Source organism: Mytilus californianus, unplaced genomic scaffold, assembly GCF_021869535.1.
Source record: "Mytilus californianus isolate M0D057914Y unplaced genomic scaffold, xbMytCali1.0.p SCAF_16, whole genome shotgun sequence".
Taxonomy (NCBI): Eukaryota; Metazoa; Mollusca; class Bivalvia; order Mytilida; family Mytilidae; genus Mytilus; species Mytilus californianus.
In genome coordinates, this window is record NW_026262648.1 from 1,896,289 (window position 1) to 2,184,646 (window position 288,358).

Below are 288,358 nucleotides of genomic sequence, written 5' to 3' on the forward strand. Positions count from 1 at the left end.
ACATATGTGACTGACTCAAACTATTTTATTTAGATTTAAACCCCCTTTTTAGTATGTATATTGTACACATCTTGCACTGAAAACGCTAGTCAGGCCATTAGATAAAACTCACTATACCATAGTGAACAAAAGTGAAAATCTCCTTATTAGGTTTTTATAGAAATTATTTCTCTGTTTAGATTCAAACATAGTTTTTATCTTCATAAATACAGCTTGATTTTTATTGCTCATTGCATTTCTTCTTTATTCATCAGGTTAAATCTCATCTGTTACATTACTACAAGAAATTGATGTATATATAATACTAGTCTTTGTTTTCTCCTTTCCTTAATTGTTCGTTCAAATGAAGAATCAAATAGGAATGGTTTATTATTGGTTTGTCTATTTTACAAGAAGATTCGTTTAGAAAGACTTTGCATCCTTATCAAAGTGTTGAGGGCAACAGTTCCATAGATTGATTTTTCGATACTGACGGCATCATGTTCAATTTTGTTTTGTTAATGATTTAAATTACAAATTATTATATATGGCTAAACACAGCAAAACCTATTTTTTTTAATTTACCTAAGAATAAAAAGAAGGTATATATAACTGATCTTTTGATTGTGGCTAAACGGTTATACCGCAAGGAGAACCTTACAAATATTCACAAAACAAACAAATAAGTCACGATGGACATATCATTCCAAATTCACAATTCAAATACGTTTTGTATTCAAAATTCTAATTCATTCCAAAGGATTTCAGTCGTCGTAAATAAGAGAATATCAAAATTAGAACATTTAAGATTTGCAATCAACATTTAGAAACTCTGCAATTCTTGCGTAAATATATATTAATAGAAGTTAAAATCAAAATTGAATAAATTATTTTTTCCTCAAAATATACAACGCCTTTCAAACTTTCAAAATATGAAACATTCATATACATGTGAGAAGTTCTCATATTACAAACACCTGATCTTAATGATTAAAACATACTTTGCGATAGTTTAAATATTAATAGGTGTTACGGTCTATTTTTACGCAATAATGTTATCGTTATCTAATACATCATTGTTCGACGAAATTTGATATAAAATATGAATAAATTATTTCATTTTATTATTCTCTTTATTCATTTAAACTTTGTCTACAACTTCATACTGTACATAACAGTCACAACTTTGTTTAGTTTTCAAAGATAATCTGGACATAGATAAATTGAAGATTTCTTTATGTAATTAAATTGGAGACTATAAATTGTACGGTGCAATCAAAATGTCTCTTAGTATATTATATTCTCAATTGTAAAAACGCATGGCATATATCTAAATAAGAGATGTTAGGTTTACCTCATTTGTCAAAAATCAAACAATCAAAAAACACACGAAAAGACATCTAGGGGACAATATTTGGTATTAGACAATAGACAGGAGCTGTCAATACAATATATCAGCATGTCAAATGTCCTGAGTCTAAAAATAATTAAAAAATGATTCAACCACAAAATATCAACGGTAGGACAAAACATTTCACAAGAATGGTCGTTTTAAAAATCCCTGCATCTTTGATAACATTCTCGGGTAACAGCTTTATTTGTTTATTTTTTTTGAGAACTAGACAGTATTGTATCCAATTATTAAGCATGAAATTAAAATAAAAATTTTATATGTTCTCCAAAACAAGTGTGAACGCTTGAATAATTTACTGGTTATAACTAAACGATGTCGCAAGAAACCTATTTTGATATTAAGCTAAAGAGTTAATCAAAATTCGACCAATCAATGAAAATAATACACTGTAACATGTGTAAAAATAGTCCGTTTTGGCAAATTGTGGAAAATTACCAAACACAAATAAGAATATTAAAGTTTTTATGACTGATTGGTTGATGATTTCTTTACGGTTATAGCGTGATGATATTCCTTCATTACTATTTGGGCAATATGCAAGATAATTAATCATGAAGAATATTCAGAGTTAATCATGAAGTAAATTCAATTAAAAACTCTGAATTCTGTTAAATTTTTTAATTTTATTTGATCAATGATTCAAATAGTATCAGACACAAGTTTTACCAACTTATTAAGTCATTTTCAATATACATTATGATAACAATATAACATTAAATTCAGCATGCATTTACCAAACTTCTAAATTCTAACATGAGTATAAGTAAACTATTGATTGATTAGTTACAGTTACTGGTTTTGGAAGATAAATTTAAAAGAGGTAAATTATTTAAGACATGAAAAGTGAAACTTGAATGGGTCTACACATTCTAAATCAACCTTTGGAGACCCAAATGTTGCAAAACACATATCCTACCTCCATGACAAATATATTGTTGTCCCCGCAGATAAAACCCCAAACAACATTGTTTTTGTTTTTAAATCACATTACATATACATTTTGATAAATGAATTAGATGTTGACAATTCACTTTGAAACTCAACATATACCCCCAAGGACACTTACCAAGGAGATAATCATGGATAATAATAGATCTGTTCTATGTTCCTTTAGAATTGCAATCAAAAGTGAAGAACTGGATCTTCCGTCACTGTAATGGATACCTAAATTACATAAGTGTTCTTACAAACAACGTTATATTGCTGGGTCTTCCAAGTTCTCCACGAAACCTCTTTCTAAATTATTAGAATCAATTTTTTAAAGCAATCAAAACCGGGATTCAAAGGTATTGTAAAACTACCTATTCTAGAGTTGGCGTGAAATAGATGTGGATACCAACAAATTCCAACGATCTTTTAGAGTACATACAACATAAGACTCTTTCATCTTGCAATAATATTCACACGTTTGTCTTTTCAACACTTTACACAAGTATTCCCCATTTCTAACTAAAATTCTAATTGAAAGAGTTGGTCCTGCTTTGTTTCATAAAAAAGAATGGCCAACGTAGATACAAGTATCTTGTCTTAGGGAGGGATAAATTGTAATATGTGAAAAATCACTCTGATTCAAACAAAAAATCTCTGAAACTGACACTATCAGGAAGCTTGACTTCTTGATTGACAACATATTTGTTACGTTTGGAGGACGTGGTTTTCAAAAAACAACGGCATTCCCATTGGAACCAACTGTGCTTCTCTTCTTGCCGACTTGTTACTTTATTCATATTTGGATGACTTTATACAGGAGCTTCTTAGGTAGAAAGAAAAGAAGTTAGCATTATTCTTTAACTTTATTTTCCGTAGATGATGTCTCTTGCTAAATAATTCAAAGTTTGATGACATTGTTGAACGCATCTATTCTATCAAACTTGCGATAAAAGATACAGTTAAGTCTGCCTCATATCTTGACTTTGGCAATTGACAATGAGGGTCAGTTGAAAACAAAACGTTACGATAGAAGAGAAGATTTCAGCTTCCCCATTGTGAACTTTCTATTTGTATGTACCAACATGCCAGCAGAGCCTGCATATGTAGTATATATCTCCCAGTTGATACGATATTCCAGTGCTTGCATTTCCTACCATGGTTTCCTTGATATCGGGTTGCTGCTAACAAGGAAGCTATTAAACCAATACCCCGTTCACACTATGCCTTTTTAATCCAGGTTCGACCCGAATTAGTTAAACCGGGTTAGATTTAGGTAGTGTGAACGCCTTAACCGCGGAGAACCCGGATTAAAATTACCCCTCATTTTCGGTGGAGTTAATGTGGGGCTAACCCGGATTAATTACCTCGCCTTCTATATGTAAACATTCAGTTAATGTGATGTTTTTGATATGTTGACAAATGACGTTTGCTAACGTCATTTAAAATTCCAGCAGTCAGATCATGGGAGAGACACGAGAATGAGTTTTTAGCAACAAAAAATGTGGTCTAACGTACAACAAAGAGAAGAAAATAATTGAGCTATCTATATTGGGTGGTTTTTTTTTTTCTCTCTTCTAATAAGCATGATATTTAAATAAATTCAACTAACGTGAGGGTACCCAAATTCCACCTAATTTGAGAGTTTTTTCACCTTCGTTTATTTAGGAACAGATACAAGTGTCCTTCCTTTGTTTATTTTGTAGATTTATTCCGTGCTTATTTACTATAAAGTTTCACAAATTTAATTTTGAATTCAAACTGAATCATTAAAAATGGGGTTGAACCGATCTTCCAAAAAAAAAAAAAAAGAATTGCACACATGCTTAAAGTTAACACATTCGAAATTTATCGATTTTTTTTGCGGCACACTGGGTGCAATTTCGGTACTCGGTGCAAACTTGGTTATTGTGACGTTATTCGCAAACACGAAAAAGAATCGAAGGTGGTTAATACGGATTTTTCAGAAACAGCCAGGAGTGCAGAAAAAACATTTCAAACAACTACAGTGGACTGATGCGGGTTAACATTTTGGCGCATGCATGTCTTTTTTTGTAGGGAGGGAAAATCCCTAAGTGGGTTAATTTTTATTAGATGTGAACTGGGGTAATTAATTTGGGTTAACTATCCCGGGTTCGACCCTGAGCAGATCTCATGGTGTGAACACGATACACGAGTTTTAAGTGGTGAAGTTAAAATCATCCCTTCGTGAATTTTACGGACACCATCACGAGTTGGTTTCCCGTTATGGAATATCTGTTTCACAGATGACGGATATGTTGCAACTGTCGTAACTACAATCCCGTCCTTTTTTCCCCGAATGTGACCTACCGAAGTAGACTTGTATTTGTACTTTTATGAGCAACACGACGGATGCCACATGTGGAGCAGGATCTGCTTACCCTTCCGGAGCACCTAAGAAAACCCCGGTTTATGGTGGGGTTCGTGTTGCTCAGTCTTTAGTTTTCTATGTAGTGTTTTGTGTACAGTTGTGTGTTTTTTGTCTTTTCTTTATTTGCAATGGCGTTGTCAGTATCTTTTCGACTTATGAGTTTGAATGTCCCTTTGGTATCTTTCGCCTCTCTTTAAGAAGGTTGGATGCATGAAATGTTTTCACTGATGATATTCAAAAGAAAAAAATAGCTTAGACTTTTTCATATGTTTAAAAATAGCATAAAAAATTAGACAATTTTCTAATTTGATCACATTCTGAGGTGATGAGTGAAATATTTATATCATGTGACCATTTGTCGAAACTGACTGTCAAATCTGTTCTGATGTCGTTGTATCTTGAACAATCAGAAAAGACATTGTTAGCATCTCATTGCGGATCTCCAACTATAAAACAAGCTGAAATTTCTATGATTAAATTTTAAACAAGTAGTAATTAAGAAATGAAGCACCACATCCTTATTGCGTCAAAGTAATATTTCAGGTCTAGGGTCATAAGAAAATGTTTCGGCACTAATTTCTTTTATCACAATGACATTTTGCAGTAGATAATTCATACATTTAGATAGTGACTGTACAAAACTAATTGAATGATCCAATTTATTTCATACAAAGCTCTGACTGTAGAAGGAAAATATGATGAATTAGTTAGTGAAAATCTACATCCCCATTTCGTAAGTGATAAATTGACGAGCTTTGTATATGTTACAGTACAAATTGGAATCCAGACACCTCCTAGTACATATAAGAATTCCTACATCTACTAGAAGAAATTGAAATTCTGTATTATACTAATTAAAATCAAGTACAAATCCGAATTACAATATCAAGTTGTAGAAATTGGGATATCCAGATTTGTACTAGGAGGATTTTAGATTGTACTAAATTTCTAGTAGGATCCAGGATATCACTAAACAATTGTTAGAATGATCCTCGATCTGATTACTGTTGACTAAGGGAAATAATTTAAATATTACCTTTAACTTTTGTTTGGCTTCACTGGTTTTCAAACCCCGATTTCAATTTTAAATATTATTTCATGATTTAAATCCACTACCTGAATACTTCAAATTATTGGTTGTTTCTTGAAAGTCATTCAAGATAATTAGTTGGTTATTTAAATATATTGAAAGTACCATGTTTTGCCTTTTCAAACTTGTTCTGTTTTTTTTTTTAATTCATTCTTGAAGCATCCAAAGTATACTTCTGAAAAAATTTAATGCTTCATCAGAAATTTTGAAGGGGTCTTTCAAACATCAAATAATAAGTAAAAGACATCTCTCAAAGCTGTGAAAGTTACACGATTCTAAAATATTAAGGTAAATTAATTTACTTTTCAGTCAACCCAAAATATATTACATTTATTCTCTTTTAAATGTAAGCTTACATCTTATGATATTATTATTGTATTCATTGTATATCTTTACATTCAATCATTTCTGTATTTCTAAATGCCTAATTATTTCTTCTGTCTTATTTTACAAAATTATTCTTCACTTTCGGAACGGACCTTGGGCAATTTTGAGTTTCACACAATATCCTGAGGTCGTCTCGGCCGTCTCCCCTTATCAACTGATGTACAAGACATCGATCCGAGGTCACTACCTATATCTTTGACAATTATAATAAATTGACCGCGAGTCTTCTTAATTCATTTACGATAAGTGCATGTAGAAACCCCCTTTGTATATCTATGAACAACAAAGTACTTCAAAGTTATCCTTTTTTGTCTTATTTCTTATAATTATTCTTTATCAGAGGTCAAACCCTTCGTTTAAAATGTACAGGACGAATTTTACAGAAAAAATTTAGCCCATATCTCCATTTCGTACAGGATGTGTAATAAAAAAGACCTGATGACGTCTCTGTCGCACTTCTCCCTGTCTACTATTGTAAAAGACAATATTCCGAGGTCATTCTCCTTTGTTTATGATGATTAAATCCCAAATGACGATATGACATGCTTCACTGTCTATGATATAAGTATATGTATAAACCGGCATATGAAGCCATCTTGTATATTTTTGTCAATAATAAAATGGCTCAAGGTTATTCTCCTTTGTCATATTTTCATAATTATTCTTTAATAGCGGTTATGACCTCAGAAATTTGGTTGTACAAAAAATTATCCGAGGCAAGTGAATTAAGTCAAGCTGTTATGTTTTACATTGAGATACGTGTACCAAGAAGTTGATAAGGACTACTTTGTTCAGCTAAATTATACAAAGGGGACTTGGTTTTTGTGTATATCATTTTTCGGATTTTTTCAAATTAATCATTTATAACTCTCCTCCCACTTTCCCCAATTCAAATGGTATTGCCATGAAATGTTTATATTCATGATGATTCGAAGGTATCTTCATCCTCTTTGTTATAAACAGATCATTCAATTGTATGGCTGACGATCCCTTGAATTTTGGTTTTCATAAAACAAAAGTATTGTCATTCGCATTTTGTCTTAAGAACATACATCTATGACGAAGACTTTCCGTTGAAAATGGCTTAGGATCATGGTTGGCATGAGGACAAATCTTATGTGACGTTTTGGGATCGTTAACAGCTACAACATGACTAAAAAGACCACGAAAAGACAACCAACAGTCCACAAAACAGCCTGTAACCAGAATTTAGATTGATCTGCCAAAAAGGTATTATTAACCCTATTCAGAAAAGATTACTGAATATTTAAATAAAACCGTTTTTCAATTTATTTTAATCCATTTCAAATCATTTTAATACCAGTGAAATAGATTCCCTTGCGGTCATTTAAGATATTTTAAGATATGGTTAAATGGTTAAGCTACGTCAAACTAATTATCTACGCCCCCGTTAAACGATATCAAATTGGTATAGTGTGTAATAACATTTTGTGAGGGAATTCGATGTTTGCTATACCACGGTTCATTTCAACGCACTTTATGACTATAAAACTAAACCAATCAGAATGATTTTTTTGCAGTGTTTTGAGAAATGATTTTACGGCATGTTTTTTTTTTAAATTATAGCAAAACTTTTGGTTGATAAATTTTCATTCGTTATTTCAAAAAATGAACTTAAAATTTCTGTCATTTTCTCCCTACCCATTTTACCCCTATTACTTTTTATGAAGTGGACCGGTCATTGTTATGGAATCTTGAGTAATTTGATTGGATTAAGTTATGATTATTTTACATTTAAACTGTTTATATGTATATTGATTAAATTAAAACGTGCATAAATGTATCAATATATTATTTATTTATATAAGCAAGGATAGTACCTCTGCAGTAAAGAACATGTTTGAAAAAAATAAAATTACAAAATTAAACTTGATTAAAAGTCGTATTTTTGTTGGGGGAAGGGAGGCTTACGTTTACACCACATGACAAAAAGCAACGACAATAAAACATGATATTAATAGTTTAAATGATGTTATTATTATTAATAAATAAACAAATGTACAGAACCAGTATAAAACTGCGACGGCATCTATTAGAAATGTACACCAGGTCGAAGTAATTTTCTTTCTTTGTTTGTATTTGAAGTGTTCCGTTTGTGGAGCTACTGGCCACAATTCCAGACACCACCATGGACACTGCAGTATATTTGGGGGAAAAGGTCACAACAGAAAGAAATGTAGAAAACGTCCATCAGAAGACACTCAAGGTCAGACTTCTAATTCTAAACATTGTAAAATATTCAATCAGCATATCGGCAATGAAGGAAAAGAATTATCACAATCTAACATAGATTTAATTTGCAATGTTGCTGTCAGACTATTTGACAAAAATTTAACTGTAACCAAAAATACTGTAACTGAAAGAGTAGCCTTTTTAACTGGTTGAAGCTATGGGTGTGTGGGGTCTCTTGTTGACCAGCTTAAGGATGGTGCATAGCCTGTTGAGATTAAAGTTATTGAAACGTACAAAACAAACTATTTACGACAGGGAAATACTATCTGCAATCCATTAATCCATTGAACATTTGGCTAAAAAGGGGATTTTTCCAACCGCTAAATAAAATTCTTCGAAACATTTTATAAGCTTGTGATATTCAGTAGGTCGAAGCTCAGAAGAATAATGAAAGCAATTGGGTTTGAACTTAGAAAATCGAAATCAGGATATTTTTTGTGGAACAAACCAAAGAAGTTATAGATTGGCGCCTAAAATATTGCCAGAAATTGAAAACCTTGAGGGATGATGATGGGTTTTATCCGGTGTATATGGGTCAATATCCTAATGGACCTTGAGATGAGGAACTCGGATTACGTAATTAAAAAAAAAATCAGTCCGTCATACAATTGTGGATGCTGTGATTTTATAAATGGACATAATTGAACTATAAGAACTGTTTTATAGAGCTGATGTGATGAGAAAACAAATATGAAGATTTGACTTTAAATAAATGATTAGAAAGGGCAAATGTTTTATTGAATTTTATGATCAGATTTTGGGATTATTTCATGAGGAAAATGACATTTTTCACCATCTTTCGGGGTTCGAAAACTAATCACACTTGCTACCCCGAAAATTTAACCAGACATGTATAAATATCTCAGCTTCGATATGAGCCATCATACATATTCAATTTAACGATATGGACGGAGCAACAGAGGAAAATGTTACCATTACCCCCTATGGGAAATGAATTACGCATCTTGACCAAAATTGTAAAGTCAAATTTCAAAGGTGATGGAGTATTTCATGGTTCAATGACCACAATTTAGGTTGATAGCTGCTGAAATCAGTTCTGTTACACTCTTTTAGTGCTATTTTATTAAAAACAATACACAATGGCCAATACATTTGATGTTTATCAAAAATATACAAATTTTGTGCTTTTAAACAGTGAAGAGACAGAAAATGGGGCATGCAACATTTTGACAGGGGCCACTCAGAGGAGAAACAATTATATTTTAAGGATGATAAATGTTACTTACCAAAATGGCAAAAGAACAAAAATGAATGTAGCAAGTTTAGCAACCATTTGGCAGTTGAAATCACTCTATTTAGACAAAAATTTAGATGCCTTACACCTTTGTCACAATGCATTGTGTGAATGAATGCAGACCATATTGTTTTAGAAACTCGGGAAATTAACTACCAGCAAAAAATATATGCACCACACATATTGTGCATGGCTCACCCTATACTAACTGCATGCTAAATCTAAAATTGTGGTTTGTCATGATTTTAATTTAAGAAATTTAAGTGAAGGTGCAAGTAGGCCTTGCACTTTTTACCTCCACATCAATCATTTGAGTTTTTAACAAAGTAAAAAATGAAAATGGGAGAAAAGTCCACCCTTACACCCCCAAGATACTAAAACAAACATGGAACATGTTAATACAAGTTTATAAGCTCAAGGACAAACCTTTATGTGTTGTTTTACCAGTGTTTACCATTATTTACAGTGCAAGGGGAGTAACCCTTGATGGTTTCATTTCAGTGTGTCAGAAAATTGGTACATTCAATCAGATGAAGTTAACATGCTTAAAGAACTAAATGAAAGTGAAACATAGAGACAAACAAATAAACAAAATACAATAACTATCAAAATAAGACAACAAAAACAAAATAAAGAATATTAGAATGAAAATAATTGCAAATATGACATTAATTTACAAAGTTTAACTGTAAATGTTGTAATATTCATTTTACATGGCTTTATTTTATTTTAAATTTTACTCTATTTCATTGTTTGTCTTTTCGAATGAATGCATGTATTGTGGATGAATGCACGCATGCATTGGGACATACGAAATAATGTTTGTGTCTGATACAAGGTTTATTTCAGTGTCTGGTACCATTTTCCTATTTTCATAATTGTTTATTAAAATGAAACAAACTTTTAAATATAAAAAATACAACTAACTCAAAACATGCACATGCATTCCTGAAAATATTTTTTTTTATGAGAAGATATATTAATCACTCTAAACAAATAATTAAATTAATGCAGCAGCTTCCTGAAAGGCTGAAAAAAAAAACAATTGAGTAACCTTTTAATACAAATGTTAACATGGCCAAAAACTACAACCTGACTGTGGAACGAATTCTTTGGGACTTGCATTCTGACATAGCTTAGGTTCTAACTGATGTTTTTTATATCCGCTTTTTCGCACTTTCTTGTTTAAGAAGAAATTGATAGCCTGCTTTTTGCGAGCCTGTAACCTGTTAAATTTGACTCGTAAACTTTTTTTTTCCATATATTTCATGTTTTCGTATTTTTTCAGAGCCACTACAGCACGAGACTTTTTACCTAGAGCACAGACTACAGCTTTCATAGTCTTAGCCAATGCAACATCTCTTTTATTATTGACTCTCAAGACTGCTGCAGATACACGGCCTATGACATTGCGTGAAAAAAATCTTATTTTTAGGTAGGTATGTAGAATTTTTCTATTGACGGACTCACACTTGTTTGTATTGCTGAAAAATTGCATCTGATTTAAAGCGGTCTGAGAAAGTTTCAATTCTAACAATGATTCTATTATATTTTGTCTGTCTTGGTTGGTTTCAAAGACCCATTTTGTAATAGATTTGTACCACCAGCTAGTTTTTTTTAACCACCATTACATAGTGATATGCTCCATCTACATGTATCACTGCAATTACCGCTAAAACAATTTACCACAGACTTAACAATACGAGGCAAACATTTGGAAATTTTTTTTCAGTCCCCATTATATTTTGCAAATAATGATTTCATCATACCGTGTTACCGTAATTTAAAATCATTGGAAAAAGCTACTTTAATATCATTTTTTGGTCCTTTGTAGCTCCAAGGAACATACTGACACTAAATTTCGCTCTTTGTACTTCACGGAACTGACTTTGACTCCTGTGTAAAGTATATGCAAGTCTATTTACTGACCATAAAGGGTCAAATATTTCTTGCATTGCTTCTTGTAAACCTTGTACACTTTTTGCATCCCCATCAGTAGTACAATAATCCTCAGTAAATCAAGTTTGGCCATTTTTTTACCCTATTCCATACCCAAGATCCAAGATCCTTCTCACTCAAGGGATCATACCTATTAGTGTTTGCTGTGCATTACTCAAGATTAGGACATTCAACAGCATACCCTTTACCGCGTAACCATGCACCAACCCAGAATAGTTTGTTTATTAAGTGAAAACCTATGATATCATGATTGTCTGTTTCATTTTCACAGGCAATACCAATTGCTTGTGATTTATTTTGTAGCATTTCATGTCTACTTTCGATATGAACACTCTGATAGATACCATCCATTTGTAATTTTACAGGACTATTTTTATTTAAACCTAAGCTTTGATTTCTCCTTCTGAAATTCTCAACCACTTGTTCCGTTTCATTCTCAGCAAGTTTTACAACCTTGTCACAAACATTATTTGATATTCTCTGCATTGTTGTTTTTGCCATAGGAGGAATACATGAACTAGTCAAAAGTACTCGCGCGGTATCATTACCAATATTAGAGTAAATCACGCCAGTCTGAAACCCGTAGTTAATTGTAGCACTCTTGCAGCCAGGACGTCCGGTGTTAATTTCTCTAAACCGTTTATATTTTTCTCAAATAAATTTACACTTGGTACATTTCATTTTCCAAATCCAACCGAGACCCCAGTGACTCTCTTGTACCAGTTCAAAATGTGGAACATCACAATTTGGACTTTTATTTATATTACAAATTATAAGATTATTAATCATTAAAGTGTTAAGATCTCTATCTACTATTCTGTTTTCAGTACTTTTCTCCTCTAAATATCCATCTAGATAATAATCAGACAATTTATGGGGTCTTAGTAGTTTGACCATAGTAGCGCAATTTTCAGTTTGTTGGGCTACATATTATTTCTAAACGTAACTCTCTTTTGAGTACAACTTGAACTCCTTTTCAGTAAGTCGGGGTAACCAGACAGAATCTGTGGTGGTTTAAGGTGTCAAATTTGTAGTGGAATAAGAAAATTCAAGTTTAGGTGATGCAGGTGAAACTTGCACAGATGAATTTTTTAAAACCTGTGTAGATGGAGCTGTGGATGTAGTAACACTATTACTGACACCACAATCTTGATTTGTTGCTAAGAATTCATTTCACAATAGATGTGCTTGGTAACCAACCTTAAATTGGTTTCTTTTCCTTTTCCCTTTCATTTTTCAAAAAATATACACTCTGTTATGGTTGTACAATGCTAAATTATGACATCATAAGGTCATGATGTCACAAAAGCAATGACGTCACAATGTACACTTCACCAAAAAAAAAGCTCCGTTTTTCCTATTTGAACACACACAAACACAAAAAGAACTCTAAATTGTTATTACTTGATGGATTTTAAAACTAAAACCAGTTTTAGAAAGGTCTGTGAATGATCTTAACAGTTATACAAAAATAAAAATGTTTTTTTCTTTCAACAAAAGAAACAAATAACAAACACATTATTTTCTGAGTGAGAAAAATCCTTAAATCAGGTAGATTTTATGTAAAAGATTTTCATGATTTATCACCTAACATGATAATTTTTATAAAGTCAGTAAGGTCATAGAGATATATGAAAGGCACTGTTAGCTATGAAAGGTATAATCAATGTTTTAAATGTGAATTGATAACATATGATTTTTGTGCTTTTTTTTTCCATAAAAAGAGATAAGAAGCAGTATATAAGTAATAAGCATGCTTACTTTAATATATTAAAAATGAGCTTATTTTATTTCAGATTCTTTACTTCCTCCCCGACCGGGGCTGGAATCCTGTACTTTTCACTTCAATATATATATATATATATATATATATATATATATATAATAAGTCTAAATTGAAAACAACGTTCAAACCTATGATTTCGTTGGATAAAACCGCAATTTTTATACGTGTGCATGCAAAACAAATTTCTTGTTAGAGGGGTCTAAATACAGCACAAACAACATTTTCCAAAAGACCAAAAGAGTGAAAAAGTATATTTTAACAAAACGCATTTGACTAACAGGTCGAACAACAAATGTTCTTAAACCCTGCTGACGGTCATTGGCGATTGCCAAATAAACGGATCACCGATGTAATAAATGGATCTATAAAACTATTGTCGTAGAGGAATCAGAAGTCTTTGCGTAACTTTGAGCATGACAAGACATATTTTTAGTGCAGGCTTGATAGTGAAACAAATATTCTCAAAGAAAGTCAACGGACCTTATTGTTTTTTGAATTGTGACACTGACACATTTTGAATTACTTTAATTATTATTGTTTTTGTTACGACGTTCTAATAAATATTTCCCTTTTAAGAAATATATGTTTTGAAAAATGCGTTTTTTGTTGCCTATATGGTAGAGGATTGGTTTTTCTATTTTTTCTTTGTATATTATTCTGGGTCCTGTAGTATGTTGGTTTTTTTTTATACCTTCTTTAGATACCGGTGATGTTGAAATCGTCGTTTAATACACCTGGGTTTTTGTCGGATTAAAAAAGACCAAGATCTTCGCCTTAAAAGAACCACAATTTCGGTCTGATGATATGGTTTCGATTAACCAATATTTCACTGTACATTGATATTCCAATGAAGCTATAAAATGTAGGTGTATAATTTTACAGTACATTGTAACAAAATACCGTCGTTAAATATTTGCAATAAAGAGCTTTTACTTGTCATTTAATGTCCATTAATGGATAAAATATAGGATGAAACAGTATTTATTTTTAGGCGGAGGGTTATTGGTGTGTAAACTGGGCCGATTAACTCTAATTTACAAACTGTTTGTGAGTCAGTTGCCCAGTTTAAACATTGAGTGTCGTCAACCCAAAATGAAGGACGAACACTAATTGCCAAAATTATAAACAACTTACATCATTAAAACGTTGAAAGCTGTTATATGATCTTCAACAAGTGAACAGGTACCGGTAATAATATCACACCTATCCACCTGGGGGTACACATGAATCATCATTTAACATTACTCGTAACAGAAAAAAATTACATACACATAAGTAGCATTATAATTAAAGGTTTTGGAGTAATATTGATTTACTTCATGTTAATTTTAGTCACGGTTTAACAAGTTCCTTTTTTTTTTGGATTTATCAGCCCTTCTGCGTTTGTATTAGGATTTGGATTTACCAATAGTTTAGCCTCGAGCACCACTGAAGAGAAACTGATTGTCAAAAGCATATCTAGTGTAGTATAAGTGGTACCGTAAATGTTATTACCATTAATTTCATGTAGAATAATAGGATATAAAAACACGTTTTCTTTTATAAGTGAAGACTGTGTCCATGCTAGTTGTATAAAGTACTATGAAAGACAACATTTGTCTTTTATATATTTATTTCGTTTAATGTTATTTACTTAAAAAGCAAATGGTTGTTTGACAGTTCGTTTAACGCTGAACATTCGATATGGTCATTATGTATTGTTAAATGCAAAACGGTGACCTCTATATGTGCAGATTTATTTTTTCGATCTGTTTGCATATTTGTCTTATTGGATTTATTTACCGCCTCCTACTTATACAGTGTGTTAAATAAGTGATATACAAATCGGGAAAAAGGTGTACCAAAAAGAATAACAAAAGCACTTAAGAAAAAATTAACATAAAAATAATTTATTTTCTATCTAAATTAGCTTCATTTCTGAAAATACATGTCTCTATATGTTTTATTGGTAACCATTACAGATTCTCCCTTATGTAACTGATATCTGTTTTGATCTATACACTTTGCAAATTCACCAGAAACCTGTAATAGATAAAAGGATATTTCTAAACATATGTATCCAAGTTGAAAAGTACAAAGTCAGTACATATACCAGCAAACATATATTCGATAAAATTTTTTTACCCCCATAAACTATGTAAATAAAATGAATAGTTGGTAGTGGTGCCCTTCTGTTTTAATTTGGATTTGTTGTAGGCGGTTATCTTTGAAGTGTTTCTTGAGCGTCTACACAATATCATTTTTATTGTGTGGGTCAAATCTATAATTTTATAAAGATGTTTATTTTAAGGGCCGTAACATTTCATATTAGTTGACAAACATTTCGATCTTTATTCTTATATGGTTTTTCAACAGACTCCGGACTGTATCTTTCGTGGTAAAGTTCTGATTTCAATTCATACAAAAAGTAACTTTGGTTTATCGTTTCTGTAATACCATAAGATACAAAGACCTATAATGTCATTTTATATCTAATGTTTTACCTTAATATGCACATTCTGCTTTGAACACGAAATTGCTTTACATATATCAACAGAAGCTCCCCAAATACCAACAAAATCGCTGCATATACCAACCATGACTGGACCAATGTGCAAACCTGTATGCAGTTAAAGATTAAATAAGAATAATACATGCCTGTGAAGATCCCGAATAACATATAATGTATATGTCTTGTCGGTCAACGAATTATTTAAGTCAATTAGTATGTTAACATGCAGTTTGTTGATTGCTCCCGTATTTGTTCTTCTAAAGACATGTGCAGTGGGTTTGGACGAATACCAAATACTGCAACTGAAATCGGATCTGAATTCGACCGCACTTGTTTTCTACACTGTTTTGAAAGAATTTTATCTGTGTAAAGTAGTATTTTGCAACTTCAGACTTTATTTATCGATAAAATATTAGAATGGTCGTTGCCTTGATTTTAAGTTTACATGAAATATATTCATTTAATCAAAGATAAAAAAAAAAAAAAAGACTAAATAATATATATATATACAAAAGGTAGTTTGCAACTTCCTCATGTAAGTTTTAAACTGGAGATTTTGGATAAAATTGAGAATGGAAATGGGGAATATGTCAAAGAGACAACAACCCGACCAAAGAGCAGAAAACAGTTGAAGGCCACCAATGGGTCTTCAACACAGCGAAAAAATCAGACAGTGATTCGGTATTGGCATTATTAAAATGATACATTTGTTGTTATATTTTCCGTTCATCATATTATGAAAGTGTGGCGCAGCTAAGGTTGCGCCGCTATCAGTGAAAGTTGACTTTGGACGGTTATTTTTTTGTTCTGTTTATGCTCTTTTTTCTGGTTTTTCATGTCCGATGAAGGTTATTCAACAAACACGAAATCTTACATTAACAATACATTACTAAGTACAATGTATGTGAGATTAAATAAATAATTGTTTTCGTTGTTACTTTTTTTTTATCATTTTTAAAATTAAAGACGCGGACAGTTGTTTTTCTGTTATCGAAAAATTATCTTGTCGTTGCGGTTCATTGCAAGTGTCATTTGACCTTTTGTATTGATAAAATTACCTATTCTAAATGCCGGATTGTCAGTACAATCTGTTTGACATTTTCTTATTTCTTCCTGCATTGACATGGCAAATAAAATTAATGATTCATGTCTGGTTACCATCTGCAAGATTCAAAGTAAAGATTCTTTAGCATAAGAAGTGATAATATGATATGTTAATTTACATTTATATTTTTAAAAGATATCTCTTTTTATTCATTAAATAGTTGTCTTTAAGATGCACATTTAAAGTACAGTCGTTCCAAAGTGTCACAAATTTTGATCAATTTGAACTGATGAAAGTATTCATATACTTTTAAGTTTCCAAACGCGAGTACGAAATTTCTTGATGACGATTACTTCTCGAAGTGAATTCTAATGCTTTAAGTTGCTAATACGTTCCCCTGAAGTGACTGAGAAAACAAAACTGTTATCGGAATGACAATATTCATACTGATTAATATTTTAATTTTAGTTGAAGGAATAAATTACGAACTAGAAATTAGGTTTTTTTTTCCATTAAAATGTTTTTGGGGTGTGTTTACTTACCCAGTCCATTTTGTTCCAGTTAAAATTTATCATTTGTAGGCAGCGGCAGAAACTTTGAAAATTGCAAGGGTAGATGAAATCGTGTTTATCACACAGGTACCAAAAGTGGAAAAGGAGCAGAGTGACGATGGTCAATTAAGACTTAAGAACAACAAGAACTCAGCTGAAAAGATGGGTGATTCAATTGTGCGACTCGTGTACGTAGCTAGTTGATGAATTAAATCAATCAGACGAAAGTCTATTTATATATTTTTATTTCCTAATGTATAGGATATTTCTTGAACAGGTTTTTAGTACCTGCATTTCTGAAGGCATGCCACATACAACAATGTAAGCTGACGAACTCCCATTTATCTTTGTTAAACCTTCAAACTTTTTCTTTTGTAACAACTGCAATAATAAACATTGTATATACATTACATTTAACTGCATTGGAAAAATTAATCTTTATTTCCTTGATGTTTTTACCGTATAAGTACGTATAATATTAAAACGATCTGTAAAATGCAGTTTTTTCAAGACTCAAAAGTTTATTATCTTGTTATCAATTGTACAGTAATTTATTATTTATTGTACCTTTTATTTCTAGTAGCATGGAACAGAAGCGCATTTTAAAAAAAAAAGTTTTATTGCGTTCCTATCTTATATGATGATTTTTGGTTTATACAAATAAAGTTGTTTCCGTAGCAGTGGATTAAAATTTAAATAAGTATATATATAAACAATAAATGAATTTAGGTTTTCTGTAATCAAATACTTACAGAATCGAAAGATCTTAACATGGTATCTAGTGAGCGAATATTGTTCATACTGCAGTCAGAATTCTGTAATGTATAGCTGACTATCAGAATTCCAATGTTAGCATATTTCTCATAAGATGAAACCTGCAATGACGTGTGTTGATGGACATTTATTTTTTGTGTGCCTTTTTTCAATAGTTTATCTTCATCGAACAGAGAATTTTCAATGCCATTTAGTTTCTTTAACAATTATGTATATTCTAAAGGTGTTCAGACTTCCATGTCTGTGTCAGGTGACCAAAACTTTCAAGTCAAACGGATGAAAACAAACACATCTAGGAACATCGTAGCATGAACCAAAAAGGACTTTGTTAGATGCCTATATACGCCCTTTTGTCATGATAACCTGCGAGGGATAAATCTATGCTTTATTTTCAAATACCGCATCTGATTTTATATTTTGAGCCGATATAAATCATGGTTGATGAATGATGAACATCAATTTTAAACAGCGAAATAAAATATTCTATGTTTATATTCCTCGTGTTGAGAGAATGAAAAGGTCACTGCTGTTGAGAAATTGCAAAGCTCACTGAAGTTGCTGAGAGAATGCAAAGCTCTGTGCTGTTAAGAGGTTTCAAAGCTAACTGCACATAACAGAATCTTTCAATAAGATTTTGAAGGGGCCATATGTGATACTGTAAAAATAATGTTTAAGTCTTCCTATCTGCCTTTCCCTATCGACTCAATTTACATCAACCTACTTAAATTGTTTAGTTTGTTCTTTTCCTGAATATGCATTATGTATTTGTCTCTTTATATCAACGTATTATTAATATTCACTTTATTAGGAATTATAATCAAAGAAGAAACTTAGTTTGCTTCATACCAAGTGTCTGCGGATGATGACTGGTGGCTCAATTTTTCTTACTACAGACTTCATTTTGCTTTCAATATGAACGACCTTTCTGTTTTGTGTCTGTATAAGTGAAGTATCAGTTTTAATCTGCTGTAGTATAATATCAAGCTGAAAAATTAGTCAACTCTTGAAGTTACAATACTCAGAATTGTTTTTACTCAAATGCAATTCACAAACATTTGTTTTTAAAGCAATCCATAAAAAAGTTCAATGTGTAATCGGTAATAGTCAAACAGGACTAGCCTGATGCTTTAACTTGTATTATAAGAATCAAATCAATTTGTCTGTAAAAAAATTCAGAGAGAAAGGGATATAAATAAATTCAAAAGATGAGTGGTTTAATAATTCGTTTGACATCAGTTATTGACATGAGAGGTATATGAGTGTAGATTTACTCACCATCTTTTGAAAATAAATCAAACATGCTGCTATTCCTGTGATGTTGATTAGTGATTTAATCTCAGCGTGTTGTCTAAAATGTAAATGTTGTAACATTGGAAATACTTTTGAAAACAAATCAAATAAATGTCAGCGAAATAAGATCGATACTTTGAATAATCATAACTCAAACTGCAGGCATTCAAAATGAAAATTGTATCCAAAGTTTTACAAATGAACGTTTGTTTGTTACTTTTTTTTAAGTTTTCTTGTGTTATTCGCAAAAACGTAGAACATTTCATGTTAAATGGTGTATCATGTTCAAACCGTGCTTTCGGTTTTGTTCTCTTATGGTTGTGGCCTGCTGTCTATTTATCGCATGAAAAAATATTCATCGTATCACACTGCACAGATTAAAGATCAACCATAAATCTGTTTAATGAATTACGTCTTTGACAATTCAAAATTTTACTCTAACAATCATTCTAAGTCTTATTAAAAGAAGCGTGTTCTATTGTCTAAATGCTTTTAGATGAAATTTGTTTTGATGAATTTTGTGCGTACGAAGCGCTTTTCAGGATGTAACTTAATCAGGAACGCTCAAATATAACATTTGAAAGACAGGGATGTCTAAATATGTAGAAACGTTATTAGCTGAAAAAAAGAAAAAAAATGGTCGAGAAGAACTCGTTTTCAAAATAACTGCAAAATTAATTGGATAGTCTTGCATTTGTTGTTATGCCATACTTTTGGTAATTTCTGCAGAAATAAATCACAACCTGCCTAGACTGACAGATAGACATTTGATAATGAATATAACATTTCAATTTTAAATGGGATTTTAGTAGAAACATAAACGTTACCAATAGTACTGCACCAGATGTGCATTTCGACAATTAATGTCTCTTCAGTGATGTTTAAGACCAAGATATTCGAAAATCCAGAATCTAATACAAACGTTGAGTAGACTAGTTTTGTTGTTTAAAATATGAATGACGTTTATCAAACATCAACATTCATTCATAATTGTTGCATACCCATTTTCATATCCATGGTAATTATATGAGGTCATTGTAATGAGCCAGATAATTATTACATATCCTATTATACATAAATAATTGACGACGTAGTTGAACATCATGTGAGAAATGATTAACAGTGTTAAAACCATATTGTTTGACTGTAAATGCATCAGGTACTCTTCAGCATTGTTTGTGTTTGACATATTTTTATCTAAGTTCACGTTAAGGTTATCCACCTGAAATGATAAACATTACAAATTATGGGGCAAACAAAATTCTCGGGGTATAATAGATGTTATGACTATATCAATTGTATATATGTTTTTGTAAATAAAGTAAATAACATTTATCATACCTCTCTCTCTCTTTGTGGGCGCTGTGTGTGAAATATAGAATCTTGAATTCAAAGTAAACAATTTTATATATTTTGCCATTTAGTGTAGTCCCAGTTTATGCAGTGTTTAAAACGCTTTGTTGACCATAAGTGTACAAGTGAATATGATCGAGCTGTAGATGTAATTGATAATAAGATATCCACTTGCTATTTCTTTCAGTCTGTGATGTTTAGTTGTTAAATTGACATTGACATAGCAACCCTTCTGGGCGTTTATATTTGACTGCCGCTCCTTATGCTTCAAGTATTCGTGATGAATGTAACTGAGTAACTTAGCACTGGAAGCTATAAAAACAGTACGCTTTATTTGTTATACGAGAAGGGTTCTAGGAGTGTACTTTGGAAACAGTAAAGAACTGGTCTATGATTTAAATTGAACTTGCTATTTGGAAATTTACCCGGCATTACAACGATTGGCAGAGCTGCATTTTTTTCTTTTTATTCCTCTTTTTATTGTTCTACCTTGCTTGATAACACACTTACTCATAAATCGATCTTTAGTCATATGTAATATTTCCAAGCATATTAAAAAAATGAAAACAACACGTCATTAATATCATGCGTCCGAAGCGCTGTTCTGGATTTACCTTCATCATAACGTTCACAGTCGAATATCTGAAAGCCAAAGATGTATAAGAACCGAAACAGTTAAAGAGCTATATATCCAAAAAAGGACATAAACAAATAGCCAAATCCATCTAAGGTCAACTTTGTCGGAGGGAGTTAAGAATGTTTTTTTAATGATCGCAGTTTGCTGAGTGTAAGATTTTTTCCAATTCAAATGAATGCATGTTTAGAACTATGACAACAAAACAGAAATATTCAATTTTAAAATTTTACTATAGAATTCAGCATTTATCGTTTTGTTACAAAAATCAATTTTGGCATTATATGATGAAAGTATGTACATTTTACACATAATCAGCTAGATTTCCTATGAGCTAAAAAGTCCAAATAAAATGATCAAAATTCCTTTAGCGCTCTTTCTTATACTATTTATGGTTGTTTTATGAAAATTGCGTTTAACCCTTTGACCGCGACGTTTTTAGAATGAACGTCGTGTCCTACGCATTCTTAATATATGACGATGTTTCAGATAACCTCTTCAAACTGCATTTTCTGACGTCATATCTGTCATTATGACGTTATAATCGTTATTTGTTTGAATTTCATAAATCTTAAAACATATGTTGTAATTAGTTTTCAAGGAGTAAAAGTTTGTTATTAATTTTAATTTTTGGCCGTTTTCTAATAAGGGACATATATGTCCCTAGTGCGGTAAACGGGTTTATGTAGTGATCTGAGCACTTTGTATTCTCTAGAAAGATAAATTTCCTGGTAAGCTTGAGTTGTACTTATGTTATGCATGAAACGCATGCATACCGAACAAATTTAGTCGATAATATTGATTTTGTTCCTTTTTTTATCTAACTTACCGTATATACTACATTACATAGCAAAAGTAAACCAGCTGATAAAACAGAATAAAACAGACAAAATATTCTGTTTGATACTGACATTGTCATCACTTTAAACATTTGGAACGCTGTCTGAAATTTCAAAGAAAACCCTTTATTGTATTTATAGAAATGTGAAGTTGTTTTTAGGGACAAATACAACACAATGAAATCGTTTGGCAATCAAGTATTTTTTGTATATCTAGATATTTCAAAGAAAGAATGAAAGTGTATATCTATTTTGAAATCAGAGTGGTAATTATGTCATCAAGGAAAATATATCTTGTGTGATTCTTATCTTGAACGGCAATTATGTCATCAAAAACATATCACTTTGTGATTTACGATCCAGATATTAATACAAATAAGATCCAGTCATATATTATAGTATTTAAGACATTTTCATACATAAGAAATTATCTTTCGTCTATATTTAGTACATCTCGTTACATAATTTTCTTTTGTAACATTTGTAGAGAATATGCTTGCAATATTACTTTACCTGCCGTTTTGCCTTCCAAATAACGCAGATTGGAATAAGTAGTAGGATTGTTATTGTTATTGAAAATACAATAGCTTCAGATAATAATCTGTAAAAATATAACAAAATAAATATCACAGCAAGTCTGGAAATTAATAAATTATCGAAAGTTTTTCTAACGAAAGGATGTTTATCTATTTTTCTTGACAACGCCAATGACGTGGGCTAATGATGTCATTATGTTCTCACACTTCTCGACTGACAAAAACCATTTTCATTCGAGTAGCATGGTATGAAAAACAAGCATTCTGAGAGTATTGCATGGCAATACATAGTCCCCTACCGGTTAAGAATTCATTGTACATGAACAAAATGCTAGCTTGATATATAACTTGTCATGGTGTAAACTATATAGCAAATATCAAGTCAATATCTTCAAGCATGACGAAAAAAAGTGTGGAAAACTGATTATTTGAGTGAACTTTTTAAGTCCAGGGACAATAACTCTGCACAAAATCACCAGACCGGAACATAATTCGAACTTGATCTGTAACTTGTAATGATAAAACTATATACCAAAATTTCAAATCAATATCTTTAAGCACATAGAAAAAAAGTGTGGAAAACTGATTTGCATGACTGACGTATGGACAGACAGACAAACAGACAGACAGACAGACGGACGGACGGAGTGCAAACCTAAAGTCTCCTTCGACTTCGTCGATAGGGGACTAATTATCACAAAGCTGTTTCTCACCCTGATGAAAGTACATGTATTCCTTATTTTGTTACTATTTTCAATTAGTTATTTATTGATGTTCTGTTTGTTTTCCTGTGTTGTATTACTATATAAAGCAGAAACTTAGGACAAATGGACAAACACTATCAAACTTGCATCCAGCTTTTGGTTTATATTGTCAACTTACAATTGTCGTGAAGCAATGACCAAACATAACTGAAAAAATAAAACGATTGGTACAGCCGACAATGTACCAATATTGATGTCTCCCCATCTTCGTTGTCTTTCTCCATAGTGTGCCTTATTTCTCGGAGGAATCATTCTGCTAAGAAACAATGTTAGATAAAATAATTTAAGTACAGTACAACTTTAGCAAAGAGCCCATCATTAAAATCAAATGTTGCATTGAAATGTTTTGTTTGTGCATAACCTTTATTAATTGTAACAACTCTATATACTTTTCTCGATGGGATAGTCCTGGATCAAACTCTACAGGACTTTCGCTTACGTTTATTTTTCACGTCTTAAATCCGCCGATTCATCATTAAAGTCGTTTTTGCATTTGCAAATTAAAATCGTCACCTCAGCGGAATTCGAATACACGCTGTTATGAAATCAATGGCCGTACCTCCTTTACTGTGTCCAACGACCCAGACCACTCATCCATATAGGCTATATAAAAATATAATTGTCAAGGTCGGTAGATCCCTTATCTAGTCGGCTGCATCAAGGATTGTAACGCAGTACATGATGTATGGTAGCTTAAACAGATAAATCTATACAATCAGATTTACAACATATCGTAAACAATGAAAACCTTTCTTGTCTAGACAATTGTTTTCATTTCTTATACATGTCTCTTAACTTGTGACAACTCTTCGATATTTTGACCATTGTAATTAAGTAATTAGATAATAACGGTTTTGTCGTTGATATTGCTATAGCATGCGTTCAAAACTCCATGAAGGATTGATATCAAATGCAGTTGTAAAATTCTCTATTTGTACGTCTTAATTCAAACGCGAGAAGGAAGACGTATATACTCTTTCCGAATGGATTAAGGCTGTGAGGTCGTTAATACAAATCAGAGTTTAAAAAAACTGTATGGGTCTATAAATAAACATGCTACATCAATCTTTAAAGACCCAAACGTAACAAAGCAAAGCACCTGTCCTACCTCAAAGACAAAAATGTTGTTGTACCTGCAGATGAAGCCCGTACCATTCTTTTATGTTTGTATATCACATTAAATAAACTGCTTGGAATGAATTAGGGATGGACAATTCACATGGAAACTCAACATATACCCCAACGACACTTACCAAGGAGGAAATTCTAGATTAGCATAGGTCAGTTATATGTCCCTTTGGAATTTCAACCAAAGATGAAAACTGGATCTTCTTTCACTCTATTGGATACCTAAATTACATAAGTGTCCTTACAAACAAACTAATATTGCTGGGTCTTCCAAGTGTTCCACGAAACCTCTTTCTAAATTATCAACATCAATTTAATCAGCAATCAAAGACGGGCTTCAAAGTTATTGTGAAACTACCTACTCTAGGGGCGGCGTAAATCAGATGTGGATACTGAAAAAATCGAAAGATGTATTAGGGTAAATACAATCTAAGTCTCTTTTATCTTGCAAAAGTATTGAAATATTTGACTTTTCTACCCTTCCCTTTACACAAGTAATTCCCATTATAAACTAAATGACACATTGAATGAATTACTCCTGCTTTGTTTCATGAAAAAGTAATGGGCTCGTAAATACTAGTATCTTGTCTTAGGGAGGGATAACTCCTACTTTGTAAAACAATCACTCTGATTCAAACAAAACATTTATCTGAAACTGACATTATTAAGATGCTTGATTTCTTGATTGGCATATTTGTTACGCTTGGAGGACGTGTTTTTCAAAAAGCAATCGGCATTCCCATGGGAACCAACTGTGGTCCTGTTCTTGTCGACTTGTTCCTTTATTGATATGAGGACGATTTCATACAGGAGAATGAAAAGAAGATAGCACTATCCTTTAACTTCACGTTCCGCTATATAGATCATGTCCTCTCACTAAATAATTCAAAGTCAGGTGACCATGTTGAACGCATCTATCCCATCGAAATTGAAATAAAAGATGCATTAGATACATTAGATACAGTTATATCTGCCTCATATCTCGAAAATGACAAGGAGGGTTGGTTGCGAAAAAAGCTTTACGACAAAAGAGATAATTTCAGCTTCCCAATTGTGATCTTTTCATTTCTATGTAGCTAAATTCCAGCAGCACCTGCATATGAGGTATATATCTCCATGTTGATACGATATTCCAGAGCTTGCATTTCCTATCATGATTTCCTTGATAGAGAGTTGAGGTTTACAAGGAAGCTATTGAACCAAGAGTTCTAAGTGAGGAAGTCGAAATCATCCCTTCGAAAATTTAACGGACGCCATCATGTGTTGGTTGACCGTTATGGAATATCTGTTTCACATATGACGACTGATATGTTAAACTGTTGTAACCACAATCCCTTCGTCTTTTCCTTGAATGTGACCTACCGAATTAGATTTATCAACGAATTTGTAATAACATGAGTAACTTGACGGGTGCCACATGTTGTGTAAGATCTGCTTAGCATTCCAGAGCACCAAAAATCACCCCTGGTTTTTGGTGGGGTTCGTATTGTTCATTCTTTAGTTTTCTGTGTTGTGTTTTGTGAACTATTGCTTGTAATCTATAGCTTTACTTGGAATTATGTATTTATGGCAATTTAATGTTAATTGGAAAACACATGTCTTAAGCACCAAACATGGATGTATTTTATATCATTCAATATACAAATCTAAGGCTGATTGATTGATTTTCAAACATTTCTTTACTAACATTACGTCAAACTTAATCGCATGTGGATGTATTTTTAACAAGCAATTCCCTTAAAATCTGCGCAGTTTTTTTTTATATAAAAGTATATTGAAAGATCAATAAACAATGAAAAATGAAACAATGGCGGTAAATATTATCTTCTCCTTATTAATCTTTTACTTTAAATATGACTAGAAACAAGTGCTAAGACAAAAAGATGTCGATTTCATAAGTAATTGGAGATAGACCATCATACGAAACTGGAATCTAGGAAAACTAACATTTCCATATTCGCTGATACACAATCGTGTACGTCATAAATGTTAATTATTATTGTAAATAATACTAATGAAAACATATGTAAATCATTTCAATTACTGAAAAAATTCATCCACTTACCAAAATAGTGTAGAATAAATATCAGATTGCCGAATTTCATTTTTGTCAAGCTTATTTATCTGAAAAATAAAGTGAAGGCTATTTACGTTTTTTCACAAATGAAAAAAAAATTATTCTTATATGACAATGTAGAATGAATCGAGACATACATAATTGATAATCAAGTGGGTGATGTGTTACAAGTGCTAATGTTATACCAGTACGAAGGCCATCATTGGCTCATCATTCCAAAATTACATTTACAGCAAACATTCATGAACATGTGTGGTTATGCTCTTTGAATACTTAAGAGTTAGATTCAATGTTTTTTTCTGTATTTCTGTAACAGATCTTTAATTAATATGTCGAAATTGACTTGTTTTCCATTTTCTTTTCTAATTTTTAAAATTTATTATTTCAATGCTTCTTTTAAACACATATTCCTACCCGGTGTGTCCAACATGACTCCAGTGTGAATATTTTAGTTATGAAATGTACCTTAACATAATACCCTTTCTCTATTTTGTTCCTATAAAACGAGTTAGTGTTATGACAGAAACATTAAAACACAAATAAAATAAGAACCGAAAGATTTTAAAACAAATACAATTTGCGCAGTTGATTCAATCTATGAAACTTTGATTCTCTCGTCAAAAATATCAATATAAATGCACAATTAAGAACGTTTTCATCGGATGTGAGTTTACACTTTTAGAACATTGGAATGAAATTATGTTTGTAAATGGTGCATTATTTCCAAATGAACTTCGTTACTCTGTGCACTTATAGAGCATAAACATCTTTTGTGGAAGAATAAATCTAGACAAATTCTTAACATCGTAGAAAATATTCTTTAGCATGTCAATGAAATTTAATATCCATACAAGAAACATCACTATATTTAAAACTGTACATATGGATCACAATATGATACCTTAAATGCATAGATACGCAAAACACATAAAATATAAACCCTACAGGTGCTTTCGATTAGTTTCAATGGTACCTCAAAACTGGTAATATTCAAGGAAAAAAGAAAATAAAACTTTATAAATGTCGAGCTATTCCCGATTGTGACATTTTTACGGAGTGTGAATTCGCATGACTGGTGATGCATGCATAGCAGGTGACGCTTACCATGTTAACGCACCGCTTACCATGTTAACGCACCATTCTCGCTCATTTTTGAGTTCATGCAATTCCCTCTGTTTCTGTGTGTAACCTCGATTTGTCTATTCCTAACCGATTTACGTGATTTGAACATCGGTGAACTATTGTTGATTTAATTTACTTGCTTACGTCATTTAAAGTTCCAGTAACTTCAAAGCATTTAATACATCGGCTATAAAGGAATTCATCCACACCATCATGTTGTTTTTCCTCTAGTTGAAAATGATATCCAATACAGTTCTTGATGTGCTGGGAACACTGGACTGTACTAAAATTATTGAAAAAAAATTATTTGGGGTATTAATGAAATAAGAAATTATGACTACATATGACGCTGTCGTAAAAACAATATTTCATATAAGAATAAACAAGCATCCACACATTCAATAATATTAGAATCTCCCTAGCAAAATGTGTCGACAGTTTTGTTTAATTCAAAAGACTCAAATAAAATCTTACTCGTTATTATCTGATTTTACTATTTGATTTGAAAATATTAAACCTTTTTCAATAAACATGTTTGTGAATATGAAAGCCGCAGATTGTATCTCACCCATAATCCCCGGTTTCCAGTATCTGTTTTGCAATATTCAAATCTTCTCCAAAAGCATCAGCCGAAGCATGGATCTGTCCTAAAAGTGCAATCCGTATGTCTCCTATGTGTATGCAAGCTCTAGCGTTTATATCCACTCCTTGTTTCATAGAAAATTGCCTATTTGACAAAATTGAATCATAATGATTTTAGTGATGACAATTGATATCAATTTCGAGGTAAGTTGATAAGCTTTGCTTCTGTCACCAAATTTTACTTTATAACCGCCTCGATGGTCTCGTGGTAGCGAGCTGGATTCGGGGATGGGAGGTCGTGGGTTCAATCTCGGGTCGGGTCAAACAAAAGACTTGAAAATTGGTATTTACTATTTCTCCACTAAGCAGGCAGAATGTAGGAGTAAAGTAACGATTGGTCCACTCGGAGTCGGAATAATTTGTCCGGCTAGGAAGACATGTCTTCCTGCAGACTGATTAAACACGTTAAACAACTAATAAATAGGTTTAACAACTCGTGAGAATTGGATATCGCTTGATATCAACTCTCGTTACTTAATTTAAATAGTAATAATAAACTCGCCGAAGGTTTTATAGACAATAATGAAAGCAATAAAATTGAGAATGGAAAGGGGGAATGCATCAAAGAGACAACAATCCGACCAAAGAGCAGAAAACAGCTCAACACATGCTCAAGGCCCTGAATGAGTCTTCATCACAGCGAGAAAATCACGCACCCGGAGGCAACCTTCAGCTAGCCCCTAAACAATTATGTATACTAACTCAGCGAAAATGGACATCACACTAATCTCCGAAACATAAATGAACCAAAATTAAAAAAACATACAAGACTAACAAAGGCCAGAGGTTCCTGACTTGGGACAGGCGCAAAAGTGCGGCGGGGTTAAACATGTTTTGTGAGATCTCAACCCTCCACCTATACCTCTAGCCAATGTTGAATAAACAAACACACAGCAATACGCACAGTAAAATTCAGTTCCAAAGAAGTCTGAGTCCGATGTTAGAATAGATAACAGAAGAAACTAAGCAAAATGACAATAATTAACATAAATTTACAAAGGACTACTAGCAGTTACTGACATGCCAGATCCAGACTTCAATTAAACTGATTTAAAGATTATGTCTTCATCATATGCAAATCAAGCACAATCCCTCCCGTTAGGGGTTTAGTATCATACCATCATAAAATATACGAGAAGAACATAACCCGTATCACGCCAACAACTGGTTTTAGAATAAATGTGTATATTTCCGATGCAAAGACCCTATGAGGTATAAAACCACTAATTCATAGCCCCATTGCTTTCTATGTTAAATTCTGCAATTTCAAGCATAAATGGCTACTTTGTCTTACGTTCAAATTAAGTGGCAGTTATTTCATGTCAAAACTGTACCTTATGCTGACTTGTGCTGAAAAAATCAACATACCTTTAATTGCATATTAGAGCGTACTGGTTCCCGGAAGTTTGATAGTACAGAAACAGGAACTTCTGATCTGAACAACAGGCCAAATGAGCCCTCCTATCAAAATTTCATATACTTCTTTATTATTCAAATAAAACTTTCAACTAGGGTTCTACAGTGATTCCAAGTCCCAAAGCTTTCATTTGATACTAAAACTACCCAAATATTCCCACTATTGACAAAGATACAGCTATGAGTAGGAACTATTTTGTTTAAAATATGTACTACTTTCTTGTATGTTCTTTCCGACCGGGCCTGAATTAGTGGTTCTATACCTATAACAGCACCAAACTTGTTATATTGACTTCTGCTTGACTTAATTTCCTTCTATGATCTATTTCTAGCATAGAAAAACACATAAAGCTTTTGTCAAAACAATATATCACTGAATTCAAGCTCAAATTGGACTGGTAGTAACATATGCGTTAAACAAAGAAAACTACATATGGATACTAATAGTGACAGATATGACACTTTTTCAATTTTTACCAGTTCTGATTTGTTAATATCTACTCAAATAACAGTGTTCTTACCTATATGTCTTATTTTTATCAGGGATTCTTCCTTGAATATAAATACAGTGGTCCAAACATAAAATATAATTGATAATTTTATCCCCCCTTTTTTCTACATGTTGGAAAAGGATAGTGATTTGGTAAAAAAAACATACTTTTATGTATAAACATGGATCAACAAGAGCAATTCATGTATCTCCAAGATAGACAACTTGCTAAAATGGTTATAAAATGCATTTCAAGTGAGATTTTGGAATTCCTATATAAGTATACACCAATTTTCCTTGAAATAAATAACTCACCAAGAAACACAATAAAACATGAACACTCACTAGATAATTTGACCAAAAACAATATTTATACTATAAACTAGTCATAATATACAAGTTTCATTGGTTTCAGTGTTAGATAATCCAAAAATTTAAATTTCAGGTAAAATCTTAACTGTGTGCATGCTAAATGACCAAAAAAGGCTAAAATACCTTATTGTAGCAATTTGAGGGCTGTAATTTGACACTAACATAATTGTTACATAAAAAAAATAATGTAACATGATTTCTGACAACAAATGTGACCAATTTTCACTGTAAAGGGTATGATTTCTAAAAATAGAATTTAACATGCCTGTCAGTAATAGGTATAAAACCACTAATTCATAGCCCCATTGCTTTCTATGTTAAATTCTGCAATTTCAAGCATAAATGGCTACTTTGTCTTACGTTCAAATTAAGTGGCAGTTATTTCATGTCAAAACTGTACCTTATGCTGACTTGTGCTGAAAAAATCAACATACCTTTAATTGCATATTAGAGCGTACTGGTTCCCGGAAGTTTGATAGTACAGAAACAGGAACTTCTGATCTGAACAACAGGCCAAATGAGCCCTCCTATCAAAATTTCATATACTTCTTTATTATTCAAATAAAACTTTCAACTAGGGTTCTACAGTGATTCCAAGTCCCAAAGCTTTCATTTGATACTAAAACTACCCAAATATTCCCACTATTGACAAAGATACAGCTATGAGTAGGAACTATTTTGTTTAAAATATGTACTACTTTCTTGTATGTTCTTTCCGACCGGGCCTGAATTAGTGGTTCTATACCATGAGCGAATCAATTTTAATTCCAAAAAATACCATCTTTAATGACCTGACAACATTATCGTAACTATATCTCTTCTGGATAAGTCTGCAGGTTTATATACTAATAGAAAAATCTACTTCGCATAATACTTGCACATCTGTAGATTTTAAACTATTCTCCCGCACATCATATAGACCATCGCACATAAGAAAAAGGACCATCGCACTTCAGCGTGAGTATCACACTTCAGAGTTCCCATCTAACCTCCGAGTCCTACATATTTATTTGCTAGAAGCTTGCAAATGATTTCGTGATTTTATCAAAATTAATTTCAAGCAATAATTTCGTTTTTGATAGACAAGCAATTTTCTGCAGCGGAACACTCGTGATACCAGTCCCTTATGCCTACAACCTTTTGAAGAGAAAAGCAACTTGCATATCCGAGAACTGCTTGCTGTACCTAGACGGTTAAGAAAAATGTCATGATGTTATCTTTGAAAATAAAAATCAGATTTCATAGGATTTCATATTATTATTAGGAATGTTTTAATGTGTGTAATTCAGAAACATTTATTTTGTGTCGCTTGAAATGAACTATTCACAACAAAATATTGTAACGATAAGAAATAACCAGATTTATTCTATACTTACCGTACTTTATTGAGTATAGATAAACTCATATTGACAGACATTTCTGCTGGTCTGTACCCGGAGTCCAACACGTCACTTATGAACACAAATTTATTCAAATGTGATCCTACCATTCTTTGTTTACAACTCTGCAACAAAATATATACTGACATCTATGGTTATCAAATATCAGTATATTTCGTATGATTTCATTATATTTCCCTAATACATTTGATTATTTAGCAGCGATCAACCTTTTAGTTTTAAGGCACCTATTGTACATCATTTAAATATAAGAAATACAAAAACATATCGTATCGTCGGTCGTAAATTGTACCTGCAGAATGTTTTCCAGACTCTCACTAGTATGGTGCTCCTTTAAAATTGATATAGATAAAATCAGGCGGTAGTAGTTTACCGATGTTCAAATCTCGTCAATTGATTAGGAAGAGATAAATCAACGTAAACAACATAATCTAAGCGAATCGCATGAAAACCAAAAGGAGCGAAACTGGGTGCGTCAAAAGGGCAATCGTCTCCTGATATGCATGCATCACCCGCCATGATACCATCATTAATTCTAACATTGTATAATTATACGGAGATGTTGCAAAACTCCTATCCACATAAAAACGGACAGGAGTGTATTTTATATGTCTGATATTTTAGAAATTTGCAACACCTATTTTCGTGATCTTGTTTCTCTTGATCTTAATGGAGGTGGGTTTTTTTCAAAATGCCATTGTGAATCTCCTAAGTTATCTTGGTCATAAATGGATCATGAATGTATATTTTGATATGCAAAAACCTATCATAGACCTGTAATTGCAACATGAGCAATAAGTATTTTCACATCTTACATAACGTTAGACAGATATCAACAGATGCAGAAAAATAACCATTAATCGATTTGGACCATTAACTTCTTTGAAAGCACACGATAGACTATAGTTGGAGCCAGAATATTTTCATGATATATTGAATTCCTTGCCATACGTGTTATGATAATGATAAATATATAGGTTGTATAATTTCTGTCTATGCACACCTTTGACAAAACTTCTAAACAATCTAATATCTCTTTTAAGGCCGTGAATGTTGACATTTCTTTAGTTGGAAATAAGTCATCCAACATCACCAGCTGAATCACTGAAATACTAAATAAAACATTAATTAAATAAAATCCAACTTAACATTGGAATTAACTGTATAAAAATCTCAACAATAAACCGCACTGCACGTTGTAGTAATGTTCCCTATTTAGCTGAATTAACTTTTACGAAGTTAAATATTTACTATATAAAGTATCTACCCATTTAAGAAAAACAGAAAAGTCACTGCAATTTACTATACTTAAATTTGCTCTCACTGTGTCATATTAGTACTATGCATATTTCAATGTTGTACATCGGAAGACTCAACGCATTAACGAATAATATATTTAGTATAATTCAAACATTGGCTTGATGAGCTGCATTCTTAACTTTATTCTTAATCTTGATTCACATCTGTTTATATATAATTTTATATAATATATATATTTTATTAAATGATTATCTTCTGCTCTAATCGAATTGAAATAGAAAAAATATCTGATTAAATGTGAAAAGTCTTGTAGCATGACAAAATTGTACTAAATCAAAGTAAATGTTACGTTGATCAAACTTATGGTGGATACCACCATCTTTTTATTCTTTTAACGGTTACCTAACATTTTTGTAGCAACATGTGTACATATTCTTTTCGATTTCGTCCTGGGTGCCTTCTGATTTAATGTCCTGGAGCATTATTGAAGCTAATGTGAGTGGCATTCTGGTAAGAAGAGTCTTTTCCTGCAAATTATATATATATGACATTATTTACTATAAACAAATAACACGTGCAGAGAGTTTTCTTCTGTTATATCCAATGATTCATTACTCTAATGTAGAAACTCTGATCGTCGTTCTGTTTTGAAGTAACATATCCCGCCAGGTTAAAAAGCAAACTATGAAGAAGAAAAAGAAGAAAATTATAATTGATTTGTAACAGAAAGTTGGAATGCTCATTTTGCGCTCAAACTTTTGAAAAACTCATAGCATTGTAACCAAGAATTTGCACGTTTGTGCTGCTAAGCATACCCCTACTCGTAATTCAAAGTTTCGGAAAAAAGAAAGTAGATGTCTGATAGATCCAAAAGTGCTTAACATTACAATGCATTATTTTCAAGCTACTGACAAAGTATGAGGCCATTCTGTTGAATGTTAGTGTGACTGGGTGATACCTCATAAACCTCTTTGAATATTAGGAACATTTCTATTTAGACCAAGACAGAGATCACATACTCAAATTATGCAACTGATATAACAAGCCATTCTTGTTAATGATGTTTACCTGCTCTATTAAAATGTTTACTGTGATTTCCTGTTCTTTCTTTGCCACGATTTGAGCTGAAAACGACTTCCTCATGTCCGTATCTAAGTATAAGTTCATGGAAAATCCTAACAGAAATATTGGTATCATGAGTAGAAAAAATAGGATGATCTGGAAATAAATTAAAGAAATAAACTGTTTATTGTTATGAAGTATTTAATGAATATGAATAAAATGATAATTAGAATATACGCCAATTTAACAGAACCCTATTGCCATAAATCAATTAAAAGATATCACGAGGGAAATAAATATAAAAATTAAAATATATGATATGATTGACAATGAGACAAATTTCCACCGAAGACCAAACGACGTAGATGTAAGCATTTACATGTCATCGTAACGATGAGAAAATTCAATACCGTATAGAAAGTTATAAAATGTCCTGACACGATAAAATGTAAAACATTTCAAACAAGAAAAAACCAACTGTCTGACACTTACGGTCCTACATCCTATCGATACTTAAATTATATTTCGGTATTCCACAAAGTCATGTTTTATCTCAGACTTTTATGGCGTCTTATGCTTAGTCAATTGGATGTGTACAGATTGATTTTTTAAATCTGGGAAATATGATTTATTTATAAGTTATAATTCGCTTTGAACAGGATTTCGCTAACTGCGAGTACTCTTATATCAGTATTTCAAGTATTTAGGTTTTTCTTTGGTTGTGTTTGTGCTTTGTGTCGATCTGATGAGTCTGATTGGTCTTATATTGTGCTGTTCCAGGTAAGGGGAGTGTTTAACGCCCAAACATTCTTTAACCCCGCCACATGCTGTATGTGTCTATACTTAGTCAGATGCCTTCTATAAATCAGTGGGGTTGTTATTTGTTGTTGTCTACCTAACTAATTTCGTTTAATGTTTTAGCATAAATCAGCCGTCAGTTTTCTCTTTTGAAGTGTTTTACATTTTGTCTTGCCAGAGCCTTTTATAGTTTACTACATTGGATGTGATTTGCTCTTTGTTGGAGGCCGTACTATGCCTAATAGTTTTTCTCATCCTTTGATATTTGGTGGATAGTTGTCTTATTGGCAATCATACCAGATCTCCTGATTTTTATGACATAAGGTACATAATAAATCTGAAAATATTTCGTCAAAGCGTTCTCATGTTAATGAACGGACACTGTTTGGCACTGTTCGAAAATCCGGTTATAAATACACACAATACAAATCATTTGAGGGACAGTATTGAGATCTTCAGTCACAGTATAATATATAACTAACACAGAGTTACAAAAAAAGAATAAACAGTAATATACCGAATCAAAGAATGAAAACAAGCTCAACGTATGCTGAACCCACTGATATCAAATCATGTCGTCCGATACTCTAATATTGGTTGCTGTACTAAATAAGGATATATAACACCATTTGTTTGAAACAACAGAGAAAGAAACCCACTTCTGAATTAGTATAGTCATATTCATGGTTAGGAAACTAGACAAACTAGTAATTCCTTTAAATTCAATAGAATTATGGATTAAAATCTGACAATTAAAAAGAAGAAGATAAAAAGTTTACTTTGATCTAGAAGAAAATCAAAGTAAAACGAACAGTTTCTGTTAGGTCCGATGCATATTTTTTGTAAATTTTTACCAGGAAGCTTCGTAATCAAAAGTTTCGAAGAATAAAGAGAGCGTAAAAAGCATTGCAAAAAAAAATAAACACGAAATTTGTCTAGGCTTTAACACAGATTATATTATTATCAATGTATGAAACAACTTTGCAGGTGAACAGTCAACTGAGAAAAACGTTGAAAGCAGTCAGAATACTGTATCTAAACTATCTTGGCAAATAATGTTTGGACTCAATAGTATCTAATATCCAGTACGGTTACGGACCCTTTACAGACATGGAAAAGGTAGGATTTCTTTTTATTTATTTGTTAATTGTATGATATCATACAGTTTGAATACACATATTACTATTTTCAGTTTTGAGATTTTATATTTTCTACAATCGTACAGTAATAGAGAAGCTAGTATAAATGCACGGCAAAATTATGAATACAGTGACCCTTGCCTCGAATTTAATTAATTTCTCATTCAATTGCGCACATTGAACGGAAAGAAACGTGCGGAAAGAAAGATATATATGTGTATATATATATATAATTCGTCTAAACAACAGCCCAACAATGTTAGATCTGTAAATTTGCGGAAGCAATTTGTTTGTTCTTCCCTGGCCGGGATTCGAACTCATGCTACTGAGCTATCGTGGCATATATATATTTATATATAGATTATCCACTTTTTGCACTTCAATATTTGTATTTCTATGCATGGAACGAAAGAAATAACACGTGTCAAAAGGAAGTACCCGGTTTCGAAAAATGTGTAGGACACGATTTCGTTTTAAAATTATACAAAGCAGGACCCGTTGTCGTCATAAAGATTAGTGCATACTGTTACTATGTTAATGTAAACCTGACATTCAACAGGGGTTAAATTGCTCGTTGCACAACAATTTCTGGAAGGGGAAACTAATTATCTATTTGAATTCGTAAACACTTGAATTCCTGTTTTATTGGAACAAAAATAGTTTTAGTTTTGCATTGTATGAAAATGAATATTTAAACGGCGAAATACAGATAGTAAATATTGTAACTCAATTTGCTTTTCGGTATGAATTATATGATTAGATTTAACTTCAACTTCGTACTTTATTTGTCTTTTTTCAACTTTTATTCGAACGTCACCGATGAATCCTATGTAGACGAAACGCTCGTCTGACGTACAAAATTGTACGCCTGGTATCTATGATGAGTATTAGTGTCCAAACTTGGATAGCATACAGCCTAGAAAATTGAAGGACGCCTATCTAATATTTGATTTTCTTATTGGACCACGGGGTGGTTATGTAAGAAACTATGATATTCCACTCTACCTTGTGGGGATGGGGAAGGGGAAGGGGAAGAGACAATTCTGTTAATATGATCGTTTGAAAATAAATATCCTGATCACAAGAGGTTGAACATAATTAAGCAAGAAAATAAGATAAATATATATCATTAAGAATTGCCTTCGAAAATGAGTGTACGTTAGGCGCAAAAGATGACAATAATCATGCGTTGATAAATCCTCTTGAGGAGAGACAAATTAACTCTAGGGGTATGGTCTTCTTTCCAACTTTTAAGAAAAAAATAGTTTTAGTAGGGAGAAGGCAATAAATTACTGTTTGAGAATTTTTTCCATTAAATTTAACGTCAATTTCTTTAAAAACATCTTAGAAAATAAATAATTTGCTGAATGGTACGAACCAAGCTTTAGTTCGTAGATGAGTGCAATACAGTATTTTAGGGGCATTTTGATCAGACAAAACGTATTTTACTTCCTTTTTCGGCGGAATATGTTCCGATCTGTGTTGCTTTTCATAAATTTTTGGTTTTAAACGAAACAATACTGGTTCCGATGTTGTAAACAACATTTACAAAACCTGTCCTTCCATTTTGTCATGACCAATTTCTTTCGTTCCATGCATAAAATTCGAGTATAGTGCGTAAAGTTACTTGTCTTGCAATATCCATGTATATATCTTTTTTTCTTTACAATGTGCACAATTTAATGAAAATTAAACAAATTCCAGGTAAAGTTCACTCTATTCATCATTTTGCAGTGCATGTTTACTAATTTCTCACTTAATCTAGAACGGTTGTAGAAAATATAACATCTCACAATTGAAACTAGTGATATGTGTATTTATATTCTACAATTTCATACACATAACAAATAAATAATCAGAAATACTACCTGTATCATTTACAAAACCATTCAGGATATAAATGCGAAATTGTCTGGAATGTTTTCTTTAAAGAAACGTGATGCATTCGTCTTATATCTAGTTTCTATATTAAACAACTGAAACCTTACATAAAACACATCTTGATAATTTCCTTCATGTCTCTGTTGCCAGGAAATGAGGGGAACAAAATGTCTTCGGTCCGTGTCTGATAGGTAAAATCAATGAAACAATTCAAATGTTTTTACTTTGTTTTTCCTTGGGTATCTCGATCTTTTCTATCTTTTTTTAGTTGCTTTCCTTCAGCGTAATTTTATTGAAATGCCCAATTAATTTATAATTCATTAACTGTTTTAACAGAGCTATGCCTCGCCTATGTGACTTAATTACAAACCTTAAAAATTATTGAGCCTCCGACGCCGGAAACACTACGCATAAATTTCGCTTCCTCGACTTTCCTTGCAGGCGAGACAAACACGAAAATTGTTATAAGTATTGTTTTCTAGCTATATGATGAAAAAGAATAGTTTGTATGTGAATTGTAAAATATAAACAACCTTATACCATCTTCAAAGCTTCTTGGGATAATAGCATTTACATTATTGATCTGATTTAGTCAAACAATAAATATATGATTGAATCAGTTGGACAATCATACCACAACTCCTTTTATTAACTATCAATTTACTTTTGAAATATAAAAATGATAACAAATAAATGAATACACATTATTTACCTTCTGTAGTACTGTTCCATCTAGTTCCTCGTATTGTGAAGTATCCTTAGTAAAAACTATATTTGGCAAAATCATCGTGAATGCTAAGATGAACCGATACCTCAAACGATGAGGAAGGCAACCAAATATGAGAAATACTAAAGTTGTTGGCCAATAATAGTTGCACTCGTAGTACTTGTTGTCAAAGATGTAGAATTCAGTGGTCTCTAGTATTATAACTCCAATCACTATATATTTACTATAACTATTTTGAATTTGTCTTATCATTGATGTTAAATAAAATGCTACTAAAACTAATAAACATATACATAGCACCGTTATAGCTTTTATTGATGACGAGTCCCAGATGATTAATGTTAAAATCTGTACGATGTTAAATACAATTCCGACGAAAATGAGGCATTTAGATAATCTTCTGTATACGATCCATTTGAAGACATGATACTGAATTTCCGTTTGATGATCTCTAAACCCATTCCATGACATAGGTTCAAATTGCATCCTGGAAGAAATTGGTTCTACTGAATTATGTGTCATCGTTTTTTAATTGTTACTATTATATTACAGAAATGCAATATTGTGTGGTCTTACACATATCCATGTATACATAAATATAGATTATGCTTAAGGAAAAAATACCCGGTATGTGTTTCCTGGTATAATCCATTCGGTGAATTGTGTCATATTCGTTTCCACTGTTTATTGTTATTCGAAATAGCAAAGTATCCTTCTATAACAAATTTGATACATCTATCTTTTTTTCTCTTCGAATATGGTCCGGTAACATACCACTTAAATCACTACTGTTGATGCTTAACACAAAGACTATCTAACAATAAATGTCTTTAATGTATTTATTCCGACAAATCAGCATTGTGACGTACGTTTTAATCTCGGATCAATACTAATTACAACAGATTCATATGTTCTATTGTCATGTTATCTTTCTATAAATTCTTATTCTTAACTTTAATTTGTTTCTATTACAAAAGAAAACAAATCAAAGTCTGTGCATGAAACCATTAGCCATCTTTCAGTGTTGACAACCAGACAACGTAATGAAATTTAATACAAAGGTTTCTAATTCTGATAACAATTCAATAATGCACATATCAAAGATTCAAGTAACAACTATACTCACGATAGTAACAATTATAAAAAAAAATGGTTCGTCGTTCATTTTTCGAAACAGGAAAATTATCAGCTAGCGTCTGATTTTAATAGCATTCAATATGTACTTTTATTAGCACATTAATTTCCTATTAGCGCATCCATATCAAAATTGGTCTGAATATTTCAGTTTTACTGGAAGGTATGTCTCCTTAATGAAGTTTCCTCTTTGCGTTGTTATATTTTACTTTAATCTAGAACTCGTCCTCATCAACTTCCATTGCTTTTATTACCTTAAATTAAATTCTGGCAGATATTAATAGTTAATTAAAACATAATCGATAGTTATTTATTTCAAATGTTTAGAGTTACTACAGCAAGTTTATTTTGGATAACGACATTATACAGGGTGTTTCCAGGCAGAAAATAATTGCTTGCAGAGCCATTTACCGTATTTGCATTTGATTTCTATCTCTTTCTACTTTGGCAGTATTGAAAAAAATCCAATAACAACAAATTCTGCTATAAAAAAATGAGTTATTGGTCTATTGGGCCAGGTGTATTTTTGTCGGATTATATTTCGTATATACAAATATATATTTATGTTTATTACACATGTCACTATTTATTATTCTACCCTTAGTTTATTTATTTTGTATTTACATTGTGTAATAGGTCAAATTTATTTGTTCAGTGTATGTTCAATGGTGTTAATATGTCCTTTGATTGAGTTCAGCTATTTCAGTTGATATTTTATAGTGTGTCTTTCTATGTTGTGATGTTACACTATTGTTTCAGAAAAAGGGTGAAGGTTTGGTACCATTAAAACGAATAAACCCGCTGCATTTGTTTGCACCTGTCTTAAGTCATGAATCTGATGTTCAGTAGTTGTCGTTTGTTGATGTGGTTCATAAGTGTTTCTCGTTTCTCGTTTTTTATATAGATTAGACCGTTGGTTTTCCCGTTTGAATGGTTTTACACTAGTAATTTTTTGGGGCCCTTTATAGCTTACTGTTCGGTGTGAGCCAAGGCTCCGTGTTGAAGACCGTACTGTGACCTATAATGGTTTACTTTTATAAATTTTGACTAGGATGGAGAGTTGTCTCATTGGCACTCATATCACATCTTCTTATATCTATATAGTAAACAGTTTACTTACTTATAATATTTTCGTTTATTATACTTGACGTTGAAATGCCAGATTTTGATTGGTTCATAAGAGGGAGACATTTTGCTCTATCCAATGCCTCAGCGGTAGACTTTTTTTTTAATGTCACCCTCTCGTGCAAACCAATCAAAAATCGATAATTTAAAAGACTGAATTGAAATTACATCAATGAGTTTAAAGACAATGCTCATACATATTTCTTCATTTTTGTTACATTTCAAATGACTGTAACGTTGTTATGTACACGCAGTCATAGTTTATTACTTTCAATTTAAAATTCAAAAGACAATACTGACAGAATATTCAGTAAAATAAATTGAATAATACATGGCTGAGAGAGTGACAGAGCAGAGGGTTACCTCTCAAAAAAAACATGGTCAACCTTGGCTTCGCCTTGGTTGAAAATGTTTTCTCGGGTTAACATTCTGCTCTATCACCCTTTCAGCAATGTGTTATTTATATAATATAACGTTAATAGTACTCGATTGTTGTCGACCTATAACGACAAATAAATATACAAAAATTAATATATTCCGACTCATTTATTTTTGTGTCTGCATTAATATTAATTGAGGACAGGAGATTGTGGGTCCGACCCCTTGATCAAACTTAAGAAATTAAAATTGGCATTTGTTGTTTCTCAGCCAAACAAGTTGCATTTATGAGTAAGTACAGAGACCGGTTGGCTTGGAGTTAGATTGAATCGTTTGCGTAGGGTGCTATGTCTTTCTGTGGCCTATTACCGTATGAGCTAGCCTATTAAGAACCAAATCAATGTGTAGGTTTAGTATAAAGCAGGCTAAGTTAATGTCTCATTACTAGGTTATTGTCCTAAATAAGCTGGTAATAGTTGCCACTTGACATCAATGATTTAATCAATCTACAAATATAATGAAAGGAATTTTTACAAAAAATCTGTGTATCACTGTATATTCACCTTATCAAAGGTATTTATATATAACTATATTATTCTATAAATCAAATAAATCAAATGAATGATATGTTTTGAAAGAGACAATATCAAAATTGGATTACTTGAAATCTAAACCGTCTAAAATAATATTAAAAGTAATGTGTCAAAGTCAAGCTAATTTTTCAAGCCTCAAAATAAAATTGGATAACAAATAAACTATTGTTAAGCAAGGACTAATAGACGATTGATGACAAACAAAGAAAAAAGGGGGATCATGCTTTAATGTGTATGATTAAATTTTTCAGGTAAGCATCAATTACCTTTACTAAGAACATTTTCTAATCGATCGATGAAATCTAAGTTTGCTTCTGGTTTGTTGGAGTTTTAACTAAACCAAATTTAAGATTTCTTGATTAACTAAGAATATGTTAATCATTAGAATATATTCTTTATTTCATCTTATTTCATACATTTTCCTGCATAAAAAGATTGATATTTGAAAAGCATAGCTGTATTGTTGTCATAAGATCAAAGAATATCTTTGTTTTGCTTAAATAAAAGATAATTAAACTTTGTTATAAAACACTAATTAGTTTGTTTAACAATCAATATTTTCACCATTTAGACAATTGTTCATTAATTAAGGTCTATGTTTATTTTATAATTAGGGAAGTAATTCACAGTAATTAAATATTTCGTTTAAAATTAAAAAAAAAAAAACAACAAAAAATATATTTATAAAAGTAAAGTCAACATTAAGTTAAAATAATTAAAAATTGTAAAAGTCAAATTAAATAGACTTTTTACATGTATACTTATATTCAATTCATGGAACAGTTACTGTATATGCTAGAATCTTTTGTGACTTCTAGTTGTTTTTCAAAATGTTTCATTTTTCTATTCACTAATAAAATTTTCAAATGTAATGTGTAATTCAAGGCATTACTTTGCAAAAGTAATTGTAATATAATGCATTACTTTGATAAATGCATGTAATTGTAATTGTAATATAATGCATGGTTTGGTCAAAGTAATTGTAATATAATGCATTACATTGCAATGTAATTCGCCCCATGCCTGGTAGTGATGTCATAGATTTTAACGAACGTAATCAATGAATCACTGGTAAATTGTTAAATCAAGGATTTCGTTACCATAAATTACGTAAAACTTTTGCTAAGTTCTTTCATAGATACAAAGATTTAATTAGTAAATTTGGCTGTACTTGTAGAAAACTGATTAAAAACGGTATTTCACATCCTAAATTTCACGGTAATATTGTACTTAAAGCGCGGAAATCACTATGTGATCCGTGTAAACTCATCGAACCTTTAAACAAACTTATTAGTAAAGGTTATCTAACCAATGTTGTAATTAGATCTTTGAATATAGTTTACATTGGCACTAATATCGAGTTTGTCATCAGCAAATTAAAACATAACTAAATATGTATTTTTTTCAAGCGAGATGTATAAAGACACACCCACGTTTGTTTAGATCTATAAAGAGGTTAAACTCCTAACTATCCTACTGTCTGTCGATACATTTATTTTTGGCATTGCACTAGTCATGTCTTCTTTGACTGTCCATGACGTTAAAATACTAAATCCCTGGGATGTGTTTTAGTTAATTTTAGTCTCTGATGCATGATTTTTCATTATTAATTGTTTTGGCTTTTAACTAGCTGTCAGTAACTGCGAGTACTCTCAAATCGTACTTTCTTGTTTATTTGACCTGTTGATACTAATTGTATTGCTTTTTTGTTATTTAATGTTATTCAGGGTTATATCTGGTCTATATATCACCTTTGATAAGTGTTTGGTATAACTATAAATTTTCACTTCGTACTATTAACATCAAAATTATTTATTTTGTAAAAATATTTCCTTTCTCTATTGGTACTATACACGTATACCTAACAACAAAATTATTTTCATTTACCTGTGTTTAAAGTTATTGCAAATGGCTGATAGTTTTGTTCGATCATATTGTTTTTCTTTAATTGTTTAACATTTCTTACCGATATAACATGTTAGTTTTATTATTCTTCCCTTAGTTTATTTATTTTGTATTTACATTGTTTCATAGGTCTAATTTATTTGTTCAGTGTATGTTCAATGGTGTTAATATGTCCTTTGATTGAGTTAAGCTATTTCAGTTGATATTTTATTGTGTGTCTTTCTATGTTGTGATGTTACACTATTGTTTCAGAAAAAGGGTGAAGGTTTGGTACCATTAAAACGTTTAAACCCGTTGCATTTGTTTGCACCTGTCCTAAGTCAGGAATCTGATGTTCAGTAGTTGTCGTTTGTTGATGTGGTTCATAAGTGTTTCTCGTTTCTCGTTTTTTATATATATTATACCGTTGGTTTTCCCGTTTGAATGGTTTTACACTAGTAATTTTTTGGGGCCCTTTATAGCTTACTGTTCGGTGTGAGCCAATGCTCCGTATTGAAGACCGTACTGTGACCTATAATGGTTTACTTTATAAATTTTGACTTGGATGGAGAGTTGTCTCATTGGCACTCATACCACATCTTCTTATATCTAATTATTGTTTTAGCTTATAACATAAGATAAACTATGGGGTTATCATTTGATTATTAGGGAGGGGTGCGAACAAAAAATTCCTTTTCACCTATTCGCGAGGCAAAGCTGAACAAACATTTATTTTTGGTTTCATACTCAATTGTATACGTGGAACAATATTCATCTTCATCCTGTCTTGGACAAGATTATTTATTTTCAGTTCTTACCAAGTAGGCATATTCATTTCCAAAATCCTCCTGCTACCCTACCCCGAGAAAAATCAAAATCTTTAAGTCGTCCCATAAAGGTATAATACTAGTCAGAGTTCATTTGGATGCGTTAAAATTTTCTATCAAAATTACTTTAAAGACGTACAAAGAATTTGGTGTTACTTTTTTCTTTCTAATATTGGTTATCATTATATAAATAACATAAAGCTGAAAGGGTGATAGAGCAGATTGTTACCCCGAGAAAACATTGTCAACTGAGGCGAAGCCAAGGTTGACAATGTCTTTTCGAGGGGTAACAATCTGCTCTATCACCCTCTCAGATATGTGTTATTTAATTTGTTATACTGAATGTTCTGTTATTACTGTCGATTAAGTTTTAAATTCAAAGTAATAAATTATAACGTCTTGTACATAACAACCATCCGTATTTAATAAAGCGCACACTTGATCAAGCGTCTCCGTGAAGGGTAATAGAGTATTTGCCATAGGATAGAGTCGTATTTAATAAAGCGCACACTTAATCAAGCGTCTCCGTGAAGGGTAATAGAGTATTTACCATAAAATAGAGTAAATTAACACCCTCGTATAAGCCAATCAAAATATTGCATTTTTACGTGAAGTATAATAAAATTGTTTAAGATTTCTTCGGAAAGCTTTAACAAAGCCTTATTTGATCAATCGAAACAAACTGAATATGTTTTATGTATATAATCAAACCATTAACTGATAAAGCCGTGGTCAACATTCCCGATTAAAATTTGTCAAAAGTCTGATTAAGATTCTATGAATCGTGGCTGGAAATTCAAACGTTAATTTAAATTTGTAAAATCAATAATTTAATCACGACAACAATCATATATTGTTTAGGGAGCGTCCTAGTTCAGCCGTTTCCAGCCAAATTTGTCCCGATTATCCCCTTTCTCATTCCGATTCTAATCCGATTTGTATCTTTCGCATGGTTAAAAACGACCGAATCTGTCCCGACAGCGTCCCGATTCAACCGAATGTGATCCGACAGATATTAGACAGTGACCAGACAGTGAACCGACGCTGACATTTCTCCAGATCATGCCCGTTCTACAGGACACCGTCCAGAAATCACAGAACATTGTTACGATTTTGATCCGATACAGACGAATCTGTCACGACATAGTCACGATTATAATTCGACTTGACAAAATCGGCTGAGTTTCCCCTAATGTTACGGGACGCACCTAACTCTCGGGGTGCTTGGCCGACCTCTCCGGACCATTCCCGATCCGTAGGAATCTGTTACGATCGTATTCGTCTGCGTTCAGACAATGATAGGACATTCCAGATCATTCAGGATAGTAATCCGATTTTTTTCACTTTTCGTGTCTTAGCGCTGTCTGATCTCAAACGGGAGCCATAATCGGCACTTTGTGAACGCCGCATTAGATATGACCACGTTAGTTTTACCCTGGACATTTGACGCCTAATACAAATAATTTGAAAAATACTACAGGATAAAATTGAGAATGGAAATGGGGAATGTGTCATGGAGACAACAACCCGACCATAGAGCAGACAACAGCCGAAGGCCACCAATGGGTCTTCAATGCAGCGAGAAACTCCCGCACCCGAAGGCGTCCTTTAGCTGGCCCCTAAACAAATATGTATACTAGTTCAGTGATAATGGACGTCATACTAAACTCCAAATTATACACAGGAAACTAAAATTAAAAATGATACAAGACTAACAAAGGCCAGAGGCTCCTGACTTGGGACAGGCGCAAAAATGCGGCGGGGTTAAACATGTTTATGATATCTCAACCCTCCCCCTATACCTCTAGCCAATGTAGAAAAAACAAACGCACAACAGTACGTACAGTAAAACTCAGTATAAGAGAAGTCCGAGTCCGATGTCAGAATAGGAAACAAAAGAAAATAAACAAAATGACAATAATACATATATAACAACAGACTACTAGCAGTTACTGACATACCAGCTCCAGACCTCAATTAAACTGATTAAAAGATTATGTCTTCATCATATGAATATCAGGCACAATCCCTCCTGTTAGGGGTTTAGTATTATACCGTCATAAAATATATGAGAAGAACATAACCCGTGTCATGCCAACAACTGGTTTTAGAATAAATGTGTTTAATTCCGATGCAAAGACCCTATAAGTGAATCAATATTAAAGCCAAACTATGCAATCTTTAATGACCTGACAACAGTATCGTAACTATATCCCTTCTTAATAAGTCTGTTTAAAGGTTTTGTTAGCTTTTGAGGTGAATACTGACATTTTTGTGCTTTGTAAAGAATATTACCATAAAAGATTGGATGTGAAATACCCGAACGTATAAGATATCTGCATGTTGAGTTATATTTACGAATGATGTACTTATACCGATGATAAAATTTAGTAAAATTTTTGACTAGTTTATGATATCGAAAACCCTGGTGTAATAATTTTTTAGTAATTATACATAAATTTCTCTCGCTAAAATCTATTACGTTGTTACATACACGAGCGAATCGTACAAGTTGAGATATATAAACACCATAAGATGGTGACAAGGGAACGTCACCATCTAAAAGTGGATAATTAACGATAGAAAATGAAAAATCATCTCTTTTATCATAAATTTTTGTATTAAGCTTCCCGTTAATGATATAGATATCAAGATCGAGGAAAGGACAGTGGTCATTGTTAGTATTTAATTAGCTTTATTTAAAGTAAGTTCAACAGGATAAATTTCTTTAGTATACATACTGAAGTCGTCATTATTGAGAGCCAATATATCATCCAAATATCTAAAAGTATTGTTAAATTTTTGTATCAGATGTTGTTTCGATGGGTCTTTGCTGATTTTAGTCATAAATTGTAACTCATAACAATACAAAAACAGGTCCGCAATAAGTGGTGCACAGTTAGTCCCCATTGGGAATCCAAAGGAGTAAACATGTGTTTTTATTAATATTGAATACTTGAACATTCTTTAATGGCGTATCAGTTAAGTTTTGATATACAAATATATATGTTTTTGCGTAAAAACATTGTTATCGATAGCCAAAGACAAACAAATTGTTCGGTGTTATTATCAAAATACGGGTTACGTTTTCGGAGCTGCTACGATATTCCTTTTTTTCTTTTTTTTTTTTTTTTTAAAGTGTGACTACACAAGTTTTTTGAAAATGTTATTTTTTTAATACAATGTATATAGCCAGACTTGAAGTATTATAATGCAGTTAGACTTATTTACACTTAGAATATATTTGAAAGTTCTAACTAGGTTTAAGGAAGTTACGAGCGACCTGATGAGACAAACCCTTTCAACTGGTTTTGCAGTTTGTTCTTTTGTTGTGCTATGACAACATTGTACCAGATTAGAAGAGAAGATGGCCCACAATAAGCATTTTTAAACCGAGTCTTCTTGTTTGGGGGCAGCCCCTTTATTCCATATTCTAACACCTAATTAGTATCAAACCCGATTGGTCCGACGTCCAAATAATCCGACACCCCAGTAGTCTGACTACCAATATTTAGAAAAAAGTTAATATCTTTGTATACTAGAAAGCCTGATGACGTGTTCATTTTGTATTATCAAAAACTGTGTTGGAACAGAAAGCCCTGTTCATCGGCTAATCAAGAACAAATTATATTTCAGTCTAGTCGTATTCAGTTAGGACTAGACATAATTTATTTAGACTAGTCTCAATTAACTAAGGCTAGACATAAATAGATTTTAGACTAGACATTATTCTAATTTTGACAAGACATGATTCTGGTTAAGGCTAGTCATAATTAATTAACTAAACATTTATAACTATTTATGACACGCATACCGCGCCATACTCTTCTGTCTAGACCTTTTGCCAGATGAGCTTAACTGTAACAATGATGCAATTTTTAAAAGGAGCGTCAGTTTACTTTGCCTGTATTATGTGCACCGATTTTTGATAAAGAGTGAAGTTTATTCCTTGAACACTTGAGACAGTGGGAAATTGGTGTATCTTACTTCCAAATAGAACTCTATTAAGTTTGACCGTTCTTCATTTGTACTATTAATCTTTTATGAGCATATGAGTTCACAAAAAAAAAAACGTTAGATGGTAAATTGTATAGAAACCATTGTCATTGAAAACTATGTATTTCAATCAATAATGTTATCATTTTCTCGACATCTATTAAACAAACGGAGAGATCAGAGGTAACAGAATTTTGTATGAAATCGGTTATTTGCTATGCAATGAACAACTTCAGAACCTTGCGGAACAGGAACAGTATCTTCCTATTTCTCTAATAGGTGTGTACGAATGTATATCATAGGAACATTTCAGTATGACATTTCTCTGTTGATAGAGAAGGCGTTTAAGAGAAAGACTATTAGGAAAATCTAACAATATGATGCAAAGGTTAACTCTTTAGGAATTATGTCACTAAGGCAAATTTGTTTTTGTTATGTTTTATGCTTTGTATCGATCTCATGAGTTAAGCTCTTTTCAACTGATTTTTATAAGTCTGTGTCAAAATTTTTTTTAAAAATCTGCCACAAAGATAACTGCTTAAGAAGAAGAATATCAACTCGAAAAAGAACAACACAATGCTTTAAATTCGGTATTTGTTGCTCTACCAGATCACGTGACAATAAAGACTGGTCGACACGTAGTCGAACAAACCATGCCTGTTTAATTCCGATCGGTGTATTGTCGGTCTATTTAAAGCAGCTGCAGGGTATCTTCATTTCGGAATTTAATTTTGGGTCCTCAGTGCCTTTCAAATTATTACTTGATTTGGCCTTTTAACTTTTTTGATTCGAGTGTCACTGATGAGTCTTTTATAAACGAAACGCGAGTCTGGTGTACAAAATTATAAGCCTGGTACCTCTGATGTTTTGTTTTTCATATCATATTAATATGAGGGTATGGATGGGGGTCCTTCATTTCTGTATTCTTTAATTTTTTCGCTCATTATTTTTTTATCTTTAAAAATAATGGCTATTCTGTAATTACTTGATAACTGTATTCTGGACATTGTTTTTTTCTGTAATCAGTATAGTTTTACCCAATTCTTTAATTTTTGCAGTTATTCTTTATATTTTAGCACCCCATCATTCTCTTTTCTTTATTTTTTTTTTTTTTTTTTGCCCATTTTCTCGATTCTTTTTCTTTTTGGCCCATTATTCTTTATTCTGTTAATCCCATCCACATCCTCTTACATGATTTTGTCCTGAATATAAGTGTAATGTTTGCCGCTGGATGTTTGGCCGCCATTAAACTATCTCATATTTTACTTTATACTAGTAGTATGCATATAACGCTTTCGATAAAAACATATTATTTTATCAAACTAAATATATATCATAACAAAGACCGGGGTTTTGTTTGAAATTATAAATAAAATGACAATAATAAAATTAATAATGACTGTGCTAAACTTCAAGGTTAATTTCTGAATTTTGGAATACAAAGTTTTTTCAAAAACAGGAAAACACTTATTATATCATCTAAACGATAATGTCAGTCAATAGACATTTTTGAAAACAGAAAAATGAAAAATAAATCAAAATAAACAATAATGCAGGATATATTGAAGTATTTCCTCATTTTTCTACAGAAATTGTACTGGAAAGAACCTAAATAACTAATACTCAGAAAACCTTTGGTTAAGAATAGATAGAAAATTTCCGTTTACGTAGGTCGGCGTGTGTTTGGCTTTACATTGTGGTATAGTATAGAATAAGAGACATGGTAATATGGCCGTATAGGTAGGCAAGTGTTCATGTTTCCCAAATCTTACGAACGTATTTTTTTTTATAAATATGATAATAAATTAGTACTGTAGAATTTGTACCCCTGAAGCAACCCTAAGTCTAACTTTTCATTTTATTCCTGTGTCGATGTAAGAGAAGTGGTGTGAGTTGCAAGAGTTATTTTATTTCAAAGTTTTTTTGTCTGTGTGCTGTTCAATCGAACAGGAATGACATTCACTATGTACAGAAAAAGAGCTAATTGTTTTCTGACTATGCAAGAACGAATCTTACCGCTTATGTTAAGTGTGAATTCAAATGGCCATAAGTTCATTCTGACCAAAAATGTCCGTTATCCGTTTTATCAGAGTTCCAACGTTAAAGTCATATGTTACTTCAAAGTTGACAAAAAAAAATAATATATATCTTATATAACTAAATGACCAATTTGTATTATCATACACATGTACATAGACTTTTTTAAAAAGATTTTTTGTTTATGTTATCCAAATCCACAGACAATATAGATCTACTACTATCAAATTATTGTCAATAGTTGTAAAAGTGGCGTTAAACTCCAACAATCAATCAGTCAATGTATTGTATTATATTGCATTGTATTGTATTTTTTTGTATTGCTATGAGTTACAATTTATGACAAAAATCAGCAAAGACCCATCGAAACAACATCTGATACACAAATTTAATAATACTTTTAGATATTTGGATGATATTTTGGCTCTCAATAATGACGACTTCAGTGTGTATACTAAAGAAATTTATACTGTTGAACTTACTTTAAATAAAGCTAATACTAACAATGACCACTGCCCTTTCCTCGATCTTGATATCTATATCATTAACGGAAAGCTTAATACTAAAATATATGATAAAAGAGATGATTTTTCATTTCCTATCGTTAATTATCCATTTTTAGATGGTGACGTTCCCTTGTCACCATCTTACGGTGTTTATATATCTCAACTTGTACGATTCGCTCGTGTATGTAACAATGTTTTAGATTTTAACGAGAGAAATTTATGTATTACTGAAAAATTATTACACCAGGGTTTTCGATATCACAAACTAGTCAAAACATTTACTAAATTTTATCATCGGTATAAGGACATCATTCGTAAATATAGCTCAACATGCAGACTTCTTATACGTTCAGGTATTTCACATCCAATTTTTTATGGAAATATTCTTTATAAAGCACAAAAATGTCAGTATTCACCTCTGAAGCTGACAAAACCTTTAAATAGACTTATTAAGAAGGGATATAGTTACGATACTGTTGTCAGGTCATTAAAGATTGCATATTTTGGCGTTAATATTGATTCACTTATAGGGTCTTTGCATCGGCACTAAACACATTTGTTTAAAAACCAGTTGTTGGCATGACACGGGTTATGTTCTTCTCATATATGTTATGATGGTATGATACTAAACCCCTAACGGGAAGGATTGTGCCTGATATTCATATGATGAAGACATAATCTTTCAATCAGTTTAATTGAAGTCTGGAGCTGGCATGTCAGTTAACTGCTAGTAGTCTGTTGTTATTTATGTATTATTGTCATTTTGTTTATTTTCTTTGGTTACATCTTCTGACATCAGACTCGGAATTCTCTTGAACTGAATTTTAATGTGCGTATTGTTATGCGTTTACTTTTCTACATTGGCTAGAGGTATAGGGGGAGGGTTGAGATCTCATAAACATGTTTAACCCCGCCGCATTTTTGCGCCTGTCCCAAGTCAGGAGCCTCTAGCCTTTGTCAGTCTTGTTTTATTTTTAATTTTAGTTTCTTGTGTACAATTTGGAGTTTAGTATGGCGTTCATTATCACTGAACTAGTATATATATTTGTTTAGGGGCCAGCTGAAGTACGCCTCCGGGTGCGGGAATTTCTCGCTGCATTGAAGACCTGTTGGTAACCTATTGCTGTTGTCTGTTCTATGGTCGGGTTGTTGTCTCTTTGACACATTCCCCATTCCCATTCTCAATTTTATTGAATTGTATTGTATTGTATTGTATTGTATTGTATTGTATTGTATTTCATTGTATTGTATTGTATTGTATTTATTGTATTGTATTGTATTGTATTGTATTGTGTTGTATTGTATTGTATTGTATTGTATTGTATTGTATTGTATTGTATTGTATTGTATTGTATTGTATTGTATTGTATTGTATTGTATTGTATTGTATTGTATTGTATTGTATTGTATTGTATTGTACCGTACCGTATCGTATGTTATGTGCAGTATGGGATGGCATGTTATAGCATACTTATGTATTGTAGTACGTTGTATTGTATTGTATTGTATTGTATTGTTTTGTATTGTATTGTATTGTATTGTATTGTAATTTGCAATTCATTACAATATAAAGCAATACAATGCAAAACAATACACTAGAGGGACAATATATACTACCAGAAGAGGGACCTTGTGTATTTCTAAATATATGGGTAAGATTTTGATGTCTTGACTTTGTCACGTCACTAGAGTAGGCAAAGACAATAAAAAAACATCCATTGTAACCAAATCAAAGAATACGTCACCACAATAATGCTTGGTAAAGTTCTTTCGTGTCCATTACCACAGTTCTTTGCAACGCTAAATCTTGCTTGGTTTGGCGAAAAGATGTGTTTATTCAAACAAAAATGTCTTTTCCGTTATTTAGGAATTTAAGAAATTTTTAAAAGTGTAGATTTTCATGTCGGGGGATCCATGCATGGCACGAGACGCTTATCCTATTGACGTATCGGGTCTCGTTCATTTTGGAGTTCATGCGATTTCTCCAGATTTTGTTTGTTACCTTAAATTGTCTTCTTAATCAATTCATTAGACTTGTACATTGGAAACCTAATGTTGCCTTTATTTACACCCACCTCAATACACAAAATATTGACACATCAAATATCGTACGCTCGAAAATTCGAAAAACGAGCATATGTTCAAGAATCATGCAAAAATTGATTGATTGATTGATTGTTGATGTTTAATGTTACTTTCAGCACTATTGGCTTCTTTTGGAGGTCAGTTTTTATTGGTGGAGGAAGCCAGAGTGCCCGGAGAAAACAATCCTAGTCAATTAAGTTTGGAATCGAACGCACGTTGAACTACATAGACCACTCGGCCACCGAGGCCTCTCGTGCCGAGTTGATCGTCAAAAGGATTATTTTAACAAGATTTTGTCACATTAAAATTTTAAGTTTGTAAGTTTAATGTAACTTTTTAGAAGGCACACATTTTCTTTTTTCCACTAGTATGTATCTGCTAAACATTACGTGATTAAAACGGTATAACTGAGTGGAGAATATCACATAAATCCACATGTTTGTTAATTTTTTATGAACAAATTGAAACTTGAATTCCAAGGTAGTATTTAATTTTCTGAAATGCAATATACATTTAACTTTTATATGTGGATTTTCAGTAATATTGTATACTTGTTTTGTACTTGTCACAAACATACTATTTAAAGTTTAATATGGCAATAAACATTGAAATTAATTGAATTGGTGTATTCTCTTGTTCCTGTTAAATCTTTAAAAAAATCATTTCCACATTTTTTTTTTCTTCTGTATACTGAATGAATATCGTGGCTAAACAAAGCTACGTTTACCAAAAGTTTATGGTGAAGTTTAACTCAGTCATGACCGAACCAAATCATAACAAAAACAATGCAACACTTGAAGTGACGCTCCATCACGTGATAGCCATAGATAGTAAAACATCTATTTAAATTCATTCATCATACATCTATTAAAGGTAACAATAATTTACCTACCAAAAACTTCCTCCTTTCGATTACTTTTTCTTCCTGTTTTTAAAAATATATGTTCAATAATTGAAAGGAATGTAAAATGGCAACATCGAAGCCTACGTCTACGAGAGATTACATTTGTAAGATTAATGATGCAGTACAGCATATGAATAATCTTCTTGGACATGGTATAGTTGATCTTAATGATCTTTTAAAGAAGAAAAATTCTACAGATGAAATCCAGGCAATTTTGAACATAGACGACATAGGATTTCGCGGTGAAAAAAACAAACTTAAAAATCAGCTGGATGAATTTGCTAATATATATGAACAATTAAGATCAACCATAATCAGGAATAAGAAAGGGCGTAAGTGTTTAAAAATTATCAGTAATTCAAACTTGATTAATAAATATTCGTTTACTTTTTTTAAAAATCAATCAGGAAGTTAACTTTCAATACTTAATGATATGTCATCTTTGACTAAATTTAAATCGGCCATTACATTCAGAGTAAGTTAGAATGTACACTTACACTACAGAAGTTCCGTATGAACCTGTATCTCGGTATGCCGATTTGTCACTGTTGCTGTATTCTCCCAATGTCATCTCAGTTAAGGAATCCAAAGAAATCACCAAAAAAACATTTTTTAATATAATGTTTAAAACAGGAAGAAAACAGGGAAGTCTGTTAACAGATAAAAAGATCAAAACATTTTCTGAATGAATTATTTATCATAAAGGAAAGTTATATTAATATAGTGGAAATTGTTCAAACATATCCATCATCAACATTTCCCGTACCAATTGCTTTAACAGCCGAAACAGGCAATTCGTTTCATTTAATATTAAAACAAATAAGGAGATGTGGTATAGTTTCCAATTATACAACTATCGTAAACGACTAACAAGGATGTGACCCATTACAGGTCACCCTACGTCCTTCAAAAATAGTTTGCCTTGAACCAAAACCTAATACACACGTGGATGTTTCACTTTCTCATGCTAATGTACATACAAACATTTATGACTTACGGGACAACTTTTCCTCATAATTCAGTTTTTTTTATGTGCATAACTTTGCAATGAAGTCTCGGATTTCAATAAACGTAGAATGTTCACTGCAAGAATTTAATAAAATGTGGCAGTTTGCATCAACATTTCTACGGGTCATTTTTTATAAAGTAACAATTAAGTGTTTATGAATTTTACTTCAAATCTTTCTCTTTAGCTTCATATGATTACTGTGAAAGTTTGATATTGAACTATTGTCTGTTGCTGTTTAATCACTGTGCCTTTTTCTAAACCTCAAATCGCTTATTTGTAGTTTGAAAGATTCGTATGGGTTTCTTCTGTTTCTTTTGTGTTGTTTTGTTTTCCCTAATTTCTTGTCTACATTGATCTTTTTGATAGTGTTGTCAAACCTATTCTGTTATCTATTATATGGTTCGAAATTATGGAAAAGGTGCATCTAACATGTTGTAAGTTGCTCATTAATCTGACACCTCCCACTCCAAACTATATCATATATGGTGAGCCCGGACATATATCCACTTTATATTGATGCAAAACTTAGGATGATGGTCTCAATTAATTATGGGAAATCAGTCAAAATATTCCTCTATCATATATAGATTATTGTAGCACTTGTATCGTACTAAAAAATCTATTCCAAATGGTTAAGATTTATCAAACAGATTTTTATGAGGGCGGATTTTCTTGTTTTTCAAACACACAGTACGCAGATCTTCAATAATTTCTGCTTAATTTATTCCTTAATTATAGACTCGGGACGATTTAGAGCTTGAACTATCGTATAGACATTTGTCTAGTGTTGAAAATTGTATCTTTCCCTCTATATCTCGTTTGTTTTTTTTTGTTTTTTTTTTTGGTTTGCTTTCTCATTGAATTTTACCCCACACCTCCTTTTATTCATGTACAAGTACAAAATCAGAACACTTTTGTTTTATTAATAAATCCTCGTCGCATGGCTGTATACTGAGACTACTATAACACATGTGTTATAGTAGTCTCAGCTGTATACAAGATCAAACTTGCCCCCAAAATGCCTCATGTGAAATGTGTACAACTAGTCAAATAAAGATATCAAAATAATATTTTTTATCTTAAAGTTGTATATGTAACCATTTAATTCATTAAGTCATAAGTTTGATCGCCTCCTAACAATTTAAATAATTTGATATAGACGTTGGCATCAAATTATAACCAATTCCGGATTTGTATGACATGTCCCTTCCGACTTTGGACCAGTTTCTTAGATAGGTCGGAAACACAAGACGCTATTTTTTGTCAACAACGTGCCATCGATCTAATGAACTCAAATAAAAAAAAATATTTAAAATCGAAATATATTTTAGATACAATTATTTTATGCACAAGTATACTAGTGACTCTCAAAATATTAGGCATGTCTTTGTTCAAACATATAAAAGGGAAATTCGGAGAAATATGTTAGTAGGTCGAAAATACAATACACGATCGCGAGGATATGAAAAAGGAAATGAAGGTCAGTCAATTTTATACTTAAAAGTTAAAAACCTTGCTTATTTGATTATCTCTGACTTTATTAAATAAGCTACCGTAACAGTAATAAGTGCAAAAACTAGCATATCAGTTCAAACCAGAAATCAAGTTAATTCATTGAGATGTTTTCTTATAAAATTGAATTTATTCAAATGGCAAATTCTTATCTTTCACAACCATTAAGTAAAAGGCACAAGATTTGTTTTACCAACTAGATCCATCATTTGTGATATAAATTTCCAATTATCAATTAGATAAAAAATATCCAATACTTTGTTTTAAAATATGTATACCACTGGTCCAGCTGATACAGCATCTTGAAGAGTAGAAGCCCCATTTTTTCCCCAAAAAGTTTACTTTCTTAATCTATAAAATACCCTCAGAAATTTGGCAAGGGCTACTAGCTGTGCTTGCTAACCTAATAATTGAATTTTACAATAATAATGATTTTAAAATTCAAAATTATGTCACTTACAATTTTAAGTATTATTTTTTACAGACTTTCTTTCAAAATTTTTGTTAAACAGATCCCTTTTCTGTAGGATATTTTCTAGGCAGTACTGAACTGTTCAACTAAGAAACATAGGATTGACCTAAAAGGTTTTTTTTATAGAAGAAACTATTGTGACTCATGGTCCCACTTTTTAGAATATAACATTTTTAAAAATGATCAGTATTATTTATTATTCAAGTTTATTTCAGAAAGATTATTTAAATTATATAAAGTATGTTTTATTGCATTAAACATTGTTAGAAGTATTTACAAAAATTTCTACTAGAAGTGATCCCATATCCCATTACAAAAATTACATAGTAAATTTCATCAGCGAGAGCTACTTTATATCAATTCAGCTAGGTTTCTGGGTGACATTTCTAAATTTTTACCAATTTTTTGTCTTCTAATTTTTACCACTAATCCTTCTCTGAAAAGTAGGGAAGTATCTCTTCTTAATATTATAATAACATACTCGTAAATCAAATTTCATTAATTTTCATCTTGATTTTTGTAAAGTAAACTCCTTTTTATGTTTTTTGCTGGGTTTTTATTTTCGACTGGTGATGTCAAGGGGAGATAACCACTTGCACAAATCGTAAAAAAAACCACCGCTTCGTGTTGAAAATAACTTGACGTTTGCGTATCCAAAACTCTATTGCCTAGATATATCTAGTGTTTGTCTTAATGAGATGCTTTATCAAATTTAAATTCAGCCCATCATTTTTAGTTTCCTCGAAAATATTTAGATTTTTCGATCAAGAGACTTGACAATTTTCACGCAAACTTTAAGTTTGAAGGTAAAATTAAGAAAGAAGGACTTTTAGTTGACATGTAAGTTTTGACGAGTGAAAACTATGTATATTCAAGATTATTTAGATCAATAAGTTTTTATCATGACAGTGGCATTTTATTGAGTAAAAGTGAGGTTTGTCTCCGTCGTTGTTTTACAGAATTTTCACGGTCACGTGACTCTATTGTTGCTGATAGACTTGGGGTCAAACCGTGACCTGCTTTCCAACTGATGACGTCCGAAAAAATATGATCTGGCCATACATATATTAAACGGAGTGATGGCAACCAATTCAAAGTGAAAAACCAACTTTACAATTTTAGAAAATATAGAAAAAAGATAATTCTAAAAACACTCAGGATATCTAAACAATCAAAATTATCATAAAAAAAATTATTAAGTACAGACGGAACGGATATGATCTCTTCAGCGGAGATTGATAAGGAATATTTTCAAAAACATTGACGGAAATGAGCACGAGGAAATATAGATGGGAAGACACAGCACAATGATGAGAAAAATAATTGACGATCGCCAAGAAAACATAATTCACCAAATACAAAAAAACACATGGGCGTTAGGAGCTAAAATATGTGAAATTTTCAAATCAAAACATTTGTTGAGTCTTTGATTTTTTCTTGAAATTAGAAATACATATTAATATTCCGAGTAAAAACAATGATATGAATTCCATTTTACAACCCAAGAAATTTACAAAAAGAAGCATTCAATTCTTAAATGAGAGGCCAAAATCTGTTTAAATCTCACTGATTCTCAAAGAAACAGTTGTATTTATAGAACGACCGACGTTTATTTGGTATATATTCAGATGTATTCCCTTTTTCACTTTTATGTTGTTTTTTTTTCTTCTTTTTTTATTAAATAGTAAAATCTGGAAAGGCAAGCTCATATTGTTTACTACATATTGTAAGATAATCTCTGACAAGCAGTAAATATGCATACCTTTCTTTTATTTCAGTTTGCATGTACTGCATGATTAAGTCATATTATATATATTACATTGTTCAACTTCCTTGATTCTGTTACAGGAACAAACACATATCATTGGTCAAAAAATGTAGCAAAACTTGTAGCAAATCGGGAATTCTATTTTTTTTAAATACATCTCCGCGATCTCGAAATTTTCTTTTTCATCTATTGTTATCAGTTTACATAATTGTTAGAGTGTTATTTTATCGTCCACTGTAATTAATTTTGTCATATTAAAGTTTTGGTTATCGTCTGTTAAAGTCATTAAGTCAAATGGCTATCCTGCTATTATAGATTAACATAGCATGTTCTCTATGTCACGTAGTAAATACTTTTATTTTGTTTTTGTAAACAAAGAGTTGGGGAATATTTGGAGAATATTTAGGTCAGTTGGAGAATATTTGGAGATTATTTAGGTCAGTTGGAGAATATTTAGAGATGATGGGTATATAACGGTCCCCTGTTTTAGTGTTGAGAAGATTGAAGGCGAGGAAAGAACTATACAATATGAAACGTTCAAAAGGATTCTGTTATCTTGGCAGATTCTGGGCAGATTTTAGCAGATCTTGGGAGGACTTACATAGATTCATAGAAAGTTGTGTTACATTACTATTCAACTGTATTTAGTTTTGATATTTTGTCCGCACAGTATTGGACACTGTTGCGTGGTTTTTGTCCGCTCAGTATTGGACACTGTTGCGTGGTTTTGTCCGCATAGTATTGGACACTATGCGTGGTTTTTTGTGTGTGCACAGTATTGGACACTGTTGCTTATTTTGATGCGGAATGTAATGAAATCCGTTTGTGATGTGTGAAAGTGATGTACAAATGAATCTTTGAATCATACATTGTGTGAACTGTGTATAATGTGAATATTAGCCTGGAATATAATTTTAATAAATCGTAGATTAGTCAATTTATTTGTATATTTTCTTTAACAACAAGACTACACATCATTGGATTATTTGTCGTTAATTGATTGTTCTTTCAATGTATCCGGACTGACCTGAAAGTTTTACTATACTCGACCGCAATGGCATAATGAAAAGAAATATTTACCATAGTTTCCAGTACTTATAGTTATTAGTTTTTAAATAGAATAATATAAAGATCATTATATATGAAATCTGCTTAAGTTTATAGTGCAAAAAATGTACTTTTCAGGCAACGGGGAAGAACAAGAAGACAGTGGATACATCAGTAAAGATTCAAATCTTCTTGAAAGCGGTAAGAAAACATTCGTCACGATTATTTGCATGCTCTGTATTAATCACAAATGTCCACTTAATAATTGGTATTCCTCATAGATATAGACAGCGTCGATTATGGTTTAATCAAATTGTTTAATTTCTGAATTAGTTCGAAAGTCCTTTATTGAATTAAACCATGAAATTGTTTGGAATGACAACAAAGGCAGAACTTTGACCTGTCATAAAAATACGCAATTGGGAGCTAATGGAGACAGACAGATTTATGATTATAACCGCGAGATTTTCTTATGATTCGTCTATTTAGAAAGTTTAAGTTCTCATGATGACACTCATCTTACAATCTTTATTTAAGATGACATACTTTGTTCTTTTTTTTAGATGACATACCTTCTTCTTTGTTTTAGATGACATACATTGTTCTTTATTTTAGATGACATACCTTGTTCTTTAAGTTAGATGACATACCTTGTTCTTTAATTTAGATGACATACCTTGTTCTTCATTTTAGATGACATACCTTGCTCTTTATCTTAGATGACATACCTTGTTCTTTAAGTTAGATGACATACCTTGTTCTTTAATTTAGATGACATACCTTGTTCTTTATTTTAGATGACATACATTGTTCTTTAAGTTAGATGACATACCTTGTTCTTTAATTTAGATGACATACCTTGTTCTTCATTTTAGATGACATACATTGTTCTTTATTTTAGATGACATAACTTGTTCTTTATTTTAGATGACATACATTGTTCTTTATTTTAGATGGCATACCTTGTTCAAACGGCGGAATACAGGACGCTACACCACATGATACTTCACAGGTAATTGAAAGTCTTATGGAATGCATAGGAAATCTATTATTTAGTTTGGCATATTATGGGTTTTTTTTCGGAAAATCTGTCCGCTCTATTGGCGTAAAGCATAAGTACAACGTGAGGGTACCCAAATTGCACCTATTTTGACAGTTTTTTCACCTACGTTTATTTATGATCCAGACACAAGTTTCCATTCTGTGTTTATTTTGTAGATGTATATTTATTTACTATATTGTTACACCAATTTAATTTTGAATCCATCTTGAATCATAGAAAAATGGGTTTGAACCAACCCCCAAACGATCCATGATTCTGTAATGAGGAGTACCCAAATTGCATCCATACTTAAATTCGCATCCTTAAAAATCGTATAACAGATGTTTTGTTTTATTTATTCAAATATTTAGAACAATTTGACATTAGTCCATGTTTACTATTCATTTTTTAAGAAGTGGATGCTTGTAACATATTTAATTTGATCATTTTTAAAAGATGACTTTTTGTGGACGTTGTATGGTGACGTTCCGAAGATTTTGCTTTTTCTAGTGAATACATCATCTGTTGATATATACTGTGAACGTTTTGTGTATATTCAAATATAGCCTACCTATGTTGAAAGACATGTATAATGTCAAATCATGAAAATACAAATTGTTTAGTCTCAAAGAATACTTGTAAGAATCCCGCTGCTATTTTTGCTGAAAATGTGCAATTTGGGTACTCTGACGTTATATTGTAACAAAATACAAATTACATGAATATAAATAAGAAGATGTGGTATGAGTGCCAATGAGACAACTATCCATCCATGAAGCATATACATAACAAATTTTACAACAATCAGATAATCAAGAGTACCTTTTCATCAGTTCCATCGACCGTTTTAAAAAGTAACCTTGTACTTTGTACTGTTGGAAAAGTGTTGGATTGAGTATATGTTGTAGCTTTATTTTTGTAAGTGAACCTCATTTAGTCAATATTTTGAGAGACCAGTACACAGCAGAAATTGTTTTCAATGGAAAAAGAAATGAAATTCATTATCGTTAACGTTACTCGAGAAAAAAATGCAGTCATCTAAGATTACGAAGTACTTTTTTATATCTACCCATTGTCGAGATTATGATCACTTAATTATTTTAAATTTCGTATGATGAGGAACACTTATTCCTTCATTGCCAAATTAACAGTAATGTAAGGCATTCCCTTATAAATGCAATTAAAACCCATTATCCTAATTTTAACCAGCTTGACTCAAACTCTAAACTTAAAACTATTCTAGATCCCAATAAAGATATTTTGTCTAGTATTGTAGACTATATAAAGCAATCTATGGAATTGCGAAAATAAGGTCCACATTGGTCAATTATATATATATATATATATATATATATATTATTAATATCGACTTGACTTGTTTAAAACATTTATCATGTATTATGTTTCTTGTCACTTGTGTATACAATGTACTATGTTTGCATTTTAACCCGCCAGGGTTTCATGTTTTGCAATAAAGTTAAAGTTATAATTTTACAAATTCAGTTAGAAAGTGATAAGTAAAATTCTCTCTCTGTAGCCATTTTGTTTAAATAATGATGTTTTGTGGTGAACTAATGTTTGTCATTCGACTCCTTTTCCTTTTTTTGGTTACCTAACCCAAAGCGTCAAGAGAGCTATATTCATCACTTGCCGTCCGTCGTCCGTCGTTGTCGTCCGTTTACTTTTGCAGATATCTTCTCCTCCGAAACTACTGGGCCACAACATAGGCACTTGTCTCAGATTTTTTTTTTAGATATATAGGACTTTTTTTTCTGAGACAAGTGCCTGTGGGGCGAGTGTGGGCCACAATCATCATTTGTGAAATTTATCCAAAAATGACTGACATGGCTAAAAAAAAGAACATAGGGGTAAAATGAAAGTGTTGTCTATTATCTGGATATCCCTATAGAAAGAGAAAATATAACAATACAGAAAGAAAGAGAGAAACTTTAAATAGCATACATGATATAAAAAGCAAGACAAAATCTACAAATTAATTAACATGTCCGAAATTGTAGGTTGGCTCCTGATAGAAGTTATTCCTCTTAAATGACGAGTTTTGCCAATGTTTTGCGTTTTTGTTTATTGTCTTGAAAACAGAAACTTTAAATAGCAATCATTATAAGCAAGATAAGATCTACAAAACAGTCAGCATGTCAGAAATCGCACGTTGGTTACTTATAGAAGTTATTTACCATTTTTTGCTTCTTTGCCTTTAATCTTGAAAACATTAATAGATAGACAGAAACTTTAAATATAAAAAAAGGATAAGCAAGACATTCAAACCAGACTAAAAGTCCGAAATCGCCAGTAAAATCCTTATATTATGAGTTATTGCCTTTAGATGACAATGTGTATCAATGTTTGCGTTTATGCATATTATTTTGAAATTTATAACAGATAAATAGAAAGTTTAAACTGCAAAAATGATCAGTAAGAAAGCTCTTCAAATAAGCTGGAATGGCTGAAAACATTGGTCGACTTCCTATATGAGTAATTGCTCCTAAATGACGATTGTAACTATTTTTTGCGTTTTTATTTTTGTTTTTTTTTTTTTATTTTGAAAACCAAAATAAATTAAGAGAAATTTAAAAAAAAAAATTATAACAAGGACAACCCGCAAAATTTGTCAGAATGTCTGAAATGTCGGTCGACTCTCTATAGGGGTCATTGCCTCAAAATGACAGTTTTTAACTGGGTTTGCGAAGGTTTACCAAATTGGTAAGTATGGCGGGCGGGCGACGGGCAGTGGGCTGGCTGGCGGCTGTCAACAGTTTCCGTCCATTAACTTATAAACCATTCAACCAATGCTTTTCAAATTTTAATATGTTGATATTATAATTACAAAATGGAGGTCACTTTGAATATTGACGATTTTCACTTTAACCGTTCACGAGTTATGGCATTGATAGATTTGAAAATAGACTTAGAACGTGGCAGGTCAAAAAGCCTGAAAGCGCCTTTCAACATACAGAAAATCCAGTTTGCTGTCATTTTGACAGCTCATTCCTTGTGGACCATTTGTTTGCATTATTTTTCTAAAAAAAACCTTATTAGATAAAGAAATCCTGTGTATACCAAAAATGATAAGAAAAAAAAGATCTGCAAATATAGTAACATGTCTGAAATTGTCAGTCGATACTTATAGGAGTGTTTGCCCAATAATTATGATAAGTTACCCATTGTTTTATATGTTATGCAAAACCTGTAATAGATAAAGAAAAATGTAAACAGGAAAAATTATCAGTTAAACATGATCAACAAATATTAGATCCAAGCCATCTTCAAGGTTGAAAATGCACATAGATTTAAGTGAGCGTCTGTAGTATAACAATTCTTATTTGCTACCCCCTTTTTCCTCTGCACGTGTATCTTTTCGCTCTTTTACAGAAAATAAAACAATTTTCTTTTTTCTTATTTTTAAGGTAAGAAGAGCAAGAATTCTGACCAGATCCGACTTTGAACATATAGATATAGCATTCAACAAAGATTCCTGATTGTGCAGCAACATTTTTCGAACATTTATTAAACTGACAAAGAAACACTTTTTACCAACGTCCAATACAGTTTAATTTTTCTAAGCTTTGTATTTTACGATTGGCCACGATAATATCGTTTAAATATTGTAAGATTGGATTTGTCGGAACCCAATTAATGCATTTATTCATGGTTATAAGGTGGACAGCTAATTTGGCTCCTCAAAACTTTTAGGATCAGAAAGACGAGCTGGTATTTAAAAGACTCGTGTTTCACCGTCCGGTAAATACAAATGTGCCTGTTTTGCCATTTCTGTGAGAATAATTTATCTATTTTGGTTGTTGGAGTTATAGTTATAATCAATCCACAATTAGTCAAAATCTTATAAAGAGTTTGCATTTCTATATTTCCATATGGTGCCAGTTATACATTTTTGTGATAGATTATTTTTTTTGTGATGTATATTATCGTTATACATGTAAATAATTTTGTTCCTGTTATGAATCATTTTTATTGATTTAAATACCTCATTTTTGTATATTTTTTTCTATTGTAACTGTTGTATTTTAGGGTGAGTCATCTGCTCTACTTACATATTTTTGAATACTTTGGCATAATCCTAATTGCAAAAACTATAGGCATAATATATATATATATTGATAGTTCTTTTTTTTAGGCAGTTAAGGTTATAATATGCTAATAAATCGGTGTCACTTAAACACTTACTATAAAGATTCTCAGATGGGAAATCAGATATCTCATCAATATTGACAAAAATACATCGTGACTAGGAAAAATTCATTCAAAATAGGATTTCCTGTATTTGTTTCAAGTTTAATAGAAGAATAAAATTCAACTGATAAAAGTGTTATGAACTAGCTGTTTATGATTTGGCCTTGGTATAGATTCTCATTCAGCTGTATTGACCGTCGACTTTTTGAGTTTCGGGGTCAATACAGATAAACGAGAAGGTATACAATGTTGAAAAACAGCAACCCTAAAATAAGACCTAAATGGACACACACAAAACAAGCTAAGGAAAATCTATTTATCGGGAGGATAACCTGAGGTGATAACACATTGTTGTCGTTATTCAAGCGGATAAATTCTAAACTATCAAAATAATGCATGTATAACCTAGTACAAAAGTACTGATTAATCGATCTTGTGAGGCAGCAGTTCTTTTGTGCCAATAGTTGTTTTTAAGCTGTTTCATTTGCGCTATACTATATTTTTCAAACCCAGAATACAGAATTCATTTGTGTAAAATAGCTTATAGTATGATATTTATTAGAGTACGTTTGGGTACCGTCATGGAATGTAATCCACCAGCAGTGGCATCAACCCAGTAGTGATCTTGCAAAATTACAAAATACCAAATTTGATAGACACATTTCGAAAATTGTGTGTATTTGTTTCACTCATAGGATAAAATTCTGAAGGTTATTAAAACCTACTGGAATTTTAATATTGAAGAGACTTTTTTAAAATAGATGCAAAAGTTTTATATATTTCCATGAAAGCAAAATATATATGAGGTGAAGAAGAAGAGTTATTTTGGTGTAGATATTATGTAAATGTACTTTGTTGTAAATATTACAGTATTACATGTACTTTTTATTTTTATAAAAAATGAAAATATATGTTTTAGTATTATTGGTTAAAGCTCATCACGAACAAAGTTGCCCTGTTTGGTACGTGCATCATTAAATATTCTAGAAAGATGTACAAGTTTGTTTGGCTTGATATTTTCCAACTGGTCTCTGGTCAGCTTTGTCTGTCCAGGTTTATCTGTTAAAACATCGAATGCTTCTCTGGCTGAGGTATGGTCAGGATACTATAAATAGAAAAAAGAAATGTTTTAAGTAAATTAACATCAGATCTTGAAAAAGAAATCTGCCACTAATCATATAAAAAGGACAAACGTTTATATGTTGCTTCAAATGCATCAAAATACTTGTGTATAGTTAAAAATCTCCTTGTCTCTGGTTTATATAATTTTTTTCTTTTATTTTTTTATTAGTATGAACACACTTCGTTTACAGTCGCATGTTTTATGAGTAGCAACATTTGATATAATGCAGACACAATAGTTATATAAGTAATGTGTAAAATTCAGTGAGATAGCAATTCAACGACATATGATTATACAAAACAGACATCTCGGCTATATAATGCCTATTGTATACTCTTCATTGTAAAGTCTACAAAAGCTGTGTAAAAAAGCATTGCAGATCTACATCTGTATGTAAACATTTACCTGTTCCAAAGCATCTTCAAAAAAATGTTCAAATTTTTCATAGTGAATTTCATCATCAGCCCTCAATAATAGATCAAGGTATTTCTTCAAAATAGATGGTTCCATGTTCATTGCAGATATTTGCTGAAATATACGAATTATTGGGTGAAGTATGGAAATGTACAAATTGTCCTCAGTAAGTTAGACATATAATCCTACACATAGACATCAAAGTTGATATCTTATTAATAGTTGTTTAGTAAACCTTTTCTCAGAGATTTTTTATTTTATTACAATGAGAAAAAACTAAAGAGCTGTGCATTATTTTTGTGACATGTCTTATTGATTTTTAAAGTAGACTGACAATTAAATTACCATTTCTATTCTCAAAGCTAGTGTACCTTAATGGCAAATATGAGAAGAAATATTGCATTTCAAATTCTTCAAAGATATATCGGGAAAACATTTTACAAGAGTTATATTATCGATTAACTTACCCTTTCAGAATCTCGAACAACCCAAACATATGCTGCATCAGACAATTTTTCTTCTTTCTTCTGTCCATTTACTTCAGTGGTTAGCTTACAGTCTGATGAATCAAAAACTCTAGATGGAGCAAATAATATACTAAAGGAAATACCACGACCATATGACCTGACCTGATGTAAATAACCTAGAAAATATTTATGTTTCACTATATTTTAGTAGTAACTTCTGCAATTATGGGTAGTCAGTTGTGTGCTACTCTGTTCTATTTCATAGATGTTAGTACATGATTTGTGTGAGCACTTACACCAAATCTCTTTTTTTTATCACTTGTGATTTTTTATTAAAGAAATGCACATGTATACCCCGAGAGGATGAAGGCATATGAACAATACAAATATATGCACAAGGCAAACATTCATGATAAAATATTAAAACATCATATACCGGTAGTAAAAATGTTTGAATATGTGTAACATTGATTTCTTACCATCTTATCCTTAAGTTTGTGTTTATTGTATTGATTTTTCTTTAGAAAATATTTTTGCCTTTATTTACCAAAACTAAGAGTTTCGATTGACCTATTTGAGTAAGAGTTATTTCCCTTCGCCACCATTTTGGATGTCAACGTGCACAAATTCCTTCATAAAACAAACAAATTAAACTTCTATACTAATTGGTAAACCTTAAAAAAGGTTGCTTAAGCTTTGGTATATCCAAAAATTCTACCTGATAAAGATCTTTTTATCAGATATGCTTGTATCCACTCTTTTAGTTTGGTTACAAAAATAGGAGAATCAACCAGACTGCCTTCCAATATGGCGGCCAGGGGAAATGACTTCAACTACTTCTATACTAATTGTTAAACCTTAAAAAAGGTTGCTTAAGCCTTGGTATATTCAAAAATTCTACTTGATAAAGATCTTTTATCAGATATGCTTGTATCCACTCATTTAGTTTGGTTACACAAATAGGAGAATCAACCAAACTGCCTTCCAATATGGCAATATGGCGGCCAGGGGAAATGACTTCAACTCAATTAGATGCCTTTACTCTGAGCTTTCATTGCTGTTATCATGCTTGCATGTCTTTGTGAACAATTATTGACATTTTTTAATTGTATCCGTCTTGCCTTCGCATTGATTGTAATTTCTCTGTTTTATGCAAATATCCGATTGCATTAAAGTTTACTGAACTGTTCTTCTCTTCTTTCCTTTATATGTCTATTTATGATAATACATAATACGTAATAACATACCAGCTGGGATGAGTATACAGTCTCCTTGATTTATTGTTGCATACGACCATGGTATATTAGCAATGTCTTTATTTTTGAACATGTTTATCATATCCATGTCTAACTTTGAGAATCCAGACCCGGCATTGTGGTACTGACAATGATAAAAATCAATAAGTTAAGGTTCATTCTAAATAAATTGAATAATTTCATGAATTTGTCTTAATAATAAAAAATAACACGACCAACGGGTGCAACTAATTGACAATGATCCGCTTTACCCTTTTCGAAGCACCTATGGTCACGCCTACTTCTTTGTTGGGTTCGTTTTGATCAGTCTTTAGTTTTCTATTTGTGTTTTGTGAACTTGTTTGTCTTTTGTCATCTTCCGTTTTCTTGATATTATGGCGTTGTCGGTTTCTCTCGACTTATCAGTTTTGAACGTTCCCTTGGTACCTTCCGCTCTTTTTTCTCTAATAAACATGTTTTAAACTAAAAATATCTATTACCTCTATAAAGGTGAACATTTATCCTGATGTTCATAGTGTATGTACTTAGAAATGTTAACAAAACCATAAAGTTGTAAAGCGGCCATGCAAAGTTACGAAATCAAAGTCGTTAATATAAGGAGGGAAAAAAACAAGGTACTTAGTCTTTGAGACATAAAAGACCGCAGTATTATTTTACCTTCTCGGTATAATCAAAAGACGATTTGTATTGTCCATCTATCACAATAAAATCTTTCCTTCCAAATAAAACACAATGGATGTTATGGTCGTCATGGCTATGGAGTAATGAAGCTGTTCCGCCACTGCTCATCCACAGTTCTGCTTCCTGTAATCTTTGTCTGTATGAGCCACATCGTAAACAATCGGGAAGCTAAGGAAAATAAGTTTCAAAACTAAACAGAAACGTTTACATCAAAAGTAGCTACAAAAACAAGGAAAAACTATTTACACAAAAAAATCAATGAAAAACTATTTAAATAAAAAAATCGATGAAAAACTATTTACATCAATATTAACTACAAAAACAAAGGAAAAAACTATTTACACCAATATTAACTAAAAAAAACAACGGAAAAACTATTTACATCAATATTAACTACCAAAAAAAAAAAACTATCTAAAATACATTAAGGTAACACAAAAATGTTTTTCTCATGGAACAAAACCAGCAGAAATTATATATATTGCAATTATTGTATAATTTATATCATCTGTTCAGTTTTTCCATCTTTGTGCGATGATATTCAACACTTTTAGTGTTTTGTTTTCCATCTATTTATCGGTATTGTTACACAATCTTTTAGACTCATATAATTTTCCCTGTTTGTGTAGTATTGTCTATTTTGATGATCCAATACCTATTAAGTTTACTGGTTGGTAGATTCTTATAGACTCTCTCTCTCTCTCTCTCTCTCTCTCTCTCTCTCTCTCTCTCTATATATATATATATATAAAATAATTCATTTTATTGATAACTTAGTAAACTTAAAAAAGTGCAAATTGCAGTACTCACGATATAAATGTTTTAAAATAATTCTTTACGTTTAGCACAACAGAATATAAATGCGGTTTTATTTTTATTATTAAGTCCCATAAAATAAGTATTACAAGCAATGTTTCCTTTTGTACACTGGTACTTTCTTAAAAATGAAAAGTTATAATTCAAAGATTAAGTACAAGAAACTATTAGAACGAACAAGGTTACTTACAGGAAGTTCATCTGCCATTTCTTTGGGCATTGTGGTCGCAAGCCACCAATCATCGTACATATAGTCTAGAAGAAATTTTTTGAACTGCATAAGGCTCTGAACTCGTCTCTGTAACTGTTTCTTTATTGTTGTTGTTATACTCAGATTACCAAATCTACAACCAGTAGAATTTACTATGAATAAAAGTAATGACGAACTGTTTAAATAGTTTTACTCGGATGATCATGCAGAAAAGTTGATGGATGACGAATGAAGGATGCATTATTGTTTAATTGTTATTTGATCCACGTTCAGTGGCAAATATACCATGCTTATTTAGGTCATAACAATTAATAGGTAGGTTCTGCTAGCGGAAAGAGCAATTTTATATGTGTGTAATGTAATGTGTGTTATCTTTAGTTTTTCAACTGTTTTATTAACATTTTATGTTAAGTTAAAAACCTTTGATATCAATAGTTATGTTTCGTTCAAAATTGGTTAATACGCATATAGTGAACACATTAAGGCTTGATTATTTACAATGCTACAGGATTAATAGTTATTGTCACTCGAAGGTGTGAATATGATCTTAAATGGTCTGACAATGCTATGTTTAATTTTATAAACATTTAAAACCCTCGCCTTCGTCTCGGTCTTAAAATATGAATCAAATATGTCCATGTATTGTCTAACCTATAATTGAAAAGGGAGAGAGTGTTAAATTTGGTAAAAGGGAAAACGTTTAGCTTTTTTTTTTTGGCTTAGTTTTATGCGATTTTTAATCTATTTGAAAATGTGGAATTTCAAACCCTGTACATTTTTATAAGTTTACTTATGCATTTTCCTAATCAAAGAAAAACACATGTGCTAATATTGCTTTAATTTCCGTTGATTGGGAAGTATAAATGGATATTGATTTTTTTATATATACCTTGTAGTCTTTTACACTTTGTATTCTCTATTCTTAATGGCTAGTGAGTAATTGAACACAATTTGAAAGACATTAATAAGAAATTGTATGTTAGGTAAAACTCTTCTCAGTTCACCCTCTGGGATGGCACGTATAATCTACACACAATGTAATTCTGTGTTGGTAAAATCATAAACACATTTTAAAACATAAGGAAAATAATCTGAGATATGAGAAAATATTTTTACAAAATATCTGTAACAGAGAAAATGGGGTCATTTCCCTAAATGCATTTGGGTAAAAGGGGGCTTGTTTAGCCACATACCTCCAATTATAAGAGTCTTGATTGGGGCCCTTCATTTCTGTATTCTTTAATTTTTTAGGCCATTTTTCTCTATTCTTTATGCTTTTTGCCCATTATTCTCTATTCTTTATATTTTAGAACCAAATTATTCTCTTTTCTTGATTTGTTTGGTCCATTTTTCTCTATTTTTTATATTTGTTGCCCATTATTCTTTATTTTGTAAACCCCCATCCACACCCTCATGTATACCTGAACCTGTCTTTATTATTACTGTAAAACACATTTTGAAACAATAATTCGCTTTTTGTTAAAGAATTGCTTGATCTTGTAACTGTTCATATCATTAACCTTAGCTTTACAGATGTGTGTTGCATGGAAACAGACAATACAATTAATATAAATCAGACCGAAATACAATTATTATTTTTCTTAATAGTTAAAAATGCACATCTACAGATAGTTTAATGCACATCTACAGATAGTTAAATGCACATCTACTGGTAGTTAAATGCACATCTACATGTAGTTAAATGCACATCTACAGATAGTTAAATGCACATCTACAGAGGACGAGAAAGGACTTAAAACAATTATCAGTTTGTTAATTCTAGATATCGTAGATATATATTTTAACTAGATTATCATTATTATTACCAAAGGTATCAAGTTGGGATATACTTAATTCCCATGGAAAAGTAACTTTTCCATATAAAACAGTCAGAGTTCAATCGGACACCGTATTTAAACTTGACTTACTTGTCCTTTAAATATTTATCTTCATTCCAAGTAGTAAATACCGGTAGATCTTTTAGTGCTTCTCGTATTACAACAGGTCGATTTTGTTTGATATATTTCATCTCAAATGAATGTGCATCAGGCATGTCTAAGATTTCTTTCACTTTACCAGAAGGTTTCCGTTGATATCCTATAGTAGAAAACAAACAAAATTGAAAATATAGAATGTTTTTAACTTGTACCTATTAATCAAGAACGCTGGGAATCAATTGAATATGCAACAAAAAGAAGTATTCATATCGATAGCAGAAGTGTTTCCCAAAATACCCTAACATGCACGAATATTCATTTCCTTGTTATCCCAGGTAAGGGGAGGACTAAGCACTCAAAAACATGTTTTATTTCGTTACCACAAATTACTTAAAACCTTTACTAAATTCTTCCATAGATATATAGATTTGGGTTTTGAAGTTTGGTTGTACCTGTAGAAATCTTATTTCAAATGGCTTGGCACATCCTAATTTTTACGGAGATGTTGTTTACCGAGCCCGGAAATTTAGATACAATTAGAGTATACTTATCAATCCTTTAAATAAACTTTTTTCTAAAATGTTACCAATTCAACACTGTAATTAGATCTTTGAATATTGTTTTTTATTGGTATTAATATTGATTTTGTTATCAATAAATCAAAATCAAACTAAATATTATTTTTATATACATATGCACATTCATGGCTCTTCAATCTGTCGATACCTGTATCTTGGCATTACACACGGTCATGTTTTCTCTGATAGTTAATGACGCCTTTACACTAAATACATTGGATTTTGGATGTGTACTGATTGATATTTTAGTCTTAGATACATGATCTTTTTTTTATTAGTTGTTATTGGCTTTAAACTAGCTGTCAGTAACTGCGAGTACTCTCAGATCTGTACTTAGTGTCTTTTTGTTATGGGAATGTTAAAGTACCCTGCCACGTCCACTTTGTGTTTTTTGTTAGATGTATTTCTACTTGTATCCATCTGATGAGTTAAGCCTTTTTCAACTGATGTTTATAGTATGTTCTTATGTTGTACTGTTACACCACTGTCCCAGGTTAGGGGAGGGTTGGCGCCTTCAAACTAGTTTAACCCCGCTACATTCTGTATGTGCCTGTCCCAAGTCAGGAGCCTGTAATTCCGTAGTTATCGTTTGCTGCTGTGTATCATATTTGTTTTTCGTTCATTATTTTGTACATGAATTAGGCCGTTAGTTTTCTCGTTTGAATTGTTTTACATTTGTCATTTCGGGGCCTTTTATAGTTGACTATGCGGTATGGGTTTTGCTCATTGTTGAAGGACGTACGGTGACCTATAGTTGTTAATGTCTGTGTCATTTGGTCTCTTGCGGAGAGTTGTATCATTGGCAATCATACCACATCTTCTTATTTTTATATTAACTCCGCTGTAATTCAGGGGTTATTGTCTGTTGTATCCTTTTTTCTTTTATTGTTTTGTGAAAAATCAGGTCGTATGGTTTTCATTTTGAATTGTTCCACATTTTTTAATCTCGTGGCCTTTTATAGCTGACTATACGGCATGGGTTTTGCTAATTGTTGAAGGCCCTACGGTGACCTATAGTTACTTAAATCGTCGTCATTTGGACTCCTTATTTTATATAAGATCTCTTTACAAGATCGAAACCACGATTTCTCGCACTGAAGACGCGCGAGCTACCAAGAGACCACCGTGGCGGTTCGAGTAGCAATTGGCCTTTTCGGTGCCATAGAATAACATTGACTAGAATTTACTTAGTGGTGCAATAGAATAACATTGACTAGAATTTACCTAATGGTGACATAGAAAAACATGGACTAAAAATTATCAAATGATGCCATAGCTTAACATTGACTAGAATTTACCTAAATGTTGCCATATCAGAACATTGACTAGGACTTACCTAATGTTGCCATAGCGGATCATTGACTAGAACTTACCTAATGGTCTCAGATGGCCGAGAGGGATGGCAGATGATGTTGTATGCTTGATAACCGGTGGGAATACAATATCCATAGACATGTCTTTATGAAATCCTACTTTGCATTCAAAAATGTTCAAAATATCACTAATGATAAAGAAGTAAGTACAAATGGCCGCGAACGAATTCATTATAACTGTTAAATTTTAACAAAACTGATAGTTGTCTGTAAAAATGTCTACTGAATCGTCAGTTCCGGTCTTACGTTGATATTTTTGTATATTTTCGCCACGTCGATCTATTATATCCAGTTGATTTTATTGAATTTGAGATAAAAAGACAAATTGTTATATTATTGACTCGAGTGATAGATTTCGTAGCAACAGCTTGTGTGTAAAAGGTTTGAAAGAGACTTAATTTTATCAGTCAATGTGTGTCGCTCAGGTTGTAACCAGTATACATTTAAATCAATTAATTGTGATTGTCTAAAAATATTTCTATTTTGTAAGTGAGAATTAAAAACATATCGTAAAACTATCGAATTCTCACATGTACGGATTGAAAAGAGGAATTTTTTTTTATCTATAATATATCAGTAATACTTTTAATAAAATTTCGGACTTTTTTCATATAAGAGGCATCATGTATCGTATTGGAACTTAATAAAACTTTCGAAATATTTTATGTTTTTGTATTTTACAATGACAATGTCGGGCAAATTATGACAATATTTAACAAAAGTCTCAGTTGGCTGTTATAATCTGTTATTTGTTGCACACCATTTATACAATTCTTCAATGCACATGTGTCGCACTAACACGATCTAACAAATACTTCAGCTAAAACTGGTGTTAGGGGCCATCTCAAACTTGTAGTCGGGATTGAGCTTTTGCTCTGTGTAGAAGACATCATAGTAACGTTGAGATGTAGAAAAGCCATAAAAAGTGTTGCTTGTTTGCTTTGTTGGTTTTTAAAAATTATTCACCAAATCCTGTGTTTTCCTTTTATTGATGCAGAGATGGAGGCCTACCAGAGATATAAATCAAGCAATTTATCTTTTAAATTGGAATCGTTTTTCCTCAGAAAGCCATGCATGTTTGGAACGGTCGGGTGTTCGTTACTTTAATTATTACTTTTAAACAATATCTAACATCAGTTTGAATAATGAGTTTCTAAAGTCAACATCAATTTACAGCAACATCTGGTTCTTTTTAAAGTTTGATAAACACAATTTCATGAATTCATAAGCATTTTGAATTTGTTATTTGATAAGCATTATCTACACGGTCAACTTATACTTCTGCTGAAATAGATTAAACCGATCGAGTTATCTCTCATTGAACATGAAACTTGAGGACAATCCGGCCTAATATTCAGGCTTCACAATTTTGTCAGACCCCATCATAATGTTCTGCAAATTGTATTTTAGTGAATTAAAAAAAGAATGAAATAATGAAAAAAAAATCCAATTATGATCCCCAATAATCTGTTTTGATTACTCCCATATTTATCTAATCCTGATTTCTATACAAGATACAAGATACAAGATATTTTATTAACCTATCATGGTGCCCAAAATTTTAGCTATACAATCAAATAAATTACAAAATAAAGCACAAGACAGACAAGACAAGACAAGACAATACTTTATTAAAGTCTCACCACTTGTTACATATGAAATATACAGCATATTAAAACACAAGTAAACAGCAAGGGCCCTTCTATAAAGAGTTATGAGAGACTATAAAACTATTTTTCTTAAATTATAATACAAATACAAGTCAACTATCATGAGTATAAAATACATTTTCGCTTTATCAAAATTCCATTGCAGATTTTGGCAGCATAAAATACCATATTTTCATTTATAAAATGAAATATCAATTTTTCATTATCAGACATATGCAAAAAATTCTCATCAACAATTATAATACTAGCATGATTAAAAATAGCATTACGAAATATGAATAGACAGGACAGTTTAACAAAACATGTTTTCATCTTCAACGTCACCAGTACAGTTAAAACATACTCTATTTTCAATATCAATATTTTCTAAACGACCAGTTTCAATTCTGATGGGTGCTACACCACATCTAAATTTGGCTATTTAAACTGTATATTGAAAATCAAATAATTTTCTACACCATATACATTTTTGAACATTCTATATGTTCGTAATTTATTTTTATCATTTGACATAATTTTGTCATACCATTCTTCCTTAAATTTTTCAAAAGATACATTTTCGATATTCTTAATTAAATCCTTGTTCAAAATAGCACCATTGCTCAAATATTCCATATCAAGTTCTTTAAACTTATTTTTTACTCTAAAATGCCAATTTGTTACTCTTTTACATGTGTAAACCCCATATATACATCTTGTCCAATTTCTAAAAACACTAGTTCACTGTTTGATTTTGCATGGCATCCAGTCCATGTCACCATACAAAGACACATTAGGTGTGTATTTTCCTACACCTATGAAAAAACTCATGGCTCTATTTTTTATTCTATTTATACATTAAAAATCACGTGTTCCCCATATAGAGGCACCATAATCTATTACAGACTATACAAGCGTATCAAACAATTTTGTAAATATACAATACTGAAAACCACCGTTAGCTTTACATTTAGATATCAACAAACCCAACGATCTACTAGCGGCTTTAGCAACTGCTTTTGCCATATTATCATAGCTTAAATGCCCAGTAAACAATAAACCTAAATATGTGTATAGGGAAACAATATCAATATTGTTACCATTAAACAAAAATGGAAAATTTGATCTAGATACAGACTGTGTTCTAAAATGTTCTATTTTAGATTTATCTAAATTAACAGTAAGGTCATTAGTACAACACCACACATTAAAAACATCTAATATTTTTATAAATCACTCTCATTCTCAGTAATAAATACAAGATCATCTGCACATAACAACATGCTAACTTTATGATTTTCAATGTCTATACCTATGTTTAATGTCTTAACCTCATCAACAAGATTGTGTATATAGATATATAATAATAGAGACGAAAGGATACACCCTTGTTTTAGACCACAATTTACATCAAACCAATCCGTTAAGTTACCATTTACTTTAACATTAGAGTGTACATTATTATAAAGAGAATAAAGTGACTGCAAAATTTTTGAGCTAATACCAATTGATTTTAATTTACAAAATAATAAATTTTTATTTATCCAATAGTAAGCTTTTTTGAAGTCAATGAATGCCACATATGTTGATTGTTTACGAAGTTTTCTAGTTTCTATAATAGTAGACAGTGTACTTAGATGGTCGACAGTACTACGACCTTTTCTAAAACTGTTTTGTTCGTCACATAGGAAGTCAATATCATCAAGCTTATACGTTAGTCGTACTCCACGGTACAGTTTGTAGGAAACTGGGGCTAAAGTAATACCACGGTACGACAAAGGATCCATCGGATCTGATGTTGAGCTTTTCGGAATAGGCGTTATAATCCCTTTTGACCACATTAATGAAACTTTACCAGAGTCAAAACAAATATTGAATACTAGTATACTACAGTTAGTGCATTTAACATAGTTTGGTTCTTATAAATTCAACTGGTATTTCGCCATATCCAGGTGATTTACCGTTTTTGAACATTTTAAACCATTAAATACCGGTACTTCTTCAACAGATATTTCATATCTAACATATCATCATATAAAACATCTACATCATTTTCACAGATATTTACATCACTATCATTATTTTTATCAAACATATCATAATATTCCATTTATTTAAAAGACTTCATCTTTATCACTAGAAATTAGACCATTATCTAACTTTACTTCCATGGGAATATAATTTTGGCGCTCACTACCTACACCAATTTTTCTAATTTTTCGCCAAAACTCTTTTGGATTTCCACACAGCATTTAAAATGATTAGAATGATTAGAGTGATTAAAGTACATTTAGACAAAAACATGTATACACATTTAAACAGAGTAACATAATTATAAACAATGTCATTGACAAAACATGAAGTCATTTTGGAATCCACTGTGACCTGGAGAAATCAATTAATCAATTTATAGACATAGGCCTATGGGAGACAAACTCCTGGTCGACTTTTTATTTTTCTATCTTCAAACTACATTGATATGTAGGACTCTAAAGTGCGATGGTACTCTAAAGTGCGATGGTCACGCTAAAGTGCGATGGTCTACGCAAAAGTGCGATGGTTTCAGACGCTAAAGTGCGATGGTTGTTTGTTTTTTTAAGTGCGATCAGATGACACGCTAAAATGCGATGGTATACATGACACGCTAAAGAGCGTTGGTTTAACACGCTTTTAAAAGTGCGATGGTGTAACGAGAATGGGGTTCAGGCAATGGTTTATGTTTTTTGCTGTGTTCATATTAGTTTTTCGTCTATTGTATTGTTTATAAATCATGCTGTTGTCTTTCTCTTTTGAATTGTTTTACATTAGTCGTTTCGTGGTCCTATATAGCTTCCATGCGACGTAAGCCAAGCCTCCACGTTGAAGTTCATAATCTTGCTAAGTGCATATGGTCTTTGGTGGATAGTTGTTTGTTGACAATTACACCACAACTTCTTATTTGTTTTTTGTTTATTGTTTTCTATCTCTTTCACAGACATGACGAACCATATTGTAAAAAATTGTTTTATAAAATATTTCAATTAGAAAATTAAAAAGTAGCTTTTATTTCACGCAAGTAAATAACATGGGATTAAAAACATAGAAGGAGTTTCTAAATCAAATTTGGACGAATTAAATACTTTGACACTTGGTGTATTTTGCCGTTTTCGCTCTCTTTTACGGTATACACCTTCCAATTACTATCGTCAGTTTCTAAGTTTATGAGAAGTATTCTTTTCCAGTATCCTGTCAAAAACCCGTGTGTCCCCGCCGACACAACGGGATCAAAGGTTTGCATTTCTGTTACTGTCGATGATTTTTTGGGAAATAACTCCTCCGCATACAAACTTTTCTAGCACCAACCAAAATTGGAATCATTTGTTTTCGTGTCTAGTAAAAAAAACTTCATCTGCACAAACATTCTCGTTTACCCATGTCCATTTTTGTTTGTACAAACGGCGTGTAGAGTCATAATGCTATTTGTGGTTGCAAACGTCCATACTTTCAATAACAAACGCATTTTCGCGGAAAAACGCACTTTAGCGTATCGCAGCATCGGACTTTAGCGTGTTCCGTCGCACTTTAGCGTGACCATCGCGTTTTAGCGTCCCCATCGCACTTTAGAGTCCTACAAAAAGGGAGTGCAATAATTTAGATAAACTTGAAGTAACAAACAAATCTTCAGATGAAAGAATCCAAACAAATTTCATTTCATCAGATAACTTTGAATTTTTTTTTTAATTTAGAATTTAAATTAGACAGATGTTGAGGTCTTGTATCTTTTAGAACAGGACATTTTAAATGAAAATGTAGTTCATCTTCAACTGCGTTCTTACATAGCTTACACTTTCTGTCTTCAGCTTTTATACCAATATACCTCCCTCTTTCAATTTCAAGGTCATAACAGCTAGTTCTAAATCTTGTAATTATTTTGCCTGTCTTTTTTTTTAAGCTCACATGGCCCAAAGGGCCAAGTGAGCTGTTCTCATCACTTGGCGTCCGTCGTCGTCCACCGTCGTCTGTTAACTTTTACAAAAATCTTCTCCTTTGAAACTACTGGGCCAAATTTAACCAAACTTGGCCACAATCATCATTGGAGTATCGTGTTTAAAAAAATGTGTCCGATGACCCCGCCTGCCAACCAAGATGGTCGACATGGCTAAAAATAGAACATATGGGTAATACGCAAGTTGTGTCTATTATTTTGAAAACAGTTACAAATAGAGAAAATCTGACAGTTGCAAAAATGTTCAGAATGTTGAGCTCTACCAATTGTCTATATACGTCAAAACTGTCAGACGACTTCTTGCAGTATTTATTGCCCTTTAATGACAAATATTACCATTTTTTTTAAATTTTTGCCTACTATCTTGAAAATTATAATAGATAAAGAGAAACTTTAAATTGCAAAAATGATCATCAAGACAAGTTCTACAAACAAGTCAACATGGTCGAAATCGTCGACTCTTTTTTAGGGTTATTGCCCTTTGATAACAATTCTTACCATTTTTTTTGCGTTTTTTGCCTAATAACTTAAAAATTACAATAGATAGAGAGAAACTTAAATAAGCAAAAATGATCAGCAGGACAAGATTTACAATTAAATTAAATGGAGGAAATCGTCCAACAACTCCTTATTGGAGTTATTGCCCTTTAATGACGATTTTCCTCTTTTTTTTTTGGGCGTTTTGCCTTATATGATAATAATTATAATAGATAAATAGACACTTTAAATCACAAAAATGATCAGCAAGTCAAGATCTACTATCAAGTCAATATTTGCTAATATAGTTAGTAAACTGTCACTCTTTATATGAGTGATTACCCTTAAATGAGGATTTGTTTACCCTCTTTTGTGTTTTGAACAAAAACTAAAGAAGATAGATAAAAACTAAACAGAATAAATGATCAGCAAAACGAGATCAACAAAGCAGAGATTTTGTCATGAATTCTATTCTCGTCTACAATGTTGGAGAGTGTCCTTTGTTGGATGTGCACATAGACCAATGTGAGCGACACATGCCTTTTAGAGCCTCTAGTTGAATTTATTGTTAAATAATTTCAAACATAAAAATATTTTGAAGTTTTCTGTAAATTCTTGATTTTTTGTCCAACTGTATATTGGTACTCTTCCCAGAATTGCTTTCTGAACTAGCTATCCAAATTTCTTTAAAGTTTATAGTTAGAGAATTTTTTTATATATGGTTTTGTTTAACGTTTGATTGGTTTACAAATAGATAGTCTAAATCAAGGAATTTAAATATATTTTGAATGTTTCCTATCCAAGATTCCTGGTTAGATTTGTTCATAGAATGGATAGATTTGTGGCCTCCCATAGGATAATATTTGAAGGTTCAATTTCTTTCATAAGATGAATCCAATATTTTATCATATTCATAATTACATAAAAAATAGTGTAGGGAGTGAACCTAGTTCCCCTCTATATGCCATATTTGATGTTTTTATGTTAACTCCAAGTGAAAATTTACAAAGCTTAGTATGGATTTTCTCTAATACAAGATAATCAGTTTCTTTTGATATAAAGTTATCCATATGTTTTTGTTTCTTATGTGGTATATAACACCAAATTTCAGATCCATACAACAAGATGGGTCGGATTATATGGTTATAAATATGTAATAAAGTACTAGGTTTTGGGCTTTCAACTGAAAAGGTCTTCCTTATTTTGATATAAGCTTTTATTCCTTTATTATAAATTTTAAGTTCTTTCTTTGCCATTTGGCAGCTCCCAGATGCTGAAAAATTTAGTCCTAAGTATGTGTAGTTCTGTACACATTCTAAAATCTGGTTTCCAAGGATATTTTAGTATTTTTATGTCGTCCTGATTTGTTAAATACAAGAACCCTGGTCTTTATGGTGTTAACTGTCATTTTACAATCTACTGTAAATTCAAATGATTTATTAACACAATTTAGAAGTCCTTGCTCAGATGATGATAAAAGAACTACATCATCAAAATATTTAAGGGGTGTGTGTTCAATAGGATTGGGTCTCATGTTTGATCAAAATAGGTTGGCACATCATTTAAATATATTTTAAAGAGGCAGGGACTAAGATTATCTCCTTGTCTTACTCCTATATTTGATTAAAATAGGTTTGTCCTGTGTTGGTCTATTTTTACACAGGTTTCTGTGTTTCCAATTACATACATTTAATAAGGTCATAAATCTTTGTTCCAACACCTATACATTTAAGTATATAAAAAAGGTGGTGATGTGGAACAGAATCAAATGCACGCTTAAAATCTACAAAGCATGCATATAGAGGCTTCAAATTATTTTTCACAAATATTTGAATGATGGTATCACGCGAATGTCTGATGCTGGCATGAAGATGCAAATGTCTGATTCTGGCATGAAGATGCGAACGTCTGATGCTGGCATGAAGATGCGAATGTCTGATGCTGGCATGAAGATGCGAATGTCTGATGCTGGCATGAAGATGCAAATGCTGGTAGCTTTGTTTAATTGACTTGTAAGAATGCCCGCGATTTTTTGTATTTCCTACTCTTTTTTTTCAAATGACAGCCACGAATAGCAATACTTAGCTAGTACTGATATATTAGATCTACAAGAAACAAGCGTCATTGTTGTATGTTTTTTTTAACAAACATGAAACTAGATATTTCCTATATTGATTTGCAAAGCTGAAGGTCTTACATTGTAAGTATACATGTATTTGTATTATATATTTTTCTTTTGGCTTTCTGCTTCCATTTATATTTTGCCGCTTACTATATTATATATGTTATTGATGCTATAGCATTTTCTTATATGCTGATCATAAAATAAACTTATTACAAGCCTTTGTTTTCATCTGACTCGAATCGATTTCCCCTAACCAGAAGGCGGTAACTTTGATTTCATTTTCTTAAATTGCAGTATTAAAAAATCACGAGATTATAGTCCAGACGTTGAACATATCTTTATTTCAAAAAGCTAACCGATAGCAACCAGAGATAGTACTTGATTTTTACGAATCGGTCTTTTCTAAAACTATACTCATTCTTAAATTGAAGTTGTAAAAACAGACAACTTACTCAATGATTTGACAACGAGCAAAAAGGCTTCACATTGTGTCAGGCGTCTGATATTTTACGATATTTATACGCAGAAAACACGATAATTATGTATTGTACTGAAAATATATATATAAGTACGTCTGAACCAGTGACGACTCTACAACAGATTTTATCCATCGGATCACCAGTGATGGTGATACAAGGTTGAAATAAAATTGAGAATGGAAATGGGGAATATGTCAAAGAGACAACAACCCGACCAAAGAGCAGATAACACCCGAAGGCCATCAATGGGTCTTCAACGCAGCGAGAACATCCCGCACCCGGAGGTGGTCCTCAGCTGGCCCCTAAATAAAATTGTGTACTGGTTCAGTGAAAATGGACGTCACACTAAACTCCAAAACATATAGATGAACTAAAATTAAAAAACATACAAGACTAACAAAGGCCAGAGGCTCCTGACTTAGGACAGGCACAAAAATGCGGCGGGGTTAAACATGTTTTGTGAGATCTCAACCCTCCCCCTAAACCTCTAGCCAATGAAGAATAAAGAAACACATAGCAATACCCACAGTAAAACTCAGTTTAAAAGAAGTCCGAGTCCCATGTCAGAATAGGTAACAAAAGAAACTAAGCAAAATGACAATGATACATAAATTAACAAAGGACTATACTAGCAGTTACTGACATGCCAGCTCCAGACCTCAATTAAACTGATTGAAAGATTATGTCTCCATCATATGAAAATCAGGTACAATCCCTCCCGTTAGGGGTTTAGTATTATACCATCATAAAATATATGAGAAGAATATAACCCGTATCATGCCAACAACTGGTTTTAGAATAAATGTGTTTATTTCCGATGCAAAGACCCTATGAGTGAATCAATATTAATACTAAAATATACAATCCTTAATGATCTGACAACAGTATCGTAACTATATCCCTTCCGAATAAGTCTGTTTAAAGGTTTGGAAACACATTCTGTATATATAATTCGTCTAAATAACAGCCCAACAATGTTAGATCTGTAAATTTGTGTTAGCAAATTTTTTGTTCTTCCCTGGCCGGGATTCGAACTCACGTTTATGAGATATCGTGGCACCAAATCGCCTTGCACTGTGCCCGACGCGCTAGACCACACGACCACCTAGGCTCTATTCTAGAGTATAATTACTCTAAATATCAGCACAACAATGTTAAATCTGCAAATTTGCGGAAGCATATTTTTATTCTTCCCTCGCCGGGATTCGAACTCATGCTATTGGTATATCGTGACAACACCGCCTGCACTGTGTCCAGCGCTCTAGACCACGTAGATATTATACTATTCGTTGCCTAGATCTGTGTATGTTTAATCGTATAAAACAAAAGATGACAAAGTTAAAAAACAAAATTTCAATTTTTCAATTTCAATTTTCAAATTCTTTATTTAACCTCAGACACATTAAGTGTACAAGAGGAAATATAAACTAACATTGTATACATAAATGATGGCAGGCGAGACTGACAAAATACAGAGAAAATACAGTAAAATAGAACATATGATATCATGCTTCAACACACTATTGAAATTCATTCTGATACATGGTTTTTCTAAAAATACTTCGAGATTTTTTTTTCAGGAACAATGACAGGTTTTTGTGTAGTCGAACATGACATAAAGATAACATATTTTTTTTATTTTTATCTCACTTGGATTTGTACTATAGTAACTAGGTACATATGTTTTTCTAAGTTTTACAAATGGTGGAAATACACATTGGAATAAATAATGAAATTCATTCCCGATTCCGTTTTTGCAAAGGTTACAAATTCTATTCTCTTTAGGTATCCCGGCCCATCTTCCAGTTTCTATAGAAAATCTAATATTTGCACATCTCAATTTAGTAATGAATACCCTTTCATATTATTTCTAATATTTTTCCAATTCAAACTTGTTTTTGAATAGAGAATAGAATTCTCCATTTGAAGAATTCTGAATCTGCGATACCCAATGCTGAATGAATTGATCGGTTAGTCTTTGTCTTAATATATTTAATTTAAGCTGGTTTTTATCCATATGTACTTGGTTACTCCAAACAAAACTCAATCCACATTCGTCCAAAGTAGATTTTATGTACGAAATCCATTTGAACTTTTTAGGACTAGTTTTATGTAATCCAAACATTAATTTATACACAATTGTTGATAATTTATGATCATTTATCAATAAATTATTCCAAAAAGACAACATTTTTTGTTTTATTACATTTTCTAAAGGATATCTCCCAGTTTCACCATAAACAATGTAGTTAGGTGTGGTGTTTCTAAGTTTCAGATATTTTTTGAAAAATTGAAGATGCATTTTTCTATACAACTTTTATTTTCCAAACCCCATACTTTAGCTAAATATAACAAAACTGGAACAACAAGACAATCAAAAAGTTTAAATTTTAAATCAATAGGTATACTGATATTTTGTATTTTATAGAATAAGGCATAAAGTGCCTTCTGAGCTTGATCCTTGTTATTTCTTTCTAGCAGTTGGAAAAGTTCCATTGTAATTAAACATGACCCCTAAGTATGAATATGAATCCACTGTTTCTATAATTTGATCATTAATCTTAAATGCATTACAATTCTTTCTTTTACTAAAAACCACTACCTTTGTTTTACCAATGTTAACATTTAGTTTCCATATATTACAATATTTCTCAAATGATTCCAAAGCTTTTTGTAAACCTTCAGGCGTTTCAGACATGATGACAGTGTTGTCAGCATACAATATCAAGAACAGTTTCATATAAAGCAATAATTTTTCTAAGCATAAATCTGAGATATTTTCTAGACAGTCTACATTATTATCCACATAAAAGTCTTCTAGGTCGTTCAGATAAATTGAAAACAAAAATGGTGACAAGTTTTCTCCTTGTATCACACCAATCTCACAGTTGAATATGTCCGAGTACTCTTTACCAAGTTTGACTCGTGTCTTTACATTTTGGTACATATTATGAATAACAGTTAAAATTTTACCCCTGATACCAGATTTTTGCAATTTATTCCACAGCCCAGTCTCCAAATGGTGTCAAAAGCAGACTTAAAATCAACAAATGTACAATAAAGTTTCCCGCCTAATGAAAAGTAAATAATGACTAGGGCGTACAAGACAAATATGTTATCAATAGTTGAGTGTCCTTTACGAAAACCAGCCTGTGAACTTGGAATAAGGGAGATACAATCTGATAGTTTACCAAGTTTATATTTAGGATAGACGAAAATAATTTGCTGAAACAAGAATTTAAGGTAATACCCTTGTACAATTTGGGTCCGACCTTGTACCCTTGTTTTTGAATATTGGCACTAATATTCCAGCATCCCATTTTTCTGGTATTACTCCAGAATCAAAAATTAAGTTAAATAATTTAACATATACAGGCATAAGAGTGTTAACAGTACTCTTTATATATTCATTCAAGACACCATCATCACTACTTGATTTATTATTTTTCAAATTACTAATAGCGAGTTTAATTTCTTCTTCGATTATAATACCATTAAGGATATAATTAATGTTTTCTGGTATAATATCATTATCAAAAACGAAATCTCCAGGATTTTCTTCTGCCTCATCGTTTTTGTTTAACTCCCTAAAATGTTCATACAAAGATTCAATAGAAATATCATTTATATTATCTGTTTTTGAATTGCGGAAATTATTTAAAAATCTTCCAAAAAGATTTGTTATCACTTTTAGAAAGGTTCAAAAGATCGTCTGCAATCTTTTGCTGATATTTCTTGTAAGCAATGTTTAATTTGTTTTTATATTTTTTGCTAGATTCAATCATCAATCTTCTATTTTCGGCATTCTTGACAAAACTATACCTCTTGTGTGCTTTTATGAAAACCCTTTCTGTTTATTGCACATAAATTATTAAACCAGGGTTTAGAATCATCTTGTTTTTTAAACTTTTTTCTCTTTTTAACTTTGCTGAAAGTTTCTATAGCTGCATTATGAAAATTTTGGACTATTGTATCAACAATACATCAATATCATTCTGACGTACTTCATCACATGATGAAAGATTTTCTATACTAATTAATACATGAGCCAATATAGCCTCACTATCTGTTTGAATACAATTTACAAATTCTGAACTACGATTCGAAGTGCACCTTGTTTGAAAACCCAATTGAAAAGTATATCTAGTACATGATCTTGTTAGTAGATCGATTAGAATACAAAATAATTATATTTTTATGAAATAATGACTTCATTTTGGTTCTTTAACACTTGAATTATGTTTTTTTAATTGTTCATATGTACCTTTGTCATTTTTGTTTTATATATATAATATATATTCATAAAGATTGTTAAAGTTATGCACTATGTAAAATTCAAGTTTCGTGTCCATCAAATAATGTTTGAAAAGGGGTCGATAAATTTGGATTTTAAGTACTTGGATATTCACTCAGTCCACTTGGTAGTCAGTAATGTCAAATTGAAAGACAGACTGGTTTTGTTGTTTTACTTCAGTTTTCTCAACCGACATAATTCCGTTTTCCTCACACAAATATATACTATTAAGCTGTTGAAATATCTGGAATAATTTGATGTGAATAGAGAATTTGCAGACAGACCCTTGCTATTTGATGACAATTAAAATTAATTCCACAGTTAATAAATACGCAACGTGTAAATAGGTTTGTAGAAATCAAGTTAAAAGTCTTCATTATTGAAGTGTTGTTTTACTGGTCAGGTCATAATAAATATTTTTTTTTATTTAACGCACATCACCATTTACAAATTACTGGAACCAATACTGAGTTATTAGAGTATTATTCCCACAAATTATTATAAATGACCATCTTTATAGTGGTCTATAGTCATATAAACAAATTAAATGTTTGTGACAAAAACACACATATATATATATATATATCAATCCAAAATAGAGCAAGGATTTGTATAGTAAGACTTACTATACAAATCCTTGAATAGAGCAACAATAGAATATATAATATTAATGAAGAAATAGAAATACATCTTCAATTTATTTTTGCACAAGATTAATTCACTTTTTCACTTTATCGTTCATAAATAAATTAATAATAATAACGAATAAATCCCCACTAGTCGTATAGCATACAACACATACATGTATTGCATTGTATTATGATTACGGTTATCAGTGCTTTTTACAATAAGAATGCATATGAACTATTTTTAACCCATATATGTGGGTCAGTTATGTACGCGTAATTCCTATTGCGTTACGACACACCCAGCTGGGAGTCGTTTCGCATTAATCTCTATCGATTTGATCAAAGTTAATCTATGGTCTTTTAACGGTGTCACAGTAAAATCTGTACATAATTGCAGGTAAAGTATATTTCTTTACTTTCTTGTAACAGGTAAACACCGATAGATTTTAAACATTCAATCATGCATGGTAACTAAGTGTGGTTTGTTATGACAAATGTACCGTGTGTACGTAGTAAACATAACCATACATGAGATATGAATGGAGTTGTGAAATCCTAGTATCTGAAATCCATAAGGAGACAAAAGGGAATACAGCTGGTGTAAACTGACTAGGGAATGAATTCCGATTCCATATTTCATCAATGTTTCTCACAACAAGGGCTCCATAAATCACAGAGTGATTGTTCACTTGAATTCAAGACATTAAGACGAAATGACAGTTTTTTCAAATCGAAAGATAAGGAAAAGGAGAAGATACGGAGACATCTTCCTGTTGGAACAGGAGAATATTCTGTAGGATGTCTGGATATTATGTGTGATCATTCTGAAAAGGGGTCTTTCTTCCGGTTGTACTATCCTATTGAAAAGACAGATATATACGTAAGTTTATTCTTTTTTTGACAAAAAATGTAAAACAATCATTTGAAATGATACATGCATGACCTGATAATTATTCATGCATACTTAAAATCATTTTAAGGAACTTGTTGGATTATTTGGTTATTGGGCATCTATCATGTCTATACAGCGAAAATGTGCATGAAAACACGTGGTAATCAAGTTTAACCCAGTTTATCGTCGGTTTTATTATGAAAGAGCAGTTAACATGGTTAAACCTTTTCTTAAAAAAGGAGGCCCTATACATACTCTCTCCGCTCCCATCTCTGCATTCTTAAAAATATATTTCATAAAAATACCGGGGTTAAAATAATCGAGATCTAAGCTGTTCGAATTTTGAGAATTCTGAAAAACTACATCGCTTTGCACTTTTTATCGGTCAAAAGAAGCATGAATCATTAGTACAAAGTCTTTATACTTACTATAGTTTATCGCAAACGCAGTTTGCGCATGTTGCGTAACAATAATAAAAGTTTGATGGCAAGATATTGATGCATTTTTAATACAGTAATAACTCATTTCCTATTTCATTCATTTTTTTCAAGTGCAGTTGATTTTGATCATTATCCTAATCTAATTCAATTCTAAATCGGGTGGGTTTTGGTGGATCAACTTGCTAAGTTGAAATGGAACTTACAACACACATGTACAAATGTTTGCACATTTTTGCAACTGGTCCCTCTCCTTTTTTTAAAAATCTGGATTCACCTCGACAAACATGATTGACTCTCTGCAATCATATGCCTGATATTGTAGTACCTTCGTCAGGGTATATATCTGTTCCTCCTAACAGCAATTCGTCCGGAAACTTTGTTATAAACAAAGCTATAGATCTGTTTCTGTTGGAAAAAATATTCTATATACCTTACAAATAATAAAATATTACTTCCAGTTGAAATAATATTCCAGAATATTTCGTGGTTCAGCATTGATAGTAAAAATAATATTCGATAAGAACGTTGAATGCAAACGATATATATGGACCGACGACATGTACGAAGTCTTATATTATAGGACTAGTTTGGAACAATAATATTATAAAGGAACTTCTATTCCATGACATAATATGCTCTGTGATTGGAAACATGTGTAAGATAGATAATATAGAAAGTTTTCTAAATGGCATTGTTCTTTTAACAACCTTGCATAAACAATAAAGTTGTGTAAAAGATTTATAACGGTCGATACACATGATAAATGGTTCAATTTCTGCTTTGTACTACATATCAATATTGTTACTTGATAGATAAATTAAAGAACGAAAATTTAATTAATTCCTTAAATTGTAGCTATTGCACAGATTGAGATAATACAAATAATTGTAAAATTAAAAAAATAAATATGGGGAAATTCACGTAAAATAACTTGCAAGTTTGGCGTTCTTTGTATTAAAAGTTTCTAAAATTAGAACGGTCGCGTGAGAACGATGTACCATGCACATACGATGACATCTTTATCCTTTGGTCTCATTGGCATATCATGCAAGGAATTGGGTGTGATTTTGAGAAAACCTATACATACAATACTTTGAATGTTTCCTCATTGTAAATCGATCCCTATCTTTGACTAATCCATACACAGTTATGAGGGATCGGGTCTAACTCTAAGCTTATAAAATGTGTAGTCTAAGTTGACAATATCGGTATTCCGACTTTTAAATACTGCAACGTGTAAATGCACATATTGTACATTTACACCAATTATGCAACTTACTATCATGGTTCATCGTCCTGAAATAAGGCCAAGTTCACGAAAGACTTCCTTCTTAGTTATTGAAAGCTGTCATTTTACATTAATTATAATATTATAGTGTAACTTGATTACACAAATGAATACCCTGTCGGGCTATCTTGCATATCTGGTACTTATATTACGTCCTTTTTACTTGGAGCATTGATGTTAGTAAACATAACTTAGGTGTAAAGTTACACACCATTGATGTTAAATTGCAACTCTTACTGCAGAAGTTCATAAGATATTATTTTGACAACATTTCTGAATATTTCAATTTTCCTCAAACATGTCAAATGTCAGTGATTTCATATTTAGCTTGCAGCAATTCTAATGATATCAAATAAAGTATATTCATAACTTATTGTCACACGTAAATATTAAAACACATTTTATGTTGATAAAGACGTCGTGTGAAGTTAAAATTGTTACATTCTTTTGTTGAAAAGTTGAAATACGCCCAAATACTTTAATGAAAATTCATCGACCCACACTGATAATTTGTGTATAAAATACCAACATACACATGTCTTCACGTCTAAAGTTTACAAGTATACAATTTTCATAGATATTGTTTTTGCCCACGTAGGATCATTTATCATTTCTATAACTTTGTAAAATTTCGATAAAAAAAATATAATAACCACACTATCAAATTAGTTGCCTATTATCAAAAATATTTGTTTATGTTTTGTCTTGGATAACATCATGTTGAGTCAGCATATTTTACTACTAGACTCGGAATGAAGTTCGGAAGCAGTCTTTATCAGATTCGAATTATAATTCAATGTATAATCATTGACACAAACTTTTATGTATTAGATACACCTATGACATGTATGAGGGCGTTACCCCGATTGGGTGTATCTAAGTTACACCAAGATGTTATTGTCAATACAGAATGATAGTTTTCCATAATTTAGGAGGGGGTCTTTCAGCGGTTTGACCATATGTTACTAGTATTGAAACGCATGATAAATGCATGATATCCAATTTCATTTAACGACATATCGGTGTAAATTTAAATACATGTACATTCGTTAAAACGCGGATGACATTTCTCCCACGCATTCAAATTTTTAGATAGAGTAGGGTTAACAGTTCAAACTTGACATTTGGTAAGATGTATACATGTTACACTGTGCATGTTTAGTACATTGAGTATTCACACGGTAACATTCGAGCGTATTATGTTATATTTTTATTTCAAATAAGGAGTACTATTAAGTTTTTGTAACTTTTTTATTCGGGCTTAACCCTGCTATATATGATAATGTGTTTGTCCCAAGATAAAAAAAAAACTTTGATTGTGTTGATTAACATGATTATTATATCTCAATCATGTTAATGTTTTTTTATTCTTCAAGAAGTTTAATGTCGGGAGAATTTCCCTGTACAGCAGAATTTAGCGGTTTTTTTTAATTAATGTCATTGATATGGTAGAGACTCAAAAATAATGCCAACATGCAGTTACTACATGTACTATAACCACCAAAGAAAATACCAGTGATGAGAGACATCCGCGAGTAAACTAAATATACGTTTATTATCTGAGTTTCCTCCTTTAGCATGTTTAGGAGAGTAGGACATATGCACAATGTATATAGATACAATACATAAGGAGCGTGTTTGATGGATTTTATTACATGTATGACGTGCTCTCTTTGTGGTAGATTTAATTTGTGAATGGTAAATAAGGTAAATGACCCGAGCACCAGTATCCTTCTGAACCTATGCATGTATGTTTTAGTGTAACGTTGATCGAAATTGTAAACACCATCTGCTTACAGTCCACAAAATGTATCAAATAACACCAATAACTATTGATGTAATAGTATCTTGTTCTCTCGTTCTAAATAAGCATGAAGTATTTCCACTAACAATTAATTAACCAGCAGGTCAAAAGGAAAATGTCTCTCTTTTCATTCTTTAGATAAATGGATAAACCTTGGACCATTCATGACAATAATTCAAAAACCGTAACTATTTACAACTCCTACATACTATATACATATACTAAGAGAACATATACATTTATTGGTTGTTATGACGTGTAACCACATTTGGTATAATACTAGAACACCCAATGATATCAGTTCAATATGAAAATGTTTATCAAAAATCCGAGGACTTATGTTATAATATCGACATATTACATGATAAAAGCCATCCTCTTCTTGATTAAGAAATAACTAAGTACAAGATTGTTTAAGAGGAAATTACAGTGTGACTTAGTAAACATGATGATATCTATGAATTCAAATTCAACGGCTTCAGCAAAAGTCGGCTTTACTTGCATATTTAACCTCCTTTCATCCCAATCTATTCCATTTTCGTTTATTTTACAAATGTGTATTTTGTGTGTCATATGGTGGCCGGTTAAGGCCATTTCGCGTTTTCGGGTTTTCGCCCTTCATATTCTATAGGGAGAAATCGCGAAGGCGAAAACGCGAAATATTTTTTTCTTTCCGATTTCGCGTTTTCGCCCTACAGAATATGAAGGGCAAAAACGCGAAATGGCCTTAACCGGCCACCATAGTGTCAGGAAATGCTTTAACTTCAAAGTTTCAATAGGCAAACCTTTTTATACGACCGCAAAAAAATTTTTGTGGTCGTATATTGGTATGACGTTGGCGTCGTCGTCGTTGTCGTCGTCGTCAGGCGTCGTCCGAAGACACATTGGTTTTCGCACTCTAACTTTAGTTTAAGCGAATGGATCTCTATGAAATTTTACCACAAGGTTCAATACCACAAAAGGAAGGTTGGGATTGATTTTGGGGGTTATGGTACCAACAGTAAAGGAATTAGGGGCCAAAAATAAGCATTTTTGTAACTTCCAGACATAACTTGTGTGTTAGTGTATGGATCTCTCTGACATTGTACCACAAGGTTCCATATCACAAAAGGAATGCTGGGATTGATTTAGGGGGTAATTGCCTCAAAATTTTAGGAATTAGGGACCAAAAAGGGGCAAAAAACAAGCATTTTTCTAGTTTCATGACAATAACTTGTGTGTAAGTGTATGGATCTTTCTGAAATTGTACTACAAGGTTCCATATCACAAAGGGAAAGCTGGAATTGAGTTTGGGGGTAATTGCCGAAACGTTTAGGAATTGGGGGCCAAAAAGGGGCCAAAAATAAGCATTTTCTAGTTTCCAGACAATAACTTGTGTTCAAGTGTATGGATCTCTCTGAAATTGTACTGCAAGGTACCATACCACAAAGGGAAGGCTGGGATTGATGATGGGGGTAATTGCCTCAATATTTTAGGAATTAGGGGCAAAAAACAAGCATTTTTCTAGTTTCAGGACAATAACTTGTGTGTAAGTGTATGGATCTTTCTGAAATTGTACTACAAGGTTCCATATCACAAAGGAAAAGCTGGGTTTGAAATTGGAGGTAATTGCCCTAAACGTTTAGGAATTTGGGGCCAAAAAGGGGCCAAAAACACATTTATCTAGTTTCCAGACATTAACTTGTGTTCAAGTGTATGGATCTCTCTGAAATTGTACTGCAAGGTACCATACCACAAAGGGAAGGCTGGGATTGAGTTTGGGGTGAGGAATCATAAGGGGGTTCAAAAAATTTGGGGGGGGGGGGGATTTTTTTTTTTCTTCATTTTTTTTCTTTTTTTCCTTTTTTTTTTCTTTTAAAATTTTCCATTTTAAGTTGGTTATTTCTGATTTATATTTAAAAGCAAATAATAATGATATGGTAGGAGATACACACCAAACAGGATGTGTAAATTATTATATAATAAGTATTGTGCAATAGCAAGAAATTTTCAATTGCACTTTATTGCACAATAGCAAGAAATCTTCAATTGCACAGTATTGCGCAATAGCAAGAAATCTTCAATTGCACAGTATTGCGCAATAGCAAGAAATATCCAATAGCACAATATTGCGCAATAGCAAGAAATTGTCAATTGTACAGTATTGCGCAATAGCAAGGAATATTTAATTGCACAGTATTGTGCAAAAGAAGATTCTTCGTATAAATTGCTTATTTCTTGACCAATTTCAATTGGGTTTTATTCTTGAATTCTTGGGGTTCTTTAATATGCTGAATCTAACCGTGTATTTAGTTTTTGGATTTTGGGCCCCGTTTTTAAATTGGTCCACATTGAGGTCCAAAGGGTCCAAAATTAAACTTTGTTTGATTTCATCAAAAATTGAATTATTGGGGTTCTTTGATATGCCGAATCTAACCGTGTATTTAGATTCTTAATTTTTGGTTCCGTTTTCAAATTGGTCTACATTAAGGTCCAAAGGGTCCAAAATTAAACTTAGTTTGATTTTAACAAAAATTAAATTCTTGGGGTTCTTTGATATGCTGAATCTAAACATGTATTTAGATTTTTGATTATGGGCCCAGTTTTCAAGTTGGTCCAAATCGGGGTCCAAAATTAAACTTTGTTTGATTTCAACAAAAATTGAATATATGGGGTTCTTTGATATGCTGAATCTAACCATGTATTTAGATTTTTGATTTTTGGGCCCCGTTATCAACTTTGTCCACATTGAGGTCAAAAGGGTCCAAAATTAAACTTTGTTTGATTTCATCAAAAATTGAATTCTTGGGGTTCTTTGATATGCTGAATCTAACCATGTATTTAGATTTTGGATATTGGACCATAATAGGTGAATGTCCAATTTAAAATTTTTAAGTTCTTAGACCACATTCATTCTGTGTCAGAAACCTATGCTGTGTCAAATATTTAATCACAATCCAAATGCAAAGCTGTATCAAGCTTGAAGGTTGTGTCCATACTTGCCCCAACTGTTCAGGGTTCGACCTCTGCGGTCGTATCAAGCTGCGCCCTGCGGAGCATTTTATTATTCGTTGCTTTCCATCTAGTTATAAACATCTGATGATTCTCTCCTCTGCTTGCCTTCCGTGGTGAAGGCAATGTTTAACTCAAACACCAAGAAGAAATCCTTTAGAACGATCGTACCTATAGTATATAAAAGAGAACTGTACCAAAACTGATTAATTTCACATAAGATGTTTTGTGGATTTTTTCGGTCATTTTAGGACAGGTAATATAATTTAATAACACATGTAACTTGGTCAAAGGTTTTCAAGGATTTTTGACAGTGACAATTCACGGTAAAAGAAAACTTTGATTATAAAATTTTGGTTGACTTTGATGGAGTAGAATCTCATCATATTTTTATTGAAACGTGTCATTTTAGGAAGGGTGTTTAATTCAGAGCATTGAATGATTTGTTTGCCTACATTTTTTTATATCAAGGGCGTAGGCCTATAATATGAAAAGGTAAAACGTATCTGTGAGATTCATATTTTTTATATTTTTAATTCCATTAACATGCTGTTTTATAAATCAACTTTCATAAGTTTTTAACAACCATCCTTAATAGTATCCTTTTAAACTTTAAATAGTTGCCCATACAAACGTTCCTTTTTACATTGTGCTCTTTTTCGCCAGGTCCCTAATAAATCTCTACTTAAACCATATACGAAGGAGCAATGTTTATTTAATAAAAGAATATTGGCTATTGATTGTGTCGTTGTTACAATAAATATTATGGTTTAGTTTTTCAACACTGAAAAATTGATGACCAATGATTGGCACAATAAACTAAAATCATGTATATTTAAAAACAAATAATGCTTTTAATATGAAGACATCACTGTTAGCTGTTTTTATACGACTGCAAAAAATCGTCGTCGTCCGAAGACACATTTGGTTTCCTGACAATAACTTTAGTTTAAGTGAATGGATCTCTATGAAATTTTACCAGAAGGTTCAATACCGCAAGGTTTGGATTGATTTTGGGGGTTATGGTACCAACAGTTTAGGAATTAGGGCCCAAAAAGGGGCCAAAAACAAGCATTTTTGTAGTTTCCGGACAATAACTTGTGTATGGATCTCTCTGAAATTGTACCACAAGATTCCATATCACAAAGGGAAGGCTGGGATTGAGTTTGGGGGTAAATGTCCCAAACGTTTAAAAATAAGGGGCAAAAAAGGGGTCAAAAACATGTTTTGTTAGCGGATCGATTTCAAATATTTGGATATCACTAAGGAATTAATGAAATGTACGTTGGATTAAAGTACTATTGATAAGGAGTTATATACCTTTTATTTGACTATGCACATTTCACTCTGCCTTTGAATGATTTCATACATTAGTATTTATCAATTAAAATATATCAAGCAGACCTTTGGTTAAGCAATCTTTCAGACATGTTTCTAATAAAGCTTCTATGTAAGAAATGTTTTGTAGGACTGTCAAAATATTACTTTATGCCATTTATTTATTTAATACACAATTTTATATGACGATTGATATCTTTACATACCAAGGTCCAGTTTAGCAGAATCTGGAAACTAACGACACATGTTTTGTTTGTTACCTATCATACTACCTATATCTTGTTTTACTACTTGTCGTTGATATGAGCCTTCAAAATATTATAATTAAATCTAATGATATAGCAATTTTTGTTCTTCACATTTTCCCTTTAAATCTATATTATTATATGTGTTTTCTTTGGACTTAAATATGACAGAGGTTAATTAAGCTGACCATTTACAAATATATCGACCAATGATTGAAGGGGATAGTTAACTTTTTCTCATACTTTAATATACATGTATACATAAGATTTGAAATCTCAAGCTTGCTAAGCTGTTAGTTGTTGTATGCTTGAGCCTCTGTATTATAAGCCAAATTTCCTCTTTAATATTCAACTACTTTACATTTTGTAAATGCACACTGAGACTACTATAACACATTGTGTTATAGTAGTCTCAGATGCACACTATATATAATCATAGCTTCATGCTTGACGACACTGTGTTATATTTAATATGTCATAAACTGAATAATACTGAATACTGGTAGATAGTCCGTACTGAATTTTTGATTTTTAATGTTAATATTTTTTTTAATGTTTAGCTAAAATAAGGAAGAGAAAGGTTATATTCTCAATCAAAACCAAAATTGTATCAGAAATAAAACATAGGACTCCTCAGATTCCTATCTCATCGATCAACACTCATATTGACTGGGTGTGGGAAAATGTCCTGACCTGGAAAATTTTAGTCTACTTTTATGTTATTTAAATCTGGGAACAGTATATAAATATATATGTTCCTGTTTAAATGTTGATTCTTGTTTTTCTTTGAGTAAACCTCTACGGAATTCACATTTGTAATAAAACAAAGACGACAGTAAAAATTATAGATCTTCATAAACTGAACTCTTAATGGACTGAAATTAAAATGTGGTTCATATTTTTTTTCCTTTTGAACTTCATTAAATACAAAGGTCTTAAAATTTTTCAGAGTAAATTATATAAGATAATGGCCTTTGAAGGGCTATATATCTAAATTATATTGATTTATAGTACAGGTACTTGTATTTGAAGCGATAAAGTCAATCTTTGACTTTTAAATTATTATCTGTACTATTCACGACAACAAAGTGATTGTTTTTCATTTAGTGAAAAATGCGAGAAAAGCGTCCATTTTGTTCAAGATTCAGGAACAAAAATCAAATCAAGTATTTTACATTATGTATCACCACTAAAACCGTCGTCCTCACGTATTTTGTAAAGAAGTGTGGTGTTGCATCAGCTATTGATTTCTGGATTTTTGGAATTGCAAATTCGTGATTTTTATTTTTTATTTGCTGGTGGCAGTGGGTTATTCTGTGGCTGTAAAGATGATTAGATGTTTATTTCAAAATACAGCTCAGCTGCAGTAACTGCGTAACAGGACATGATCATATATAGCTAACGAATCGAGTAGAACATGATGAACATATAAATATACAAACTGTTAAGGAGGGGGTGGTAGTGAGGGACATACTAGATATATTACCTCATCATAAGTAACGTTCGCAAAAACAAAATTTTAGTGAAGAAAGATGCATTGAAATACGTTGTTACTAATCGAAACTTTGTACTGTCCTTGTCAAGTAAATCGCACAGAATATATAATTGAAATACACCGGTACATGATATTTAAATATGGGAACTTCAAATAACTGTTGAAACTTATCATAATATAGGCATATTTAAACCAGCAATTTGAGAATGAAGTGTACTATAAAATTAAGGCGTATGTCAAACAAATGTTGTTCTATGTAATTGACGTAAATATAAGTTGCCATTCAGTTACTAAATATTTTAATGGTTGTTTTTATTTAACCTTTAAAAAAAATGTGAGTGCAATTTTATACAGCTGCGATTGTATTTTTTTTTGGGGGGTGGGGGGAGAGTTGAACACCATTTTTATTATTATAAACTGACTGAACACTTAAAAAATGATAACAACATTTTATAAATTTAATGCATCTGAAGCGCTTTTCTGCATGTAACTTCATCTTGAACGCTCAAAGCTGATTTGTTGAAAGCCAAGGATGTATAAGAACTGAAACAATTAAAGAGCTATTTGACACAAGGATTTGAATAGTATACTATACAAATCCTTGTTTGACCCAAAAGTATGTAAAAATAAAAGCCAAATCCACATAAGGTCAGCTTTACTAGTGTTTGATAATTATATTATTTTTTCTTATTTTCTGTATTTTTTATCATTTTTTACTTCAGAAACGTGACAAGCAGTGGCCATTGTGGTTACCAAGGAAACAGTATGGAAACGGATATGCATATTTTATCAGACGCTCCAAGTCAGTCCTAGGGAAAATGTTTAATTGGATGGGAGGTTTGTATAATGGTTCCAAATGTTTATTCCTAATTGTAATTGTAAAGATCTACATACATTATATTAGAAAAAATACATGCATTATAATCTGAAAATTTGACTTGACGGTTATACTTTTAACAGGATCTGAATCAAGTATATCTGTTCAATTGTTGCCTAGTATATAAAAATAAGGAGATGAGGTATGATTGCCAATGAGACAACCATCCACCGAAGTTCAAATAAAGTGGATGTAAGCAATTATAGGCAGGCCTATGACCTTCAACAATGAAAAAAACCATACCGTATAGTTGGCTATAAAAGGCCCCAACATGAAAAATATGAAACAATTCAATTGAGAAAACTAACATCCTAATTTATTACAATACAATTAACAAAAAAAAACAAATATGCAATGACCGACATGAACCAACGACAATAGTCGATTGTGTAGGCAAAAAAATATATTGCATATGTCTCTTCTTACAGCTATCTCAATATTAGAAATTCTTATCTGCCCGATTGAGTGTGCAACTAGTCACTTGAGATATATTTCATAATCAAAATAAAATTTCCTTTATGTGATAATGTTGTTGCTTACCTAACTTTTTATGCCCCCGCCATAGTGGAGGGGGCATTAAGTTTTACCCTTGTCCATCCGTACGTACGTCTGTATGTCCCGAAGTTGGTTTCCGTTCTCTAACTTTAGTTTCCCTCAACCAAATGTTATGAAACTTATACAAAATGCTTATCACCACAAAACACAGATCAAATTTGATTTTGGTGGTGTCACTTTATGGAGCTACCATTTGATTTTTATTGGGGGGGGGCCTAGGATGAAATTTGAAAAAAAAAAAGCAGGACAGGAGTTTTGAGTAAAAAAAAAGGCAGGATGAGCAACTTGGCAAAAAAAAAAAGGCAGGATGACAATTTTAATATGTAAAAAAAATCAGGATAAAGTATATAATAAAAAAAAAGGCAGGACAGAGATTACAACTAAAAAAAATGCAGGACTAAATTTTTCATCCTAATTTTGGTGGTGTCAATATAACTGTTCTAGAATTTCTTGTTTCCGTTCTCTTACTTTAGTTTGCCTCAACCAAATGTTTAATAATGAAACTTATACACAATGCTTATTACCACAAAATACAGATCAAGTTTGAATTTTGGTGGTGTCACTTTAACCATTCTACAGTTATGCCCCTTCACAAATGGGAAAATTGTTGAAATTTTTCGTTTCCGTTCTCTTACTTTACTTTGCCTCAACAAAATGTTATGAATCTTATACACAATGCTTATTACTATAAAACACAGACCAAGTTTGAATTTTGGTGGCATCACTTTTATCGTTCAAGAGTTATGTCCTTTTACAAATAAAAAAATCGCTGAATTTTTCGTTTCTGTTCTCTAACTTTAGTTTGCCTCAACAAAATGTTATGAATCTTATACACAATGCTTATTACTATAAAACACTGATCAAGTTTGCATTTTGGTGGCATCACTTTAACCGTTCCAGAGTTATGCCTCTTTGCACGGTACAAATGGAAAAATTGCTGAATTTTCGTTTCCTTTCTCTTTCATAAATTTGCCTCAATCTAATGGTATGAAACTTATACACAATGCTTATTACCACAAAACTGTGATCATGTACAAATTTGGGTGGCGTCACTTCTACGGTTCTTGAGTGATGTCCCTTTATAATGTTATGTGGAAGCGGGGGCATCATCTGTGTCCCATGGACACATTCCACTTTTATTTCAAACTTTTGGGCTATTTTGGATGTATTTAAAAATGGCAGTGGGTCAATCCAATAAAAGCATTCCAAACACCAAAAAAACTGTATATGTGATGTTTTAGTAAACCCAGCAGGCAAGTCGCTGTACACATTTCTAAACCAGATTTATTTTATAAATAAATTAAAAATGTCCAAATTGTATTTGTTTCTGCAGGTGATGTCTATGTACCTGCACTGTGGCAACACTTTCCCCTTCCTGGTAAACGGTACCCAGTGGTGATATTCTCTCATGGTATTGGTGGTAACAGAACATGTAACACTACTGTCTGCTGTGAACTGGCTTCTCAGGGTTATATTGTGGCAGCTATTGAACACAGGTATGTAACCATGGTTTTCCATGAAATACAATTAGGAGTACCAATTAATTTATTAAGAAATGCACATTTATACCCAGAGGGGTTGAAGGCAAACAATACAACAATATACACAATGCAAACATTGTAAAATATTAAACATCATATACCAATAGTAAAAAAAACACAAAAAAACTTGTAGTGATTATGCAGGTGTGGTGTTCACTCTCCTCAGTGAAAAAGACTTTTTAATGAGTGGAACAGTAAGCTGCATAATTTTAAATGATGATAGAAATTAATGAATACAGAAATAATTGTAATCTATTGTTACATTTTTTATGAAAATTTACTGTTTTTATCAAGAACAATTTTGATTCCAGGTGCATTTATTTAAATCTGGGATTAATAGACGAGTATCTATAATACATTATGTCAAACTCTAAATATAGATGTTATGGTTACATGTACATTAGTTAAAAGATTAAAACTGGTAATTTTTTAAACATTTTGATATTTTACCAAAAATGTTGTATGTAAACTGTACAGGAATTTTTTTTAATATTGGTCTTAAAAAGCACTACATGACAAAAAAAATCCTATAAAATGTGTTCAAATGTAATTGAATGCACTAAACTTATGGTTGAAAAGAATTAATACTCTATAAAGAAATTTATATTTCTCATGGTCTAATAACCAAAATTGAAGAAACATAATAAAAATTGATTAAAAATCATTTCTATTCTTCACAGTTTGCTTATTTGACAGATCAGAACTATATTTTAGAATGTTAACTTAACTTTGTAAATATAAAGTAAACTTATAATACTTCATGTGTGACCAGATCAGCTAATAAAGAAACATTTCAATAAGCTTTCACAGATGGGTGAACAATGAATTGCACATTTCCCCTTCAATATTATAATTATCGATATCAAGGAAAATAGGTTCTTTCCTAGTCATTGCTTGTATTACACTGGGTTTTTGTTATTTACATAACTACTGCAAATACAGTCTGTAGTCAGGTATCTCTTAATTTCCACTTTACTGGTCTCCATTTTGAAAAAAATGTCATCCGAACCCTCTGGCAATGAGTGTGAAATAAATACAGTATCTTCAGTGAGGAAATTAAAGTTTATGAAAGTAATATTGTGAATGCCTAATATCATGAAAAATGAAAAAAATATGATCATGTGGTTTATTTTCTTTGGCTGAAATGGTTTCATAAAAAAATGTTTACAATATGTATTGACAGATATCGTTACTTTTTAGGCAAATGTAAAGTTCATCAAATATGAATTAATACTTTGCACTGCAACCCATACTGTTCACTTTGAATAAAAGGTGATGTGGGACCTTAACTGTAGAGCATAAAAAACTAAAGGGCATCTTGGCTTTCAGTCTTTAATAAAAAAAAATGTCTATTGTATAGACTCTATACAATATGCCAAGCTGAACTTAATGCCCTGAGTACTGAAAAGCCAACAATAAATGTTCTATCAACGATCTACCATTAAAGCCAAATTCTTAAGGAAAGTTGATACTGTGATTACACTTTGAAAGATACTAATAATTTTTTTTTTAACAGGGATGGGTCAGCATCCATGACCTTTCAACTCAAACAGGACATTAAAAGTACAGTAAATGTATCCAATAGTAACAATAGCCAAATGCACAGAACACATAGTTTTACAGAAGAATGGATGCCATTTGATTTTTCACCTCCTCGGTGGGATGATTATGAAAGTAGAAACAAACAGGTGAGCTTTAGCGTGAGAAGTTGCGAACGTAATTTTTTACACAGTTTAAGAACTGTAAAGTTAAATTTATAGTATTTATTTTACAAACACAAAACACCAACATGATATAGAAAGGGTTATTTTGAAATTGAACTTATAACATAGATAAACTAAACAAATATGATTTATTATTAGTTTTTTTAATGCATTTACACAATGCAGATGTATTCAGCTAAAAGATGGGAAAAAAGACTGAAAATGACCACTTTTTTTACCTTGCTATGTGAACACTAGTTTTGAATTGATTGGAAATAATACTTATTCTTTATTTTGTATACTAAGGTGTATCAAAGGGCTCAGGAATGTACATTAGCACTGAATGTTTTAACAGACCTCGATAATGGAGTAACAATACTAAATCAACTTGGGGGAAATTTTAACCTCAAACTGTTTAAAGTAAGTATTTGGTTATGTAAAACATTGATATATGTTAGTATTAGCTGTTAACTGGAAGGCCACACAGATAATAGTGATAGAAATATTTACCATATAATATAAAAATAAAAAGATGTGGTAAGAATGGTATGCTTGCCAATTGAGACAACTCTCCACCAGATGACATAGAAGTTAACAACTAAAGGTCACTGTACAGCCTTCAATAATGAGCAAAACCCATACCACATAGTCTGACATGGATCTTTACCAGAATATTATGAGAAAAGCAACAGTTGCTATATAAAGAGCAGGACATACATTTCTTTATCTAAATATGGAAGGGTTCTTGGTCATTATCTTATTTACTCAGTAATTTGTGGTGGAATATTGTTTGTCTGATTTACCTGGTACTTTGTTGTTGCAGTGGGTGTATTGGTTATATGCAGAGGCTGTGCCTTGAGTTTGTTAAATCCCCCCACCCCACTTTTTAAAAAAAAAAACCAAAAACTGAAATAATATGACTAAATTACACTCTTAATCTGTTTCTTTTGAGTTAATTCATATTATTCTATAATTGTAAGCACTAAGATGCACAGCTGACTTATGAAAAGTCAATGGTATTTGGTTTGCAGTTGTATTAGCATTGGCACATCTCATTTCCATGGAGATTGTTTAGCCCTGTACCTTCATCAGTCATGGTTCATTGACTTTGCATAACTTACATGTTAAAGTATTGCTATTTTAATTTCAACATTTGCATTATCAAAATAACAAATAGGCGAGACATATCTCTGTGTTAACAGTTTATTAATTGTGGACATACCATTGTAACGTTTATCTTGATATTTGATTGTGACTCGATTGTTTTATTTTTTACATGTTGCTTTCTGCAAATAAGTGAGCTTTTACGTTTGTAATTACGTTATAGTTTATTACCACTATTATATTTTCTGTTTCTACATTGTAGAATTTATTTGATCTGTCAAAAGTATCACTTGTTGGGCATTCATTTGGTGGTTCTACCACTGTATGTGCTCTATCAAAAGACACAAGATTCAAGTAAGTAGATGTCTATGATGGACAGTTTTCTATAGACATGATTTGAGTTGGAGTTATTTCCCTTGTCTGCCATGTTGGAGTGCAGACTTAACCAGAATAATCCAGTCCCTTATCAATATTTCCTTCTTGGGAAGGACTGTATTTCTTTTACCCTAAAAACTTCTCAGATGATTGATTGGTGATTTTTCAATGTCTATTTAGCCATCATAGAGCAGTGGACTATAATGACTGAATTATTTGTTTTAGAGCAGAGTCTCAACAGACTGGTTAATTTGACTTACCAAATTTAAGCATGTGGTACAAGTTTGTCTGATAAAAGATTGCACTGAAGAATTATTCAAGGCTTAAACAAAAGAAAATTAATTGTTCAGAAAACAACCTTTTTCTAAATAGATATAAGAAGATGTGGTATGAGTCCCAATGAGACAACTCTCCATCCAAGTCAAAATTTATAAAAGTAAACCATTATAGGTCACAGTACGGTCTTCAACACGGAGCCTTGGCTCACACCGAACAGTAAGCTATAAAGGGCCCCAAAAAATTACTAATGTAAAACCATTCAAATAATTTTGTTGTTAGGTATAAGTGTACAGTACTAATAGAGAAAGGAAATACTTTTACAAAATAAATAATTTTGATGTTCATAGTACGAAGTAAAAATTTATAGTTATACCAAACACTTATCAAAGCTGGTATATAGACCAGATATAATCCTGAATAACATTAAATAGCAAAAAAGCAAAACAATTAGTATCAACAGGTCAAATAAACAAGAAAGTACGATTTGAGAGTACTCGCAGTTACTGACAGCTAGTTAAAAGCCAAAACAATTAATAATAAAAAATCATGCATCAGAGACTAAAATCAACTAAAACACATCCCAGGGATTTAGTATTTTAACGTCATGGACAGTCAAAGAAGACATGACTAGTGCAATGCCAAAAATAAATGTATCGACAGACAGTAGGATAGTTAGGAGTTTAATCTCTTTATAGATCTAAACGAACGTGGGTGTGTCTTTATACATTCCACTTGAAAAAAATACAAATTTAGTTATGTTTTAATTTGCTGATGACAAAATCGATATTAGTGCCAATGTAAACTATATTCAAAGATCTAATTACAACATTGGTAAGATAACCTTTACTAATGAGCCTGTTTAAAGGTTCGATGAGTTTACACGGATCACATAGTGATTTCCGCGCTTTAAGTACAATATTACCGTAAAATTTAGGATGTGAAATACCGTTTTTAATCAGTTTTCTACAAGTACAGCCAAATTTACTAATCAAATCTTTGTATCTATGAAAGAACTTAGCAAAAGTTTTACGTAATTTATGGTAACGAAATCCTTGATTTAATAATTTACCAGTGATGCATTGATTACGTTCGTTAAAATCTATGACATCACTACACACACAGGCATCACGAACGAGTTGGGATATATATACACCGTATGATGGAGCCAAAGGAACATCGCCGTCTAAAAAAGGAAAATTAACAATAGGGAATGAAAAATCGTCTCTTTTGTCGTAAATTTTCGTATGGAGTTTTCCTTTAGAGATTGAAATGTCCAAATCCAGAAAAGGACAACTACTGCTGTTTATGTTAGATTTAGTTAAAGTAAGTTCTATTGGGTAAATTTCGGTAGTATATTTAGAGAACTCTGGATTATTTAACGAAAAAATATCATCTAGATAACGGAAGGTATTGTTGAATGTATCAACCAAATGTAACAATGACGTGTCTTTACTGAGTTTGGTCATAAACTGAGATTCATAGCAATACAGGAATAAATCTGCTATTAAAGGGGCGCAGTTAGTGCCCATAGGAATACCTACTACCTGTCAATACATTCTATCGCCGAAACGTACATATATGTTGTCCAGGAGAAAATTTAAAGCTTCACATTTCCAGTAAGTGAATCTAGCATACTTTCCTTTTTCGTTACAGAAAAAGGCTTTAAACGAGTTACAGCAAATAAATTTGTAACGAGATTTTTCAAAAGACCATTTAATTAAATATGAAAACTTTTTCTTGATAAGATTGTGTGGAAGTGTAGTATAGAGAGTAGAAAAATCATAACTGTCAACAGAATTAAAAGGACCATCAAAAGCATGTATTTTATCTAAAACCTCTAAAGAATTTTTAACACTCCAAAAATAATTAATACCATTATTTTCATAAGCTTTATTACAAAAGTTAATAACAAGTTCTTTGATAGTAGTAAGGGAGGTAGTTAGAAGCACTGATAGATTAGTAGTAGAACACTTACTAGATGCGGAGATGAAACGGAATTTAAATGGTTTTTTGTGCAATTTAGGTAACCAGTACATAGTAGGGACTTTCAAATGTTCGGAAGAGGCCTTAAGCTGGGTAGTGGCAGTGATATGCTTGTTTACAATTTGACTCTCTGTGGAGCGTACGGACCTGAATGTAGATGAATTTGTAATTTCGTTTTGGAGAACTTCCATGTAGTATATGCGTCACACCACCACTACATTATTTGCTGCTTTGTCTGCTGGTACGAACACAAACCGCTTTGCGAGTACTTGGAGTTTATTTTTTATTCTGGAAATGGGAATTTCATGGACCCTATTACTAATTTCAGAATTGTTTTCAAAATGAGATATACGAATATTAACAGTATTCATAAATTTATTCAAATAACTGTCTAGAGATTTATTATCAGATTTTTCACGTTTACACCAATTTTTACAGTAGACAGACAGAGCGTCTTTAATGATCTGACGACACTGTTTCCAATCTATTTTAGATGGAGGACGATATTTCAGTCCTTTCTTAAGAACAGTTATGACCTCACGGTCTTCGACGATGTTGAGGTCTCCTGTAAGGACATGACCATAGGGAACATATCTAAAACTAGATGTTTCACAATCTCAAGTGGAAGGAACATTATTTTCTATATTGACGTCTGATGTAACTGACGTATAATTAAAAATCAAACTTCTGCTGGTTTTTTTATAAGAATACAAAATAATAGGTGGTTCTAATAATAATATATTATCAAGGTATTTGGCTTTGGATGGTAGAGTCATTGAATATACTAGATAAGTTAATAAAATCAATACCTCTATTTATATATTTTAATTTAAGAAAATGCCGTTTATGATTTTCAGGTTTATCGATACTAGGAAATAGCCTATGATGACAAAAGGCTGTAATAATACGGGTGTATTCATACATTGGGCTAAAAAAAGAAATTGTATCACACTCCAGAAAAATAGCATATAATTTAATTATTGGTATCTGACCCAGTTTGCATAATACTTGATGTCTGCCATTATTTTTTATTATAGATAACAGATCAGCAAGTGTATAATTTATACGATGTTTAATACGTTGATTACGGTTTTTGCGTTCGCCATGAGACCTTTTATTTCTAAGTCGTTTATCGACAATATTAATGACATCCATTGAAGTTTTAGTTATGTTCCCCTGTCCTAATATTTTGTCATTAAGACCGAGAGGATAAGCTGTTTGAAGTCTTTTTATCCAAAATAATTCGCGAACTTCACATGATTTTTCAAATTGCTTGTGTGATTCTCCTGGTTGTTTCTGAATGGTTTCAAGTGGTTGGAATTTAATAAATTTTAGATTGTGATTATGCTTATCTAAATGTTGATATATCAAACTTTTGAATTTTTTAGGTCTACGAAAGCGGTAAAGGTGTTCTTGATTTCTTTTGTAATACGCTCGTCCCGTCTGTCCCACATATTGAATACCACACTTAGGTTGGGTTCAAGTTACCACATATATAAGGTTTTGAGTTTTTCAGGTAATGTCACAGGAAAAGGAGAGCGAAAAAGCTCTCCCGTTCACTGTTGACCGTACAGTATTTTGTGAAGTTAATCTAAAACAGGTTAGTCACTTTTTGGCATTGCACGGGAAAATTTGTGGATATCCACGCGCATTTTTGTTAAACAATCTGGCTGTAGAGTCATTACAAATACGTTTGTTTAAGCACGTGGATATCCTAGAAGTTGTGTTGTTAATAATTTTCTTTCCATTGCGTAAAATCATGATAATTAAATAGGGGTATAGGAAAAATAAAAAAGACCGGAGGTTGTAACAATGAATAAGGATCACAATTACGGAATAGGAAATAATAGGCAAAGCAGTAAAAGAAATCTTACTAAAACTGGTATAAAGGGCCCGACTTAAAGACTTAAGTATTACAATACTGACATATAACAAACACAGGGCAAAAACAGAGATTGTAAGAAATCTTAGTAAAACCATAGCAGGGGGCAATAATAAAAATAGCAGGCGTGGATGAGTATTTATACATCCAAACACCATAATATATAATTGATAATTAAGAACAAAGATATAAACATGTGAAAGCTCTCTCACAGGCAAACAACCCATAATTAAAAAATATAAGGGCATACACCACAAGCACGGGGACACATTCTACTGCATCCAAACAGCACGAGCAACAAACCCTGCAGTAAATAGATATAAGAAGATGTGGTATGAGTGCCAATGAGACAACTCTCCATCCAAGTCAAAATTTATAAAAGTAAACCATTATAGGTCACAGTACGGTCTTCAACACGGAGCCTTGGCTCACACCGAACAGTAAGCTATAAAGGGCCCCAAAAAATTACTAATGTAAAACCATTCAAACGGGAAAACCAACGGTCTAATCTATATAAAAAACGAGAAACGAGAAACACTTATGAACCACATCAACAAACGACAACTACTGAACATCAGATTCCTGACTTAGGACAGGTGCAAACAAATGCAGCGGGTTTAAACGTTTTAATGGTACCAAACCTTCACCCTTTTTCTGAAACAATAGTGTAACATCACAACATAGAAAGACACACTATAAAATATCAACTGAAATAGCTTAACTCAATCAAAGGACATATTAACACCATTGAACATACACTGAACAAATAAATTTGACCTATGACACAATGTAAAAGTCTGTCGGTATAAGTTGAATTAGGCTGATTTATGAAGAATTTAGCACAAGATGCCCTCCAACATGATTACAAAGGGAAATATATCTTACTATTATTATGTAAATGGAAAACTATCTAATATAGAAACAATATTTTAATGTATTTTAATGTAAATAAAGGCAACAGTAGTATACCGCTGTTCAAAACTCATAAATCGATAGAGATAAAAACAAATCCGGGTTACAAACTAAAACTGAGGGAAACGCATCTAATATAAGAGGAGAACAATGACACAACAAATTAAGATTAATCAAGAAAGAGGAAACATTGTATTTTTGTGCATACTTGATGCCATGGTTTTGTACAGTTTTGCTGAACACTTTTTAATTGGTTAGCCAATGCCAGCTAAAACTCTTTAAATTATTATAAATCCACATTGTACATTTAAGGAACAACTTTTAATAAAAAGTTTTATTCTTACTTGGTAATTATAGTATAAATTTGAGAATGGAAATGAGGGGAATGTGTCAAAGAGACAACAACCCGACCATAGAACAGACAACAGCAGAAGGTCACCAACAGGTCTTCAATGCAGCGAGAAATTCCCGCACCCGGAGGCGTCCTTCAGCTGGCCCCTAAACAAATATATATACTAGTTCAGTGATAATGAACGCCATACTAAACTCCAAATTGTACACAAGAAACTAAAACTAAAAATAATACAAGACTAACAAAGGCTAGAGGCTCCTGACTTGGGACAGGCGCAAAAATGCATCGGGGTTAAACATGTTTATGAGATCTCAACCCTCCCCCTATACCTCTAGCCAATGTAGAAAAGTAAACGCATAACAATACGCACATTAAAATTCAGTTCAAGAGAAGTCCGAGTCTGATGTCAGAAGATGTAACCAAAGAAAATAAACAAAATGACAATAATACATAAATAACAACAGACTACTAGCAGTTAACTGACATGCCAGCTCCAGACTTCAATTAAACTGATTGAAAGATTATATCTTCATCATATGAATATCAGGCACAATCCTTCCCGTTAGGGGTTTAGTATCATACCATCATAACATATATGAGAAGAATATAACCCGTGTCATGCCAACAACTGGTTTTTGTCGAGCCTGCGACTTTTGTCGCAGAAAGCTCGACATTGGGATAGCGATCCGGCGGCGGCGGCGTTAGCTAACTTCTTAAAAGCTTTATATTTTAGAAGATGGAAGACCTGGATGCTTCATACTTTGTATATGGATGCCTCATGTTACGAAGTTTCCGTCAGTCACATGTCCAATGTCCTTGACCTCATTTTCATGGTTCAGTGACTACTTGAAAAAAAAGTTCAGATTTTTTGTAATGTTAAATTCTCTCTTATTATAAGTAATAGGATAACTATATTTGGTATGTGCGTACCTTGCAAGGTCCTCATGCCCGTCAGACAGTTTTCACTTGACCTCAACCTCATTTCATGGATCAGTGAACAAGGTTAAGTTTTCGTGGTCAAGTCCATATCTCAGATACTATAAGCAATAGGTCTAGTATATTCGGTGTATGGAAGGACTGTAAGGTGTACATGTCCAACTGGCAGGTGTCATCTGACCTTGACCTCATTTTCATGGTTCAGTGGTTATAGTTAAGTTTTTGTGTTTTGGTCTGTTTTTCTTATACTGTATGCAATAGGTCTACTATATTTGGTGTATGGAATGATTGTAAGGTGTACATGTCTAGCTGGCAGGTGTCATCTGACCTTGACCTCATTTTCATGGTTCAGTGGTCATAGTTAAGTTTTTGAGTTTTGGTCTTTCTTTCTAATACTGCATGCAATAGGTCAGCTATATTTGGTGTATGGAATGATTGTAAGGTGTACATGTCTAGCTGGCAGGTGTCATCTTACCTTGACCTCATTTTCATGGTTCAGTGGTCAAAGTTAAGTTTTTGAGTTTTGGTCTTTTTTTCTTATACTATATGCAATAGCTCAACTATATTTGGTGTATGGAAATATTTTATGATCTATATGTCAGTCACGCAGGTTTTATTTGACCTTGACCTCATTTTCAAGGTTCATTGCCCAGTGTTAAGTTTTTGTGTTTTCGTCTGTTTTTCTTAAACTATAAGCAATAGGTCAACTATATTTGTTGTATGGAAGAATTGTTAGCTGTACATGCCTGCCTAGCATGGTTCATCTGACCTTGACCTCATTTTCATGGTTCATTGATCAATGTTTAGTTTACTTGGTTAATGTTAAGTTTATGTGACAGTTGTAATAAAGCTTTATATTTAGGACTATCAACATAATATCAATGATTAGTAAAGAAGGCGAGACATTTCAGCGTGTGCACTCTTGTTAAATAAATGTGTTTAGTGCAGATGCAAAGACCCTATAAGTGAATCAATATTAACGCCAAAATATGCAATCTTTAATGACCTGACAACAGTATCGTAACTATATCCCTTCTTGATAAGTCTATTTAAAGGTTCAGAGACCTATGATAACAATTAAGTAAGAGAGTTAATTAACATTATAAGGCTTTGGATAGTTATTTTCTATTTGTAGACTGGGTAGTATTGTTATATGATTTGATATTTGGTCTGGAAATTTATAATGTTAAGTTGAACTGTGTAGAGATTTAAAAAAATAAAATGTCAAAACGTCTAAAACAGGATATAGCACATTTTTGAGAAAAAGAAATCTGAAACCTAAGTATCAATTCAACATTCTATCTCACAATCATAATTCACTAAACTTAGCAAGGTCCTAATAGCAAGGAAATGGTCAAACCTAAAACTTTTGTGATCAGAATTGTTTGAGACTCACTAAGAAATTGTTCTATTATATTTAGTTTTGTTAGCTTCAGAGGTGAATACTGACATTTTTGTGCTTTATAAAGAATATTTCCATAAAAAATTGGATGTGAAATACCTGAACGTATAAGAAGTCTGCATGTTGAGCTATATTTACGAATGATGTCCTTATAATTCACAAAAAATGAAATAAAATTGATATTTTTACAAACAAAGAAATCATGGCATCAATGATAGTGTATATTCTAAGAAAATAATGTATTTAAAATTACAATGACAGGGTATGTGTTTTAACAAAATAGTCCAGCCACCAATGACAGTTATGTATTTTTAAGATCAACTATAGTGTGAAGTCTTTCTAGCAGATACAGTGTGTATTGAGATTGTCTGATATAAACTGACAGCAATTACTGTGTGTTTATTTTTACAACAAAGAAATTACAACAATGACACTTTGTGTTTTTTAATAACAAAGTCGTGACACTTTGTGTTTTTTAATAACAAAGTCATTACAATTTGTGTTTTTTAATAACAAAGTCGTGACAATTTGTGTTTTTTAATAACAAAGTCGTGACAATTTGTGTTTTTTAATAACAAAGTCGTGACAATTTGTGTTTTTTAATAACAAAGTCTTTCCAATAATTGTCACAGTCACAAAGCAGCAATGACAGTGTGTTTGTTTTTAGCAGCAAAAACAATCTCTACACTATATATACATGTATTTAGTAACAAAATGACTACAGTATATTGAACCACAAGACTATATATGACATATGTTTCAGACAATACATAATTTGATTTAATCTTATTTGCTATTTTTGGGCTCAAAAAAGCTTTGAAGCTGATGAATTAATATACAAAGTAACAGGAATTACCAAAAATATTTGACTGTGCAACAGATAACATGTATAACATGTATAACATGTATAACCAACAACTGACTCGTCCTGGAAAATAAATGTAAAACAAAGACAAACAACAACAAATACATGATGAAGATACTGTGGATTCATTGTTATTCGTTGGATACCAATCTTTGTGGATTTCATAGGAACAGGTGAACAATGAACTTGAATGTTCCAAGAATTGCAAATTTTGTCTGGGTTTGTATGCAGACAGACCATGAAATTAAATATACATTTGTACATGAAAATGTAAGTTTTCCTCAATCCACAAAAATTGATTAATGAATCCACAGTAGCCTAATGTGGACAAGCTAATATATTTTTTTTTATTTAAAATTGGAAAATATGATTTCACAGCGCACGTTTATAATATCAAATCTACAATCATTAATTCTGTTATAATGCAGCTTAATAATAATATAAACTTTTCAGAGTTGGAGTTATGATGGATGGGTGGATGCATCCTCTTGATGAAGAAATGTATAAAAACATTACGCAGCCTGTACTGATGATTAATATGGAGACGTTTCAATGGCAGGAAAATGTGGATCAAATGCAACGGCTCCAAGAAGATCCCAAGGTTCAGAGACCTATGATAACAATTAAGTAAGAGAGTTAATTAACATTATAAGGCTTTGGATAGTTATTTTCTATTTGTAGACTGGGTAGTATTGTTATATGATTTGATATTTGGTCTGGAAATTTATAATGTTAAGTTGAACTGTGTAGAGATTTAAAAAAAAAATAAAATGTCAAAACGTCTAAAACAGGATATAGCACATTTTTGAGAAAAAGAAATCTGAAACCTAAGTATCAATTCAACATTCTATCTCACAATCATAATTCACTAAACTTAGCAAGGTCCTAATAGCAAGGAAATGGTCAAACCTAAAACTTTTGTGATCAGAATTGTTTGAGACTCACTAAGAAATTGTTCTATTATATTTAGTTTCAGCATTTCAAACGTAACATGCACAACTTTAAAGAAAACTTTTTCCTCATGTTTTTTTCTGCATGCAGTAATCATTAAAGGATAATGATATGATAAAAACCCTTATCAAATTATTCATGCTCTTAAACAGCAGTTGAATTTTGTTATGTCTGAATTTGTAAATCTTTTAATTTCCAAAATAACAATATCTTTTCTCTTGCAGAGGAACATGCCATCAGAGTGTTACTGACTTTCAATTTTTAGTAAAAAAACCTCTTGGTATGTTTATGGATGTTCGACACACATTATCTCCAAAAATTGCCATAGATGTCTCAAATAAAGCTACACTAGGATTTCTTAGGAAGCACCTTGGTAAGTTTACTTCTATTTCTGTAACTGAACTATATGATTACTGAAACCATAAGAGGAATGTATGAGCTAGTTTATTTATTCAAGACAGCTGTTACAGTCAGTTACGACTTACTGTAATCTGGTATTAAATGCAAGCACAGATATATTCATAAATACGCCATACTGATATTGACAATTTATTTTATTTTATTTCTAAAACTTTGTTTTGTTTAGTCCAATTTAGGAAAGGAAATGCTGAGTTTTCTGATTCTTGGACCTTTTGTTACAAGATACAGTTGTAAGGACGTGACCTCATTGACCATGTTGACTTGGGAAAACTAACTGTTTTTAGACCAAGAAATATTAAAGCTTGCATTAGACAACAAATTTGAGTCAAATAATTTTTAAAAAAGGTTTTGAAATTTAAATATTGAATTCTACACCCTTCTCAACATAGTGTAAAATGCCGATTTCAAGTAACTTAAATTCAAGATAAGTTCAAATTTAGCAAAGAAAGAAGACCTGAATTTACAGTCAGAAGGAAGATGTGTTTTGTTCATTTGACATGTCTCCTTCTATTTTTATACGACCGCAAAAAAAATTTTGTGGTTGTATATTGGTTTGACGTTGGCATCGTTGTCGTCGTCGTCATCGTTGTCGTCGTCATCGTTGTAATGACACATTAGTTTTCGCACTCTAACTTTAGTTTAAGTAGATGGATCTCAATGAAATTTTATCATAAGGTTCAATACCACAAAAGGAAGGTGGGGATTGATTTTGGGGGTTATGGTACCAACAGTTAAGGAATTAGGGGCCAAAATGGGGCCAAAAATAAGCATTTTTGTAACTTCCAGACATAACTTGCGTGTAATTGTATGGATCTCTCTGACATTGTACCACAAGGTTCCATATCACAAAGGGAATGCTGGGATTGATTTTGGGGGTAATTGCCTCCAAATTTTAGGAATTAGGGGCCAAAAGGGGGCAAAAAACAAGCATTTTTCTAGTTTCATGACAATAACTTGTGTGTAAGTGTATGGATCTCTCTGACATTGTATCACAAGGTTTTATATCAAAAAGGGAATGCTGGGATTGATTTGGGGGTAATTGCCTCCAAATTTTAGGAATAAGGGGCCAAAAAGGGGCAAAAAACAAGCATTATTCTAGTTTCATGACAATAACTTGTGTGTAAGTGTATGGATCTCTCTGACATTGTATCACAATGTTCTATATCACAAAGGGAATGCTGGGATTGATTTTGGGGGTAATTGCCTCCAAATTTAGGAATTAGGGGCCAAAAAGGGGCAAAAAACAAGCATTTTTCTAGTTTCCAGACAATAACTTGTGTTTAAGTGTATGGATCTCTCTGAAATTGTACTGCTAGGTTCCATATCACAAAGGGAAAGCTGGAATTGAGTTTGGGGGTAATTCCCCAAAAAGTTTAGGAATAAGGGGCCAAAAAGGGGCCAAAAATAAGCATTTTTCTAGTTTCAGACAATAACTTGTGTTTAAGTGTATGGATCTCTCTGAAATTGTACTGCAAGGTACCATACCACAAAGGGAAGGCTGGGATTGATTTAGGGGGTAATTCCCTCAAAATTTTAGTAATTAGGGGCCATAAAAGGGCAAAAAAACAAGTATTTTTCTAGTTTCAGGACAATAACTTGTGTGTAAGTGTATGGATCTGTATGAAATTGTACTGCAAGGTTCCATATCACAAAGGGAAAGCTGGGTTTGAGTTTGGGGGTAATTGCCCTAAACGTTTAGGAATTTGGGGCCAAAAAACAAGCATTTTTCTAGTTTCCAGACAATAACTTGTGTTTAAGTGTATGGATCTCTCTGAAATTGTACTGCAAGATACCATACCACAAAGGGAAAGCTGGGATGAATCATAAGGGGGTTCAAAAAGTTGGGGGGGGGGGGGGGGGGTTTCCTTTTTTTTATTTAAAATTTTCCATTTTAAATTGGTTATTTCTGATTTATATATAAAAGCAAATATTAATGATATGGTTTGAATAGGTAAATTAAAAATTTTTAAGTTCTTAGACCACTTTCATTCTGTGTAAGAAACCTATGCTGTGTCAAATATTTAATTACAATCCAAATTCAGTGCTGTATCAAGCTTGAATGTTGTGTCCATACTTGCCCCAACTGTTCAGGGTTCAACCTCTGCGGTCGTATCAAGCTGCGCCCCCGCGGAGCATTTTATTGCTAATAGATATAACATTGATGTTTAGATCAATTCGAAATTTCTTTCAAGTGGTTAGTTTCATAAGAAAGGGTAACTGATCTTCGTACCCACATAATTTCCCACGTATATTTAGGTCCAAATGTGGATATCGTGGCACAATCATTGATATGCATCACAAATATATAAAGGAAAACAGAGTTCCCTTTCATTCTTTCATTTTCATTGTATACCTATTTTGGCAAGTATCTCTAATAGCTATGTGGTAATTAAATCAGCGATTTTTCACTACTATTGCAATCTTCCTGTATTGTACATCAAAGTTATGGACCATAAGTCACATAGTTGATTTTATAAAAAATAGATTAAAGAACAACACTTGAAAAAAATCTACATTTTATCTCCTTCTTAAAAAATTATTTTGGCTTAAATATAAGTATTTAAAACATGCCAGTCTTTTATTGCAAATGATATTGCAATTTTAAAATGTTGATACATGTATCTCTATATATTGTGACTTGATTCAGATTAAGAATTACAACTAGATAATTTTTGTATATTTTCTTCTTCTAGGACAAACAGGGGATACATACGATAGTATCATATCTGGTGAAAATGAATATACTGTTTCGGGTCCAATCATTGCACGAGAAAGACCAGCTTGAGGTTTCCAGTACCTGAAAAGGACTAAAGCAAAACCCATAGATAAATCAGGAACTCATGATCTCATTTACTTGGCATTCATTGTTCAATCAATGCACAAGTTACAAAAAGAAATGCAACAAGATCAAGCCATATTTACACTGTTTTTAAATACTATAGTTTGTACATTCCTTTATTTTTTAAATGAATGTAAATTACATGTACTTATTGTCCTACTATCATGAAGGTACTTATTGTCCTACTATCTTGTCCTACTATCATGAAGGTACTTATTGTCCTACTATCATGAAGGTACTTATTGTCCTACTATCATGAAGGTACTTATTGTCCTACTTATCATGAAGGTACTTATTGTCCTACTATCATGAAGGTACTTATTGTCCTACTATCATGAAGGTACTTATCCTACTATCATGAAGGTACTTATTGTCCTACTATCATGAAGGTACTTATTGTCCTACTATCATGAAGGTACTTATAGTCCTACTATCATGAAGATACTTATTGTCCTACTATCATGAAGGTACTTATTGTCTTACTATCATGAAGGTACATGTACATATTGTTCTACCATCTTGAAGGAAGATTAATGTTTGAGGGTATTTCAAACTACTCTTTTGTAACGTCTATCATGAGGGGCCTGATGGGGGGGGGGGTCTCATCACGATTCACGAGTTAACTTTTTTGTTAATTACGATTCACAGAAAAAAAATTTCTCCATGATCACGGATCACGAAAATATAAAAAAAAAAAAATCTGTAGAAAAAAGGATCACGATAGCGAAAATGCGCCGATCACGAAGAACGAAAATAACCCATCAGGCCCCTCTATCATGTCCAACGCTTGAGAATCTCGTGTGAAAAAATACTACAAAAGATCATCACTCATTAATGCACAATTCTGTTTCTTTCTTATTGTTGTATATGTAGCATAGAAAGATGATGATCCCTGTTTTAACAGTGGTAGCTATAAATACAGGTGTGGCAAGCATTCTGATGGTCTAGCTAAAATTTGTGTCACCTTCTTGTTACAGTAATATCCATAGAAAAACGGTTATACTTAAGTCCAAGGGGTATGATTAAAAAAAAAGATAGATTGGAATAAAAATCAACCTGTTTTGTTTAAAGACATTACTTGAGTCCCAAGGACTAAATTTCATGTGAATTTGAATTAAGCAAAAATGTTGAATACATAACTTTTAATAACTTGAGTTGATACATCATACCTGCCAACTTTTCAAAATCTCTGAGGGGGGAGGGATTTTAAGCGCAAGAGGACCTAATGCTTCTCTTATATTGTCATAAGTGTTTTTAATCTACTTCTATCATGTCTTTATTGCTTGAATGAGTATGTAAGTGTTTAAATACCCTTTTAACTCATTTGAGTGCCTGTTTTAAGGTGTACATATATATACTAGAAACTGGATCAATATTGAACTAACCACTATAACGGGAAAATGAGTGAAATAAACTGTGATTTACCCAGGAAAACTAAAACCAACCTCCAACTTTGCTGGTAGAGGACTAATAAAAGTACCTCAGTCATTCAACAGCAAACTTTGCTGGTAGAGGACTAATAAAAGTACCTCAGTCATTCAACAGCAAACTTAGAAAAGACTTGACCCTAATATAAAAACAAGTGATTAAGTGCAGAATTTTTAAGAAGCAATTTGGGAATTGGTAAAATCACTTGTAGCCTTACATTTTAAACCTTAATTTAATAGAAACACATAAAATCATGATGGACGAGTACATATGAATGTTTCTATTATATGATGGATGGCTAACACTTTATTAAAAGGGTTATATTTGTTAAATCCCTATTTGCTTGATTAAAATATACCTTAAAGGAATAGGTAATCACAAATGTTCCGATGTAAAATTTGTCTTAAGAGTTGTTTAGGCCTCACATGCATTCTTCTGTGGAAACCTTTACCAACTGTTACATGGTATTGTTTCACAATCTGCACAGTGAAATAATGAAATTGTTGCTTTTGAGTTTGACTTTTCACAAATCACAATTTGTCTTATTGCTTACAGCTAAAGCTACTTTATTTATTGTGGAAATGACAATTTTATACTTGACAAAAATAATATATGAAGAATATTGGGATATTGTAATGTTTATTTATACATATACTACTGAACATTTGATCAAATGACTATGTGACATAAATGTGTTTAAATGTGCTTTGTTTAATGTGCTTTGTTAAATGTACTAGCAATTTTGTATATGTACATATATATGTTTGCATTTTTTATATATTTTTATTTGCTCAGCAAAAAGTGCAAACTTTTAAAACCATGCCAAGTGTCTTTCATATAATCTGTGATATTTTGTCTTTTGTAATATGGTATATATTTTTTATCTGTACTTACATGGATTTTGTATGTATATGATTAAAGTGCAAACAAAAAAGTTTAGCATAAATGTTATATGTTTAATGTTTCATCAATTTAAGGTCTATCCTCTAGTTGTAGACATGAATGATGTCAACTCTGCCTGGAAAGGTTTGAAGCAAGCTTAGTATATAAAAATTAAAATAATGTACTGTCTCTATGTAAGGTACCCGGTACATGTATATTGAATTGATAAGTGTGATAATTATGTCTGTATGTCTTTGGGCACTCCGTCAGTACTTAACTTAGTCTGTATGTCTTTGGGCACTCCGTCAGTACTTAACTTAGTCTGTATGTCTTTGGGCACTCCGTCAGTACTACTATAATTATGTCTGTATGTCCTTGAGGATGGAATTTGAAAAAAAGGCAGGACAGGAGTTTTCAGTAAAAAAAAAAAGGCAGGATGAGCAACTTTGCAAAAAAAAAGTCAGGATGATAATTTATGTGAAAAAAAGGCAGGATAAACTAATAAAAAAAGGCAGGACCAAGTAGAGTGAAAAATAAAAAGGCAGGACAGTGATTTCAACTAAAAAATAATGCAGGACAAAATTTTTCATCCTAGCCCCTCCCCATAAAAATCAAATGGTAGTCCCTAATTTCATAACTTTTTTTGTGCAATTCTTAATGTGATTGTAGAACAATAGAGGGAATTGTGAGATTAATTATTGTGATTTCAGGCAATGCTGTATACGAACAATACAATCAAAATTTAAAATGCAAGTTTTTATTTTCTCAAAACCATCTTATTGCAGTATTCGCAATTAACATAGCAAAGATTTCCGAATTTTTAATATATATGTTTAAAATATTCTATTTTGTACATGATATTTTATAATAGTAATTAATTATGATTCCTGTTTTGATATATATAATAGAAAAATAGTATTTTTTAACACAATTTTTTTTCAGGTTTAAACTTTTAATGTCTTTTGTTTTTGCTCTCTTACTGTTTCTTAAACTTTTTCACTGGAGTATTTTTATCTTTTATTTTTGTCTTAGAATATTTTTGTTAATCTTATATTAGAGTTAGTATTTCATTCTTTTCCTGAAGTAGTTTTTTCATCCATTTTATTATTGTTTAGGGGTATTTGCTTTACTCTTACACTGGAGTACTTCTCTTGGTCTTGTGTTGGATTATTTATCTTCTTACCAAGAGTGTTTCATTAAATTTCGCATTAGAGTGATTTTTATATTCTTGCCCTGGAGTGGTATCTCTTATTTGTGGCATTTGTCTTACTATCAAATTATAATTTTTTAAATTATATGTAAACCATATCCATCTTGTTGTGAATACTCTCTCAATTAATGGTACATGTTTTCATAATGTTCAATCCAATATTTTTGTCAAAATATATGCTGATTAAATGTTGGTGCTAAATCTTTGTATTGGTTATTTATGAAATGAATTAGAATAAGTTATTTTTGCTATTCACAAAAATATATGAGATATTTTTTGTCTCAAATGCAGTATTGCTGTAGATTTTTTTCCAGACTGCATCTCTTTGTGTTCTATTTTCTGTTATTATATTGAAGTTTCCTTTGCATTCTAAACATTTATATACATAAGTGTCTGTTTAAATAGTTTGACATTATTGAATTTATTTTGAAATTCAGCTGTGTGACATTTAAGTTCTTTAATATGGGTAATAATGACTTTTATTGTTTTGAACCACAAAAATTCATTGAATAACTGTATTTTTTTATTCTGGAAAATTGTTATTTTTGTACAAGTGCCTTTCCATAAAGGGGATTTTTTTCAGGATTATTTTTTAAATGTCTTCACACATATAGTCTCAGATATTTGAATGCATGTTATTTTTTTTTAAAATAACAGATTGAATCATTATCATTTTATACAAACAAAAACTTAGAATAGAAAGTCCCAACACAAAAAATATATATTTAATTATCATCTACATATATTTGATGTCTATAAATATGCACTGCTGTATTCTCACAGTCTTATTTTGTTTATTTATAAAGGAGTTTACCACTCGCATGTTAAACTTTACTTAGATTTCATAACCGCTCAGGTTTTTTCCATGACAAGGCTATAAATTTTTAAAAGTTGTTGTTCAACAAGCCATGTTTTTCTCAATATTTTTTTATGATCTTACATCTCAAATAGACTTAATTTGAAAAAATATTTCAAAATTCAAACTATTTCCGATATAATTTTGAACAGATTAACACTTATTTAATGCAATGCATTACAAATAAAAAATACATAGACAATGTAAAATAATTAGATTTTTCAATTGCTTGTATATTAAAAGCAAGTACACAAACCTATCTGTATTTATCCATAATTTTGTAGTATATTACAATATCTTTTTTTAAAAGATGGCTTTAATGAAAATGTTGTTATTAAAAATGTCAGAACCTTTTAAATGAATTGAAGAAAATATTGTGTCCATTTCATGTCATGTTATAAACTAATTCCATATTCTTACAAAATAATCTAGAATAACTGTATACTTTGTACTAGTTTATATTTTTACACAAGATTTTAAACACTATTTTTATGCAAGACATTTCATTTTGTAAGAATGGGACAGTTGGGAGTAAGTAGAGTCAGTTTAGCAAATCTTGCACAGTATTTGTCTTTGACAAACTTTGATTATAGACATCAATCATTCCCTTATGTTATGATTTTCTGTCTATTTTTACTGGTACTTATTGTAAGATGCTATACTGTTACTATTTCATGATTTTTGTCTAGTCCAGTGCTCTTTGATGCCATATATAATTACCGGTAATACTTTAATACACAATAAAAAGAACTCCTGGCCTTTTAATAACTTTTGTATTTGCTGAATCCTGATTTGATCCTAACATTTTTATATGATTTTAAGAGGTAAATGCTGTTAACTGTAATGTGATTCACATAATAATTATATAAAAGCCTTGACAGAAAATGTGATTCACATTTTATTATATAAAAGCCTTAACAGAAAATGTGATTCACATTTATTATATAAAAGCCTTAACAGAAAATGTGATTCACATTTTATTATATAAAAGCCTTGACTGAAATTGTGATTCACTTAAAAAAAAGCCTTGATCATAAATGTGATTCACTTATAAAAGCCTGGACCAATAATGTGATTCACTTATCAGAGCCTTGACTGGAAATTTGATTCACTTATAAAATTGTAAAAGCTTTGACTGAGATGTGATTCACTTATATAAGCCTCGACTTAAAATTAAATGTATCATGTCAGTGCCTAACCCCTTATAGGAAATCACAAATAGGTCCATTCATGCCTTCAATAAAAACAGATGTAAAATGTGTCACTGTTTATAACTTATGTAGTTGACCAATGCAAAAATAACCATGAAGCTTGCTTCAGTATTACTAACATATTAGCAATCACTCATTTATCATAGAAGGGTAACTTGAAAGATTTATATTTCATTGAACCATTCACTGTTTGTTATTATTTTTTTCTTTGTTTCTTTTACAACTAGAATACTTAACTATTGTTTTGTTACTATGTTTTTTATGTTGCACAATAGAAGTTTGTTTTGTTACTACAAATAACCCATTATGTATGTGTCATATTGTATGACCGTGGAAATAATTTAGAAATCCCTTTATAGATGTAGCTGGTATTTTCCTTTTAAGCACATATTTTGTATAGCTTTGATAAAAATTTATCTTCGTTCCCACTTAGAATTTGATTTTTACCTTGCACAATTATATTTTTACCTTCGCTGTGAAATTATTTTATAGTTCCTAAATCACAAATGGATATGGATTTTAATATATTATATACCCAAACATGGACAGATGTATAAATTAGAGTTCCTGTGGCAACTGTCAGAGAACTGCTGCAGATACAACTTACATTTTTTTCTGCTTAAAAAATCTAAAACTAACACTGTTTGGTAAAATAAACATTCAACAAGATATACTTTTCCGAAAGGGAGACTAATCTTGTAAATTAAAGAAATTGACAACAACATTTGAAAGTAAGGAATACAATATTTCCATGGTACAACATTTAAATTATAATAGTGCTTGCAATCACATTGCAGGATTAGTAATTTACCTGTTTGGTTTAAAGTAAATGGGACTGTTATTGTCTGTGAATGAGAAACTCATTAGTTTCTCATTGACATAATAATTTCTATCTACAGGGATATATACAGCATTTATTCACATTAGATGTAATATTAGATTTGAACAAAATCAAACACAGTAAAAGATTATATTAAAGTCAAGCTTTATTTAGTTATGTAGATAATTTTGTATACAGAAAGTGAAATAGTTGAAAAATTGAGATTATTTCTAAGTTTGTACAACCAAATATCATAGCTATAACGGTTTAAAAATTGGAAAGTTTTATTTTAATTATTTTATTGTTTATCTGCCAACCAATTAATTGTTTAAGTTTAATTTGAATTAGTGACTATAACATCATCACACTATGATTGGCAAACATGACTGTGAGGTTACAATTGGTTATGTTATTATTAATCAGTTGTAGCCAATTGTGAGCATTGCATTGTGCACACCAAGATTTTTAACTATTTTTGCAATAAAATTAAATGAAACTGTTAGAAGTGTCTTCATTATTAATTATAACACTAGTAACACTTTCACACGAAAGGATGGATATGTATGTACTGTGGATGGTGGTTAGCATTAAACCAAAAGAAACAATTGTTAGAAAACACTTATTATCTATACTCAAAAGCTAAACCTCCAGCTAGAACACCAATGTGAATTTTCAGACAGCCCATTAAATGTGATAGACACTAGATGTTACTCTTTTCATGTAATGCAACTTTGTGATATACATGTAGGGGGCAGGGCCTCAAAATAGTCGTCAAACAGATATGTACTGATAGAAATGCAACTTCACACAAAATATCATTGATCTATCACAAGTAGATCCTATCAAACTAACTCAAGCAGAAAACTTAACATTGAAAATTGCTTATTAATTCAAAGTCACTGGACCATGGCCTCAGAATATTCATCAAACAAATATGTACTGATAGTAATGCAACTTCACACAAAATATCATTGATCTATCACAAGTAGATGCTATCAAACTAACTAAAGCAGTAAACTTTAAAAAAAAAAATGGAAAATTGCTTATTAATTCAAAGTCACTGGACCATGACTTAGGGGGCAGGGCCTAAAAATAGTCATCAAACTGATATGTACGGATAGTAATGCAACTTTATATTAAATATCAATGATCTATCACAAGTAGTTCCTATCAAACTAACTTAAGCAGAAAACTTAACATTGAAAATTGATATTTAATTAAAAGTTGCTGGACCATGACTTAGGGGACAGGGCCTTGAAATAGTCATCAAACTGATATGTAATGATAGTAATGCAACTTTATATTAAATATCAATGATCTATCACAAGTAGTTCCTATCAAACTACTGTGGATTCATTATTATTCGTTGGATACCAATTTTCGTGTATTTCGTGGATATAGAGGACCCGTGAATTTAAATGTTCAACGAATGAAGAATTTTCCTTTGGAATATATACAGAATTTGTCAAACCGAAGAAATCAAATATCAATGAAAATGCAGATATTCCTCAACCCACGAAAAGTGACACACCGAACACCACCGCACACTGCCGATCACCACCAAACACATTAAAATACCGTCTAAAACACCTAAATATATTGTTTTCATCTTTATGTATATATTTTACTTACCTTCTGAATGAGGATGAATATGTTTATACATATATATATACATAAATTAATAAGAAATGATAACAAGAGAACCAAAAAGGATAGTCTTGCAGGGCTGTTGTCAGAACAGTACACTTTTAAGTCATCATTTTTTTAAATATAATCAATGTTTAACTTATTTGAACAATTTATTTCTAATAATTGAAAAGTAAAGAACTTAAGATAATATACAATGAAATATAATGTAAATCTTGAAAAAATATTGCTGGATCCGGAAGCGTTTTTTTTTTTAATTTTGATTCTCAACTTTTAACATCACTAATGCACATAAAAATGTGAAAACATGAGAATATGATTAATTTTTGTCGAGCCTTCGACTTTAGTCGAAAAAGCGAGACATAGCGATCCTACATTCCGTCGGCGGCGTCGTCGTTGTCGTCGGCGTCCACAAATATTCACTCTGTGGTTAAAGTTTTTGAAATTTTAATAACTTTCTTAAACTATCCTGGATTTCTACCAAACTTGGACAGAAGCTTGTTTATGATCTTAAGATAGTATCCAGAAGTAAATTTTGTAAAAATAAAATTCAATTTTTGTCAGTATTTTACTTATAAATGGACTTAGTTTTTCTGCCGGGAAATATTACATTCACTCTGTGGTTAAAGTTTTTAAAATTTTAATAACTTTCTTAAACTATCCTGGGTTTGTACCAAACTTGGACAGAAGCTTGTTTATGATCATAAGATAGTATCTAGAAGTAAATTTTGTAAAAAAAGTATATCCATTTTTTCCTTATTTTACTTTTAAATGGACTTAGATTTTCTGCCAGGAAACAACATATTTACTCTGGGGTTAAAGTTTTTAAAATTTCAATAACTTTCTTATACTATTTTGGATTTGTACCAAACTTGGACAGAAGCTTGCTTATGATCAAATGCTAGTATCTAGAAGGAAATTTTGTAAAAAAATAAATCCATTTTTTCCGTATTTTACTTTTAAATGGACTTAGATTTTCTGCCAGGAAACAACATATTCACTCTGTGGTTAAAGTTTTTAAAATTTTAATAACTTTCTTATACTATTTTGGATTTGAACCAAACTTGGACAGAAGCTTGTTTATGATCAAATGCTAGTATCTAGAAGGAAATTTTGTTTTCTTCCAGTTAACATTACATTCAGTCTGCAGTTAAAGATTTTAAACATTTATTAGATTCATAAACTCTCCTGGATTTTTACCAAACTTGGACAGAAGCTTCTTACAATCAGAAGATAGTATCAAGAGGAATATTTTTATTGATTTACTACCTTATTTTCGTTGAGCCTGCGATTAACAGAAAAGTAGGCGAGACACTGGGTTCCGCGGAACCCTTACGAATTTTTACTTAATTTAATCGATTTTATTGTTTCATTGTGTAACATTACTGTTTTTTTTAGGGTCGATTACTGTCCGCAGGTAACCAGTAGAATTTGAAACAAAATAAACAAAAGTGGATGCCCTTATGATATATTTAGTTATCATAATTAGTCAGTGGCGGATCCAGGGGGGGGGGGGGGGGGGGGGGGTCCTGGGGTTGGAACCGCCCCCCTTTTTATTGATGATTACTGCATTTGAATGGGAACATATAGTTGGAACCCCCCATTTATCCTGGGTTGGGAACCCCCCTTTTAAAAATGGCTGGATCCACCCCTGTAATTAGTTATGAACCTAACTTTACTGTAAACATTCAATGTGTATAATGATAACATGGTATCACCTCTCCAGAAATAAGTAGAAATCAAAATTGTTTTCATATGTCAATTTCGTTTTTGAAGATCATTATTCTGAAAGTGGACAGGTCAAATCTCCCACTTTGTATGGAAAATCTATAAAATTATTGTCAAGATATTCTATATCAACTGGTCTCCTTTTATTAATACTTGTTTCTTAATATTGAGTTTCCTAGCGATCTGATATGTTGGTTTTCAAATCCTTTAGATGTTGACTGTAAGAAACAAACATTACATCTTTTAAGTGCAAAATGTGACCGCAAATTACAGACTTTATGGCAAATCACCCAATAGAAAACTTTTCTCAGCATTAAATATTCACTTGAAGGTTTGAAACGTTGACACTTGCCTAATTTCTTCAGATTGATGTACTTTTGTCTAACTTGTGGTTGTTAAATTTTTAAATGAAAACCATATCTTGGTTTTTTAACTGAAAATGAAGTAACTAGAGGCTAATGTTCTTCTACAAATCTCACCTGAAATCTATGCAAGCTATTTATCATGTTATGTGTTATTTTTTTTTTAAATAACTTTTTCCTTTTCTTTATATTATTTTACACCTAGTATTTTTTCAAAGATAATCCAGTCTAATATAAATATCATTATGTTTTGGCTTTGTGATACCTTCTATGATAGAATACTAAGAAAACAAATGACAAAAGGAACCATGTCGGTATGTGTTTTGCACCCAATAAAGCACTCTACAGTTTTTTCAAATGACCTTGATGAAAAAGTGAACTGAATATGTATTAAGCTGCACCTGGATAACAAAAATGCTGGAAGTAGAATTTAATTAAAATATAATTGAGTGTCTTTTTAATACTGAATTCTAATGCAACATTGTTTGTAACATTCATTTTCATTGGATAACGTCACCAATTTTCATGGCATCAATTCAGAATTGATGCTATGAAAACTTACGCACAAGTGCAGACGATGTATGACAGATTTTAAATGTATGATTTTACATTGTTTTCTGTCATTTTCATTAGAATGGAGTTAACAATATTGTATGCTAAGCTCTGACGGCATCAATTGGTTATTTGATGGTCGCAAATACCCGTTTACTAGTTCGCCAATACACTTAATTTGCGACCATCAAATCACCAATTGATGCCGTCAGAGCTTAAAATACAATACAGTTATCTCCTAATTAACATGAAGGCTGAAAATAATAACAACCTAAGGTTAGGGGGAGATGTTAGTGCTAGCAAACTAGTTTAACCCTTCCACATTATGTATGTGCCTGTCCCAAGTCAGGAGTCTGTAATTCAGTGGTTGTCATTTGTTGCTGTGTATCATATTTGTTTTTTACATAAATCAGGCTGTTCATTATCGCATTTATCATTTCAGGGCCTTTAATAGCTGATTATGCGGTATGGGTTTTTCTCATTGTTGAAGGTCGTACGGTGACCTATAGTTGTTAACTTCTATGTTATTTGGTCTCTGGTGGAGAGTTGTCTCATTGGCAATTATACCACATCTTCTTATTTTTATAATATTAACCTTACGCTACATAAAAAGTCCAAAACTTTATGGTGATCATCCTCAGTTAGCAATGATATATGCAAAAATTAAAAGTCAAAGGTATACCCTTTTCAAAACGATTATTGGGCAGGCGTTTTTAAAAAGGATGCAATAGAAGTCAGAAATGAGATCTTATATGTACCATGCTGTAACTATAAATTCCTAGAGTTGCCTCCCTTTATATGACTTATTAATAAAAAAAAACACAAAAAGATAACAATAGGTAAACATACAGGCTCTAACAATACAATATGACAAGATATAAATTGCACCGAGTTGTACTAATATTCAAGGATATGTATCTGCTTTCTATTAGAATTAAAATAGTTTATGGAATCCTGTTTTACCTTCGCTAGGTCTAAAATAGCATGTTTTACCACTCGCTGACTCACTCTGTTAAACTCCACTTGGTATAATGTTTTCATGAAATTACAGCCTATTCTTTGTCAAATGTCCAATAAACACAGGGTAATTATTTCTATCATTAAGTCAAAAAACAAAGTCATGTACTATCAAAATTTGTGTTTTATTCAGTTTTATTCCTGGATTACATCAATTAAAGACTGATAACAATAATGATATTCTCAATAATATCAATCTATTCTTATGAATGAAATTCTGATTAATGGAAAATGAACATAATTGTATAAATAGGAACTTATTGATATGTAAAGCTAAAACACTAAAAAGACTGTCTACAAACATTGTATTGCAATAGATCTATCAATACACCTTGGAAATCCAAAACAACTTGCCTCACATCATCAGGAATAGGTCAAGAACTTTTTTTTCAAATACAAAATGTGAACTCTATTTAAAAAAAACAACAAAAAATAAAAAAAACAAAAATACAAATTCATAAATTCCAATATAACTATTAAGTTTTACAATGCCAAATGAAGCTAAACCATTGAAGAACTTTGAACTGTTTATAATATTTATGAAATAAATCCTATTGGACCAAATGACTGTGGTGGGTGTCACTCTTCAGTACCTGTCAACAGCTAATTGTACAGGACATTTGGAGTTATCTCCCATTATAAAACGTAATATTTAACAAAATATGTATATATACATTATGTACATACATATAATTATTTTTTAAAAGCATTAAAAACTATTTTTTTGACCATAACATCTGGTTACCAAAGCTATGAGATGTATACAGACATAATCAGAGAGACTTTCTTTTTTTACTTGAAATGAAAACTTAAAAAACTAAGATAAGTTACATTCTTATAAAATGATTTATTTAATGGTTGGTCAGCTAACGAAAAAAAACAAACAACCCAAATCAACAAAATAATTTCAATAAAAAACAACTATGAATTCATTTTCAATGAACATTTATAAATACAATACTAAAACTACAAATAAATAAATAAAACTACCATGTCTGGTTAAAATTGAAACCAAACATTAATTAATTACAGATGCATTAAGTTTGTCACAACATTAACTCTAGATACAATTCTATCTATTTCTTACTTAAAGCAATACATATGTGTAGATGCTGGTTATTGCACTTTACATTCATCCATGGCAACTCTAAAGTAGGTATTTAAATTATCAATAATCACTAGCCATAGGTTCAACTTTATGAAAAACTTGACAACACAGATCAGAACAAAGAACTTATTTTGTATCAGAAACAAAATAAACCATGCTAAAATTGAATCATTGCAAAGTGTTAATATATCCGTATTTATCCGTAAAAAACAAAGTGTTATATATCCAAGATATAAATTTTTTACTTGACCATGGAAAGTAGTAAATCTAATTCTACTATATAAAAATTTGGATTTTTGTTAATCAATGTTTTATGGTTGCAGCATTACCTTTGAACTGTCATCTTCCCATCTCACTAAATGACAAAAAAAAAACGGTTTGTTCTTAGTGGAGGCCATTTCATTTATAATGTTATTTTTAAGTTGCACAAATTGAAAACTTGATAATTTCTACAATCCAGTTTAGACAAAACTGACAGATCTATAATTAACTACTTTGATACAAATCATAAATATGATAATATTTAATTCTTAGCTTATCAACAAAATTTGATTTATTTCATATTCTGACTTTTCTGGCCATTTTTTTACTGAGTCAATTAAATTGATTTTTTGGCCAAAAATTTGGATCTTATACAACTTTCAAACAAAATCACTAGGTACTATCTCAAGCAACTAGTAATAGCTGAGTGTTTTAGGCTAGTTGAAAATTTGCTGCTATAAAATAGGGAAGATCAAATGATGCCAAGTGTCCCATTAAAAAAATACTTGGATCTCCAGGAAGGCACTTAAAAGTAGCCATATATAACAAAATTCTAATAGATTCTTTTCTGGACATGATTTTAGTTTGTTGCTTCGGTTGGAATGCATTTTTCAATAAAACAGCTTTTTTTGTAGAAGATAGCATAAATGCTGCATGATTTCCTGATGATTTTTTGTAGTCGCAGAGAACTGTAGTTGTCCAGTATTTTAATCTTCACTACTAATGATTCATGGAAATGTACATTAATATTATCTTTAATTAAATTTCCGTAATAGGTTTTCATTTTGATAAGTAATCTTAGGGATTCATGAAGATTTCAATAAAATGTCCATATAAATGGTATAAAAAATACTTTATGGTGCCTTACTCAATACAAATAAAAGGTCATTATAAAATGCCAATATTTCAGGTTATTTTTAGAAATAATTCTGATTTTTTTTATATTAGATGCAAAACATGCTTAAGAATTAGTATCACACAAATCAAAACTGGCATTTTAAATTTTAATTGTCAATAGTCTTACATTTTTGTTCACTGAACAGTTCCAACAATAAATACAAGCAGTAATTTCAAAATTTACTATAACAGAGAATTACATACTTTTAAGTCTTAAGATTTACAATTGTAGACCTTATGACATATTCAAAAATATTGTGCAAAATAAACTTATATTATATAAATGTTGGTATAAACAGTTTGTAGAACTGGACATAGTACAGACTAATCATTGTCACATTTTGTAGAATATGATTTATTTGTTGAACATATTGTTTTTAATAAAAACTACCATGTCATAAATACAAATAAATCGTTCTTATAACCATTTAAGAATTGTTTAAACCACCGGTGATGTCAATAAAAATTCATTGCAATTCATTTTATCATACAATAAAATGCTCCGCAGGGCGCAGCTTGATACGACCGCAGAGGTCGAACCCTGAACAGTTGGGGCAAGTATGGACACAACATTCAAGCTTGATACAGCTCTGAATTTGGATTGTGATTAAATATTTGACACAGCATAGGTTTCTGACACAGAATGAATGTGGTCTAAGAACTTAAAAATTTTAAATTGGACATTCACCTATTATGGTCCAATATCCAAAATCTAAATACATGGTTAGATTCAGCATATCAAAGAACCCCAAGAATTCAATTTTTGATGAAATCAAACAAAGTTTAATTTTGGACCCTTCTGACCTCAATGTGGACAAAGTTGATAACGGGGCCCAAAAATCAAAAATCTAAATACATGGTTAAATTCAGCATATCAAAGAACCCCATATATTCAATTTTTGTTGAAATCAAACAAAGTTTAATTTTGGACCCCGATTTGGACCAACTTGAAAACTGGGCCCATAATCAAAAATCTAAATACATGTTTAGATTCAGCATATCAAAGAACCCTAAAAATTCAATTTTTGTTAAAATCAAACTAAGTTTAATTTTGGACCCTTTGGACCTTAATGTAGACCAATTTGAAAACGGAACCAAAAATTAAGAATCTAAATACACGGTTTGATTCGGCATATCAAAGAACCCCAATAATTCAATTTTTGATGAAATCAAACAAAGTTAAATTTTGGACCCTTTGGACCTCAATGTGGACCAATTTAAAAACGGGGCCCAAAATCCAAAAATTTAATACACGGTTAGATTCAGCATATTAAAGAACCCCAAGAATTCAAGAATAAAAACCCATTGAAATTGATCAAGAAATAAGCAATTTATACGAAGTATCTTCTTTTGCATAATACTGTGCAATTGAATATTTCTTGCTATTGCGCAATACTGTACAATTGACAATTTCTTGCTATTGCGCAATATTGTGCTATTGGATATTTCTTGCTATTGCGCAATACTGTGCAATTGAAGATTTCTTGCTATTGCGCAATACTGTGCAATTGAAGATTTCTTGCTATTGTGCAATACTGTGCAATTGAAAATTTCTTGCTATTGCACAATACTTATTATATAATAATTTACACATCCTGTTTGGTGTGTATCTCCTACCATATCATTATTATTTGCTTTTAAATATTAATCAGAAATAACCAACTTAAAATGGAAAATTTTAAAAGAAAAAAAAAGGAAAAAAAGAAAAAAAAAGTAAAAAAAAATCCCCCCCCCAAAATTTTTTGAACCCCCTTATGATTCATCACCCCCAAACTCAATCCCAGCCTTCCCTTTGTGGTATGGTACCTTGCAGTACAATTTCAGAGAGATCCATACACTTGAACACAAGTTATTGTCTGGAAACTAGAAAAATGCTTATTTTTGGCCCCTTTTTGGCCCCCAATTCCTAAAATTGGAGGCAATTACCCCCAAACTCAATTCCAGCTTTCCCTTTGTGATATGGAACCTTGTAGTACAATTTCAGAAATATCCAAACACTTACACACAAGTTATTGTCATGAAACTAGAAAAATGCTTGTTTTTTGGCCCTTTTTTGGCCCCTAATTCCTTAAATTTTGAGGCAATTACCCCCAAAATCAATTACAGCCTTTCCTTTGTGATATGGAACCTTGTGGTACAATGTCAGAGAGATCCATACACTTACACACAAGTTATTGTCTGGAAGTTACAAAAATGCTTATTTTTGGCCCCTTTTTGGCCCTTAATTCCTTAACTGATGGTACCATAACCCCCAAAATCAATCCCAACCTTCCTTTCGTGGTATTGAACCTTATGGTAAAATTTCATGGAGATCCATTCACTTTAACTAAAGTTAGAGTGCGAAAACCAATGTGTCTTCGGACGACGCCGGACGACGCCAGACGACGACGACGACGACAACGACGACGACGACGCCAACGTCATACCAATATACGACCAAAAAATTTTTAATTTTTGCGGTCGTATAAAAACTATAGGTTGAGAATATCACGGACTTTATAACGATCAAAAAAGTGTGGCATGACAAAAAATATTATTCCTCCATAACTTTGCTGTTGTTGAAGGCTGTAAGGTGACCTATAGTTGCTAACCTTCTACGTCATTATGTGTCTGGTGGAGAGTTGTCCCATTAGCAATCATACCACATCCTCTTTATTTGTACTGACAAAATATTTCCTTATGACTTGTAACTATTGAATCTACATCATTACACACTCTAAACAATGACAAAAGACTGCTCCAACCAGTGGTAGTTGAAACCAGTTAGGAGTAAATTAAAGTCCAACATTACAAATACAAGTTCATCAGTTAATCCAATGCTCACAACATTCAGTCATTGCAAAAGTTGCAATAGATGTCTAAAATAAATGAAAGCAATATTATCAAATTGGGCTAAAACTGTCCAAGGTCAGTATTTATTGAATAGACTTTGTACATGTATACCAAATCTTAAAATATTTACATTCAAAATGAATAGTTGAATTATCTCCCCTATATGATTTAACAACCAATACTTTTTTCAGTTAGCAAGAAATTCATTTTTATCATGTTATTACAGTATTAAAATCATAACCACACTATCATAATAAATAAGGAAAGATTAATTGATTGTATTTCCCATGAAACTATCAAAATTTTTAAAGTATTAAAAAAAAGGAAAGAGAAAATTGTTATGTCTCACAGAAAAAGTACAGCCTGTGATGTTTCAAATATTTGTCAATGAGAAGATGTTATTCAAATATAAAAATAAAAGATTTTAAAGTAAATCAAAGAATCCCATAGAAAAAAATTAATGCATAAAAAATTACCAAAAAAAAATATATTACATTTGTAAAAGACTTATAAAACAAAAAACAACTTATTATGCAAAAAACTAAAATCATTGAAAATATTGATGTAAAAAATACAGAAGATGCAACCAGGATATGAAATACACTGTGAACATTGGTCATCAAAAATATAAAAAAAAAATTGAAATGCAGTATTTCATTTGTGCCACAAGGTTATATTTCAGTTGTGCCAAAAGTAAATACTTATTTTGAGCCATTTTTTGGGTATAAATATAAATGAAGATTAGAGATTTAATGTAATCAGTGTCCCAAATATCTTATAGTTTTTATATACATAGCATCCCCCTGGGTATTTAAATGAGTTCATGTCCATTTGTCATACAAAACTGAAAGTCACTTATAAATTTGTTGGCATGTAAGAGGAGACAAGATGAACATAATTCAATCTGAGACAAACAGAGAAATATATCCTTAATCTGGTATGATCACACATACATTGTATTGAAGAATGGAGACAAGTCTTATAAATGTAAGAAAAAAAACAACTTACAAAGTAAAATAATAAAATGAACACAACCATGTTGTACAGCAGGAAACATAATCTCAGCTATGAAAAAAAAAGAGTTTGAAAAGCATCTTGTAAAATTTCTGAAAACCGATTATTCTTTACCTGTACAATTGGCACAAACGAAATATGGTTTGTGGCACAAAACTTTTTGGGGGCACATATGAAATGCCAAATGACACAAAGCTACATCCAATTCAAAATGTTAGATAAGTCATATTTTTAAAATTTTAACATGATTTATTTATTTTTTTCTATGTTTTAAATACAATGATTAAACAAGTAAATATATTCTCCCATACTACACTTTTACTACATTTTTGCAAAATTCTACTTTTTAAATGAAGTAGATTGGATGTCCAAATTTTCTTTACATTCTGGTTTTTTTTTCTTCTAAATTTTAAAGTACTTTATTTAATTACCATATAGACAGTCTGATCATTTTGTGTAGATACCAACAAAATAAATATCGATTTTGAAAGAGCAATTCCATTCCTGAATAAGTTTTAAGGGTAAAGAAGCACTATTTTAAATAAACATAACTTCTCAAGATATTTTTTTTTTTGAATTCTACATTATTTTTAAGCTAAATTATCATTTAAACTACCATCCATCAAATTATAATTTAAGTTTTTCAAAACACCCCTAACTACATCAAATTATCAAACAGACCCAATCAATTTAAACCTGCAGTTTCTATACTTCCTAAACAATTTTGTTCTTAAATAAAAATGAAATAAACATATTCCCACAGGACTTAAACAACATTTTACCATAGTCTGAATAGCCTATGTAATTTTAAATAAATAGATGATGCAATGACATTGAAAAATAACAACAAATATCACAAGTAACAACCAATGTTACACATGTTATAAGTGAATATGACAGTTAGAAAAACTTAAATATCTGTATTCAAAATCAAATTTTCACAGATAACACTTAACCTTGTAAGTCTAAATGGATTTTGATCTACTGTACTAATATTCTGAAGGAACCAAATATTTTCAGTTATAACTTTTATGCAATGTTTAAAAAAAAGGTGATTTGATCATTTTCAATGTCCACCTAAGACCACAGGACAAGGGTGTTAAGAATTGCATAACAAAAAGGATTGTTGAACATAAAGCCTTTGCATTTATGCACAAAAAATAACTCCATTCTCTCATATATATATATATATACCTAACAGGGTCATTTATTAAAAATCTAGAAGATCCCAGGACTTGTTTCTTTCCAATAGAAATATAAAAATATCTGATTCAGAGACTTTTTAAATTTTACAGTCAACCTTGAAGTTCTGTCTAAATGATATAACTCAAATCTTAAGCATAAATTGTCAACACTACCAACTATTAAAAAAAGAAGTATATAAACAAAAATTACTTTTTAAAATTCAAGGAAAAATTAAATAATAAATTTTCAACCTTTATAAATACAAAACCATATTGCTTATACTGCACAGCAAAATATTATCTAATGTATAACAAAAAAAAAATCCCAATTTATGGCAAACAGTCCACTGTCACTTCAAATAACAAAGTTGTCCTCTGGAGAGAAAGAAGTTATGATCATTGTGAATGGAATGTTACACTATAAGAGGGTTATCATACAAAGTTTATTAACTACCCAGCAACTTGATTTAACATAACCTATTTCAAAGAAGTATAATATTCTTCAAGAAAACAAATTTGTCAGTTTTTTTTAATATCCTTATACTTTACCGAAAATACTTAAATATACAAACACATTGTTCAACAACAAAATAAATATAAATGTTAAATGTGAAAACCAAATATTTACTCAAACAACCATAAATTTCTTTATAATATACTAGTTTTTGTTAAATGTTAAATTGATTATATTTTTTAAAATAAATACAATTAATTATTTTCTGCATCAGATCTTCTTTTCCATACATCATCAGGTTTGGGATTTTTTTTCAATTGTTTCTTTTGCTCCTTAACATCATCAATGTCTTCATACATATGACTCCTCAGAACTCTTTTTTTCACGTTGTCTGCTTCACTTGCAGGCTTGACTTCCTCATAAAAGTGGTCCCTAATTAACTTGGTTCCATTTTGTTTTGTCACAATACTAAAAGGTCTTCTTGATTCTGCCTCTTGAACACTTTCATAATTAGGATCTGATGAAGCTGCCATGTCAGAAATACAGTCTCTCACAGTCTGGTAATTAGGATCAAGAGTTATGGTCTCCTGGTTAGACAAGGTTCTTCTGTGATTAGAGTTACTCTCCATTTCTACAGGTGAGCCAGCTCCATTTGGTAGTCTTCCATCAGCTGATTTGGTCATAATGTGTAAACTGTCCAGAGATGGAGGTGCAGGAACATTATGAGAGCGTCCTCCTAAAAAATATTAGTTGAGATTATGAAAGAACTAAAGATACACATAATGATCATTATCCAAGATAAAAACAGTTCTGGTCAGTGTTTATAAATCAGTCAATGAAATTTCGAAGACCTGTTTTGAAGTTCCTGAGAAAATTGCAACGAAAATTTCATATATTGCCACATTATGTGTAAGAATATATAAGTATTTGGTAAACGGGAATTTGTTGAGTCCTGATTCTGAAAATGTATCACACAGTAAAACATGCTCACATGAAGCTTGATTTCAAATTTCAGAAAGCCCTGATTAGTAGTTCTTGAGAAAAATGCGACGAAAAATTTCAAACATTGCCATATCATATGTAAGAATATATAAGTATGTGGTTACAAGGAAGTGGATAAGTGATTAATCTGAAAATATATCATACAGTTTAGCATGTTCACATCAAGCTTGATACCAAATTTCAGGAATCTCTGATTTGCAGTTCCTGAGTAAGGAGCAACAATACTTTCATGAGACAGATGGGTGGTCAGATCAGTGTAAACCAGTACACCCCCCTCCTTTCAGAGCAGGAGTATAATACATAAAAGCAAAAATTGTTTCTAAAAAAATGATAAAAGTTCACATAAATACAGATTCTTTCGATTTAACATTTATAGGACAACTGCAAATTATTAGAAATATTTAATCTTTAAATTCATAAAGTTGTCAGTATAGGTATCACATCAATGTCAAATCTGAAATGTCTTTACCAAGATATGGCATCTAATATAAAGGGATTGACTGTCCAAACTGGACACACTTTTCATACCTATAACTTTTTAATTGTTGTAAACCTTGCAAATAAATGCAACATATAAAACTGTACAGGTATTCTAATCAAAACTATTTTTTTTTATTTCTAATCAATTTGATAATAAGCTGCTTACTCAACATATCAAGCTTTCAAATAAAGATTTATCCATCATGGCAAAGAGATTGGAAGATTTTTACTATTTTAACAAAACTTCAGTCTATTTTGTGTATTTAAGAACTTGTTCTTCGACCTAGCGACTTCAGCATCAATTGTGATTTTCCATTTCCCAAAAGGCCCTTTATTCAGGAGATGAACCTATAAGTAATGATGTCATTGTAACCCAAATTTTACAAAAATTTCATAATATATCACACAGCTCAATTGAAAAAGATACTAGATCTTAAATTATATATATAATATATGGCACGGGTCAGAAAAAAGACAAAGAAAAAATAGCTAGATGACCAACTTTTTAAGGCAAATGGATCATCCACCAATAGGGTCAAGTGTTTCCAAAACTAAACATAATGACTAGGAACTTCAAAAGATTGTATTATTAAAATAAGATAGGTTATGTACAAAATTTATGTCTACTATGTAATTCATTTCAGCTGTAATGTAACATACTATTGATCAATACTTTTTAACTTTTGTACATATAACTTTTTAAACAAACCTGTGGCACCTATTTCAGCATAATGGTCCATAATTGGAGACTGATTTAATCTATTTCTGCTACCATGGTTACCTTGATTAGTAACAACACCATCTCCAGAGCCACCCTCAACCTGTAAAATACAATCAAATATCAGCTAATGTTTAATAATTTTGTGCTCACTAAATCAGCAGTAATTAGCTTACGTTAACTCTTGTTCTGGTATTTTTATCACCGTGGATTCATTTATCATGTTAATATTTTGTGGGCTCCAATTTTACGTGGATTGAGAAAAAATTGTATTTCTGTTGATTTTTGATCTGGGGGTTTTTCAAAAGTCTGTAAATATATAAGCCTAAAGGTTTACAATTGTTGTAAATGTGTCTATAGTACAAAGGAACTATACAAAGATGTGTCATACCTTTTTTCACACTCCCATTCTTTCTTATTTCAATTTCTGCTGAATGCTAAATTTACATTGTTGAAATGAAGTAACTAGTTATATAACTTTAAAGCCAACTGCATTATAGTAAACAACATGATGGGTTATGGGTTTTTTGCTTGTGAGAGAGCTGTATACTGTTAGTTTTTATTATTGCATTTGTTCTATTTCTTTAAATCTAAGTTAAGTACATCCACTTCATTTAAACTTTGGTGGATAGTTGTCTCATTGGCAATCATACCACATCTCCTTATTTTTATAATGATATTTATACAACTTTGAAATAGCTAAACTGAAAATAACAGCATAAAAACAAGTCACTGCAAAGGGACTGATATATGCTCACTAAATACACAATGTAGCTTGACAGCAACATAGATAAAATCAAAATTGACTTTATTTTACAAAAGATAGTAATGCCACAATATTATAAGATCCTATCTCATTTTTATAAGATCCAAGCTCACAATGTAACACCATCATACAGAAACCAGTAATTTACCAATCTGAAGAAACACAAGTCTCAAACAGAAATCATAGAACAATTATTTCCATGGTTTGCAGTCAGGTAGCAAAGGCATATGGTCTTTCTCAAAATTTTTTAAAACAAATTATCCAGAAACCTTTTATTTCAAACAGACACACAGATTAATCGTAAACTATATTTTGCATGATTAATAAAATGCTTCACCAAGCGCAGCCTGATACGACCGCAGAGGTCGAACCCTGAACAGTTGGGGCAAGTTTGGACACAATATTCAAGCTTGATACTGTCTGAACTTGGATTGTGATCAAATTTTTGACATAATATAGGGTTTCTGATACAAAATAAATGTGGTCAAAGATCTTAAAAATTTTAAATGGGACATTTAATTTACCTCGTATGGTCTGATATCCAAAATCTAACAACATGGTTAGATTCAGCATAAAAAAAACACCAAAAATTTAATTTTAGTTGAAATCAAACAAAGTTTAATTTTGGACCCTTCAAACCTTAATATGGACTAATTTGAAAACAGGGCCCAAAATAAAAAATCTAAATGCACAATAAGATTTAGCATATCATAAGGCCACAATAATTCAGTTATTGATGAAATCAAACAAAGTTTAATTTTGGACCCTTTGGACCTCAATGTAGACCAATTTAAAAATGGGGCCCAATATCCAAAATAGTAATACAAGGTTAGAACCCCCAAAAAATCAAAGACTTTAAATTAATCCCATTGAAATTGATTAAAAGATTTGTATTTATTTTCAATTGAAGATTTCTTGCTATTGCGCAATACTGTGCTGTTGCACAATACTTAATCTGTTATATATATAATAATTTACACACCCTGTTTGGTGTGTATCTCCTGCCATATCAGTATTTGTTGCTTTTATATATAAATCAGAAATAATCAATGTAAAATGTAAAATTTTTGGGAAAAGAAAAACCAAAAAAATTATAAAAAAAAAAATCCCCCCAAAAATTTGTCCCCTACAAATTTTTTTTTTTTGAAAAATCTTGGATCTTGGCTCCTTTTGTGCCCCTAATTTCAAAACGTTTAGGGCAATTACCCCCAAACTCAATCCCAGCCTTCCCTATGTGGTATGGAACCTTGTAGTACAGTTTCAGAGAGATCCATACACTTAAACACAAGTTATTATCCGGAAACTAGAAAAATGCTTGTTTTTGGCCCCTTTTTTGCCCCTAATTCCTTAACTTTTGGGGCAATTACCCCCAAACTCAATCCCAGCCTTCCCTTGTGATATGGAACCTTGTGGCACAATTTCAGAGAGATCCATACACTTACACACAAGTTATTGTCTGGAAACTACAAAAATGCTTGTTTTTGGCCCCTAAATCCTAATCTGTTGGTACCAAAACCCCCAAAATCAATCCCAACCTTCCTTTTGTGGTATTGAACTTTCAGTCGTATAATAAAAACTGTTAATTTACTGTTGCGTAGAAGTTTTCCAATAATGGTAAAGTTGCAGCTTCTCCCTGTAGATCAGCCACCGTTTCTGCTACAGTTTCGTAAGTATTTCTGGCCAATCTTTGGTTGATACTAGCTAAGGATTCTCTAGCTGTTATCTTGTGATATGGTGGTTCTCTTTTCTGTGTTGTCTGCTGTGTCACTCCTAAAATAACATTTGTATAAATAAAAGAAGAATGTGTCTGAGGACATTAATGCCCCCGCTCAAGCTTGCTTGTAAAAAGTGAAAATACTTTTTGAGAGCATTTGATGTCACTGCTAGTTTTTAAAGAGTTCTATTCTTCTAGTCTTAAGTATTTTTGTGGTGTGTGTTATTTTCATATTTTCACCGCTTTGTTTTTATTTCAGAGTGATACCATGGTTTTCTTCCCAATTTTTGTGAAGGTCTTATAACCATTAAATTTTCAGGAATTAAAAATCTGAGCATTGCGCTTAGAATTGTGTATGAGTTTCATAAACTTTAAGCAAACTTAAGTAAGAGTGTAGAAACAAAATAAATTGCTATTTTCCAAGAAAAAAATAGCAATTTTCCAAGTTATAAAGGAGCATAACTCTAGAACGGTAAGTGACTTACTGCACACATTTGTTATGCAATGCAAAAAAGTCCAAGCAACATGAATAGTCAATAACATCATTTTGTCCAATGAAAAATAAGTACTGTAAATAGAGAAATTTGAGCAGTCTTTTTTCACAATTTACCTACAAAATCTTATATTATTTTGTGTTGTTTTAAATTCACAATATCCTAGTGCCTTAAATTAATTTTTCATAAATGATTCTGAAACTTTTTGTATCATAAATCAAGTGATTAAATCTATCAGAAATGCTTTAGTTCGTTTATTAATGTATATTGTAGATTAAGTCATGTGCTTGTAACAAAAACATCCACAATTACACAATGAATTATCAGAGAAGAATAACTAAAAAGAGTGAATTAAATGCCAATAGGATTACCACTAATCCATCAATATTTTGATCTGTGTAGCAGCATAGATGTATATACATGTATGGTAGCAGGAACAATGTTGTAATCATTTTAAAACTGATTGACAGGTGTCATTTACCTAACTGTAAAAAGTATAACCATGATAACCATATCCGTAATTTCCACTTGATTGAGATGTCTTCCATGTAAGTATACATTTAGATATACCGTTATGATTTGCGGTAATAATCTGTGGCCTGTTTAACTGTTGTTATAAATAGTACCTCTACATATCCTATTCATCATGTTCATATTGGTTTATGTCAGGGCCCAATCTAGGATTTTAGAGAGGGAGAAGTGACTTCTCCTTCCATGAGAGAGAGAGAGAGAGATCTAGAGATAGAGTAGGGAAAAGTGGTCAACTTCTTGGAGAAGTGAAATTCCATGACCATTTTTGGTTGTGTTGTGTTTTCCTGCTTTAAGAAAATAGTTTTTTATATGCAATAAAAAATATACCTGCAGTATTTTTATATGATACTGTATATATGGAAAAGCCTTAATAAAATAGTATTGACAATGTTGTTTTTATTTTTTAAGTCATATTTTGTACTGTCATTGAATCTGAATTTTAAAATATTTGTAGTATAGTACGTATACATGTATATCATGCATTAGTCTCTTGTGCATCTACCTCAATTTATTTTAAAATGTCCAACATTTTATCAAGACATGCAAGAACTGCTTGAGAATGATTTACATGATTTAGCAATTTAATTTAAATCACCACTTGTCATAATTTTGTATAAAATTATTGAATAACCAGGACATCATGTTGGTTGTAATTTGAGAATCTCATGAATGATTGTAGGCCAACAGATGCTATCAACATGATCAATTAACTGATGAAGAGCTAATTTTAATTTTTTTTATGAATTATATTTCTTATTAAAAGAATTGTTCCTGGAATCAAAACGTGCCGCTGATCACAAGCTAACCATGTGTTGTAGATTTGGAATCAAATATCCACCACCTGTTTTTTTACTTTTCATATTTTATTTTGATTCAATGAATAGCAAAACATACGTTATGATTTACTACCTCGTGTACATCAACTCCAAATCACTTCTTTTTATTGAAAATACTGTAAATTCAGAAATTATTGCGATGTTTTTATTAATGCGAATAATGCGACTGGGTTAGTATCGCAATAATTAGAACTCGCATTCTGATATCTGATATATGCATCTGTATGCAAAATTTCCTGAAATCGCAATAATTAATCTCGCATTATTGTCCATTCTTCATAAATCGCAATAATAAATGCATGCAATAATTTCTGAATTTACAGTATTGTATTTTATAGTATACCTGCAGCACCTGCACCAGCTGTCACTGCTTGATCTGGTGATGTCAAATCACTCTGTACTAATGATGACCTTTGTGAACCTATTTGCACCAGTGAGGACCTTTGTGAACTTATCTGCACCAGTGATGACCTCGGTGAATCTACTTGAACTGATGACCTTTGTGACCCTGCTCCTCCAAGTATAGCATCATCAGGCTCAGCATACTCATTATATCTTCTTGGAGGTTCTGGTGGTAACATGTAAGGATCAGTTTCCTGGGACTGGAAAGTAAATGGATGTTGTGAAGTAGGTGTGGGTGTTGTGTCAGACCTCGACTTCATCACCACAGCATATTCATTTGTTGTATTTTCCACAACATTAAACTCTGTTCCATCGTGTGATATATTTGCACTTTTTGTAACATTTATTCTTGTGACTTGATTAGTTCTTGTAGACCTTGGTTCCACTGATGCATATGCATCAATAACTGTAGATGTTCCTGAAGCACCACTTTCCATGTCTTTTTCATTCACTTTATTATACGGATCCTCAATCTGACTATTGGCTAGTGAATCTATATCATCATCAACCCTATTATAGGGGTCATAATCTTTGACTCCAGAATATTGAGGGTCATCCTTTACTTTTGAATAAGGATCGTCTTTTACTTTGGAATAAGGATCCTCTTTAACTTTGGAATAAGGGTCATCCTTTACTTTGGAATATGGATTAAAACTTTGACCTGAATCTGATTCAAAGTCATCTTTAAACTTTGAGTAAGGATCGTCCTTGACCTTTGAATAAGGATCAATGTCAGTAAAGCTTCCACCAGAACCTTCTTCTTTCAATTTTGCATATGGATCCTCAACCAATTTAACCTTAACAACTGACACTCTTTTGACCTCAGCCATTGAGCCATCACTTCCTTCATTTAGAGTATCATAATCTCCTTCTTCATCTTCAGCACATGTATTAGCACTAGATAATGGCCGATCAATTATCACATTGGCTTTCTCTTTCTTGGATTTCACTTCACTGTAAAAATGTTCTGGGGTTTTATGTTCTTCTACTAGAACTTTTCCCTCGGCAGACATCTTAATGTGGTCATAATTTGAGGCACGCTTTGCTGAACTTTTAGATGTAGTAAGATGATCATAATCTGCATCTTCCTCCTCATCATCTTCTGGTGTTTTGAGGGATGAATTTAAAGAGGATGTAGGTGGCGCTGGCAATTCCCTTTGTCCACCAGGCTGAGGTGAAGACCCAGAACTTCTGTAGGAGCTTCTGGAAAGCAAAATACCGTAGAAAGGCTTGTATAGTTCGCAGTGGTACATAGTCCGCACCCCCTTCTCCCCACGAAATTTTAGGTAAAAAAACTTTTTGTAACTGTTAGAAAAGGTCTAATGAAACTCCGGTAATTTCAAATCCTGTGCGGTCGTTTGCGGTATTTTCTTGGAAAAACCTGTTTTCCATCATCAAACAGAAGCTAAAACTGCTTGTTAATGATTCTAGAACGCTTCATGATTGTTAAAATAAGTTTAATTCACTTTAAAAACAATTTAGAAACTTGTGTATGTTTAAACAGGAAGTTTAAAAAGCACGTGTAAAAGAAGAAATTAACCGGTGAGAGTCGAAATCCGTACATAACAGATATCACTATAATACGACTTTGAAAGTAAAACAGTTCCATCCTTTTGTAAAACGGTCTTTAATATATCTATCACATTAATGTTTGAAGGGTCTTAAGCTAATACAAACCATATTAGTCAGTATGAAACACCAAAACGGAACGAACAATAACCGATTTCGTTTTGTAGTTTACAAATTCTAAGCTGGTTTACGGTTGTCTTTTTCACTATGTTTGTATCGTTTCAATCGAGCAGATACCAGTTTATTTCAACCAATGCATTGAAAAGAAACGAGAAATTTGTAATGAAAGGTTTAGTTTTTATATTTATCAGTATTAATTTGATATTGAATAGAAATAACTTATTAATATTGATGAGTTAAAATTATTAGTTTGAAAAATGATAAGAGCGCCCTCTACAATAGAAATAACAAAGATGGCGGAACGTAAACAAACCACCTCGACCGCGAAATTGAAATTTTTCTCTTATTTCTTGCTTATTGTACTCTATAGTCCGCACCCCGTCTGGAAGGTCCAATTTTGGAGAATAAAACCGCGGACTATACAAGCCTTTCTACGGTACATTGCTGTTATTTAACTTTTATTCATGAAGACAGTCTTAAGGGTTTGTTGATTGATTTGATTTTGATTTTTGGTGTTTTAACGCCACTTTTAAGCACCGCTTTTGGGCTATTTCGTGGCGGCCAGTTTTTATTGGTGGAGGAAGCCGGAGTGCCCGGAGAAAACCACTGACCTTCGATAGGAAAACTGACAATCCTAGTCAATTAAGATTGGAGTCGAGTGCACCTGCACGAGCGGGGTTCGAACTCACAACCTCAGTGTTGACTGGCTAGTGATTACAGTAGTAACTACTTAGACCACTCGGCCTACGAGGCCCCTCTTAAGGGTTTGTGGAAAAATCATTAGTTTACAAATGAATATTTACAGTAGGTCTTCATTTCATACAATCATACAAGTGTGGCAAAAACATTACATCAGTATATTTTTTTTTTTTCCCCCTTTACTTCATAACATTTATATAAACTAAATGCTTTATCAATTACGGTAGCCATGTTTATATTTGCTCTTCAATGAATCTAAGGAAATTAATTCATTTTTTGTAAGATTTAAGCAATATAAAAGTGATGTGGAATGTTTTTTTAAAACCTTTCAAGCTTTATGCAAATGAGTTGTCACTTGCTTTCATATCTGTTGTACTATAGAATATTATTGCTAATTTCTGTTATCATTCTTATTTAATATAAAATTAAGAACATATATATGTATAATGTATTATATAATCCTTTTGTCGTTATAATTATTTAGCGTGTTTCCATTTCTTTAAACTAGGCATGTAAGGAAGTTACTGGTAATACTTTTATCAGCATTGTTAAATTAGTATCAAATATTGTTTACGAAAGCTTGTTAGGTGCTGTTTGAGTTTAGTTTGAATAATGTGGCCATACCTTGACCCAGGTTCTGGTGGTAAATGACCATTCTCTACTGGCTGTACCTCATTCTCAACATTTATAACTACACTGTGTGGGTCCAACGATTCCTGTAAGAAAACATGTATACCTAATAACTTCTACTATGAATATGTGTTTTTTTCTTTTATGATTCTATAAGCTTTATCATATGTTTAGTCAGAGACATTGTCAACATCACAAAAAGTGTTTGACCTGACAATCTGAACTTAAATTTCCATTTCTGTCAAAGTATTTTGGTTTGAAATGATATTTTATGTCATTTGTGCATTTGTTGGGCATAAAATCTATGTATGTACATTGAGCCGTGTTCATCTTAATTGGAATATGTTTCATATGACAGCTTAGATGTATCTGATAAATGATCATATTAATATATTTTTGTAGGAAGGGTTGAAAATGTACTTTAAAATGTCAAGCTGGCACAATGACCTTGTCAGATTCAATTTGCTCATTAAACATTCAAATAATGTCAGAAATCAGTGAATAGTAAAAGTGTTTATCTGGTAATGAAAATGTTATGAATCCAATGTATTTTTAGTAATCCTTCTATTAATTTTGTATGGAATCTGACTTGCCAGCTTTTCTGCTTTAATGGGATAACTCCTATGAGAGTTGTTGACCAGACACTTGAAGTACTCATAATACACACTAAATAGTCTTAATATATTTAAGCACATGCATACTCATTCAAAACCCTAGATTTTCAGATTAAGTGACATTTATAAGAGATGCATTAGGTTTTCTTGTGCTTAAAATCCCCATGAAGATTTTTAAAAGTTGGCAGTACACTTAGATAGTTACTTCAAGCAGAGCTCAGACATAAACAAGTCATTTTTTGTTTTTGACTTACAGAAGTCAAAAAATGTATTTATTATAAAAATGTGTTTTCATTTTCAGACTTATTAAAGTCAGAAAATGACAGACTTGTTTAGGTCTATTTATGTTTATGAAAAGACTTAATTTTAATTTGTGGCCAAAGTGCACCACCTATGACATCATAAACCTGTCTGAGAGTTCACAAGGACCTGAGCTATCTATATTTAATTACCTAAATGGACATGTATGGATTAAGATTATTTTTGTGTGGTTATAGATGGTTGCATTGTAAAGTAAATAAACATTATCTCCGTTTTTTTAGGCTGTCATGCATATTTTTCTTTAAAAGACAAAGCAATGTCTTTCAATGTTGTCATAACTTCATGTAGATGCTTGACCTTTTTATAAATGTGCTATGGTCTTGAAGTTGACCAACTTTGGTAACTTATTGACTTATAGGAGTCAATATTTGCAACTTTTTAATTCAGGACAAATATTTCTTGCTTAACACTAATTGACTTATTGAAAGTTATTTTTTGTGCTTCGTGCCAATCAAATGAGTCAGAAATTGATTTTTACTGTTTGCTCTGATGTTGTACTGTTACACCTTTGTCCCAGGTTACGGTAAGGGTTGAGCACTCACAACATGTTTAACCCCTCCACATTCTGACATCTAATTTACTACTACTCTGGTGATACATTTGTAGTTGTCTCATTGCGAATCCTACCATATCCATAACATTTTTTTGTAATGGTTTATTTGATGTGTTTGTATTAACTTCTTAAATGAAAGTCTGTACTTTCTTGAATTGCAGGCTGTTTATGTACATGTACAATGTATCATTAAATTACTTTTATGCACAGAATTTTCTCTTACATTTTTTATAAAAGTACCACCTACACTTTTGCCAATATCTGCTATTTCATCTTCTTTCCTTTTGTCACTGAAAAATATATTTTAAATGTTCTAAACTTCTATAATACATGTTACATGAATTGCAAATGAATAGAGAAAGTCCATTCTTTATTATTTGTCTGTATGGAAAAGTTGAATGTTGATGGTTTGTGTACTTTTGTTTTATCATTCAATATTTCCAGTAATTGATTCCTGTTTTTTAACATATATATAATTTTTACATTCTGTCCAGTAAAGTCTCCAAGAAATTCTATTAACAAAATTAATTTATTCTGCACAATTCATAGTTCTATGTACTAAATTATTCAGGAATAAATGGGGAATGTGTCCATGGGACACAGATGATGCCCCCGCTTGCATATAACGTTATAAAGGAACATAAATCAAGAACGGTAAGTACCGTAAAAAAGACACTACCCAAATTCATACTTGATCTGAGTTTTGTGGTAATAAGCATTGTTTGTAAGTTTCATAACATTTGGTTGAGGCAAACTTAAGTTAGAGAACGGAAACGTAAAATTCAGCAATTTTTCCTTTTAAAAAGGGGCATAACTCTAGAACGGTAAAAGTGATACCACCAAAATTCAAACTTGATCTGTGTTTTGTGGTAATAAGCATTGTGTATAAGTTTCATAACATTTGGTCGATGCAATCTAAAGTTAGAGAACGGAAACCAATTTCGGGACTTACGGATGTACGGACTTACAGACGGACAAGGGTAAAACTTAATGCCCTCACCGCTACGGCGGGGGCATAACAAAAAGCAGTACATGTAGTTTGAGATGTTTTAATTATCTGTTGATTAACATTGTTTACCAACCTGTTTCAACAGACACATAATTAGGATTACTGTCTATAGTAATTTACCTGTCTCCACAAACACAAAGTAGAACCAGTACAAACAGTACAATACAGGAAACCAAACCACCAACAGCTACAGCAGTCGACTGGGACAACAAACTTGTTGTCACAGCAACAGTCATTTTCACATACAAATTTTACATTTTTGGCACTCTAGTTTCAAAAGCTGAAAAAAACAATTATATGTTCATTGATTCAGGTATGTTGATAGTAGAAATAATTATAATTAACATTATAAGGCAAAGCATTGAAGTCAATTAACTCACATGACTAAAGATATATTAAATTGCAAGCATGTATATATCTAAAAAGTGTTTAATAATATATTGTCAATCATTTTTCATATCTTTTATAAATGACTTTTAAGCACTTTAAAAACAACTGATCACAAGGTTTATGACATGAATATGTGACCAGGTTATTTTTTCGACAATCAAGCCCCTTTTTTAAATCTCCATCAGTGGATACCAATACATGTATAAAGATAAATGCACAACATTTAAAGTACAGAGGAAGCACATAACTCTGATCTATTATACTGAATCTCAGATATAATACAGGTTATATAGAAGAAAAACAATACTTCATAATTATACCATAATCAAGACTTGTGACAGTAACTGAAAGTTGACTCAAAGTACTTAAACCAATGATATTGAAATTATGCCATCCTACACCTTAATATGGACAGTTAACGTACTTTGGGGTAAATTTCATTTAGCAATGTTATGAACAAAGTAGCTTATTTTGTTGCCAATTCTCCCATTAAGGGGTGGTAGAGACTCAGAGACATTTGTAAATTTGGTGTAAAATCTATATATGTAAAGTTGTCAATAGTGCTCCACAAAACATACATGAGTGAACAGGATAAAATGTCTTGTCTGATTTACTGATGATTGAATTTAATGTTGAAATTCTTAAAGTTATCTGACAAATAAATTTAACATTATCAATGAACTATTTGTAACTTGAACAAGAAACATTATTCAAGAATTTCTCCCTTTCTCTCAGTTTTTTTAGAAATAAAGAGTAATTAGTATCAATGTAACATGATTTTTTTCATCCTTATTTTCTATCTTCATTTTACATGTATATCTCCACAATTGTTAAAGTAAATGGTAATATGAGTTTGCTAAAAAAAAAAAAAAAAAGATACATATTTTTCTCTCACTTATATTATAGGGGTTACTCGGTCATTGTCAGTTAACAAAACAGTCACATGCAAGTATGTACCAACAGATACATGTACATGTATTGCTTAAAAACCCCAAATCCCATAACAAATAAGGTGTAGCAGTTGAGGACAGAGTTTAAAAGACATAAATTTCCAAGTCCTCTCTTACTGATGAAGCTCCAGTTGCCATTAAAAACTGATTTAAAGTTACAAAAAGTCATAATTTTGTACATTTTTACTTATGACAAATTTAAACAAAATCAAATGTTACCTTAAATACGCAAGTAAGTTCCTGAAGACAAAGGAATAATTTTACCTGCTACCAGTAATTATTTCACTGGCAGAAACAATGCCAAGGGATGTTACTTCCTGATGTTTGTATCCCTAACAATAAAGCTATTCAACAAAAATCCAGTTTATCTATTTACAGCAACACAAACTATTTTTAAATTTTACTTCCTCCTTTAATATTTGAAATTGAATCAGGTGTACATGTTTACATCCAAATGATTCATGCTCTATTGGAATTTAAACATTAAATGTAATGTCTGTTTTTTTACCATATATATATAAAATATATTTAAATCAGCTGTTTTCTACATGCATGAAAATGTCCGAAAAAATACTTTTAATTTCATTTTTAAGCAATTGAAACATTTTAAAGAGCAAAAAATAATCAAAGTACATGTATGAAATCTTTTTTGGATTTCCATCTTCCTTCATCCTCCTTTAATTATATAACTTGTCTGATATGAAACAAAATGGGTCAGTAAATGTCAATAGTGTAGGTAATTTAAAGCTTGAATCAAACTGCTTAACATTGTTCAGTTTCTATTGATATACATGTGTAGGTGTAATTAAGTCAAGGTATGAAGCAGATCTAATATAACTGTACTTAACTTCTAATCCATGTACTGCCATTAAGATAGCTACATGTATATATGTAGATTAAATCTTAACTTACTACTGGACTACTGGTAAAGATACATGCTCAGGCATATGTACAATGTTTAGTGGAAGCTAACAAAATGAACCAACTTGATATTTTTTTTGTTATTGTGCAAAAGGAATTCTTCTTCATACAAGAAAAGAAATTAGTTTGCTATGAGTGATACTATAAATATATGTATTGAAATATCAATTGTCTATTGAAAACATTCCAGCAAGGGGCTCATGATATCTATAGAGTTGTCGCAAGAAAAATTTCAGTCTAGGGTTTGTCACTTGCTTTTTAACACTTATTTCTTCTTACACCATAATTTTTTAAATAAAACATTGCTGTATTACAGATTGAAAAAATATTTTTAATTTATCACGAGGGATGGAACACTGTGGAAGTGTCAAGTGTAGAAAGTTCAAAACTGTGAATACAAAAAAATGTATTTATATAACAATGTCCTGCAAATTTTTTTAGATTGAAAGCATTCCAAATTTGGGTTTCCACAGATTTTAAGAATAACTTGCACTGTAGATCTGATTCACAATAATAATATCCTAGAATTTGTCACAGAACTAACAATTGGTAGACCAATCGATACATTTGTAAATGTACGTTTGATAATGTATTTTACTGTTGTTCCTATGGAGGCTAGTAGTCCTTCATTATAGTCCCCAGCCATGCCAGTAATTGAACAGGAGAAATTTAAGAATGAAGAATATAGCATTAAAGATGCACAATTGTAACCTGGAAACTACCGCTGATTTGCATATGTATGTCATGTATGGTTTGAATGGGGGGGTGATATAAAAGTTAATCACTCCTTTAGTTAAGTATCAGAAACAAAGACATTTTTATGCATTCTTACCTTATTTATACATATCCTTTTCAAAACATCAATACTTTATAATCAATATGTTTAAACACCAGTTTGACTTAATTAGTCATCATACCCCCAGGTATTCCGTTCATGTTCATTCACAAATGTCCAAACATTCATCAGTATACAAGAATTTCACCTGTAACAAATAATGTTAAATGATCAAATTATGGCCTTCAGTTACATCTTACTATCACAACTGATAATCTATCTTGTTTGGAAAAAAATGTTAAATTTCATGTTTACATTATTGAAATACATGTACAAAAGGGCAAGGTCTTAAATAAAGATAAACATACATTTTGTACTATGTGTGAAAATTATCTCTCATATTTCTCAAATAGTTTATTTTGATAAGAATACCCTTCTGTAATGCAATAACTGACATAATAAATTTAACATTACAGTCATTTTACTCTAAGGGGTCTAATCTGAATTCATTGACATTGCTAGCTGAGAACTAATATCTGTGTTGAGAGGGCATCTGTTTGTCTTTGGTGGATGATCATGTACAAATGTATGTTTCAAAATACACAGTCACACAAGCTTGTAGTAATCATTGGACTTGAATGTACACTTGAATGGTTACATGGCATCTGAAATGTTGCTGAGTCTGGTAGCAATTACATTAAAGCTCATGTGAATTTGATCATTTCCTACTGTCCATGGTTATTATGTAAATGTATGGTAATCGATGGGCAAACTTATAGAAAGTCCAGTGTGTCTATCCTTTAGATTGGACATATCATTTGAATTATTTTCTTTTACTATACATGATATGATAATGATAAATAACCCATGTTTACATATACTAGAAAAATTATTTAAAATTTTAAATTCAATATTTTTTCTTTCAATAAATCCATGGTAAAATGAACACTGAGTGTGTTAATCACCCTAACATGTTCTTTTTTCAATATGGTCATGAATGTCTTTGTTATACATTGTTACATATTATAACTATTAACAGTGATTAAGTTACTTTTACTGGTTGGCTATACATGTTATACTGAAAGTGAAAAATAAAAAGAGTTTTAAAAGTTGTTCTGTGTTTTTTTTATCATGTTCATTATCCACTATTGCAGGGTTCTCAGAACTGCACTTTCATTAATTCTGGACTCACCATTTGCGGCTGGGACTCACCAAAAATGTTTGAAAACATGCTTAATTCAATGGTGGGATTAACCAAAATTTTGAAATATGGACTTTGGACTTACCAAAATAAATTCCTACTGAGAACCCTGTTAATGTATTGCTGAACATGCTCATTGACATGTATGGTAAAATTACGATCAAATATGAACATTGAACTTGAACTTTTACATGTTGTATAACTACAAGTAATGTACAGGTACATGTATATAAACCAGGTATATGACAGGAGTAATAAATAAACATATATCTATTTTATTTTCTTATTTACAGCTTTTCTATAAAAGCATGCAAAGCAAACCTTTGTTCAACTTGCTTTTTATGTTTGTTTGGATGTTTGTAAACAACAGGTAGGTAGTCTATTTCAGTCTGTTTACTATATACTGGAATTTGATTGGACAATAAACATTAACTTTATTTAAATGTTAAGTTTTACATTGTATGTCAGTTTTTATTGTCCAATCAAATACCAGTATATATTAAACAGACTGAAACTCCGCCTACTCTTTTGTTTACAAACATACAAGCAAACATAGCAAGCAAGTCGATCAAAGGTTTGCTCTGCATGCTTTTATAGAAAAGCTGTAAATATCCTGCTGGAATAACAGTTTGTTACAGCTGCCATTGTTTCAAAGGCTTCCAAAGGGACAAAAAATGAAAATAATCGCCAGATTGGATTGTTTAAAAAATAAGATGAGGTATGATTGCCAATGTCAGAGACAACTCTCCACCAGAGATCAAATGACATAGAAGTTTACAACTACAGATCACTATAGAATGTTTACGTTATCCCTAAGTCCCATTATCCATAATTATATAAGTCCAGGGTCACCTGTCACTCTCAAGAGGCCTTTGAAAATGGAAAGTTGGTTTCCCCTAACAGTTACACAAGAAAATTTTAAATGGTTAGCAGGCTGGAAAATTTTTATACTGTAAATTCAGAAATTATTAATTGCTTGCATTTATTATTGCGATTTTTGAAGAACGGACAAAAATGTGAGATTAATTATATCGATTTTAGGAAAAGCTGCATACAGATATTTTTTGTATATATATATATATGTATGTATCAGATATCAGAATGTGAGTTCTTAATCTTATTATTGCAATACTTACTCATTTGCAAATATGCATGTATGCATTAATAAAACCTGGCAATAATTTCTGAATTTACAGTATTTTATTTGTTTTTTTGGGGGATAAAAATAAAATAAGGCACATGCAGTTTCTTTCTACAAAGATTGTTTTCTTAAACCGCTGAAATTCTTCAAAGCCATCAAATTCTCTTTTACCATGTTTACTATCAAATGTATATCATTTAACACCTGCATGTACTTTTTGTACATGTTCATTAAAGATCTTAGTTGAACCACTCAAACAGTGTTTTTGAATGAAAGTGTTGTTATTTTTACTATGGTAATGTAAATCAGTCAGAGCTCTGACATAAACAAGTCAGAATAAAATGACTTCTTCAAGTCAGAAAGTGTTTTGAAATTCTGACCTGTATGCGTCAATTTTTGTTTTGCGCAGTTTTCACTCGAGTCCATCAAACCAGAAGTTATTTTGAATTTGCCGCCGATCTACGACACATACGATCACGTGGTTTTTTGCAAGAGATCACGTGTTTGAGAGTCGTTGTTTTGGAAGTGTCTCGAACGAGAAGTCATTGAATATTATATTGATTATTTACGATTTTTAGTGAAAATCTAGGTCATTGTGGGCATTTTTAGAAAGGTAATTCATATTACCTCCGTATTTTCATGGGCATTTTTATATTTTTTGCCTATAAAGAAGTTCCTTGCAAGTGATTTTTTTGCTGTTTCATGAAGGCGCGCGACCTGTAAATACGGGCGCGTGGTCTTTTAGATGACCTGGTGTTTGACAATTCTGACTTGTTCAGGTCAGAAAATGTTGTTATGATAATGAATTGTTATTTTCGGGAGATAACTCGTGTTGTCTTAAACAATATTAACATTATTAACCAGTCAGTGCAATTTAAAAAGTAAAATTATTGCTTCGAGCTGAACATCGTCACGTGATTTTTCTATTTTTAAACTCAATAACGAACTGATTTTTTAACCTTTCTGATTCGTTTCTCCCTATGAGAAAAACGATCATTGCGAATATTGATATGATGATAATGAAACGAAAATGGGAAAAATTTTAATAAAAGAAAAAGGAAGGGAGGGGTTTAACTAAAGAACCCAAGGGTTTTTTTTTTTTTTTTTCAAAGTTATAACTTGAGAACAATAAGCGATGCACACACCTGGTCTTCATTTATGATCATGGGACATGATAAAACAAATCAAATGAAATGTAGGGCAAGTCTCCAGGGATCACCCCTATCCCTGTCATTTCTCTATTCCTCTTTATAATGTCAAATTTATTTGAATGAAATATACCGGGCTAGTCTCCAGGTTTACCCCCACCCCCTGCCATTTGCAAATGTTCTTATATTTTGTAAAAGGTAGAGATCCCCACCCCTAAACCATATATATTCTTGTATGGGACAATTTAACAAATCAAATGATATGTTGGGGAGGTCCCTGGGGGTCACCCCTACCCCTCCTGTTTGAAAACTTGTAAACGGTCGAGATCCCCACCCCTAAACCATATATTTTCTTGAATAGGACAATGAAACAAATCAAATGAAGTATAGGGGAAGTCCCTTGGGGTCACCCCCACCCCCTCCTGTGTGAAAACTTGTAAACGGTCGGGATCTCCACCCCATAACCATATATATTCTTGTAAGGGTCAATAAGACAAATCAAATGAAATAAAAGTGGAGTCCCTGAGGGTCACCCCACCCCCTCATGTTTGAAAACTTGTAAACGGTCGAGATCCCCACCCCTACACCATATACATTCTTGCACAGGACAATAAAACAAATCAAATGAAATATAGGGGAAGTCCATTGGGGTCATCCCCATCCCCCTTTTTGAAATGTTCTGGATCACCACCCCTAAAGGTAAACCATATGATATTCCTGTTCGTCATTTCAAGAAGATTTGAATGACATGCAAGGTCAAACCCTAGGCGTCACTTATGCATATCACTTTACTAGACAAAACCAATTTGTACTGGAACTTGCCCAATGTCAGGCAACCATGGGAATGACGAATTATGGGAGCTTAAATTTGTTTGGGAGACTTCGTAACAGCATCCTGTTACAATTATTTCTTGTTTATTTTAATCTACTGAGAGACCACCTTTACATATTATATTTATCAGTGTATGTGCAAACAGAATTGTCTATTCAGTATTATTTTCCTCTCCCATGCATCACATCTTATTAATTACATGGATATAGGAAGATGTGGTATGAGTGCCAATGAGACAACTCTCCATCCAAGTTACAATTTATAAAAGTAAACCATTATAGGTCAAGGTACGGCCTTCAACACGGAGCATTGGCTCACACCGAACAGCAATGTATAAAGGGCCTCAAAAAATTACTAGTGTAAAACCATTCAAACGGAAAAACCAACGGTCTAATCTATATGAAAAAAAAAAAAATTTTTGGCATATTTGTTTTCCTCTGAAATTACACATCTATAATTCTTACCCCAGATGCTTAGCCACATGAAGCATTTACCTCTTATTTGAGACATAGATAGTCTTTGTTTCTACAGAAGTGAGAAGAACATTGGAAGTCAGAATGTTCTGACTTATAAAAGTCTGAATGTTCTGACTTATAAAAGTCTGAATGTTCTGACTTAATAAGGTCAGAAAGACTCAGAATGATCTGAAAATACTGACTTTTTTTAATGTTTAGAGTATTTTAGAATATGAATGCACTTGTCATGCTAGTACCATAAGAAACCCTGACAAGATTTTGTTCCCAAACAACAATTTTTAAAGATATTAAGAATAACAAGTGTACAATGGAACATAAATTACAAAGTTATAATTGTTGTAAAAAAAGCTATTTAAAAAAAATCAATAGATAGTTATCTTTCAGCTTTTACATGTATTTAAAAAACAGTGAAAATATTATGGATTATATGTACGGCTTCTTGAAGGACAACAAAGTCACCATATTTGGTCTGAATTTGTATGTTTTTTCTCCTCAAATTTTTTTTAACATTATTAATGTCGGCTTTTTTCTTATCTAATTTTAAACATTCTTAATTATAATTAAATTTCCCCAACATTTTGCTTACAAACTCTTTAATTTCTAAAGTCAAATTGAAAGTTGTCTGCACAGATTCAATGTGTCTGAAAATGTTATATTGAAAAAACAATACTTTTATATCCTCAAATAAAATGCATATGGGTATACCATGAGTTTAATGGTCATGCAGATATGCAATCCAGGATGTTAACAATCAGAGTTTAGATTACAGTCATATAGTAATAGGCAGAGTTTTTCTTATATAATCAATAACCAGAGTAAAGATAATTGATTAATAGAGGTTTAGTTTAATATAAGTAATAAACAAAGCTAATTAATACACTTGCAATAACATACATGTAGTTAAATTAGTAAATACAGAATATTCATAAAAAATTCAGACAGAAATACTATAATAGGTCAAGTCATTAGGGACCACATCAAAAGTTCAATATAGGATAAAAAACTTAATTCACATCACATAGTTTTTTCACTGACCCACCCACCCCCCCTCTTAACTTAATTTGGGAAAGATTGATTGACCAATATGGATTTATGTAAAATCGATTTTGGATAAACAAAACTTGCAGCAACTTTAACCCCACCCCCACCCCCAAACTATTTGATTTTAAGTTTTTTTATCCTACATTGGTCTCTTGATGGCGTCCCTTAGAATGTGCTGACTTTGTACATGTTGTAGTGATAGTTATGGCACCCATACAACATATAGGAATCAGTCAAAAGGAGAGAAAAATTCCCGAAATTTGTCACATAGTGACATTTGTGAGTCGGAAAAAACAAAATATAGACTCATTAATCTCTCCATCTTTTAAAAAATTATGAACCAGATTTTATGCATATCCATTTAGTTTTTGACGGACTCTTTTAAGACAGAACATGATTTGACCTGTCTGAGTCAATTTGCAGAACAAAATTTCCAATCAAAGCTATGTGTTCTTCCTCTTAGCCCCCTTCTGAATCTGCCACTGTTGAGTTTATTAATTGATTTTTCCATACATTATCATTAATATCAAATGGCAATGCCTGACTTAATAATTTCAATAAATTTAGTTTTTGACTGATTTTTTAAAGTCAGAACATGACTTGACCTGTTTAAGTCAATTTGCAGAACAAAATTTCCAATCAAAGCTAGGTGTACTTCCTTTAAGCCCTGCAATGCCCGGCTTAAATATTTCAATAAATTTATTTAAGTTTTGGACTGACTCTTTTAAGTCAGAACATGATTTGACCTGTTTAAAACAAAATACATTTAATATTGAATATACCAAATAAACTTTTTTATTGTCCTCATTATTGTGACTTATGGGGACTTTATTCTCTCTGTCTTTTATCTGACTCACCCATACATTTTTAAATCAATATGACAATACTATACTTAAAAGTTGTAATAAGTTTAGTTTTGTTTGACTCTGAAGTCAGAACATGATTTGACCTGTTAAAGTCAGTTTACAGAACAAAATTTCCAATCAAAGCTAGGTGTACTTCCTTTAAGCCCTGCTTCTGAATCTGCCATTTTCGAGTTTATTATTTGATAAGTTTTTAGAAACAATTAAGTCAAATGGTTATTTATTTTAGGGGATCTTACATATATTTCCTGTGTCTTTTATCTGACGTTCCCATACATTCATTAAATAACATATGGCAATGCCCAGCTTATATATTTCAATAAATTTATTTTAGTTTTGGACTGACTCTTTTAAGTCAGAACATGATTTGACCTGTTTAAAACAAAATACATTTAATATTGAATATACCAAGTAAACTTTTTTATAGTCCTCATTATTGTGACTTATGGCTACCTTATTTCCTCTGTCTTTTATCTGGCTCACCTATATATTTTTAAATCAATATGACAATACTAGACTTAAAAGTTGTAATAAGTTAAGTTTTGTTTGACTCTTTGAAGTCAGAACATGATTTGACCTGTTAAAGTCAGTTTACAGAACAAAATTTCCAATCAAAACTGGTCTTTTCCTCTAAGCCCCCCCCTAATCTGAATCTGCTACTGTTGAGTTAATTAATTGATAAGTTTGTGTAGAAACAATTCAGTCAAATGGTTTTAAAATAATATTTTCTATAACCAAAAGTTCCATATGTTAACTTAACAGAAAAAAAAGTCATAAAAATGCAGAAATAGAATAAAATTTTAAGATAATTTGATGAAATTTGTAAACAAAATACATTTGAATATTAAATATACCAAATAAACTTTTTTATAGTCCTCATTATTGTGACTTTATTATTGGGTGTCTTTTATCTGATTTTCCCATACATTCTTAAATGCATATGACAATTCCAGACTTAAAAGTTGCAATAATTAGTAAAAGTATAGTTTTTGACTGACTCTTTGAAGTCAGAACATAATGTGACTTGTTCAAGTCAGTTTGCACAACAGGATTTACCTCAATGAAATATTAAGATATCAAATATATACCAAATTAACTTTTATATAGTTCTAAAAATTGTGACTTAATATTTGTGATCTTTTTTCCTACTTGTATCCATACATTCTAACAATCACATCACAATCATGACAATGCCCGACTGTTACAGTTGCAATCCATTTAGTGTTTGACAGACTCTTATAAGTCAGAACATGATTTGACCTGCTTGAGTCAGTTTACAGATCACAATTTCCAATCAAAGCTATGTGTTCTTCCTCTTAGTCCCCTTCTGAATCTGCCACTGTTGAGTTTATTAATTGATAAGTTTTAAGAAACAATTAAGTCAAATGGTTATTTATCTTTGAGGATCTTGCATGTATTTCGTGTGTATTTTATCTGACTTTTCCATACATATCATTAATATCATATGGCAATGCCTGACTTAAAAATTTCACTAAATTTAGTTTTTGACTGATATTTTTAAGTCAGAACATGATTTGACCTGTTTAAGTCAATTTGTCAGAACATAATTTGACCTGTTCAAGTCAGTTTTCAGAACAAAATTTCCAATTAAAGCTAGGTGTACTTCCTTTAAGCCCTGCTTCTGAATCTGCCATTTTTGTCGAGCCTGCGACTTTTGTCGCAGAAAGCTCGACATAGGGATAGCGATCCGGCGGCGGCGGCGGCGGCGTTAGCTAACTTCTTAAAAGCTTTATATTTTAGAAGGTGGAAGGTCTGGATGCTTCATACTTTGTATATGGGTGCCTCATGTTACGAAGTTTCCGTCAGTCACATGTCCAATGTCCTTGACCTCATTTTCATGGTTCAGTGACTACTTGAAAAAAAAGTTCAGATTTTTTGTAATGTTAGATTCTCTCTTATTATAAGTAATAAGATAACTATATTTGGTATGTGCGTACCTTGCAAGGTCCTCATGCCCGTCAGACAGTTTTCACTTGACCTCGACCTCATTTCATGGATCAGTGAACAAGGTTAAGTTTTGGTGGTCAAGTCCATATCTCAGATACTATAAGCAATAGGTCTAGTATATTCGGTGTATGGAAGGACTGTAAGGTGTACATGTCCAACTGGCAGGTGTCATCTGACCTTGACCTCATTTTCATGGTTCAGTGGTTATAGTTAAGTTTTTGTGTTTTGGTCTGTTTTTCTTATACTGTATGCCATAGGTCTACTATATTTGGTGTATGGAATGATTGTAAGGTGTACATGTCTAGCGGGCAGGTGTCATCTGACCTTGACCTTATTTTCATGGTTCAGTGGTCAAAGTCAAGTTTTTGAGTTTTGGTCTTTTTTTCTAATACTATGTGCAATAGTTCAACTATATTTGGTATGTGCGTACCTTGCAAGGTCCTCATGCCCGTCAGACAGTTTTCACTTGACCTCGACCTCATTTCATGGATCAATGAACAAGGTTAAGTTTTGGTGGTCAAGTCCATATCTCAGATACTATAAGCAATAGGTCTAGTATATTTGGTGTATGGAAGGACTGTAAGGTGTGCATGTCCAACTGGCAGGTGTCATCTGACCTTGACCTCATTTTCATGGTTCAGTGGTTATAGTTAAGTTTTTGTGTTTTGGTCTGTTTTTCTTATACTATATGCAATAGTTCAACTATATTTGGTGTATGGAAATATTTTATGATCTATTTGGCAGTCACGCAGGTTTTATTTGACCTTGACCTCATTTTCAAGGTTCATTGCTCAGTGTTAAGTTTTTGTGTTTTGGTCTGTTTTTCTTAAACTATAAGCAATAGGTCAACTCTATTTGTTGTATGGAAGAATTGTTAGCTGTACATGCCTGCCTAGCATGGTTCATCTGACCTTGACCTCATTTTCATGGTTCATTGGTCAATGTTTAGTTTACTTGGTTAATGTTAAGTTTATGTGACAGTTGTAATAAAGCTTTATATTTAGGACTATCAACATAATATCAATGATTAGTAAAGAAGGCGAGACATTTCAGCGTGTGCACTCTTGTTGAGTTTATTATTTGATAAATTTTTAGAAACAATTAAGTCAAATAGTTATTTATTTTAGGGGATCTTACATATATTTCCTATGTCTTTTATCTGACGTTCTCATACATTCATTAATATCATATGGAAGTGTCCAACTTTAAAATTTCAATAAACTTAGTTTTGGACTGACTGTTTTAAGTCAGAACATGATTTGACCTGTTTAAAACAAAATACATTTAATATTGAATATACCAAATAATCTTTTTTATAGTCCTCATTATTGTGACTTTAGGGGACCTTATTTCCTCTGTCTTTTATCTGGCTTTCCCATACATTTTTAAATCAATACGACAATACTAGACTTAAAAGTTGTATTAATAAGTTTAGTTTTGACTGACTCTTTGAGGTCAGAACATGATTTGACCTGTTAAAGTCAGTTTACAGAACAAAATTTCCAATCAAAGCTAGGTGTTCTTCCTCTAAGCCCCCCCCCCCCCCCCCCTAAATATGAATCTGCTACTGTTGAGTTAATTAATTGATAAGTTTTTTTAGAAACAATTCAGCCAAATGGTTATTAAAATTTTATTTTTTTTGGCAACCACAAGTTCTATGTGTAAACTTAACAGAATAGAAAAATCATGAAAATACAGAAATAAAATAAAATTTTAAGATAATTTGATGAAAATCTTTAAAAACAAAATGCATTTGATATTGAATATACCAAATAAACTTTTTTATAGTCCTCATTATTGTGATGTAAGGGGACCGTATTTCATCTGGCTTTTATCTGGCTTTCCCATACATTTTAAAATCAATATGAAAATCCTAGACTTAAAAGTTGAAATAAGTTTAGTTTTGTTTGACTCTTTGAAGTCAGAACATGATTTGACCTGTTAAAGTCAGTTTACAGAACAAAATTTCCAATCAAAACTAGGTCTTCTTCCTCTAAGCCCCCCCCCCCCCCCTTTTTCCCTTTATCTGAATCTGCTACTGTTTAGTTAATTAATCATGTTAATTGATAAGTTTTTTTAGAAACAATTCAGTCAAATGGTCTTTTGAAATAATATTTTTTACAACCAAAAGTTCCATGTGTTAACTTAACAGAAAAGAAAAAGTCATGAAAATACAGAAATAGAATAAAATTTTAAGATAATTTGATGAAACTTGTAAACAAAATACATTTGAATATTACATATACCAAAAAACTTTTTTAAAGTCCTCATTATTGTGACTTTATTATTGGGTGTCTTTTTATCTGTTTTTCCCATACATTCTTAAATGCATATGACAATGCCAGACTTAGAAGTTGCAATAATTAGTTAAAGTATAGTTTTTGACTGACTCTTTGAAGTCAGAACATAATTTGACCTGTTTAAAACAAAATACATTTAAATATTGAATATACCAAATAAACTTTTTTATATAATCCTCATTATTGTGACTTTAGGGGACCTTATTTCCTCTGTTTTTTATCTGGCTCTCCCATACATTTTTAAATCAATATGACAATACTAGACTTAAAAGTTGTAATAAGTTTAGTTTTGACTGACTCTTTGAGGTCAGAACATGATTTGACCTGTTAAAGTCAGTTTACAGAACAAAATTTCCAATCAAAGCTAGGTGTACTTCCTTTAATCCAAGAAAGTCCTTGCTTTCAGACTGCTTCTGAATCTGCCATTTTCGAGTTTATTATTTGATAAATTTTTAGAAACAATTAAGTCAAATGGTTATTTATTTTAGGGGATCTTAACATATATTTCCTGTGTCTTTTATCTGATGTTCCCATACATTCATTTAATATCATATGGCAATGCCCGGCTTAAATATTTCAATAAATTTATTTTAGTTTTGGACTGACTCTTTTAAGTCAGAACATGATTTGACCTGTTTAAAACAAAATACATTTAATATTGAATATACCAAATAAACTTTTTTATAGTCCTCATTATTGTGACTTATGGGGACCTAATTTCCTCAGTCTTTTATCTGGCTTACCTATACATTTTTAAATCAATATGACAATACTAGACTTAAAAGTTGTAATACGTTTAGTAAGTCAGAACATAATGTGACTTGTTTGAGTCAGTTTGCACAACAGTATTTACCTCAATGAAATATTAAAATAATAAATGTTTTGCTCTTAATACATTTAGCTTAAAGTGGATGAGAATATATCTTTTATTAACATAGTCTTATCATGAATAAGTGTCTTGTTTTTCCTTGGAAGATTTGAAGTATTGTCATGTAATGTATCCAATATTGTATTTTGTAAATCTTTTGATATTCAGAAAATTGTATGATCCATTTTTTCTCACCTGGTTTTTCTTTGTATTTTGAAATAATTGAAAGTGATGAGATAAATATATTATGTTTAGATTCTGGAAAGGAGAAGGTACGATGTCAGATGAGCCCCACTTTTTAAAACTCTTTAATTCGAAACTAGTAATCACCATATTTTTATGGAGATTGATAACAAAGTGGTAGTAATGACTGCTTCAAATCAGAACAAAAATGACCTCTCGAAGTCAAAATGCATTAAAAAGGGGCATAAATCTTATTAGAATATGAAGATATTAAGTCACAATATTTTGTGCAAAATCTGACCTGTGGAAGTCATTTTATGATAAATTAAAGTCTGACATAAACTGACCAGTACAAGTCATATTCTGTTGAGTGCAAGAAGGGAGACAACACTTACATCAAATTATATCTGACCTATGGAAGTCATTTTATTCTGACTTGTTTATGTCAGAGCTCTGACTGTAAATTACTAAAAATATATAAATTTAGTGTACATGAACAAAAGATGTATATATAATTAGAAAAAATAATAGTAGATATTCAGAAAATAAAGTAGCATAATAAATGTCAGATAAATCAGGGCTCAGACTTGATACAAGTATGGGATCCTAGATCAGTTCTGGTAAAAGGACAAAGTGTGAAATGCTTGAACTGATATTTTTACTGGACTAAACGTGCAATGAAATAATTAAGAATTTTTAGTAACATAATCATACATAATTATTGATTGTCTGATCAAATTTTGTTTCAACATGTTCAAAAAGTAAAAAATAACTGTCAACAGTTCTAGAGGATCAAATATGAAGTGAAAACAAATCTGTCACCTGAATGTACAAGGCATGTACATGTATGCAAACTATTTGGGTGTATCACAACTAGTATCAAAATATAACCTTTGATGGCATAAAGAAAAGAGATACTAAAGCAATAACTTGTAAGCCATTGAGTCAGTGACACTAAAAACCTTATGAAGACATCAAGAGGTCAATTTACAGTCTTCAGCAATGGGCATGCTGCTATGTTCTATGTAAACATGATAGACACAATATGTCAAGCTCTAAATAGCCCTAATGTGGTGGTCACACATAGCCGATTATGGCTCCTATTTGAATGCAGTCGCATACTGCATGTGTTTTACAGAGTCCGCTAGACATGCTAGATAGGGGAATAGTCTGAAGAGATCAGCCAAGCACTCCCAACAGTTTCATGAGTTTAGAGCACCCTGTAATATTTTTGGGAAACTCAGCCGATTTTGTCAGATAGCAATCAGGACTATGTTGTGACATATTATGCTGTATCGGATCAAAATCATAACAATGTCCTGCATTGGTTCACTGTCTGACCTCTGTCAGACTGCATTTGGGAGAATCTGGACACTGTCGGGACTAATTTGAAGGACCCAGACACTGGCAGGGTTCTCATCTGGACTTAAAAAATCATAAAGTGAGAACCCTGATTATGGTGATTCACATGTTCTGCAAATTCAGGTATGTCAAATTGACAGAGTTCAGTTTTTAGATTTATTTTATACTCTCCTAAGGTGAAGGATCTTAGGAAATCTAAGTAATTATTTGAAAAAAGAAATAGGTCATCTTCCATTTTCTTCATCTCAGAAGGAATTGTAACTTATTTCATCATTACTGTTGCTAGGTATATTTTGCACCAGCAAGCACACAAAAGGTAAGAAATTTTATATATGCAAAAATTTCTAGGCATTAGTGAAGATTTCATGGCAAAATTGGGTCTCAAAGTTGAAAGCAAAATTTCCTTTCACATTGTATGTGCATATTCAACAAAAGGACACTCTCCTTCTGAGTCCTTCATTGTAGGTCTACGAGAATAGAATTCATGACAAAAATCTCTGTTTTGATGGTCTTATATTGCTGATCATTTAGTCTATTTAGTTTCTCTCTAACTTTAGTTTTTGCTCAAAACACATGAGGTAAAAAAAATCCTCATTTGAGGGCAATTGCAATCACTCCTATAAAGAGTGACAGTCTACTAACCATATCGGCAAAATTTGACTCGTCAGTAGATCTTGCCTTGCCAGAGCTCCAGATAAGCTGCGTATTTGTGTGATCACGCAATACAAATAATTAAAAACCCAATGCAATTGCCCATTGCAGGGTTCAAAAACCCAATTCATTCAAAGGAAAACCCAATTATATGCCAAAACCATGAGTTCTTAACGCTTTTATTCGCTATCGTTTGCGTTACTGTGTTACATTGTGTATTGAGAATGTTCATTTTTTTAAATTACCGTTTCATGTCGAAAAATCCTACAAGGATTTATAAGCTGATGTATTAACTTTCCTTTTTACTAGTGATAAGAACCTTGAAAATGTGAAAAACAACTTTTAATGTTGAGAGTGTTCAATCTTTTAAATTTCTAAGAATTGACATCGATGAAATTTTCGATAGAACATGTTGATTGTATATGTAAAATTACCTAAAAAAAATATCATCTATGTATAACCTATAGAATGTTTGCCTTCTTAAGCGTGATAACTCTTTTTTAAAGACACCTTACAATGTTAAGGTGGAGATACCACCTTTTGAAGGATTCTAGGGAGGGTGACATGCAAATTGTTTCTGGGAGATCGTTCCAGACAGCAATAGTACTTGGGGAAAAAAGATGATTTAAAAAAGTCTTTATTTGTATATATATGCCGAAATTTATATAGGCCTCTAGTTCGCCTGTCAGATTGTGTCAGGACGTCATTAGTGACTTCGACCAACCCCCCATTAATCTTATAAATCAAAACAAGCTTAATTAGCTTTTGTTTTACGGGATTGTAAGTTTTCCCATTCTAGTTTGTTTAACATACCAGTGACAGCACCTGGTGATCTATCGTTATAATCATTAAAAACATATCTTGCTGCCTTACGGCAGATTCCATATAAGAAATTGAAATGTCTGTCAAAATGAATAAATAAATAAAAATAATAATTACTGTTATTTTAAAGATAATCTGTGAATGTTTTGAGGAATAATGATGTTAGAAGAAATTATAAAAATAATTTTTGGATATGATTGTTTCCATTTAAAGTAGAAATGATTAAAACAAGTTGAAAAAATGCAAAAATTTTGACAGAATTAATTCCCATTTTTTTACACAATGTTTATGTGTTGCCATGCTTTATGTTAACACTTGTATACTGGTATTTACTAGTGTAGTCTGGTTATTCAAACATCCCTGTTCCCAAATTTGTTACTTTTTTTAGTCAAAAACATCTATGATATATATTTTTTTCACTTTCAAATATCTTGCTTTATAGCTCAGTGTCTGTCAATAAATCTTATGTCAGGAACATCGCTGTAAAAACTTTCAAAATCATTGTAGGTTCCAATATATGCCAGTTAAAACTGTTAGTCATGCTGTGCATAAGAAAAAACACATGTTGATTCTTTCATTTAACTTTATTCAAGCAATAGTTTTAACTTATATGTTTCCTACATAAGATCTGTCAAACTTGTTTTCTTATGTCTGAAACATTTGAATGTGCTAACAGTTAAAGTTCTTTGACCTGTAGTGAAATCTTGTTAGATGTTAGGCTGCAGTATTTTCCAGGAGTTTTAAAAATGACTTTCAACTAGGATTTGATTTCCAATGTCAGTAAAAAAAAACAAATATATATTGTCTGTCAAAATATCTTATGTATGAAAAATCTTATGTCTGAATCAAGTCTGTCAAAATCTTATGTCAGAAACTCAATTTGTCTGTCAAATCTTATGTCAGAAATAATAAAGTCTGTCAAATCTTATGTCAGAAAAAATAAAGTCTGTCAAATCTTATGTCAGAAATAATAAAGTCTGTCAAATCTTATGTCAGAAAAAATAAAGTCTGTCAAATCTTATGTCAGAAACAATAAAGTCTGTCAAATCTTATGTCAGAAACAATAAAGTCTGTCAAATCTTATGTCAGAAACATGATATTTAAGGCTTCGTTTATTTAAAAAGGATGATGCTCATAATTTTTTTTTTGGTCAAATTGTCTTTATCTTTATTAGTAAAGCATGTATTCAAAAACAGAAGTTCATTGCTTATGATTTTTGCCTAACGTGCTTATGGGAGTTGTTTCACTTTCTTATATGGAATCAGCCTTACACTGTATCTGCTCAATTTGGTTTATTTGGCTTTGTTAGTACAGATCCCAAACTGGTGAGGAGTACTCGACGGTTGGACGCACAAGTGATGTGTACATAAGGTTTTTAACCTTACGTGTACAGTTTTTCATGTTTCTACTAAAAAGCCTAGTGTTTTATTTGCCTTAGAAGTTATATTATTAATATGGGGCCCAATCAAGATCATTGCTTATTGTAACTCCTAGATAATTGCTGTCTTTGACAGATTCAAGTACATGATTATGTAATTTATATTGAAATAAGTTAGTATTTGACTTTTTAGAAATATTCACGACATAGCATTTTTCAGGATTAAATTTTATATGTTTATTTGCCATTCAGATTTACTTTGGTGAATAATTGTCTCAATGCAGTCATACCACATCTCCTTATTCTTTACTCACATAAAATCTTGATTTAAAATTAATCAGTGTAAACACTGATGATTGATTTAGGGATAATATTCATTGATGAGGATCCTCCCCAACCAGGTCAAAAAGGTAGCAAAAAACTGGGGCGCGGCGAAAGCACCAGTGGTAGGGAGTCTGACATTTATTAGATTTAATATTTATATATTCATTTTCATTTAAAATTATGAACGGAGATTAAAAAAAAATATGTTCTATTGGTGTGTTCAGTAAAATCTCTCAGTACCTGTGTATTTAGTGGTAAGGTATTTAAATAAAATTGCAAATAAACAAACTTATAATTTTACCTTTCAAAACAGGAAGTTATCTATTATTCACGAGTACAATATTAAGCAGCTCCGGATGAAAAAGAAAACAGTTTCGGTAAGTACTTTCCGGAAATTAAATTCATATGTGGAATTTCGAGGCATCAGAAGGGTAAGTGAAACTACTACACTTTGTTCAGAGTTAAATACAAACGGATTCCAGTTTACGTTGACCTATGCTATATATATGTATTTGAACCAGACTGGCGGAGGAATTCATATAGACCAATATGATATAAGGGAAGATTTTTTTCAATACATTTCTAACAATTGTTATAATTTTAAAAATTCAAATAAATCTTCTAAATTTTTATAGCTCTTGACCCAAGAAAATGTAACTCTTATGGAAAAACTGTGCTGTTATATTTGTGACTGTTTTGAATTAAGGAGATCAGGTATGAATATTGACACTAAGTCAAGTAAATGATTAGAAAAATGCCGGAATGCATATAGTGTAATTTTATTTTTTAATGACAATATATATGTGGTTTTTTGCACTGATTCTGACCAATGCTAATATACTAAATATATATTTACAAGTGACTATTATTGTTGTTGTTACCAATTATGTAAATCAATTGCATCTGATTTTATGCCCTCTATGGGCCCTGTAATTTGGGAAATAAAAATATTCTATTCTATTCTAATCTATTCTATTCTATAAGTAATGATGATAAGAATAAATTAAATAAAGATGGTAACCGTCAATTAGGAGTTGTTGTCTTTCATGAACAGTCTCATTATTTCATTATTTAACTGATGTTCTGTACACCCTTAAGGACCTGTGAAATATTTAGCTACCCTTATCTAAGTAAAAATTTTGCTATTTTACTCTCTGTAGAAATGATTTATAACCATTTAAAAGTTTCATTTAAAAAATATATATATTTATATACTTTAATAGAACTGAAATGTCACATTGAAATTAATTTTTGCTGTTCTTTTCTGGATTTTTATTATTCTACCAGAATCGTTGTGTAATACTATCCCCCAAATTGAACTACAACGGTGATCAACGGTGAATGTAAGATAAAAAAGTGCATTATAAAAGAGTTATCACGCTTAAGAAGGCAAACATTCTATAGGTTATACATAGATGATATTTTTTTTTAGGTAATTTTACATATACAATCAACATGTTCTATCGAAAATTTCATCGATGTCAATTCTTAGAAATTTAAAAGATTGAACACTCTCAACATTAAAAGTTGTTTTTCACATTTTCAAGGTTCTTATCACTAGTAAAAAGGAAAGTTAATACATCAGCTTATAAATCCTTGTAGGATTTTTCGACATGAAACGGTAATTTAAAAAAATGAACATTCTCAATACAGGATGCGTTTAGAATAATAACTACATATATGTAATTCTGATAACTTGTGGATGTGTTTGTTTCAAACTGTCTTAGTTTACTACACTTTGTTTTCTATTCATTAATGTTCATACTGTTATTGTAACAACACACATTTAAAATATAAGAGGACATAAAATGTAACCTCGAGGCACTTAAAAGTTACAAATTTTCTATCAGAAAGATATGTCTCGCCTGTGTGTAGTTTTGATGGTATGATGAGAATGTTGAAAAGTAAAATGACAATGCTAAACTATGTAATCTGCGCAAACAATCCAAAGTCAACGACCCATGACTGAACGTACAATGCCAAATATTCACCATGAAAATGAGAAATACCAATTCGAATAAAACAGCATACCAAATCCCATTGACATCATAACTGAGTCTCCTAAAACAAACTTAAACAAACTCTAACAGGTCTACTATATAACTAGAGGCTCTCAAGAGCCTGTGTCGCTCACCTGATTCTACTTTGGTTTTTGAAATCATGTAAAAATAGATTAAAGTCATAACAGATACCCTAATAATGAGTGAGGCCAAATTTGGTTTAATAAATAAAATCCTGGTGGCCATCTTGAACAGTAAATCGGCAACAAAGTAGCAACACTTAATCAGCACCTCATAAGAAACATTTATGCCATGTTTTGGTTTCATTCCATTCAGTGCACCTCTAGAAGAAGCATTTGTATGTATTTCCCATAGGGTCTTATGTTAAAGGAAGTCCCCCCATTGGCGGCCATCATGGATGAAGGATCAGCTTCAAAGTAACAAAACTTAGTCAGCACCTCATAAGGAACATTCATGCCATGTTTGGTTTCAATCCATTCCGTATGTGGTTCTCTAAAAGAAGACATTTGTATGTATTGTCCATAGGGTCCTTTGTTAAACATTGTCCCCATTTGGCAGCCATCATGGATGAAGGATCAGCTTCAAAGTAACAACACTTGGTCAGCACCTCAAAAGGAACATGCATGCCATGTTTGGTTTCATTCCATTCAATGGTTCTCTAAAAGAAAACCTTTGTACGTATTTCTCGTAGGGTCCTATGTTAAACTAAGTCCTCCGCTGGAGGCCATCTTAGATTATGGATCGGCTTCATAGTAACAACACTTGGTCAGCACCTCATAAGGAACATTCATGCCATGTTTGGTTTCATTGCATTTAGTGGTTCTCTAAAAGAAGACATTTGTATGTATTTCCCATAGGGTCCTATGTTAAACTAAGTCCCCGGCTGGCTGCCATCTTGGATGATGGATCAGCTTCAAAGTAACAACACTTGGTCAGCACCTCATAAGGAACATTCTTGCCATGTTTGGTTTCATTCCATTCAGTGGTTCTCTAAAAGAAGACGTTTGTATGTATTTCCCATAGGGTCCCATGTTAAACTAAGTCCCCCGCTGGCGGCCATCTTGGATTATGGATCGGCTTCAAAGTAACAACACTCGGTCAGCACCTCATAAGGAACATTCATGCCATGTTTGGTTTCATTCCATTCAGTGGTTCTCTAAAAGAAGACATTTGTATGTATTTCCCATAGGGTCCTATGTTAAACTAAGTCCCCCGCTTGGGGCCATCTTGGATTATGGATCTCCTTCAAAGTAACAACACTCAGTCAGCACCTCCTAAGAAACATTCATGCCATGTTTGGTTTCATTCCATTCAGTGGTTCTCTAAAAGAAGACATTTGTATGTATTTCCCATAGGGTCCTATGTTAAACTAAGTCCCCAGCTGGCGGCCATCTTGGATGATGGATCGACTACAAAGTAACAACACTTGGTCAGCACCTCCTAATGAACATTCATGCTATGTTTTGTTTCATTCCATTCAGTGGTTCTCTAAAAGAAGTCATTTGTATGCATTTCCCATAGGGTCCTATGTTAAACTAAGTCCCTCACTGGAGGCCATTTTGGATGATGGAACAACTACAAAGTAACAACACTTGGTCAGCACCTCATAAGGAACATTCATGCCATGTTTGGTTTCATTCCATTCAGTGGTTCTCTAAAAGAAGACATTTGTATGTATTTCCCATAGGGTCCTATGTTAAACTAAGTCCCCCGCTTGGGGCCATCTTGGATTATGGATCTCCTTCAAAGTAACAACACTCAGTCAGCACCTCATAAGAAACATTCATGCCATGTTTGGTTTCATTCCATTCAGTGGTTCTCTAAAAGAAGACATTTGTATGTATTTCCCATAGGGTCCTATGTTAAACTAAGTCCCCAGCTGGCGGCCATCTTGGATGATGGATCGACTACAAAGTAACAACACTTGGTCAGCACCTCCTAATGAACATTCATGCTATGTTTTGTTTCATTCCATTCAGTGGTTCTCTAAAAGAAGTCATTTGTATGCATTTCCCATAGGGTCCTATGTTAAACTAAGTCCCCCGCTGGCGGCCATCTTGGATGATGGATCGGCTACAAAGTAACAACACTTGGTCAGCACCTCCTAATGAACATTCATGCTATGTTTTGTTTCATTCCATTCAGTGGTTTTCTAAAAGAAGTCATTTGTATGCATTTCCCATAGGGTCCTATGTTAAACTAAGTCCCTCACTGGCGGCCATTTTGGATGATGGAACAACTACAAAGTAACAACACTTGGTCAGCACTTTGTAAGGAACATTCATGCTATGTTTTGTTTCATTCCATTCAGTGGTTCTCTAAAAGAAGTCATTTGTATGCATTTCCCATAGGGTCCTATGTTAAACTAAGTCCCCCGCTGGCGGCCATCTTGGATGATGGATCGGCTACAAAGTAACAACACTTGGTCAGCACCTCCTAATGAACATTCATGCTATGTTTTGTTTCATTCCATTCGGTGGTTCTCTAAAAGAAGTCATTTGTATGCATTTCCCATAGGGTCCTATGTTAAACTAAGTCCCTCGCTGGCGGCCATTTTGGATGATGGAACGGCTACAAAGTAACAACACTTGGTCAGCACCTTGTAAGGAACATTCATGCTATGTTTTGTTACATTCCATTCAGTGGTTCTCTAAAAGAAGTCATTTGTATGCATTTCCCATAGGGTCCTATGTTAAACTAAGTCCCCCGCTGGCGGCCATCTTGGATGATGGATCGGCTACAAAGTAACAACACTTGGTCAGCACCTCATAAGGAACATTCATGCCATGTTTGGTTTCATTCCATTCAGTGGTTCTCTAGAAGAAGTTCAAAATGTAAAAAGTTAACGCCGACGACGGACGACGCCGGACGACGACGGACGACGGACGACGGACGCCAAGTGGTGAGAAAAGCTCACTTGGCCCTTCGGGCCAGGTGAGCTAAAAATAAGGAGATGTGGTATATGTGATTGCCAATGAGACAACTATCCACCAGAGTTCAAAAGAAGTGCATGGATGTAAGCAATCATAGGCCACCGTACGGCCTTCAAGAAATAGAAAAACATATACCGTATAGTCTGCAAGTTTCAAGGTCAACAGACCATACATGAGGGGGCGGGGTAAAATAATCTTTATGGATATGAGATGTACAAATGCCATTACAGCTCTGGGAATAGTATTCTATATATTCTGTCCCAGTACAAATGCATACCAAATTTTATGACCTACCATTTGTGGTTCTTCTTAAACTGACTTAATCACAAAACTTAATATGTAAACTATGCAAAATTTTCAAAGTCAATATACCATGACTGAAGAGAGGCGAAGAAAAATACACTCAAACTCATAAGTCGAAAATAAACTGACAACGCCATGGTTAAAAAAGAGAAAAATCAACAAATAACAGTATACAAAACACAGCATAGAAAACTAAAGACCGAGCAACACGAACCCCACAAATAACTTGGGGTGATCTCAGGTGCTCCGGAAGGGTAAGCAGACGCTCCCGTGACATGTGGCACCCGTCGTGTTGCTCATGTTAGTACAAACCGGTGATAAGTCTAATTCGGTAGGTTATATTCGGGGAAAAGGGGACGGGATTGTAGTTACAACAATTGGCACATATCCGTTGTCATCTGTGAAACATATATTCCATAACGATCTACCAACTCGTGATGGCGTCCGTAAAATTTACGAATGGGGTGATTTCAACTTCAATACTTGGAACTCTTGGTATAATAGCTTCCTTGTGAGCAGCAACCATCTATCAAGGAAATCATGATAGGAAATACAAGCCCCCTGGTATATCGTATCAACTTGGAGATATATACTTCGTATGCATGCGCTGCTGGAATGTTGCTGCATAGAAATATTTAATGTTAAGTTCACAATTGGGAAGCTGAAATCATCTCTTTTGTCGTAAAGTTTTGTTTTCAATAGACCCTCATTGTCAATTTCTAGATATAAGTTAAGATATGAGACAGACATAACTATCTGTTGTATCTTTTATCTCAAGTTCGATGGGATCGATGCGTCCAACATAGTCACCAAATTTTAAATTATTTAGTGAGAGAAAGGGGCGGAGCCACATAATATCTATGGATATGAGATAAGCAAATTGCTATTACAACTGCATACTATATATCATTGACCTACCACTAGTGTTCCCCCTGTAACTGATGTAATCGCATACCAATACAAGTTTGATGCTGACGCCGCCGCCGAAAACACCTAGCCTTATTCTCGCCTACCCGACTTCTTGGAGGCGAGACAAAAATTGGTATGGAGACTGGAGTACTGTATATATTTAAATAGGGGTTTCAAAAAGATATTTTAGGATAAAGTTAATATTGTTGTTTAAAAGTTATTTATGTCTCATTTTGATCTTTATTCTGATTAAATAAATTATTATTGATCAACCAGTTAAACATGTTAAAATGACCATGCGTTTATTTTTAACGAACAATAGCAAAGACAGTTGTAGAAAGGAGAAACCGAATCAACTATGTGAAAAGGGGAATAAAAAAAAAAACCGGTGCAGAAGGCAATAGATCAGAACAGACAAGAAAGATATCAGGACTTACTAAAAACAACAGGCGTATACAAACACATTATCTGTTAACCAAGCTCTGTTCTTTACCTGTTAATAAATTACATCAAATTTTAGAGGATTGCAACACAATTTCATATTGCAGTCCTAAGTATGAAATCGTCCAAATTATAATTGCATATTGTTATTCTAAACTGTTTCCCAAAATTGATCGCCCTGAATTCATAAAAACATTTTATTAAAATCAAATATGTCAATAAAGGATTTGATTTTGTAAATATTGCAGGTATTTTTAATGATCATTCTGTTAAAGAACAAATTCCTGGCTATTTTGATAATACTGAACTCCCTCTTATTTGTTATGTTTACAAAAAATCTACCCGGAAATATGTGTTTAATTATAGCGAAGTGTGTAAAGATGTTAATATCACTTACAATACACCTACGTCATGAAATGGCCCCTGTTTCCATGGTATAACAGGAGACCTTAACATCGTTCACGACCGAGAGTTGAAATCATTCCTTAGTAAATGACCTAAATATCGTCCCCCGTCAATTATTAATTGGAATAAGTGTCGTAACACCATCCACGAATCACTCCGTACTTACTGCTCGAAATGGATAAAACGGGAAAAAGCTGACAAAAAATCCTTAGATTGTTTTTTTTAATTCAGTAATGAACATAATTGATATTATCGTATTAAACATTGTAAAGAACATTTTACTCCTAACAACAACCATAATAGTCATATTTCTCGTATCAAACATAAGCTAAAAGAACTCGCCAATGAATTTGTTTTTGTCCCGGCTGATAAGGCTGCTAATAATATCATTATTGTTTGACGTAAATTTTACATTGAGGTTCTCCAAAAGGAAATCAAGAATTCACCAACATTCCAACTGACTCCATTTTCGGAAAATGACATTTGTAACAAACTTAAACTTTTAGCTACCTCTTTACAAGCAGAACCAAATACAATGAAAGTTCCAACTATGTACTGGCTTCCGAAGCTACACAAAACACCTTACAAATATAGATTTATTTCGTCTTCAAGCCATTGTTCCACTACTAAACTGTGTATTCTACTTACTAGTACACTTGGTACAATCAAAAACCTGGTAATAAATTGTTCAAATAAGGCCTTTGAAAATAGTGGAATTAATTACTTTTGGAGTGTCAAAAATTCGTTGGAATTCCAATTGGGACTAACTGTGCACCACTTATTGCGGACCTGTTTCTGTATTCTTATGAGTTACAATTTATGATTAAAATCAGAAAGACCCATCGAAACAACATCTGAAACAAAAATTTAATAACACTTTTAGATATTTAGATGATATATTGGCTCTCAATAATGACGACTTCAGTATGTACACTAAAGAGATTTATCCTGCAGAACTGACTTTAAATAAAGCTTATACTAACAATGAACACTGCCCTTTCCTGGATATTGATATCTATATCTTTAATGGAAAGCTTTATACCAAAATTTAGGATAAAAGAGATGATTTTTCATTTCCTAATGTTAATTATCCATTTTTAGATGGCGACGTTCCATTGTCACCATCTTACGGTGTTTATATATCTCAACTTGTTCGATTCGCTCGTGTATGTAACAACGTATATGATTTTAACGAAAGAAATCTCTGTGTTAAATTATTACACCAGGGTTTTCGATATCACAAACTTGTCAAAACATTTACTAAATTTTATCATCGGTACACGGACATCATTCGTAAATATAAATCAACATGCAGACATCTTATATGTTCAGGTATTTAACATCCAATCTTTTGTGGTAATATTCTATATAAAGCACAAAAATGTCGGCATTCACCTCAAAAGCTAACCAAACATTTAAACAGACTTATTCATAAGGGATATAGTTACGATACTGTTGTCAGGTCATTAAAAATGGCATATTTTGGTATTAATATTGATTCACTCATAGGATCTTTGCATCGGAAATAAACACATTTATTCTAAAACCAGTTGTTGGCATGATACTGGTTATGTTCTTCTCATATATTTTATGATGGTATGACACTAAACCCCTAACGGGAGGGATTGTGCTTGATTTTCATATGATGAAGACATAATCTTTCAATCAGTTTAATTGAGGTCTGGAGCTGGCATGTCAGTAACTGCTAGTAGTCCTTTGTTAATGTATGTATCATTGTCATTTTGCTTAGTTTCTTTTGTTACCTATTCTGACATCGGACTCGGACTTCTTTTAAACTGAGTTTTACTGTGCGTATTGCTGTGTGTTTGTTTATTCTACATTGGCTAGAGGTATAGGGGGAGGGTTGAGATCTCACAAAACATGTTTAAACCCGCCGCAGTTTTGCGCCTGTCGCAAGTCAGGAGCCTCTGGCCTTTGTTAGTCTTGTATGTGTTTTAATTTTAGTTCATTTATATGTTTTGGAGTTTAGTGTGACGTCCATTTTCACTGAACTAGTACACATTTTTGTTTAGGGGCCAGCTGAAGCCCGCCTCCGGGTGCGGGATTTTCTTGCTGTGTTGAAGACCCATTGGTGGCCTTCGGCTGTTTTCTGCTCTTTGGTCGGGTTGTTGTCTCTTTGACACATTCCCCATTTCCATTCTCAATTTTACAAAATATTAAAAAGATGTAGTTTGAGTTAGTGCTCATTAGTTTATGTCCCCGTTCTTACTTTTGAGTGAAAAAAAATACATAAAATTGTACAATACACAATCATGACAATGTGGACGAAATAGCATAACATAGATAAGAACACGGTTAAACTTGCCAATATTGTGGTACCAAAATATTAATTAAAAGAAGCTACGAATTTTAGTTGCTGAAATACATGCAACATATATATGCATGAACGTAAAGCCGAACATAATAGTACACACCACTGTCAAACAGGAGGTAGAAAAGTGACAGATCGAAAAATGTATAAAAATATAAATCTCGCAAAAATTGTCATTTAGAAAATTCGAAAATAAATCAAGGTGTTTCCGGAATGGTATGAGCACTTGGCTAAATACTATTATAATCCTCACCCAGAAGGTTATGTGACAGCGCTAGCGATTCCCTTACAAAGTCTCATTATAGTGTGTCCTGGCTCATACGAGGCGAAACTATTGTAGTTGATACAGGTATATATTGCTTTTATTCAATAATCAAGGATACCGTATTTGTACTATCCTGAAAAGCGAGTCTCGTCTAATTTTCTTCTGTTTCGTAGTGGCTACAAATAAATGATATTTTTCGACAGTGAACCTTTTTCTTGCTATTTATAGACGCTAAAATCAATTTGGTTTTAACATTCTGAACTAATGTTTTAACCAAAAGAGGACAACATTGCTTGAGAGCACACACCAAAGAGAACACCAAAGTGAACTGCGTGCTGTAATCACAGAAGTTGCAAATACCGAGATAAAATATAGTATAGTTATTTTTGTAGGTATGATATTTATAAATGGATGATTGCAGATTGACGAAAATCTGTCTGTCAGACTCCCGAAAGACGTTATTAAATTAAAAATTCGACATTTGCAAAATATTCTTCTGAAAACAATCATTTGGCCGACCATATAACAACAGTATATCAGAACGGAGCTTGACTAAACCAACTTTTTCATTTCCTATCGTTAATTATCCATTTTTAGATGGTGACGTTCCCTTGTCACCATCTTACGGTGTTTATATATCTCAACTTGTACGATTCGCTCGTGTATGTAACAATATTTTAGATTTTAACGAGAGAAATTTATGTATTACTGAAAAATTATTACACCAGGGTTTTCGATATCACAAACTAGTCAAAACATTTACTAAATTTTATCATCGGTATAAGGACATCATTCGTAAATATAGCTCAACATGCAGACTTCTTATACGTTCAGGTATTTCACATCCAATTTTTTATGGAAATATTCTTTATAAAGCACAAAAATGTCAGTATTCACCTCTGAAACTAACAAAACCTTTAAATAGACTTATTAAGAAGGGATATAGTTACGATACTGTTGTCAGGTCATTAAAGATTGCATATTTTGGCGTTAATATTGATTCACTTATAGGGTCTTTGCATCGGCACTAAACACATTTATTTAAAAACCAGTTGTTGGCATGACACGGGTTATGTTCTTCTCATATATGTTATGATGGTATGATACTAAACCCCTAACGGGAAGGATTGTGCCTGATATTCATATGATGAAGACATAATCTTTCAATCAGTTTAATTGAAGTCTGGAGCTGGCATGTCAGTTAACTGCTAGTAGTCTGTTGTTATTTATGTATTATTGTCATTTTGTTTATTTTCTTTGGTTACATCTTCTGACATCAGACTCGGACTTCTCTTGAACTGAATTTTAATGTGCGTATTGTTATGCGTTTACTTTTCTACATTGGCTAGAGGTATAGGGGGAGGGTTGAGATCTCATAAACATGTTTAACCCCGCCGCATTTTTGCGCCTGTCCCAAGTCAGGAGCCTCTAGCCTTTGTTAGTCTTGTATTATTTTTAATTTTAGTTTCTTGTGTACAATTTGGAGTTTAGTATGGCGTTCATTATCACTGAACTAGTATATATATTTGTTTAGGGGCCAGCTGAAGGACGCCTCCGGGTGCGGGAATTTCTCGCTGCATTGAAGACCTGTTGGTGGCCTTCTGCTGTTGTCTGTTCTGTGGTCGGGTTGTTGTCTCTTTGACACATTCCCCATTTCCATTCTCAATTTTATTATTCGTTCATATTTCAAATTTTGGCCAGGGGGCCCTTCACAGTATCATACATTGATTGATTGTTACAATGTCTAATTTTCTGAACTTGAAATTACCAAGTTTAACTCTAGATCTGTCGTTTATCTCACATGTCTTCTATTGTCCATCAGACATTATTACAAGTTTCACTATACTCATTAATTTGAATTTTTACTGAATATACATATATTTTGAATCATGATGGTTATGCTTGCACGCTCGCTGTTTGACATAAAATTATACTACTACCATACTAGATCAAGAATGCAAGCAAGCAAATAAATAAATAGGTTTAAATAAAATAGCACTAAATGTACAAGAAAATATACACGAAATAAAACACAATGTTGTTTATTATTTTCTTTGGGGTCTAGTGATACAATTAAGTAATGCATTTGTGATTCATTTAATTACAATAAAAACAGATGCACATACAACTACAAAATTAGCACTGCAAATCATGTTCATATATAGCCGTAACCAATATAACATAAATTAAAAAGCACAAACATTACATTCAAACAAAATCATGAATAGATCAAAGAAACTTATTATTTCTAGCATGTTACCCATAATTAATTAGTGAATACATTACTCAAATTGAAACGCATATAATGGAAAAGACAATATTGGATGAATGCAGTCTAAAACAAATTTGATGATACTAAATTGGAGTCAAAACGACCGATTTTACAAAAATATTATTCTTCTGTTATTCCTTTTGCAGCAAGTTCGTCAAGGACACGTGACATATATTGAGGATCTGGATATCCAAATCTGAAAGTCACAAAAGGTTTGATATTAATGATAGTTGTAACTTAATGTGTAGGTAATTTTGGTATCAAATGAAAGCTCAAGGACTTGGGATCAACCATTGAATATGATTCTGAATATCATAACGCTTCAGCAGTGTTAGAAAGAAACATTTATCTATAAGTATTATTCATAAGCACACAACACAACACAAAATTATATTTGGAATCGGTTATCTTATGTTTTACTCTGTGTAATGTTACAATCCTGAAAAGAAACACAAAGTCAATCTCTGGAATATCGTATCTAATGAGGGATACATCAAATGCGTAGGTACTGATAGATAACATGAAACGTTTACAATGGAAAAAATTAAATCATCTCTCAATTATGAACCGTTTTTATTGTAGATTGTATGGTATAGATTATGGTATGATCAAGATCTACACTGCTGCTTGTGTTGTTCTTGAATTCAGTCAGATATTGAGTCACCAAATATATGTAGTACTCTAAAGTGCAATGGGGACGCTAAAACGCGATGGTCACGCAAAAGAGCGATGGCATACGCTAAAGTGCGATGGTTTGATACGCTAAAGTGCGATGGTCTGTGCTATTCATTTGAACACGCTTAAGTGCGTTTTTCCGCAAAAGTATCGACGTTAGCAACGGTAAACAGCATTATGACAAGAATGTTTGTCCAGATTAAGGGTTTTACACAAGAAAAGAAAGAAGAGAGAAACAAATGATCACAATCTGGAACATTTTTGGTCGTTGCTGGAAGAGGTTACCGTATCTTAATTTGTAAAATTGTAAAAAGAAATTTAATCAAAACAGCTGGGGTGTCAAAAAATTTTCTTTGAATATACGTCAACTAGACAGCAACCTAACGGACAAATATGTAGTATCATCATAAGATTGCCAATAAGACAACTCTCTATCCAAGACCAAATGTCATTAATGTATGCAACTTTAGGTTATAGTATGACCTTTAACGCGGAGCATTCAATTTGGCTTACATCGCATAGTATTCTATTAAGACTAAAGGGCCTCAAAACAACCGGTGAAAAACAATTCAAACGAGAAAAATAGCAACGTGGTTTAAACACAAAACAATCAACGAACAGCAAATATGAAATATACCAACAAACGACTACCACTAAATTCCGAATAAACTAACTACTGCAATGTAACCATTACACTTTTTGGACAACTATCGTACTTTAAATAAAAATCAGATGTACTTATGAACTATCCATCCATCCCAAAATATCGTTCATGTATGCAACTAATAATCACACGGCATTCAACGTAAAGCCCAAGGCATGCCATGCCGCATAAAACGCTATATAGGGTTATACAATGACCAGTGTAAAAAATTCAAAAGAGAAAGACTACGGCTTGATGTATAAATAAAGCAATAAACGAAAAAATAATTGGAACTCAGCAACAAACGAAAATCATAGCCTGAACCACATTCCCGTTACACCATCGGACTTTAGCGTGTCATACCATCGCACTTTAGCGTGTTAACTGGTCTAGACCATCGGACTTAAGCGTGACCATCGCACTTTAGAGTACCATCGCACTTTAGAGTCCTACATATTTATTAGTACTAGTACATTAATAGTGGAGATTGAAGTTACACGATAGCTTAGCTTTCTTGAAAAGTCCCTCTAAATGAAGCCTGTCCCATACGAATAAATGACCAAGGTGGTGAAATGTCTACAACAACGCCGTCAGATAAATAACTCATCCACCAAATGCATGAAATATAATTGTGTTTAATGATTCTGGTAGCGTGTATAATGCTAAAAAAATTGATAATGCATTTTGCATAAAATTTAGCATTCAAATAATTAAATGATTTGCCGATAGCCCTATTTGACAGCAAACTTCCCACATTAGACTCAGCACAGCTCTCAGACAAAATTGTGGTCCACTAGCTATGCAGCCAAAATAATTTTAAGAGCAATGTCTGCCATAAATCAGTAATGTAACTTGCAGGTATCCTTGTATGTTGGAACATTTACACATTCTAATTTTATCTGCAATGTCAACGTAAATGGTCGATTCAGATGATAATGGATGAAGTTTGTCCTCCGTCTATCATGTTGACAAATCTGATATTATATTTACCTCACAGGACCTCCGTCTATTATGTTGACAAATCTGATATTATAGTCACCTCGCAGGTCCTACGTCTATTATCTTGACAAATCTGATATTATAGAGCCCTCACAGATCCTCCTTCTATTATGTTGACACATCTGATATTATAGTTCCCTCACAGGTCCTCTATGGCAAGCCGTTCTCGTCAAAACTATGTTAAACCATTTTTCGAAAAATTTACACACTGAGATTAAAAAACCTAAAACACACACTGAGAATTAAAATTTACACACTGAGATTTCATAAAAACGCACTGAGATTACAAAAAATGAAAAACACACACTGAGAATTGAAAATTACACAATGAGATTTCCAAAAGACACACTGAGATGAAATAAACTGAAAAACACACACTGAGAATTTGAAATTACACACTGAGAATTTAAAATTACACACTGAGATTTGTGCGCACTTTTTATGCGCACATATCTAATTAGCATAAATAATCTGAATCTATTACAAGCTTAAAACAACTAGGGGACAGAACTCTTTAGTCCTTCAATTTGGCGCTAAATGTTTTATAAAAAACATTAAAAATACAACGTATAGAAAAAACTACGTTACTAAAGACCAATAGAATAAGAAAAATACCCACTTACTCTCATTACAAAATATAACCAAATGGTGAAAAACTTTATTAAAATTATAAGAAAACATTGGAACAATCTGCAAAAATACAAACAATGCAGTGATTTTTTCCCCCAAGTGCCTATTATAGCATATATACGTAACAAAAATATAAAAAATTACCTTGCGAAATCAGGGTAACAGTTGAAAGACTTTTGAAAAGGGACCATGCTTAAACAGTTTTAAGCAAAAATCCCGATATACTGTTAGTAATAATCTGAATTATAGGCAAAAAAACTTATGAATACGAGTTAGCAAAAAAATTTGTGAAGTCTTGAAATTTATTACGAATGTTGGTTGTAGGAACCGCATTTCATTATAATGACAAGAGTTCGGGAGACCAAGATATTAATCTGTTGAATTATTCATCTTATGAATATTCATTTGTAATTTGCATATTAATCTCAGTGTGCATTTTTGAAATTTCATTGTGTAATTAACAATTCTCAGTGTGTGTTTTTCAATTTATTTCATCCCAGTGTGTCTTTTTAAAATCTCAGTGTGTAATTTTAAATTCTCAGTGTGTGTTTTTCATATTTTTACATCTCAGTGTGTAATTATAAAATCTCAGTGTGTAATTATAAAATCTCAGTGTGTAATTTCGATTTCTCAGTGAGTAATTTCAATTTCTCAGTGTGTTATCTAAGGTTCTTAAACCTAAGTGTGATTTTTTAAATTCTCAGTGTGAAATTTTTTCGAAAAAATGGTTTAAACATAGCTAGTTTTGACGAGAACGGCTTGCCATAGTCCTCCGTCTATTATGTTGACACATCTGATATTATAGTTCCCTCAAGGGTCCTCCGTCTATTATGTTGACACATCTGAAATTAGAGTGTCTCGCAGGTCCAACGTCTATTATGTTGACAAATCTGATATTATAGTGCCCTCACAGGTCCTCCGTCTATTATGTTGACACATCTGATATTATAGTCACCTCGCAGGTCCTACGTCTATCATGTTGACAAATCTGATATTATAGTTACCTCACAGTACCTCCGTCTATTATGTTGACAAATATGATATTATAGTCACCTCGCAGGTCATACGTCTATTATTTTGACAAATCTGATATTATAGTGCCATCGCAGGTCCTACGTCTGTTATGTTGACACATCTGATATTATAGTGCCATCACAGGTCCTCCGTCTATTATGTTGACACATCTGATATTATAGTGCCCTCACAGGTCCTATGTCTATTATGTTGACAAATCTGATATTATAGTCACCTCGCAGATCCTACGGCTATTATTTTGACACATCTGATATTATAGTTCCCTCACAGGTCCTTCTCCGTCTGTTATGGTGATAAATATGATATTATAGTTACATTGCAGGTCCGCCGTCTATTATGTTGACAAATCTGATATTATAGTTAAATCACAGGCCCTCCGTCTATTATGTTTACACATCTGATATTATAGTTACCTTGCAGGTCCTATGTCTAGTATGTTGACAAATCTGATAGTATACTTACCTTGCAGGTCCTATGTCTATTATGTTGACAAATCTGATATAATAGTTACCTTGCAGGTCCTCTGTCTATTATTGTGATAAATCTGATATTATACTTACCTTGCAGGTCCTCCATCTATTCTTGTTTTGTGATGAACATCGTTCCATGTTACCACGTCTTCTTTACCAGTTGTCCTAGAACTGCCAATCGTAAACAGTAAACGTTGTTGAAAAGCCCGCCGTAGTAACCGATGAACCTTCTGTCCCTCTGTGTTGTCTGGTATGTATGCTGTCCGCTTTGTTCCTCTGTAAAATTTACCTGGGTTTGGATGACCTTGCTTAAAGAAAATCATTAGAATTAAATATAACAACGAAAGCTCTATGCAGATCTATAAACGTAAATCTACATACTAGTACATAAATTATAAATGCAGCCCTTTTGTGTGTATAAAAAGATAAGTGGAAGATACCAAGGAGACATTCAAAACTAATAATTCGAAAAGCAACTGACAACGCAAAGTAGAAAACAATGAATACGAAGAAAAGACAAACAACCCAAAACTACATAGAACACTGATCAGCAAGAAACTCACCAAAAAATGGGGTGATCTCAGGTGATCCGTAAGGTAACAGACCCTGCTCCACAAGTGACACCCGCCATATCACTCTGTTTGTTGAAAAACACGTCCTCCAAATGTTACAAATTGGAAATAATTGTTTCATAACCATGCTTGATGCTTGCTTCAACATGAGCATTATTTTTGATAATATCTTTATATCAAGTGTTATCAAAGTGTAAAATATTGGCAAATGTAACGCGTACCCATGTTAAAATTCGCGTAGAGCATGACACCTAATTTCCTTATGAGCAACACGAACACAATTGTCCATTTTAATCTTCGGCGTTGTGCAATCCATGTTCTATTGGAACTAGAACATGGCTTTGTTTGCAAAGTGAAAGAAGATCGACATATCAGAATACGCTATACATTACTACTCTCTCTCTCTCTCTCTCTTGTATTACATCACATTTTCAAAATACTCACCGATTGTCTCCCATCAAGAAATGAATAGAAAATCTTAATGACACCACAACTTTTATAGCCCGGGAGATGGACATCTTTTTGGAAGCATTCGATCATGATTCCTTCTGGCTGATTTCCGCTGAGTTTGCCGTACACCATGTTGCACACTGGGCAGGCAGGTGTTTGTATAAAACACTTCTCAAGACATTTCTTACAAAATATATGCTTGCATCTGGAAAGCTGTTTTAATTTGGAACTTGTGAGTTCTTCCATACAAACAGGGCACGTGTCTCTTTCTCTATCGACCACACTTAGGAAGTATGATTTCCCATTGTCTTGTGTTGCCTTTAGAGACTTTATTGGGTTTAGCTTAAGGCGAAGGTTTCGTGAATGGTTTACACTTTGCTCTATGGTATGTACCATTCTTTTGTCAGGATGGACTACCATCACAGTTTTAAGCCCATTAATTGACGTTTTTGTCGTCGCAAACTTATCAATGCTCGCGCAAATCAAATCAATCACGAAATCGAACGGTGCACCACTTTTTCCAGTGCCGATTACTGGAAGAGCTATTGATTCGTATCCCATACGTTCTGTTCTTGAAAAGATATCGAATAAGAGAGATTCAAGCCCATCTACCCACTTAGTTTGCATTTGTTTGGAAAACTGAGGTACAACCGCATGAAAGATATGTTTACATTTCAATTTCCCTGTTACTGGAGTAGGCTGAAAAGCCCAATTAGGAATGCTCAAACACATTTGTCGCAGACAATCTTTGCATACATCTAGTAGAGGGCCTCCTTTTTCAGCAACAATTTTAGCAACAATACCGCCGCTTTGTATTGAAGAATCTTCACTACTGAGTATCACATCTACAGTTAGATCTACAATACTCTCCTTTGATGCTATGATTTCAATAAAAGAAGTATCCTCTTTAATATTAAAGGCGGGAGTATTTTGATCCGGGATAGCCTCTGCGACTTTCAATATATTCTGGTCTGCTCCAGATGTTGCACATGCTACATTAATAGTTTGTACATCTGTATTTTTCTCTTCACGGAGATCAAATTCTGAAACACGTTCACACGATTTACCAATTTGAGATGAAACGTCGTGGTCCGGAGACTTCTTTGCTATTTCATTAATAGATTTCGAACCTGCAGCTGAATTATGATGAGTGTCAGATTTATGTGTTATGGTTGTGAGTAATGACGCATCAATGTTTGAGTTTCCCCCGGTTGTTATGTCGTTTGATTCTCTCTTAATCTTGCTTATAACATTAGTTTGTTTCGTCATAAACTGACTGTGTACTGTTGGTTGGAATACCGGAATCGAAATCTACAACGATATTAGTAATTTGTTTTTAATAAGATAAAATGTCGTAGGACATACTTACTGTAAAAAAAATTATCGCGTACTCGTTTATTTCCCGCATATAGGAAAACGTCAATATTTTTAAGGCATGTAAGGAAAATGATTTACTATAAATTTTCATCAATCTGTAAACGTATAAAAATAAGGAGATGTGGTATGATTGCCAATGAGACAACTATCCATCAAAGTTCAAATGAAGTGAATATAAGCAATTATGGGCAAACTTACGGCCTTCAATAATGAGGAAAAACCCATGCCGTATAGCCGGCTTAAAAAAGCCCCGAGATGAAAAAAAAAATGAAACCGTTCAATTGAGAAAACTAACGGCCTAATTCATAACAAAACAATTTACGAAAAACAAATATTACAGACATGAGCGAACCAACAACAACCACTGAAATACAGACTCCTGACTTGGGACAGGCATACATATAATGTGAAGGCACCAACCCTCCCCTAACATGGGACAGTGGTCTAACGGCACAACACAAGAACAAACTATGCGAAACGATAACGAAAAACAAATACTAGTATGAGAAACAGAAAAAACGACAACCACACAATTGCAAACTCCTGACTTGAAACAGGCACATATAGAATGTGGTTGGGTTAACCATGTTTGAAGGCACCGACCCTCCCCTAATTTAGGACAGTGATGTAACAGTACAACATAAGGACAAACTATAAAAATTAGTGGGAAAGGACTTAACTCATCAGACCGATACAAAGCAGAAAAACACAGACCGGACATGGCAGGGTATTCATACATCCCTAAAAACAAAAAAGACACAACAACACAAAGTACAGATCTGAGAGAACTTGCAGCTACTGACAACTAGTTCAAATCCATAACAACTAATAAAAAAATCATGTATCTAAGACTTAAATATCAATCAGAACACAATAATAATGAAGACTTAAAAACGAATGATGTATTATTGATATCTTATGTGAATGAAAAGGATATGAGGATGTAACGTCAATAAGAAAGCACCCAATGCCACAAAAAGTAAAAGACATCAACGAGGTCTATGCACATCCTTCAGCAATAAACGGTGTCATATGCTTGTATAAAATCTTATTATGTAAGTTGCTTGCCTGTGTTTTGTTCCCATTTAACTGAACCTCAGTTGCATTTTGTAGTTGTGATACACTTGTGAGAGTGAGACTTCGACTTTTATTATCCGATATTTTATAATCTTTCTTATCTGGCTTTAACGGTCCTTGATCTTGTCCTGCTGTTCCGATTGTTGCAGGTAAAGAAGTGGCAAAACTCTCTGAACTGATGTGTTGTTCTCTCATACTTGACTTCGGTTTTGTTTGGCTGGCATTTGCTGGTTTATTCATGCCTTCCCCAAACATTGCATCTTGTTGGTTCGTGGATTTCTTTGAATCTTTAGCCGCCATGACTAAAATGAAAATAATTTTTTTAACACTGCAGTTTGAAAACTTTCATTCTAACTAGTAGCTTTTTTTCAAGAAACAATAAGATTGGATTACAGTATAACAGTCTGCCTAATGCTAGTATGTACGAGGCAAACTGGCAGAGTAATACATTCAAACATAAAGTTTATGCTCACATAACACACACACAAAGAAGGTAAACATGTTGGACATTTTTAAATATTAACATAACATTTTTATGAATACAAAAAAAAAAAGGTGTAGGATAATCTCTATTAGAAAACGACACAAGAAGACACAAAGAGGCCTCTGGCGTACAAAATTATAATCCTGGTATATATGATGAGTTTATTAACACACACAGACAAGTGTATATACAATATTAAAGCTCTGGATTATAAAAAATGAGATTGAATTTAACGATTATACTATCGAATATGTCATTAAATTGACAACACGTAGACGATAATAAATCATATCAATATCATTTTAAAACCTCTTTTTCTTTGGTTATATGTGTATCCTTTCTCGTAATATAATTATAACAAGTACTTACATTTAATCAAGCGGAATGAGAAATCACACAGGAAATTCCTATAGTTTTTCTTCCGCTTAGATTGTATATCTATTTCCATTTACAATTCAAATGTCAAGGCAAATTGTATTAAAATATCTATCTTGCTTAGTTTCGTTTTCGTAGGTTTAATCTGCATTTTAAATTTATATGCATCAATGATACGACTGGCGTAAATGAATACAATCTTTTAATAAGAGTATTGTCTATTCTTTTATATTTGATTTTTTTTTACTTTTGTGTAAGCCTAAGAAGTGAGTATCGTCGAATTTTCGTCTGTGTCACAGCGGATACAACATGAACAAATTAATTTTTGTTTTTCGACATATTATTATAATATGTGTTTTCCTAACAAACATTCCCCTGGAAACATTGCTATAAAAATTCTATAATATCTGTCCTTGTTGGAACAAACATTCGACATCGTCTCTTTATTTCGTCAGGAACAATATTGTAATATTTCATCCAGTGGAAATGATAATCCAGAAAGTTTCTTCCATTTAGAACTAATATTATATAGAATGTTCTATATCATATAATTGATAATGGAAATGGGGAATGTGTCAAAGTGACAACAAACCGACCAAAGAGCAGAAAACAGCCCAAGGCCACCAATGGGTCTTCAACACAGCGAAAACATGACATGCAGTCGTTGACACTGTTCACATTATAAACTATTTTATTCACACTTCAAAGAGATTGTCATTGCTTGAAAGCGGAAACCATAGAGTACTCTTAAGTGAAAAGCGTCTGTCGGAACATAATTCGAAAATATCAGAGTAGGATAAAAATATCGTTTAGGTGTTTATTGTATTATGATATTCATATAATAAAATGATCGATTGCAGATCACCCTATTTAGTAGGGACCTACTTTTCTATCTCATTTGGATATCATATATGAGATGAACATACTTAAATTCATTATTATGTAAAGAAGAAACATAATATAGAGCGAAAGTTTAATCTCCCGCCTTTTTTAACTTAAAGGCCTTCATTTTTTTGGTCTGTTCAAAAATATATCTATAAAATTCCAAAAAGACGTTATTCAATTAAAAAATTAGACATTTGCGCAAAATATCTTTCCCATAACAAGCATTTGACCGTCCATATAACAACAGTTTGTCCGAACTGAGCTTAACAAAGGGTGACACAACAAGCGTATTCGTTCATATACCAAATTTTGGCCAGGGTACCTCTCAAAGTAACATAAATTGGTTGATTGTTACAATGTCTCATTTTCTCAATTTGAGATATTTTAACGCTGTCGATTATCCCACGTGTCTTCTATAATGCAGCAGACATCACTACCTCATAAATTTGTGTAATTATTATCGAATATGCATGAAATTCAATTTGTAACTATGAAAAAGAGCCGTCGGCATTTGAAATGCGATACCCTTATATCTATTGGTATGAACAATTCATAGATAATATATAAACAGTTTATATTTCATTTCAATGTGTAACTGTGTAATCATATCATATTTTAATGGGTGTTAATGTGAATGTTATGTTGCACATCGCGGACTTTATTTGGAATAATAATGTTCTTTATTCTTACTATTTGTCTTGATAGAGATAAACCACTGCATGATTCCGTCAATGCTTACCATCTGGACACTTCTATCATTCTTAATTTTGATACTTTTACTCTCAAAACCATTAATCTTTTCCTTTATTCTACTTTTCATTATATACACGAAAGGCTAACTTGACATGAAATTCATATAATACATAACATGGTTTATCACAAAATTTTGGACAGTACAACAGACAACACCACCCACCAATATTCTGATTCCTCCGGAAAAAACATAAACAACAACGAACAACACATGGTTCAGATAGCTTGAATCTGTACAGGCTACAAATGAGGCGTACCGGTTTAAGTTTACACAAACTCCCCCTTGCATATATCTAAACCATAATGAAAAAGTAAAACAAACAATAAAAAACTTGCGCAGTACATATGGTACAGCTATCGACAGGATGACCACTGATTTGAAAAATGATATAAAAGACAGCACATATATTTGACACATCACGCAAATGTTTTATTGCACTCAAAAATACAACAAATACAGGATTTAAATAAGCTATTCGCAAACATATAGTGAGATCATACCGTACGTTCAACACATGAACGCTTCTAACTGAACTTTTCAAGTAATTTCCTAAACGAATGACTATCCATTTACCTCAAGTTGCTAAGAACTTAAAGGACTACAGATCGAGGATGATTGTGACCGTTTAGAAAGGACTACAGATCGAGGATGATTGTGACCGTTTAGAAAGGACTACAGATCGAGGATGATTGTGACCGTTTAGAAAGGACTACAGATCGAGGATGATTGTGACCGTTTAGAAAGGACTTTGCTAACTAAAATAATTTTTAAAACAATTAAAGATGCATGACTAGGCCGACAATTTTTCACATATTATGCGCCCATAATGAAGCGATATAAACAAGCAAATAAATATTAAGTAAATATTATAAATAAATAAATACATTCAAAATAACATAGCACCACACGTACAATAATCGACACAAAATGAAACACTGTTTATATTCTTTTTGTTTTTCTTAAAGGTTTTAAGATACAATATAGTAAAGCAATGATGATTGATTAAAATAATTATTCTCATTATATTATATGATTTAAAAAAAAATAAATACATCTACAAGGATAGCACTGTAAATAATGTAAAACCATTAAAATATTATAAGCAAAAACTTGACAAACAAAATCTTGTTATACACCAAAGAAACTTAAAATGTCTTGCATTTATATCTCTAGTAATACTATTTTCTATGATTCTCTAAAATCAACTATTTCAAAACCAATACATTACTTTAAAATATACCCAATCACGGAAACGTCTTTCAATCTTAGAATAGAGACATATACTTTTCTTTCAACAATAATGATACATCGTTCCTATTTGCTTGTAACATCCACAAAAAAATAGTAAACGTAGTATTCGTACTGAAACATGTTTGATTGAAGAGACAATTGCATCAATTGAGTTGTGGAAAGGATGTTATGTTTCATGACAAGATATTAACAATGCTATTCTTCTGTTATTCCTTTTGCTGCAAGTTCGTCAAGGACGCGTGAAATATATTCAGGATCTGGATATCCAAACCTGGAAGAAAAAAATATAACTATGTAATAGCTTTATCAAATACACACTTTAATGAAACTTTTATAAATTTGATGTACCATATGCTAGTTTTGGATTTATTATTCCTCAGCTCTAAACAAATTATTAGACATATTCGAAATCTATATCTTAGTGTATTGTGTAACAATGCAGGGACCGTTCGCGGTTTTCTTCGTAGTGGAAGGATCGAGAACAATGGGACTTGGTCCAACTGTTGAAACCCTCTACTATCTAAATGTCCGTTTTACCATCATAAAATGCTTCAAATATTTAATAGATCTTGCAAAGAATGAGTGTTTCGTTGTTTGGGTGTTGCATTAAATAGTTTGGTAAGTCTTTAAATGGTTTGATTCTTTTCGATCTACAATATTTGTGCTGATGCTGTCACCAAAAGATTTTGTTTTGATGTATCTTCTGACTGGTTTGATGTAGTCGCTCTGTAGTATGACCGGCACCAGTCCCTCAAATACTTGGTAGAATATGACATAAAACTAAAGATCAAAGTTGAATAGAAATTAACATTGATGAAACAAAAAGTTGTCATAACCAACTAGGGAACACTTATGCATAATAAGGGAAAAAGTAAAGTTATATCATAATGCTTGTACAAAAACAACTGGCTGCCGCTTATATTGATATAGAGTCTAACAATACCTACTGGTAGTAAAACTAGAAACAATTATAAACAATTATGCAGAGAGGACGGCGAGTTATTGTATCGTTTAAATTATCGTTTTCTCCCCTTCTAACTTATGACTTCACAACTTTAACAACAGGGTCCAATGTGTCCCTCCTTTGTTGTAATAGTCCTTTATGGTCATAAAGAAACCAGTTTGATCCTACGCTTCTTTCCATGAATATAAATAGTTTTGGGAATTTCGATTATCATTTGCTTATTAAGCATGTTCTTGTATTTTATCTTATATGTATACACTTTCCAATTAACTCTTTATCGCATGTGGAGCAGGAACTGCTCACCCTTCCGCAGCACCTGATATCATCACCGGTTTTTGGTTGGGTATGTATTGTTCAGTCTTAAGTTGTTTATGTTGTATTTTATATGGTGTTATTTGACTTTTGATCGTTATTCGTTTTTTTTTGTAGTCATGGAATTGTCCGTTTGTTTTTTACTTTCGAGTTCGAATATCCCTTTGGTATCTTTCGCCTCTTTTTTATGGAAGAAAATACGTTTTTTTTCGAAGAAAGAGTACGGTAAACGAAATCTGAGTGGATACTAATGGACATTAAAACATCAAAACCGTAGAAGGATAGGTATTAGTACACCAACAAGATATAAAAATAACTGAAGTCAACGTACAATTTAGAAAGCTAAACTTCGAAGCTGAGCTACTTTAATTTTACTGAAATCCGAGGTTTAACAGCTGTTAAGGTAACAGGTACGTAAATGGGCAATCTCACGGATTTTTATGAAATTTTTAAGCAATTTGAGGATGTGAAACTGCATATGAATATCGAAAAAAAAGTAACTTTTATACTTTCGAATATATGGCAAATTGAATATTCTGTATGAAGATGTATAAATGTATAGGATGCACGTAAATATCGAAAAAAAAATATTGAAAATTTGACTTCAAATTGCTTTTTCCCAAAAACGTGTCCTACGAATTTTCTTTATATGTTATTGCCACAAAAAATTCCGTTTTATTGATATAAAATTAAAAGGGGGTCACCGAATTCATTTTTCCTGTATAAATCATTCAAGTGTCTTTGTTTTATCTAAAAACGTCGAAAAATAAGATTTCTAGCCACGGCATACGACTATATTTAGTGACAATTTGAATGTTTTTAATCAATTAATAGAAGTTCCTGTGTATGTTTCTTGCACAAATGCATGAATGTCAACGTATATCTTCGTTTCCTGCTTTACCAAGTGTGTAGAATCTAGACGCTACCGTGTTTTTACCTCCAAATTGATGAGTTCAAGTGCTACCATTGGTCAAGAATAATGTATTCGGAATGGGCGTGACTTTAATCTACCGATAGATGGCGCATCCTTGTTATCACAAATGTTGGCTTAATCTGCCAAGGGTGGAGAGGAGGGAAGTGGATCGTAACCCTTGGCTACCGAAGATGCAGTTGGCTTTTTGTAAAGATCATAGTATGGTGTAGAACTGGCTGTATGTATAGTGTTATTTGTTTCATGTTCAATCGGATATAGATGGGATCTACATAGGCGACATTTTTTTAATTTTAATTAGTGACAGGCAAAGACAACCTCAATTAAGTTGAATTGAAGTTACAGGATAGCTTCTTACTCAGGCACACGCTTTACAATTTAATATTACGATGCTATTGTCGTTGTTGTTGAAAGTAATATCCGGCAAACAGCTATATTAACTTCAAATACTTTTTTATAACAATCTTATGGTAAAGTCCACACAGAAATATTCATTATGCCTCACTTAGATTCCAAATTATATACACACTTTTTGGCAACGCATTAAATCTTTAAAAACTAGATCGTATTTCTTGTTTTTTAGCCTACCACTATTCACGTCTACTTGTACTATTCCCAATTAAACCAGATGTAAACATTCAACTCTCAAACTATAACCATTGTTCTGCTTGATTATTTATTCAAATGAAATGCCGTGAATGTGAAAGCGGCCTATTTTTCAAACATCTTGGGATCGAGTCTCCATGTCTATCAACCTTCTTTACTATACGCATGGTAAATACTTTTAACATGCTATTCCAATTTAAGATTTTAACAACTCTGTGTTAGTGTATACAGTCATGAAGGCTATATAAGAAACAAAGTAGTGCTATAGTTTCAAAGATTTACCAACTTTTGAATTCATGTACTCAGTTCGGTAACATATATTCAAGATCCCTTTGCAGAATTGTTAGTAAACATATTTGGCTTAGAAAGTTACCTATTTTTTTCATACATTTGTCGACACATAGATGATGTGTAACGTAAATAGCAGGGCTCAGGTTAAGCAAGTTAGTGGTCGTAAATAGCAGGGCTCAGGTTATGCAAGTTAGTGGTCTAGACTGTTAAGGGTTTTTTTTGTGTGTGTATTCTTCTTTGAAGACATACGGTATGATCGGTATAGGTAAAAGGTAGATTTGTGTGAATTTAAAACTGGTTTAGCTCACCCCACATTTCGCGACGATCAATAAAGCAATACATGCTATTAATACCATGCGTTGTTTGTCATTGTTGCCTTTGTACGTTTATTTTCCGAGAGTGGTCGTTTTTTGTTGGTTGATGTTGTCAGGTTACTACTGTCTTAAATCCTATTATACCTTAAAGCAAAACACTGCATGTGAGAGCGAGAGAAAACATGTTGACATTATACAAACTTAAATATGCAGGCTATGTCAGAAACATAGCAGTACTTTCACATTTTTCGACAGTCCCATTTCAAGAAATATGTTCTTAACAATTTGACAGTTGATCCCACCCTTATACAGAAATTTTAGTGTTAAAATGTCTAGATCCTTAACCCCTCTTTGAATAATAGGTTGAAAGATCAAGATCACTTCTTCCAATGTATATCACCTACAGTCATATTGAGAGTTAATTAAATACAAGTTTCTTATCTGAAACAACTAAACAATTTTAACAGACTGAATTTCACATTTTCTTCATATATACCAATACAGCTTGAGTATCCTGACTTTTTGTCAGAATGTTATAATTTTTTTGAATTGTTTGAAGCCTGCCTCATTCGAAAAAAGTTAGCTAAAAGAGGTGTGTAGTTGACGGTCATTTTTAAAACGCATACATAGAATATAATTTGGTTTTGTGTTAAAAGCATCGTATGTTGTTGGGCTTTTATATGCATGATAAAAACTTTCAATATTCATATTATGTTTGTTATAAACAATTTTGTACTAAATTAAAATAGGATTTACAGTTTGCCCATCTAACACAGATTGTCGCACTTACTAATACATCGCCCACCAGACAAATCATAAACCTCAATATATCAACATTGTCATTAAATTTCATTACGAACCCCTAAAACAAAGTCCCAAAATATCAAAATTACTCCAATCCTATGTTCTTTTTCATATTGCACCCCATGATTATGCTCTTTTGGTTGCTACAATACAAACATGTATACATATATACATTTTTTTGTAGCAACAAAAAACCCAGTTGTGACAGTTAACATTTTAGCATATAACAACGAACGAAATATATACCCTCAGACAGAAGTTTGACTATAACTGTGACCAGGTTTACCTTGCAGGTCCTCCGTCTATTCTAGTTTTATGATGAACATCATTCCATGTTACCACATCTTCTTTTCCAGTTGTCCTAGAACTACCAATTGTAAAGAGAATACGTTGTTGGAAGGCGCGTCTCAGTAACCGGTGAACCTTTTGACCCTCCGAGTTATCCGGTAAGTATGCTACCCGTTTCGTTCCTTCATAACTTTTACCTGGATTTGGATGACCTTTCTTTGAATGATAAAAGTTAGTCATATGAAACGAGTTTCTTTAGATTTTAATGTTATGGAAATTATTGAACCAATGCATGCTTATATACTAAGCTAAGTCCTGCATGCACGTGTTTTTTTATAATTATTATAACGTATTATCGACACATAATATTTCATTTAGTGATTGTTGATATCAAGCTGATTAACTTTCGAGTTAGTTGTCGAAGTTTGCCGGATCGTGACATTGATAAACAATCAACACAAAGCACGTGGAGCTCGTGACAAATAAGTGAAGTGAAAGAGCCATGCTATTTGTTTTGTTTTTTGTTTTTATATTTTCCATTCGTTCTCATTTTTTACTTAATCTTTTCCTAAACAGTTGCTAAATGGTTTGTTGTATTAGACTTGTTCTTTCATAGTCAATTATTACTATTTACCTTCCAGTATACGTTTAATTGTTTACATTCTTTCATCTAGTTTTTCTCCTCGCACTTGCGCTGTGCGGTGGCCGAAGTTCTAACGAGAGGTCATACAATTAAGGTCACTGCATACGGGAAAATATCGGCGAATTAGTATACAGGAAGACAATAATTCAATATCAGTATATTTATGAAGATTAAGATGATATACAGGATTTTCTTTTACAAGGAAGTTAACGTACACTTGTTATATAGTAACACTTCACATTCGTTTATAGAAAACATTCAACTTTTTTTTTAAATTTGAAGTTTCATTTGACTTTAAAATCAATTATTAAAATATAATAACTATTTTGCAAAAGAAAACCCTAACTGGTTAAGCAAATAGATCAAATAGACATTACATTGAATACAACTATAATGCAATGTCACTCCCTCTACACGAGGCATCGGATTTAACGTCCCCATTCTGACTGGTAGTGACTGCCTTTTCATACATCCTGCACAACCAAACAGACCCCTCACTTTGGCAAGGGTTTTACCGCCGGTTGAAGAGGACCAATCATGACCATATTTCTATTTCCCAGTCACCATTGGGGTGACTCAAAAGTATTACTTGTATTATCTATGAAAGCAATAGTCTAAACACACACTTACTTGCTTTTATGTTGCATGTGCTTTTAATAATATCTGTGATTTGTATAACTAGTATATATATTGATAGATTGTTGTTTCATTAACGTCGTCTAGTGGCAAATACTTTATGCATATATAGGACAAGAAAAATAAAGAATAAATACAGTAGGTACTAAGGTTCTGCAACGTAGGTCATTCGGGATATACGGTGGGTAAGAACTTTGTACTACAACTGGAAAATGAGGGCATGTTGGATAGGGGCAGAAATATTGCCCAGCAACAGGTCACCTACCTAAAATGGTTTGCTTGTATGTGTTTTTATAAGTATATATTCTGTTGTTCTAAGTCTGTGTGCTTTTTATTTTAAATTTCAGCTGGTCATAAGAGGTCTTAAGAGCTCATGATTCGTATAAATGTGTGTATATATGATTATCCGACTTTAAATGAATATCATACACACGTCACTTATCACTTAAGTTTTGAATGAAATCAGATGAGAATAAACAAAAAATGATAATATACTTTGTGTTCTGTTACATTCTATTTGAGAAAACTCACCAATTGTTTCCCACCGAGGAATGAGTAGAAAATCTTGATTAAGCCACAATCTTTATAACCAGGTAGATGGACATCGTTTTGGAAGCATTCCATCATAATACCTTCTGGTTGATTTCCGGTTAGTTCTCCGTATACCATGTTGCACACCGGACAAGTAGGCATTCGTTTAAAACACTCTTCAAGACATTTCTTACAGAATATATGATTGCATCTGGAAAGCTGTCTCAATTTGGAACCGGACATTTCTTCTAAACAAATAGGACATGTGTCCGTCTTTCTATCTTCAACATTTCGGATGTATTTTTTTCCGTTAACTTTTGTTGTCTTATGTGGAATCTTTGTTGTTTGCTTTGGAGCGTCATTTTGTAAAAGTTTAACTCTTTCCTCTATAATTTGCCTGACTCTTTTGTCAGGATGGACTATAATCACAGTTTTCAAACCTTTAGTGGATGTTTTGTAGGGAGATAACTGATTCACAGATTCGCAAACCAAATCAATCACAAAGTCGGTCGGTGCCCCATTCTTTCCAGTGCCAATTAATGGAACGCCTAAAGACTCGTATCCCATAAACTCCGTTCTACTGATTATATTTTTCAACAAGGATCGAAGTCCATTGGTCCATTTATCCTGATTTTGAATGGAAAACTGCGGCACAACAGCATGGAAGATATGTTTACATTTTAATTTTTCCGTAGCAGGGGTGGGTTGGAACGTCCAGTAAGCTATAGTCGAACACATTTTTCTCAAACAGTCTTTGCATACCTCTAGGAGGTGACCTCCTTTTTCAGCAATAATCTTAGCCACCATACCACCGCTTTGTATTGCAGAATCTTCACTACTAACTATAACATCGACGTCTAAATCTGCAATGCTATCTTTTGATACAATAATTTCAGTAATAGAAGAACTGATACTATTTCTTGCAGGGTTCACTTCTGCATTTGTGGTGACTGATAGTTTGGTGGCTGTAGAAGACAGTTTTGGTTTGGCCCCTAAACTAGTATCCAAGGCATTTCTATGCTCGAGAATCGAGTTATCTTTCCCATGAAATTTATTCCCTTTCAAGGCATCAAGAACTTTCCGCTTTACAGACTTCTTTTTTCCTGTTGGTGACTTTTCAACTTTTGATTGTTTGTTACTCTTAACAGACAAGCTCGCTATTAGTGAATTTTTTGATCCCTCCTGACCATGAACGAAACAAAAAAGAGACATCAGTAATAAATTAATTAATGTGAAACTTATTAACATATTTTATAGGAGTAACACTACGGGTATCGAATGTGGAGTCAGAACTGCTTACCCTTCCGGAGCACCTGAGATCAATCCCGGTTTTTGGTGCGGTTCGTGGTCCTCAGTCTGTTTTTTCTTTGGTGTTTTGTGTACTGTTGGTTGTCTTTTGGTCGTTTTTCGATTTTTTTGCCATGGAATGAATTTGAATGTTCCTTTGTTATCTTTCGCCTCTCTTTTATATAAGTTTCAAGAAAAATATATACAGAAGATGAATTGAATATGTTATAAAATACTAAACAAGTGGAATTTCTTATTTCCATTAAATCTACCATCGATTTATACAGTTATATATAGCCTACGATACAGAGAAGACTATTTCATTAAGTGTGTACGTGCGTCCGTGTGCTCGTCCATTAGTCCGTTCAACCGTACAACGCGTATCAGGTTAAAGGTTATAGTAAAGGTTATTGTAGTTGACCATGAAGTTGCAGCCACATCTTGTACACTTGTTAATTATTCAAATATATGCGTAAACGAAGATTTTAACAAATATTTCGCGATTCAGTGAACATTGAAAACTAGTAGTGCGAGTTAGTTATGGGTAACATTTGGACACATTCTTGTTTCATATTTAATTTGACAGTCCCGGAATTCATTTCCTCATAATATATTTTTTATCAATATTGAACTGGCAGTACATGAAAATAGATTTCTCAACAAGCATTTTTAATCAACGAAAACAAATGAATTAATAGCACTTCTATGATTATATCCTCTAGAAATTCATATTGTGAGTCGAAATGCGCATCTGGTGCAGACAAATTGGTACCGTTTATGTTATTTAATCTTATGCATCATTTGCAAAATTAGAAAAAAAGCCACGTTTAAGGTCTTGATCTGGCAAGCATTGCGTTAATAGTATGCGTCATAACAAGAAATCAATAACAGACAATGCATATCACGGACATTGGATTAAAGTTAACGTCGAGGAAGGAGATATTTTTGCGTAATAGTCAATAAAACCAACCAACCTTGTTGTATTGGCTGTATTAAGTATTTCTATACTATAATCTCCATTATAGGGCTTACCGGTTTTGAGAGACTTCGTGCAATGCTTGTTGGTGTCTGTTTTTCACTGATGTTGACACCTGGGTGAGAAAAAGATTGGAACAGTCCAGTTTGTCCACGAGTACCATTTTTACCCGAATCTGGAGATGATAAGATTTGTGTTGACCTTCCTCCTCCATTTGTCATAGTCTGTTCAAATATGATATCCTGTACGATTTCCTCGTTTTCCGTTCCACCAGTGGCCATTGTTGAATTTGTGGCTATGAAAAAATATCAAGATAGATTTAATAATAAATTTTTCATAAGAATATGAGAAATGTAGGCAGCTAGATAACAGAAAATTTTGACCATTCATTTGTTTGCAAAAGCATTTCAAGAACTACAAAAAATGACTGAGCATGCCTACTAGTAACTTTCAGAAAGTTAATTATTTGAAATTTGGTGATTGACCTGTCCATGTTGATTGTGTTAGAGTAATGTTAAATATGACAGTTCAGAAAGGCATGGTAGGTTCCTTAAGTTATTGGATATTAAAAGAAAATGAAGTTTCCCTTACTTGGAAGTATATAAACAAATTATTCATAGAATTGTAAACTTATAAAAGTACTCATTCGTCACCTCCAAAAATGCGTTTTGAAAAACATTTACAAACATGTTGAAAATACACAGTACTCTCAAATCTGTTAAGATTTTGTAACTTGTTAATTATAATGTTTATATAAGTGATGTTAAATTTTGTAAGGAAGATAAATTAGCTAGCTGTATATGCACAAAATGCATTTCAACTAAAACTAAAACATTTGAGCACTTCAACAAATCAAAAAATATTATTTCTTAAAACGTAATTTTGTTTGCAACCTACCAAGTATTTGAATGGTTGTATGTATGTAACCTAACTTTTTCAGCATTTGAAAAATAATGTTGTTGAGTGTATACTACATGACATTGATCGATTATTATTTGTGTAGTCCCTGTAAGTTTGCAGCAAACACGCAGGAGAAAAAAAACAATATGCAGGTTTGCAGTTCATACCAGGCATGGGGCGAATTACATTGAAATGTAATGCATTATATTACAATTACTTTGACAAAACCCTGCATTAAATTACAATTACAATTACATGCGTTTATCAAAGTAATGCATTAAATTACAATTAATTTCGAAAGTAATGCATTGAATTACACATTACATTTGTTATTTTTTTATCAAGTGAAAACAAAAATCGAACATTTTGAAAAACAACATGAAGTCACAAAAGGTTCTAGCATATGCAGTAACTGTGTTCCATTATTGAATTTAAGTATGTAAAAAGTCTTTTCAATACCACTTTTGGATTTTAACATCATAAGGGTTTTAAAGGTTTCATGATGAATGATATTTCTGACTATCCGACTGTTTCACTAAACCTATCATAGTTGATTGCTCACTGTCTTTGGTTTTATGTTACAAGGTATACTATTTGTGGTTTCTCTAAAAACAAATTACAGAGATGAATTTTAATACCCTTCCGGAGCACCTGAGATCACCCCCAGTTTTTGGTGGGGTTCGTGTTGCTTAGTCTTTAGTTTTCTATGTTGTGTCATCTGTACTATTATTTGTCTGTTTGTCTTTTTATTTTTGGCCATGGCGTTGACAGTTTGTTTTCGATCTATGAGTTTGACTGTCCCTCTGGTATCTTTCGTCCCTCTTTTAATACTTACTATAACTTAATGCTAACTTTACTTTTATAGATATTTCAGGACAGGCTTAATCTTCAAATTCCCAAATAAAAGTGATTTATATAAACTGTGAAAATTAATATTCAAATATAAATTGAAGGTAAATATGAAAATGATAATGTTCTCAGTTAATCAAGAAATCTTAAAATCTGTTTCAGTAAATCTCCGACAATCTGTTTAAGATAAATAGTATGTGAAAAAAGTAATGCCATGTAATGCAATGTAATGCATGAAATTACACAACTTTTTGAGAAAGTAATGCATTAAATTACAATTACATGTAATGCAAAAATTGCTGCATTACACATTACATGCAAATACTTGGGAAAATGTAATACATTACCATGCATTACAATTACAAATTTGCATTATCCCATGCCTGGTTAATACTCATTTGCATGATAAATTGTTTGAGGCGGACTTGCAGCACTTTTGCAGAAAACATGCAGATTCTGTTTAAAATTATTCTTGGTCTTCCTGCAAGCTTGCCGTAAATGCACATTAAGTGTTTGCTGCAAGTTGCAGCAAGATTGCGGCAGATTTGGAGCAAATGTTTTCAATAGGCTGATTGTTTTCAGTAAGTGGACTGACGTACGCTAGAACATGCAGTAGCATCAAATATTGTTGTTAACATTAAAGTCCATCAACATTCTTGATAAATTGATAAAATCTGGTCTTCTATTAACAAATACTAAAGATAAAATATAGTCTTCTATTAATATCAAAGTATCTATTAATCTCGATCTAAATTGTTTGCCTCTGTGTAACATATGCCCCATCACCCTCTAATCTGTTTATTGTACATTTATTATACTGAATGTACTGTAATTTATTGCCTTTTGTTTTGCCTTTTTTGATATTGGTTATAATGTTATCTTTGGCTAACTCTAAAACCAGGCTTAATCCACCATTTTCTACATAAGGAAATGCCTGTCAGACATATGACAGTTGTTTTTCATTCGTTTGATGTGTTTGAGCTTTTGATTTTGCCATTTGATAAAAGACTATCCGTTTTAAATTCTCCTTTGAGTTCGGTATTTTTGTTATTTTATTTTTTTTATATATCCGCTTGCTCTAAAATTACGTCCTTTTGCACCACAGCCCATTTGCGCCAACAATACGTTTGCACCACTTGCTGTCAAACTGTATAGTATCATTCCGCCAAAAATGTTGTTCTATAACAAAATCGCATAGACCAGAAGAATTCATACTGTAAAATGTTATATATTTTAAAGAGACGACCATTTTATTTTGAGGAGGCCTGGCAAGAATCATAATCAAAAATAATCTGGACAGAATATTCATTTTCAAGCTATTACCGGACAGAATATTTATTTTCTGTACACTGAAGGTAGGAGTATCATTCATTGTTAGTTCAGTTAATAATAATACATGTGACCTTTGAATTTGTCAAGTCATAACTAATGTTTGAAAGACAAAGTTGTTTTGGTTATTGTTTTTCAAGAAACGTATTATTAAGTGTCAAACTTGTCTTTTTTTCTGAAATCGGATTATAATATTAAAAAAATTATATAATTTTTGATTTGTGTAATTTCATTAGCATAGGCATGCTTCTATCGGTGCCTGTTCCGTTGATAAACGAAACTAGCTAGCGAGTCAATAAAAAAAGATATTACTTGAGGGCCATTTTGATGAGCATTGATAAGAAAGATTATAGTAGCGAGCCAAGCGAGACCAGAAAATAATACTTGATGGCAAAAGTATTCATTTCCAACATGAAGGTGGCCATAGTATTCACTTTGTCCAAAACTCAGAGGCCAGCTGCCCCTTCCTATCTTAATAATCAAAGGCAGGGGCGGATCCAGCCATTTTTAAAAGGTGGTTCCCAACCCAGGATAAAGGGGGGTGGGGGTGGGGGGTTCCAACTATATGTCCACATTCAAATGCATTGATCGTAAAAAAAAGGGGGTTTCAACCCCCGGAACCCCCCCCCCCCCCCCCCTGGATAAATGGCAAATTATAGAAAAGAGCGAAAGAGTTATGTATACGATTTATCTATTTTGTTCTAGTTTAGGTTTTGTAAATGACTAATATAATTAAACATGAAGCATCTGACAATACCAACAATTGATATTTAACATAATACTTACTTTTTACTCAAGAATCAACATTGTCCTATGACACTTTTATTATTCTTGGTATGGTTTATATTTATTTTATTTAAAAAAATTATACACTTAATGTTTCCTTGTCAGAATCAAAGTCAATTTATGAATTAGAAAGGATATTTTCAATTGAATATTTGTCTCAGGATATCCACACTAGACAAAATTTCTTTCTAGGAACTGTGAGTAGTCTAGAGTAAAAAAAACCAATTAAAATGCTTGTGTTGAATGTTTACCTATACCTACTCTATTTCATCCTTAGAATGCATACCTTTGACACAGAATGCATACCTTTGACACTTTTGGTATTTGATGATTTTGACAATTTTGTTGGGTGTACCCATATACATAAGGTCAAATTAAAACAGATAGGAGTAAATCTTTCAGGATATCCATACTCAGACAAAATTTCTTTTCAGGAAGTTTGATAAGGCTAAAATATAAAAAAAAATCGCTTGGGATGAGTGTTTACCTTCCTTCCCTATTCCATGCCTAAAATGCATATTCTTGATACAATTGGTACGTGATGATTTTGACAATTTTGATAAGATAAAAAATATATTTAGTAAAATTAAAAAGACATAGGAGTAAACCTTAAACACAAGACTTAGTCTTTTTGTTTTGGCCTAAATTACTTGTTTTCTCTTATATATATTAAGAAAACATTGTATATAACTCACATTTCTTTTAGTGTACTTGTATTCCTCATGTACAAAATTAGGATGTTCATTTTGTCTGAATTTACATCAATTGATAATTTGTAAACAAACAATTAAAATGACCCAAATTCTCAGAGGGCGAAAACTACAGCGTCTATAAATGGTTGTTTTCCGTGTCAACAACAGCAATTATTATGAGTCTATTAACATTGACGCAAGCAGTAATTTGTTTTACAGCAACATCATCACTTTTAGAGTAATATCTTGTTTGACCAGTTGATGTATTTTTACACAAGAATTGGTGTACCATCTATGATTATCTATGGGATCTAACTAAAGTGTCTTTGATCGTTTTATCATGTAGCATAACAAAATAACTAGAGGCTCTAAATAGCCTGTGTCGCTCACCTTAGTCTATGTGCATATCAAACAAAGGACACTCTCCAACAATGTAGACAAGAATAGACTTCATGACAAAAATCTCAATTTTGTTGATCTTATATTACTGATCTTTTAGTCTGTTTAGTTTCTCTCTATCTTCTTTAGTTTTTGCTCAAAACACAATAGAGGGTAAAAACGTCCTCATTTAAGGGCAATCACTCCTATGAAGAGTGACAGTCTACTAACTATATTGGCAAACTTTGACTTTTAACTGGATCTTGCCTTGCTGATCATTTTTGTGATTTAAAGTGTTTATTTATCTATTATAATCTGAATCATATAAGGCATAACGGAAAAAAAATGTTTCTCTCTAAATGTCATAGTCTAAGACTTCATGATAATAGGAAAAAATGAAAACAAAAATGGCAAAATTTGTCATTTATGGGCAATAACTCCTATAAGAATTTGTCTAACAGTTTGACGTATATGGACAATTGGTAGAGCTCATTATTCTGAACATTTTTGCTCTTTCAGATTTTCTCTTTTTATAACGGTTCAAAAATTAATAGACAAAACTTGCATTTTACCGCTATGTTCTATTTTTAGCAATGTCGGCCATGTTGGTTGGTAGGCGGGATCATCGGACACATTTTTAAAACTAGATACCCTAATGATGATTTTGACCATGTTTGGTTAAATTTGTCTCAGTAGTTTCAGAGTAGAAGATTCATTTAAAAGATAGCAAAATTTTACAAAAAATTGACTATAAAGGGCAATAACTCCTTAAGGGGTCAATTGACCATTTTGGTCATGTTAAGTTATTTGTAGATCTTACTTTGCTGAACATTATTGTTGTTTACAGTTTATCTTTATCTATAATAATATTCAAGATAATAACCAAAATCTGCAAAATTTCGTTAGAATTACAAATTCAGGGGCAGCAACCCAACTACGGATTGTCTGATTTGTCTGACAATTTCAGGGCAGATAGATCTTAACCTGATGAACATTTTGTTTTTGTCTGTCAGATTTGCTCTAAATGCTTTATTTTCAGAGATATAAGCCAAACATCTGCATTTTACCAATATATTCTATTTTTAGCCATGTCGGCCATGTTGGTTGGTAGGCGGGATCATCAGACACATTTTTTAAACTAGATACCCTAATGATGATTGTGGCCAAGTTTGGTTAAATTTGTCTCAATAATTTCAGTGGAGAATATTTTTTTAAAAAAAAGATTACAAAACTTAACAAAAAAAATTGTTAAAATTGACTATTGGTGGCCATCTTGGTTGGCGGGCCGGGTCATCGGACACATTTTTCAAACTAGATATCCCAATGTTTACTGCAGACAAGTTTGGTTAAATTTGGTCCAGTTGTTTCAGAGAAGATTTTTGTAAAAGTTAACGACGACGACGACGGACGACGGGCGCCAAGTGATGAGAAAAAGGCCATGTGAGCTAAAAATGAGATATGGTTTGATTGGCAATGAGACAACTCTCCAGTAGAGACCAAATGACGTAGAAGTTAACAACTATAGGTCACTGTACGGCCTTCAATAATTGACCAAACCCATACCGCATAGTAAGCTAAACAAGGCCCAAAAATGAAAAATGTGAAACAATTCAATGTTTGTTTGTTTCATTCTTGCACAACTAAGTACTGTTTATCCTTGACATTTGCACATGGTTGAATGAAAATTTGACACCATAAAACTTTTTGACATTTTAGTACATAAAAGTAAATACAGATAATAAGCTGCTAAATTAAAAGTAAACTTACCGTGTATTAAGCTGGTGTGTTAATATCCTTAACAAACCCTTTTTAGATTTACACTCAATTATAATACTAGAAAAAAACTTGACGAATTTGATCGGAAATAAGATAGAGTACAATGCAGTTGTTGATAGTTTCTGTTTCTATTCACAAAATTTTCAAAAAGGGGAATTTAAAGCTTGATATATTGCATATACACCTGTATATGTTCGCTTACTTGTGTTAACCTCTGGATGTTTGTCTGTTGGCTGTTTGTGTCGTTAGGTTACTATCACATTGACGTATAATCCACATCTCCTTTTTTGAATGTATGTTTCATTAAATTCTGTAAACTGGGGATATTTTGAAAAATATTTGATATTATAAAGAATTGACAATTTAATTGGCACCAGAACATACAATCTCCTTTCGAAATACGGTCTTCACCAATTAGATCTATTTAATATGTCTATAAATCGCATCGAGTCGAGAAACATTGAAAAATGATTAACAAAGATAGATCGATCCGAAATATCATTATCATAAAAATAAGAAAAATATTTCTGAAAATTAAACAGTCACAATAAACTTAAATTCGTAGATGTCAATCCTGTCGACCTTGTCAACCCTGTCAACCGTGTCAACTCTACTTGTCAACCCTATCAACCTGTCGACCTCTTTCAACTTTTTGACCGTGTCAACCCTATCAACCTGTCGACCTCTCAACTTTTTGACCGTGTCAACCCTGTCAACCTGTCAATCTATGTAATTTTAATGTGCATACTGGCAAAGCCGAATCACAACCAGTTAAATGAGCAGGAACTATTTTACCCTATATCCCATTTGATTGACAAATAGAGTAACGGGGGAAATAGTTCCGGAGTATCAAATTAGATTACTACGCCAATTATCTTCAAGGGATTTTATAGTATATTTAGACATGGAGCTGGGCCTTCTGGTTGCAAAGGTCGATGGGTTGACGGGTTGACAGGATTGACAGGTTGCCTGGGTCGACAGGTGACTGGGTCGACAGGTTGACATGATTGACTGGGTTGAAAGGGTCAATAGGTCGACAGGGTTAACTGGGTTTGCAGGGTCGAGAGCGACAGAGCTGATAGGATTACAAGGCTAGATATGATTGACAAGGGTAAAAGGGTTTACATTGTGCATACACCAATTTGCTGGCAAGGTTGGCATGTTAAAACATGTAGCGCTGATTCTTTGCTTTTTGTGTGTTTTTTTTTGGTGTTGTGTAAATGAACAGATTTTGAGTCATGGATGGATACCCCATATCCTTTGTTTTTCTATTAATATTTCTAAAAATATTTCACCAAGAGACAATGAGAAAAATTTAATGAAGTATAGCCACAACTTCAATTTTATACAATATTTACCATATTTTAGTATTTAAATACAATCATTAAATTGTAGTTTTCAGCTGACGTTTGTAGTTTTGAAAATTAAACAGTCACAATAAACTTAAAGTCGTAGATGTCAACCCTGTCGACCTTGTCAACCCCGTCAACCGTGTCAACTCTACTTGTCAACCCTATCAACCTGTCGACCCCTTTCAACTTTTTGACCGTGTCAACCCTTTCAACTTGTCTACCCTTGTCAACCTGTCAATCTATGTAATTTTATTGTCGTGCATCATGCAAAGTGCATACTGGCAAAGCAGAATCACAATGAGTTAAATGAGCAGGAACTATTTTACCGTATAATCCTATTTGATCCGATATACCATTATCATAAAAAAAAAAGAAAAATATTTCAGAAATGAAGTTTCAGTAGTATCCTTAATTTCAAGTTCACTGGGGTAGGTGAAATGTGGATTATTGAGTAACAGGACACCATCAATATAACTGGATATGAAATTAAAGAACTTGATAAAATGATTTTACTTTTTGTCTTTTAGAACCATTGTATGAATTTCGCTTCATATAAAATACATAAAGGCATAACAAAAACAAGTCAGTCAGCAGTGAAATCTCATGAAATTTGAGCTTAAACTATTCTCTTGCTTAACCACTCGCTCCAGTGAAATCTGTTGAACTACTAAGCACGAGTTGCATTATAAATGCAAACTTGGCCAATGTTGTCATTCGACCCCAATAGCATGATCCTAAGATGGGGTTGTCCAAAAATAGAAAAAAAATGTATAGTCCTTGTCCCTCCTACACCAATTGAACTAGGATCATACACATGATATGTTATTAACAATATATCTTTGCCAAAAATTAAGGAAACAAAAAAACATTAAGAGGCTAACAGAAAAATGCTGGACAATACAACAGACCTCATCAACAACCAACACTCGCATCCGCAGAAAATAGGAACATCAGCAAATTAATGAAAACAAGAATTACCAACAAAGTTTAACAGTACAACAGACCTCAGCAACCTTATAACATCCGAAGTTTCTTAAAAACTAAAATGTACAAATAAAGACAAATAACGACGAGCAACACAGACCTACAAAACTGTTCTTTTCTGAGCGACGAACAACACAGACCTCTGATGCAACTGCAAATATATTTAAATGTAAGATGTAATCAATCTTGGATTTAAGTCGGTATAGTTTTGTTCTGGAATATGTTATGTGTCCTTCAGTCCGGCTTTGCTCAAGAACTTGATCCAGATGCGTTGGAAGTTCCATATGCGGTGGTAGTTCGTACACTAGTAACTCCTTCATTACGTAGATCTAATTCTGAAACACGTCCATCTGCTCTACCAATAAGAGATAAGAAATCATCATCGTGCGAAGAAGTTGGTGCCGTTCCATCTGCCGATCTCGAATCTATATCAGATTTACTTGGGATGTCAGATTTATCTGAAATGGTAGTGGGTAAAGGAGCAACAATGCTGGATTTTTCGTCCGTTGTCTTTTCGTCTGATTCTGTCGTAATCAGCTTCTTGATAACATTAGGGTTTTCCATCATAGACTGTGTTAGACTATCTACAGGACATCCAGGAATTGAAATCTACAAATATCGTTGAAATTTTTGTAATCAAATTAAAGGTTTATAGATATTTTGTTTCGGTTTAGAAATCTGGATTCACTTTTATGAAATATATTCCCTATTTGATTTGACTTTTAAACGTTAGAAATCAAAGTAATCATCAACCTGTACTGTAGTACTTATTCTCTTTTCTCTCATATCATGCGTTTTTATACATCAAACTGGAGAAAGTCTTTTACCATACTTATTCATAAAGCTGGAGACAAGCTAGATATTAATAACTATAGGGGAATTTCCCTTCAAAATTGTATTGCTAAACTTTTTAGTGCTGTTATTAACTCTAGAGTTGTAACTTATTATGAAGAAAAGTTTTCAGTTCATCAATTTGGATTTAGAAATAATCATAGGACAGCAGATAGTATTTTTATTCTAAAAACTTTAATAATAAAATATTTGACAAAAAAGAAGAGTAAAATTTACTCTTGCTTTGTTGATTTGCGTCGTGCATTTGACACCGTTTGGCATGCTGGTCTCTTATACAAATTAAAAAAGGATGATGTTGGAAAGAAAATATTTGAAGTAATTAAAGATATATATAAGTGTTGTGAATCTTCAGTTAAAATAGATAATAAACAATCTGAATTTTTTTAAATAAATAAAGGGGTCAAACAAGGGGACAGTTTGAGCCCCACATTGTTTAATTGTTTTATTAATGATCTCCATTCAATTTTTGATGGGACATGTGATCCTGTGTCCTTAGATAAAACATCAATAAGTAGTCTTAGTTTTGCTGATGATCTTTTAATATTATCAGAATCACAAAACGGTTTACAATCTGCTTTGAATAAACTGGAAAAATATTGCTACAAATGGCAACTGACTGTAAATACAAATAAAACAAAAATTATGATTTTTCATTCTAGAAATTCTTTTGAGTCAAAATTTTTTTATAAATAAAATCAGTTAACTGAAGTTAAAGAGTATAATTTTCTTGGGAACATTATTGATAATAAAGGAAAATTTAAGAGATCTACACATGAACTATCCAAGAAAGCGGTTAAAGCGTTATTTTCATTAAAAAAATATATGTCTAATTTTCATCATGTTCCTGTTGATTTATCATGTAAATTATTTGATTCACTAATTAAACCCATAATTTTATATAATAGCGAGATCTGGTTTATGGAAGATTATTACTCAATTTTTAGAGCCATAAATAGAGCCACTTTGCATGGAACTAACTGTGATATTTTATCATTGGCAGATAGATTCAGCTTTGAGAAAGTGCATCATAAATTTTGTAAAACTGTTCTTGGAATTAAAAAAACCTCATGTAATATAGCTGCAAAGTCAGAGTTGGGACGATTTCCGCTTGACTCCTTTATTAAAACTCAAGTTTTATTATATTTTTGTAGAATAAACTGCCATGAAATAAACCCTCTTGTTAGAGAAGCTTTTGCAGTAAATAAGTCTATGTCTGAAGATGGAATATGTACTTGGTATACTTTTCCAAGCATATTTTTAAAGAATTTAATATTGATGAAGAAGAATATGTTGATTTTGATAAACCTTTTAAACTTATAAAAAATTCACTCAAAAAAACTTTTAAACATATTGTGAAGGAAAAGTATAATAACATCACTCTTCAAAAACTTTCAAATATTGATAACAATTCAAAACTTTATCTTTATAGTAAACTTAAAAACGAAATTAAATTGGAGGACTACTTGCACAATCTAAACAATTTTAATAGTCGTCAACTTTTAACAAAATTACGTGTAAGTGATCATAATTTGGAAATTGAATTAGGACGTTATAAAAAAAAATCAAAGAGAACACAGACTGTGCAAAGTTTGTAAAATTTTAGATGATGAGGAACACTTTTTCCTTCATTGCCAAATTAACAGTAATGTAAGACATTCCCTTATAAATGCAATTAAAACCCATTATCCTAATTTTAACCAGCTTGACTCAAACTCTAAACTTAAAACTATTCTAGATCCCAATAAAGATATTTTGTCTAGTGTTGTAGACTATATGAAGCAATCTATGGAATTGCGAAAATAGGGTCCACATTGGTCAATTATTATATATATATAAATATATAATTAATATCAACTTGACTTGTTTAAAACATTTATCATGTACTAGTATTATGTTTCTTGTCACTTGTGTATACAATGTACTATGTTTGCATTTTAACCCGCCAGGGTTTCATGTTTTGCAATAAAGTTATTATTATTATACTTGGCTTTTCAAACTTTTGGTCTCTAGTTTTACAGGATTACGTGCAAATTGCCATGGAATAGAAATCGATGGCTATCAGTACTCTAATAGGTACCTGTAATCAGTAATAAATCAAATAAAGTAAATAACTGTATAAAACTGTTGTAGAGATAGAACTGTAATGATCTATTCTAGGGTAAAATTGTCCAATGCTATACTATGCTAGAATTGTCAGAATCTGATCTAGTTTAGAACTATTTAAAACTGACTGTCAAAAACTATTTTAGAAACTATTCTGAGGGTGCAATGGAAACTGTTCTTCAGGTTTTTCTAGACCAGTTCTCCTGAAGTTCTTGGCAAAGAGCGGTTAGAACTGATCTAAAATGTTTATTAACGTTTTGTTTTCGTATTTGAGCCATAACACTTGCAGGTTAACAATTTAAACAATACGTTACTTGCCTGTATGTTGTTTCCTTCCTTTTGCATATCTTTAGCAGTTGGATTTCCATTTTGGGCATAACGGAAAAAAAATGTTTCTCTCTAAATGTCATAGTCTAAGACTTCATGATAATAGGAAAAAATGAAAACAAAAATGGCAAAATTTGTCATTTATGGGCAATAACTCCTATAAGAATTTGTCTAACAGTTTGACGTATATGGACAATTGGTAGAGCTCATTATTCTGAACATTTTTGCTCTTTCAGATTTTCTCTTTTTATAACGGTTCAAAAATTAATAGACAAAACTTGCATTTTACCGCTATGTTCTATTTTTAGCAATGTCGGCCATGTTGGTTGGTAGGCGGGATCATCGGACACATTTTTAAAACTAGATACCCTAATGATGATTTTGACCATGTTTGGTTAAATTTGTCTCAGTAGTTTCAGAGTAGAAGATTCATTTAAAAGATAGCAAAATTTTACAAAAAATTGACTATAAAGGGCAATAACTCCTTAAGGGGTCAATTGACCATTTTGGTCATGTTAAGTTATTTGTAGATCTTACTTTGCTGAACATTATTGTTGTTTACAGTTTATCTTTATCTATAATAATATTCAAGATAATAACCAAAATCTGCAAAATTTCGTTAGAATTACAAATTCAGGGGCAGCAACCCAACTACGGATTGTCTGATTTGTCTGACAATTTCAGGGCAGATAGATCTTAACCTGATGAACATTTTGTTTTTGTCTGTCAGATTTGCTCTAAATGCTTTATTTTCAGAGATATAAGCCAAACATCTGCATTTTACCAATATATTCTATTTTTAGCCATGTCGGCCATGTTGGTTGGTAGGCGGGATCATCAGACACATTTTTTAAACTAGATACCCTAATGATGATTGTGGCCAAGTTTGGTTAAATTTGTCTCAATAATTTCAGTGGAGAATATTTTTTTAAAAAAAAGATTACAAAACTTAACAAAAAAAATTGTTAAAATTGACTATTGGTGGCCATCTTGGTTGGCGGGCCGGGTCATCGGACACATTTTTCAAACTAGATATCCCAATGTTTACTGCAGACAAGTTTGGTTAAATTTGGTCCAGTTGTTTCAGAGAAGATTTTTGTAAAAGTTAACGACGACGACGACGGACGACGGGCGCCAAGTGATGAGAAAAAGGCCATGTGAGCTAAAAATGAGATATGGTTTGATTGGCAATGAGACAACTCTCCAGTAGAGACCAAATGACGTAGAAGTTAACAACTATAGGTCACTGTACGGCCTTCAATAATTGACCAAACCCATACCGCATAGTAAGCTAAACAAGGCCCAAAAATGAAAAATGTGAAACAATTCAATGTTTGTTTGTTTCATTCTTGCACAACTAAGTACTGTTTATCCTTGACATTTGCACATGGTTGAATGAAAATTTGACACCATAAAACTTTTTGACATTTTAGTACATAAAAGTAAATACAGATAATAAGCTGCTAAATTAAAAGTAAACTTACCGTGTATTAAGCTGGTGTGTTAATATCCTTAACAAACCCTTTTTAGATTTACACTCAATTATAATACTAGAAAAAAACTTGACGAATTTGATCGGAAATAAGATAGAGTACAATGCAGTTGTTGATAGTTTCTGTTTCTATTCACAAAATTTTCAAAAAGGGGAATTTAAAGCTTGATATATTGCATATACACCTGTATATGTTCGCTTACTTGTGTTAACCTCTGGATGTTTGTCTGTTGGCTGTTTGTGTCGTTAGGTTACTATCACATTGACGTATAATCCACATCTCCTTTTTTGAATGTATGTTTCATTAAATTCTGTAAACTGGGGATATTTTGAAAAATATTTGATATTATAAAGAATTGACAATTTAATTGGCACCAGAACATACAATCTCCTTTCGAAATACGGTCTTCACCAATTAGATCTATTTAATATGTCTATAAATCGCATCGAGTCGAGAAACATTGAAAAATGATTAACAAAGATAGATCGATCCGAAATATCATTATCATAAAAATAAGAAAAATATTTCTGAAAATTAAACAGTCACAATAAACTTAAATTCGTAGATGTCAATCCTGTCGACCTTGTCAACCCTGTCAACCGTGTCAACTCTACTTGTCAACCCTATCAACCTGTCGACCTCTTTCAACTTTTTGACCGTGTCAACCCTATCAACCTGTCGACCTCTCAACTTTTTGACCGTGTCAACCCTGTCAACCTGTCAATCTATGTAATTTTAATGTGCATACTGGCAAAGCCGAATCACAACCAGTTAAATGAGCAGGAACTATTTTACCCTATATCCCATTTGATTGACAAATAGAGTAACGGGGGAAATAGTTCCGGAGTATCAAATTAGATTACTACGCCAATTATCTTCAAGGGATTTTATAGTATATTTAGACATGGAGCTGGGCCTTCTGGTTGCAAAGGTCGATGGGTTGACGGGTTGACAGGATTGACAGGTTGCCTGGGTCGACAGGTGACTGGGTCGACAGGTTGACATGATTGACTGGGTTGAAAGGGTCAATAGGTCGACAGGGTTAACTGGGTTTGCAGGGTCGAGAGCGACAGAGCTGATAGGATTACAAGGCTAGATATGATTGACAAGGGTAAAAGGGTTTACATTGTGCATACACCAATTTGCTGGCAAGGTTGGCATGTTAAAACATGTAGCGCTGATTCTTTGCTTTTTGTGTGTTTTTTTTTGGTGTTGTGTAAATGAACAGATTTTGAGTCATGGATGGATACCCCATATCCTTTGTTTTTCTATTAATATTTCTAAAAATATTTCACCAAGAGACAATGAGAAAAATTTAATGAAGTATAGCCACAACTTCAATTTTATACAATATTTACCATATTTTAGTATTTAAATACAATCATTAAATTGTAGTTTTCAGCTGACGTTTGTAGTTTTGAAAATTAAACAGTCACAATAAACTTAAAGTCGTAGATGTCAACCCTGTCGACCTTGTCAACCCCGTCAACCGTGTCAACTCTACTTGTCAACCCTATCAACCTGTCGACCCCTTTCAACTTTTTGACCGTGTCAACCCTTTCAACTTGTCTACCCTTGTCAACCTGTCAATCTATGTAATTTTATTGTCGTGCATCATGCAAAGTGCATACTGGCAAAGCAGAATCACAATGAGTTAAATGAGCAGGAACTATTTTACCGTATAATCCTATTTGATCCGATATACCATTATCATAAAAAAAAAAGAAAAATATTTCAGAAATGAAGTTTCAGTAGTATCCTTAATTTCAAGTTCACTGGGGTAGGTGAAATGTGGATTATTGAGTAACAGGACACCATCAATATAACTGGATATGAAATTAAAGAACTTGATAAAATGATTTTACTTTTTGTCTTTTAGAACCATTGTATGAATTTCGCTTCATATAAAATACATAAAGGCATAACAAAAACAAGTCAGTCAGCAGTGAAATCTCATGAAATTTGAGCTTAAACTATTCTCTTGCTTAACCACTCGCTCCAGTGAAATCTGTTGAACTACTAAGCACGAGTTGCATTATAAATGCAAACTTGGCCAATGTTGTCATTCGACCCCAATAGCATGATCCTAAGATGGGGTTGTCCAAAAATAGAAAAAAAATGTATAGTCCTTGTCCCTCCTACACCAATTGAACTAGGATCATACACATGATATGTTATTAACAATATATCTTTGCCAAAAATTAAGGAAACAAAAAAACATTAAGAGGCTAACAGAAAAATGCTGGACAATACAACAGACCTCATCAACAACCAACACTCGCATCCGCAGAAAATAGGAACATCAGCAAATTAATGAAAACAAGAATTACCAACAAAGTTTAACAGTACAACAGACCTCAGCAACCTTATAACATCCGAAGTTTCTTAAAAACTAAAATGTACAAATAAAGACAAATAACGACGAGCAACACAGACCTACAAAACTGTTCTTTTCTGAGCGACGAACAACACAGACCTCTGATGCAACTGCAAATATATTTAAATGTAAGATGTAATCAATCTTGGATTTAAGTCGGTATAGTTTTGTTCTGGAATATGTTATGTGTCCTTCAGTCCGGCTTTGCTCAAGAACTTGATCCAGATGCGTTGGAAGTTCCATATGCGGTGGTAGTTCGTACACTAGTAACTCCTTCATTACGTAGATCTAATTCTGAAACACGTCCATCTGCTCTACCAATAAGAGATAAGAAATCATCATCGTGCGAAGAAGTTGGTGCCGTTCCATCTGCCGATCTCGAATCTATATCAGATTTACTTGGGATGTCAGATTTATCTGAAATGGTAGTGGGTAAAGGAGCAACAATGCTGGATTTTTCGTCCGTTGTCTTTTCGTCTGATTCTGTCGTAATCAGCTTCTTGATAACATTAGGGTTTTCCATCATAGACTGTGTTAGACTATCTACAGGACATCCAGGAATTGAAATCTACAAATATCGTTGAAATTTTTGTAATCAAATTAAAGGTTTATAGATATTTTGTTTCGGTTTAGAAATCTGGATTCACTTTTATGAAATATATTCCCTATTTGATTTGACTTTTAAACGTTAGAAATCAAAGTAATCATCAACCTGTACTGTAGTACTTATTCTCTTTTCTCTCATATCATGCGTTTTTATACATCAAACTGGAGAAAGTCTTTTACCATACTTATTCATAAAGCTGGAGACAAGCTAGATATTAATAACTATAGGGGAATTTCCCTTCAAAATTGTATTGCTAAACTTTTTAGTGCTGTTATTAACTCTAGAGTTGTAACTTATTATGAAGAAAAGTTTTCAGTTCATCAATTTGGATTTAGAAATAATCATAGGACAGCAGATAGTATTTTTATTCTAAAAACTTTAATAATAAAATATTTGACAAAAAAGAAGAGTAAAATTTACTCTTGCTTTGTTGATTTGCGTCGTGCATTTGACACCGTTTGGCATGCTGGTCTCTTATACAAATTAAAAAAGGATGATGTTGGAAAGAAAATATTTGAAGTAATTAAAGATATATATAAGTGTTGTGAATCTTCAGTTAAAATAGATAATAAACAATCTGAATTTTTTTAAATAAATAAAGGGGTCAAACAAGGGGACAGTTTGAGCCCCACATTGTTTAATTGTTTTATTAATGATCTCCATTCAATTTTTGATGGGACATGTGATCCTGTGTCCTTAGATAAAACATCAATAAGTAGTCTTAGTTTTGCTGATGATCTTTTAATATTATCAGAATCACAAAACGGTTTACAATCTGCTTTGAATAAACTGGAAAAATATTGCTACAAATGGCAACTGACTGTAAATACAAATAAAACAAAAATTATGATTTTTCATTCTAGAAATTCTTTTGAGTCAAAATTTTTTTATAAATAAAATCAGTTAACTGAAGTTAAAGAGTATAATTTTCTTGGGAACATTATTGATAATAAAGGAAAATTTAAGAGATCTACACATGAACTATCCAAGAAAGCGGTTAAAGCGTTATTTTCATTAAAAAAATATATGTCTAATTTTCATCATGTTCCTGTTGATTTATCATGTAAATTATTTGATTCACTAATTAAACCCATAATTTTATATAATAGCGAGATCTGGTTTATGGAAGATTATTACTCAATTTTTAGAGCCATAAATAGAGCCACTTTGCATGGAACTAACTGTGATATTTTATCATTGGCAGATAGATTCAGCTTTGAGAAAGTGCATCATAAATTTTGTAAAACTGTTCTTGGAATTAAAAAAACCTCATGTAATATAGCTGCAAAGTCAGAGTTGGGACGATTTCCGCTTGACTCCTTTATTAAAACTCAAGTTTTATTATATTTTTGTAGAATAAACTGCCATGAAATAAACCCTCTTGTTAGAGAAGCTTTTGCAGTAAATAAGTCTATGTCTGAAGATGGAATATGTACTTGGTATACTTTTCCAAGCATATTTTTAAAGAATTTAATATTGATGAAGAAGAATATGTTGATTTTGATAAACCTTTTAAACTTATAAAAAATTCACTCAAAAAAACTTTTAAACATATTGTGAAGGAAAAGTATAATAACATCACTCTTCAAAAACTTTCAAATATTGATAACAATTCAAAACTTTATCTTTATAGTAAACTTAAAAACGAAATTAAATTGGAGGACTACTTGCACAATCTAAACAATTTTAATAGTCGTCAACTTTTAACAAAATTACGTGTAAGTGATCATAATTTGGAAATTGAATTAGGACGTTATAAAAAAAAATCAAAGAGAACACAGACTGTGCAAAGTTTGTAAAATTTTAGATGATGAGGAACACTTTTTCCTTCATTGCCAAATTAACAGTAATGTAAGACATTCCCTTATAAATGCAATTAAAACCCATTATCCTAATTTTAACCAGCTTGACTCAAACTCTAAACTTAAAACTATTCTAGATCCCAATAAAGATATTTTGTCTAGTGTTGTAGACTATATGAAGCAATCTATGGAATTGCGAAAATAGGGTCCACATTGGTCAATTATTATATATATATAAATATATAATTAATATCAACTTGACTTGTTTAAAACATTTATCATGTACTAGTATTATGTTTCTTGTCACTTGTGTATACAATGTACTATGTTTGCATTTTAACCCGCCAGGGTTTCATGTTTTGCAATAAAGTTATTATTATTATACTTGGCTTTTCAAACTTTTGGTCTCTAGTTTTACAGGATTACGTGCAAATTGCCATGGAATAGAAATCGATGGCTATCAGTACTCTAATAGGTACCTGTAATCAGTAATAAATCAAATAAAGTAAATAACTGTATAAAACTGTTGTAGAGATAGAACTGTAATGATCTATTCTAGGGTAAAATTGTCCAATGCTATACTATGCTAGAATTGTCAGAATCTGATCTAGTTTAGAACTATTTAAAACTGACTGTCAAAAACTATTTTAGAAACTATTCTGAGGGTGCAATGGAAACTGTTCTTCAGGTTTTTCTAGACCAGTTCTCCTGAAGTTCTTGGCAAAGAGCGGTTAGAACTGATCTAAAATGTTTATTAACGTTTTGTTTTCGTATTTGAGCCATAACACTTGCAGGTTAACAATTTAAACAATACGTTACTTGCCTGTATGTTGTTTCCTTCCTTTTGCATATCTTTAGCAGTTGGATTTCCATTTTGGGGATTTTCTGAGATACTCGTATTTAGTTGCTGCGATGCATGTGTGAGACTTCGACTGTTATTAGCTTTGTGATCTCGTTTTGCGCCACTTGTCGTTGTCGTAGTAGAAGTGACAAATTTCTCTTGTGATTTTTTGTGATTTGGTTTTTTGATGCTCGAGACTGTTTTGGCTTGGTTAGGGTTAACTGGATTATTTATGCCTTCCCCAAAAACTGCATTTTGTATGCTTAGCCTTGCATTCATAGCAATTTGTCCTTGTTTTCTTTTGTTCGTGAATTTCGTTGGATATTTATCCTTCTTGACTAAAATGAAAAAAAATACAAATGATGGAACATTGCATTTAATTTTTCTTTAGTTATCTCTTTTTAGTTTTCTAAGTGTGTGCAGTTTTTGTACAGGATAAATTAAGCGTTAGTTTTCTCGTTTGAATTGCTTCCCATTTTTTTTTATGTCGGGGACTTAATTTTAAAGCCGAATGTACGATGTGGATGTTTCTCATTGTTGAAGTCCATACGGTGGCCTATAATAGCTTATATCAACTTCATTTGAACTCAGTTGCATGGATAGCTGTCTCATTATCAATCATATCACATCTCCTTATTATTATACATTATATACTTAGTATACGGGAAAGATTCGACTGGTCCTTGTGACTTGTCGTTTTTTATAAGGGAAACAAACAGATTATGATGGATTGTTGTTTTACGTCAAGCTACCATTACAGGTACATGCCTATACATGTATATATACGGACGGGAACATGGAAATGTGATAAAAATATCAACCATGCTTTATACAAGATCGACACGTTAAGCTGTTTTTTTAACGTGCTGGTTCACAAGATAAAAGTCCGTGCGAAGACATATCACATATCACCCTACCCGGACACATTATTCTGACAGAGAAGCATCAAATACATGTACCAATTTTCACGTCTGGTTTGATGCGACTGGAGATCGAACCAACGACCCCTTGCTCTCAAGGATTAAATATAAAGGAAATGGAAGGGTATAATGAGCCAATGAGACCGCTACCTAACGACAAGGAACCCAATACATCTAGCGTTCAACATACGATCTTAAGAGGGTCTGCCTTCAAAAGCATTACTTGTCATTGTTATATATATCGGTTGATGTAGACTATAGTACTAATAACTGAACACATCATTCTAAAATCTCGGAGTGTGTTAATGTTTGTATCGAATCATCCTTAAAGATATGTCCATTGCCATGAAGTAAATTTTTCGACAAGGGTCATTGCCTTATCATATCAGCAAATGGATTCCCTAAAGTTCATGTTCCTCTTTTATTGTTTAGTCATTTCTTTTTATGATTTATATAACTAGAGAAATGGTATTAAAATAACTACTTCATGTAGTTTCATTTTCAATGGTTTAATTGTTTTTACCGCTATTTCAATGATATTAATTAAAAGTGAAAAAACTATTGCATTTTGACATCTTAATATTCATTTTTACTATAGTTCAACAAATACCTGGTATTGGGTCTATAAATGAAATATAATGATATATAAGTATAGAAAACTTGACCTTTACGGCCATTTAAGGTCAAGTTTCAAGTCTCAGACCTATTATTAGCCTATTTAACTTGAAATAGTAAAAGTTACATGTATTGTCATTGTATATAAAAAGAAAGTAATGCGTATACTAAATCCCTTTTTTCCTCATAGAAGAACAATTCCCAGAGAAGGACTTAAGTTCATTGAAATGTGCGAATGAATTTGGGGAAAAAACAGATACTCAAAGCTTATATTACAATACGGAGCTAGTGCGGTATGATTGTCAAATTGCATGGATTAAGCAATATTAGGTCATCGTACGCCTTCAACAATGAGAAAAATCCATTTCCTATAGTAAACTATAAAAAATCCCGAAATTACAAAAAAGTGAAACAATTCGAACGAGGAAAAACCAACGGCCTGATTCATGCGGCAAAATAAACGAAACCAACAAAAACTACTAAATTACAGGATCCTGACTTGGGACAGGCACAAATAAAATTTGGAGCGGTAAAGCATCAACCCTCGCCTAACATAAGAACACGCGTTAACAATCACTTGATTGACTCATCAGATCGACACAAAGCACACACAAAAACTAACAAAAAGACTAAAAACCCAATGTACCAATCTATGTATTATATTATATAGACTTTAAATAACTTTTATAGATTTATTGTCATACATGTGTTTGGTCATATCCTTTTATATAGTTGTTAGGTGTTGGGAATGTTTAACCCTTTCACATCTAACTCAAGGAATGGTTTGTTGACCTTTAACCAAATTCATGACAAATGTCCTGCATATATTCTTGGTGTGCACTCGAAACAACAAATATAGCTGTTTAATTGGAATTAGCCAAACTTCCTTTATATTTCAATAATAGGTTGTAAGAAAAAACACCATTTGTTTTTAAGTATGAATAGTAGAATAAGGGATTCTATGAGAGTTGATAAATTCACCAAAACAAGGTAAGACAAGTATTGTTAAGTATGTGGTATAAAAATTGAAATTTGAAAATTCTGTACAAACAATGAAAAAAATATCAAAGTCCTGTATCCAAGCGTTTTATTTCATAATGGAAATGATGCTGCTTCTGGTGCATACTCAACAAACACTGACATTAAAGTTTATATGGTTATATTATCAACTCATATCATTTCAGCTGTTTTCCCAGGTTTGTATAATCGATATTGTAAACGTTTCATGTGCTAATCATTGTACTGATTTTGCCTTTAATGTGTCCTCTGTTGGAAATATAAGACTTTCAGCTCTAGTAGTTTTAACATCCATATGATTTTGACCTTACGAGTGAATCGAATTACAGGGCAAAATGTCGTATACTTCTTGGCCATATATCGTATCAAAATTATTATCGACCACAGTTTTTATTTTATGGGTATATGGAAACTCGTCGCAAAATCCTTCAAGAATAGTACGCCCTTCGATCGCCAAAAAAAATCTATTGTTTTTCACGATATATATAAACTTTTAGTATAAAATCGTCCATTTGTTTTTCAATTATCATGAATTACGCCCCCACTTTAAAAAAAATCCTTGATCTGCCCCTGAATTATACTGCTGTCTTACCTTAAAGAAACACCGGTTGTTGCGCAGATGGACGAGAAACCTGTGGCGGGTGAATATAATGGTTGGTATATGATAGTAATTTTTACTCTTTTGTACCAGCACGATGCATATCATGTACCCTGCCTCTCATCACTGTGGAATTGTTAGCCTTCACAGGATATAACCACGATTTAAACATTTATATTCTTGCTGAATCAGAAGTCTATTGAATAGCCCGTCTAAATAATAATATAATGAAATATTTATTTGTCTTTATGAATATAAGTTTTGCATACCTTTACCAATACATTTACACAATGTGTAATCTTTTAATTATAGCAGAATAATAAGCCAATTGTTGACAAATTGTTAAGTATAGGCCATTTAAATTCTTTGTTTATTGTCAGAAAGATGTAAAGCTGAGATACCGTTACATTTCACTATGTAAGACATGCACAAGTTCATATATTACAATAAAACAAGATAAATATCCAAATTATTACACAGGGAAATGTCTTTTAAGAATCACTGCTCGCTTAGATTTTGATGGTAAGTTTATCTCCAACATATTACCATTTTAATAGAAACAAGGATCATTGGCAAACAAAAATCTATAGAAGGTCCTATACATTTAAGTTTTTATTATAATATTGCACTGAACGAAAATAGACAAGATTTAAAATACTATGGTCGCTTTTCATGCAATCATGTTCTTATTTTTTTATATTCTATTTTTTACATTTATTAAAACATTTCCTTTTGATCATCAAATTTTTATCTTTTACATTATATATTCCCATGCAAAATTTTTAAAGTTATGTGATTTGTGATGTAGAATATTTTTTATGGCGACATGATTACTATTTTTCTTAATTTTGTTTGAGTTCTTTTTTATTCGTCTCTTCTGCTAACGATTATAAAAGCTCAATAATTATTAATACTTGAATCAAAAAGATACAAACTTTTCTTCTTCTTTTTTTTTGGGTTGGGGGGGGGGGGGGGGGGGGGGGGGGGGACTGAAGCCACAGGGACTCGGTTAGCGGATATATATATGCTACCGGCAATTAGACATTAAGCTTAGTTAAATCCTAGGCAATAAGCTAACGCCTAGGCATTAAGTTATTGCCTGAAACTTTCAGGCAATAGGTTAATTTCCTGAAATAAGAACCATAACTGACCGTTTTTCTCAGTGAGAGTTGTTATGTGACAACTATCAAAAGTCATTATGAATTGGTTTTGTGACTCTAAAAAGAGTCCCTTTTTATACAAAATAGTTTTTATATTGATTGATCTGTCCTTGTTATGCAGTTTTCTGCCTGGGTGTAATTACTACATATATCTCTTGTTCAGCTTCAAAACTTTGAATTTTTCGAAATGCTAAGGAATTTCTGCCTCTGGAATAGATCGCCTTAGCTGTATTTGGCAAAACCTTTCGGAAATTCGGTTCCTCAATGCTCTTCGTACTATATTTGGCCTTTTTAACTTTTTTTATTCAAGCTTCGGTGATGAGTCTTTGGTAGACGAAACGCGCGTCTGGCGTACACAATTTAAATCCTGGTTTCTATGATGAGTTTATTCAGCACTAGAAACATCTCATTCCTCCTCTCAAATTCTAAGCAGTCGCGGCAAATTGATTTCATTTGGTTTCATGATTTTTTTTTCAACTGACTTCATCTACGATCGACTGAGCGGGGTTTGTAGCATCTGGTATCAATCTGATCTAAAACTGTTTCTTATAATGAATTAAGACTTTGATTGAACTTATGATCGGCTTCCCAAGTCAGGAGCTTGTAGTTCAGTATTTATAGTTGGTTCATGTCCAGGAGCTTGTAGTTCAGTATTTATAGTTGGTTCATGTCTATCATTCAGGAGCTTGTAAGTTCAGTATTTATAGTTGGTTCATGTCTATCATATATATATTTGTTTTCCGCAAATTGTTTTGTTATAAATTTGGCCGTAAGTTTTCTGGATTGAATTGTTTCATTTGTGTCGAGGCCTTTTATAGCATATACGGTATGGGTTTTTCTCATATTGAAGGCCCCACGGTTGCCCATAATTGCTTAAATCAACTTTATTTGAACTCTGTTGTGAATTAAAGAACCTTTGTGAGCGCGATCACATACCTCACGCCTCAACATTGTACATGGGCAACAAAATCTCACAAGATTCCTAATTTCAAAGACTCATAACCCCTACAAAAGTCAACTGATAAAAATTTCTTGTAGACATGAAATTCTGTTGTATGGTTTCAGAGGAGTAGCGGTGAGTAGTATAATTAGGTTCAAAGGGGCATAACTTTTAGAGAATCATAATTTCCTGTCGATATGCAAATATACATATGTACATAAATAAGGCCGTTAGATTTCTCGTTTGAATTGTTTTACATTGTCATTTCGGGGCCTTTTTATAGCTGACTGTGCGGTATGGGCTTTGCTCATTGTTGAAGGCCGTACGGTGACATATAGTTGTTAATTTCTGTGTCATTTGGTCTCTTGTGGAGAGTTGTCTCATTGGCAATCATACCACATCTTCTTTTTTATATATAGTATGTCCTTATTACCAGTATATACATAGTTTATTAAATTCTATCTGTGGTTTCAGAGAAGTTGCGATGACAAGAACTTGACTGACAGACGGACCGACGAACGAACGGGTCAAAAACATTATACCATCATCAACTATGTTGCATAGGCGGATCCAGGGGGGGGGGGGGGGGGGGGGCTGGGGGTCAGAATAATTTGGTTGATTATATAGGGAATCACTGAAGCATGACTGAAGCGGGCCCCCCTTAGGTCAGTCAGCGCCCCCCCCCCCCCCTTATGAAAAGTTGATCCGCCACTGTGTTGCATGTGTTATAACTAGTTGTCCCTTTTGCAATCATACCACATCTCTTTATTTTTAAATTGAGTAGCTTTACTAGTTGTATAATTAAGTTATGCTCTCTCATGGTCTGTGGTCGTTCTGTGATACTAAATATCTACCTTCTGGACTATTACCTATTTCATGAAGGTCTGCACAGATGGGAACCGAGCTAAGAAAGATTTATCTAAAAAAACCTGTTTTTGCTGAAAAACATCATAATTGCGGGGTCTTAAAAATGTAGAAAATTTGAACTGAAAATATATTAAAACAACAAAATTAATGTGAATAGCAAATTGTAAATGTATGTGTTTTTAGGTTGCTGGCTCATCAACATTTACCAAACATTGTCTGTTGTTTATATTCATGTTTAATTTATCATAAAGTAGTTACACACACAGAATTATGCCATCACATACACAGATTTTTCTTACGAGTCCTTACCGATCGCACAAATTCACAGATCCTTACGATTTGGTAGAAAAACAAAGGATAGGAGGTATCCATCCATGACACAAAATCAGTACATGCACAGCAAAAAGCACACAAAATGCAAAGGAACAGCGCTGTACTTCATCTTATCTCAAAGTCCAAGTGAGGCCTTCAACACAGAGCAAAAAAAAAACCAAAAAAAATTCTATACCTCACTGCAATTTTTAGACGGCATTAGCACCAGCTGGATACTTTAATGACCTGATTTAGAGATGTTACGAGTTATTAGGAGCTATTTATGGTTTATTACAATGCATTTACGACAAAATTCCAAGAATAGTTACGAATTATCACGGATAACTACAGACATTTTAAAAGCTTTTTACGAGTATATTACGGAATGTTATTATTCATCTGATCTTTAACTTGTTAGTTACAACCTTATTTCGTGTTGCTACGAAAAGTTTCGAGTATTTACCAGTCCTTACAATTTTGCAGCTTTTCTACCTTTCCTAATATTGTAAACAATACATAAGAATACGTAAAGTATACATATCTATTCCTAAAGAACTTATAACTACACTTAAAGTGCTTGTTATAACTAGTAACAATCCTTAAAGCCATTGAAACTCAACCCCTATTTAAATAGTAAGCAACATGTAACCACTCATAATAATCTGTAAACAAACTATAAACTAACCCTTACAAATTGTTTGGCTACTTACTTGGGACAGGTACATCAAAAATTGACCGGGTTAAGGCTAACTGTAAGAAATTAACCCTTCCCTTACCTTGGACAGTGGTGCAACAGCACAATATAAGAACTAACTGTTAAGATCAATAGGAACATTTTCATGACATCACAACTGACATTTTGTACTAAAGTCTCTAGATTATATCACCCTATTCATTTATTATTAGAACTAACACAATGTTGAAAGAAATTAAATAATAAATTCAACAGACAAAAAATCTCTGCTTGTTTTTCAAATAAATTTTATTTACAACATAAAAAATTGGATAAATATCTATAAATAATGTTAATACTTCAATTGAAAGTGAACAGAATTGAAAGACAATGGTAATCATCATAGAGATTAATAAACTGCTTCGCTGAGCGCAGCTGGATATGACAGCAGAGGTCCAACCCTGAACAGTTGGGGCAAAAATGGACACAATATTCAAGCTTGATACACGTCTGAATTTGGATTGTAATTAAGTATTTGACACATTATAGGTTTCTGAAACAGAATAAATGTAGTCAAAGAACTCAAAATTGGTTATATGATTTGAATTTATATTCAATTGAAGATTTCTTGCTTTTGTGCAATACACTGTGCACTGTGATGTTGTGCATTACTTAGTAAATCTGTTTTCAGACTATATACAAAGAATTAGCAATTGTGACCCCAAATTTTCTTTGGAAAATTGACAATTTCTTAAATCTTGCAGAAAAAATTGACCCCCTCCGGCCCTCCCCCCCCCTTTTTCAAAAAAAAAAAATTCTTTTTAATTTCTTAAATTCTGAGGATAAAAAATTGTCCCCCCCCCCCAAAAAAAAAAAAAATTTTTTACCCCCCCCCCCCCCCCCCCACTCTTCCCCTCCCCTTTTCCAACAAAAATAACATTTGAAGAAAATTTAGACATGAGTTATTGTCTGAAAACTAGAAAATGCTTGTTTTAGACCCTTTTTGGCCCCTAATTCCTGAACGGTTTGGGCAATTACCCCCAAAATTAATCCCAACCTTCTACTTGTGGTATTGAACCTTGTGGTACAATTTCAGAACAATCAAAATACTTATACACAAGTTATTGTCCTGAAACTAAAAAAATGCTTGTTTTGGGCCCCTAATTCCTAAACGGTTGGGACCATCACCCCCAAAAACAATCCCAACCTTCCTTTTGTGGTATTGAACCTTTTTGCTTAAATTTCAAAGAGATCCATACACTGAAACTTAAGTTATTGTCCGGAAACCAAATGTCTTCGGACGACGACGACATGATAGCATTATACGATCCCCAAAATTTTTTGCGGTAGTATAAAAATCATTTAACATGAATTAATGTTTGTTTTTCTTTTTCTTTATAAATTTTCCTGCATCCTCCCAAGTCAGTAACCTAGTAGGAAATGTCCACATGTTAATCTTAACGTTTATTTGTCATTTGGAGAATTGGTAGGTTGATTTCAGATCTTATGTTTTTGTTATAGATACCTTACTATTGTTGAAGATTGTATGTTGCTCTCTAGATGTGTTTTGGTTATATTTCTCTGCCTCATTGACATATTTTTATACCCCATATCTCCTTTTCTTCATATCTCTGCAAATTATACTTAACTTGATAGCGGGTCTACCAACAGGCCTGGGGAAAATTTTTTTTTGACTTATCTGTTTGAAAAGACTGCTTGATTTCAAGTAGAAAAAAAAAATCATGCATACAAATAGGAAAAGGAACATTCTTAAGACTGCTTGTACTTTACACAGTAACAATTTACCAGGATAGGACATCACATTATCTAGCTTTGATTTGGCACATTCTTAAGGAGAATTTATTTTCAAGTATATATATAATCACCAAATGTATACAACCTTATAGAATAGCCTTTCTACAATGTACAATATTATAGAATAGCCTTTCTACAATGTACAATATTACAGAATAGCCTTTCTACAATGTACAATATTATAGAAAAGCCTTTCTACAATGTACAATATTATAGAATAGCCTTTCTACAATGTACAATATCATAGAACAGCCTTTCTACAATGTACAATATTCATGTTGGTACCATACAGTTTAAAAATCACTCATATATTATAATTCCACAATCTGTGACCCTTGACTTTATAATAGTTTTTCATTTGCACTTATGAAATTGTCTTTGGTTTCAAATGTATCACTTATCAACATTTCTGTCTATTATCTTGCTATCACCAACATTTCTTGCTCTTTTTGCTGAAATGTTTAAATACTGATGTGACCCTGACATCTAAGACTGGTGGGTAAGCAGAAAAATATGTATATTATATGGTTTTGATTGAAAGACTTAAAATAGTACACCCAAATGTTGATATTGTAACATTCACTTCTTTTTGTCAGAGATGTTACATCTTTCTGATTCACATTCTTCTTTGTCTCTTCCAGTCATTCTGTATCTATTGACTGCAAACCATCTATAAAATCTATCTGAAGTCTCTTTGACACCAGGGTAGGATAACAGTTTAGATAACCAAGTTAGTCCAACTGCATTATACATAACTTTCATTCCTTCCATACTGTCATATATCTGGAAAACAGTAAGCAGTAACTTTATAAATACAATTCACTACTTGCATTTTCTAGGTAAGTCTCACAGAACTTTTAAACAGAGATGAAGGTATATTTTGGCCTTGATAAGTCACATTTTTTTATTATCTAAATAATTTTAGAAAATGTATACTGGTAAATAAATTAGTTGTTTCATGAGAAAATTTACAATGATATCATTAAAATGATGTTTTATGCAAATTATCAAAAACAATTTTAACAGAAACTCCAGGAACATTTTGTTAAGAGTAATATAGAGCTCAAGTTTTTATATAAAATAATATTTTGCCAGCAAACAATACTTGTATTTAATAATTAGCAAAGTCACCTCCTATGTGAATCTATTTTTTGGTGAAGTTTTCTTGTGTAACAATATTCAAATAAGTAAATCTAAATAGTTGATACTTCATATAACCATGATAACTTTGTATTGTTATGGCATCATAAATTGTTAAAAGGTAATGTTTTTTTGTGAACAAATGTATGTTTAATTTTAACCTAGTACATAGATTAAACATTTTCTGCAAACAGGGTGTTTTTTTTAAATAAGTTTGATCTGACACCAAAACATACATGTACCTTCTCCCTACAAAATAGTGATTTCATCAATGTCATGCAATTAAACATTAGGCTGTTGGTTTTCTCATTTGAAATGTTTTTATTTTGTCTTGTTAGGCTTTTACAGCTTACTATACATTAAGGATTTTGCTCATTATTGAAGGCTGTACAGTGAACTATAAGTTGTTTACATCTACATCATCTGGTCTCTTGTTGGTACATGTAGTTGTCTCATTGACAATAATACCACTTCTTCTTATTTTTATATTGATTATCCAACTGTCTATAAACATTTGACCACTGTGCTGGAAAGAACTGCTTACATAACTTATGAAACTCACTTTTGTTACTTCTGGTTTAGAATGAGACTCGGTGTTATTTGCATGTGTAACTATTACATGCATTTTACCCATAGCCTGACTATAAGTGATCCCTAAATGATCATCTGGCTTGTATTCTCCAACAGCTATATCCACAAAATTTACAACATTGTCCTTCTTGTTCAATTTCTTCATTAAGTTTATTTCAATAGCACATATAGGACACTGTCCATCATACAAAACCTGGAAAATGACAAAAATAATGTTTAGATTAAAACAAAACAAACTGAATTAATTTTTTTCTGTTGTATTCCTGTGTTATGGTTAAGATAATTAATCACCCAGTTCATTAATTACATTTTAGTTTGGGTCAACTAAATTTATACGATATATTTGGTTTACAGTTTGATTTAGAAGAAACACCGACATAGCTAGATAATACTATTAATTATCTAATTACTACCACGTTTTATATTAATTAGTATTGTAATTTTCATTGTTATTAATAAATGTTATACGAGTATTATAAACCAAATCTTGAATTCTATCCTAATTCTATCCTATTTTGGGGAAATTTCAGAAATTCAAATGTGACGTCACTTTTTTTGCGTTGATCTCTTTGGCTAACTCGGCTGTAAATTTTTATGTGCTGGTTTATGTTGTTTTATGTATCCGTTTTTATTCTGGAGTTAGTCACCACTTCGGTGTTATCATGTATATCTATTATATAGTCATTTTTATAAATTTACTGTTTGCTAAAGTATGAATTATTCTAAATACTGAGGATTTTCTTATCCCAGACATATAACCTTGGCCGTGTTTGGATGTGGTTTACAGAACAGAGATAATTGTTTAAAAATAAAATGCTCCGCTGGGGCGCAGCTTGATACGACCGCAGAGGTCGAACCCTGAACAGTTGGGGCAAGTATGGACACAACATTCAAGCTTGATACAGCACTGAATTTGGATTGTAATTAAATATTTGACACAGCATAGGTTTCTGACACAGAATGAATGTGGTCTAAGAACTTAAAAAATTTTAATTTACCTATTCAAACCATATCATTATTATTTGCTTTTATATATAAATCAGAAATAACCAATTTAAAATGGAAAATTTTAAAGAAAAAAAAGGAAAAAAAAATCCCCCTCCAAATTTTTTGAACCCCCTTATGATTCATCACCCCCAAACTCAATCCCAGCCTTCCTTTTGTGGTATGGTACCTTGCAGTACAATTTCAGAGAGATCAATACACTTGAACACAAGCTATTGTCTGGAAACTAGAAAAATGCTCATTTTTGGCCCCTTTTTGGCTCCTTATTCCTTAACGTTTTGGGCAATTACCCCCAAACTCAATTCCAGCTTTCCCTTTGTGATATGGAACCTTGTAGTACAATTTCATAAAGATCCATACACTTACACACAAGTTATTGTCATGAAACTAGAAAAATGCTTGTTTTTTGCCCCTTTTTGGCCCCTAATTCCTAAAATTTGGAGGCAATAACCCCCAAAATCAATCCCAGCATTCCCTTTGATGTATGGAACCTTTTGGTACAATGTCAGAGAGATCCATACACTTACACACAAGTTATTGTCATGAAACTAGAAAAATGCTTGTTTTTTATGCCCCTTTTTTGGCCCCTAATTCCTAAAATTTGGAAGCAATTACCCCCGAAATCAATCCCAGCATTCCCTTTGTGATATGAAACTTTGTGGTACAATGTCAGAGAGATCCATACACTAACACACAAGTTATGTCTGGAAGTTACAAAAATGCTTATTTTTGGCCCCTTTTTCCTTAACTGTTGGTACCATAACCCCAAAATCAATCCCCACCTTCCTTTTGTGGTATTGAACCTTATGGTAAAATTTCATAGAGATCCATTCACTTAAACTAAAGTTAGAGTGCGAAAACCAATGTGTCTTCGGACGACCATGACGACAACGACGCCAACGTCATACCAATATACGACCACAAAATTTTTTTGGGGTCGTATAAATAGGTATTAAAAGTACCGGATAGCGTTTCATTGTTTACATTGAATATGACGTCATAATATAACTAACGTCACAACTAAAATTCCGAACAACAGAACCGAAATCGGAAACGTAAGGGTATTTCCGTTCTTTTTGAACAGATTTTGAAGTTAAAACATATGTTTGAATTTAAAAAAAATAATTCATACAGACTTCGTCCCCTTTCACAGGTAACGCCTGCCTGATATTATATTATCCCGATTTTAATACCTTAAGACTAAATAAACAAAAGGCAATTATGGTAATCAGTTGCCGAGTTGGCCATCCCAATGATTGACGTTAAAAAAAAACGATATTAAACTTTCTTTGATTCAAATTCGAAGTTCTGACGTTAACTGTTAAATTGGCAGTGCATCATTCGAAGTGTGCAACATCAGCGTACTTATATCTGCCTTAGACTCTTTATTTGTGCAAAATAACGTTGTCAACAACTTTACTTTCGTTTTTATACCGGATGTTATCTTGACAATGGTAAAACATGGACCAGAGACGGATACGTAAATTCCGTGTACGTTTGCAAAGCGTGAATGAGTGGAAGTAGCTCTTTCTACGTTATTTCTTCAAGAAAATATTCGAAATAAACGTGAGATAAAGGTATCAATGACAATTTAAGCATTTTTTGAAGAAATTAGGATGCATAATTAAATTTCACACCTGCGCACATGCGCACACGTGTACTACTTCAAACAGAGACATGTCTCTAGGTTCAAACAACGTGGTTATGACGATTTTTCATTTTCACCTTTTTAATTTTTTCATCAAATCATATTTGTAAACGTATTTCTGATAATTTAAATCTTTTTGACTAAAGTAATTAGATGCAAACCGCTGAAATGTAAGAAAATAACTTTGAATAGACCTGTCACCTGAAAAGGTAAATTTCAGCTGTTTGACAACTAATTAGCCTTGATTAAAATGAGAAGGTATTAAAGTAGGGGTTGTTTTGATAGTACTTAATGATCATGTCACTTTTATGACCGGAAATGTGTGGCTGTTAAAAAGATCGCGAATTATGTTAAAAATATAAAATGACCGTCTCTTAAAGCCTTGAAAACTAAAAAGTAGATGACCGTTTCATGCTTTGCCCAGCCGGACTTTTACCGGACATTATACAAATGTCCGGCATATATGACCGTTTTGGAAGCCTTGGCCATATCATTATTATTTGCTTTTATATATAAATCAGAAATAACCAATTTAAAATGGAAAAATCCCCCCCCCCAAATTTTTTTTAACCCCCTTATGATTCATCACCCCCAAACTCAATTCCAGCCTTCCCTTTGTGGTATGGTACCTTGCAGTACAATTTCAGAGAGATCCATACACTTGAACACAAGTTATTGTCATGAAACTAGAAAAATGCTTATTTTTTGCCCCTTTTTGGCCCCTTATTCCCAAAATTTGGAGGCAATTACCCCCAAAATTAATCCCAGCATTCCCTTTGTGATATGGAACCTTGTGGTACAATGTCAGAGAGATCCATACACTAACAAACAAGTTATGTCTGGAAGTTACAAAAATGCTTATTTTTGGCCCCTTTTTGGCCCCTAATTCCTTAACTGTTGGTACCATAACCGCCAATATCAATCCCCACTTTCCTTTTGTGGTATTGAACCTTATGGTAAAATTTCATAGAGATCCATTCACTTAAACTAAAGTTAGAGTGCGAAAGCCAATGTGTCTTCGGACGATGACGCCGGACGACGACGCCAACGTCATACCAATATACGACCGCAAAATTTTTTTGCGGTCGTATAAAAAGGTGCGAATGTGTAGGGTGCGAACATGAAAGTGGGTGAATGTGAATGGGAGCGAACATGTTTTTTGGCGAACAGACCCAGATTCACAAAATCATTGCTATATGGAAAATAAATTGTGCAAATGCTTTATGTGATCGATTTTTTGTAAAACATGGATAAATAGTGAAAGTCAATATCCTAATATACTGTAACTATCCTGCATTTTAAGAAACAGATTTTTTTCAGTCTGTCTTGTGCAAAGTTATTTATTTGCAGTTCTAACAAGGTCAATTACTGGTACACCACTATTTTCACTTATGTACACATTTGTATCCTCAACCATCATGACCATCCTGCATTTGATGTTGCAGAATAATCATTTTCATCCTGTCTTGTGAAAAGTCATTTATTGTTAGTTCTTACCCGCCCCCAGTCCCAAGAATATCAGATGGTCGTCCCCTAAGAGCAAATAAATCATGATTTCCCAAAAGTATAATGATGTACATGTACATATATCATGTATATAACTGTCATACATGTATATATAAAACAAGTATCAATAACCTTTCATTGGGAGCTCATCATGTCTTATCAAAATAATGAACATGGTTGTGTTTACTTAGCAATATTAATGGCCTGGACAGGATTTCCTAGGAAATTTAGTCTGGGCACATAAATTTTATTAAAAGATTAATGCACAACTGTTTTAAAAACAACATTAAAACATAAGAATTAAATATTCCATTGTTTACATGTACATGTAAATGATTTCTTTTATTACACATTTTCCTATTAAAATAAAGGACATGGACGTTTTTACCTAGGAATATTGATGACATGGACATAAATTCCTAGGAAAATGAGTCTGGGGACAGTGGCGGATCCAAAAATTTTCATAAGGGGGGCCCACTGACTGTCTAAGAGGGGGCCCGCTCCAGTCATGCTTCAGTGATTCCCTATATAAGCAACCATATTTTTTTCTCCAAAAGAGGGGGCCCGGGCCCCCTGAAAAACCCTCTAAATCCGCCTCTGTGGGGACATAAATTACTGACATTGGACTAAATATACTAGTAAATTCTGTAACCGCCCAGACACATTTTATCGAATCCGGGTCCGTTCGCGCCCAATCACGTTCGCCCCCTTTCACTTTCGCACCCTACACGTTCGCACCCAAAGTCCGTTCGCACCCTACACGTTCGCGCCCAATTTTTATTGGTTTTGTGTTTAATAATTTGTAAACGAGTTTTGGTAAGTGTATTGCTATAAATATATATTTTTTCATTGTTTCTAAATAAAGTGAGATTCTGACAAGGTTTTTTTTTGTGTCATGGTAAATGTATTGCTATAAACATTTTTTTTTCATTGTTTTCAAATAAAGTGAGATTCTGACGACCAGTATTTTGTTTTTGTGTTGAATAATTTTTAATCATATTTAGGTAAGTGTATTTCTCTATATATATATATATCTATCTATATATAATATATATAGAATCATATGCAAAACGGTGTAGCCGAGACCATTGATTGGCGCGCTAAAATATTCCATTGACTGGGTCAGATTAGGTGAATGTTCGTCTGTAACGCCCACAACTCATGACGTATTTATTATAGACATTTAAAGTGTGGGGTCACCAAAGGGTCTCAACGCCTAAATAAAATAATTCGAAAAACTAATCAGGAATAACCTTTGTGTTTTGATTTATATTGAATACTTAAACGTTCTTTACTTGTGTTTTCGTTATGTTTTGATAATCAATTTTTATGATATCGCACGTTCTTTCAGCAAAAAAAAAGGATTTAAATGGCTTTAAAAGTTAAAACGCATGTGTTGATTATTATCTTTTTTTTCGGACGTCAAAGCGATTTAACAATTGCGGTTGTCCAATTATGTCATCTTTTAACTTTTATCAGGTCAAAATTTTATTTTAGAACGAATGCACGATCAACTTTAAAAAGTGTGCAAACACAAAACATATAGACTAAATATACTTCTTTCTTGTCTTTTTCGTACTTGCAAGTTATTAGACAGTAAAAAGGCTATTTGGATCAAGCCTTGTGAAATTTGCATTTATGTTTTTGAATAGGTAAAATGTATAGTTTGGTGAACTTTTCTGCTAACTACTATACTTGTGAAAAATCCTTGGCAACAGAAACATATTCAGCTTTTTTTTTAATCGACCCAATTTACATAGTAATGGACAACTTCGTACATTTTATGATCGCAAATAAAATATGTATATAATATACTGTGCACTGTAGTTCGTATATATACTGAGACCCTTTGGCAACCCCACAGTTTAAATGTTTATAATAAATACGTCGTGAGTTGTGGGCGTTACAGACGAACGTTCACCTAATCTGACCCAGTCAATGGGATATTTTAGCGCGCCAATCAATGGTCTCTCAATACACTGTTTTGCACGATTCTAAATTATTTTTTTCATTGTTTCTAAATAAAGTGAGATTCTGACAACGTTTTTTTAGGTGTTGATAAAATCTTAATAATGTTTTGGTTAGTGTATTGCTATAAATATTTCTTTTTTATTGTTTCAAAAGGAAATGGGATTCTGACAACGTTTTTTTTTTATGTGTTGAATAATTCGTAATCATGTTTTGGATAGTGTATTGCTATAAATATTTTTCTTCATTGTTTATGAATAAAGTGAGATTCTGACACACATGAGACCAAAGGAGCCAAGCTGTTAAAACAATTATCTTTCATGTTTTTTTATTTAAAATCTTCAAAGTTTTACTCATACCAAGCTAAATACATGCAGTATTTACATTTAAAGCAAGTTAAAACAACCATGACAACAATCATGATTTTTAAACACTCAACAATAACATCATATTAGGCTGTGTATAAATACCAATTAGCAGTAATCATACATAATTAACATTTGATAATTAATCATCAGATCAATTTAAAACAATATTTCATTTAAAAATTCCCCAATTTTAATTTATGAAAATTAAAATATTTTGATATAAACATCTACAAAACATCTAAAAATTTATCAGGTTTTTGAATATAAAAAAGGGTGCGAACGGACCTAGGGGGCGAACGTGTGGGGTGCGAACGTGTATTGGGCGCGAACGGACCCGATACCCATTTTACCAGGACTAATTATCACTTACATACGCCCTCACCTGAACCCGCCCCTGAATTTTACAAAGACTAGAAAAGAGATCTTGTGAATATGATCATACATATAGATACATTTACATGTATGTCTCTGATATGTTATCATCACGTACCTTTACTTTTTTATTTTGTGCACATTTTCCCTCTTCCCTTTCCTGGTGAAGAACTGCGGAAGTGGTTAACGTGCTACTGGAAAATTTTGTTTTCTTGCATATAAAAGACTGAAATAAACGGTGCTTAGAATTTCGAAGAAGGCAAGAAATGATCATTTTGAGATTTGTTGTTTTATAACAGCAGGAAGTTTACATGTCTATTCTAATTTTAAAAACAGTTCCAGGTAGACACGTAAGGGAAACCATTTTCTGTTTTACTCAATCTGATCTACTCACAGTGGTGAACACTCTTCCAATCGAGTTATTATTTGAAAAGAAAAGGGGAACAAAATGTAAACAACTTTTTAAGATAGCTTACAAAATAAATGCTATTGAGAAATGCATAAAAATAACTTTTATTTGCGGATAGATATACATTGTTTTTCCGTTATGAACTTTTTTTAGGCAACTCTATAAATTACCGGAAGCACGTGTTTCTCATGTTGACAAACATCAGATTTTTTCTTCATGCTTCACGTTCAGGAATAACTAATTACCGTTAGTTTATAATTATATTATGTTATTATTTTCTCTCATGTACAATCTGTTTTAAACCAAATATCTGGAAAATGATATGACTAAAACAGTTTAGACAATAACAAAACATAGTCATAGATCGATGTCTGAAGACTGAACTGCTGAAGGAACTGCACCCACAGGCACTTGTTTTCTATCACATGAGTTTGAAATCTTAGCAATGACTGTGTATAAATATGTCAATCTCGACTATCACAGTAGAGCTGCTCTCGAAGAGTCGCCTCTCTTCGAGAGCAGCTCTACTGTGATAGTCGAGTTTGTCGCCTCTCTAGCTAGCTGCATCTCTTCGAGAGCAGCTCTACTGTGATAGTCGAGTTTGACATATTTATACACCGTCATTGCTGAGATTTCAAACTCCAGTGTTTCTATCCATGGCAAGATCTACTGTACCTAAGATATATAGGGATAGTAGATCTTGCCATGGATAGAAAACAAGTGACTGTACCTTTAACCTAATGTTAGTGTAATAGTCCTAGGGCAATTAATATGAAACAGGTCTTACCTGTGAAAGAGGCGAGATGCATCAAATATTTTTAAATTTTACAAATTATGACATTTAAAACAAATAACTATCATGTAAAAACAATCCGTAACTGTTGATATGATAATAACCTACATGCTTTTATGTCGATCCAGGCACAAGTTGTTCTGGTCAAAGTAGATCACACTCAAATTTAAATTGAATCGGGGACCAGTTTTAATTTTTTACAATAGAAAAAAATTAGGCATTGGCTATTTTGCCGGCTCCGACAAAATAGCCTCTAAGGTGCTATTTTACCAGCTAAAAAAAAAATAGCCTCCTTGGTACAGCAAAATAGCGATTTATATAGAGTTTTGCTATTTTGCTGGTCTTATTTCCAGGGGCGGATCCAGGATTTTAGGTTAGGGGGGCACAAACTTAAGTTTTTCGCCTCACTCCGCTCATTCAAAAAAAAATTTCATTGGATATATAGCAGTTTGACAAACACAAATTTTGATCATTAAGAAGCTTAGTATTTCCTTTTAATACAACAGAATATGATTAAAATGTTCAGCTGATTTTTACAGAGTTATCTCATTGTAGTGTTATGTACCACCTTAAGCTGAGGACAACCCATGCTTTGCAAATTTTAGGGGGGGGGGGGGGGCGCACGCCCCCGACTGAATCTGCCCCTGATTTCAGATTTTTAATCAGACTGTATGAAATAAAAACTTTATTTAAACTATTTATGCACAAATGATATAATATGTTGCTAGATGTTAATAACCTTTTAGTCTTCGCTTTGCTTTCAGGGTCTGGTTTATTCACTTTTGGTGAACATTACATGTATGCAGACGTTAATATCTGTTGAATATTGATGTTCGAAAATGGAAGACGACAATTTGTTATCAAAGTAATAGCGCTAGGATGTTTTTAGTCCCCAACCGACGAGTCGAAGGGGACTTTAGGTTTGCACTCCGTCTGTCTGTTAGTCCGTCTGTCTGTCCATCCGTCAGTCTGGCAAATCAGTTTTCCACACTTTTTTTCTTCGTTCTTGAAGATATTGATTTGATATTTGGTATATAGTTTTATCATGGCAAGTTATAGATCAAGTTCGAATTTTGTTCCGGTCTGATGATTTAGTCCAGAGTTATCATGGTCCATATCTAATGTTAGAGTACTACATTTTGTATGTTATACCATATCTCTGTACAAAGGTAGGTTAACTCATTTTTTAAAAGACATTTTTATAAGTGTTTATAACATTTTCTTGATATTTTTCCCTTGTGCTTCGTTTTTTTTGGTTAAAAGACAAAGATTCCATCTAAAAACAACTACATACATGCAGAAATTATCTTTTGCTTGATGAGCCTGTCAGTTTTTACAGTTTATTTAAAATATGCATAACTTGGAATAATTTGTAGATCATGATCAGGACATAACCTTGAAGTAGATCATTCTAACTCTAAAGAAGACCAATCAGGTTACTTAAAATTGATGACCTTTGTCTGATTGTAAGAGTAGTTATTGTTAATGAATATATTTGATTACAGAAAAAATCCAAGGGTACTTTTAAAAGCTTTAGCACACTAACTTACTGTCCAAGCACACTGGTGAAATTAATGTACAAGAGAAAAGGATAATAGATCTATGTAGGAAAATTAAAGAAATGTTTGTCAAAATATTGAAAATTAATGAGATTAGCATTTGAAGATCAAAGGAAACACCAAAATCACTTAACTAGGTGATAACTGAATTTATCAAATCACTGAAATAGGTGATAATGAAATCACTTGTATTTAGTAGTACCCCTGACTGATTAAGACCGGCAAAATAGCAAAACTCAATATAATTCGCTATTTTGCAGGAGCCGGCAATATAAAATTATATATATACATGTGTTACAGGGGTTCAAATTAGGGGTGGTCAGAGGTTTGTGACCTTCCATTTAAGGGTTCAGACCTTCCTGTCACTAGTTAGTTACACCCAACAGGCTTTTGTACTTTTGCAGGTTAAACAAATTTCAAAAGCATTTTGAACAAAAAATATAAAAATCTAGTATAAAAATATTCTTAGAATATGTAAATTTACTGAAAAGAAATTATGTGTTTGCTTAAATTCTTCACAATTGATTTGATGTGACCAGTCAACGTACAAGATTATGTGTTCTTAAGCAGCAATTTAAACCAGAACAATTAAAAGGTACAAAGTGTTATTTAATACAGCATATATATAGCATGTATTATAAGTGTTGGGAAAAGGAGAAGCCTTTTTCTGACTGAATTTATTTTAGAAATTCAGAAAAAAAATGAGGTTGATGTAGTAAGATATGATGAGAGCTTTGGAATTGTAAGCATTTTCTGTTTTTAGAAATTGAATTTTCAATTAAAATTGGACTTTCTAAGAGTGAAGGAGGACATTTTAGTATTTTGTGTCAAAGGTACTGGACCTTCCATTGCTTAAAGTAAATTTGAACCTGGGGTGTATGACTTGTACATGTTGTAATTCATAAATATTAATAATGAATTCTATCAATAATAGCAAAGGTGGACAATCAAAAACTGTGGTGCCTTTAATACATATTCAAATATATACTTTTCATTAGAGGAGACATATATTAAGATTTCATATCAAAATATATTATTTTTTTGATTATCAATGATTATTATAGTTATGATTTATTTGCAAGTTACATCCATATGGGTCAAGCAAAAACACACAAAATATTATAACACAACAGTCAAGAATTGCAAGTTTAAACTTAAAACAAAAACCTATTTATGTTCTAATGTAACTTTTGAAGGACATGGACCTCATTTTTGCAGAGCCACACAAACCCTACCAGAAAAAGGGGATACTAAATGAATAGGCCTACAAATGATTGTGCAGTATAAATATAAGAATAAGAAGATGTTGTATGATTGCCAATGAGACAACTATCCACAAGAGACCAACTATAGGTCACTGTACGGCCTTCAACAATGAGTAAAACCGATACCGCATAGTCATCTATATAAAGCATTTATATGTTGATTATGATTTTATTAGATGTTATCAAAGCATGATTATGGACAAAGATCAAAGGGTATTACTATATACATGTACATATATATAATTTTCAAACATTTTTTAGATTTATCATGGATGATCAAAGCCAAGATAACATAGACAAGTCTGAAACTGACGAATATTTCAAAAGTTATGGAGATATTTCTGTTCATGAACTTATGTTGAGAGATAAACCAAGAACTGCTGCTTACCAAAAGTTTATGCAACAAAACAGCCATTTGTTGAAAGATAAAATTGTTTTAGATGTTGGATCAGGAACTGGTATCCTGTCACTGTTTGCTGCTTCAGCTGGAGCAAAGCAGGTAAACAGTTTGTTTTTACCAGTTAACTCAAATATATCCTGCTTTGCAAGTTTTGCACAAAACAGTGTACTTATATTTTAATGTTCAATTAAAAATCAGTCATCGCTGGTCATAAATGATTGCTTCTTCTTCTTTATGTTTTTATAAAACAGGTGGCTTCTCATAATAGTATTGAATTACTCCATTATACATGTAGGATATCATGTAACATCTGGTACATGAAACATGATCATTTTTATACGACCGCAAAAAATTTTTGCCGTCGTATATTGGTATGACATTGGCGTCGTCGTCATCAGAAGACACATTGCTTTTCGCACTCTAACTTTAGTTTAAGTGAATGGATCTCTTTGAAATTTTACCATAAGGTTCAATACCACAAAAGAAAGGTGGGGATTGATTTTGGGGTTTATGGTACCAACAGTTAAGGAATCAGGGGCCAAAAATAAGCATTTTCTAGTTTCCAGACAATAACTGTGGAAGGGTGTATGGATCTCTCTGAAATTATACTACAAGTTTCCATACCTCAAAGGGATGGTTAGGATTTGCTTTGAGGGGTTATGGCTCAAACCGTTTAGGAATTAGGGGCAAAAAAGGGGAAAAACAAGGTTGTCCTGGTTAATGGACAAATACTTTAGTACAAAACATAATTTAAAGCAGTGTAAGGGAGATGAATCAAATACATCATTGAAATTATCTCCCTTACACTGCTTTTAAATTATGTATAAAGTAATGGTTAATGAACAATTAAGATAATTTAAAACAGTGTAAGGGAGGTAATCCAAATACAACATTTTGGTTACTTCCCTTACACTGCTTTTAAATTATGTTTAAAGAAATGCATATTTATAAAGGAAGACCAGTAAAAATATCTGCAAATGTTGCATCTTTTTTTTTTACAAAAAAATCCATATGAAAGATTTGGCACTATATTTTAAATTCTATTATAAAATAAATTAAGTTAGCACTATGGTAAATTTAAATGGGTAATTATGGTTGCAAACTCCATTGGAAATTTGAATTGAAATTATGACCATATCTTGAGGGAAAGAATTTTTTTGGGAAAAAAAAGGGGGGGTAAAAAGAAATTGTGGGGGATCAATTTTTTCTAATTTCAGATTTCATAAATTAAAAAGAATTATTCTTCAAATATTATTTTTTTTTTCAAATTTCAAATATTGAAAAATTTCAAGAAGTAATCTTTAATTGCACAGTATGGCGCATTAGATTTGTAAAATCTATGACCACATTTATTTATTTGTTATGCCGAATCTAACCGTGTATTTAGATTTTTAATTTTGGGTCCAGTTTTCAAATTGGTCTACATTAAGGTCCAAAGGGTCCAAAATTAAACTTTGTTTGATTTTAACAAAAATTGAATATATGGGGTTCTTTGATATGCTGAATCTAAACATGTATTTAGATTTTTGATTTTTGGCCCAGTTTTCAAGTTGGTCCAAATTGGGGTCCAAAATTAAACTTTGTTTGATTTCATCAAAAATTGAATTATTGGGGTTCTTTGATATTCCAAATCTAACCGTGTATTTAGATTTTTTATTTGTGGACCCCGCTATCAAATTGGTTCATATTGAGGTCAAAAGGGTCCAAAATTAAACTTTGTTTGATTTCATCAAAAATTGAATTATTGGGGTTCTTTGATAAGCCAAATCTAACCTTATATTTAGATTTTTAATTTTGGGTCCTCTTTATTAAATTGGTCTACATTAAGGTCTAAAGGGTCCAAAATTAAACTTAGTTTCATTTTAACAAAAATTGAATTCTTGGGGTTCTTTGATATGCTGAATCTAAACATGTGTTTAGATTTTTGATTATGGGCCCAGTTTTCAAGTTTGTCCAAGTTGGGGTCCAAAATTAAACTTTGTTTGATTTCAACAAAAATTGAATATATGGGGTTCTTTGATATGCTGAATCTAACCATGTATTAAGATTTTAGTTTTTTGGCCCAGTTTTCAAGTTGGTCCAAATTGGGGTCCAAAATTAAACTTTGTTTGATTTCATCAAAAATTGAATTATTGGGGTTCTTTGATATGCCAAATCTAACCGTGTTTTTAGATTTCTAATTTATGGTCCCGTTTTTTAAATTGGTCTACATTAAGGTCTAAAGGGTCCAAACTTAAACTTAGTTTGATTTTAACAAAAATTGAATTCTTAGGGTTCTTTGATATGCTGAATCTAAACATGTGTATAGATTTTTGATTATGGGCCCAGTTTTCAAGTTGGTCCAAGTTGGGGTCCAAAATTAAACTTTGTTTGATTTCAACAAAAATTGAATATATGGGGTTCTTTGATATGCTGAATCTAACCATGTATTTAGATTTTTTATTTGTGGGCCCCGCTATCAAATTGGTTCATATTGAGGTCAAAAGGGACCAAAATTAAACTTTGTTTGATTTCATCAAAAATTGAATTATTGGGGTTCTTTGATATTCCAAATCTAACCGTGTATTTAGATTTTTAATTTTGGGTCCCATTTTTTAAATTGGTCTACATTAAGGTCCAAAGGGTCCAAAATTAAACTTAGTTTGATTTTAACAAAAATTGAATTCTTGGGGTTCTTTGATATGCTGAATCTGAACATGTGTTTAGATTTTTGATTATGGGCCCAGTTTTCAAGTTTGTCCAAGTTGGGGTCCAAAATTAAACTTTGTTTGATTTCAACAAAAATTGAATATATGGGTTATATGGGGTTCTCTGATATGCTGAATCTAACCATGTATTTTGATTTTGGACATTGGACCATAGTAGGTAAATTAAAAAAATTCAAGTTCTTAGACCACATTCTTTCTGTGTCAGAAACCTATGCTGTGTCAAATATTTAATCACAATCCAAATTCAGAGCTGTATCAAGCTTGAATGTTGTGTCCATACTTGCCCCAACTGTTCAGGGTTCGACCTCTGCGGTCGTATCAAGCTGCGCCCAGCGAAGCATTTTATTGTAAATTTTGGAGAGTCTTTAACATGTTAATTGAAATCTAATTGAAAATAACAACTTGATTCTGGAGAAGCTTTATAAAATATTTCATTATTTTTTAACCCTCTTTCCATATGCTGAATAACATTGCTTAATAATCCCATTTTAAGCTTTTTAATCTCTAACCAATCCCCATATATACACGTGCACACCCACAAAAGGAACAAGTTAAAGCTTTATCATTCTGACAACAATATTTTTCACCCTTTGAAATTTCAATTTACTGAAAAAAGACAATTATTCTAAAATGAAACCAGCACAACTTATTTTAAAATGGAAATGCATGAGAAAAATTTAACCTGAACAACAAAAGTTTAAAAAGTATAATTGTTGTTTTATAATAAATCTTTAATTATTTCAGTCTAATAATCTGCAGTCAATAGACAGACAAAGGGAGATCATTTAAATTATGAAATTCATCTAAACTACAAAGACTTTAAGAGGCCTGAGATCACAGTTATTTTGTAGTGCATTTCTTTTGGAGAATAAATGCAAATTAAAACAATTGCACCTGCTCCAACTCAATAAGACTTTTACAGTGTAGTGTACTACTTTTAGGACAAATTATATCAAAATTATAATAAACTCCATTAGCTCAAACTCAAAATATGGACAATCTTCTGTTTAGGCAGTCTATAATTCAATTTGACTGCTTCAACTAAACTAATTTTTGACCTTTTTCAACTGGACCAATTCTCACTCCCCCTTACTTACTGTTTTTTGCATTGAAATATATATGTAAGAGGAGCATAAGGTCCCCATGGAAATATTGAAAAGTTGGCAGGTATGAGCAAATCTAGGTTATTCAGCACTTGTTTAGTTGCTTAAAAAATTTAGTCGAATTCAAGGAAAGTATGAAAAGGTTTAGTGGCAAATGTTGTCAAATAGCAGTTGCTTGGAGTTTTTGTAGTCTTAATCAGGTTTCTAATTACAAAAGCACCCCAGCTCACCCATGAGCACAAATGTCAGGTGTAGAGTTTCTGATGTGTAGATGGGGAAATATCCAAGAGTCCAGATGCATCAATAATTGCCTTTAAAGTAATTTAATAGTTGAGTTATATTGAAGTAAATGTAATTAAATGTTATCATACATATTTTTCAGGTATTTGCTATTGAAGCTAGTTCAATAGCTGATTTAAGTCAGAGTATTATTGAGGAAAACAAAATGGAGGATAAAGTGAAGGTCATCAAGGGAAAGATTGAAGAAGTCAGTTTACCTGTTGACAAAGTGGACATTATCATATCAGAATGGATGGGGTTTTATCTGCTTCATGAATCCATGTTGGATTCCGTAATATTTGCTCGTGACAAATATTTGGCCGAAGATGGTCTTATGATTCCATCAGATGCTATCTTGTACATGACACCAGTGAACATGTCTTCTTATGTTGCTGAAAACATTTTGTTCTGGGACAATATTTATGGCTATAATTTTTCTTCAGTAAAATATGCAGTACTAGGGAATAAAATGTGTGAGCCTACTATAACATGTATTGAACAATCACAATGTGTGGCTGAACCTGAAATTTTCTGTGAACTTGATTTAAAAACTGTCATTATGAAAGATATTCAAAATATTAATCAGACATTATCATACACATTCACCAAACCAGGACTTGTACATGGATTTGCCAGTTGGTTTGATGTAGAGTTTAAAGGTCCTATGGCAGCATCCCCTGATCAAGGGACAAAAATAGTCACTTTAAGTACTTCCCCAGCTACACTCCAAACGCATTGGAAGCAGACTGTTATTTTTCTGCCAGCTTCCATGACAGTAGATGAAGGTGATCAGATCACTGCCATTATAGATCTGTCACAAGATGAAGGTAATAAAAGACATTACAATATATCTGTAGAAATTATAGGGGAAGAGGACGAAGAATCAAGTTCTGAAGAAGATGTGTCTAATCATCCAGTTCCATGTAATTGTGGAGCAACACGTTGTATGCTTGTTCAAGCACTAGTCGAAAAATATGATGAAGAACAAAATGAACTTGAAAAAGAGGCTGAGAAAGTGGATGTTAATGCAGAAGTTGAAGCAGCCAGAGTAATTGATCGAGAAATGACTGCCAATGCTGATATTAATTTGAATGAAACATTTTAATAAGAACTATACAGATATCTTTATATGTGATATAGATTAATGATGTAGCAATTACAAATTTATTGATTTAAAAGTTTTGATTTTGTGTTTGGTAGAATGAAAATGTTGGTACTAGCTATAAAGGATAACTGTGCATGTACAGGCACAGGACGTTTGCGTTTTTTTACCTGTAACACGATAGGACATTTGTGCTCCAAACACTATGGACATTTGCGCTTTAAATTTTGATACACCTGTAGTAAATTGACAGGACATTTGCGCTTTTCACCTTTATTTGTCTACCTGTAATTTTAATGAGTTACGTGAATAAATTCAACTTGTTTTTGTCGTTAGTTAGTTCACATTGACACAGTCTTAAACATAGAGTATAAAGTTGTAGAGACAAGTAAAAGAAAAAAAATGTATATGTCATGATGGATTTTTATCATTGAACAACAGTCGGTTAATTACATTAAAATTCATTTTATTGATGAACAGGCATATCAGTCAAGAATTGAGAAATAGAGACTAGAATATGTATTTGAAATAAGGGAGAATTACCAGTCAGAACAGATTACAAGAGCAAAATTGTTCATTCCTTGGGCTTCAGATATCAAGCGAAAATTGACATGTGATAACTACATGTACATTGTATGCGTGTATTTGATGTCTTTATAATGTTTACTTTTAGGTTTATATAACTATATCAATGTGCTATGAAATTACTTTTAAACGCGAATGTCCTATGGAATGACTATTAAACATTTAACCATTAAGAAAATATTGTAAAAGCACAAATGTCCTATAATAAAAGCGTAAATGTCCATATTTAAAAAGCACAAATGTCCAATGAATTGAAGCGCAAATGTCCATTAAAGAAAGCACAAATGTCTTATGGAAAAGCGCAAACATCCCGCGCCTATGTCATTGTCATGATTTTTGTAAGCAAACATTTCCTCTTCTAGTTATTTTGTTATATCTAATTATCATGACTTCTTCATACTTTAGTTAGAAAAAACAATTATACTCTGACAATAAGTCAGGACACTTAGTTAAAAGATTTGAGAAGACTAAATTTTTGTGACCTATTTTTCATACGACAGCAAAAATATTTTGGGGTTGTATATTGCTATCACATCATCGTTGTCTGTGTCGTTTTTTTGGTTTTCAGACAATAACTTTAGTTTAAGTGTATGAATCCCTATGAAATTTAAGCAAAAGGTTTAATACCACAGAAGGAAGGTCTGGATTGTTTTTGGGGGTGATGGTCCCAACCGTTGACGAATTAGGGGCAAAAAAGGGGCCCAAAACAAGCATTTTTCTAGTTTCAGGACAATGATTATAACTTGTGTATAAGTATTTTGGTTGCTCTGAAATTGTACCACAAGGTTCAATACCACAAGTAGAAGGTTGGGATTCATTTTTGGGGTAATTGCCCAAACTGTTTAGGAATTGGGTGCCAAAAAGGGTCTAAAACAAGCATTTTTCTAGTTTTCTGACAATAACTTGTGTTTTAAGTGTATGGATGTCTCTTAAATTGTACCACATTTTACAAAAAGAAAATTTCTTCAAATGTCAATTTTTTTCCCCCCGATTTAAGAAATTGTCAATTTTCCAAAGAAAAATTGGGGGTCACAATTTATTTTGCTAATTCTTTGTATATAGTCTAAAAACAGATTTACTTAGTATTGCGCAACAGCACAGTGTATTGCACAACAGCAAGATATCTTGAATTGAATATAAATTCAAATCATATAACCAATTTCAAGTTCTTTGACTACATTTATTCTGTGTCAGAAACCTATAATGTGTCAAATATTTAATTACAATCCAAATTCAGACCTGTATCAAGCTTGAATATTATGTCCATTTTTCCCCCAACTGTTCAAGGTTGGACTTCTGCGGTCCTATCCAGCTCGTAAGCAGTTTATTTCTCGTTATGGAGTAATTGTTTATATCATTTTTGCCATCCCTTTGCAACTGTCGCCCTTTGTCCATTCTGATGTCCATTGTCCTGTGTTAACTTGTACAAAGATTTTCTCCTCTAAAATATCTGGACCAATTTCAAACAAACTAGGGCTGAATGATCCTTACATATAGGGTATCTGGTATACAGATTGTGCCCTTTTATTCTTGTCCATCAAGAAACATGGCTGCCATGGCTAGAAATAGAACATATCGGGTAAAATGCAGTTTTTGGCTTATTTCTCAAAAACTGAAGCAGTTAAAGCAAAACTGACATGTTGAAAATGATTAACATGTTAAGATTTATTTGCCACAAAATTTTTTGGCCAATTGAACAACAAAATTTTAAACAGCAAAAATGTTCAGCAAGTTTTGATCTACAAAAACGTGAAACTGACCGAAATTGTAAATTGATCCCTTATAGTAGTTATTGCCTTTGAAAGACAATTTTAATTAAATTTAAAAGTTACAGTTTTTTGCATAAACTAGGCTAGATAGAGAGAAATTTTAAACATTGTTGAAATCCGTACGGACAGTGGTCTCTTTAAACAGTTCCAAAGACAGTAGAGTCCCAGTAGTCTTCAAAGTTGATCAAATAATGTACCATTCCTTGGTTGTAGGCAGTTCATTTATTAGGTTTGAGTTGTCTTTGGGCTTTGATTTTTTATACCTGGGCATGACTGGTTATCATTTTGAAGTTTGGGAAAAGTACCTGTAATGCATGAATAATGAAAAGATACCATTTTTAGCTCGCATCACTGGGCATCCGTCTTCGTCGTAAAAATTTTCAAAGCTCTTCTTTTAAACTACTAAACCAATTTCAACCAAACTTGGGATTGATGATCCTTAAAGTATCTAGTATGCAGTTTCGTATTTTATTTTTCTGCCATTAACAAACATGGCTGCCATGGCTAAAAATAGAACATAGGGGTGAAATGCAGTTTTTGGCTTCTTCCTCAAAAAGTAAAACAGAGCAAAATTAAAGGGATAAAAATTATCAGCAGGTCAAGATCTATCAATTAGGAAATTTTTCAAAGAATCAGACAAACCAATTTGGAGGTATTGCTTCTGAAATAATTTTTATGAAATTTCTGTTTTTTGTTGTTATCTTCAAAATATTATAGATTATAGATAAAGAAAAATTTTAAACAGCAAAAATGTTCAGTAAAGTTAGGTCTACGGCTAAGTTAAATACATTAATCTATTGCAAAACATGAAACCCCGGCGGGTTAAAATGCAAACATAGTACATAGTTAAAGAACGGAATTCATAAATTGATCCTTTATAGGAGTAATTGCCCTTGAAAGACTATTTTTATTAAACTTCATGATTTTTATTCAGAAACTATGATAGAGTAAAAGTTCAAACAGAAAAAATGTTCAGCAAATTAAGACCTATAAATTAGTCAATATGATCGAAATTTTGTCAATTGATTCCTTATAGGAGTTATTGCCCTTTAAAGATATTTGTACCTTTTTTTTTAGGTTTTCACAGAAACTATAATAGAAAGAAACTACAAAAATGTTCAGCAAATTAAGAGCTACAAATAAGTCAACCATGACAAAGATGTTCAATTGATTCTTTTTAGGAGTTATTGCCCTTGAAAGATAATCTTTATTTTACCAATTTCTTTTTTAGTTTTTCCCAAAATCTATGATAGATAAAGAGAACATTTAAAGGCATGCTTAAAACACATATTAATATACATTAAACAGCAAAATAATCATTGAAGCAAGATTTACACAAACAAATTCTAGGTGAGCAATTCAGGCTCTTATGAGTATCATTTTAGCTCAGCTGGCCCAAAGGCTGATGCAACCTTTTGTCATCGCTACTCCTCTCAAACCACACAACAGAATTTCATGAAACCTTTTCAGATAATAAGGACATACTACGTAGATGTGCATATCGACAGGAAATTACGATTCATTTTTTCCAGGAGTTACGCCCCTTTGAACTTATTTGCCCAATATACTACTGCAACCTTTTGTCATCGCAACTCCTCTCAAACCACACAATAGAATTTCATGAAACCTTTTAAGATAATAAGGACATACTACGTAGATGTGCATATCGACAGGAAATTACAATTCAATTTTTTTTCCAGGAGTTACGCCCCTTTGAACTTATTTGCCCAATATACTACTGCAACCTTTTGTCATCGCAACTCCTCTCAAACCACACAACAGAATTTCATGAAACCTTTTCAGATAATAAGGACATACTACGTAGATGTGCATATCGACAGGAAATTACGATTCAATTTTTTTTCCAGGAGTTACGCCACTTTGAACTTATTTGCCCAATATACTACTGCAACCTTTTGTCATCGCAACTCCTCTCAAACCACACAACAGAATTTCATGAAACCTTTTCAGATGATAAGGACATACTACGTAGGTGTGCATATCGACAGGAAATTACGATTCAATTTTTTTTCCAGGAGTTACGCCCCTTTGAACTTATTTGCCCAATAAACTACTGCAACCTTTTGTCATCGCAACTCCTCTCAAACCACACAACAGAATTTCATGAAACTGTGTAGATAATAAGGACATACTATGAAGATGTGCATATTGACAGGAAATTATGATTCAATTTTTTTTTCTGATACAATTTTTTTTTCTTACACTTATTTTATTTCTCCAATGACAATGTGGGGACGTGGGGTATGTGAGCGCGCTCACTAAGGTTCTTTAATTTGATGACAGCTGGTGAATTAGTGAAATTATCTGGGATTCGCAAGATCTATTTGCCCTGAAGCCGTGTTGCAAGTACTAAAGTATGTTGTTTGATTCAAGGTGTTTCATGATGTTGCTTGCAAGTATGTGCTCTAATAATTTGCAGGAAATACATCTTAATGAGATTGGTCTATAGTTACCAGGATGATGTTTGTCTCCTTTTTTGAAAACTGGTGTTACGTTTGCGTGATTCTAATCATGAGGTACTTTTCCTATTTGTATTGTTTTTGTAAAAATTAGAGTGAGTATGTCTGTGCAAGTGTTAATGTTTTTTTTTAGCACTAATACAGTTATGTTATCTGGTCCTGTTGCTTTTTTAGGATTTATATTTTTAATTAATTTATAGATGCCTTTTCTGTTGATGTCTATATTGTCCATTATTGGATGTGTTGATGGACCTTTGTCAGGGATTACTGTATTAGTCTCAGATGTAAAAGCGGATTTAAATTGTTCATTTAATATATTTGCTTTTTTCAAGGGATCTGTATGTAGTAAACCTTCACTCCTAAGAGGTGCAATACCAGTGTTTTCATTGTTTTGGCCTTTTATGTATGAAAAAAGTTTTTTAGGTTGTTTGTTGAATTTCTGATTTTCAGGTTCTTGTATTTCAATGTCAAAAATCATGTTTCCGATATATTTCCAATAGGCATTTCTCATCTCTTTCTGTAATTGTGTTTTGATTTGTTTGAATTTTTTAAGGTGTTTACCATCATGTTTTTTCTTTTTATATAATTTGTTTTTCTTATTTATTAGTTTTTTCAAGTTTGAAACTATGCATGGTAGGTGGGTTTTATTACCTATTAAGCTTAGTTGGTATATGCTTTTGGATACTTTCTGTTGTTTTTGTTATGAAGTAATTCCATATATTGTCTATATCAAGTTCTAATTGGTGTTCTTCCATATGTGTGTATGTTTCTTTCAAATCTTTTCCAATTTTTTCCCAGTCTGCTTTCTTGTAAATGAATTCTTTGTGTGGTGACTGTTTGGCTTTCGAAAGGGAAAGGTTAATTTTCACTGAAAATTATGTCATAGTCTCCTAGTGGTGGTAATGTTTCTACTCTGTTTACTAGGGATGGATTTGACATGCACAGTAGATCAAGTGTGCGGTCATTTCTTGTTGGTTTGTCAACTACCTGTGTGAGATTGTGATCTTGTAATATGTCTAATAGGTGTTGATGAAGAGAAGGATCTGGTTTGCTATGTATTACCGATGAATTTGACCAGTCAGTATTGCCTAAATTGAAATCGCCATTGAGCATGATACTTGCACTAGATATATTGCATATCCTATTTAGTGAGGTACTTAGATGTTCTAGTGATTCCCCTTTGTCTGATGGTGGTATATAGTATGCTCCAAGATAAGTGGTTTTATTTCCTGTTGGAGTTAATTTTGCCCAGATTACTTCGCAATCTGTGGCACCTGTGATGTAATCAGTGTGTTAGTGATTGCGAGTAGCACACCTCCATAGCCATCTTTCCTGTTTTTAGTGTAGATCGTGTATTTGGATGGTGAAATATATTCATATGCTGATGTGTCATTTGAAAGCCAGGTTTCAGTACCAAATATAACATCAGGTTTGGGGTGCGACTTTTTACCCCAATATACCCCAACATACCCCAATATACCTGAAAAAACAGTTTCAACAAAATATTATTGAATAATAATAGCATTTTAGGCATTTCCATGTTATTTTAACACCAACAATACTTTATTTTATAAATATGTTTAATTTTAAATCACTTTTTTCATTGAAACTTGTTCCGTTCTTGTCAGCCGCTTACGATCACAAAATGACTTTTTACCCCAATATACCCCATTAAAACGTTTCAGTTCAATATTCATGTTCTGGAATGATATTTTAACCATATTTATTTCAAAAAACAATCTATGCACATTTGTGTGTATTTAGAAGCTTTTTAAACTATAGTTAACTCGAATACTGATAATGATAGCACTAAGTGTCACAGAATAGAAGTTCCTTCATAACATATGTTCCAAATGGAAACAGTATTCTGGAATATTGTTTCCACTGGAATAAATATTACAGTAAATGTTCCTAACGGAATAAATGGTATAGAATATTTGTTCCAACAGGAACAGATATTATGACATTGTTTATAACAGAGTTTCCAGTGGAACTTCAGTAGGCGGAACAAATATACCTTGACATAAAGACCAGAATCGACCTGAAAATATACAGGGCAATATTTAAATTGCAATTTCTATTGGGGTAAAAAGTCACGCCGTCAGGTTTGCATGAGTCTATTATTTCATCAATTTCTGGCTTTTTATTTTTCATTGATTGAAAATTAATAGTGAGTACTCGAAGAGGTGGAACTGTACTTTGTTTCTTATTCTGCTTAAATGGTTAATCTTGCCTTATATGATAAAAATTATAATAGATAGACACTTTAAATCATTAAAATGATCAGCAAGGCAAGATTACATTTTGCTGACAAAATTTATCTTTTGTGTTATGAGCAAAAACTAAAGAAGATAGAAACTAATCATAACTAACAATCGTCATTAAAGGGCAATAACTCCAATAAGGAGTCGTCGGACGATTTTCTCCATATTGTCTAAATTGACTAAATGATCAGCAATCCAAGATCAACAAAACAGAGATTTTTGTCATGAACTCTATTCTCATCTACAATGTTGGAGAGTGTCCTTTGTTGAATATGCACATAGACCATGGTGAGCGACACTGACTCTTTAGAGCCTCTAGTTTTTTTTACCAGAATAGCCTAAAATTTTACAGAATGTGCTGATTTTTTGCATTATTTTATACACATTAGCAAATTGTCATATATAATTTGAAAAGAATTACTGAGGTTAATTTTTTTTAAGACTTAAATTCAAAGTAACAGAGGTAACAATCCAAATATTTCACCTTTGTCATTGGCTAAAATTTTCTAAATTGCTGTAATTACAAATATACTTACATGTCTAAATATTTGTCTTTGTCATGTGAAATATTCACTTATTATGAGCAATATGATAACTATATTTGGTATATGGGATCCTTGCAAGATCTAAATGAGCGTCAGGGTAGTGTTACCTGACCCTGACCTCATTTCATGGATAAGTGATAAAAGTTAAGTTTTCGTGATCAAGTACATATCTCGGATACTATTTATAAGCAATATGTCAACTGTATTTGGTGTATGGAATGATTATAAGGTGTACATGTCCGACTCGCAGGGTAATCCGCCCTTGACCTGTTTTCATGGTTCAGTGGACAATGTTTAGTTTTTGTGGTTTTGTCTATTTCTCCTGATATCTATACTATAATCGTTGGTAATGTTTAGTGTATGTGATCTTTGTAGTAAAACCTTTATATTACAGACTTTCAACATAAATTCATTCATGATAAGTAAAGCAGTCATTAGAAATTTAAAATGTTTTTTTACATAATTAAACATTTGAAATTTTGTGTCCACCTACAGTTGGGTAGCTAGGACTGATAGGAAGTGGATGCCAAACTATCGCTGAGCGTAGCGAGGCGAAAAATTTTTAGACCATTATATGCAGAAAATGATATTTGTATGGACATTTTCCCTGTATGCAGAATTTTATTTTTTTTTCTCGAAACTACCATCATTTAATTCATAAATATTTAATGTAAAAGTTTCCCACCCAATCTACATTGGACAGAATGTTGAAATATTGACAGTATCAATAATATTCTATGCAATGCTACAAAATGTATATTCTGTAAAGATATAAGAGGTATATTTTATTGAAAATAAAACTAATATTAATTATTTTTTTTCTATTTTTTTGTTGTTGTCAAAATGATGTGGATGCTTGAGCATCTGAGCATACATGCAAGCTGACCTATACGCTTGATTGGAAACAAAACTGTTGATTTCTTATCCCCTACTTAGATATAAAAAGTAGGTAGGTTTCCCCTTTTACAAAGGTACTATACAGATTAAGGATTTACCACTCAAGGGCCTATAGGGTACATGTAACATAACTGACAGTCACAACTTGTTCGCTATGCCCGTGTCTGCAGTGCCGTTTTGGCTGTCGATGAACATAATCTATGTATTACTGGTAAAATATTAAGTCGGGATTTTCGTTACCACAAATTACTTAAAACCTTTGCTAATTTTTTCCATAAATACATAGATTTGGTTTGAAAGTTTGGCTGCACCCGTAGAAAAATTATTTCAAACGGGATAGCACATCCTATGTTTTACGGAGATTTTGTTTACCGAGCCCGGAAATTTAGATACGATCCGAATAATCTTATCGATCCTTTAAATAAACTTATTCTGAAAGGTTGCCTTTTAATATTGTTTTATTGGTATAAATATTGATTTTGTTATCAGTAAATTAAATCCAAACCGTAAATATTATTGTTATATACATATGTACATTCACGGTTCTACAATCTGTCAATACCTGTATTTTGGCATTGCACAAAGTATAATGTTTTTCTCTGACTGTTGAAAGACGTCTCTACACTAAATCCATTGGATGTTGGATGTGTACTGATTGATATTTCAGTCTTAGATACATGATTTTTTATCAGTTGTTATTGGCTTTGAACTAACTGTCAGTAACTGCGAGTACTCTCGGACCTGTACTTGGTGTCTTTTTTGTTGTGGGGATGTATGAACTCACTGCCACGTCCGGTTTGTGTTTTTGTTAGTTGTTTTTCTGCTTGGTATTGATCTGATGAGTTAAGTCCTTTTCAACTGAGTTTTATAGTTTGTTCTTATGTTGTACTGTTACACCACTGTCCAAGGTGTGAGGGAGGGTTTGGCGCCTGTAAACTAGTTTAACCCCGCCCCATTCTGTATGTGCCTGTCCCATGGGAGCCTGCAATTCGTTTGTTTAAGTATATCATATTTGTATTTTGTTCATTGTTTTGTGCATAAAAAATCAGACCGTTGGTTTTCTCGTTTGTTTTACAATTGTCATTGCGGAGACTTTTATGGCTGACTACGCGATATGTGTTTGCTCATTGTTGAAGGTCGTTCGGTGACCTATAGTTGTTAATTTCTATGTTATTTGGTCTCTGGTGGAGAGTTGTCTCATTGGCAGTCATACCACATCTTCTTATTTTATAGTAAATGTCGAAACACAAAATGCAATAAACGAAACGTTATTTGCGGATTCTCAGCTAAGATAATATAACGACATCTTAGAGAAAGAACAAAAGCTAGTCGGCTAGGATTAGGATTGATATGTCCGAATAGGGTCACAACATTTCCTGCGAACTGTCACCTTGTGAATTAGCACGTATATAATCTGGCTCAATGTGTCAATCTAGAACAACTCTGAATATATTCATATAACTTTAACATGTTTTCTTTTTGCAGGAATACACGTCACATAAATGATGCACGAAGTAGTTGCTGTTTAACATTAAGCCACCATTCACCATCCATCAATCCATCCTTCTTGGGTTTTGCGGTAATTGTCAGATAAATTTCTTCTAGACGTCCACATGATTTGTAGCAAATTAGATTTAAGTATTAGGACGACCTCGTGTTCAAAGTACGACGACAAGACCTGCATGAGCAGAAAGAGTTACCAATAGATCAAGTATACCTATAATGAATTAAAAATACACTGTATACAATAACAGTGGAAACAATAGACACCGGGTTGGCATTCAAATCAATAGGATAAAGTAAGTACTAACATTTATTTTTACCTTTTCATATATCCCGATACTCTCTGAAAAATTGTATGATCCGGATAAAGCCATAGAGAGAATAACTACTTACTTTTAGTCCTAGGTTAGCAATTATCATAGTTGATATTAAATGTTCATCTTGAATATTAATATAAAATGTAACTTTGAAATTCAGGATAGTGACATAAGTGAAGACGATATAACCTCGAGAGTCCAGGAAGTCGGTACAAAGTAAATTTTGTTAAGAAGTTGAACCACTTTCTACCTCCTTTTTCATTCAAAAATATTTATTGAATGAGTGTCTAGTATATAGTTTTGTCTGCTCTAAATCTGTAGTTTTCATTTAAACAAGAAATAAGATAGGCACACAAAGGTCGAACTTCCATAAATCAGCAGTGTTATACATATAGATCTCTTGAAATGTATAAAGAATTTAATCAATGAAAGGTAAACATCAGATATACATTTTGTTATCTAAGTGTCAATCATTGATTTAATATACAAATTGAATGAGGAAGAAAGATTATAATGCATGATATGGCATTATTATATAAAATATGCATTTTTATTGTTTCTGTGCAGACGTTTCAGTTTTATGTTTCAGGTGAGATGATTTATTTTTCATTATTTTTTTTTACCGAATTCTTTGAAATTTTATATGCACTTTTTTTTAAAGATATCGTTTGACTGTTAAAAAGTGTAGCAGGGAATGAAGATTGTCGTCCTTTAACCTGGTACAATCCACTTCTTTCCAAGTCTTAAAAATAGTACTGGTTAATAAATCATATCTAAACACATATTGTCCCAATTTTTGTCTCCCCTCTTCGAAGTCGGAAAAACGAGACTTAGGCGTGCTGTTTCGCGTTGTATAAGTTTGTCATTTGATCAGTTTACGGGGAACCACTAGTGGTAGGTCAATGATATTTGGTATAAAGTTGTATAAAAGAGAGCCAAAGGATACCAAAGGAACATTTAAACTCATAAGTCGAAAATAAACTGACAACGCCATGGCTAAAAGATAAAAAAAAGACAGACAAACAACAGTACACAAAACACAACATAGAAAACCAAAGACTGAGCAACACGAACCTTACCAAAAACGGGGTGATCTCAGGTAAGCAGATCATGCTCCACATTTGGCACGCGTCGTAAGCTTTGGCAAATCTCATTTCCATGGAAATTATTTATCCCCCTTACTCGTAGTCTATTGACTTTGAAATGTATTAGTTTGTGATTAGGTCAGTTTAAGGGGAACCCCTAGTGGTATGTCAATGATATTTGGTTTGTACTTTTTAGTAGTTGTATTAGCATTGCCACATTTCATTCCCATGGAGATTATTTGACTCCATTCTCTCGGTTACGGTCTGTTAATTTTAAATGTTTGCTTAGTTTTATTTGTTAAAGTTTGTGATTAGATCAGTTGATGAACCGCCCGTTGTACTAGCATTTGCAAATTTCATTTCCATGCATGGAGATAATATGGCCCCGCCCCTAGTCATGGTTCATTTACTTTTAAATTTTATATACTTTACAAGTTGAAGTTTGTATTTATGTTAGTTTAAAGGTAACCGCTTTTGAAAAGTCAATAGTATTTGGTATGCAGTTTCATAAGCATTGGCACTTTTTGCATTTCCATGGAGGTATCATGCAGGTTTTTTTACCCTGTACCTTCAAGTCATGAATCGTTGACCTTGAATTTTTTATAGTTCACATGTTGCCATTTAGATTCAACATACACATTTGCATTATACTGTCAAAATTACAAAAAATAGCGAGACATATCTCTGTGTCAACATTGTATTGACAATAAACGATAGTTTTAACATTTTGTTCAATTTGTCTTATTTTTTATGAATAAAAGAGGATAAATGGTATATGCTAATAAGACAGCAAGCTAACACAATTAACCAAAATGAGTGTAGATTTCAGCATACATTCTTCAACAATGTATTTGAAAGCGCTAAGTCGAGTTTCTAAAGGTGTATATATGTTCCGGACCCTTTGAGTATTTGGACCATACGCGTTTGGTTCGTCCTGAATATGCATGAAATATTTGCCACTGGACGTTAAGCAACCAACAATCAATCATTCAATCATACGCGTTTGGTCGGACCATATAAGTATTATACTTGTTTGGTTATTAACTGGCTGGACCATATGAGTATTTAGACTATATAGGTATTTTTCAGATAAATTCTTGCTTTCGCAGGAACACACAGCTCAATCTCCGAACCAAAAACGGCATACGTTACTAATTGAATTTTTTTATCTTTTAAACATACTGAATTTGGTGCATTTGTTATTTTATCTTTGATAGCGTCAATTTAAAGCGCCTTTCTCCTGGCTGTCGACTTTTTCGTCCGTAAGTGAAACCACAGGGGTTTGAGACCGATGTACCGTTTTTTTGTTTAAATTATTATTCCTGAAACAAATTTCTTTTAATTTCTGCTTATTTTCAATCAATGATCATGTCTTGGATCGCATCAGAAGGAACAAGAACACATCAAATATCTAAAAACAATTTGAAATATTCAAGAAATTTAAATTTAATAAACACAATAAAAATTAATTAACATTCACTTTGTTTGATTTGATTAATCATTAATATTGATTATCATATGATTGCATACGTCAAAATTTCATTTGTTAGGAACTCATAATTATGCGACACCTTTTCAACGTTAGCAATCATCAGTTAATTACCTGGACCATACGCGTATGGTCGGACCATATGAGTAAATACGAAATAGTTATACACCGAGGGATAGGTGTGTCTGGATAAGAAACCCCGTCGGCCGTCGGCCGGAGGGGTTTCTTTTCCAGACACGCCGTATCCCGAGGTGTATAACTTACTTACACCCAATTCTAAACCCTATATTTGTTAACATTGATTATTAAATGAAAACAAACCCATAGCATATTTATCGACACTATAAAACCATGATTTATAAGATGTTTTTTTTATTATACATGAAACCCCACTAGTAACCTTTCTTTGGTTATCTTCGTTCAAACTTTGACAAGTGAGTATATTTTACAAATGTCAATTTGTTTTGCATATTCCCGTTAAATCCTGTGCTAATACAGCTACGAAAACAAATTCCTCCAATAATAATGATAATAATTGAAATAATATTTCGCTCTCTTTTAAAACTGTAATTTTCATATATGACATTGATCAGAGTAACTGTTGATTTGAACATTGCATGCAGTATGGTTTTTACTTTTGAAGTTCATTTCAGTCAACGGTGTACATATTTAATTACATTACTGTTTTCATTTTAAAATAGGTGCCTCAAAGAATAGTAATGAAAACATTAACCAAATCAACGAGAGTTTAGTTATTGGTAAGTCAACGGATGAATAGTCATAAAAGAGTGGTAGGCAGATTAGCAAAAATTAAAATAATTTTGAAGTCAACGAAAGTGTAGTCATTGAAGAGGGTAAGCACATCAAAAGTGTTTAACCATTGGCAAATAAACGGAGATATAGTCACATAAGAGTGGTAAGCAACTCATCGAGTGTTTAACCACTGGCAAGACAACGGAAATATAGTCACATAAGAGTTGTAAGCAACTCATTGAGTGTTTAACCACTGTCAAGACAGCAGAAATATAGTCCCATAAGAGTGGTAAGCAACTCATTGAGTGTTTAATCACTGCCAAGACAACGGAAATATAGTCAAATAAGAGTGGTAAGCAACTCATTGCAATTGAGTGATTAACCACTGGCAAAGCAGCGAAAATATAGTCACATAAGAGAGGTAAGCAAATCATAGAGTGCTTAACCATTGGTAAGCCGACGTAAATATTGTCACATAAGACTTGTACATACATCATCGAGTGTTTAACCATTGGTTACCAAACGGAAATATATAGTCACATAAGAGGGATAAGCAAATCAACGAGTGTTTAACCGTTGGTAAGCCAACGGAAATATTGTCACATAAGACTTGTTAGCAAATCATCGAGTGTTTAACCATTGGTTACCCAACGGAAATATTGTCGCATTAGAGTGGTCAGCAAATCATATAATGTTTAATCTTTGGTAAGCCAACGGAAATATTGTCCCATAAGACTTATAAGCAAATCATCGAGTGTTTAACCATTGGAAAATTCAAAACGGAAAGTCCTTTATCAAACTGCAAAACAAAAGCTCAAACACTTCAAACGAATAGAAAACAACTGTCATATTCCTGACTTGGTACAGGCATTTCCTTATGTAGAAAATTGTGGATTAAATCTGTTTTTATACTAGTTAAACCTCAAAATTGTATGACAGTCGCATACAATTCCATTACATTGACAACAATGTGTGAACAAAACAAACAGACATAATAGGTAAAAATGTCAAAAATTGGGGTACAGCAGTCAGCATTGTGTTATAATCTTAATCACTATAAAAACAAACAAATATGTCATCAAAGAAAAACAAAATGGCATATAGACAAAACACATAAGCAAAAATGAAAGAATACAAAAAATGACCATATCATAATAACACAATGGCGGGATGTATAATTATCGAGCCACGTCAACGGAATATTACCAAAAATGGACTAAACAGTAAAGGTTAATAATATACAAAGAACACTATAACACGTAATTAAGATGATAAACAACGTCAGTACCTAGAATCTATACTTCAAGACATGTATTATTTGTAAAGTTTATACGGAATATTTATCAACAAGGTCTTGATATCCCCCGATGAACTTTTTTTGAAAGACGAGACGATCTTTGACATAACCCTGGTTCAATTCATCAACTTTCTGCTCAGACACTGGTGACATTTTATAAAGTCTGAGTAGCCGAATGGGTTGGGAACTGTATATCCCATATGCAGGTTAAGTTGGTATATTGCTACTAAGGTAAGGAAAAATGATAATTGTCTCGTTTGTCATAGAATCTGGTACTGAGATTACCACATGTCAAATTCGAGGTATCAGTCTAAAAATGAGGCGAAGGAAACGGAAATATTGTCACATAAAAGTGGTAAGGAAATCATTGAGTGTTTAACCATTGGTAAGTCAACGGAAATATTGTCACTAAAGAGTGGTAAAAAAATCGAGTATCTAACCATTGGTAAGCCAACGGAAATATAGTCACATAAGAGGGATAAGCAAATCAACGAGTGTTTAACCATTGGTAAGTCGATGGAAATATAGTCACATAAGAGTGGTAAGCAAATCAACAAGTGTTTAACCATTGGTAAGTCAACGGAAATATAGTCACATAAGAGTGGTAAGCAAATGATCGAGTGTTTAACCATTGGTTAACCAACGACAATATATTCACATAAGAGGGATAAGCAAATCAACGAGTGTTTAACCATTGATAAGTCAACGGAAATATAGTCACATAAGAATGGTAAGCAAATCATCGAGTGTTTTACCATTGGTTAACCAACGAAAATATAGTCACATAAGAGGGGTTAGCAAATCAACGAGTGTTTAACCAATGGTAAGTCAACGGAAATATTGTTACATAAGAGTGGTGGGCAAATTAAGTAGAATTTAAATCGTTGGTTAGTCAACGAAAAAGAAGTCGTACAAGAAGGGTAAGCAAATCAACGACAATATAATTATTGGTAAGTCAACGAAAGTGCAGCCATAGAGGAACGGCAAGCAAATCAACGAGAACTGAATCATTGTTAAGTAATAAAATATAAGTGTAGTCATAGAAGGATGGTACTGAGCAAATTAACGAGAGTTTAATCATTGGAAAGTCAACGAAGGTGTAGTCACAGAGTAATATTAAGCAAATCAACGAAAGTTTAATCATTGGTATATCAACGAAAACGTAGTCATAGAAAAGGGTAAGCAAATCAATGACAATTTAAATCGTTTGTTAATCAACGAAAGTGTTGTCATATATCAGTGAAAAGGATATCAACGATAGTTTAATCATTAGTATGTCAACAAAAGTGTTGTCATAGATGAATGTAAGCAAACCAACGAGTCACAGATGTATTAACAGATGACTGGTAGTCAAAGCAAAAAGAGTTAATTACTGATTGGTCAACGAAAGTGTAGTCAACGAGATCTGAGTAATGAACATGAGTCGAAAAGTGTACGTCATTTGGATATAATTTTTGCATATTTTTGTCCATTTTCATTTACACTTTTGTACATTTCGGTTTCTACAAAATTCCGTCAAAGCGTTTTGTAATATCGGTCCGTCAATATAATCTATGTACTGATAAAGTTCGTAGACTGATCGTCAATTCGTTTTTCATAGAAATTTATTTTAGATCTTATACTCCTTTGTCTTCAGGAATGAATATGTGACCAGTGGTTAAGCGACGCATTAAAATGCTTCCTTAAAAATATTTATTTCTCTGACATATAAAAACTTTCAAAACTTATACGTCGAAGAGAAACTGACAACACCAATCCACACCTCCCTCCAAACAAGTCCAAAAAAAACCAACACATAGAAAACTTAAGACTGAGCAAAATAAGCCCCACCAAAAACCGATACATAAGAGAAAATGCTATACTTATTAAACAATTTTTCATCTGCTCAATTTACACATATAGTCATAAAGTTAATACGTTATTCAGTGCTAACCATTGTGATTGAAGACATTTTCAATACAATTTTCGAATTATGTTCATGTTTTTTGTAAATGAATGTTTTCATTTATTTTATTTAATATTTAAAATTTGCCAAAATCTTCACTACAAGAGTTGTGCTTTTAGAAATGTTTTGACAATACGAGTAACTGTAGCATGAAATGATTTCAGGAGTCGTTATAAGCAATTAAACTTTAATCTCTAATTCTAATGACGTAATAATAATTTCTTTTAATGATAGAATGGATATATTTTGAAGACGACAGAACAAACGAAAATATTGTTTTTTTTCCCAATTCATTCAAAGTAGTATCCTGTTTAAAAAAAACAACAAAAAGGGACAATAGCTTGCCATGCTGTATGGGTTTTGCTCTATATGGAAGGCCGTACGGTGACCTATAGTTACTTCATTTGGTCTCTGTTGGTAAGTTGTCTCATTGACCATCATGTCGCATCTTCTTATTTTTATATGAGTTAACGAGAAGTAATTTTCTATTTTACTGTAACAGGTATCTTTACTGGAATAATGATCTGTATGAGTTGTTATGTTGTTACTGGATGGATTGTTGACATAGTTAGAAAAAGGTATGTACATGAATACAATGAGCATTCACGGAAATTACATTCAGAAAAATGAATGATGCAACAAAATTTAATTAATATGAACTATTTGAACCAAGTTCCTATGTTGACCGAAAATGCATAAACAATATATTTGAAAATTGTTGAAAAGGAAAGTCCTCTTGAATACTTTTTTAAAAACATAATATAATATGCTGCATGCGCAAAACAACAAATATACATTATCATTGTTTGCCTCTATTTGTATGTCTTTTAAGGAGGAGTCGGGTTGTTGGTAGTTGATTTTGATCTGTTGTACTAAGTGTGTTCGCGGTGTTTTTAGGAGGATTCGGGTTGTTGGTAGTTGATTTTGATCTGTTGTACTGAGTGTGTTCGAGATGTTTTCTGTGATTCCTGTTATCATTTTATGTCTAAATTAATGTATTATTTATTATCTGTTTTACAGTTGTTGTTGACAACTACAAACACCCTACAAACAATTAACATGGCAAATACAGTTACAAAACAAAATCCTATGTTTCCTCTGAAAGCACTGAGACTTTTTAGACTAGGTCTCACTGCTAGTTGAAAAAAAACGATACCAAAGGGACTATCAAAACTCATAAAACGAAAAGAGTGCGACACATCTTTGGATAAATCTTCTATGAAACACGACGAAAAGACAAACACTTTTCTATAAAACATTACATAAAAAAAAGACGGAACAACACGAACCGCACCAAAAAACCGGTTTTATGTTAAAATAACAGTACTATGGGTATTTTTTCTAAGCAATTGTATTTTGAAGAAACTCATTATCTGTAGTTTATAGCTATTCAAACGTAATATGGTACCGAAAATTGCAGGCATGTATTTTGTAAGCGTATCTCGACATCAGATGACAATAACGAATACAGTTATGCTAGGACAAGCAGAGAGAACGTGCGCCACACAGACTACGTTGATCTACAAACTCTACACTCACAAGTTAGATCTGGAAATGGGAATGACTTGTCAAATGGAAAGACGTCCTCTGAATCACAGAACATCGACATGAAAGATAAAAATGGTATGGTCAGCACGTACATGGATATGTCTGGAAGCGCAGGACATTATGAAAATAATGCTTCTTTATATGTGGACGTTCGTCTTTGAATCTCTAAAATGATTTCCGACATTAGTCTTCTTATCTTTATATTTGAAGTAAATAAATTTTAAAAAAGGTTAAGAAGTTACAAACAAAATAAAAGATGTCATGTTTGCACTTTGTGTTTTGATCTTGTAATTGAAGAACGAATGTGGTCTTTTTCAAGTCTGATAATCAACAGCCACCGATACAGTTTTTCTCTAAATGTCTGATTTCAGGGTCAATTAATTTATACAATAAATAGTACTTACCTTTTATGCTGAATTTAATTGCCTGATAATATTTCTCATTTTAGTTTTCCAATGTTTCAGTCATTTGACGAGATATAATTTGGAAGAATATAATCAAAGTAGCTATTTGTTTACTCTAATTAGCACGTAAATCATGATGTATTGATTTCACTTAGATACGTAGAACAAGTTGTTCTATCAAGTGCCTTAGTGATTTACTGAGTTATTTTTGAATTGTTCACTTGAAGTCACTCTTTGGAATCTTGAATATTTTTAGCTGTTCGTCGCGTTTAATTTCATGGTTATTAGATCAACTTTCATATCATTAACATACGAAAGTAACAGATCATGTGGACATACTTATAATGTTCAGTTGATTCTGGATAAATAACTCCAATCACCTCATATTTAAATGTGTGTTGACATAACTGACAGTATGAAGCCTTGAGTGTTTGCCCTTCTACTGTATTATATGATCTAAGTGGCGGAAGACAATATGGAAAAGAAGGAAGGAAATCAAATTGTAATAGAAGTGTTTGTGTTCATCCAAAACATTTTGATATGCTAGAACATTTTCGTGTTTCCGATCTAAAAAAGAAAAGGTTAGATCAAGGCGTATTACTTTCATCTTGGACAATTTACAAATTCTTTCTTTATAATGTTCTTAAGACAATAGCATGACGATTGCTTGTTGTGCTTATTTGCAAAATAGAACGTGTTTTACATTATGAACTCCGAAATTTGACTCCTTCCATTAGTTGAATTTCTATTATTGCAACACACAAACAAACAAAAAGAGTCTGCTAATGAAAATAAACGTGATTTGATTCAAACAAATCTAAGATATTATTTATGATTGCATATCAAGGAAACAAAATACTACACAGAAGTTCTTAAGAATAAAAATATAAATGCTACTACATTCAAGGCCTTGCGCCCAAAAGAGGGTCTTCTAGTAAATAATCATGTCACTACCACATTTTCGCTTAAGGCTTCTTCTGGATACTGAAATATCAATTCAGCTCGGCTTCAAGTAAGTGTTTAACAACTAATATATCTGTTGTTAACCTTCTTTGTTACTTTTTTTAAAGAACTTGTTATCAATTTTTGTAATTAAGCATATGAAAATAATGGTATTACTCGTAAACTATTTGGATGTTTTGGATAAATTACGTGCTTTTTTCCGTTCAGTTCGGTTGAATTTTCGACTCTGTACACTACAATTATACACAAGCATATCAAACAGAAGTTCTCTTTATTTAATCAAATGGTCTTTTGAAAATCTGATTGCAAATTTATTTATAAAAACTCAATAGAGCCAGCTTCTGTAACGAAAAAGGTAAATATGCTGGAACTGTGGTGAGATGATTAAAGCTGTTAATTTTCTAGTTGACAATATTTTCCGTCTAAATTACAATCAATTGATAAATTTCAAAACACTTACCTTACCTTAATGATATTGTTGCCTTAAATAATCAAGAATTTTCTATTTTTACTGTAGAAATTTACACAAGGTAGCTTACTTTGAATAAATCTAATACAGACAACAATGATTGTCCTTATCTAGACTTGGATATTTCAGTTGCACATGGGAAGTTTTATACAAGATTAATAACAAAAGAGACAATTTTTCGTTCCTTTTTATTAATTTTCCATTTTTGGATGGAGATATTCCTTTAGCGCCATCTTAGGGTGTGTATAATTCACAAGTTGTTCGATATGCCTGTGTCTGAAGTCTGAAATTTTAATGAACATAATTTATGAATAACTAATGAATCATTATTTCTTTACAACAAATTAATGCAAATTTTTACTAAATTCTTCCATAGATACGAGTATTTGGTTAGGAAGTTTGGCTGTACCTGTAGAATTCTTATATAAAAGGGATATCACATATTCCAGTTTTACAGTGATGTGGTTTATAGAGCACTTGCAGTCGGATACGATCCATGTAAGCTCATTGTTCTATTCATTAATCAATTGAACGCCGTAATGAAATTTTAACATATTATTTTTATCGGTACTTGCAATCAGTTTGCTTTAACAATTTGATAAATTAAAACATATTAAGCATATATTTATTGCTATTTATGTACAGTTACGATTAGTTATGATCCTACATCCTTTCAATACTGTTTATCGATATTAATTGCACAAGGTCATGCTTTTCTTTAACTGTTTATAACGCCTAAACACTTAATTCATTTGGTGTGCACTGATTGATACTCCATTTTGGGAAAACATGGTTTATTTTTCAGTTGTAGTTGACTAGCTTTCAGTCACTGCGAGTACATATATATATATATATATATATATAAATATAAGTGCCTATAAATAGCAGCACATGACATACAAATCTATGGGAGTGTGGATTAATCAGTACAGAGATTAATTCAATTACACAAATGAAATTATAGATTGCCTAACAATGTAATTTTAACACACTATTTAGTATGTAAATATAAGAATGTTTAAAATATTTACAAAATGATGAAAATAAACGCAATATTTCGCTAGACTAACTAGCTTTATCAAGCGTGCATCTATCCAGGTGAAATCGGATGTAGATGATAAGAAACTTTTGCAGCTCAATGTATATGTTGCACTTGAATTTAGCTGCCTTGAAAATAATACATAATTTGGATGAAGTTCAAGATTTGTACAAAATTGGTAGTTGAAGTTATCAACGTCCATTGGCCAATATTACAGGATAAAAAGGACGATGCTGTGTACTAAATTATTCTTTATCTTTCCTGTATCTTTTCTCATCTTTTTCGTTAAGACCATCAGGTTCTAAAGTGTGGAGTTGGTGGATCCAAAAATTTTCTCTTCTCCTTCTCGCCGTGGTGTCCCACTCGGTGTTGACTTCTATGATTTGGAAGGTAACATTATCAAAAGAATGTTTCGTTGAACGAAGATGTCTTGTGAGAGGACAGTTTTTGTTGGTTTTGTACCATGAACGATGGTTATTGAGCCGAATATTAAATTTGTCCATTGTTTCTCCCACATACTGAATGCCACATGTGTCACATGTTAATATATAAATTGAGTTCTCCGTTTTACAGTTGGAATTTGAGTAGATGGTATAATTTTGTTTAGTAACGGAGCTGATGAAAGAACTGCTTGTATTGGCAGCTTTACAACACAAGCAGTTCCTTCGACCACATTGTTTGTAGCAACCGGGAGATGGAGTAGGCTGCTTTGCTAATACAGATGTCACTAATTTGTCACGGATGTTTTTAGGTCTTCTGAAGGCCATGACTGGTGGTGAGGAAAATACTTTTTTAAGATTTGAATCATTTTCTATAATTTTCCAATGCTTCTGAACAATGGAAGACACATTTTTAAAATCAGGATGGTAAGTGAGTACAAGGGGTGTTCTGTTAGCTGCTTTATTCTTATCTTTGTACTCTAGAAGTTCTTGGCGACTAGTTTTGTTTGCTCTTTCGAAAGCGCTATTAATGATGTTGTTATTGTATCCTCGAACAACTAGATGTTTACGTAGTTGTCCAAGTCTAGCATTTTGCGTATTTTCAGTAGAGCATATTCTCTTGATTCGCAACGCCTGGCTGAATGGTATGCCACGGGAGCAGTGTTTAGGATGGCAACTTTTAGGAGAAAGGAATTGATGTTTGTCCGTTTGTTTGGTATGAAGGTCCGTTATAATGGTTCCGTTCTTGATGTAACTCGTAGTGTCGAGGAAGTTTATTTTCTCCATAGATGATTCATATGTAAATTTTATTGAATGGTGGAAAGAGTTACAGTGTCCTAGAAATTCATTAAGATGTTCTTGTGAATCTGTCCATTTGAAATCAATATCGTCAATGAATCGGAACCATGATAAGGGCTGGTATGGAGCACTAGCCAAGAGGCGTTTTTCAAGTTGGCCCATAAATATGTTGGCATATGACGGGGCCATTTTTGTGCCCATACTAGTACCGTCTATCTGGAGATAATGTTTTTCATTGAAAGAGAAGTTGTTGTTCTCTAGCACTAGTTTCAGAAGTGTAACAAGGCACTCAGTTGGAGGATTTTTTTCACTACGAGTGTTCCATACCTCTTCACACGCTGCTATTCCTTCGTCTTGTGGAATGTTGGTACTAGTATATAAAGAAGACACGTCCATGGATGCAAGTATAGTATTGCTTGGTAGAGGATTGAGGCTTTCCATTTTATTTAGATAATCAGTCGTATCTTGGATGTAAGAGGGTAGTTCTTTCACATGAGGTCTTAGATGATGGTCTAAAAATTCTGATATCTTTTCAGTTGGATGACTATTTGCTGAAACAATTGGTCGACCTGGATTGCCCGTTTTATGTATTTTAGGCAACATATAGAATCTTCCGGCCTTTGCTTCGTTCTCAAGAGGTCGGAGATAATCAAAGGTGTCATTGTCTATATGCTTTTTGTCGAACATCTCTTGAAGGATGGTGTTGATCCTTCGAATATTATTTAGTGTTGGATCTGTGGTTAATTGTTTATAAAAAATGGAGTTTGAAAGTTGGCGATTTCCCTCTGCTATGTAATCTGTTTTATTCATGACAACCACAGCGCCCCCTTTGTCGGCAGGTTTTATTACGATATCCTCTTGATCTTTTAACGCTTTCAAAGCAATGCTTTCTGACTTGGATAAATTATAATTTCTTGTATTTGTTATACAGGACTTTATATCAGACCTCACGTAGTTAATGATTCAGATTCAGATACTGACACCAATGAAGAAGTCACGCCCATCCCAAAATTTAAGAAAAAAAGTTCATGGAAACCACCTAAGAGTAAAAATGATAACTTGGAGTCATTCATTAACTACGTGAGGTCTGATATAAAGTCCTGTATAACAAATACAAGAAATTATAATTTATCCAAGTCAGAAAGCATTGCTTTGAAAGCGTTAAAAGATCAAGAGGATATCGTAATAAAACCTGCCGACAAAGGGGGCGCTGTGGTTGTCATGAATAAAACAGATTACATAGCAGAGGGAAATCGCCAACTTTCAAACTCCATTTTTTATAAACAATTAACCACAGATCCAACACTAAATAATATTCGAAGGATCAACACCATCCTTCAAGAGATGTTCGACAAAAAGCATATAGACAATGACACCTTTGATTATCTCCGACCTCTTGAGAACGAAGCAAAGGCCGGAAGATTCTATATGTTGCCTAAAATACATAAAACGGGCAATCCAGGTCGACCAATTGTTTCAGCAAATAGTCATCCAACTGAAAAGATATCAGAATTTTTAGACCATCATCTAAGACCTCATGTGAAAGAACTACCCTCTTACATCCAAGATACGACTGATTATCTAAATAAAATGGAAAGCCTCAATCCTCTACCAAGCAATACTATACTTGCATCCATGGACGTGTCTTCTTTATATACTGTAAATTCAGAAATTATTGCGTGCATTTATTATTGCGATTTTGTCATTTTAGACTAAAATGCGATTTTAATTTTTGCGATATTGAGAAAAATCCTGTTTAATTCATATAAAAAATTTCAAAATGCGAGTTTAAATTATTGCGATTATGACCCTGTCGCATTTTTCGCAATAATAAAAACATCGCAATAATTTCTGAATTTACAGTACCAACATTCCACAAGACGAAGGAATAGCAGCGTGTGAAGAGGTATGGAACACTCGTAGTGAAAAAAATCCTCCAACTGAGTGCCTTGTTACACTTCTGAAACTAGTGCTAGAGAACAACAACTTCTCTTTCAATGAAAAACATTATCTCCAGATAGACGGTACTAGTATGGGCACAAAAATGGCCCCGTCATATGCCAACATATTTATGGGCCAACTTGAAAAACGCCTCTTGGCTAGTGCTCCATACCAGCCCTTATCATGGTTCCGATTCATTGACGATATTGATTTCAAATGGACAGATTCACAAGAACATCTAAATGAATTTCTAGGACACTATAACTCTTTCCACCATTCAATAAAATTTACATATGAATCATCTATGGAGAAAATAAACTTCCTCGACACTACGAGTTACATCAAGAACGGAACCATTATAACGGACCTTCATACCAAACAAACGGACAAACATCAATTCCTTTCTCCTAAAAGTTGCCATCCTAAACACTGCTCCCGTGGCATACCATTCAGCCAGGCGTTGCGAATCAAGAGAATATGCTCTACTGAAAATACGCAAAATGCTAGACTTGGACAACTACGTAAACATCTAGTTGTTCGAGGATACAATAACAACATCATTGATAGCGCTTTCGAAAGAGCAAACAAAACTAGTCGCCAAGAACTTCTAGAGTACAAAGATAAGAATAAAGCAGCTAACAGAACACCCCTTGTACTCACTTACCATCCTGATTTTAAAAATGTGTCTTCCATTGTTCAGAAGCATTGGAAAATTATAGAAAATGATTCAAATCTTAAAAAAGTATTTTCCTCACCACCAGTCATGGCCTTCAGAAGACCTAAAAACATCCGTGACAAATTAGTGACATCTGTATTAGCAAAGCAGCCTACTCCATCTCCCGGTTGCTACAAACAATGTGGTCGAAGGAACTGCTTGTGTTGTAAAGCTGCCAATACAAGCAGTTCTTTCATCAGCTCCGTTACTAAACAAAATTATACCATCTACTCAAATTCCAACTGTAAAACGGAGAACTCAATTTATATATTAACATGTGACACATGTGGCATTCAGTATGTGGGAGAAACAATGGACAAATTTAATATTCGGCTCAATAACCATCGTTCATGGTACAAAACCAACAAAAACTGTCCTCTCACAAGACATCTTCGTTCAACGAAACATTCTTTTGATAATGTTACCTTCCAAATCATAGAAGTCAACACCGAGTGGGACACCACGGCGAGAAGGAGAAGAGAAAATTTTTGGATCCACCAACTCCACACTTTAGAACCTGATGGTCTTAACGAAAAAGATGAGAAAAGATACAGGAAAGATAAAGAATAATTTAGTACACAGCATCGTCCTTTTTATCCTGTAATATTGGCCAATGGACGTTGATAACTTCAACTACCAATTTTGTAAAAATCTTGAACTTCATCCAAATTATGTATTATTTTCAAGGCAGCTAAATTCAAGTGCAACATATACATTGAGCTGCAAAAGTTTCTTATCATCTACATCCGATTTCACCTGGATAGATGCACGCTTGATAAAGCTAGTTAGTCTAGCGAAATATTGCGTTTATTTTCATCATTTTGTAAATATTTTAAACATTCTTATATTTACATACTAAATAGTGTGTTAAAATTACATTGTTAGGCAATCTATATATATAAATATATATATATATATATAAGTCTAAATTGAAAACAACGTTCAAACCTATGATTGCGTTGGATAAAAGCCGCAATTTTTATAAGTTGCATGCAAAACAAATTTCTTGGTAGAGGGTCTAAATACAGCACAAACAACATTTTCCATAAGACCAAAAAAGTGAAAAAGTATATTTTAACAAAACGCATTTGACTAGCAGGTCGAACAACGGATGTTCTTAAACCCTGCTGACTGCCATTGGCGATTGCCAAATAAACGGATCACCAGATGTAACAAAATGGATCTTAACTTTTAATTCAATACCAAACAGAAAACAATAAACTTGCGGAAAAGATGGTATACCGCAAACAAAAGGTGCAAAAATTAGTACACCATATCCGGATTTCGACAATTAATGTCTCTTCAGGGATGTTAGGAATCGAAACGGTATTTGGAAGGCCATATAATTTACCTCAATTTAGGATAGACTCTTGGATTTTGAAGAGTCGAAATAGGATGAACGGATCATATAAACCCGAAGGAAAATATAAAACAAGCCCAAACGAAAAAATATATACAAATCTAAATTGAAAACAACGTTCAAACCTATGATTGCGTTGGATAAAAACCGCATTTTTTTACGTGTGCATGCAAAACAAATTTCTTGGAAGAGGGGTTTAAAATACAGCACAAACAACATTTTCGAAAAAGACCCAAAGAGTGAAAAAGTTTATTTTAACAAAACGCATTTGACTAGCAGGTCGAACAACGGATATTCTTAAACCCTGCTGACTGCCATTGGCGATTGCCAAATAAACTGATCACCAGATGTAACAAAATGGATCTTAACTATTAATTCAAAACCAAACAGAAAACAATAAACTTGCGGAAAAGATGGTATGACGCAAACAAAAGGTGCAAAAATTAGGACACCATATCCGGATTTCGACAATTATTGTCTCTGCAGTGATGTTAGGAATCGAAATGGTATTTGGAAGACCATATAATTTACCTCAATTTAGGATAGACTCTTTAATTTTGAAGAGTCCAAAATAGGATGAACGGATCATATAAACCCGAAGGCAAATATAATACAAGCCCAAACGAAAACATATAAACAAGTCTAGTTTAAAACAATGTTTAAACCTACGATTGCGTTGGATAAAAACCGCATTTTTTATTACGTGTGCATGCAAAACAAATTTCTTGGTAGAGGGGTTTAAATACAGCACAAACAACATTTTCCATAAGACCAAAAAAGTGAAAAAGTATATTTTAACAAAATGCATTTGACTAGCAGGTCGAACAACGGATGTGCTTAAACCCTGTTGACTGTCATTGGCGATCGCCAAATAAACGGATCACCACATGTAACAAAATGAATCTTAACTATTAATTCAATACCAAACAGAAAACAATAAACTTGCGGAAAAGATGGTATACCGCAAACAAAAGGTGCAAACATTAGTCACACCATATCCGGATTTCGACAATTAATGTCTCTTCAGTGATGTTAGGAATCGAAAGGGTATTTGGAAGGCCATATAATTTACCTCAATTTAGGATAGACTCTTTAATTTTGAAGAGTCGAAATGGGATGAACGGATCATATTAACCCGAAGGAAAATATAAAACAAGCCCAAACGAAAAAATATAAACAAATCTAAATTAAAAACAACGTTCAAAACCTATATATATGATTGCGTTGGATGAAAACCGCATTTTTTTTACGTGTGCATGCATAACAAATTTCTTGGAAGAGGGGTTTAAAATACAGCACAAACAACATTTTCGAAAAAGACCAAAAAAGTGAAAAAGTATATTTTAACAAAACACATTTGACTAGCAGGTCGAACAACGGATTTTCTAAAACCCTGCTGACTATCATTGGCGATTGCCAAATAAACGGATCACCAGATGTAACAAAATGGATCTAAACTATTAATTCAATACCAAACAGAAAACAATAAACTTGCGGAAAAGATGGTACACCGCAAACAAAAGGTGCAAAAATTAGTACACCATATCCGGATTTCGACAATTAATGTCTCTGCAGTGATGTTAGGAATCGAAAGGGTATTTGGAAGGCCATATAATTTACCTCAATTTAGGATAGACTCTTTAATTTTGAAGAGTCAAAATAGGATGAACGGATCATATAAACCCGAAGGCAAATATAATACAAGCCCAAACGAAAACATATAAACAAGTCTAAATTGAAAACAACATTTAAACCTGCGATTGCGTTGGATAAAAACCGCAATTTTTTTACGTGTGCATGCAAAACAAATTTCTTGGTAGAGGGGTTTAAATACAGCACAAACAACATTTTCCATAAGACCAAAAAAGTGAAAAAGTATATTTAAACAAAATGCATTTGACTAGCAGGTCGAACAACGGATGTTCTTAAACCCTGCTGACTGTCATTGGCGATCGCCAAATAAACGGATCACCAGATGTAACAAAATGGATCTTAACTGTTAATTCAATACCAAACAGAAAACAATAAACTTGCGGAAAAGATGGTATACCGCAAACAAAAGGTGCAAAAAATTAGTACACCATATCCGGATTTCGACAATTAATGTCTCTTCAGTGATGTTAGGAATCGAAACGGTATTTGGAAGGCCATATAGTTTACCTCAATTTAGGATAGACTCTTGAATTTTGAAGAGTCGAAATAGGATGAACGGATCATATAAACCCTAAGGCAAATATAAAACAAGCCCAAACGAAAAAATATAAACAAATCTAAAATGAAAACAACGTTCAAACCCATGATTGCTTCGGATAAAAACCGTAATTTTTATACGTGTGCATGCAAAACAAATTTCTTAGTAGAGGGGTCTAAATACAGCACAAACAACATTTCCCAAAGACCAAAGCAATTTTTATACGTGTGCATGGAAAACAAATTAATATATATATAAGTCTAAATTGAAAACAACGTTCAAACTTATGATTGCGTTGGATAAAACCCTCAATTTTTATACGTTTGCTGCAAAACAAATAGCTTGGTGGAGGGGTCTAAATACAGCACAAACAACATTTTCCAAAAGACCAAAAAAGTGAAAAAGTATATTTTAATAAGTGCTTTGTGTCTATTGCTTTTATGTTAGTTGGTTTGTTTGTGCTTCGTACCTATCGAAGGCCTCTTATGGATACTTGAAGAAATATCAATTCATCTCGGCTTCTAGTAAGTGTTTAACAACTAATATTTCTGTTGTTAACCTGCTTTGTTACTTTTATTTAAGAACTTTGTATTAATTTTTGTAATAAAGAATATGAAAATAATAGTATTACTTATAAACTATTATTATTACAACTCAATAGAGCCAGCTTCTGTAATGAAAAAGGGAAATATTCTGGAACTGTGGTGAGATGATTAAAGCTGTAAATTTTCTAATTGACAATATTTTCCGTCTAAATTACAATCAATTGAAAAATTTCAAAACACTTATCGTTTCCTTAATGATATAATTGCCTTAAAAAATTAAGAATTTTCTCTTTTTACTGACGAAATTTACACAAGGTAGCTTACTTTGAATAAATCTAATACAGACAACAATGATTGTCGTTTTCTATACTTGGATATTTCAGTTTCACACGGGAAAGTTTATACGAGAATTAATAACAAAACGACGATTTTCGTTCCTTTATTATCAATTTTCCATTTTTGGATGGAGATATTCCTTTGGCTCCATCTTATGGTGTGTATATTTCACAATTTGTTCGATATGCCTGTGTCTGAAGTCTGAAATTTCAATGGAAATAATTCATAAATAACTAAAAATAATTATTTCATTACAACAAATAAATGCAAACTTTTACTAAATTCTTTCATAGATACGAGTATTTGGTTAGGAAGTTTGGCTGTACCTGTAGAATTCATTTATAAAAGGGATTTCACATATGCCATTTTTATTGTGATGAGGTTTATAGAGCACTTGAATTCGGAGACCATCCATGTTAGCTCGTTGGTCCATTGATCAATTGAACGCCGTAGTGAAATTTTAACATATTGTTTTGGTCGGTACTTACTATGATTTTGCTTTAACAATCTGAAAAAATTAAAATATATTCAGTAAATATTTATTGCTATGTCTGTATAGTTATGATTACTTATGCCTATGTCAATACTTTTTATCGATATTAGCTGCACAAGTTCATGCTTTTCTCAAACTGTTTTAATGTCTTTACACTAAATCCATTTGGTTTGCACTGATAGATACTCCATTTAGGGAAAACGTGGTTTATTTATTAGTTGTAGTTGGCTTTAAACTAGCTTTCAGTCACTGCGAGTACTCTTAAATATATATATATACAAGTGCTTTGTGTCTATTGTTTATATGTTAGTTGGTTTGTTTGTGCTTCGTACCGATTAATTGAGTTAAGACATTTAAATCTTATTTTACAGTTTGTTCTTATGTAGTGTTGTAATACCACCATCCCAGGTTAGAGTGAGGATTGAGAGCCCACAAATGTTTTTAACCCAAATTCTGTATGTTAATGTCCCAAGTCAGGAGCCTGTTATTTAGTGGTGGTTGGTTAATGTCCGTCATATTTGTTTTTGTTAAACTGTATTAAATAAATCAGTTTGAGTTGTTTTACATTTTTCATGTCGATGCCTGGTGCATTGAGTATACGGTACGGATTTTTCTCATTGTAGATACCTGTATGGTGACATTTAGATGCTTTTATCTTCGTGAATTGAACTCTGGTGGACAGTCGTCTCATTGGCAATCATACCACATCTCCTTATTTTTTTTAACGAATTAAAAAAAGAATAAATATTAACATATTTACTTGAATTATCAAAAAGAATATTTGTCTGAATTAAAGAACATACATTTGTATACAACTATCACACTTATGATGCACAAGATCACACTAAAATAAATACTTGTAAACAAACGAAGGATCATTGGAACTTTAGACGATGACATTGTTCAGCAGTATTAGGACAGAATTTGCATTCATAATGGAAATACCTTACCATGACGTCAAGTCATACAACAATTCACAAGAAAAACATCTCCAATTACAATAAAAATATATTCAAACATTTCTTCAAGCGTACTTTGTTAGTGGGACATTGATTATGAATTTTAATATCCCGTACTTCAAATGTCTCCGTATCTTCAAGCGGGCCAAATATGAGAACAGTGTTCATCTCAGAATTCAAAAAAAATATTTTGTATTCAAACCAGTCACATTATGTTTAGTTTGCTTGACATTAAATGTTTATTTTACCTGTAGCTCTGGCTAAAAAGCGCCATTATTGGAGGATGTATTTGTATTTAAAATTCGTGTCGCATGCCTTTGTTTTGTCATTGTAAAAATAAAAAGATGTGGTATTGTTTCCGTACAGAAGGAATCTTAGCATACCTAGAAAACGACATTATATATGAAAACATCAATTAATACTAAGAGTATTTTTTTTTTTAAGAAATGTTAAGAGAAATCGGAAAATTCGTTAATTTTCAGAGTTATTGTTCTCTTGTTATATTTATGTTATTCTGTCTAACTTATGAAATATTTCCGTCCCTACAAAAGCAATAGATTATATATAATATCTTTGGGTACACCTCTTTCAGTACAGGTGCACTTTCGTAATTCTTATCCAATATTTGTAGCAACGTGAATTAGTTGTTCTGTCAAGGTTTCACAACACTATCTGATAAACATTCAAGTGTATGTCGCACACAGTAACTTGAACACTAAATAAACAACGAACATGACGAATAAATTTTAACAGCAGGATCTTATTAATTTTTTTTCATCAACCTTTACATATCATTGGCACTGAATTTGGCAACTCTTTCGAGATCTTTCAAAACAATGATATTGGTATTTTCCAAAAAGTTCGCATAAAACTGGCTTTTAGGAATATTTTTCGAGATATAGATTAAAATAGAGTTGATTTTACTCTAACCAAATACTAGGAATGGTGTCATCGAAATCTTTGCGAGACTTCACAAACATCAGGTCGTATTTGAATTTATTTAACAAAAAGTAGTATTCGACTCATTACTTTTGAAAGCCTTGCGAAATATCAAAATTTATACACACCGAATATATCATCAATTATTACTTAATGTATACACACCGCATATCATCAATTATTACTTAATGTATACACACCGAATATATCATCAATTATTACTTAATGTATACACACCAAATATATCATCAATTATTACTTAATGTATACACACCGAATATATCATCAATTATTACTTACCATGCTTACTGTATGGTAGATGTAAACACCCACAATAATGAAAAAAAAATCTGAATTAAAGTTAAAAGTATTGTACAAAGTGTCACATCTGTTATACTGTGAACGTTATTATTAACACAACACGATAATACATTTCAGTAAATGTAAAACATTGGAAATTGTGTCCATGATTTACCTCACCTGCTACCTGATGGATTTTGCAGTGATGAATAAACATGCCTTACCATGACGTAAATTTATGCAAAGGTGTTAAGAAAAAACAACTCCAATCATACTAAAAATAATAACTAGGATGTCTTCGAATCAATTTTCTCTCTCTTATTTGGCCTGTAATTTTCCATTTCAAAATCATAATCTTGTAAGTCATGACATTCCTGTGTCGTGCTAAAAAGTGAGAGAGGTCTTTTCCACACATTATTTTGATCAAATCAGTTACGTCTCTTTTAGTTTGCGAACTATTCAATGCATTATTACTCAAAACACTGCAAACTATAAGCGACTGTATTGGATGATATATTTGTTTTTAAAATATATTTAGAAAAAAACATTTCCGTACAGGGTGATCATAAGCGTATCCCAAGAATTTCATCATATCTCAAAGTAAAATCTCGTACATAGATAGAGTATTTAATATGCAAAAAGAGAGAAAAGTTTGTTGATATACGCAAGATTTTTTGAGTTATCTTCCTTAAGTCATATTTCTGTAACGCTGTATAGCTTCTGTACAAAATATTTTTCTCACATACAAAATTCGTCAATCAATAAAAAAAAGACCTATCAATTCACGAGCAACCCAAGATTCTCCCCAAAATTGCAACAACTCTACCAGGACAAGTATTCCTACGTAATTCTTATCGGATTAACATATTAAGCAATTATATATAATATATATTTCTGTTCAGGTTTTACAAATTAAACTTATTTCCTTTTCTTATGGTTTTTCGTTTGTTTGTTTGTTTGTTTGTTTGTTTGTTTGTTTGTTTTATATTTATTTTCCAAAATTTTCCTAGATTAGATCCTTAAGTAACTGGTTTCTATTAAACTTACTGTTATATGACCAAATAGATGTGACTTGAAAATCCTAACTTTGGGATAAATATTGTAGTCAACGGGGTAAAGTGGTGAAATCTGTTTCTCTAATAATGAAAATGCTCAGTGCAATGTTCCTAGTGAATAAGGCGGTAAATCAAATATACGAGGGAAATCTAATCAACGTGTGGTTTATCAAAATTGATTAGAATAGTCAGAACCGGCTTATATGCATGTATGTACAGAACGCATATTAAATTTAATTTCAATTCGTCTCATATTTAGCCCAACAATGTTACACATGCAAACTTGCATAAGTTAATTTTTGTTCTTCCCTCAGCGGGATTTGAACCGTTTGGTCTTGCTTCTGTGACATCATGGTAACACCGAATGCACTGTGCCTAGCGCCCTGGAGGATGATAATGTTACTTACCATGCTAACAGAAATGTGCAGATCTTAGAAGACCAAATTTGAGGCGAAATATATATATATTATGGGTGTTAGCCCTGTATAACGGGTTATCCGATGGAGAATGTCACATGTTTAGACGTATATAATAAAGTTAAAATTTGATGTGGCGGCATGGTAAGTAGCATTATCATCCTTTACGATAGACAGAACATGGCTGATCTTAAATATAAAACATCTACTTGCCACATTACATGATGTTCTGTGTTACAACCCTAAATAAAGCCGACTAGAAAAGCCATTACTCGACTAATGAAAGCTATATGTTTAAATAGCCTAGTTGGTCGAGTGGTATAGGGCGCTTGACACAATGCAGAAAATTTAGAGTATTTTCTGATTAAGTTTAACTGTAGTAGAAAAATATATATACATCATGATGAGTGTTTTGAAAGGTCAGGGTCACAAACGTAGGTTAACCTTTTCACATTCCGTATCCAAAACATGCAAAAAGTAATGTCTCATACCTCGTATCCAAAACGCTAAAATAGTCTTGCACGAAAACAACTAAAATGGTATTTTGAATCCATAACTCTTTATTGGCAAAGTTAATTTCGTAATTATTGAACATGACCTCCGTTTTGTCATTAGTAACAACATATTTAAGCCAGACAATCATTGGTTGAACAGTTTTTCAGTTATTGTACTGTAACAACATTAAGTGACATTTTCTAATCAATCAAGGACCACAACTAAAAAAATAAAAATCTTCAATCGGATTAGACCTCAACTTTGTTATCAGTGACATAATGTAAAAATCAAAAAGCATATATCTTAATATTTCTCAACTTGTTGTCAGTTACAATTTATTTTCAAAAAATGTTTAACGTTGAACAGTTCACAATGGTTGCATCGAAATAACTGAAGCCGCCCTTAAGTTCTCTCCAACCCGCCCAACAACCCCAAAGCAATGACCGGAATTCCATGAAAATTTATGTCGCGTGTATAGGAAAAAATAGGTCATTAATGTTACAAGGCTTATAATTTTAAGCGTTAGCCGCGCGTTTCGTCTACAAAAGACTCATGAGTTACGCTCGAATTAAAAAAAGTTAAAAGGCCAATAAAAGTGAAAGAGCATTGAGGACAAAATTCCGAAATTTATACTAGTGGCGTTATGACATGGGTATATGCATATACAACATTTTAGGTTGCCATGACTTTCATCAATCAAAGAAGATCAAGACTCAAAATTGGAACTATACTGTTTTAGATCTAACAAAGATATTTATTAAAGCACATTTATATATATTCACCGTCTTTTGTTTATTTTGTGGCTTATTTGTTTGTGCACCTACAGGTCTAAACATTCTTCTTTATTTGTTTGTGCACCTACAGATCTAAACATACTTCTTTATTTGTTTGTGCACCTACAGATCTAAACATACTTCTTTATTTGTTTGTGCACCTACAGATCTAAACATACTTCTTTATTTGTTTGTGCACCTACAGATCTACACATACTTCTTTATTTGTTTGTGCACCTACAGATCTACACATACTTATACATTTGTTTGTGCACCTACAGATCTACACATACTTCTTTATTTGTTTGTGCACCTACAGATCTACACATACTTCTTTATTTGTTTGTGCACCTACAGATCTACACATACTTCTTTATTTGTTTGTGCACCTACAGATCTACACATACTTCTTTATTTGTTTGTTTACCTACAGATCTACACATACTTATACATTTGTTTGTGCACCTACAGATCTACACATACTTCTTTATTTGTTTTACACAGGATTGTGCCGTCGAAATATCTCTCCTCATAAAACACGAATGACTGTTTGATGTTTTGTTTGGTACAGAAATGGAAACCATAAGCACTTCTAATTTTTCTAAAATGTATTATCCCTTCTTGTGCCCTAGCATACAACTAAAAAACCATATGTATTAAATGATTTTTGAATATGGAAAAGTGCCATCTTGGATAATGTTTATCAAAATCAAAATTGATGACATGTTTACAATTATTATTAGATATGCTTACAAATATCTTAATTTAATGAATTAACGAATAAAACATTTATGATTGCGTTAATTATTTTTGTATCAAAGAAAGTCAAATGGAAAAATGTTTGTCACTCAAGGTTTGAAAGGTAATCAGTTATTCCTCTGTATAAATACATTAACGTCGACACCATATGCACAACGACAGGCACCACCATGACCATGGACAACTTGGTGCGGTGGTTGATTTTAGTGGTGGGGACCATGGTCGCTGTGAATGCCTTGGGTAAGCCTAAGATCTATAAAAAATACACGAGTCCCTTACTTTTCAGAAAGTTTTTTTTTTCGACTCAAACAATTGATGAAATGTATCCACGTATTCCGTAACAATACCACGAAATCTCAAGAATGGTTTGAGTAGTTTATTTTAGATAATACAGAAAGAAAGTATCCAAAACATCATTTTTAAAGCTTTAAACGTTTGCTTGGTTATTCAATGAAATCACTAGCACAACTTTAAATGAAGCAGTTATGAAGGGCAATTTGTTTGTAACTTATGAAATAATGAGAAGTTCTATTAAGACACCCATCAAAATACGTACAGGGACAAGGAATAATTCCATATAAGTTTTTTTTCTGTCGTTGTGAATACTTGAAACTTGAGTTCGAACGTTATAAGTTTTTCGAAAGATTCTATTGTCATTTACATGTATGCATTTTTAAAATGAAAATACATGTGGGGAAGGCGACATCATCTCTCATATTTCGCTCATTAAAATTAACAGCCAGAGACAGAGAAAAACTAATTACTTAAAAAAAACCAAAAAAATAGAAAAACAAAGGATATGGGGCATCGGCATTTATTCATGACACAAAATAGTACATGCACAGCAAAAAACAAAAAAACAAAAAAAACATACACACAAAAAGCATTTTTTTCGCTTTCTATTTATCAATAACTTGCACTATTTTGTTGTAGATTTGCAAAAGACTGCCATGATGAATACTTTGGAGGATAAGGTCAGTTTGATCTCTTTTTTTTAGAATTTACTTTCTCATTGTTAACACATGCGAATTCTAACGTACTTTCCCTCTTTTTATTGAATCATTATCACATACCAATCCTCTGTGGCGTAAAATACATAGCAAAGAAACATAATCATACGCAAGTTAAAACTTTACGGGTATTTTTGAAGGCAAGTTAATCTTAATGTAAATATAAACACATTTACGGGTATATTTTCTATAAGTTTAACTTTTGTTTTATAAAGGTTTATAGAAGTAAAATTCCTATCTTTGTTTTGGGTTTCTAAGAAAACAATTAGTCTATTATTTATTCTGTATTTATTCTCGTCCTTTATACAAGCTTATAAAACTGACATTTTATTGTATGTAGAAAATTTAAATTAAGAATTACAGTTTTTTGAAGCTATGTACAATTTTATCTTTTACAGAATCCATCAACAATCTGAATCACTATTTGGTCTTACATGTCTTTTCGAAAACTTAATTTAATAAACTTGATAATTAATCAATTGTGCAAATATTTAACATGCAAATGCAACGAAATTATTACAATTATTTTATGGCATACGGTGAGTACAACAAATAATACATTATCGATATAGATGCACATATCATTAGTATAATCTCTTTACTAGGACAGAGAACTTTCTCCTTTTTTTCCACTGTGTCAGTTTGGGTACTCATAGAAAAGCAGTATAACTATAAACATTGAAACCTCAGTACCTAATTAAAGGTTAACAAACGGAACTCATATACTGTCGTTCCCTATACCATACTTCTAGTAATTTGAGAGGTGTTCATTTGAAAACAAACCCGTTAATAAGGACTCAAGGCCGCTAAAGAGGTGTTTCACATACAATCAAACCCGTTTAGTAGGTGTTCCCATTGAAATCAAAATCTCTTCAGAGGTAATTCACATGGAAAATGCATAGTAACGGAAGCATATCGTGTTGGATATTTTCAGACGTTTAATGAAGTAATGTACTAATTGAATAATAATAATAATAACATTTTAGTGCTCATAACACATATTTCTGTCGTAACCTTCAGTAGTTATGCTCTTGACAACACATTGCTTGGATTTTAATATGTTTTTTTTTTAATATTTCACAGGACAAACAAGATTTGATTCGTCAGAAAAGGGCTGGTAGGTATGACCTTAACATAGGTAATATTCAGTTTTGATATTCGTGGACATGAAATATATTAATTTGTGACATGAAAGTGAAGTACAGAAAACTATTCATAATTTTGCAAACGGAAACATAAAATACAAGACAACCCATTCACTCCCTCGGCTTAATTGACTACATGTACCTGCATTGTTGTTTTAACCAGAAATTTTCAATACATAATGACGATATAGATAATTCAAATTATTAGTTTTAGTATACAGATACGTGCTCCTCTGCTTCTAAATTTGGAATATAACATATCTTATTTTCACTTCAAATAAGACTCGTTTTTGTTCAAATACCCACAGGCATAAAATTATAGAATAGCAAAAAAAAAAAAAAAAACCCAATAACCTTGATCCAATCGTATACAATAGAAAATATAGCAACTCGTCTGGTAATAAAATTAAGTCCTGTAAACATTCTATAATACGGTCTGATGAATTATTACTTGTTTTATGTGTTGTAATAGTCCTTTATAATTACAATAAATGTATTTTTATTAAAATCCATTATTTTGATTGACAGACAACAATCGCGAGGCATTCCAAAATTATCTTTTATTTCCCAATACAATCCAACTTTCATGACTGCAAGAGCCGCGACCTATTGCAAGGCAAAATTCTGCCCTCAAGTTGCAATCCCTCCTTAACCAGTGAAATTCGCAATTTTCTTTTCTCAAATCTGCGTTCGTTCGCGCTTAACCTATTAATTTGATTCGTTGTTTATTTGTTTTCTTCCTGATTAAGCATATAAAATTTGTCCTTATCTGTTATACAAAAGCATTAAATCAATATTGTTCATATATAATTTGGTTTTCAGATCTTCAGAAATTTCAAATTAATTGCCTTATAACTTTATTAAATGCGCACTATATATATCATATATTGTTAATTCTAACATGACGTTCTTCAAACGCTTTGAGTACACACCCGTGGTAAAATATGAATATATTGTTTGGGCTGTTCCAATCGTACTCCCGCGTCATATGTTTTTTATGAATGAGCTACCCGACGTCATAGAACGATGACGTAAGAATATAAGCATTTTACGGGAAAATACACGCTTGTGAAACCGAAAATCATCACAACAAGGAAACGTAAACAAACGATGCAAAAATGTGTTATATAAGCCATTTTTTGTATACATATAAGACATATAAGTACAATTATCATTTAGATTCATCCAAACCTATCTAAATATGTTATTGTAAATAGTTTAAGCATGTCATTTATTCAGTTTGCTCCGGTCTTTTACGTCAATTTAATAGTGCGTTTATTTATGGGAACGGCAAATAATGCCTTCATCTAGAGCTGTATAGTATCACTCGTCGTAATAATCTAATATTATATAAATAACACATCGCTGAGAGGGTGATAGAGCAGATTGTTACCCGGAGAAAACATTGTCAACTGAGGCGAAGCCAAGGTTGACAATGTCTTTTCGAGGGGTAACAATCTGCTCAATCACCCTCTCAGATATGTGTTATTTAATTTATTATACTGAATGTTCTGTTATTACTGTCGATTAAATTTCAAATTCAAAGTAATGAACTATGACGTCTTGTACATAACAACCATTCGTATTTAATAAAGCGCACACTTGATCAAGCGTCTCCGTGAAGGGTAACAGAGTATTTGCCAGAGGATAGAGTCGTATTTAATAAAGCGCACACTTGATCAAGCGTCCCCGTGAATTGTAATAGAGTATTTGCCATAGGATAGAGTCATATTTAATAAAGCGCACACTTGATCAAGCGTCTCCGTGAAGGGTAATAGAGTATTTACCATAAAATAGAGTAAATTAACACCCTCGTATATGCCAATCAAAATATTGCATTTTTACGTGAAGCATAATAAAAAAAAGACGAGGTATGATTGCCAATGAGATAACACTCCACAATAAACCAAATGATACAGAAATTAACAACTATAAGCCTATTTTCAAATTAATACATTATTTTCTAGGAGTAATGTTTGAAAAGTCATAAAAAATCTGCATAAATTGTATCAATCTAAGACTTATAGAACTACAACATAGCAAATGTAAGGTATGGATCTGTCATCATTTTTCTCCCCTATGAATACATGGTGTATGGTAATATATTTCTAGTTACCGGCAACCAACTGCATTGAATCGCTGAACAAGAATCCTCCAAAAATGAAATATTTACATAAACAATAAAACAGGCCTTCTAATAAATCATGCGTGAATATAACAATTTTTTGCCAGGCATGATATGTAGATTTCTTTGAAATTTTTTTCGGTATTATCAAGCACGTATTGACTCGTTATTGTGGAAGCAGCAACTTTGTTGTACATGAAATACCAGCTGCTACAATTTAACCAAGAAATAAATAAATACTATTAAATTA

General features: G+C 32.3%; 8 protein-coding genes and 1 long non-coding RNA gene across 33 annotated transcripts; 4 read left to right on the forward strand and 5 right to left on the reverse strand.

Annotated features, from left to right (window-relative positions):
- Nucleotides 1-15,315: 15,315 nt before the first annotated feature.
- Nucleotides 15,316-40,510, reverse strand: LOC127726053 (adenylate cyclase type 6-like). 2 transcript variants are annotated; one of them, XM_052233386.1, is made up of 19 exons: nt 39,219-40,510; nt 34,695-34,844; nt 34,029-34,153; nt 33,370-33,478; nt 32,343-32,470; nt 28,615-28,773; nt 28,191-28,329; nt 26,913-26,971; nt 23,838-23,975; nt 22,933-23,020; nt 22,410-22,523; nt 20,595-20,815; nt 19,579-19,651; nt 19,150-19,287; nt 18,282-18,344; nt 17,818-17,910; nt 16,992-17,094; nt 15,926-16,041; nt 15,316-15,464 (listed from the first exon to the last, which is right to left on the reverse strand). In XM_052233386.1, the coding sequence occupies exons 1-19, from the start codon at nt 39,753-39,755 to the stop codon at nt 15,354-15,356; spliced, it is 2,664 nt and encodes an 887-aa protein (XP_052089346.1). In that variant the 5' UTR covers nt 39,756-40,510; the 3' UTR covers nt 15,316-15,353. The 2 variants fall into 2 exon arrangements, with proteins under 2 accessions (XP_052089346.1, XP_052089345.1); XM_052233385.1 differs by having other exon boundaries at nt 18,282-18,404.
- A 14,171-nt stretch (nt 40,511-54,681) lies between these two features.
- LOC127726067 (uncharacterized) lies at nt 54,682-66,672 on the forward strand. Its single transcript, XM_052233408.1, has 4 exons — nt 54,682-55,034; nt 60,649-60,711; nt 61,464-61,522; nt 64,978-66,672. The coding sequence occupies exons 1-4, from the start codon at nt 54,767-54,769 to the stop codon at nt 65,047-65,049; spliced, it is 462 nt and encodes a 153-aa protein (XP_052089368.1). The 5' UTR covers nt 54,682-54,766; the 3' UTR covers nt 65,050-66,672.
- Nucleotides 66,634-74,899, reverse strand: LOC127726062 (uncharacterized). Its single transcript, XM_052233402.1, has 8 exons — nt 74,618-74,899; nt 72,658-72,826; nt 70,709-70,862; nt 69,679-69,870; nt 69,013-69,145; nt 67,766-67,941; nt 67,290-67,412; nt 66,634-66,866 (listed from the first exon to the last, which is right to left on the reverse strand). The coding sequence occupies exons 1-8, from the start codon at nt 74,787-74,789 to the stop codon at nt 66,690-66,692; spliced, it is 1,296 nt and encodes a 431-aa protein (XP_052089362.1). The 5' UTR covers nt 74,790-74,899; the 3' UTR covers nt 66,634-66,689.
- Nucleotides 74,900-88,542: 13,643 nt separating this feature from the next.
- Nucleotides 88,543-124,636, forward strand: LOC127726060 (platelet-activating factor acetylhydrolase-like). 18 transcript variants are annotated; one of them, XR_007993307.1, is made up of 11 exons: nt 88,543-89,135; nt 99,471-99,585; nt 101,514-101,676; nt 103,238-103,409; nt 103,731-103,844; nt 104,791-104,882; nt 113,968-114,141; nt 114,690-114,838; nt 117,579-117,985; nt 118,088-118,113; nt 118,166-124,636. XR_007993307.1 is itself a non-coding variant. In XM_052233400.1 (9 exons), the coding sequence occupies exons 1-9, from the start codon at nt 88,872-88,874 to the stop codon at nt 117,668-117,670; spliced, it is 1,335 nt and encodes a 444-aa protein (XP_052089360.1). In that variant the 5' UTR covers nt 88,543-88,871; the 3' UTR covers nt 117,671-124,636. The 18 variants fall into 18 exon arrangements, 1 of the variants encoding a protein (XP_052089360.1); XR_007993298.1 differs by having other exon boundaries at nt 117,579-118,139; nt 118,218-124,636; XR_007993296.1 differs by having other exon boundaries at nt 117,579-118,113.
- A 4,907-nt stretch (nt 124,637-129,543) lies between these two features.
- Nucleotides 129,544-169,577, reverse strand: LOC127726054 (uncharacterized). 3 transcript variants are annotated; one of them, XM_052233387.1, is made up of 9 exons: nt 169,541-169,577; nt 152,739-152,889; nt 149,766-149,925; nt 148,860-148,926; nt 147,143-147,234; nt 144,072-145,333; nt 141,742-141,923; nt 139,379-139,490; nt 129,544-137,923 (listed from the first exon to the last, which is right to left on the reverse strand). In XM_052233387.1, exons 3-9 carry the CDS (start codon nt 149,879-149,881, stop codon nt 137,442-137,444), a joined length of 2,313 nt encoding a protein of 770 aa, XP_052089347.1. In that variant the 5' UTR covers nt 149,882-149,925; nt 152,739-152,889; nt 169,541-169,577; the 3' UTR covers nt 129,544-137,441. The 3 variants fall into 3 exon arrangements, with proteins under 3 accessions (XP_052089347.1, XP_052089350.1, XP_052089348.1); XM_052233390.1 differs by having other exon boundaries at nt 134,589-137,923; nt 148,884-148,926; XM_052233388.1 differs by lacking the exons at nt 152,739-152,889; nt 169,541-169,577 and adding an exon at nt 151,205-151,336 and having other exon boundaries at nt 134,589-137,923.
- An 11,297-nt stretch (nt 169,578-180,874) lies between these two features.
- LOC127726055 (uncharacterized) lies at nt 180,875-201,730 on the reverse strand. Of its 4 annotated transcripts, none has more exons than XM_052233392.1 (5): nt 189,902-190,000; nt 189,040-189,350; nt 186,589-187,905; nt 185,663-185,876; nt 180,875-181,316 (listed from the first exon to the last, which is right to left on the reverse strand). In XM_052233392.1, exons 1-4 carry the CDS (start codon nt 189,978-189,980, stop codon nt 185,712-185,714), a joined length of 1,872 nt encoding a protein of 623 aa, XP_052089352.1. In that variant the 5' UTR covers nt 189,981-190,000; the 3' UTR covers nt 180,875-181,316; nt 185,663-185,711. The 4 variants fall into 4 exon arrangements, with proteins under 4 accessions (XP_052089352.1, XP_052089351.1, XP_052089353.1 ...); XM_052233391.1 differs by having other exon boundaries at nt 185,663-185,880; nt 189,902-189,995; XM_052233393.1 differs by lacking the exons at nt 185,663-185,876; nt 186,589-187,905; nt 189,040-189,350; nt 189,902-190,000 and adding exons at nt 197,306-197,523; nt 199,118-200,299; nt 201,437-201,727.
- A 22,725-nt stretch (nt 201,731-224,455) lies between these two features.
- LOC127726063 (uncharacterized) lies at nt 224,456-248,037 on the forward strand. 2 transcript variants are annotated; one of them, XM_052233404.1, is made up of 3 exons: nt 224,456-224,500; nt 242,631-242,868; nt 246,963-248,037. In XM_052233404.1, exons 2-3 carry the CDS (start codon nt 242,638-242,640, stop codon nt 247,962-247,964), a joined length of 1,233 nt encoding a protein of 410 aa, XP_052089364.1. In that variant the 5' UTR covers nt 224,456-224,500; nt 242,631-242,637; the 3' UTR covers nt 247,965-248,037. The 2 variants fall into 2 exon arrangements, with proteins under 2 accessions (XP_052089364.1, XP_052089363.1); XM_052233403.1 differs by lacking the exon at nt 224,456-224,500 and adding an exon at nt 238,922-238,998.
- On the reverse strand, nt 228,788-238,768 carry LOC127726066 (uncharacterized). Its single transcript, XM_052233406.1, has 3 exons — nt 238,462-238,768; nt 231,448-231,669; nt 228,788-230,528 (listed from the first exon to the last, which is right to left on the reverse strand). The coding sequence occupies exons 1-3, from the start codon at nt 238,615-238,617 to the stop codon at nt 230,325-230,327; spliced, it is 582 nt and encodes a 193-aa protein (XP_052089366.1). The 5' UTR covers nt 238,618-238,768; the 3' UTR covers nt 228,788-230,324.
- Nucleotides 248,038-258,825: 10,788 nt separating the features above from the next.
- Nucleotides 258,826-266,705, forward strand: LOC127726071 (uncharacterized). The gene is made up of 4 exons (XR_007993314.1): nt 258,826-258,910; nt 261,597-261,653; nt 265,393-265,468; nt 266,311-266,705. It is a non-coding gene; the product is annotated as an uncharacterized LOC127726071 (long non-coding RNA).
- Nucleotides 266,706-288,358: the final 21,653 nt, after the last annotated feature.

Coding starts and splice junctions, on each gene's coding strand:
- LOC127726053 (XM_052233385.1), bottom strand. CDS start 39,755: ATGACACATAATTCAGTAGAACCAATTTCTTCCAGGATGCAATTTGAA. Junction 34,154..34,694: donor TAAACATTTTAATAGAGCAG/GTAAACATCATT, acceptor TATAATTTGCAG/GAAAAGACTCTTCTTACCAG. Junction 28,330..28,614: donor CTGGAAACCGGGGATTATGG/GTGAGATACAAT, acceptor CAATAATTTTAG/TACAGTCCAGTGTTCCCAGC.
- LOC127726067 (XM_052233408.1), top strand. CDS start 54,767: ATGGCAACATCGAAGCCTACGTCTACGAGAGATTACATTTGTAAGATT. Junction 55,035..60,648: donor AATCAGGAATAAGAAAGGGC/GTAAGTGTTTAA, acceptor TGTACTTTTCAG/GCAACGGGGAAGAACAAGAA. Junction 60,712..61,463: donor TTCAAATCTTCTTGAAAGCG/GTAAGAAAACAT, acceptor TCTTTATTTTAG/ATGGCATACCTTGTTCAAAC.
- LOC127726062 (XM_052233402.1), bottom strand. CDS start 74,789: ATGAATTCGTTCGCGGCCATTTGTACTTACTTCTTTATCATTAGTGAT. Junction 69,871..70,708: donor AAATGGCAGATGAACTTCCT/GTAAGTAACCTT, acceptor TATTTTCCTTAG/CTTCCCGATTGTTTACGATG. Junction 66,867..67,289: donor TTGAAGATGCTTTGGAACAG/GTAAATGTTTAC, acceptor TTCTATTTATAG/TATCCTGACCATACCTCAGC.
- LOC127726060 (XM_052233400.1), top strand. CDS start 88,872: ATGAATTCCGATTCCATATTTCATCAATGTTTCTCACAACAAGGGCTC. Junction 89,136..99,470: donor TTGAAAAGACAGATATATAC/GTAAGTTTATTC, acceptor TTTTTACTTCAG/AAACGTGACAAGCAGTGGCC. Junction 114,142..114,689: donor AGACCTATGATAACAATTAA/GTAAGAGAGTTA, acceptor TTTCTCTTGCAG/AGGAACATGCCATCAGAGTG.
- LOC127726054 (XM_052233387.1), bottom strand. CDS start 149,881: ATGACTGTTGCTGTGACAACAAGTTTGTTGTCCCAGTCGACTGCTGTA. Junction 141,924..144,071: donor AGCTGGTGCAGGTGCTGCAG/GTATACTATAAA, acceptor ATGTTATTTTAG/GAGTGACACAGCAGACAACA. Junction 137,924..139,378: donor TGCTGAAATAGGTGCCACAG/GTTTGTTTAAAA, acceptor AATATTTTTTAG/GAGGACGCTCTCATAATGTT.
- LOC127726055 (XM_052233391.1), bottom strand. CDS start 189,980: ATGGAAATAGATATACAATCTAAGCGGAAGAAAAACTATAGGAATTTC. Junction 189,351..189,901: donor CTCATTCCGCTTGATTAAAT/GTAAGTACTTGT, acceptor TTTTCATTTTAG/TCATGGCGGCTAAAGATTCA. Junction 185,881..186,588: donor TTCTTGATGGGAGACAATCG/GTGAGTATTTTG, acceptor ATTTTCTTTAAG/CAAGGTCATCCAAACCCAGG.
- LOC127726066 (XM_052233406.1), bottom strand. CDS start 238,617: ATGATCATTTCTTGCCTTCTTCGAAATTCTAAGCACCGTTTATTTCAG. Junction 231,670..238,461: donor CACAAAATAAAAAAGTAAAG/GTACGTGATGAT, acceptor GTCATTTTCCAG/GTTTTGTATGATGGACAGTG. Junction 230,529..231,447: donor CTAAACCAGAAGTAACAAAA/GTGAGTTTCATA, acceptor ACTGTTTTCCAG/ATATATGACAGTATGGAAGG.
- LOC127726063 (XM_052233404.1), top strand. CDS start 242,638: ATGGATGATCAAAGCCAAGATAACATAGACAAGTCTGAAACTGACGAA. Junction 242,869..246,962: donor CTTCAGCTGGAGCAAAGCAG/GTAAACAGTTTG, acceptor CATATTTTTCAG/GTATTTGCTATTGAAGCTAG.